General features: G+C 34.1%; 4 protein-coding genes, 2 long non-coding RNA genes, 5 other non-coding genes and 1 pseudogene across 17 annotated transcripts; 4 read left to right on the top strand and 8 right to left on the bottom strand.

Annotated features, from left to right (window-relative positions):
• Positions 1-6,057: 6,057 nt before the first annotated feature.
• Positions 6,058-10,208, top strand: LOC143305249 (uncharacterized). The gene is made up of 4 exons (XM_076688036.1): positions 6,058-8,702; positions 8,798-9,167; positions 9,227-9,344; positions 9,427-10,208. Exon 1 carries the CDS (start codon positions 6,194-6,196, stop codon positions 8,255-8,257), a length of 2,064 nt encoding a protein of 687 aa, XP_076544151.1. The 5' UTR covers positions 6,058-6,193; the 3' UTR covers positions 8,258-8,702; positions 8,798-9,167; positions 9,227-9,344; positions 9,427-10,208.
• On the bottom strand, positions 8,909-12,522 carry LOC143305250 (uncharacterized). Its single transcript, XR_013062115.1, has 2 exons — positions 10,206-12,522; positions 8,909-10,096 (listed from the first exon to the last, which is right to left on the bottom strand). It is a non-coding gene; the product is annotated as an uncharacterized LOC143305250 (long non-coding RNA).
• Positions 12,523-12,682: 160 nt separating this feature from the next.
• On the top strand, positions 12,683-19,588 carry LOC117603220 (condensin complex subunit 1-like). Of its 3 annotated transcripts, XM_076688035.1 has the most exons (23): positions 12,683-12,821; positions 13,569-13,740; positions 13,832-13,966; positions 14,051-14,229; positions 14,300-14,439; positions 14,557-14,638; positions 14,706-14,768; positions 14,832-15,065; positions 15,137-15,469; positions 15,539-15,731; positions 15,801-16,123; positions 16,200-16,592; positions 16,661-16,905; positions 16,983-17,103; positions 17,177-17,246; positions 17,331-17,488; positions 17,587-17,714; positions 17,785-18,039; positions 18,112-18,384; positions 18,448-18,590; positions 18,659-19,048; positions 19,114-19,194; positions 19,262-19,588. In XM_076688035.1, exons 2-23 carry the CDS (start codon positions 13,626-13,628, stop codon positions 19,408-19,410), a joined length of 4,203 nt encoding a protein of 1,400 aa, XP_076544150.1. In that variant the 5' UTR covers positions 12,683-12,821; positions 13,569-13,625; the 3' UTR covers positions 19,411-19,588. The 3 variants fall into 3 exon arrangements, with proteins under 3 accessions (XP_076544150.1, XP_076544149.1, XP_034178039.2); XM_076688034.1 differs by having other exon boundaries at positions 17,177-17,488; XM_034322148.2 differs by lacking the exon at positions 12,683-12,821 and having other exon boundaries at positions 13,455-13,740; positions 17,177-17,488.
• Positions 19,589-21,116: 1,528 nt separating this feature from the next.
• LOC117603605 (5S ribosomal RNA) lies at positions 21,117-21,237 on the bottom strand. Its single transcript, XR_004581250.1, has one exon. It is a non-coding gene; the product is annotated as a 5S ribosomal RNA (ribosomal RNA).
• Positions 21,238-56,301: 35,064 nt separating this feature from the next.
• Positions 56,302-56,422, bottom strand: LOC117603609 (5S ribosomal RNA). Its single transcript, XR_004581254.1, has one exon. It is a non-coding gene; the product is annotated as a 5S ribosomal RNA (ribosomal RNA).
• A 25,118-nt stretch (positions 56,423-81,540) lies between these two features.
• LOC143305294 (5S ribosomal RNA) lies at positions 81,541-81,661 on the bottom strand. The gene has a single exon (XR_013062148.1). It is a non-coding gene; the product is annotated as a 5S ribosomal RNA (ribosomal RNA).
• Positions 81,662-82,282: 621 nt separating this feature from the next.
• LOC117603606 (5S ribosomal RNA) lies at positions 82,283-82,403 on the bottom strand. Its single transcript, XR_004581251.1, has one exon. It is a non-coding gene; the product is annotated as a 5S ribosomal RNA (ribosomal RNA).
• Positions 82,404-98,977: 16,574 nt separating this feature from the next.
• Positions 98,978-282,060, top strand: LOC117603367 (uncharacterized). 4 transcript variants are annotated; one of them, XM_034322429.2, is made up of 11 exons: positions 98,978-99,188; positions 106,157-106,534; positions 205,883-205,962; positions 231,744-234,651; positions 238,273-238,462; positions 244,929-245,018; positions 252,756-252,923; positions 255,318-255,560; positions 264,509-264,775; positions 266,763-267,077; positions 275,977-282,060. In XM_034322429.2, the coding sequence occupies exons 3-11, from the start codon at positions 205,917-205,919 to the stop codon at positions 276,028-276,030; spliced, it is 4,281 nt and encodes a 1,426-aa protein (XP_034178320.2). In that variant the 5' UTR covers positions 98,978-99,188; positions 106,157-106,534; positions 205,883-205,916; the 3' UTR covers positions 276,031-282,060. The 4 variants fall into 4 exon arrangements, with proteins under 4 accessions (XP_034178320.2, XP_034178317.2, XP_034178318.2 ...); XM_034322426.2 differs by having other exon boundaries at positions 244,905-245,018; XM_034322427.2 differs by having other exon boundaries at positions 106,126-106,534; positions 244,905-245,018.
• LOC143305276 (uncharacterized) lies at positions 115,719-116,475 on the bottom strand (annotated as a pseudogene).
• Positions 119,551-119,671, top strand: LOC117603611 (5S ribosomal RNA). The gene has a single exon (XR_004581256.2). It is a non-coding gene; the product is annotated as a 5S ribosomal RNA (ribosomal RNA).
• LOC143305259 (uncharacterized) lies at positions 145,083-148,139 on the bottom strand. 2 transcript variants are annotated; one of them, XR_013062124.1, is made up of 3 exons: positions 148,024-148,139; positions 147,232-147,295; positions 145,083-146,613 (listed from the first exon to the last, which is right to left on the bottom strand). It is a non-coding gene; the product is annotated as an uncharacterized LOC143305259 (long non-coding RNA). The 2 variants fall into 2 exon arrangements; XR_013062125.1 differs by having other exon boundaries at positions 145,083-146,605.
• On the bottom strand, positions 183,623-188,903 carry LOC117603368 (uncharacterized). Its single transcript, XM_076688072.1, has 2 exons — positions 188,578-188,903; positions 183,623-185,005 (listed from the first exon to the last, which is right to left on the bottom strand). Exons 1-2 carry the CDS (start codon positions 188,757-188,759, stop codon positions 184,663-184,665), a joined length of 525 nt encoding a protein of 174 aa, XP_076544187.1. The 5' UTR covers positions 188,760-188,903; the 3' UTR covers positions 183,623-184,662.
• Positions 282,061-288,358: the final 6,298 nt, after the last annotated feature.

Below are 288,358 nucleotides of genomic sequence, written 5' to 3'. Positions count from 1 at the left end.
CCTTTGCTCGGAATCGTAATTAACGTCTTTTTTAATTAAAAGCTGTAGTAATATACACTATTTGGTGTTAATTATGTATAAACAATATATAAACGTTGCAACTATGGCAAATAGAAGTGATGTGGTAGTATAAAATTGTTATAAATGTGATATATATTTTGTGTACTCTCAAAGTAGTTTGGTGTTGTGAAGCATGATATTTGAAATATTTACAGTGGTTTCAAGAAAATTTAGGTATGAAGCAAAATGAAACCATCTTTGGGTCAAATTGAAACATTTAAGAATTGATGAACGTGTATATAAGTTAATAAAAACCTTGAAACAAGCGAAATTATTGGAACGAAACCAAAGAGGTTATGTGAAGTCCAGAGAGCAGTCGGGAGTCTGACGACGTTGATTGGCTGGGAGTCTGGGAGTCCGGGAGGCAGATAGAGTAGGGTAGGTGTTGATATATTCAGACCGGACCCCGCGGTGTTGCCATTTTTACTTCAGCACGGCTAGTACTAGAGTCGGCTGTGACGGCTAGACCCTTTAGAGGGAAACGATGAATAGATGTACGCATGTACAGGGTCTACCATTTATCTCGCAACCCATGCGTGCGCAAATTGATGAAAATGACAACAGCGCAAAAATTCTAGGGATGTAAAAATCCGTACAGTTAAGTTGGTAATTGATTCGGGATACGAGTACACCGAGTTTCATCGAACTTGTCGCGGCGTGTGAAACTAACACATATTCACGCCGGAGAGCCGATTGGCGAGGGGCACGCGAAGGAGAGATTGCAGCCAATTGACTGCCGTCGTAAATATGTGTTAGAGTCACACGCCGCGACAAGTTCGATGAAACCCAATGTACACTGAGTTGCATTGAACTTGTCGCAGTGAAGTTGGCTAGAAATTCACTAACACATTCACGCCGCGTCGGTGAGCCAATGGCGAGATCGGTTCACCGACGCTGCGGCGTGATTGTGTTAGTGAATTTGTAGCCAACTTCACTGCGACAAGTTCAATGTAACTCAGTGTACTTGTATCCTGAATCGAATCTCGGACCACAGTTCAGTTGATTACCAACTTAATTGTACGGTTTTTACATCTCTCGAGTTTTAGCGCTGTTGTCATTTTCATCATTTTGCGCGCGCATGGGTTGCGAGATAAATGGTAGACCCTGTATATACATATCGCGTCAACCGAAAATCACTATGCATATACAGGGTGTTAAAAAATTCCCTGAAGACCTCTACACCGTTGAATAGATCACGAAAAATCGAAGCGAAAAGTTCTGTAGCATTTTTCGATGGGATTAGTAGAAGTTTAGCCACATTTCATTGTTGAAAATTGAGAAATTGACCAATCGAGGTGCGTCGCAGCGATGCCAGAATCGTCGGACGTGGGACAAACTTTTACCCTCTCCACGACGTCCCAGTGACTCCCCTACTTCAGTTGTTTTATCTAACACTAGCGTGTTGTTCCACGTGTCCGTGTGAGCTCTCCGTTCGGCTACTCTCGTCATTTCTACGTTATCGGCTCCATGCTCAAGCCGCCTAAGCATGTGGCAGCAGCATCGACGAGTCGATAAAATAATATAATCTCGTACATGGCACTATGGTAGAAGTAAGTAACCAGGAGATTCAGTTCGAATCCCGATTCTACGGATTCAGTTCTGATTCATTTTTTAAATATATAATATACGAAGAAAATTAGTTAGGTTAAAATGTAAGGATATAAAGAAATTTCAATCTTTTACGGTTTGGTAGTTTTATTTTTTATTTGTTACAACTATTATAATTTTATTCTGTGAATAGTCATTAAAATGCAAGAATGAATAGATACAACTGTTGCAACTGGTCCACCCTAGATAGCACCGTACATCCCAGGGACGTCCGTTTCATATCCAGATTATGGCCGAACGTCCAACGTCCATTTTATTATCCATGTATATTTCGTATGTCTTAGGAACGTCCGTCTTGAAAGTCCTACGGATGTCCGTAGGGCGAATATTTCGTATGTCCTAGGAACGTCCATCTTGAAGGTCCTACGGACATAGATGAGACGTATGTCCAAAATAGGGTAGAATGACCCGTACGTCACCCGCGCGGCGAGAACGACCGAAGTTTGGGGCCTGCTGTTTTATGACAAGGCCTAAACAGAAAACAGATCCCGAACGCTGACAAACGATTGGCGGAATTCCCAACTTGAGAATATGACGAGCCACCATCGACATTTTTTCGTGAAATGTTGTTGCGACAAGACGTATAGCGAGTCTCCGTACACTTTGAGTGTGAATTTCAAGCGTTGACGATCGTCAAATTACGAGTGAATATTAGTATTCCTTATTGGTGTTTATAGTGTGTTGACGAGTTTTTCTGCCATCTCAGGTAAGTATCACTTTTTTCTTAATTAACTTAATTCCTTAATTTTTCTTTGTAATAGGTAATAATGCCTTCTTTGAGACGACACATATGTTATTCGTTTACGATGCATACCGATTTCTTATTCTTCTTTATGAAATGGTTATGCGTACAATTCTGTGTATATATATATATGACAAACGTATAGTCGGTATCCATCATATATTATTTTTTATATTTATTTGTATCGAATTGAATATATTATTCAATTGAATTTCTGTTATTTAGACGCAGCACAAACATCAAAAGTGTGCAAAGATAAGAAAGAAACGAAGGTGTCCATACCGTCTTGGCTAAGGAGAGCTGCGGAACGCAACAAGATCATTGTAAAAGATTTTTAGTAGAAATAAATAATAGATATGTAATAAAAATACAGATTATAAAAAAAAGTACAGAAAACGTTATGTAATCTTAAATGCTCGAAAAATATTCCTTATATGTCTTTCAAAACGTTAGCATAGCGTTCTGCAAAGTTTTGTAAACGTTCACACAACGTACAGAGAATGTTACTTTCGGACGTTCCGAATACGTTCCTTGTATGTACACCTTTCCAGACGTTAGTATAGCGTTCTGCAAAGTTTTGTAAACGTTCAGACAACGTACAGAGAATGTTACTTTAGGACGTTCAGAAAACATCCTGAGAATGTGCGCACAGGACGTCCCCTGGACGTTCCACTTTTTAACAGGCACCTTCCTAGGATCTTTAAAGGACATAACCAAGATATATACGGGACATATGGATGTTAACGGGACATTCTCCGCATATACGAAACGTCCAGCATGGACGTTCGATGGACATACATGAAATGTTTCTGTGCTATCTGGGACGCTTATACGATGTTACATATTTTACCTTCCTATAATACAAAAAGGAAACAAAATTATAATATAGTGATTACCATAACACAATAGAAAATGTTAAGCTTGCGATAATCCTTATGTTTTTTGTGTATTTATTCTGCACTTTCACTTCGTTGCTTTATATTAGCTAATGACTGATCTTTCTTTCGAATGAAACTTTTACTAGCGTATTGATGAAATTTTTCAATTAAAACAAGATCAAACACGACATAATTTGAATTATAGTTACTTTATATATTTGCATTAGGTTTTAAATAAATAAGTAAATATAATGCAAATTATATGGTGTTTGGTCTTATTTTAATCAGAAGAACCTTACAATTACATTGGTAAAAGTTTCATTTAGCAAAAATGAAAAATAAAAAAGTTATTGTTGAATTAATATTGTCTCACTCAAATGTTTTTTCTCGGGCCCTTTAATTCTCGGACCTCTTTCTCTTTCGCTATTTGTCTTTTTCTACGTTCGCCAGCATTCAAGAACTCGTTCGAGCTGTGTCGTTCTGCCAGTATCACACACTTTCAGGAGAATCGGGAAAATCCAGCAATATAACACAGATTTAGCAACAGATTTATTTTCGGACTGTTTTTCTTAAGTAATCAGAATTTCACCATTGTAGCAAACTCAACATATTTTCAATATTATGTAGAATACACAACCGATCGAAAAATATTAAAAATTTCAGGATATTTTGTGGCGTTTTTTATATGTTAAGGGCGACTGAAATGAAATAAATGACCAACAATGAATAGTATAATAAAGGTGATCGCTGTTCATCTATTTCCTTTCTACGATGTATTTCTTCCACAAGAGACGGTTTCCTAACAATTTACAATACAATAAAACGAAATGTGGCTAAACTACTGATCCCATCGAAAAATGCTACAGAACTTTTCGCTTCGATTTTTCGTCATCTATTCAACGGTGTAGAGGTCTTTAGGGAATTTTGTAATACTCTGTATAATAACTATTGTTATTGCAAAATCCTATTCTTTAACGCTACTCTGCAAGAAATGCATCGATCGCGATGAAACTTGTCACGTCTCGTAGATCTTTTCACGATGATTCCATTTGCAAAAATTTATGTAACTTCTTATTGTTAATAATTATTGTTATTGCAAAAAATCTATTATTTAGGGTTACTTTGCAAGGAATGTACCGATCGCGATTTTTCAAAGTCGTCCTTGCAAGTAAACTTCGTCAGTTTCTTTACCAATTGGTCGCTAAAATAAAAAAATAGGCTTGGCTTGTTTTTTCGCGTATCGGTCGCTAGAAGCCGATTTGAACTTTTTCTTTGCAAAAGCAATTTTGCATTTCTGTGAGTGCTCTTTAGTCAGGCGGTTTAATGAGGACTTTGTTTGGTGCTAAATCAGATAAAGCTAGACCATCTAAACTTTTGACATGACTAACAATAAGAGCGACGCAAAGGCCTTTTGTAAAATTCTTTTTGCCAAGATCGGTTACAGCTTTTTTATTAACCATCTAAATTCGATCAATATATTTCTTTTGTCTTATGGTTATTAGTTATCCAATAAAAACGCAAAACAACCACGCGGTATCGTACAAATACTGCTCGTTCCAATAAAAAGTGTGAAATAAAATAATTTTTAACAAAAAATACAACCGACTTCGAGATGCCCTAAAAAGTGTAAGGATGAAGTTCCGAAAGCGACTACCCTCCGATTTATTGAAAAAATACTATTATTGTTCATAACAGCCAAAATAATAGGTTTACGTAAAAAATGTGTGTAACCTTTTTTGTAGAGCTTTTTATGAGCAACATTTTTTGTTTGAAACTTTTTTCTCTAAAATCAATATTTTCGGAGATATTTAGTAAGAACTGTCAAAACTTTGAAGGGGGCTGGGGGGCAAACGAGGCTTTGTCGCCAAAAATCCTTTTAGGGACTTTCTTCTCTAATCAAGGATAAGCTTTGGCAAAAATTTCAAAAAAATCGGAGGGTTGTCGCTTTCGGAAGTACACCCAAGTATAAAATAATTTGTACTTCGTTTATATAACTACGTAACAATTATTGGTAATTATTTAGATTACGGACGGTAACTCCGATTTCGATGATTTTTGAATATGTTGTAGAAATCAACATTTTGAACAACTATTTCCTATACATATAACCGCCGCTCGGCGTTAGTTTTCGAGATATTTTCGAAAAACTGTCGAAACTAATACATATGAACGGAGCCTTTAAGGTTCCACGACCCTCGTTTCTAAACGGAAAGTAAGTCGCAACTAATAAACATTATTGAATAGAGTAAATATTTATGGGCCACCGTGAAGTGGAGTCACTCGGTCATCCGTGTCTAAACAAACGATAAGCGGTCGGCTACCTCCCACCAACACGAATGCCGAGCGCTCTCATCGACGTTCACGCATGGGCTGAATTCTCTGTAGTAGTACCGAAAGTATTTCGCAAATATCTTCAAAACTAAAAGAGACCGCCACAAACTTCAAAAGGAAAAAGTTGTTCAAAATTACATCCCCCACCGCATATCCAAAAATTATTAAGATCGGAGTAGAAAGCAAACTTCTAAATAATTACCGAAACATTTTATCAGCTTTCAGTATATGTTGTAATGTACTCCGCAATTAAAATGCCAATCGTGAGTTGTTAATTGTTATACTACATTACAGTCATCTGCGCATTTAAATCATATCGCGCAGGCTCTTGCGCAAGCTCTTGCGCAGGTTTCCCCACTTCTCCGGTGTTGAAAAGAGAGAGAAACTCACCTTTCATCTTTTCTCTCTCTTGTATTACCGCTTATATAATGGATGCTCGGTCTATATTTACTACGCCTACGTTCGCAACATTTGCTTTCGAAGCAAGAAATAGATTGCATTATTCAATTTATTTCAAAGTTTTGAAAGTGTAAAGTGATTAAAGTGACAAGTGATTTGTTGTGGGATAGTGACGATGAGTTATGTTGAAAATATTCGCGTGGTTGAAGATACGAGAAATCAGTGCAAAGATCAGTGTATGAGGGGAAATAGAAGTCGTCGGCCAAAATTAACAATTAGTATGAGACGATACTCGAAAAAAAAAGCGTGCCGCGAAAGAAGACGGCGCTTAGCCCTTCAGAATACATCCGTACCGTCAACATCCGATGGACAAAGATACACTCCCGAGAAAATTTACTTACCATTGAATGAAGAAATAGAAACGGCAAATTCGAAAGAAATGTTTGAAGAAAAGATGGAAGAATTGTTTGAAATTCAAGATACAAACAATACAGAAGACGGGTCAAATATAGAAAGTATAACTTCCCAAAATGAAGAATTGGTCATACAGAAAACTGTAATGAACGAGCCTGAAACACAATCCGGTGTACCAAGTGGCTTAAGTATCGTGGACATGCAGCACATCTTTGACGAATTTCAAAAAATAAGTGACCATGCTAAAAACAGGGAAGACTGTGGAATTAGACACCTAAAAATAACCGGCATGAAACGGTCGGGCCTGAGGACCACCCTCAGTGTAATATGCGATATGTGCAAATATAAAGGTGAAATCCACAGTGAACCTGACGAAAGTAATAAAATGGAAACCAGCCAATGTGCCGTTGCTGGGACAATTGTGAATGGAGGCAGTTATGCCCAAATGGAGGAGTTCCTTGCAGCAATGAACATACCCTCCATGTCGAAGAGGGAATTCAGAAAGCATCACGATAAAATCGTAGAAGCATTAATTGTTGCTGCAGAAGAAGAGATGGTAGCAGCGGCAGAAGAAGAAAGACACTTGGCCATTGAAAGAGGCGATATTGTTTCCGGATGTGGAATCCCTCACATCCCCGTTGTGGCCGATGGAAGCTGGATGAAAAGATCATACCGGTCTGGAACGTACGATTCCGCGTCTGGAGTCGGCGTTATAATTGGATATCACACGAAGAAAGTTTTATTTATCGGCGTTAGAAACAAGGTGTGCAAGATTTGTCGATATGCTGCGAGAAAGAAAGAAGAGCCACGAAAGCACACGTGTTTCAAAAATTGGGGCACAAGTCAAGCTTCAACGGCTATGGAAAGTGACGCTATAGTCGAAGGATTCAACACCAGCGTAGAGAAACGTGGGCTTATTTATTCAACGCTGATTGCAGATGGGGATAGCAGCGTTTACAAAAAAATTATAGACGCGGATCCGTATAAAACGCAGATTCCTGTAAAAAAAATTGAATGCACGAATCATTTGTTACGAAACTTTTCCAAAAAAATGAAAGAAATTGTAAAGAAGACAAAACCTGGTCTATTGAGAAAAATCGTTGCAGGCAGCATTCGGCGAATGCGTGCGGACATAGTAAAAGCCGCAGAGTTCCGATACAGTCAGCACGTAACAACCGCTGAGAAAATTAAAAATTTGTATGCCGACATACAGAATATTCCTAGTCACGCTTTTGGTGAACACGCAGAATGTTCAAAACTTCAATACTTTTGCGATGGAACCAGTAAAAAAGATAAAAAGAACTTTGTTCCAGAATTGATGAAGATGGGAGTGTATGAACGCATTAAAGAAATACTTCGACCTCTGTTGGCGCATGTTGATAGTTTGCTTTATAACAGCAATAATAATGCTGTCGAAAGTTTTAACGGAATTATCGCCAAATATACGGGAGGAAAAAGATTGAATTTCAGCGAGAGGGGATCTTACACGGGAAGATGTGCTGCTGCTGTCCTACAGTATAACACAAAACAAGTATTATCGCGTCTGAATACGGCGATGAACAAGAAACCGCCCGTTATTTTACGCAGAATGGAAAATAGAAGGAAGAAAGAACATGAGAAGTACGCTGAAAAGATAAAGGACAAAAAGGTTGTGAAGCACGTGCGGAAACAATTCCGTTTAGAAATGGATTCCAATTACGGACCGAACGCTCAAAAGCCAGATATGGCCAAGAACATTTATGAATTAGAGCAGAAAATACATATGGGAATGTTGCAGAATTGGCAAAATAGAAGTGATGCCATTGAGAAAGAAACCATCGGTTAAGCGAAAAATCCGAGATGGTTAAATTATAAATCAAAACTATTAACGGCCTCGAATTTTTGACGAATATGCCGTTGTCGGATTGGCACGTTCTGTGTGAATTTAATGAAATAATTTGTGTATCCACGACTGATTAGTGCATCTGCAGTACAAGAATGTGAAAAATTAGCCGTGAGTAACTAAGCACATACATTGGTGTTAAAATTCAAGAATGTGGCTTCATTCATTGATGCTTCCATCCCATTCTTAGGAGCTTCACCAGATGGACTTATAGACGAAGAGGACATTGGGAAAATCAATGTCCGAAAACGGCAGAGAATTTATTGCCAGAGGAGGCAATCAAAAAGTGTTGCAATTATTCGCCGGATATTTGCAGATGCAGAAGGAAACAGATTAAACAGCAACCATTATTATTACTACCAGGTACAAGGACAATTACATATCACAGGTAGAAAATACTGCTTATTTTGTATTTGGACCCGAAAAGGGTTATACTATATGCCATACTATATTTCTTTGTTTTGTTTAAAAAATTTGTTACAGATTTTAGAAGAAAGGATTCCCGAGAAAAGGTTTTTAGTGCGTATCGCCACGTGCTACACTCTAAACAAAAAACGTTAAAAGGAATTTATTTAATCATCTATTTCCATTCAGTTTTTCTTTTTTAAATTGCATGAACATTTTTGTCGTTGAGAAATTGAAGACAGCATATCTGTAATAAATGTCACATTTTTGAATTGGGGGCTACGTTTGGCGAATCTCACATAATCCATCGGGTAGCCTCGGTAGGTATGTGTAACAGCATTTTCCTCTTCTCGAAAAAAATTGAAAAATTATATACATATAGGTATATTCAAGAAAGCGTTACTAGGACAAATGGAGTACAAATATGCTGCCTGATCACGTATAATTGGCAAGTATAATCTTACATCATTAATATTACGTTATCTATACATAAATTACTTTCTTCAGAGATGGAAACAGCTAAGGAAGAAGAGGGAGAAAAGAAAGAGGACAGAAGAAACAAGAGGAAAAGGTACAAGGAATAAAAGAGAAGAGAAAGGAGAATCTAACGCCGTCGACATCGCAGGTAAGTAAAAGCGTTGATTCTTCTATGTAATAAATGTGGCAGAATTAGATTTTTCGTGAAATGGAAATTATGTCTACAACAGTAGCCACTGAATTTCCATGATTGTTGTCATGGGAACCGACGATGTAGACGCCGCGGAGAAAGAAGAGGCTGAAGCGGGCGGCGGGCGACGGACGGCCAATTATTGTTTATATTTATTGATTTTATTTCAATCAGTAAATATTATATGTATTGTTGAACTTTACTCTTATTGTTTTATTAAATAAAGGATACAAAAGGATTTAATACAAATAATGCACGCCTTTACCTTTTTACTTATTATAACGTAAGTGACGCAGTTAAACAAAAGAAAAACATAAGAAAATGAACTGATGTGAGATATTCACACTCACACATACTACATCACACACGCCATCTGACCATTAACTCTCTAACACTCCTCCTTGATTTGATATGCGAGTGCGAGTATGCATACACACATCAAATCGCTTTACAAATACATATTGTTATTTTTCTCTTACTCTTGACTCATTTCTTAATTTTATAAACTTATCTTTACAAAGTGCTTTGGTTAAAATGTCGGCCAGATTTTCATTCGAATATACGTATTCTATGTCAATAGTTTTTTCTCTACCAAGTCTTTCAAAAAATGCATTCTGATGTCTTTATGCTTACTGCGTTTTGAATTTTCTCGATTCTTGGACATAAATATCGCAGTCTTATTGTCACAATAATTTCGTACCTGTGTTCATCTGAAAGTTTGATATTAAGTCTGATATTAGGTCCATCAAATTCTGAGCCGCTTCATCTTTCGATTTCAATAACTTGACTACTGTGAAATGTGAGTAATCGTCTACTAACACTTGGAAATATGTATTTCTCATCCTCACAAGTCGCAGGAGTTATTGGTCCCGCAATGTCAGTATGTATTAGATCATCTATTTGACTTCAGCGTTTTGGTTGTGCATAAAAAGGTTTCCTGGTTAATTTTCCCTGTATACACCTGAAATAATCCCAGTGCCTCTAGAGCTGTAGTAGGTTTTTACTAATGACGTGTTTCACCACGTCGATCGCTTGCAACTGACTGCCGTTTTTCGCAACGTCGAACGGTCAATCCGCCACCGATCTTCTCTTGTTCGGGTGTCTGGAATATTTTGGGGAATATTCCAGAATGCAAAATACGTATAACGTAAAATCGACTATAAATCGACAGTCTTCTGTGCCATAGGTTTGATGATGTAATAACAGTATTGCAACATTCCTTGTTATCACTTAGATTTATTCATATCAAAAATAGTCTGTTTACTTCTTCACACTTGAATGTATTTTTCTCATTCTTAATTGATACTTCTTTTTTGCAGAAGGACACTGTATTTCCCTTTTTTGTCAATTGTACAACCGATAGTAAGTTTTGTGCCATTTCTTCAACGATTAAAGCTTCAAAGGATATTCTGTGATTCTGACACACACCTTTTATCAATCCTTTCTTTCTGGCCTTCATAACTCTCCCACTAGCCACCTTGCTTCCTTTTGTAGCATTTGTACATCTTCCATATACTTCTCTAGGTCACTCAATACCAAATGTTATTGTCATTGACCATTCCATTGTTAAAGGTTGCAAATGCAATTTCCTTTTCCTCTTCTCAATTTGCTTTATTTGTGCTCTCAGCTGCACCTCAGCCAATTCCACGTAATCTGTATCCTCTTTCTCTTTTAAATGATTTATTATCATGCTTTAATTTGTAACAGTCATTTGCCTTATGACCTTCTTTCGCACACTTATAGTATACTAATTGTAAGTGCAAGGATTTAGAAGTACCTTCTTCTGAGCACCCTTTATAATTAGTTTTGCTTTTCAATTTAGATTCTTCGTCTAATAGCCTTGACTTTACAAATTCCATGGTTACGTCGTTATTCAGTGTTTCTATTACTGTTATTACAGATTCATACTCGTCACTGAGTGACAAAAGTAAGTAACATACCTTGTCAGATTCTTCCATTTTCGAACCAGCATTTTCCAATTCTCTTATTATTGTATAAAAATTTATTAATTTGCATCTTTTAGACCAAAAAGATCTACCTCTTCTATAATCAACGTTTCTGACAACTGTTTTTTTGCAAGTAGAGACTACACACGAAATTTCCAATTATTGAAATTTCCTGATGCAAGTTGAGACAAATTTATTACTTGATGAGCCATTTTATTTTTACCTCTTTATTTGAACCTTTGTTTTAAAAATTAATTGCAGACCGCGTAGTCTGGGCCCATAACTTGTTTAACTTTACTCTTATTGTTTTATTAAATAATGGATACAAAAGTAATTTTTAACAAAAAATACAACCCACTTCAAAATGAGCTAAAAAGTATGAAATAATTTCTATTTCACTTATACCAATAATCCACAGCTATTAATAAAATCTATTCAACCTTTTCGAAGGCGGTGCAAAATTAAAAACTTTTCTTTTATTCGGAAGATTCTAGTTTATCAGGGGTTGGCAAGCTATGACATGCCGGTTACCGAATGACCCATTTGACCATTTCCAACGAGAATAGACATAATAAGTATCGTGGCATACTCATTTGTATGTATGTGTGGGTGCCGGAATGAAATGACCACAACCAGTGTTGGTAACAATAACTTTTATTTTATGACACTACGTATGTACTCAGGGCTCACAGTGACTACAGATTGCTACAGATCCAAGATAGTCACTGGGGCTGGGGCTCAGAAAACGCCATAATACAAGAGAGCGTCCTTTGAGATCGCGCCAATACATAGGCGCCGTCAGGTGGCGCGCTAGTCGCGCTACCAATCCACGGCTAGGGAAATACCCTAGCACCGCTACATACAGGGTTGAATCATCTGAGCCACAGCCGACTCTAGTACTAGCCGTGCTGAAGTAAAAATGGCAACACCGCGGGAGTCAGGTCTGAATATATCAACACCTACCCTACTCTATCTGCCTCCCGGACTCACGGACTCTCAGCCAATCAACGTCGTCAGACTCCCGACTACTCTCTGGACTTCATATAACCTCTTTGGTTTCGTTCCAATAATTTCACTTGTTTCAAGGTTTTTATTAACTTATATACACGTTCATCAATTCTTAAATGTTTCAATTTGATCCAAAGATGGTTTCATTTTGCTTCATACCTAAATTTTCTTGAAACCACTGTAAATATTTCAAATATCATGCTTCACAACATCAATCTACTTTGAGAGTACACAAAATATATATCACATTTATAACAATTTTATACTACCACATTACTTCTATTTGCCATAGTTGCAACGTTTATATATTGTTTATACATAATTAACACAAAATAGTGTATATTACTACAGCTTTTAATTAAAAAAGACGTTAATTACAATTCCGAGCACAGGACTTTGTTTTTGAAAATAGGACTCCCGATTGTCACGTGAGCGGTGTTGCCACGTTGTTCAGCATGGCTAGTACTAGAGTCGGCTGTGGGTAAGTACGAAACAAGTAATATTTTATTTTTGTTAAGAAAAGTTTTTAATTTTATGCCGCCTACGAAAAGGTTGAAATATATTTAGTATACTATTTAACGATCAAAGAGGTTTTATTAATAGCTGTGGAGTATTGATATAAATGAAATAGAAATTATTTTATACTTTTTAGCGCATTTTGTTAATGCAGCAAGAGGTTTCATTAATAATTGTTACACAGTTTTATAAATGAAATATAAATTATTTTACACTTCTTGGTGCTTTTTGAAGTCAGTTGTATTTTTTGTCACAAACTACTTTATTAAAATTTTTTTTTTTTAATTTTTCCCAAATTCCAAAATGAAGCTTTAAACAACATTTTCGCAAAGGATAATGTTATTCAGAATCACCCCAGCTATCACCCTCTTAAACCGCTTACACTTTTTGTGGGACACCCTGTATATATATCACAAACCAATTCCACCAATATTACAGATTTATAGCGTAATCTGAAAATAATATTATATGAATGCTAGAGAATTATCGTACAAAATTTAACAATGGACAAATAATAACACAATTTCTGTATAAGCATTTATAGTACATTTAAATACAGTATAGTGTATAGTACATTTCTTATATTTTTCGTGCGATTTGCGTCCGACATGCCGTATTCGAGTCACGTTGGTTGCAATGAATTTGAATATAAGTGACCTAACAGTCAATATTGTGTACAACACGAGATTGTAAAAATTATTGCAATTTTTAGAATACACAGTGAGGAATATACATTAAGAACACACAGTACGGATATAAATAGCCAAAAATGATCAAGGATTTTGTTATCCCTGTAAACAAAGATGAGCTGTTGCAAAGGCAAATTGGAAAATATAATGTTAAACAAATTGTTCCAGTAGGTGTAATTCCGCAAGCTCTTGATGGTATGTAATTAATGTTATTTATTGTTTTCAATGCAATTTTTTTATCTAATATTTCTTACATATTATTACTTTGTTACTTTTTGTTTTACAGAAGCAAGAACAGCGCTTCAAACTAGTGGAATTAGTTTTATTTTTGAACATTTTGATACATTTTTTTCTATAATTGTTCATAGAAATAAAATTGAATTGCCAATTGTTATTCGTGGTTTTTGTAGAATTCATAAAGGTAAGGAATGTTATTTTCATATGTGTTATGCTTATTTAAACATTATTATATGGCAATAATACATTTAATTATTATTTTAAACAGCATTAGAAATATTGGTTGTGGACATGGAAAGTATATTTGAAAAGCAGACTGCATTAAACGAAGAGGAGAGATTGAAATTTATAAATGTGACTAAAATGGTTGCATATTTGTTTTCATTGTTTGTTTGCTATATAAATGATGAAATTCTTAAAGATGGAAGTGATAAACTTAGTGGAAAGGTTTATATAATATTTATAATTGTATTATAAAGATTTAATATTTTTATGTTAACTAATTTATTTTATTTAGCGTAAGAAAAGCACTAGATCTGATACGGAAGAAGAATGGGAATATACTAGAGAGAAAGCATTAGAATATGTTTATAGATTATTACAATTACCGTTACAAAAACTTTGGCAACCTCCTATTGTTGAAGACTCATTCACCGAGTAGGTTTGATACATGATCTAAGAAATTATTCTTATGTTAAAGTAACAAAAATTTTATTACTCTAAATAAAAAATATCATTTAACTTGTTGATTTAATTGTTAATGCTATGTTGTAGAATACTCACTAAAGTGTGTTATAAAATGATAGAACAGTGTACAGATTCCAAACAAAAACATCTAAGACAAACTATTTTTGAGGTAAAATTCTTTAAAGTTTTATTAAATTGTTTTGAATTTTAACATACTCATAATTTTTTAATAAAAGATTTTAGGTACTTCGGTTAAGAGATATCATCATGGAATAAGCTGTGTAGTAAGAATGGTTCAGGTGCGTATATTTAAATTTTATTTAAATAACAAAATTTGTTAATAGTATCAATTAATATTGTAGTTGGTGAAATTACGTGATGTGTTAGCATCACATATAGGAATTGGAGTGGTACATATGATTGATGAATGTGGTTGTAATGGTTTATTAAGGGAAATAATAAAAGAAATTGATCAAAGCGAACCATCCGAAAGTGACTGTCGTAATATTTCAGCATTTCTTGAAACCATTGCCACTGCTAAACCAAATCTTATAATTCCTATTCTTGATGATATAGTAGATTATCTGTCTAGTGAAGTACGTTTCTATTAGTTTAAGTATAAAATTATATATTAAGTTTACTTTATGTTTGTTTATACCATTTGCAGCATTACACTATGAGAATTTGCATTATTAACATCTTAGGAGTAATTGTAGAAAAAATATTAACCGGAGATGAGCTTACGCAAGAACAGAAAAATCAGCGTGATGAATGCCTCAATATTTTAGAAGAACATATTCTAGATGTTAATGCTTATGTAAGGTCAAAGGTTTTACAAATTTGGCAACATTTATGTTGTGAAGGAGCAATTCCTTTAGCAAAGCAAGGAAAGCTTTTAGCTGCTGCGGCATTACGATTAGAAGATAAAAGTACAATTGTACGGAAACAAGCTTTGCAGCTGATACGTGCGTTAGTTCAAGGCAACCCTTTTGCAGCTAAAGTATGCATAATGTTAATTTTTTCTTTTTATTATGAATACAAAATCTAATGAAATGAATCGTGTTTTTAGTTAAACAAAGTAGAGATTTCTAAATCGTTAGAGAAAGAAGAAATAACGCTAAGAAAGCTACAAGCTGAAACTGTTAGTAGAAGTACTCGTGGTGATAGTCAGAGATTAGAATTATGGAATGCTTTGCTTCCGAAAATAAGAGAAGCATTAAAAGAAGTTATTAATGGCACGAAAGCGGGGAGCGACAAACGAGGTATGTTCATTTTATTCAGTATGATGCATGATATGAAGATACATATAAGTTAAATGAGCTATTTTATAGATCTAGAGGATGAAGATGAAGAAAATATTGATATTGACCCTAATACAGCGTTTGAACACATCAGACAATTAATGTTAAAAGAAAAAATTCTGGAAGCAGTAAAATTTTTGTGGAAGGTTTGTATTAAATTGAAGGAAAGTCCAGAAATTGAAAATTTTTCTGCCGAAGCAAAAGAAGAATGTTTGCTTTTACTTTTATTGAAAACATTTATGGAATCAGAAAATGGTCCAGATAATGTACAAGAAAACGCTGATAACAGAAAATCATTAGATAAAGATAAAGAAAATATAGTAGGAGCAAAACGCGTTGTAAATTATTTAAAGGTATGTATCTAATTATTTCCTACTAATTTTGATAATTCTTTTATTTCTGTTTTTTTTTTTTTTTTTTTTTTTGTAGCATTGCTTAGAATTTGCCACTGAATTAGAAACGGCTATACCTATGGCAGAAAAATTACTTTTTTCTGAAACTGCAAGCGATGCTGTTGAAGCATGTACTTTACTTGGAACTGCTTATCAGTTTGGTGTAGTAGGAGCTACAACCGCTATACGCGATGCTCTGTATCAAGTATTTCACCGTGATCCATCGGTACGCAATAATATTGCAGAGGTGTATAAAAGTATTTACTTAGTTAATAATGAAAGTCAAAAAGCAGAGCGACAAAAAGCTCTAACATGTGTTAAAGCATTGATTGAATTGTTAAAATCACTTCAACCTAATCAAAGTCCAGCTTTAACTCAGCTAGTTTTAACGTGGTACAATAATAATGATATAAATAGTGAAGTACTACAGGTAATATCATCTATATTTAGTTTTATAATTTTTATGTAAGATGTAATCTAATTCTCTAAATTTAATAGGTATTGTGGGAGAAGTTTTCAATGAAGTCCTCAGACACAAATCCATTAGATAGTAGGACAGCATTGATGTTAATATCAATGATTGCCCAGGCTGAAAGCAATATTATAACAGGAAATTTGGAAGTATTGATAAAAGTAGGATTAGGACCACGAGCAAAAACTGATCTGTTATTAGCTAGAGATACCTGTCGAGCATTGTTAAAAATAAAACACAAAAATGATGATATTGAAAAACCTCCTGTGAGGTAAGCTACCTGGGAAAGTGTAATAATTCTTTAATTGTATATTTGATAATTGTAATAGTCATTTCTATTATCATTAGGTATCCAAATGACCATGAAATATTTACAAAAATTCTTACACTACTGACAGAAAACTTTACTAATATGGAAGAAGACGGATATGTTTCATTTGCGACAGATGCAATTAGTACCATTTACCATGTATGAAGTACTCTATGATTTTATTACAGATTTTATAGAACGATATTTTATAAAAAATATTTAAACATTTTAGTTAGCTAATCAACCCGAGCATTTAATAAAGAAATTATTGTTAGAAGTGTATAAACGAGGACAATTTGACAGTGAGTTGCCTGTTCCATTTCTTCTGTTAGCTAAACTGTTATATGTAGTCGGGCACATTGCAATTAGAGAAATGGTACATTTAGACACATCAGTTTACAAAGAATTAAAGCGAAGAGATGTTATACGACAATTACGAAAAGAAAAGAATTCAAATAAAAAAAGAAAAGAATTTGATCGATCTCGGAAATCCATTTCAACGACCACCCCAAACAGTGCAAGACAAATGATTCGGAATAAAGAGGTAAAAGACATAATATAGCAGATGGGTTTTAAAAAGATTATACACCGTGAAAACTATAGACCTTTATGAAAGATCTTATATTATACTTTTATATTTAGACAACTATCACCGAAGATAATGGAGAAGAGGCTGTTGAAGGCGCGGTAGAAGATGCGGATGCAGAATTTATAAATGATGTTCTTGAAAATCACGTTGTAACTGGTGATGGACTTTTATCAAAATTTGTGTATGTGCATAAATTTAATTCTTTTTCTATTTTGTATTGTTTGCATATGCCTATATATTTTGTTTTATAGGCCATTGGTATTAGATGTGTGTCGATATCCTGATAAATATAATAGTGAAGATCTACAAGCCGCTGGTGCCCTTGCCCTTAGCAAAATGATGCTAGTAAGTTCCATTTTTTGCGAAGAGTCATTGCAGCTGTTAATTACGATCTTAGAACGTTCACCCTACCCTAATATTCGGGCTAATGTTCTTATTGGAATAAGTGATCTAACAACTAGATTTCCAAATCAAATTTTACCATGGATGAAACACGTTTACGGCAGGTGATTATAAACACTCGTTAACCAATTCAAGTATGGTATCGTAATTGATTAAAAAATATAATTAACTTTCAGACTTCGGGATGAACATATAACCGTACGAAGGTCGTGTTTTCGAATTTTATCAAGTCTTATACTGAGAGAAATGTTGCGTGTGAGAGGGCAGATATCAGAATTAGCTGTGTGCATTGTTGACCATGACAAACAACTCCGAAATGATGCGAGGCAATTTTTTAAAGTACTTTCACAAAAAGGCAACGTATTATACAACCTGATGCCTGATTTATTATCTCATTTAACCGACTCTGAATTAAATTTGAACGAAGCTGATTTTCACGAAATTTTAAAGTACGTGTAATAAATAAGACAAAACATCAAATCGTCATTTAATCTAACAACATATGTTTTCAGGATAATTTTGAATTTACTACAAAAGGAAAAACATGTTGATTCTATAATTGATAAGATTTGTGCTAGGTTTAAACTAGCAACTACAGAAAGACAGTGGCGTGACTTTGCATATTGTCTTTCACTTTTACAGTTTAGTGCAAAAAGTAAATAAGAATTTATTTAATAATTCATTTAAAAAATTTCTTTCTAAAACAAAACAAATTTTATATAGGTTTACGTCGTCTTATTGAAAGTTTGCCTCTACTAAAGGAAAAGATTCATCACAATCAAGTTTCAAAAGCATTGCAATCTATTATAGAGCAGACAAAGAAAAACCCAAATACAAAAGCGATTTCCGTAGAACTGGAAGAAAAAATGAAGGAACTTTTACAAAAAACAGAGAATTCAACACAGAATGATAACGAAATGATGCCACCACCACAGTTGATACCGAAAGCAAGAAAGCGTAGTCGACGAACAACTTCAAAACGTAAAAGTAGGGGTAAAAAAGGAGATGATGATGAAGAAGAACAAGAAGAAGAAGAAGAAGAAGAAGAAGAAAATGATGATAACGATGATGGTGATGATGAAACGGATAACGATTCAAGCATATCTGCAACACGTACGTTTATTAATATGAAAATAGTAATTTTAATATTATATATAACTGATATAAAATTATTTTAGCAAAAGGTAAGAAAAAAGAAAAATCGCATGAACTTCAATCAAGTCCTGGTTCTGATGAATCAATCGAATCTCAAAGACGATGTATGTATTCTGATTTCTGTAAACAAACAATTACTTTTTGATATCTGATTGTTACTATTTTTATTAGCTATTGTAAATCCATCTACGTCAAGTTTAAGAAGATCAATCCGAAACAAGGGTCACAATTTATCATCGCCGCGTCCGAAGAAAAATAAAAAGGCTGTAACACCAGTATGTTCTCCAAAAAGATCTTCAGCACGGTTATCGCACTCATGAAACAAGGAATTAGATTTGTAAATATTGTATACTTATACATATGTACATGTTTGCATAACTAATGTACAATTTTTTACTTTTTTAAAAATTATACTAAGGATAAAAATTAGCAATTAATTATCAGAACCGTGGAAAAATTTTACAAATGATCAAGTAAATATCGAGTTTTTTTTGTATAGAATAATTATTGTTAATTCAAAAAATAAATTTATTTATTTAAAAATAAATGACGAATTTCTATTATTAAATTCTTTATTTTTAATTATAATTCATTTTTCTTGTATATTACACAGTAATTACAGGATCATCATTATTTTTCAGGTAAATTAAGAAATTTTTTCTGCTGCCTCATATTCTTATTTTGTGACATTAGTTGTTATATTTTGAGTAACAGATTTTGTACGATATAAGCCTGTCATTATTTTGTGTGGTTTCTCTGATGCTATCACATTTATTTTGATAATGCTTGCAAAAGATATGTTGACTATGCAAATTGTGGAATACTTTTATGGTTTGTTTTTATCTACAGAAGTGGCTTATTGTACATTTATGCTAAAATATAATATTTGTGCTAAAGTTGACAGCGAACATTATCAGCAAGTAATTGGTCATACAAAAGCAGCATCTCCTTTTGGTCGTTGTATGTCTGGCATTGTTGCACAATTGATTTAATCATATTACAGTATCAGGTATTTATTAAAATAATAATTTTTAGACTGATGTGAAATAGTTAATTTTTTTTTCTAATACTAATAACTCAAATATTAAGAAAGAAATTTCTGAATTAAAAATATTCAAAAACTATGTAATGGGCATATTTTTTACGTTCTGTTGGTCAGTCCGTTTATTTTCATAAAGAAAATGAAAATTATGAAAACTGTGATTCTGAAATGATTGTATCACAGTCATACAATTTAAATGAATTATTATATATATAGACCAGAACAGGACTATTACAACGATTCTCCCAGTACAAATGTTTCATTGATACGTAAAATAAAACAAGCTTATATTCTATCATGGGAAGATTTTTTGCAAGCATATTCATAGTCATGTTGCAAAATGGTCAATATGGTGGTCATTTTCCACTTCTGGATATTTACAAATTATCAGTTATATACAATTACTTTGATAAACTGGTGTATCATATGGAGATAAGATTTATAATGGAGCTGTAGATTCTTTATACACTATCATATAGGTGAGCAAATATCTTGTATGACTAACGATAAATGTGAAAGGTTACATCGCGAATGGTACATTTCTTGCAGAGTAACACCAAGAAATACGTTTTTTGTTGCAACAATAGTTATTAACAACAAATTCCATAAATTTTTGCAAGTGGGATCATCGCGGATATACATCCAATTAAATATGAAAGGTTTCATCGCGATCGGTTCATTCCTTGCAGAGTAAACGCCGAAAAATATAAATGAAGCATTACATTTTTTGCAATAAAAGTCGTTAGCAAAGAAAAAACGGAAAATGTTTTTCTAACAGGAGCAATCGAAGGACATACTCTACAAGATGCAAAAGTTTTTGTTCCGATTTGTCCATCCGTCTCGGAGTAATCGGCGAACATAAGGAACAAAAATACTGATCGAATTGAGTAACCTCTTCCTTTTTCGAAGTCGATTAAAAATTAAATAGAAGAGAGTTGTATCGAATAAGGCTGTCAAAGTTTTTTTACATAAAGAAAAAAAATGAACTAACAGCACGCGGAGTTCCCAAGCGGTCACCCATCCAAGTACTATCCGCGCCGAACTTAGCTTGACTTCGGTGATCGGACGAGAACCGGTAGTAGTCCTAAGTCGTATGGCCGTTAGTTGAAAACAGAGGGTTTACTACTGGAGAAAACTGTTAAAAACCGAGGAAATATACAAGATAATTAAGAAAGCAATTGGTTGTTCATATCCGTGGTATTCCATTGCATAATCTACTGCAATTGCGTAAAATAAAAATGTGGTTAATACAGTTGTAGTTCCGAAAATCTGTCAAATGCGATTCGACTGAAATTTTTGCAAATAGCTTCATTTTATTGTTTACGATTTATAAGCACGTATATAGAAAGGGCGGTTCGGATAAAAGGGTTGATATCTCCCTCAAAGTGAAAAACGGGCACCAACGAATTACAGTTATCTTCATAAACAGGTCTAATAAATATTTATGCGAAGTTTCATCAAAATCGGATTGTATCAGTCCCCGATGTTCCCTTGTGAGTTGCATTGAACTTGTCGCAGTGAAGTTGGCTACAAATTCACAACCGCATTCACGCAGCATTGGTGAGCCGATTTGTAGCCAACTTCACTGCGACAAGTTCATTGCAACTCACAATACACTGCAATACACGCTCCTACTGACACGACGCACAGTGGGACAAAACGGATCTGATTGAAACGAAGTATATTTAACTAAAACCTCAACTTTGCGTTTGATTTAAAAAAAATGCCGGTACTTGCCGAATGTTTAATTATTACTACAGGGAAGAGGGAACCTTCCTCTATCAGAATCTGAAAAAATTTAGTGCACGTTTTTGCACTTTTTCAAGAAAATGGCGATTGAATGAAATTACACCCATCTTGGCCACTGCGCGCGATGATAGAAAAACAGTACCAGATACGATTATTACTCAGTTAACTGTATTCCACGTGTATATTCGTCATCTAAAACTTTATTTCGTCCTTGCAATATGTCATAATAAATTTTCATAATTGTCGAAACTGTTTTCACGAATGATTTGGTATAGATCATAATAAATATAAATAAATATATTATAATAACACATGTCTTGTCATTTTTTAATTATTAAATCCCTTTCTCTTATAGTTATTAACAGTTTTGAGTCAAATTTTTGTTAAATGACATAAAATATGTCTAACAAGTGAAGGATATTGAACGCGTTACACTTTATACGTGAATATTTTTACACCCTGTAGTTCAATATGATTTATATCGGTACAACTTAAGTACCATAATATAGGTAAAAACTTCCCAAAATTTCATTCAAATATTTCCAATAGAACCGAAGTTACAGATTTTTGATCGCCGAAAGCTGTTTTGTCCCACTGTGCGACGTTCAATCGGTGCTGTGCAGATTACTGATTTTAGGCGCCATTTCGTCATTCACAATTTTCATCTTATTTTGACTCCCAGAATCATCTCTTAAAATTTGTTTCACCTGTTATCGAATATCCTGTATGTGTATAACTATTTAGATTTAAATATTTTCTTTTTGTCACGCGTGTAAGTTTTCCTGCATGCAATTTCTTTCACATATCCCCAACATGAAATTTTATTTCAGTTAGAATTGTAAATCGTGAACCAAATTCGCCGCTAGGCAGTTCCAATTCATTTGTATCGGAAAAGTGAATTCCTTACTCATCGAAGCGGTGATATACGATAGCAATTTGTTCAATTTAATTCATTCAGTAAATAACCGTAATAAATGGTATCATGGCATATGTGGTCAATTAATTCTCTTTGAATAAGACGCTCGAAAGTACAGGGTGTAAAAAAATTAAATGTCACGACCTATATGGGGTGATTCTACACCTCTGGATCGGTGGAGATCTGTCAAAGAAAGCGACCGCAAAATTGACCTTGACCCCTAATTTCAAGGTCAAATTTTTTTATTGGCTTATCGTATAGTGCTCATCGAAGGGATAAAAAGTCCGAAAGGAACCATGTGCCGGAAATCAACCCTTCCCCTAGAAAAAAGCCGTCAAAGTTTCCCTATACGTTAATGCATTAAACGTTGAGTCGCGCTGTACCCCTCTCCAGTGATCTTGGCACATCAGTCACGCGTATCGCTTGAATTTCATGCTATAGGACAATTCTTGAATTTCAATCACAATGCCAGCATATAGGAAGGGTAAATTCTAAGAGAGCATATTTAAAAAGACAGAATAACTACTGGGTTGAAATGAAAATAAAAATGAATTTAATCGAAACATTCGTAATATAATATAATATGATACAAGTATGATAAGTAATATAATATATAAATAACAATAATAAAAGTAATACAATAATAATAAAAATATAATAGAAAAGAATTATATAAAATAATAATATATGATATAAAATAATAGTATAAAAAGTAATAATATATGATATAACATAATATAAAAAATAATATGTAGTATAATAATAAATATAATAAGGTAATAAATGTGATAAAATAATTTAATTAAAATAATTTAATTATCTGTTGACGGACGGGTGTGCTATTGACGAAGCGGGACGAAATTATTTTAGCTCGCAAGATATGCGTTTATATTCGAAGTGCAAAACTTCAGTGAATTAAATTCATTTTTATTTTCATTTAAACGCAGTAGTTATTTTGTCTTTTTAAATATGCTCTCTTAGAATTTACCCTTCCTATATGCTGGCATTGTGATTGAAATTCAAGAATTATCATGTAGCATGAAATTCGAGCGATACGCGAGACTGATGCGCCAAGATCACTGGAGAGGGGTACCGCGCGACTCAACGTTTAATGCATTAACGTATAGGGAAACTTTGACGGCTTTTTTCTAGGGGAAGGGTTGATTTCCGGCACATGGTTCCTTTCAGACTTTTTATCCCCTCGATGAGCACTATACGATAAGCCAATAAAAAAATTTGACCTTGAAATTAGGGGTCAAGGTCAATTTTGCGGTCGCTTTCTTTGACAGATCTCCACCGATCCAGAGGTGTAGAATCACCCCATATAGGTCGTGACATTTAATTTTTTTACACCCTGTACAGTTACATTTATAACGCATAATCGAAACGGAATAATTTCAGTTTTACAAGTACTTGGTGCCAAGTGAACACAGTCACTTATCACATTCAGTCATTTATCACATAAATTCATTTATATTTGTTGAGACTAGATTTAGGATTAGATTTTTATAAAAGTAGAGTGTCATGTATCGTCTATTCATGTTGAACAAGATGCTGAAATGACGACAAGAATTTAAATGCAGGTTTGCATTTTACTAGCTTACTTAAACAGATAATTGCAGAGCTATAATTAAACCAGTAAAGTGCACAATTATTTTTAAATTTATTTACGTTATCACCTCTGCGTTTTGTTCATTTATTCACTTTTTTCTGAATTTCTTCATTAATAAGTATTCACTTCACTGTTACAGTGAAAGTAATGTATTTATCTGTTTAATACTAAGCTAACTATATTTCTTCTTCAATGCAAATTGTCACGTCCGGAAAATTTTCCAAAGTCCACCTAACGTTCCCTTATTAAGCCTTCGGGTTATAGGGGTCTCCTCATGTAAGGAGCGTAAGGATAAATCACTTCTACATTATTTCAATTTTCTCTTCGACTCTGTGCTTTCTCATCAAGCCTTCGGGTTATGAGGGTCTTCTCCATGTGGGAAATGCACAGGGAAGAGTTTGAGCTTATAATTATTCTATTTTTGTCTTTCCTTTCCTTTAGCTTCTCTTTCATTTCTCTATTCTTTTCTTTAGTTTATTACCCCCCCTTGAAGCTATCGTCGTGCTCAATTGCGTAGTAACAGAATTCGGGATAGAAAAACTCGGTTTCGACCGAGGAGGGGTATCGTAAACAGCGTTCGCTGCGCAGTTAGCCAGTGCTTCGCATTATAGGGGTCTCCTCAGGTTAACTGCGCAAAAGCGTAAAGATCAATTTATCTTTAGATTTTTAACCGATACTCTCCTCTTTTTCACGCGTAGGCGCCAGTCGGTCCCAAATCCGATCGTAGGTGCGAATTGAGTGTTGCAATGAAGGTATGAAATAGCATGAAATTCAAATATTCGAATGAGTGCAAAGGCTCGCCACGCGCAACGTAACAGAATCTTCATCTTGCGATCTTGAGGGCCTCAAGCCGGAAAACTGGGAAATTCCGGAAAATGCTTGCCTCTCCTACATAGAACAACAAGGACAGTGCAATAGTCAAGCAGCAGCTAGATTGACATAAAATGTCTCATATTTAGCGATTTCGTAGTTCAAATATTTTGTGATGAAGAATCACTATTTGCTGAAGATTCTTTTATCGAAATATTCTTTCTGCAATTATTCAGCGGTGTACGGAGCCCGATTTTGCAATTTGCCTTTTAAAACTTGTGTAAAAGACTCACAAAAAAAATCAAAGTTAATTTCACTTTAAGAAGCACGCGTAGAAACTTTCTATTACAGCCAAATGTTAAGACGTTTGTCAAACAAAACAATGATACTTATCAAGAATCATTGTTATGGGAGAGTATTCTACTCGTCATAATTCTTGATGTACAATCATTGTTGAAAATGTTAATACCGCGTACGGGTTAAATCCTTGATATCTCATATTTCAACCCTATCTCATATTCGTACCTTTTCTTCTTCTACTGTTACTCCCGTTTATCCTTAGGGGTATACATATATCTTTGCATGGTTCAAAATATCAATTTTAATGTCAAGAATATTTTGTAACAATTTTATCAGTAAATTCCGGTAATTGAAGAAGTAATAGCTAAACCTCTAAAAATATACACAACAAACAATCGCTAATAATTTATGTTTGCACATTTTTTTGTAAACAATAGAAACAGTAAAAACAGAATAAACCTATCGACAGTTTGAAATTAAGTCTGAGAGGATTTGTAGAAAGCAATAACAAGAATCTGAATGCGAATATATGAAATGGAGAGATTTTGCAGTCTTCATATCGCTGAAATTATAACTATCATTGCTATAAATAAATAAATTCAATGGTGAAGCTTATGTGTATATGTTATGTGTATATGTTATGTGTATAATGTAGAGCAGTGGTAGTCAACCTGGTCCCTACCGCCCACTAGTGGGCTTTTCAGCTTTCATGATGGGCGGTAGGGGTTTTGTCCAATACTGAGGCACTTTCAATTTTTTAATTTAATTGATTTTTTAAAAACATTGAAATGGAAATTTTACTTCTATTACTACTTCCTTACTTCCTTTACTACAAGTAAAGTTACTTCCCTACTGTATAAATCACCAATACTGTGGAGCCGATGGGCGGTTAGAAAATTTTACTATTAACAGAGATACAAAAGTTGGCGGTAGGTACAAAAAAGGTTGACTATTCCTGATGTAGAGTATGTACATATCTTTGTTCTGTCCTTTATAGTTAAAATGTTCTATCCGAAACATTTAATCAACTGCTGCATTATTAATACGTTTGCTGCTCGTACGCATATTCCAACAGATTACATGTACAGAACCTAAAACACACGCTGAATTTTATTATTTTGATTTAGAAATGTGTTTAGTGTGCAAATAAGTGCGGATATTAATACCATTTTATCTAGATGTCAGGGTAGGATTGGCCTCTGAAAAATGTGGACTGACCTCTTCCCGCTATTCTAAAATTTTAAGATTTTGTAGTTTCACAATTTCAAAACTCCAGAACATCAAAATTCCAAAAGTTCAGGTTTCCAAAATTCCCAAATTCTAAAATTTAATATTTTCAAAGTTTCACATTACAAATATTTTAATTCTAGCATTCATAAATTCTTAAATTCTAAAAGTTCGGTTGAAAAATTTTTGTATTGCAGCATTCCTAAATTTCCAAATTCTAAAATTTCAGTTTTTCAAGACTTCAGTTTGAAAATTTTTTAATTCCAGCAATTCTGAATTTCCAAATTCTTGAATTTCAGATTTCCAAAATTTCAAAATGTCAAAATTTTTATAAGATCTGATTTATTCCAGAAAAAATTTGTCACCCCAATTACACTAACTGGGATCTGTATTTGATTGAAAACTTCTGTGGGACTGGCACAATTCCATTGCAGTGCTCCACGTACAAGTTTGCGACAGAGAATTGCTTTCCTACTAGGTTGCTCCATAAAGAAGGAACGAAGAAATGTTTCATAATAGACATACATATTATACGTGTTATAATGCTTTAGTAGGTGAACCAAATAAAGAATACAAAGAATATCATTGTAGAAAATTTGTTCACTAACCAAAATATCTGTCATCATTTTTTATTAGAAAGAGTAGTTGAGTAATAGATTCGGTCACATTGCGTGCACATTTTCGTCGCATGTTCGCGCTTCGCTTTCTACTCACTGTTGTCGAACCGAAAAAAAATGCGGTGACTGGAATTTCCGCAAAATCCAAATTTCATCACAATCAACGCGCTGTTTATTTTTTTAAGTGGTATTAGATATGGCAGGAAAAAAAGACTTGCATTGTCAAATTCAAAATGGTACGTTTCATCAAAATACTTATTATCTCTTGCTTAAGTACCATCATATAATTTTTGTACACTCCGCACAACACAAATTAATTCACGACGGAAAAGAGTATCATCTACATACAGTAAAACTTGGATAAATGCAACCAAGATTGGGACCCAGTGGTTGCATTTATCCAAGCAAGGTGTCGATTCTGGGCATTTAATGTTGCATTTATCCAAGCGAGGTGTCGATTCTGCGTCCGTACACATCTTTTGTATTCAGCCGACATCATTTATATTCAGTCGTGGTGTCAATTCTATGTTGTTTATTTTATTACTATTGTTTATAAATATAATTCAAACTATATCATTTTTGGTGTCATTTTAATCAGAAAAATCTCACAAATGCGTCAGTAAAAGTTTCATTAAGAAAAAGTTAAAAATAAAAAAGTTTTATCGTTGAATTAGTATTAGTCACACCGATATTACGGTCGGATCATATTACACGGTTTTCTCGTCGAGCGGCTCGGTTCCTCTAGGAGGATCCCCCCAAGTGGAGGGGATAGCGATGTTGCACTTATCCAAGCATTCTTTCGTTGCATTTATCCAGGTTTTACTGTATTGAGGAATTTGCATTGGCGTAGCTGGGATTTTTTTAGGGTAGGCTGTCTGCAAAATTTTAAAAGTCTAGAGCCTGAGGATTTCTAAATTTTGGAATTGTGAAATTTTTAATTTTGGAAGTTTAATTAAAAACTCTGTAAAATTTCAAAATTTTGGAATCATAGAATGTTTAAAAGGCGAGGAGGCCAATCTACTTACATTGTGTGGTGTGGTGGTGGTGGCGGTGGGGGGGGGGGGACTTTATCCAAAATTATTTCTGCTAATGGGAATTCGTAACACAATAAAATAATAAAGGTTATGCTATAAAAATGTTAGCGGAAAGGATGGTAATGCGACTTCCAATTTTACGTTCTTCCTTAACATATTATTTACCAGCAATAAAGAAAAAAGATAAGCACTAGTGTCTTATAACTTGACAGCAATTGAAGATTAAAAGGTGTAACTCTTCATACAATTTTTTCTTAATTGAAGTACGCCTAACCTTTATTATTTCATCGTGACTTATAGTTGAACTTGTAATAGTGTCAGAAGATTATTAATTGATCTTTTTTCAATAATTGAAGGCGTCGAAGAATCTATTAATAGGCTTCTGAAAGATAAAGTGTCAAAATATGATTTATGATGTAAACTGCTTTTACTTAACATGTAGGTGAACTAATAAGATTGTCTATATTTATTTCCTGTTCTTGTAATATTTGCAGCGGCAATATTTCTAGAACCTATCTCTCTTAAATTTATTATGATAAAAGGCAAAACAAAAACAAATTTAACTGAATTTGACTGCGTAATGCCTTCGTTATAATATGAAAATCACTAAGGGAACCAAATTGCTAAAAGGCAGCCATAATACAGGATGTTCGACATCAGGTGGGCAAAATTTTAAGGGGTGATTCTAGGGATCAAAATAAGACGAAAATCAAGAATAACGAAATAACGTTTGTGGCTTTGTTTTCCAGTAATTAACGTTTAAAGATTCGAGTAAAAAGCGCCTGAAACCTGCAATCCGCCCAGCACCGACGACTAAACGTCAGGTCAGCAGGGGAAGGTACAGTCATAACCAAGAAGAGAAAGCCGAATGCTGCAGTACCGAGAAACAGAATAACACCAGGTAAGTTTCTACTATTCAACGATTCTTGGTTATGACTGTACCTTCCCCTGCTGACCTGACGTCCAGTCGTCGATGCTGGGCGGATTGCAGGTTTTAGGCGCTTTTTACTCGAATTTTTAAACGTTAATTACTGGAAAACAAAGCCGCAAACGCTATTTCGTTATTCTTGATTTTCGTCTTATTTTGATCCCTAGAATCACCCCTTCAAATTTTGCCCACCTGTTGTCGAACATCCTGTATATATGTTGTAACGTGGTGACACGATTGCACCCCCTGTAACATCGCCAAGCTTCGCCTGGTTCTTCCTGTATAAAACGCGCCGCGCACCCACATACACTCCTTTCCTTCCAACCCCGAAATATCACCCTGGAAGCTCCCCACCCACGAGGCCGAGAAGGGCGAAAGGAGGGATCCAACCACGGTCGCAAGAAGCCAGCGACTTCCACACCTCCCGAAGAGGACACTTACGCCAGAAAGAGGAGCCGAAGACCCTTTGAGGAGTACCCCGGAAAAAGCGTCCTGTAACCTACAGAAAGGCCAGCAAAAGCCAACCGACCAACCGGTGGTGCCATCTCCAAGTTTACGAAAAACTTGAAAGGCATTAAAAATTGTGAGTGGCCCTAATTTTTTAACCAGGGACTGCGCAATGTAATAGTGGAAATAATATTTCATATGTAGCTGTTGTTGTCGGGAGTCGAATAGTCAAAAACGCAATGAGAATTGCTGAATACCTATAGGGTGTCCTAGTCAAAATTTCGGCGTCGCGTCGTGACGACTGTTGTAGCGTAGCCGGCCGCCTTTCAATGACCGGGAATTTATCTATCTTAATCTAACTAACTCGTAACCTTGGATATAAATTAAATGTATTTAATTGAAAAAGTTAAAACAATTTTTTAAATGGATTTTATATGGGACACTACAAATGACGGCAACTATTACTTACAGCTAAGACGATTGCGTTAGTTATGTCTGTAGACTTCTATGTTTTATGTCGAAAATTTTTAATTAATATCTCGAAACGTAATAGGTCGTAGATAGGAAAGATATCGCTTTATACTTAGAATTTTCTATCCCCAAGTCTTCTTTCGTGTCAATCGGGCCCGGGGACATTCGAAACTAAGCCATATATTTGGTATTATAAAATGAATAAACAAGTAAACTAAAAATCAAAATATTGCATTATTTTTAATACGAGTGAAACTAACTTTTTGTCTAATTCTCGTATATCGACAATTATTAAGTTTGAAAGGGTGTAATCAATCTTGGAATTTAGGGTTGCAAGCCATATTGTGTTGAATATCTAAAAAAATTATTCGCTGCAGAGAAAAGAATTTAATATTCAACTTGTACATTTTTAAATAAAAAATTCACATATGGATATGATCAAATGTTCAAAAAAGAAACTTATTACATATTTTGCATTAAAAAATAACACATAATAAGCCCTTATATAAAAACCAGAAGTTCTAAAATTAAATGAATGATAATTATATAAAACAATACATTGTATTATTACAAAAGTTTTTAATGTAAAACATTGAAAACAAATGAATAAAATATTATTATTATTGTTATTAACATTTTCAGATCAACAAATTAATCATTTAATTATTGTGTAAAAATTGGAAAAATTTTCGTACCAATTAAGCGAATTTATTATTAAATAGTTTAAATAGGTAAAGGTACATATTCTTTGGTTTTAATCGAGTCATTTTAGCTTTCTTAAATTTAAAATTTACAATAAATAGTAAGAAATATAAAATAATCAACTTTTATAACTAATAACAACATTTTACATATATATTTATATATTAATGTAAATAATACGAAACTAATGGAATTTTTTAATAGATTTTAATAGATTTTTTATCAATTTTAACATTCAAACAGAAAAAGCATTATAAAGAATTCAAAAAGAAACACTTTTAAGTAATGAAATTTTAACTATGAAATCCTTTAACGTTTAAAGTAAGGGACAAGTTTTAAAAGGCTTTTCCGTACTCTTTGAACGTTAGAAAATTACTTTCAGTACAAAGAAAACCTATTTGTTCGTATTATGCAAGTATACTCTAGTGGAAGATTACCATAAATTGTAGACAATTTTCTTCTATCCTGCAATCGCTTCTACTATATCGTGGAGGAACGGAAGTAAATGAAGAGGAAGGAAAAATGACTAAAAAATGAGAGTAAGTACTACATAAAAAATTGATAAACAAAAAGAAATAGCATATACACTATCAGACAAAAATATGGAAGCAGCTAATTCAAAATTACGTTATATCGACACTTAATATAAACAACATTATAACTTGTTTATGTTAAGTTTACAAGAGAGCGATTTATAATCCTTTGACTCTATTTTTTACATCTGGTAATTTTCTCCGTTAGTGTAACAAGGACTTAAGTGTAGGTGTTTTTCTTATTTTTTTGAGTATTTTTAAGTGGTTCATATTTTGTTTAATTCAAAATATAATGTTCTTAAAACACAAAGTTAGGAAATATAAAGATATAATGTTTCATTTTTGATAGTAAAAAATAGTTGTAATTGCAATAAAAGCATAGTTTCTAGATAGAGAAAAAAGGTTATTTTTTAATACGTTTGTATTACAGTTGCAAAATACTGAAACAAAAGTTACAATGTTGTTCATATCACGTGTTCATATGACACGAGTCATACGAGATAAATTTAATACATATAATCTTCCACTTGTAATTTCAAAAATATATCATAAATTGATCATAACATGTATCCTGTTTTTATCCGACTTCGAAAAGGAGGAGGATACTCAATTCGATGTGTATATCTATTGTTTTTTTCTTTTTAATGTATGTTCAGCGATTATGCCGAGACGGCTGGACCAATCGGAACGAAACCTTTTGTATTTTGTAGAGTATGTCTCCCGATTGGTCCCGCTAAAAAAATATTTTGCATTTTTTCATTGCCAAGGATTATTATTGCAAAAAACAGGAAGTTTCTAATCTCAACATGGGATGATTTCAATGACCCTTTGATATGTTGTCGGGGGCATGATGCTGAAGAACTTTTTCATTATGCATAATTAACTGAAAGTTTTAGTTTCCGAGATATTCATGAAAAACTATTGTTACTACTACATTGAATTCTACGTATGCCTACGTGTATTCTACTGCCTACTCTGGCGGTGTATGGGTCAGCATACAGACACCTGTCTCTACTGTTTCTATACACATATTGCATCGACCGAAAACCAGTATACAGGTAAGTCTCGATTAATGCTAGTTCACATAGTGCGATATTCGATTCAGGGCGAATTTTAAAATGATACCAGGTCGCATTTAATGCGAACAAAAATTCAGTTAATGCGAGACTTTTATCGATCCAGACATGGATCGAAGCATGCAAGTTAACAGAGGCTTGGATAAAATACTGCGGGTTTATCATCACATATACGAAGATATGAAAAAGTAGAAGAGAGTGCAATCAACACTGTTAAAATAATTTAAAATATAATAAACATGTTTATGCTATTGTAACGACCCAGAGATAGGTACGTCACTGCACCGACGTATAGGGAGAGCGGTTCCCTTGGAAGGCGACTCGTATGAATGAATTAGGGATTATAGGTTCGTGTGGTGTGCGGTTGAGGAGTAAAATCCAAACATTAATGTGCTAGACTAAAGATTTATTCAAGTAAGTAAATATCTAATAACTGAATGTGCTTCTCTTCAATATAAAATAAAATAATAATGCTGGTATAACAATAAGTCACAGCCGACTCTAGTACTAGCCATGCTGAACAACGTGGCAACACTGCTCACGTGACAATCGGGAGTCCTATTTTCAAAAACAGAGTCCTGTGCTCGGAATTGTAATTAACGTCTTTTTTAATTAAAAGCTGTAGTAATATACACTATTTGGTGTTAATTATGTATAAACAATATGTAAACGTTGCAACTATGGCAAATAGAAGTGATGTGGTAGTATAAAATTGTTATAAATGTGATATATATTTTGTGTACTCTCAAAGTAGTTTGGTGTTGTGAAGCATGATATTTGAAATATTTACAGTGGTTTCAAGAAAATTTAGGTATGAAGCAAAATGAAACCATCTTTGGGTCAAATTAAAACATTTAAGAATTGATGAACGTGTATATAAGTTAATAAAAACCTTGAAACAAGCGAAATTATTGGAACGAAACCAAAGAGGTTATGTGAAGTCCAGAGAGTAGTCGGGAGTCTGACGACATTGATTGGCTGAGAGTCCGGGAGTCCGGGAGGCAGATAGAGTAGGGTAGGTGTTGATATATTCAGACCAGACTCCCGCGGTGTTGCCATTTTTACTTCAGCACGGCTAGTACTAGAGTCGGCTGTGAATAAGTGTACATCGAGTTCCATCGAAGTTGTCGCAGTGAAGTTGGCGCACTAACACATTCACGCCACGTCGTCGGCACCTCGCCCATCGGCTCATCGACGCGGCGTGAATGTGTTAGTGCGCCAACTTCACTGCGACAACTTCGATGGAACTCACGATGAGTGTACTAAAGTCGGCTGTGGCCACAGCCGACTTTGGTACTAGCCATGCTGAACAACGTGGCAACACCGCTCACATGACAATCGGGAGTCCTATTTTCAAAAACAAAGTCCTGTGCTCGGAATTGTAATTAACGTCTTTTTTAATTAAAAGCTGTAGTAATATACACTATTTTGTGTTAATTATGTATAAACAATATATAAACGTTGCAACTATGGCAAATAGAAGTGATGTGGTAGTATAAAAACGTTATAAATGTGATATATATTTTGTGTACTCTCAAAGTAGTTTGGTGTTGTGAAGCATGATATTTGAAATATTTACAGTGGTTTCAAGAAAATTTAGGTATGAAGCAAAATGAAACCATCTTTGGATCAAATTGAAACATTTAAGAATTGATGAACGTGTATATAAGTTAATAAAAACCTTGAAACAAGCGAAATTGTTGGAACGAAACCAAAGAGGTTATGTGAAGTCCAGAGAGTAGTCGGGAGTCTGACGACGTTGATTGGCTGAGAGTCTGGGAGTCCGGGAGGCAGATAGAGTAGGGTAGGTGTTGATATATTCAGACCGGACTCCCGCGGTGTTGTCATTTTTACTTCAGCACGGCTAGTACTGTACACGTCTGCTAAGTTGAGATTCCTAAGGAATTGGGTCTGATTGGTCGGAGCTAGATGGGCCAGACTTAGACACGCACACTTATACAGTTGACCCACACGCATTTTCGCTATTCGCTCTCTAGGTTACAACTACTAGTAGAAACTACTACTACTACTACTAGACGAGGGCTCGAGGTGTGGATTAGGCGGAGCGTTTCACATCTCGATTCTCAACTTAGTAGACGCTTACAATACTAGAGTCGGCTGTGCTGTGGCGCGAGTTAAGTATGGTCTCTCGTGAACTGCAGTATAGTGCATGTACATCAGGATTGCTGCCAATTCCTGATACAATCATTACAACTACAAATTACGCTGACCGACCGAAGGGACTACAAAAAGGTCTATCCCTCTGCAGACACCACGTTTGGACCGACCGGAAATCGCTCAACAAAGAGTTTCACGAACAGTACCTGCCCGATCAGCGTCCCGAGGACCTTCTGGAACACGTCATACGGCGAGAGCAACGTCCCGGAGAAACCGGCCGAGCATACATCACCGCGCTCGAAACCCTTATGTGCGGCCATGGCGGTTTCAGCGAATGGGAGCATCTGTCTCGCCTCCATCGGAACCTTCGCCAGGCGTACTCCAGTTAGACTTCGAAGAGATGGAGAATCAGGAAAGACAACGAGTAGCCGAAGAGGCGTAGTGGACGGACTGTCACTCCACCTCAGGACAGAATGTTACCGACCCGGGCGACTCTTCTGCAGCTATTGTGAGATGCCTAGCAGAAGAACGGCCGACTGTTGCTGCCATCTGGCGACCGGAAACCAGTCAGGAGAGCAGGCGCAATCTGACCGGAAGCCGACCAGACGTCTCCCGGCGAGAAGTAAGCGAGGAGTTCGTCTACCTGGAGTTCGTCGTTCACGGACGAAGGTACTACGCCGTCATCGACACCGGGGCCACGCGCTCCTACCTACGGAGTGATCTGGCCGAACTATGACAGGGGTGCGGAACCCCTGGCGCCCAAACCTGTAGGCGATACGCATCGCTGGTGAAGCCGAAGCTGTTAGCCACGGCGAGATAGAAGTATGTATAGGCCACTATCGACGGACAGCCAGTCAGACCATCGTGTTGGGAATGGACGTATTGGGCCGAATCGGGACCACTATACGAATAAGACAGCACCTGTGAAACTGCCCGGGCGAAGCCAAAGCCCTCTGACACGCCGGACCCACCGCGTGCACGCCGGAACAACAGCGAGCCCTGCAAAAGCTCCAGGAAGAGGAGAGGAGCTCCCGAGGTTTCAGTACCTCCGATCAACCACCAGCAGGACCAGCGCCACCCAGACGGGGCCCTGCCCTCGCCAAAGGGCTTCGCGATCCGCCACCGTGCCCTACGTCGTCACCAGAAGAAGGGGCGACGAGGTGTGAGTAGGTACAACTGGAGAGCTTGTCTCGAAGACATCCCCTCCGGGTCACCCTGCCGGGAGAAATCTCCCTAGCATTCAGAATGCTCTGGCTAGGGTGTCTACGGATCCGGGCCAGCATCGTGGGAGAGGCCGGACCCGCCGAAACGTAAAGTTAAGTAAGATAAGGACGAAACCATATGTAGTAGATAGAATCAAGGAAACAGATTAAGCTTAGAATAAGATAAATGTATGTAGGATTAAATTAATAGGTTAGGTTTAGGATTAAGAAACGAATAGACATAGGCTAAGAACAAAATAAAGCGACGTCCGAAACTTCGGAGTTCGTCTCCTGGGAAGAAGGGCGGGGAGCTCAAAGTAGGCTGCAAACCACTCGACATGGGCCCCGACGAGCCAGCAGCCGCGTTACTACCATCGCCAGAAGGCCATCGTGGGGAACCGCGAATCCTGCAATTTGCGAGTCCTCACGACAAGATAAATACCGTACCGCCGCGATCGAGTCGTACCGCTGCTAGTATTAAATCCGTTAGTGATAAGTCCGTTAGTGTTAAACCAAAATCAATAAACGCGTAGATACACAGGCTGGTGTATTCATTTGCCCCCGGCAGAACCAATCCGTTACAACTTTACAAAGCTAAAGTATTTTTTGATTTAGATTGTAATAATAAACGAAGAAATAAATTAGTAATATCTATTTTGAAATTTATACCTTTTCGAGAAGTAAAAAATTAATGAAAATAAAATTTAATAGTCTTATTAATATTATCTGTAACTCATTTATTATATCTGCAACCCCTTAAAATTACAGCATTAAACGAAACAATAAATAAAAAAATAGATAAATTGTGACTGCTTAAATATTCTACTAGAAACTAAAAAGTACAGATTGTTAAAACTAAAAAAAAAATAAAAATTAAATGAAGATGATTTTGAATTTTTCGAAAATCCTCTCTCCCACAAAAGAATGATTGATTATTTTATAGAAGAAATTTTTTCATATCTCCAAAAATAACAGACACTTGAGGTGTTCAAAATTATTCTCTCACCCTATATTATTTAAAAATATTCACATGTTATAGTGACGTTCCGTTTGAAATTCAGTCTGTTGGCAAATATTTGAATAATTGAAAGATTAACTGAAGACCGAGGTGGAAATCGATAGAGGTTATTGTCCCCATCCATAACTCATGCTCGTGTGTAGCATAGGCCGTCCGATTAAATATTTTATTCATAGCGAAGTTGTCTGGAGCGTGGATGTGTGTTGAACACGATCGATGTTACCGCAAAATGTCGATGTCGTTCAACGGGACACATCGTTTGTGAAACGTTGTAAATTCGCCTGTCGTCCGCAGCAGCAACACTGATCCGTCATTAGGTAAACACAAAATCCACTTGACATCGATTCTTCAATTACTAAGTGATTGTTTTATTCCTGACTGACAGTTCATCTGTTCCCTTTTTAAACAGTCGCGATTAAAATGATAAATGAAATACGAGTATCTTTCTTAAAAAACAAATCAAATACAGAAACTTATTATGATCACTTTGGAACTTGCAATTTTTGGTAATAATAAACAGAGAATGTTCATCATTGAACTTAATTTATTACAAACAATTATGACAATTATAATCCCCATTCACTGCAACAATATGTTATTCAGAGGATAAAGCGTACGTTTTAAAATAAGATCTGTTTCTGAATCCTAGAGCCTTAAATTAAAATTGGTTCAGTTCATTTTTTTTGAAGAAATTATATTTTACAAGTTTCCTGTATCAAATGTTTCACTCTTCGTTAATTTCCTTAATTTTCAATATAATAGTGCAAAAATAATATAAAGTCCATATCATGTTCCGAGCCAAATAGTTCAAAGGGCTCTTACGATTAGTACTAGTTTGCAAGAAATTGCAAGGTCGAACAATTTTAAGCCAGGTTATAATAATTTTTGACTTGATGCCTGCTTCAGAAGATACGTGATATAACACTCTGTCCAGATTTATGATACTAACAATAAGTCGTACAAAAGAAGATACAAAATCAAGGTAAACCTCCTGTTTAGGCGACCCTGTTCCAATAATCTTGACCTTGACATATATTATAGGGGACACCTTCCTGAGTAATTTTTCCGTATAACTTAACCATCATTAATTGTTTATTAAAAAGTTATTAACAATGAAAAATTGTGAAATATACCGTTATTTTTCTAAAAATCTGAATTTTCTCTGCATGAAGTGCTGCCACATTAATTAAATATTGTAGTATTGAAACCGACAAATAAGCTTCGACCCCCCCCCCCCCCCCCCCCTCCGGACACCCACAATTGTAATCATAATTATGAAAAATAAAAAAGGGGCTATGATAAAATAAAATGGTACATTTTTTATCTGCGTTGAAAAAAGTTACGTACACGTTTGTAACAGTTTCAAAATTCTCGGATACAAATTTCTCGGATAAGATTAACTTAAATGTAATCCTTTCACATATTTTTGTATTATTCTAATACTAAAATGCAAATTTTATGTGGAATGTACCGTGCAATAATGTTCGTAGAATTTTACGATAATTGATGTAATCATGGTACCAAATTAATTTCAAAGTTTCTTAAGCGATATTGCGCAGCTTGTTAACGGAACTTGCAGAACCTTCTAATTACAATTGCAAATTCATTTTTGTTATAAACATGTCTAAAAGAAATTTTATAGAAAAGTTGTATCAAATGATAAGAGTTTAAAAAAAAAAAAAGTATAGTTACCGACCAAAATTAATAAACAAACATTTACCATCAAATGAGAGAATAAATCAATATTACTTGAACTACGAAAAATATGACTTCATAAATTAGAAAGTAGTTAAAATCGTCTTAAATATAAAATTCTGTACATCAGTGTTTCTCAACCTTGCTCGATTCGTGACCCTCTTTTATAACAGCCAAATAATTTTAAAAAATTCTTACAGATATTATGTACATTAATGTTTAAAAGAAGGTTTTAAAAAATCTCCTTTAAAATTTCAGTTAAACAACATATTTGACTTACGCTTACAATGTTTCGCAAATTAAACAACCCTTTCAAAAACTGTATGGATACCATTGGCGCAACTAGGATTATTTCGGAGGCGGGCCAGGGTCCTTAGAAGTTTTGAAATTTTGAAATTTTGGAAATCTAAAGTTTTAGCTTTCTGGAATTTTAAAGGCAATGGTAGAAGTTGGTCAACTTTGCACCTCGCAGGCAATAAAAGTTTTTCATGGACTATGTTTTTCTAGGTCTTAAGGAACCCGAAATGCATAATTATTTATCTGAGAAGCGATGGGCAAGTTATAAAAAATAACAGTGAACTCGAAATTCTCATTAATAAAACTCACCTATTTAATCGTCGTTATCTTCTTCGGATGATGATCCATCTTCAAAATAACCATTTAGGAAATCAGCTGGTAAGTTAATTGTAGATTGCTGTTAAGCATATCCAAATACTCAATTGTTGTTATTTAAATTATTGTGACATAATACCAATAGCCGACAAACTTTCATCATTCTTTTGTTCACAATAGTAGCAATAGTCTGATCCTGATATTTGTTGAAAAATTATGTTAAAATAACAATTATTAAACATCGTTTTTCGCATTGTAAAATGACCTAGTATATTGCGTGAAAATTCGTATTTCGGTTCTCATTCCTCAGTTACGTATTCGTTATTTATGTTTATATACGTCTGGAACCATTGGTTTATATACTAATTAAAGCAGACCCCTGGATATTATGCAGATCACATCAATGAAGATGGTGATTTTGAATTTCAAATATCATCTACATCTTGGTCTATTAATTATTGGAATTATGAAATTGACATTGACTCCCCTAATGCAACATTAATTAAAGTACAAATACGTTCGCGCCATTAAAACGAAGTAAAATATTTTGTGTATGTGTTACTTGACAAAACAAGAAGTGGAATAGAAACTATTATAGGACATACATGTGCATGTGAAGTTGGTGAGCGAGTTGTTCGTTGTTGTTCTCATATAACAACAATTTTATGGTTTTTTGGATATGGTCGACACCAATCTACAATTAACTTAACTTATCAATTTCTACCATTTTTGGGATTTTGGAATTTTGCCTTTTTGAGATTTTGGAATTCCAGAATTTTAGAAATTTGCAAATTTGAAATTTTTGAATTTTAGAACTCTCAAATTCTGAAATTCTGAAAGTTTGGAATGTTAACATTTTAAAACGATGTATCCAATCTAACTTGGCCCAATTTTACCAAAACAATGAACGATATACCTCTTAAATTAGTAAAATATAGATAATTTTGTAAGCGTTCCATCAAATGAAATTGTAGTTTTGAATTTCATTCAGGTTTGTGAATGTGTTTTGAACTTGATTGGAAGAAACGTATAAAAATAGGAGACATGATGTATGTATTTGTATTGATACAATTTCTTGTGATGAACGAATGCTATTTTAACCATGAATATCGTACGATTTTATTTTGGCCAGAGGAAAACCAGATGATACGCCCACTGTCATAAATTACAGATTTCATGCGAACAAAGATCACGCCTGGAATCGGATTTCAATGTAAAATTCGTCATGACACTTTTCAGGCACCGCTCGTAATCAAAATTAATTGGAACTAATGACGTAAATCGGGTTGAAAAACAAAGAAATCTAGACGAGCTTCTTTTTTCGTATTTTCATAGTTGGCTGATAAATATGCTTATTAGTAAGAAACAATCAGTTTTCACTGGCTTGGTTGCATAACTACGTCACACTTCGTTAATTTGTTGTTAATGTTATCATGCTACGAGTGTTGACAAATATATGATTCTTACGAGAATTTAAAGTGTGTTAACTAAAAATTGGAAAATTTTCGAAACTATTCATGACTATTCGTGAAGTGGCAAATTATGAACCTTGATAAATCATATAGTATAAATATTAACACATAAATGCAGCATACGTGTAAGAGTATAAAAATAAGCAATTTTTCTGGTAAAGTCTTACATTCGTGTACATTATTCACATTATAACTACGAGGGGTTTGATGCATAATTATTTTTAAATTGAAAATAATGTAGAAAATTAAATAGATGAAGGATGAAATATGATTTAATACACACATTTATTCTTCATCTTGATAATAGTCAATATACATTTCAACAAAAGTACCTCGATAAAATTTATAATTTAAAATGACAAACTTGAAACCAGTCATTTTGACTGGTTTTGTAGTTCTAGTGTTAATTTTGTGGCTTAGCACAAGAAATGTCAATGTTATATTTTTGTAAAAATGAGTTAAACCTGGTTATTGAATTTGTAAACAATTATGTATTCTATATAAAAATCGACAATTTCAAGTTCTATCTATAGAAATGACTGTTTACGCCAATGTAAAAATTTTTTCATTATATAAATTTGTTTAATAAACTCATATTATTTATTTTAAAAAAACACAAATAACATAAGCTTTAACTGCAAAACAGCGAAGCTTCTATCAATTGTAACCAAAATTTTCAAAATATATACAAGGATATTAACCTAAAGTTAAATTTATTATTTTTAAACAAAGGAGCTTTGTATAGTGGAAGAATAATTTATAAAGGAACAGTGCAAATGTAGAAAACGAAAATAATATGAAATAGAAAATACAATTAAAATTGTAGCAATCTCCATGGTCCACCGTCCGAAAGTTAATTTTCTCTTTTTGTATTACAAATAAAATTTAATGCAGCACAAAGTTTTGTATCAAAAATCATTTGAACATGAGTTTTTAAACATATCTTTAAGTGCTAATATCTCAACTTTATAAACACTGACGTTGCTACTTCTTGCACCAAGCCACAAAACTATTGTGTAAAGCATTCAAATCACACCTTAAGACGATATGAACCTAAATAAAATAATTTCTAACAAAAAATACAACCGACTTCAAAATGCGCTAAAAAGTATAAAATAACTTATACTTTATTTCTACGACAAAATGCACTAAAAAGTATTAAATAATTTCTATTTCATTTATACAAATACCAAACAGCTATTAATAAAACCTATTTACTCGTTAAACAGTTATTGTTCTATGCTTTTTTGCTGAGGATATTTGTAATAAAATAAATAAATTTTATCAGAGATTTGATATTAAGTATGTTTTAAATTATTGACTATTTGCATCAGAAACCATATATCCGGAAGTTCGTCATAACGTAATTTATCAACTTGAAAAAGCTCATTAACATTTAAGATTCCCAGGTGGGAACCTTTTCTTGTTAGTAAAAGTTCGTGACTAATAGGTCAGAGGAGATTAATACTTCATAAGAGCTGTCAAGATCTAGAAATTATACACAGATATTCTTACATTCTGGTTTCATTTATTTTTTGTGAGAGCTATATCTCACAATCAGTATTGCTTAACACATTTATTACCATGGTAGATAGTAATGTGTGACCAGTGTAAGTACAGTGGAGCAAAACTATCTCACCACGATTAAAAACATATAATTATGGTTCAATTCTATAGGTTTTGATGAAATTACCTTTTTCACAGAGGTTTCCGATTTTTTTCTAAAAATTAATTTAACCGATATTTTGAAATCTGTTTCTTTTTGCCGGAATTGATAATAAGGCACATAGAAAAATACTAAGTTACTAAGTAACATAAAAAGGATATGTACCTAAGTACTGGGGTCCCAGTGTGACCCCACTTGGTACAGGGTGATTCTCTCTCTACTTTTTTCAAAGGAAGTGCCGCCACACCAGTATGAATGGACCCAAGCCTTTGTCTGTCGTTGATATCTCGACGGGGGTACATACCGTAGCTGTGTCCGTGAAAATGTGTGTAACCAGAAGGAAAGTCCCATTTAAACGTTGCGGGAAACAGAATAAGTTTGTGTGCATTTACCTTATGTACCTAATGTATACTTGATATCACGCGAGTCCATAACTGCGAAAAGACCAGTTTTCGTTCTTTTCTGCGCATTGTCGCTCTGATTGGCGATACTTCTAGCGGAAGTGGAAAGCGATTGGCGGATCGCTTTCCCCCACCATCGCTGTGTTCCCCCACCACCTTCCAACCTGCGCACTTAGTTACGGACTCTCGTGACATCAAGTATACACATACTTATTCTGTTTTCCGCAGCGTTTAAGTAGGACTTTCCTTCTCGTTACACACATTTTTACGCACACGGCTGCAGTATGTACCCCCGTCGAGATATCGATGACAGAAAAGGTCTTGGGTCCATTGTTGCGGCACTTCCTTTGAGGAAAGTAGCGAGAGAATCACCCTGTATAAAGATAAAGCTCTAGACCTGTGGTTCTTAATCTCTTTAGTGATCGGCACCCCTTGAATCTAAAAATAAGTTCTCGCATCCTCTTGAAAAATGTGCTTCTTTTTATTTATTTAGGTAATTATATCTATTGCAAGATAATTTATTTATTGAAAAATAAATACATACGTTACATTAATAATAATCACTTTTCAAGGTGGTTTCCAAATGCCTGACTGACTTTTTGATTTTTTTTTTGAAGGCGGGATGCCTGTATTAATCCTGGTCCTTTTTGAAAGAGTTGCCTGGATATTTCTCCTTATACTGTCTGATGGATGTTTCTGTTGATGGTTTGTTCCTTGAAATGGGTCGTCCTACAGGTGGTTGCTCATGCGGGGAAAATTTTCAAAAAACCCTGCGACAGAAAAAGTGCTTGACTGACTTTTTGAGCAGTTGTGGCTAGTATTTATATCAATTTCTATAGCTACATCCGTCCAATCAGGGGGGCGTATGACCGAGTGCGAGGGTTTTTATGGTAGTACCTGCGAGTACTCGGCGTGCGGCGGACGCGGGATTCGTACGTCTTACATAGCTATACATATACAGGATGTCCCAGAACTGGGGTAGGAATGGAAGAGGAATGATTGGTGAGGTCATTCTAAACAACTTTTTCCTTTGCCAAAATGTTGGTTAAGGCTTCGTTTTCGAGTTATTAACGAAAAACACTGGCCAATCAGAGCGCGCCGTTAGCGCGGGCCGAACCACGAGAGTGTTGGGTATGTTCCGCGCGGTCGTGATCAAGTGCCTCGGCACTACGTCGGTATGATGGGATTCGTTGAGTAGAAGTTGCATCGGATAATGAATAAAAAAAAGAAAAGAATAATTGTATCGAATTATTGATTACTCATGAACAACGAATCCTATTACACCGACGTGGTGCCTCGGCACTTGATCACGACCGCGCGGAACATACCCAACACTCTCGTGGTTCGGCCCGCGCTAACGGCGCGCTCTGATTGGCCAGTGTTTTTCGATAATAACTCGAAAACGAAATCTTAACCAACATTTTGGCAAAGGAAAAAGTTGTTTAGAATGACCTCACCAATCATCCCTCTTCCGTTCCTACCCCAGTTCTGGGACACCCTGTATACATATTTTAGGCGTATTCGCGCTACAAAATAATGAAATATCGTGAAAGTAGCATACTCGCGAACGTATCAGGTTTCCCTAGAGAAAATGGCAATACATATATAGAAAGTAAGAAGTCTCAAACCTTTAATTTCGACAATATTAATATTAAAAGTGATTTAGAAACAGTGTTCAATATAATTTATGGTTATTAAATATTATAAAATTTAGTATATAATTAACATGTGCGAATAACAAAGTAAATATTAATTCAAATTTTCCCGCCTAAACGTTTATGCACAAATGGTGGGGAACTACATATCTATCTATACGGGACCCTCTCCACTCCATCGTCACTCTCTCCAAAGCTACAAACCTATAAAGAAGGGTGATAATCCAAAGCATCACCACTTTTTCTAGGAAAGCCTGCTTTGATCGCGATAAAATTTGTTAACCCATTGTTGCATGAAGTCCTCTAATTTTGAAAAGAAATGTAGTTCTGTGGGGGTTATAAGGGTAGTATGGCGCCCCAGGCGCCCTTGGGCTTCTTTCCCGTGATGGCCGCAAGATGTTGCGCGTATAATCCATCCTTTCTCGTAAGCGCTCCATCACAGGCCTTGCCGATATATATACAGGGTGTCCCAGAACTGGGGTAGGAGCCGAAGAGGGATGAGGGTAAGGTCATTCTAAACAACTTTTTCCTTTGCCAAAATGTTGGTTAAGGCTTCGTTTTCGAGTTATTAACGAAAAACACTGGCCAATCAGAGCGCGCCATTAGCGCGGGCCGAACCACGAGAGTGTACCTACCTGAACCTGGCACCCGACATTGAAAAAATCAATTTTTTCCAATTGCATTGTATTCTCCTTCGTTTGTACCCGTTTGTACCACTTTCTTTTTCGTTTGTACCCTAAGGGGTGAAAATAGCCTAGCACCACACTTTAACATTTTTTATTTCTTTCAACGCCAATTAAAAAAGAAACGTTTGTACCCATTTGTACCACCTTCAGTTTCGTTTGTACCCCAAGGGGTTCGTTTGTACCGACTTTTGAAAAAACCCGCAAGGGGTAACTTCGTCATTTTTGAAGATTTTTTAAATCTTTTTACGGGTGCTGCTTCCTAATCGTTTGTACCCGTTTGTACTACCTTCACTTTCGTTTGTACCCCAAGGGGTTCGTTTGTACCGCTTTTTGAAAAAAACCCCAAGTGCCGAGAAAAACATTATTGTTTCCAACAAAGAATTATTTTCGCGACTCAACAGCACATACAATGGAACATATCGAAATGGAACACGCCTATTTTGATGAAACTTTGGGGAAATATAGGTTTTATAAAAATATTCAACACGTATTTTTTTTTATCTGGCATCGTCCATGTTATGGGGGTGAAAACAGGTTTGCGTTATTTTCTGTTACTCAGCACATAAGAGATCTCAATCATCACAAATACTTCCTTTCTTTTAACGAGCACTATAGAATTTCCGATCAACGCATAGACGATGAAATACTGTAGGTCGTAGATTTGAAGTTAATAATACTAGTTACGCAATATTTATAGTCTTTATGTCATTAATATAAAAAATATACAAAAATGGCGAAGTTGCCCCTTGATGCTTTTTTCAAAAGTCGGTGCAAACGAACCGTTTGAGGTACAAACGAAAGTGAAGGTGGTACAAACGGGTACAAACGATTAGGAAACAGCACCCGTAAAAAGATTTGAAAAATCTTCAAAAATGACGAAGTTACCACTTGGGAGTTTTTTCAAAAGACGGTACAAACGAAAGTGAAGATGGTACAAACGGGTACAAACGATTAGGAAACAGCACCCGTAAAAAGATTTGAAAAACCTTCATAAATGACGAAGTTACCCCTTGCGGGTTTTTTCAAAAGTCGGTACAAACGAACCCCTTGGGGTACAAACGAAACTGAAGGTGGTACAAATGGGTACAAACGTTTCTTTTTTAATTGGCGTTGAAAGAAATAAAAAATGTTAAAGTGTGGTGCTAGGCTATTTTCACCCCTTAGGGTACAAACGAAAAGAAAAGTGGTACAAACGGGTACAAACGAAGGAGAATACAATGCAATTGGAAAAAATTGATTTTTTCAATGTCGGGTGCCAAGTTCAGGTAGGTCGAGAGTGTTGGGTTTGTTCTGCGTTCAAGCCGTGGTCATGATCAGCACCACATTGGTATAGTAGAACTCGGTGGGCAAAAGTTGTATGGGATAATGAATGAAAAAAAGAAAAGAATAATAGTATCGAATTATTGGTTGCTCATGAACAAGCATGCTGATGCACTTGATCACGACCACACCACGGGTTGAACGCAGAACAAACCCAACACTCTCGTGGTTCGGCCCGCGCTAAAGGCGCGCTCTGATTGGCCAGTGTTTTTTGTTAATAACTCGAAAACGAAGCCTTAATCAACATTTTGGCAAAGGAAAAAGTTGTTACAATCACCTTGTCAATCATCCTTTTTCGGTTGTTGACGTAGTTATTGGACACCGTGTATAACATCTGAGAATGTATAGTACCCTGGCGTCTGGGGCAGGGACCGTCCACGTCAGCCCCACTGACGAGTTCTAATGGACGGTTCCCGAGACGAAACGTCATAATTTTTCCGCCGGCATCCTAAAGATCTAAACAATAAAAAATGTTCCTGTACCTAAAAATTTATTTCAAGAAAAACTATAGGTAATTCTACAGGGTAACTCGGTGTAATATACCACAATTAACTTTGAAACGTGATATCTCACAAGTACAAGTAGTTACAGCAGAAAGGATAAAACTATACAATAATATGATTAGGCTTAGAAAATGGCATTTTACCCAAGTAGTGGGGAAATATACCATGCGATATGGGGTAATATGCCTTAAGTCCCCAATAATACTTTAAATAAATTAAAATAGTGATAATAAAAAATCTTCGAAATGAATGCAACGTACAAATATTGGAAAAAACAATAACTATTTTTTACAAAGTAAACAATCCTTACAGTTTTCAGATAGAATGCAATCTTCATGGATCTATCTTTAGCAACTATTTTTAAACTATTTTGCTTTTAAATGTATAACATAGTATGCCGTAATTCTTCGAAGTTTGTAATATTGTAGTACGAGTCTCTTTCACTATCTTCATGGCTTCTTTTAAACTTTCTTCTAACCAACAAATATGATTTGAAAAAAGAACAATTATAATATATAAAACATACAGATATTATACATTCAACTTTTGTCAGTAATATACCATTTGAAGCATAATATACCAATAAATATGTGGCATTTTATCCCACACGACCATAAAAAAGAGTACCGAAAAGTTCTTTAGAAGCCACGCGAATTTAGTGGATATTTGAGAAGTTATACAATTCATTTATTAATGTAGTTTATTATGATTTGTTATTTAACTGCGTGATTATTTGTACAAGTGAATAATCTGTATTAGCATAGAATTGCATCAAGACGATAGTTTTATAACTTATCAGAATTAGTTGGAAATAAACGGAAATAAAAGCATAAGTATATTTATTGTCGCCTAGGTGGTTGCATTAAACTAAATAAAATCATCTTTGAATTAAATAAGAAATTATTGAAAAATGGCACATTACCCAAGATAGCATATTACACCGAGTTACCCTGTAGAATTAACAATTTTAATGACTGCAGCGTGGTAGTTGAAGTATTAAAATGAAGAAAACAAGTTCGACATAGTTGTCTGGTTGAAACGTGAAATAATTTATTCTCCTTGGTTGCTTGCCAACCGCATTCCTTTCGTTTCTGATCTTATATCCATTAACCTTATCGTCGTCGAACTCGTCGCTCAGCTTTAACCTTGTAATTCTATAATCCTATCGACAGTAACTCGATTGGAAACGGGCGACGGTGCCCTCGGTCCGGAATTAATCGAGACCATAGCCGTCGTTGGCTCGATTTTAAGGGTCCGTTTAGTGTCAAAACGGGAAAGTAATTTACGTCCTTGCGACCGTATGTATGTTCATATACCGTGCAAAGCTATCGTCCATGGCTGTTCTTGTGTCAAGGAAATCTTCTTGTTTTTTAACCTTCTGTCTAATCACGTTTCTAAGCGTTTCTCCACTGCTGACACCTTGATCTCATTTGTTTTCATCTTTGAAGGTATTAATTGGCACGTGTTCATCATACCATTTGGCTGTTCGACAAGCTGAATAATATTTATTATAAATAACATAACATTGAGTAAAGTGGATTAACTCTTTAAAGCGTGAAATTTTATGGTACAATATACAATATTCTTCTACACTAGTAATTAAAACAACAAAGAAATAAATAATCAAAATGAAACAATTACATATAATAGCAAAAAGTTTTTATACAAAATAACAAAATTAACAACCTTCTCAACCACGTATCTCTTATACCATACATTAACACCATTTCTGACTTGCCATACAGTATGATAATAATTAGAAGTTAGAAAAAATCCCTGATACTGACTTTTTTAACATCATTTAAATTATCCAATACACTTTATAAAATTTTTAGATGTGTTAAATTTTTATATCTCTGATGAGAGACCCTGTTAAGGATCGAAAAGTTGGTAATAAATAGTGATTGATTAACAGCTATCACAATCAAATGGACGAATAAAAAGGCAAAAAAGGCAAAATACTTTCAGACTTACATCAAGCTGCCATTAATCCTTTGTTGCATTATGTTGCAGACGTGTTTCATAAAATAATAAAATGTAGTTGTTGTACTTTTTAAACATTTGTAATTATATGTTTTGTTTTACATACTGTCGAAAAATTGTGGAATTATACAATTTTTCTTTAAATAAATTTTTTAAATAGAAATATATTTGTTATTGTTTAATGCTGTATTTCTTTTCGAAATTAAAAACAAATTATGCAGCAATGGATTAAAAAGAGAATATATTAATGAACAAAAGTTTGCTACCTCTCAAATAGGGTAGCTTCGTATACCTAATGGAATAACTTTGAACATGGAAATGAAACATGAGTTACTGTTTTAAGTATTATTAATAAATAAAATTCAAGCAAACACAATGTTTTACAAAATTTTGCAAACTTACTTTTTAATTTAAATTATTTAATTACTTCATGTAAGTAAAATATAAATTATACAAGGCGTCTCAACTAATCGAGGCCACCTAAATGTATTCTTCATTTTTCATGACATGAAAAATGTTTAGGGCACAATTTGAATGGCTTCGAGCTATTTATTTATAAAAATAGCCTGAAAAACAAATCCTTTTTGTCACGCTATTTTTTCTTTTTCTCAAGATCATTGATGTTTTATATTTAAGACAGATAATTATTTTTCTATTACATCTTCTGGCGGATGAAAAAACATGTTTGAGTATGTTTGAATCACGACCTTCAGATGCAGCAGAAAAACACACACGTTTGTCAGATAAAAAAAAGTAATGACTTTGGCACTTTTTAGAAAACAAATAAATACCCTCACAAAAAATTTGCTTTTCAGGATATTCCTTCAGTAAAGCCATTCAAATTGTACCGTGAACATTTTTAAGGTCATGAAAATTGAAGGAGATATTTAAGTGGTCTTCTTTATCTGAGACAACCTGATATTCTACTCTTTATTTCACATAGTTTTTCATTTATGCATGAGTCAACACTAAAATAGTACTTCATATGAGATAGGATAATGTTACAATAGTAGTAGATATACAAGGGTGCCCCGGCTGAAGTGTGACAGACTCGTTATTTGCACAGTAAAATAGAAATTGCACGGTAAAATGGTAACAATGTTTTGGGCGAAATAAAAAATTGTCTGCATCATTAGTTTAAGAGATATCCTCCACACCAGGCCTGTCCAAGTAGGGAAATCCATTCCTAGAACACATGTTTTGGGTCCCCTTCCAACGCTGCTCCTTCAAGTAAGATGGGGCGGTTCCGACTACCGTCTCTCCGTCTTTCCTAGCGGCGGTACTGTCTCCTCGGAGAGATGGTAGTCGGAACCGTCCCATCTTACTTGAAGGAGCAGCGTTGGAAGGGGACCCAAAACATGTGTTCCAGGAGTAAATTTCCCTACTTGGACAGGCCTGCTCCACATCATTGGGCACTTACTGCAACAATAGGGCCGCTTTTACAACTTGCTACTCGAACCGAGACGTCTCCGCTGAAAATCGGTTTTGTAAACATTATATCCTGAAAACTAATTGAAATCGGGAGTATATATTCAAGCTTCATAAATTCGTTTTGGGAATCACTATCACATGATCTGAAAAAAAATACATATATAATTCGATTTAAAAATCAAAACTTGACCATCATATCTCAAACTAATAATGCAAAAAATTTTTTATTTCGGCTAAAACATAGTTCCCATTGTACCATCCAATTTCCATATCACAATTTTTTGTATCATTTATAGTTACGGAATAACGGGTCTGAAGTGCCTAAAGGACACTTCAGTGGGGACACCCTGTATGTATGTAAAGGCAGTACCGGCGTAAGGGGGGGGGGGGCAATCGTCCAGGGCGCTAGATCTATCCCTAATATGCGAATATACCGATATTTTCTAATTGTCTCTTCTCTCTATCTACATCTCATATGTAATATTACATATATGCTATATATGTGGCATTTATGTCTACATCTTCCCTGACGCTTTTTTTAGCTCTGAATAGGCGCCACGATAATCTTGCCCAGGGCGTCAATATTGCTAAAACCGGCACTGTGTAAAAGACTATACTTTATAGAATTTGGTAACCAAAACTTATAATAGGATTCTATTTATTAATGGTATTTGTAAACTATTAAGTCCAGTGTAACATTAAATACGGGAAATGATACAGCAGAAGAATTAAACAAAGTCGTGTGTAACTCTACGAGTTACCGCACAGCCAGGATGGAAATAAAGAGAAAGGCGAAGTCCTTCGTTTCGTGGAATATATGTTTCCAGATTTTTATTCAAGACCCTCCTCAATGAATATTTAAGTTTTATAGCATACCTTAGTCATTTTCATTTGACGTTAACTTTTTTGACTTTTATCAACTTCTACCTCTCTCCCCCAATTTTTAATAAATGAAAAATTGATACATGTATATAGTAATAAAAAAATGAGGGTAAAAAATCTTAATTCTTTTTCTTCATTAATGCAAATGTTCATGCACGGGACTCTCGTTATATTGCCGCCGGCGAGATTGTAGGAGCTTCCAAGCTCTCATTTACAGGGGGAAACAAAATAGAAATGTATCATTTTCATAGACGATAGTGGTGGAAGGATGGCACTAGTATGTTTTAAAATTAATTTGTACGTCAAATTGCTTACGTGGCAATATGTATAACGAACAATTCACTCACATTCCACCCATGTTTTACTTAATCTACTTGTACTGAATGGTTCCAAGCAAACAATATAATAATATTCAATAATGTTAGGACATTATGAATCATGGAGAATTCGACATGCGAGCACTGATTCAGCATGATCAGAGAAATGGTTATCTGCTGGCTGCATTGATAATTTAACGAGGGGCGTGTGATTGATTACGACAGTCCTGGACTACAATATTAGTAAATATCTGTCTTAATAATAAAATATTCTAAACAATTTAAAAAATTAATCTGAATTATTTCATGTTACAAAATTATATATTTCGTATTGATTTGATGGGTTATAATGTTAACAGATACGATGTTAAATTCTTGAATTAATTTGAATATATAAGGTGTTACATGCAACTGGGCCAAGTTATATCTCTTGAATCGTAGAAGACGGAGATAAATTTTACTAGAAAGAATTGAATAATACAGAACGAACCATCAATTACAGTATCTATCGATTCCGGAAGTGGCGGCATGTCAAAAATTTCAAGCTCATCTTCACTCGTTTAAACAGAATTGAATGTTTTTTTAAATCTTACTTGATGCATTTTTTTGGTTTAGGGTCACTTCAACTTCTGGGTTATTAGCGACCACGGTTGCTAGTTTTATATTTCGTGTGTGAGGTTTTGTTTGTGCACGAATTCGATTGCTTTCTTCAGATTTTCTTCGTTCTTGAATATTTGACTGACTTGGTTTGGAATTTGGAGTCGATTTCTTGTATCTTTTGTATCCTACTTGATGCATCATGTTAGGTATTCCGTATAATAAAACATTAAGGCATTTGAGTCGGAAACTGATTGTTTCAAAAAATATCTTAAGAAGAGCCTAATGGTATCTGCCTATCTCTCCCTAAGATATCTTTTAAATTGATAAATCTTCAACCCAAGTGCCTAATACTTTTTCGTAGGAAATAAAAAGACACTTTGATTGACGTACAAGAAAATATGTAATACCGTTTAAAAACTTCAAAATGACTGTGGCACTTTTGAAACCCCACTTCCGGAACCGATGCATGCATGAAAAATACTAGTTAATTTTTATTGACATTTAAGCTAATATCAACTTTTAACGCATGTATCTCGCAGATTGTAAGTAGCACAATTCAGCACAACTTGCAGAATTCGATTATCTGTCGCTGTTCGTAAGTTATACGAATATTAAATTTTGTATTCCTAAAAATTCAACATATTTTATCCTCAAAATGAATAGAGATATCGAGTTTCTATCGACGGCCCAACGTAACACAAGTTATCATAAATTATTTAAAAAAAAAAAAGTTTGTTTCGGCAAAAGTGCGGGACTAGTATAATTTTGTTTTTATTTATTTTCTAAATTGTTATTGACGTTATTGATCTCTCGTTTGCGGCAAAATTTAGCATAAACATAGCACAATACGGTACAAAAAAGAAAAATTCCAAATTCGAAAAGTGCGGGACTAACTTCACACACGTGACTTTTTGTGTAGAGTTCAGTAGCTCCGAGAATGTTCCTAATATGCAGTAATTGCATTTTACATATTATCATTAAACATTCTAATAAATCTTTTATTACTTCAAAGTGTTTTCCATCTGTAGGCCACGACTTCTCCAACAGGGAATGTTCCCTAGTACATAAAATAAGTAAATATAATTCAAATTATATCGTGTTTGGTCTTGTTTCAATAAGAAAAATCTCACAAATACATCAGTAAAAGTTTCATGTGAAAAAAAAAAAATTACATGGTTACATTGGAATTGTCTCATCAATATTTGAGCTTTTATCAGGCTACATTATTCGCTCGCCGAGCTTTGCTGTACCTCAAGTGCTGGGGATGGTTACCGGACATTTATCCAGTGGATCTCACCGGGTGCTTATCCAACTTATACTGTATTAACTTATGAAATTGTCATGGAAATGAATACGTGATTGTAAAATACTATCCAGTAGATAAATAATTTTGCAATTAGATATTAGGTGTCATATATTTTTTTTTAATAGATATAAACTATTGAGTTTTTTAATGGAATACAATGTACCGTTAATTTAAAGAATTCTTTATAATAATTAATAAATAAATATATTGAAATAATAATTAAACGGCATTTCATTAACTCTCAAATTAAATATTGTTGTAAAAATTAAAATCATTCGGAAGTTCAAATGTGTTTTACGCAAAATGTTAAACAAAATAAATGGTCTATGTTATTTATGGAATTTCGTTTCAATTCCACTCACCTTCTTAAGTGATTAATTTAGCTTTTAAGATTAACCTAGGAAAAAATCAAATCAACTTACGTGCAAACGCAATCGTTTTAAAGCGATGAAATGAACTCCCGATAACGTGTTCAATCTTCCAGGCATTTCTTACTGATATTCGTGTCACGTTAAGTAATGATACATTTCTTCTCCATACATTGTGAAAAAATTTCCTCACTTTCTTAAATATTATATAATTTAATATCCTAAAAGTATTTATTAATTAAATGAAATGTACCACTTTAAATGGAAATTTGAAACAAAAGGCTCTTTTCTGACGAATAAATATAAAATGACCTACTTCTTAGTTTCATTTTATTTTAAAGAAAGTGTCTAATAAGAATTTTAATAGATCATTAAAAAAATATTAAGTATGTTTTTCAAAAATTGTTACAGCTAAGTATAATTAATAATGAAATTTTAATTGATTTATTATCAAATTAACCCTTTCGTTATCGTTGTTTCTGCCAAAAATTATTACCCATACAATAATAATAATTGTACACCAGTAATCAAATCAAATTTCTCTAAAGAAAATCCTAAGAAATTCTCAAAATCTTAATTTCGATGGCATTATTATCAAAGTAATTTAGAAAAACAGTAATATAATATTTAATCGTTAAACATTATAAAATTTAGTGTACAATTGAGAAATATGAATTATGAATAAATATTAATTCAAATTTTCCCATGTAAACGTTTACATGCAAGTGATATGGCCAGACTTCTGTGGCGGATTATCGCGTTGTCCGGGGAGGTTTTCCGGGATTTTACATTTTTCTAGAGGTTACATATTATGTGCGATCGAACTTGAGGGCGGGCAATAAAATTGACGATTGTCAGAAACTCGGTTCGGATGGAAGGACGACTAACGGCAAAGATTAATGAAGGGACGTTTTCTTAGTCCTTGAAGCTAGAAGGTTATTTTTCCCTCTTCCTCATTTTTCCCTGGGAAGACCTTTTTACGCTCACGGAAAAACGGCAGAACGTTCCGAACAGTCGCTACGAGCACCTCGTATATCGCACGCCATCAGTTAAAATCTTGTTATTAAAGTTAATAATAAATGTTATTATTTATTATTGTTTGTCACGATCATTGACATTGCTTTTTTTTTTGTTTATGGAAGAGGAAATACGTTTATGTACGCGCGGGGTGCTCCCCCTGTCGCACTATTCGGCTAAGTGTGGGACTTATACCATCCAGAAGGGGTGATACACTACCCACTAAAACCTCTCCCCTGACGTGGGCCGTCGGTACCCTTTCATCCTTTGGAGATATCCCAGGAATACCGACAGTAGCCGCAATGACGCTTCCCTTTAGCCGCAATCCGCTTCGCAAGCGTGAGGGATTACGCATCCACACCGTTGCACCTCCAATCAAGCGGTTAGGACATTTCCAATCTGCACAGAATGCGCACAGGACTTTTTCTTCGGCCACGGTCAGGAAGATCATTGACATTACACGTCACATCCTAAACTTCTATACATATATATATGGGACCCTCTTCCATAGATCGTCATTCTCCTCGGGAATGCCTAGAATCCGGGACATCGCTATTTCTTGGGGAAGCCTGGTTAGATCGCAAATATACATTACAATATCCACTTAAATATCCGAGGGTAAATAAAATAAGTTTTTTCCGTATACTATAGTTGCAATGAGAAATGGTTAGATTTCAATTGAACAATGATATAAGAATTAAAGGAAAATTACTTCTTTACTATGTATTGCCACTAAAGGTTGTTATCTTTGCTGTTGATGCTACATTTGATATACAGTATAATTAATGTAGTTAAGATTATTTACGTTTCAAGCAATTGAATTTAATATTCTTAAATATTAGATTGCATTTATAATGAGGTTATTAACGACGATAATGATATCTTGTTATCATACATGATTATACACATTATTATGGATTTGAAATTACAATCTATAAAAAATAAAAAATACAGTAATACTCTCGTTATTAAGCTTAATTCTATGTAATATTCAAATTACAGTTACACATTTACCGTGTAATTATGTATATCTAGCTTGATAATTTGAAATCCATCACCGATACTGATATGAAAGAAATACCAATGAGAAATTACAGTAGACTCTCATTATATTGCCACGTGAGCGATTTGATCTACATACGAATTTTCACGCATAGTAGTGTCGATTTTGTACTATCATTGCGAAAAATATAAATGAAGCATTACGTTTTTTGCAATAAAAGTCGTTAGCAATGAAAAAAAGGAAAATGTTTTTCTAACAGCACCAATCGGGAGACATACTCTACAAGATGCAGAAGGTTCTGTTCCGATTGGCCCATCCGTCTTGGAGTAATCGGCGAACATAAAGAACAAAAATACTGATCGAATTGAGTAACCTTCTCCTTTTTCGAAATCGATTAAAAATTAAATAAAAGAGAGTTTTATCGAATACGGCTGTAAGTTTTTTTTTATTCAAGAAAAAAAAAGAACTTTTTTTTATTCAAGAAAAAAAAAGAACTAACAGCACGCGGAGTTCCCAAGCGGTCACCCATCCAAGTACTATCCGCGCCGAACTTAGCTTGACTTCGGTGATCGGACGAGAACCGGTAGTGGTCCTAAGTCGTATGGCCGTTAGTTGAAAACAGAGGGCTTACTACTGGAGAAAACCGTTAAAAACCGAGGAAATATACAAGATAATTAAGAAAGCAATTGGTTGTTCATATCCGTGGTATTCCATTACATAATCTACTGCAATTCCGTAAAATAAAAATGTGGTTAATACAGTTGTATTTCCGAAAATCTGTCGATAAATTTTACAAAAATATAGATGTTATGCTATACTTTGTACTTTATCGTATCCAGTCTTTCGTAGTTTCTATCCTTAAAGATTAACCTACTTATTATACCTATTTACATGTCTTATGTATATTATAATTAGCATAATATATTTCATGGAACTTATTCATACTGCGGTTTATTTAATTTCATATACGATTTATATCTACTTATTGTCATTTTATGTAGAAAAAACAGAAACAAAAACCTACTTATTGCAAGTTCAGCGCGTGAGCTGACCCTGTTTGTTTAATTCCTAATTAGCCTTGACATCTTCTAAATCTATGCATTCTGTTATTCTAATTCTAAATCACCGAAGGGATATTTGTGCTTAATTCTTTGGTCCTTCATTGCGCTAAGGTAATCGTGTATTATATTGTCTAATAATGGATTATTCTTTAATTGCGCATCGACGAATCTTTGAGCAATGTCTTTTATATAGTCTCCTAGGTAACCTATTTCTGCACCTCTATGTAAGTCTTTAATTTTAATATACCTATCTTTATTTAATATTAACTTAAGACATTTGTTTTGAAAGCGTTGCAGCGTTAAAATGTTTGATTTTGCAGTGGTTCTCCATATAGGTGCAGCATACATTATTATTGGTCTGATGATACCTTTATTATATTAGTTTTTTATTCCTACAACTTAATTTAGAGTTTTTTATCATTAGTGAGTACAAGTTTTTTGTAACTGCGTACCCTTTCATCATTATGCTTTTGATATGTTCTCTATACATTAATCTAGGATCTAATACTACTCCTAGATATTTTACACTTGACTTTATTTGTACTGTCGTGTTGTTTATTTTTATTGGAGTAAAAATTTTATCACCGGTTCATTTTTTGGAGAATACTATAGCTTCGATTTTTTCCGCATTTAAGGATATTTTCCATTTTTTGTAATATTGTTCTAATTGTGAGACGTGGATCTGAATTTGTTTGGCAGCTATTGTTGCATGAAACGACTGTGCACATATTGCTGTATTATCTGCGAATAAAGGTAATTTGGTTTTTAAAAATGTTGGTATATCATTAATAAAGATGATAAAAAGTATTGGCTCTAATATCGATCCTTGTGGGACACCTGCTGTAATTGGAGAAAACCGTTAAAAACCGTGCTTGGTATGCCATTTATTTATTGTTACTTTAAATTTTCTATTTGTCATGTAAGAATGAATTAACTTTATCAAAACGGGCGGAACCTTGTATTGTATTAGTTTATATATTAATCCATCAATCCATACTTTATCAAAGGCTTTTTCAATGTCCAAGAAAAGCATAGTTGTTACTTTATTATAATTAAATCCTTTGATGATGTCATTTGTTAATCTAAGTAGTTGTTGTACCGTATTATGTTTTTGTCTAAATCCAAACTGCTGTTTTATTATTATACTATGCTTCTATCATGGTTTCGTAGCCTTTGTAGAATTATTTTTTCCGTGACTTTAGCCATTGTGGGTAGTAAACTTATGGGTCTATAACTTACTGGTTTAGATTCTGGTTTCCCTGGTTCTAGAATCGATATCACAAGCGCTAATTTCCATTGCTGCGGAAAATAACGAAGTTTTAAGACTGCTTTTAATACTATGTTTTGCATCTGATCAGAACCAAGTGCTTTCATTGACGGCAATTTCTTTATGACTTCTCGTACTTCTCCTGGCGATGTGATGAGGCTTTTCCATTCTTCGGTTCTTTCTTCATTTTCCCATAGGAAGTCTGTTACATCTTCCATTATTTGTTCCTGTTCGTACGTGTTTTGTATCAGATCTATAGAGTGGGCTTTCTTAAATTGGGCTGCCAGTAGATTAGCTTTTTCCTTATCAGTTATTGTTGTTATATTGTTATCCTGAAGTACAGGGATGGGACTATATGTCTTTTTTAATGCTTTCGTCATTTTCCAGAGTGAGTTATCCTTAGGGTTTAATGTTTCTAGCTTATTTTCCCATATTTGATCTCTATGTTTGATTATTCTTTCTCTGACTAATCGTATGATATTGTTGCGCCGGGGAGTGGAGCTAGCACTTTCCATCGTAAAATAAATAGAGACGAAGCAAACTAGACTGTCTATATTTCGATTACAAAGGAGTTCTTAAGCAATAGATCCGTACAGGTCGGGTTCCCGAAACATTCTGATTATCAAAAGCCGCGCGGTTGTCTAAGAGACCTCAAGCATCCGGTGACGTGTTTCCGCTCGAAACTTGGAATAGCTTCACATCGTGATTCGTTGACAGCTTCGGACGGAGCAGTCGATGGCTCTTTCGATACATCAAGAAGCAGTCGATGCATCGAAAGAGCGGAAACTTCTCACCGTCGCAACAATATTGTTGAATTGCGTTTTTAAATGTGGTAGTCTTAATCTTTGCCATATTTTCCGCATCCTGTTTCTTCTTTTGATTAATTCCACTATTGCTGATGGTAGTTCGTCTTTGATTAGATTTATCTTCTTCCTTTTGATGGTCTTCTTCATGCCAATCTGTATTTTATCTGTAAGATCGTGTACAGCTTTTTCCAGTTCATCATTTGCATCTATTTTGTTATTGATTATTATGTTTTGATCCAGTACATTTTTAAACTCTGGCCAGTCAGCATGTTTGTATGTGTAAACTGTTTTTGGTGGTAGTTTTCTTAATGCGTTCCCAATCGTGAAGGTAATCTATGATCAGAGTTTAACTTATTTAAAGCTGCAAGTTGCGAAACTGAAAGTACATTTTTGTTTATTACAATATCTATTGTTGTGGGTTCATCTGTGTATAATATAGAACAGTTATTATCTTGCAAGTATTTATATAATACTCGTCAATTTTTATTATTAATATGACACCTCCATGCCTTGTGTCTTGCATTTAGATCTCCAACAATTAGCACTTTATTTCCTGTTCTTATCAGTCTGTTTATATCTCTCTCTGTAAATATATTCCTTGGATTATTGTATACTGCTATAATCGTGATATTATTTTCGAGGGTAACTCCTATATATACTCTATTGACGTTCCCAAATTTGGGGTGATAATCTTGTGAGGTATGCTTTGTCTAATAAGCATTGCCACACCTCCAGCCGAGTTTTGCCTGCATCTTTTTATTGCCACATAGTTTTTGACTTTTAATTTGTCAGATTCTTTTAACTTTGTTTCGTTAATATCAATCTTATGTGTTGATAGGAAGTTAATTAACTCCTCCATTTTGTTTCTTATTCCATTAACATTCCAGGTACAGGCTTTTAGATTGTCCATCGTTATTCAATTTTTTGACAAAATTGTACAAAATATTGAAACTTTTCAATATTATTGTTGCATGTTGCTAATTGTACATTTAATTGTTTAACTGATTCCAGCATTCTTGGTATGTTTATGAATTCATTTAACTTTTTTATTTCTGCTGTGAGCTGTACTGTGATGGTTGGTCACACTGCGTCAACTAGTCACTAGAATTTTTGTGTGAATGTTGGTAGCCAAGCAGCCCGCCAAAAGGGGCTGGGAGAGCGTTGTATCACTTCCAAGCTTGATGTGCATACGCAGTCACGTGTATCTGATATAATTAATAAATAGCTAGTATTTGTCGTAGATGACTTGTGTTACACCAATTATTACAGTACTAACTGTGTGATTTCTTCAAAGTTGGTCTCCCGCCTTTTCTGATCCTGTACAGTTTTTGTTGGTTTATTAAACCATGCATTACTTATGTCTGCAGTCGTTGTATGTTGTGTTGTAGAAACTTTGTGCTGCCTTGTTGATGTGAGTTCGGGAAATTGATCCATGTTTTTTGCATTCATTTCACAGATTTTAGCTTTATTATGTTTGTTTTGTGTATCTGATTTCCTTTCTTTATTTATTTTTGAGCTTTCTAACCAAGAGAGTCTATAAATATACGCTACACAAGTAGTCGCATTTGCTGGATATTCGTCCTTGCAGTTTACACATTTGGCTGGTTCAATTCTGGGCTTTGTGCAGTCCTTGGTGTGGTGTTTACCAGCGCATTTCAGACAGGCTGGTTCAGCATAACAGTTTGTTGCAGAATGTCCCCACTCTTGGCATCTGTGACATTGCATTATTTTTTGCTTAGTTATATAATTACTCCATGTCACTTTAGTATAGCATAAATATTTTATTTTGGTTTGTAGCGCTTTTAAATTTATTGAAGGTGGGACTGCAACCATATATAATGGTCTTGCTGTTCCCCTCATTCTGTTTACATTCATTATGTTGATGCCTGCTTCTTTAAGCTCATCTTGTATGTCTTCTATTGTTACTTCATTATGTAAACCATTTAGCACGTAGACCCTTTTCTTCTCATCCTTCCTTGTATAGGTATGGAAATTGATTCCCCTCTCCTTCCATATACTTTTTAAATTTTCATAATCTAGCAGTGTCTGGAGATGAACACTGACACTGCCTTCGCTATATTTAATATGAAACTTTTCTTTCACAATGGCTTTAATTAATGATATGAATTTCTTGTGATCCTGAGCATTACTGTGCATTATCAATGGGGAAAACTTTTTTATGTTATTTCTATTACTAGATGCACTAGTGGTATGTTGAATTCCACTACCTGTTTTTTCTGATTCCATATCTTTCAATGCAGCAAACCTACTGGACGTTTCCACTGGTGTTCTGATATAGCCTTTTTGCTTCCACCATTTCTTCTGTACTTAACCATTTACGTTTACATGTAACAGCTGTAACAGAATTGAATGTACCATTATCATTATCATCTAGAGCTATACTGTTATGACATTCTAGTATTTTGTTTAGCGTGTCGTGATTTGACGACACCACGTGGCTGTTGAGGTCATGTTTGTCCTCTATCTTCAATTTGTTGCTCTTTATTGTCTTTTTAATAACACTGTATTATTTTTAATGTCTTATATAACTCAAACACATGTATACAGGGTATTCCGTAACGTATTTTCACCCTCTGAGATGATGGTAGGTGGGGTGATTCTGAACAACTTTTTCCTTTGCGAAAAAGTGCTACCTAAGTACAATAAACGATTTTGTGCGGTCGTTTTAGTGATAAAGTCGACCCCAAAAGGGGCGACGTAAGTGCAATACCTAAGTGCAATAAATCAGGCGAGTTCACTAACCCGACCATGAAATCAGCTGTTCTACACACGTGTTTCCTCGTCGAGTGATGAAGACCGACACAATAACCCAGGATAAACCCAGGTAGGAATTATCTGCTTTCAGCATAGCAAGTTAATTTAGGAACGAATGGGTAAATTTCATTGAAATTGTTTTAAAATTTTTATTAATTATTTCATTTGAAACATTTTTATTTGTTGTTTAGAATGTTTAGAATAAACAACAACTAAAAATGTTCAACCACTTCAATTTTTTTATTGTGCTATGCCAATGGGGCGCCGAGCCGTTCGTTCGCGACCTACGTCAAGCCCCGCTTTCATAGCCGATGCTGCCGTCCCTGAGCCCGCGCGCTATACGCGCTCGGATTGGTCAGTGTTTTTGCTTAATAATTCAAAAAGGAAACTTCAAACCACTTTTTCGCAAAGGAAAAAGTTGTTCAGAATCACCCCACCTATCATCTCAGAGGGTGAAAATACGTTACGGAACACCCTGTATATTGGTCCGACGAAGTAGGTTTTCTTTATTTGCTGGTATTTTGAGTGCTGGTAATTCAGTGGTTTCTTTTCTTCTGAAGATTTTATTTATCTCATTGAACATTTTATTCGGTTGTTTTGTGCTTATTTTACCGATTCTGTTGAGTCAATAGCTGTTAACTCTTTTATCTACTTCAGCGTGTATCGTTTTCTTTATAGCTTGGATCTTATTATCTATTGCTCTTATTATATGGTTGACGTGAGGACCTGTTTGTGAGATGAGCTATAATTTGTTCTGGATTAGCTGTTTTATTTTCTTGGTTGTGTACTTATCACTTGCGTTTTAGGGTTTGTTTTTTGGTATTGCCTGATCCATGGCTTCTGTTATTTTTTGTTGGATATTAAGTATTTGTTCTCCTGTCTGTGCTATTGAGAGATTCATGTCTTTTTCTATGTTCAGGTCGCATGATTTCAGAATTTGTTGGAATTTATCCCATTTTGCCTTGGGATAACAGAATTTGCCTATTGCATCGTTCGTTGTTAATATGTTCTGGCTCTGTATTTCCACTTGTGCTATGATTGCTGTGTGATCGCTTTCTAACTGTATCGTGGGGAGTTTATTGTCGATGCCATTTAGAATTTCTAACCTCGCGTCTGACAAAACTAAGTCGATGTATGATGCGTTTCTAGGGAATGAAGGTGTCTTCGAGTGATGGAGTTGTAGTCTGTATTTGATATCATTATTTTCTAACCAGTCCAGGAAGTTTATACCTCTCTCATCATTTATCCTGTTTGCCCACTTCATATGCTTTGCATTGAAGTCTCTTGCAACAATATAATAATTTGACTGTGATATCAAATTCAGTTTGTCGAACAATTTGTCAAGATCTGATCTGAATTTTTGTGCGGGTCCCTTCCTAGCATAGACGGCTACCAATATTAACTTATTGTTGTTTGCTATATTGAGACTTATTGCTGTAGTTCCTATTAATTCTGCTTCTGCAGTGTTAGCTACTATTTCATATTTTAAGTTCTTTTTTATTAGAATCGCTGTTCCTTCTGCTTTGCCTCCTGGTCTGTCGCGTCTGATAACATTATAGTATTTAAAATATAGAGTATGTCTTTCTTTTAAATGTGTTTCATTTAGAAGAGCTACGTCTGGCTTATGTTTGTCTAACAGTAATGTAAGGGCTATTTTTTTTGTATTACTTACTATTGAATTTACATTTGCTGTTAACAGCTTTAGTTTGCATGGTTGTGAAGATATGCTATTGAATGTATTGATAGGTTCTTAGCATGTCTGCCATCTATTTTATTTGTGTATTCATTGCTTCAATTGTACTTGCTGTTTTCTATTGATTTTTCTATTTTGGTTGTCCTTGCTTCTAACATGACTATTTGCTTCTGATCCTGGATCCATGGTGTATGTGTTGTATGCGCATTTGAGAAACCAAATGTATTGAGTGGCGTTGTGCTTGGGAGCATCTCCTGTTTTTTATTACCTGTAGCCCTTGCATATGAAACACCTACCTTGGTAAACGCTGGGTTAAGTATTAGTTTTTCTACAGTTTTATTTACTTTACTATTTTGGTTCTTAATATTAAGTTTGCACTCTTTAAATTTGGGGCAGTCCTTGTAAGAAGCAGGATGCCCTTCTGATATACAGTTGACATAGAAGAGCTTCTTGTTAGGTCCTTCCGTGTCCTGATTAATTTTACATTCACCAGGGTATTACGCCCCGGCGGAAAATTGAAATTTGTCCGCCTTGCGTCCCTTATCAAGCCCTTTGGGTTACGAGAATTTCTCATGTGAGGGACGTGAGGGAGATGTTTTTCTTTTCCGCCAACCTTTTCTATTCCTCCTCGACCTTGTGCATCCTTGTCAAGCCCTTTCGGGTTGCGAGAATTTCTCATGCGAGGATGTACAAGGGAGGGTTTGAGTTTATAATAGTTTTATAATAATAGTTTCAATAGTATTCGTAACCCTCCTTGGAACTATCGTCGCTCAACCATAGTAATAGCAATAGAATATATCAACGCACAAAAACTCGAGTTTGCTCGAGAGAGACAGAGACATAAACATCAGCGCTACGCAGTTAGCCAGTGCTTCACATTACGGGAATTTCCCCGGTTAACTGCGAAGGAATAGGAAAACCGTGATAACTTCTTTTGTAGAACGCTCTTTCTCTCTCTTTTGCACAAAGCGCCAACCGGTCCAACAAGGATCATTGTTATATGAACGAATATCCAAAGAAATGATAGTCTGAAAGAGTGGATGAATGCAAATGAATTTAGACAATGAGAGAAAGGAATGAGAACCCTTGCGAAAGTGAACGTCGCGAACGTTCGAAATCAAGGGTCGTTTAAGGCAATAAACACTATTGTATCGCAAATTCCGAGAAATTGCCTGGCGAAAGGACCTAACGGCAAATTTGAACAAAGGAACGTTCTCGAGGGAATGTTCGTTAGACTGAAATTGTTTAAATTCATTAGAAAGCGAATGCCGAATCCACCTAGCGAAATGCATTAAGATTCAATGGAATGCATAAATTGTTACGACATTGTAGTCATCGAAATCGCATCGTCTATTGCCAAATTATCATAACCTTTTAGTAACTTTCGTTGCAAATGAAAAACGAATAATTTTGATCCTATGTCAAAGTAAACCTACACGGGTAACGGCATAATCATTAAAAGATTATATATTTCATTCCAGTTAGTATTTGCAATTCAAACAATAGTTATTATTTCAATATCCTACGAAATTTCGAATAGGATAATACTGCGTAGTTTCTGGAAACCGTTGAGCAGTAAGTAATGGCGACGAAATAGAAAAGAGAAAGGAACACCAAGGAAAGGGATGAAAGAATTTCGTCTAGCTCGAGCATCTTAGCCAATCACCGCGCACGCGACGCTGCCGAAAACGTACCCCGATTCGTCAAACCGTCCCCTCCAAGGACGACGATCGCGCGACGAGCCCTTTAGGCATCGATCGCGCACGAAATTTGTCACTCTTGATCGATCAATCGTAAGTACGTGATCGGGAGCCCGTGTGTCCGAGAGACAGAGTTATTTGTGAACTACGCGATATTTTCTCTGCGGCAAAGTTCTCCGCGTAGCGAGGCAGAGTGTCGTGCGAGTAAAATAATGCGAATTAAAAATAAGGACTCATAGACGCGCACGTTAAATTTTCCTTCTACCTAAATTTCTATCTTTTTCTTTTCCTTTTAAATCGTTTTGCTCGCGTAATTATCGTATTAACTTCTCTCGTGTTTTATAAATCATTTAATCTGGTAATTCGTCCGTTTGATTCAATTTGCGCCGCGACAAGTGCGTGATCAAAATCTTTGGTGTTCCAGATCATCAAGCGAACACAGAGCATACAGACAAGCGTTAAATATTATCTTGTATTATAAAACAGCGGTTCGGTAAGTCGATCCTATTACATTTCTCGATCACGACGGTTTCCATTTGGCAAAACGAGCGATCTGATCCAGCCTTCCGGGGTTACGAGAGTGTCTCGTGTCAGATCGTTCCATCAATCGAGGTATCGAAATATTATAATTTTTAAGTGTGATTATTTCGTTCGTTGTTTCAAAAAAAAGGGGCACCTTAGTCCAACCCTCCGGGGTTACGAGAGTATCTCAGGCTGAGGTGCTATCCTCGCGGTTAAGAACCATCATTTTTCCTGTTAAGCTAAGTTTTGAATTAACAATTTAAGAGACGAAATAGTCTAACACGCTCACACGATCGGTTAAATATTGTACATGCTTCAACTTGTGGTTTCAAAGAGTTGTTTCCGATTAATTTATTTTGTCAAATATTCTTAAGCATCTTTACCTTTCTTAATATTTATCTAAACTGGTATTTTTCTAAATTTAGTAAATTTTCATAATCAGTTCAAGTTCAAATTCAATTTTTCTGTCATTACTTACACCTTCAATTTCTTTTGCAATTAAACCAGTTTCATTACTTAAACAGTGTCATATTCACTTTCGAACGCATACCTTCATCTTTTAGTTTTAAAAACCACGCTTACTAACATATACAGTTTCAAGGAGGGACCCAGAGCACTGACGAACCCAACGGAAGACTAATAATCTAATTTCCTTAAAACCTAACATCACGTTTACATCACGTTTCGTCTTTCCGTCTTTTAATCGTTTTGAACGTAGAGAACGCTTAACGGCGTTATACACGTTCAAGACTGGTGGCAGTAAATACCAACCATCGCGTCAAAATCGGGAGAAAGAAATGGGGGATAGTTTTGCAACCATCTAATTGTAATTCATATCTCTTATTTTATTACTTCCCTTTTACGTTGCGCCGTCGCAAGCGCAACGTAACAAGGGCCATGGGGTTCATTACATTTTATACATTTGTAATTCATGTTACAGTTGCTTGCTGTATGGCCATATCTTTGGCACCTTTTGCATTGTGTGTCACCTTTCTTTATTAGTTTTTCCCATCTTATTAGATGTCTGTTGACATGTTTAATATTATTTAAATTATTTAGGTTACTATTAGAGCTTATCTGTACTAGATATATGGGCAATGGTCTATTTTCTCTAATGGATCTTGTAGTTTTGAATTTGTCAACTTTGGTGAAGATGAGATTCTCGTCACTTACTGCTTCTAAATCATCTAGGATTTCTTTTTCTGTGAAAGACTGTGGTAAACCTTTTAAAAGATATAAATGGTTCTTTATAGCTTTCAGAGTAAATGTGTAGTAACAAGTGTTAGCGCAGGTTAGAATCCCTTTTACTTCATCAATGTTTTCTTTTGATTATGTTTTATATTACTTATACGTTTTATGTGAAATTTATTCTTTGTTTTTTTCTGGAACTAACTTTATTGTGTCTTTAGAGTCTTGGTAGAGGATATTTATAGGTGGTGGTTTACCTTTTAGTACTGGGTCTACATTTCTATTGTTGCGTGTACTGACTTGGTCCTGATTTAGAAGTTTGGGTTTAGCTGTGTGTGGTGGTGCTGGAGTTGATGCAGATGATGTTACAGATGATGCAGATGTTTGCGGATGATGCTGGGCTGGCGTTCCCTTTTCTTTGTCTCGGTTGATCTAATTTTTCTTCCTCATTACGGTTTGGAATGATTCTTCCTGCTGTGGCTTGTTTTGTGCAGGGTTGCTAGATGCCATAGCTGTGGTTTCCACTTCCATTTTCCCATCAATTTCTAATGCCTTATTATTATCAGCTTTATTTGTGAGCTGCTGAATTTTTTCTTTTAATTTGCTTAGTTCTTGTTTTAATAGCTTGTTTTCTGCTTCCAAAGTGCTGAGGTTTGATTTCTTGGACGTGCGTCCCTCCGATCTTTTGGTTTTTGCCATTTCCAAATTTGGTAAAGTATCACTTTTTCTCTTGACTGATTTTCTATCCTCTTCATTCAAGAGGCTGGGTGTAGGAATTTTAGTTTGGCTAGTGCCATCCAAGAATTTTTTCATCGTATTTAACTGAGGTGTTGACCACGTGCTCATGTTTGAGGTTAGGTTATCTTCTTTATCATTTTCCCTATATTCGGGATGACTTTTTCCTGCTGCATTTGCGTCCACTTTTTCTTCCGTGTTTTCTGTGTAATTGTAACACATTTCCACTGCCTCTAACTACTAATTTGTTGATTTATTGCAATTTTCTATGAACACCTGTTGTCAGCTATTAACTTGCGATTTATGAAGGGTCGACGTGGATGTATAATACAGATTTTATTTGCACAAACAGAACATTGATGACTTTATAAACTTCACGCATGTTATGAAAATTATAAAATAGATAAAATAAAATAAGTGTAATCTTAGGTTTTTCTTGACTTTATACGCATACTTGCGAGAACATAAAAAAATTTTCTTCTTCTACGACGTAGTACAGAAAAAAAACAAAAAACAACTCACGCCGCCGACGGCAGCGCGCCTTTTTCAAACTTAATCCAACAATACCGAAATAAGCTTGGTAGTAGTCCTAAGTCGTATGGCCGTTAGTTGAAAATAGGGACTTTATTAGAGCAGAAAATGTTTAAAAACCGAAGAAATATATAATGTAATTCAAAAAACAGATAGTTGTTCATATCCGTTGTATTCTATTACATAATCTACTGTGATTGCGTAAAATAAAAATGTGGTAAAATAGAAATGTTTGCAGATAGCCTCATTTTACATGAAAAAATGTTTGCGAGAAGGATCTTTGGCGACATTCAACGTGTTAACTGACATAATCTTCAATATGTCTCTCAGACGTAAAACATCTATATTTCGAACTGATTGAAAAAAGATTGAATTATGTAAGTTAATATTGTAATGTCGATAATTTAAAGTATTTAAAGTGTTTTTCTAACAGGAGCAATCGAGAGACATACTCTACAAAAATACTGATCGAATTGAGTAACCTCCTCCTTTTTCGAAGTCGATTAAAAATTAAATAGAAGAGAGTTGTATCAAATAGGGCTGTCAAAGTTTTTTTACTTAAAGAAAAAAAATGAACTAACAGCACGCGGAGTTCCCAAGCGGTCACCCATCCAAGTACTATCCGCGCCGAACTTAGCTTGACTTCGGTGATCGGACGAGAACTGGTAGTTTTTTTTTTTTTATAAACTCTTTATTCATAACAATCTTTACAATATCTACATTGTTTGTGTAGTGAATAATCTACGGTTGTCGCGTCGCGATTTTACATTTATCTTTTCGGTGGCATGGTCGCTTCGGCGACGCTCGTCATCTATCCTACTTTTTTTTTTAAACATGGTTTTCCTCTTTTACTTTTGCTTTAGTTCGATTGGGTTGTTTCTACGATTCTTTTTTTGAGATGTCACGGGTTTCCGTCGCAAAAAAGATTCCCTTTCGGGGTCAAAAAAGCGATGCTGGAAGTAATTTTTGGATCTCTGCAGTTGCAGGTCTTAAGTCGTACGGTTATTTATATCCCTAGTGTTTCACTCTCGCACCCTTACACTCATGTTCTCATTCTTGATCCTCGCATTCCGGTTGACTACACTCATTCCTTAATACTATGTGTATATGTGTATATATATTCATACAGTAAAAGCTGGATATATGCAACAAAAGTTTGGCTGGATATATGCAACATCGCTATCCTCTCCACTTGGGGGGATCCCCCTAAGCCGAACCGAGCCGCTCGGTGAGGAAACCGTGTAATATGATCCGACCGTAATATCGGTGTGACTAATACTAATTGAACGATAAAACTTTTTTATTTTTAACTTTTTCTTAATGAAACATTTACTAACGCATTTGTGAGATTTTTCTCATTAAAATGGTATCAAACACGATATGATTTGAATTATATTTATTTATTAAAATAATAATAAAACTGTACATATGTATAAGGCAGGCCGTACACCAAAGATACATCAAACACGCAACATGCAACATGCAACACGTTGCATGTTGTGTACGAAAGTAGAATAGGTATCGCGGCACGGTACAAACGATTTGTACGAACGTAGAATAGGTAACGCGGCACGGTACAAACGATTTGTACGGACATAGAATCGGTATCAAGACTGGATATATGCAACGTTTAAATGCCCAGAATCGACACCTCGGCTGGATATATGCAACGTCCGGGTCCCAATGTTTGTTGCATATATCCAGCTTTTACTGTACTCCGTTCAACGAGACGAGTCACCAAGCACGTGAACAGGACAGGGCCGACTTACGTGTTCCGGATCCCCAAATCATTTATGGTTCTGCCTGACCCTGCATGCAAAGGCCCTCGGCAAGGAACACCATAACTTGGCCATGAGTTGTAGCATGTGGCAGCCAATGACCGCAGTCGTAGAGCCGATCACGTTAGTTGTGTGTTTTGAGTTGGTGACTCGCCTCGTTGAACGGAGTATAGTTGTTGCGTGGTGTGTTTGCTATTTATATGTGGTTCATATAATATTTTTTTGTCGTTTGAGTTACGTTATATGTGGTAGATTAGTGGTACGTTGTTAGGATCGATTATTCTACCCGTTTTATCGAGATAGAGGAATGCTTCTGGGGGAATGAATCCGGTTTTGAGAGTTTTCTGATGGTATTCGTCGTGAGGGTATAGGGAGCTGTTTATGAGTTTGTTGGTTTTGATATTTCTTATTTTTGCGAAGTAATTCCTGGTGAGCTGGATGATGAAGTTGTCTATGCGCGGTATTTTGGCTGTATTGTATAGTTCTTTTGTACTAACGTGGTGTTTGTAGTTGGATTTCGCGCTTCGATATAGTCCTGTGCACGCTCGGAGGCATTTTCGTTCAAATGTTCTTACTTTTTCCATTGTTGGGGGACTTGTGTTGTACCATATTGGGCATCCGTACGTGATGATGGGTCTTACTAGTAGAAGGTAGCAGATTGTTTTAATTCTGGTGCTTAGTTTTGGTGCGTAAAAGATCTTGCTATTTGTGTTGAAGGCTTTTTTGGCTTTGTCTAGTTGGGTATTGACGTGCTTGTTAAAATAGAGTAGTTCGTCTAGATTTATTCCCAGGTACTTGACCGTATTCGCGTGGGGTATTTTCGTATTTCCAGCCACGAGTTGGAATTTCTTGTATGAACTTTTGAATGTGTGGCATTGGTTTTTTATTTTTTTCCTGAACATGATGGTTGCGCATTTGTTTGGGTTTATTTTTAATTTCCACGTTTGGTAGTAGTCCTGTATCTGGTTGAATAGTTTTTGGAGTTGTTCCTCCATTTTTTTGGCGTTTTGTCCTTCTGTGTATATGACTAGGTCGTCCGCGAATTGCAAGGTTTTGGTGTCCGTGGAGGTGGATGGGCCGAATAGGAGTGGGAGTTCTGCGTTGTAAAAATTAAAAAGGACTGGAGCCATGACCGTACCTTGCTGGAGTCCGTTTGAGAGTTCGAATATTATGTCCGATTTTTGTCCGTTGCATTCCGTGTAGAACTTTTTATTGTGTAGCATGTTAGCTATTATTTTTGTTAGGTGAGGTGGACAGTTTTTTTTTATTAGTTTGTATATTAATCCCTTTATCCAAACGGTATCGAAAGCCTTTTCGATGTCGATCAGGCATGCGGCTACGTTATTGTTTTTGTATAGTGCATGTTGGATATCAGAAGTTAATTTATGTAGGGCGTGTACAATGCTATGTTTGGGGCGGAAGTCGGATTATGTTGTTCTCGTCTTGGAATTTTTCGAACTCTTTTTTTACTAGCGTTTCGAATACTTTCGAGATGTTGGGTAGAAGGCTGATGGGCCGATAGTTGTTCGGGTCAGCTGGGTCTTTTCCCTTTTTTTTTATGGGGTTTACTTTTGCCAGCTTCCACGTCGCTGGGAAATAGCTGTTATTTAAACAGTGGTTGAATAGTATATTATAATTAGCGATTATTTTCATAGGGAGATTTTTTAAGACGATGTTTGGGATCTGATCCGGACCTGGTGACTTTTTGTTGTTGAGTTTTTGGAATAGACGGTGTGTGTATGGGAGGTTTGTAAAGTAGCTACCGAGTGTATCTATTTCAGAATTGCTAGCCGGGTTCACGTCTGAGAAATTTATTAGGTGCTTGTTGTCTTCTGTTTCCGTTTTTAGTGTTTTCATGAACGAATTATAGTTTTTTTCTATTATTTCCGTTAATCTTTGTTTTCCCATTGATTTGTTGAGCGAGTTCGCTGCCGCGAAGCTGCTGGCTAGTATGTTTAAGTTATGTTTATTGTTTGATATTATGTAGTTGCTATTTTTATCCGTTGTTTGATGCACAGGATCTATTTTTGCGTTACGAAGTATCTGTATTTTACTTTTTCCTATTGTTAGGTTGGGTATGTCTAGAGTTTCTTTTTTCCGGAAGATGGTGTTGACTTGTCGGAACATTTGTGACGAATTGTGCGGTATTCGTTTGATTTTGTTTTCCCAATAAGTGTTGACGGATTTTTGGAATTCCTGTTTGATTCTGCCTTTACATTGTTTTATGAGCTCCTTGGTTGTTTTAATTGTCTGGTCGGCTAGCGGTGTGGGGTTTCTGTATTCGTTTAATAGGGTTGTGAGTAGGGAGCTTTTCATTTTTTGTAGTTTTCTGATCTCTGTATTTATGTAAAGTTCTGTAGAGTTGTAATCTGGTAGCTCTGGTACGTTTCGTTTAATGGCTTGAAGGATGGCTTCGTTTAGTTCCAGGAGTAGGCTGTCGATTTCCTGATTTGTTAGATTTCGGTTTTTCGGTATGTTCGTTGTCCAGTTGTTTGATAGTTCGCTTTTGAATTTTTTCCAATTGGCTTTCGCGTAATAGAGTGGGCGTACTGGTCTTGCGAAGGGGATCTGGTCCTCTGCCGAGGGGAGGGCGATTTCCATGCAAATCGCTCGGTGGTCACTATCGAAGTCTATTGTAGGAATGATGTTATTGCGGGTGCTATTTGCTATGTCTATCCTGCTATCGGACAATGTCGATGTGTGCACCGCTACGGGGAAAGGTTGGGATTTCTGTTTTTAGGAGTGTAATTTTGTATGTCATGCTATTATGGTTAATCCAATTATTTAGGGCTCTTCCTCTGCTGTTCGTGGACATATTGTTCCACTCTGGGTGCTTTGCGTTTACATCCCCCGCTAATATATAATAGTTGTTCGGGTTTCCTAGATCGAGCAACTTGAAGAGGCCATCCCATTCGTTGACGAATTTATCTGCTTGTGCTCCTGCTGCGTATACGGATATTATGTATAGATTTTTGTTGTTCCTGAGGCTAATTTTTAGTGTTATGTACTCAGTGATGGCGGGATCTTGCGGTATGTGGATTTGTTCGTGCTGAATGTCGTTTTTGATTAGTATTGCTACTCCGCCTCCGCTGTTGCTGCATCGGTCGTTCCGGATAAGGTTAAAGTTTTTAAATTTAAGATTGTGTTGTGGTTTCAGTTTTGTCTCATTAAGAAGGAGTATGTCCGGTTTGTTCTTTTTTATAAGATCGAGTGTGTTGTGTCTTCTTTCGTTAGTGACTATTGAGTTTACATTTGCTGAGATTATTTTCAGGCTATTGTTGTTATACATCGTGGATACTTTGCATGTCTGTTTCAGTGTGGTATGTGTTTGTGCCGTAGTAGGCGTTATGGAGGTTTGATATTTTTTGGGCGTTTGTGTCTATTCTATATTCGAGCCTATTGATTTGCGTAGACATGAACATTTTGAGGTCGTTAAATAGGGCATCTAAAGGGGTGTGTGTGTGAGTTTGTTGCGTGTTTATTAGTGTGTGCGTTGTGTTTTGGGTCCTAGTCAAGTCTGCGCTTTGTTTGGTGTTCTGTTGTACTCTGTGATTTATTTTGGTGGCGTTCGCGTAAGTTAGATTTGGCTTTCTGCCGTTACTCTCTATTCTATTTCGTGTCCATTGTTGTTTTTGTGCTATACTTTCCTCTTTTTTAGTTGCTAAGTCTTTAACGCGTTGTTTAAATTCTTTGTATTTGGCGCAACCCCTATATGAGGCTGGATGCCCGTGGTTCTTGCATCTTACGCAGTATAATTGAGCCGGGTCTACTTCTCCATTCTCCCCTAATTTACATTGACCCGGCTCGTGGCCGTCGGCGCATTTTACGCATCGGTAATCTAGATTGCAGTTTCCTGCCATGTGTCCCTCTCGCTGACATCTCACGCACGTGATTGGTCTCGCTTGATCAGTCTCTCCCAGGAGATGACTTGGTGCAATAATTGTTTGATTTTGGTGACAGCACTTAGGTCACTTTCGGGCGTTATTTGAACTATGAAGAATGGCAATTGTCTGTTTTCGCGTTTGGATTTCGTGGTTTCGAAGTGGGCGATTTTTATTATTTGTACGTTTTTTAGGTTTATTTGGTTCAATTCTTGCAATATCTCCTCCGGAGAGAAACTTGGATCAAGGCCTTTTAATAAGATTTTGCGGTTTGAGGGCTTTTGGCGTGTACGTATAAAATTTTATGCTTCTTTGTTTGAAGGTTTCTATTGTTTTGTTATAGTCTGATAATTTTTCTACTTGTATGTGGTGTTATTTCTCCGAGATGCGCTTGATTTTAAAATTACCTATGTTTAGTGTGTCTTTTACCAGACGGTAGGATACCTGTTGTTGGGTATCCTCAACGATAATCGTTGGGGGTCTGCTTAAGGACGTTTTGGCCTGGGATGTTATCGGGGCAGGCGCTGGTATGTTGGCTGTCTTCGTTCGTGGTGCGCTCTGCTGCCGAATTGCTGTACCTATGGTGTTTGTTGTCCTTCGGCCTGGGGTGCTTGAAGTTGGGGACCCGATCCAGGGTCGTGATATGGTCGGCCCTGGAGGGCTGCTACCTGGTTCCGTTTCCTCGAAGCTTGCGGCCGAGCGTGGCCGTTTGGTCTTGGGCGTGTCCGCTGCCGGTCCCTGTCGAGTATTTGCGCGGCCGATGTCACTTGGGGAGGCAATAATGGGGGATGGTTCCGCCTCCATTGTATTTTCCATGGGTTTTCCCGCGAAGTTTGCGTTCTTCGCTTTTTCCCCTTCGAGCTCTTTGGTGATTTTCTTTATTGTTTCATTCAACAATGCTATAGTTTTCTGTAGTTCGACTGTTTGGTGGTTCTTGGTCTGGTTAGACGGACCTCCGGAATTCTGCTTTCCATGTTGCTCCGCTTTTTTCGTTTTCATTTTTTCCGTTGTCTTCTCGCTGTTGGTTTTTGTCGCAAAGACTGGCTTGATCTTTGGTTTTTTTGTTTGCTTTTGGTGAAGCAGTTTTTTTATTTCGATTGTATCTGTGGTAGTTCTTCCCTTGCTGTTTCCATTGTTGATAAATCACACGATCTCTTCGAAATTGAAGTGAGTGGATTCATTGTTTTTTGTTGGATTCCCTGCCTTGTTGTTGGCCACAGCTGTTTTACCTTGTTCAGGGGAGGGGGTGACCACCTTCACCTGACACTCACTGTCACTAATGCTTTCGTTTAATCGCGTTTCCTCGCCATGAAATAATATATATTACGAGTTTTTGGAAACACTTGAGCCGACACAATCTAACACTGTGGAGGGTGGATTTTTGACCTGCTAGATAGCACTTCAAGGGGCGCACGACCTCGGTCGGAGGTTCGCACGCGACTCCACGAGAACCGGTAGTATTCCTAAGTCGTATGGCCGTTAGTTGAAAACATAGGGTTTACTACTGGAGAAAACCGTTAAAAACCGAGGAAATATACAAGATAATTAAGAAAGCAATTGGTTGTTCATATCCGTGGTATTCCATTGCATAATCTACTGCAATTCCGTAAAATAAAAATGAGGTTAATACAGTTGTATTTCCGAAAATCTGTCAAATGCGGTTCGACTGAAATTTTTGCAAATAGCTTCATTTTACATGAAAAAATGTTTGCGAGAAGGATTTTTGGCGACATTCAACGTGTTAACTGACATAATCTTCAATATGTCTCTCAGACGTAAAAAATCTATATTTCGTACTGATTGAAAAAAGATGGAATTATGTAAGTTAATATTGTAATGTCGATAATTTAAAGTATTTTTTTAAAAGTATTTAAAGTATTTAAAGTGTTTTTCTAACAGGCGCAATCGAGAGACATACTCTACAAGATGCAAAAGTTTTTGTTCCGATTTGTCCATCCGTCTCGGAGTAATCGGTGAACATAAGGAACAAAAATACTGATCGAATTGAGTAACCTCCTCCTTTTTCGAAGTCGATTAAAAATTAAATAGAAGAGAGTTGTATCGAATAGGGCTGTCAAAGTTTTTTTACTTAAAGAAAAAAAATGAACTAACAGCACGCGGAGTTCCCAAGCGGTCACCCATCCAAGTATTATCCGCGCCGAACTTAGCTTGACTTCGGTGATCGGACGAGAACCGGTAGTTTTTTTTTGTTTTTTTTTTAAAAACAGTATTTTTATTTATACAAGATACATATCATGGTATACACGGTATAAAAATATGTGTAAAAAAAAAACCTAACACTAGTACTTCTTTGGTTGTTTGGCATTTTGCTTGCACTCACTTCCGTCATATCACATGTATTTGAAATTAACAAACCTCTCGTTTATTCTCTAGGACTTAAACAGGTGCTGTCCATACAATCTTTTTGTGGCGTTTGGTGAAAAAGGAGCCTTGTCGGGCTTAAAACACCAGTCGCTCCGGTCACTTCGTTTTTCTTACAACTAAGCTTAATACTATGGGGAGTTGATGTGGGGGTGGGGCGGTTATTTACATCTATTTACACGTGTGCACTTGTTTGCTGCACTATGGGAGGTTCTCTATTTACAGGGGGTTGTGCGCTGTACCTTAGCGAATTTTTTCTTTGGGTTGGCTCCTTACTAGGTCCGTGCCTCCTTTACCCTCTTTCTTCTCCTTATTTCGTCCATTTGTTGGGCGTTGCCTGCTCTCCACCATAGTTCGTTCGATGTCCTGTGGAAGTCCATCAGGTCCACATCTGCTAAGCTCATATTATATCTCATTGGGTTCCTATGCCCTGAGGTACCTGTTTCGGTGAGCGGGATGGTTTTGTCCGCTCTGTTTCGTCTCCTGTGGTATAGAATTGGTATATTTTGCCCGTTCTGTATGAGGCCCTTGGAGTCTATGTGTGGGAATGCGGCGATTGGGATATACCCGGTCTTCGTGCATCTTCCGGCATATTCTTCGCTGCATGTCGTTATGTCTTCTATAATGTCATTGCTGGATCTTCTACATCTGATTAGGAACATCCTAATCAATTTTAGGATGTGGTTATCGATCCTCGGGATGTTTGCTGCATTTAAGAGCTTATGGTTGCTGATGAAATGTTTGAAATCTGATTTCTGTGATCTGTACAACCTAAGGCATGTTCGCAGGCATCTCCTCTCGAAGCGTCTTAATTTCTCCATCGTGGATGCGGATATGTTCCACCAAGCCGATGGTGCGTATGTCAGTATCGGTCTTATCAGAAGTTGGTAGCATATTACTTTCGCTCGCTTCGGCATGTGTTTGTTGTGGAAGAGGTTGCTGTGAGCCATTAGTGCTTTGTTTGCTTTCTCTAGTTGCGTGTCCACGTGCCTGTTCATTCTTAGTAGATGGTCCATGTGAACTCCCAGGTATTTGACAATGTTTCTGTGTGGTATTCTTGTTGAATCATTATTGTGTGGGTTTGAGAGGGATATGTGAAAGTCCTTGAGGCCTGTTCTGATTCTTTTGCTTAATTTGTCGTATGGTTTCCGGAAGATTATTGTTTCGCATTTTATCGGATTTATTTTGAGGTTCCAAGCCCTGTGGTGTTTGTTCCTCTTCTTTACTAGCTCTTGTAGTCTTTCCTGTACCTCTCTTATTGATTTTCCTGCTACGTATATGATTTCATCATCTGCGAATGCTATTGAGTAACTATTGTTGAGGTTGTTAAGGTCGGCCATATTTATGCCGTCATTGTATATGTTGCAGAGCGTGGGCGAGGACACCCTACCTTGCTGCAGGCCCTCTATTATTATGAAGATGTTTTCTGAGCTCCTGCTCCCGTCTGTTACTATGAACTCCTGTCCTTCGATCATGTTATCGATCATCCTTATTAGCTTCGTGGGAAATCCTTTCTTGATTAATTTGTAAATGAGCCCATTGTGCCATATGGTGTCGAATGCTTTTTCAATGTCTATCAGACATGCTGCCACTATTTCGTTGTTGTTTACGTGTTTATGTACGTCATGAATTAATTTATCTATTGCGTGTTCCGTTGAGTGTCCGAACCTGAACCCGAATTGGTTGTTCGGTATTATCTTTTTCTTCTTGCATATTTGATCTATTGATTTCTTTAGTAGTACCTCGAACACTTTGCTTATGTTGGGCGCCAGATTTATCGGTCTATAGCTGGCCGGTGCGCTAAGGTCCTTGTCCTTTTTTTTAATGGGGATAGTCTTTGTTTTCTTCCAGGCTGTAGGGAAGTAGCAGTTGTTGATTGCGTTGTTGCATATTATGGTGTATGTTTTTGTGATTTTTGGAGGTAGATGTTTTATGACTATTGCTGGGATGTCGTCAAGGCCCGCTGATGTCTTGTTCGGCATTTTTTTACAGATTCGCTGTATTTCTATCCAGTGACCGAAGGGCGCGTACTCGTTCTCATCCTCATCCTCGATTATTCGTGGGCTGTGTGCTGGATTTTGTCCGAGAAATCAGCGGTCTTAATATGGCGGATATCGTCCGCTCTGTATTCTTCCACTCTTCTGTCGACTAATTCTTTAAGGCGAGATCCTTCGTTTAGTAGTGCCGGGGCGTTGACCGCCTCGAAGTGTGCTCCCAGTACATCCAGCTTCTTCGTTGGGTCATGGATTTGGTATGACCCGTCGCTTCCTCGCGTCGCGGTTTCGAAGGCCCCCGCTCTCTCCATTAATGCTGTCTGCTGGTTTGAGATTATAAGGTTCTTGATTTCGATCCCCTCTTTCTTCCTAAATATTGCGTTAATTGTAAGGAAGAATTTGTCTGTTTTTCTGTGGTCGATATTTCTTGCTTTTTGCGCCCAGAATTTGTTTGTTGCTATAGCGAACTCCTTGGATATTTGGTATTTTATTATTCCTATGGTTTCCTTGATTGTTTTAATTTGTTCGGGGTTGTACTCGGAACGTCGTCGGTTTAGCTGTGTTATCAGGTAGGCTTTATCCTTCCTTAGTCCTGCAATTTTTTTGTTCATGTATTTGTCCGTGCTGTTGTGGTTTTACTCCTGGGTATGGTTTCCTCCATAACTTCTTTGATGTATATTTCCGTGTCACGGAGCCAGTCGTCGATTTCCTCATTAGATAGGTTCCTGTTGGCCGGGATGTTGCGTTGATAGTTCGCCTCCGCTGTTTCTTGAAATTTTTCCCAGTTCGTCTTTTTGTATAGGAATCTGTGTCTTCGGGGTCTTGTTTCGACCGCGTTTTCCCCCATATTACGGAGGCAGACAATGAAACTTAAGGTTTTGTGGTCGCTTTCTGCTCTTGCTACCCTTACTTTTCCGTTTACCGTATCCGTAATTGTGAGCCTGGCGTCCACAAGGCCCATGTCCAGGAACGATCCCGATCTTGGGTACGTCGGTTCCATGGGGTGCAGGAAGTTGATTTTGAATTGTGAGGCTGAGTTCATCCAGCTCGCCATATATCTGCCCCTCTGGTTATGTGTCGTGTCTCCCCAGCTTGTATGTCTTGCATTTAGGTCCCCCGTGATTATGAAAAACACGTTCGGGTCTTCCAGTTTCAGTGCACTGCACAGGTTATTCAGTTCTTCAATAAAACCCGCTTTGTTGCTATATGCGGCGTAGACACTGATTACGAATAATTTGTTTTGTGCTGCCGTTTGCACTTTGATGCCGGTGAACTCCAGGATGTTGTTGTTTTTGGAACTTGGGTTTGTGATTTCCTCATATGGGATGTTTTCCCTTATTAAAATTGCCGTGGCTCCCCCGAAGGTTGCGTTGGATCTGTCGACGCGTGTCATTCTGTAGCCCTTGAAGGACATTTGGTGCTTGGGGTTTAATTTCGTCTCCGATAGCAACATTATGTGCGGTCTGTGCTTACTTAGCGTGCTGGATAGTTCGGCTCGTTTCCAGTTTGTAACCAGTGAGTTTGTGTTGAGCGCCATGATTTTGAGTTCGTTGAGCGTTTGTCTTTCTCCCCCTACCCTGCTTGGGTGGTTCTGGGTTGCGTCTATTGTTGTGTTTCCTGTTGGTGTATTATCCATCATGGTGGTCTAGTAAAGTCATAAAAAGATAGTCTATTCTGTTTGCATTTTCCTGCAACATTTTGGCTAATCCTGAGATCTGCTGTGTCACTGCCTGCATGATGCTTGTGGAGAAGTTTTCTAGAGTTTGTTCCAAGATCTTCTTGGTTTCTTCGATAGTTTCATATGTGTGGGCATTAGTCCGTTGTGGTTTCGTGACGGGTACCGCTGCGTTACTGCTCGTTGCTTCCTGTTCGCGTGTATCGGAGTTCTGCTGCTCTTGTCTGTTTTCTGTTTGAGCGGCTTGTGCGTATGATATGTTTTCTGTTTTTGCCCTGATGTTTGTAATTCTGTTTTCTCTTTTGGCTTTGGCCTGCTTCTTCGTCCCCATCATGACCTCCTCGGAGAACATTAGGTAGGGGCATCCTCTGTATGAAGCTGGGTGCCCTTTACTCTTACAGTTGACGCATGCTATTTCCTCTTTTGGTGTGCTGTCGTTAATTTTGCACATGCCTGGTTCGTGCTGTTCCGTGCATTTTACACATCTGCAAGCCATGCCGCAGTTTACGCTGGAGTGGCCTAGCCTTTGGCATTTTCGACATTGCATAATTGTCTTTTTTTTTAGTTTTTCTCACTTCACTTTTTGATACGCTTCCCAATTTGCGTCACATTGTTTATTTTGCTTCTTGGCGCTAGCTGTACGAGAAAGTGGAAGCGCTCTGGGTTTTTCTTGTTGAAAATTATTTTGTTACACTTGGTGATCTTTGTATCCTTGTCACATGTGCTTCTTATTTCTTCAAGGATTTCTTCCGCTTCGAAGTCACCTCTTATTCCCTTAAGGATTAGCGAAATATGTTTTTCGTTCTTGGGTGTGAATGTGTAAAAGGGCTTACTCGTCTCTCTGATGGCCTCCTTGATTCTCTCAAATTCCGCCGTCGAGTCTGCGAAGATTGTGTTATTATTTATGCTCGTTTCCTTTAGTCTGAACGCGTCTTTGCTTATACTTTTCGCCGCTAGGCACCTTGCGAGCTCTCTGATAGAGCAGTCAGCTACGTGGATCGGGGGGGGGTTTTGGGATTTGGATTTGGGGTTGGTGTTCCCCTCCGCCTGGTTTCCTACCCGTTTTTTTGCGTGCCGTATCCACGAGAACCGGTAGTAGTCCTAACTCGTATGGCCGTTAGTTGAAAACATAGGGTTTACTACTGGAGAAAACCGTTAAAAACCGAGGAAATATACAAGATAATTAAGAAAGCAATTGGTTGTTCATATCCGTGGTATTCCATTGCATAATCTACTGCAATTCCGTAAAATAAAAATGAGGTTAATACAGTTGTATTTCCGAAAATCTGTCAAATGCGGTTCGACTGAAATTTTTGCAAATAGCTTCATTTTACGTGAAAAAATGTTTGCGAGAAGGATTTTTGGCGACATTCAACGTGTTAACTGACATAATCTTCAATATGTCTCTCAGACGTAAAAAATCTATATTTCGTACTGATTGAAAAAAGATGGAATTATGTAAGTTAATATTGTAATGTCGATAATTTAAAGTATTTTTTTAAAAGTATTTAAAGTATTTAAAGTGTTTTTCTAACAGGCGCAATCGAGAGACATACTCTACAAGATGCAAAAGTTTTTGTTCCGATTTGTCCATCCGTCTCGGAGTAATCGGTGAACATAAGGAACAAAAATACTGATCGAATTGAGTAACCTCCTCCTTTTTCGAAGTCGATTAAAAATTAAATAGAAGAGAGTTTTATCGAATATGGCTGTCAGTTTTTTTTTTATTCGAGAAAAAAAAAGAACTAACAGCACGCGGAGTTCCCAAGCGGTCACCCATCCAAGTACTATCCGCGCCGAACTTAGCTTGACTTCGGTGATCGGACGAGAACCGGTAGTAGTCCTAAGTCGTATGGCCGTTAGTTGAAAACATAGGGTTTACTACTGGAGAAAACCGTTAAAAACCGAGGAAATATACAAGATAATTAAGAAAGCAATTGGTTGTTCATATCCGTGGTATTCCATTGCATAATCTACTGCAATTCCGTAAAATAAAAATGAGGTTAATACAGTTGTATTTCCGAAAATCTGTCAAATGCGGTTCGACTGAAATTTTTGCAAATAGCTTCATTTTACGTGAAAAAATGTTTGCGAGAAGGATTTTTGGCGACATTCAACGTGTTAACTGACATAATCTTCAATATGTCTCTCAGACGTAAAAAATCTATATTTCGTACTGATTGAAAAAAGATGGAATTATGTAAGTTAATATTGTAATGTCGATAATTTAAAGTATTTTTTTAAAAGTATTTAAAGTATTTAAAGTGTTTTTCTAACAGGCGCAATCGAGAGACATACTCTACAAGATGCAAAAGTTTTTGTTCCGATTTGTCCATCCGTCTCGGAGTAATCGGTGAACATAAGGAACAAAAATACTGATCGAATTGAGTAACCTCCTCCTTTTTCGAAGTCGATTAAAAATTAAATAGAAGAGAGTTTTATCGAATATGGCTGTCAGTTTTTTTTTTATTCGAGAAAAAAAAAGAACTAACAGCACGCGGAGTTCCCAAGCGGTCACCCATCCAAGTACTATCCGCGCCGAACTTAGCTTGACTTCGGTGATCGGACGAGAACCGGTAGTAGTCCTAAGTCGTATGGCCGTTAGTTGAAAACATAGGGTTTACTACTGGAGAAAACCGTTAAAAACCGAGGAAATATACAAGATAATTAAGAAAGCAATTGGTTGTTCATATCCGTGGTATTCCATTGCATAATCTACTGCAATTCCGTAAAATAAAAATGAGGTTAATACAGTTGTATTTCCGAAAATCTGTCAAATGCGGTTCGACTGAAATTTTTGCAAATAGCTTCATTTTACATGAAAAAATGTTTGCGAGAAGGATTTTTGGCGACATTCAACGTGTTAACTGACATAATATTTAATATGTCTCTTATTGTTAGATGTAAAAAATCCAAATTCCTAAAAAAATTGAATTATGTAAGTTAATATTGTAGTGTCGAAAATTTAAAGTATTTTTAACCGATTTCGAAAAGGAGGAGGTTACTCAATTCGATCAGTATGTATGGTTTTTTTTTTGTGTGTGTTACTCCGAGATGGATGGACCAATCGGAACGAAACCTTTTGCATCTTGTAGGGTATGTCTTCCGATTGGTCCCATTGAAAAAAAATTTTTCATTTTTTCATTGTTATTGCAAAATACAGGAAGTTTCTAATGTCAAGATTGGACGATTTCAATGACCTTTTAATATGTTGTCGGGGACATGATTCTGAACAACTTTTTCATTATGCATAATTATCGGAAAGTTTTAGTTTCCGAGATATTCGTGAAAAACTATTGTTACTACACATTGAATTCTACGTATGCCTACGTGTCTCTACCGGTTCATGAGTCAGCATGCAGTCGCCGATTCTCTACTGTTTCTTGTATACATACATGCATACTCTCCAGGGCATGTACCGGTTGCGATGAAACCTTTCAGATCTAATAGAAGATATTTCCGCAATATCTCACTTGCAAAAATTTATGCAATTTGTTATTGTTAATGACTATTGTTATAACTTGTATGTAACTTGTTATCGTTAAAAACTATCGTTATTTCAATTAACCAATAAGAACGTTAAACCACCTTACGGCATCCTACAAATACTGCTCGTTCCACTAAAAAGTGTGAAATAAAATAATTTTTAACAAAAAATACAACCGACTTCGAAATGCACTAAAAAGTATAAAATTGTAGGAGAGGAAAAAATTAAATAAATAAAATACTCTCTCCGTGTTGGTTAACTGGGCGTTTTAATAATATAATTAACTTTGTCGTATCACAGTCGCGGAACCACGCCGTTTATCTAAATCGGTTGTCTCGGTCTAATCTCGTTTTAATCTGCGTCTAATCTCCGTCCCTAGTCCGCGGACCGTTACCTATATATGTCTATTGCCTATTTCGGTGGTGGGGATATCCCCGAATCTTCGAGAAGATTCCATGTCGCGGTTTCTACGCTTACAAAATAATTTTTATTTCATTTATACAAATACCCAATAGCTATTAATAAAACCTATTTACTCGTTAAATAGTATACTAAATACATTTCAACCTTTTCGGAGGCGGCGCAAAATTAATCTTTCTCAGGATGAAAACAAATTTGTATACCCCCCCCCCCGCGCAGACAATCGAATTTTGCCACTGATATATATTTCACTAGCTTATGAGTGAGGAAAAGAATAAAGAGAAAAATTGGTTACGTAGAGGAAACTGAAATAATCAATTTCCTACGTTTTGGTAGCTATGTAAATCTTCACTTGATCAATATTAAAATGACTTACATTTTGTTATCATTGGATAATTTCTTTTACCGAATACACAAAATAAAGATTGCAAGCAGTTAGGTACAGTAAGCTCTCGTTATGTTGCCACGTGAGCGACTTGATGTCCACATGGATTTTAAAGCATAGTCTATGAAAATGATACATTGCTATCTCACCTTCCCCTCCAAATGAGAGTTTGGAATATAACGGCAATACATCGAGAGTCTCTTGTACACATCTACATATTCTATATATCTCATAAAATAATAGAGGTTTTATCTACTTCCTAAAATTCGATTTATAATTAAACTGTTTTTAAATCTGCTGAAAATGTAAGTAAGTTATGATTATTTGTGATAAAATTTTCCTATTTTCCAATTTTCCCAAAAGATATCTTTATTCTAATGTGAAATGTTCAGAATGAAATAAATAATATTAGCAGGGCGCCGCAATACCACTTTTCTCTCTACAATATTTAATAGTTTAACAAAGTTTAAAGTTTATAGCTTTATAATTACTAGAAATAAATATAATGGACTCGGATAAAACTGAAATTGGAGCAAGTAAAGATTAAGCACGCTTATTTAAAAAGATGGCTATTTTCAAAATACGTATCATGCAACCACATCAGCTTGTTGTTAGAAATTGCAAAGGAAACTTTAGTAATTTAATGTAAACTGATTCAACATCAAGGTCTCTGTTCCTAGTACGGCTTTATTAATAAAACTTTTGCTTCTGCTTAGAAACTTTTAATGAGATATACATCAAAACTGGGAAGTAGTCAAATTAAGGGCCAACAGAAGTGACACTAGCACCTCTAGCGGAGTAACAATGAAGCATGAAAGTGAAATCCATGTTTTTTGGACACAATTTTGATAGAAACGCGCAATGATTATGAAATTCATATTCAGAAAGAATATGTTGAGCGCGATACACAGCACTTTTCGGGAAAGATCGTGAAAAATTTCTATTCTAAAACATATTTTTTATAAGGTTTTTAAAGCCAAATTACAAAATCGACCTCTGTACGCCGCTGCATAATTATACAGAGAATATTAAAAAAAAAGAATTACTAGAAAATATTACTTCGTCCCTTTGAAACCTTCGAACTACGAATTTGAGTTGTTTTAGGACAATATGGCTGCTTGACTATTGCGCTGTCCTTGTCTTTCTGTTGACCCTTAAATGATAGTTTTTTCAATAAATATTTCTGCAGCCAGGGCTGTATTTAGGGGAGGTCTAAGAAGGGCTATATCCCCGGGCCCCATTTTGCAGGGGGCCCAATTCTAAGCCTTCCACTTACTATAAACTTTTTTTACTATTGCCCTCTTTCTTTACGATTAAATGTTTTTTAATTTCATTTTTTAGAATAAATTTCAATTTTTGAACCAGATTTATTAACTAAGTAGCCCTCAAAAGTTTGATAATCCGGAGGTTAGGGCCGGCTCTATCGACAGTGTAACACATGCATTTGTACGGGGAAGTTAAATTGGTCCTTTAGAAATTTTAGAATTTAAAAATTTTTTAGTTTTTGCCAATCCGTCGCCAATTTTATTATTATAAAAGGCGAGAAAATTCCTAGGATCGGTTCTGTCCAAAGGACTCTTCAATTTGTACATAATCTATTTCGCATAAACCAAATGTGCTCATTTGCTTTACTTCATTTTTTAATCGGATAAATATTATAAAAGTATAAACATAATTTGGAAATGTAAAAACATTGTATGCTGTCTTTAACAATTCTTTGAAATATTTACGGAAACAGAGAATCATATTTTTTACATTTACCGCAACCTTCCTCTGAAATGGTAACGTGCCGAAATTATAATCGACGCGGACATTTCATAATTATTAACATTGTTGTGGTAATGCTTTACTCCCTATACACGTTTAAATATGTCTTGTTTTCTGTTTCCGTTTTACTATATGTATATATCTGCGTTCTTTTTCTTGTATTAAGCATGATGGTTTCACATGCATGTTCGATTCGTTACGAGTTAATTTCTTTTGTTAAAATTAAATACAAGATGTTCATTTACTATTATTATAGGTATATATTATATTTAGATTTCTTCAATTAAAGATAGTGTTAATAAATAATAAATATTCGTATGAGTAAATTCAATTATATGTGTTATGCTTCTCCACGTGGCAAATAATAAACGTCAATATGACATCATGAAAGCGTGAAGTGTGGTTACAGTATAATGCGCAACAATGCAAAGTCACATGAAGTTGTGAAAAATATATGGCATCAGTATACAGGGTGTTTACACTAACGCTATACATGATTCTTCGGTCATTTGCAAAAATGTAATTTAGGTTTATTTATTTATTTATTTGATTTGAAGTACCCTTTTATTTATTTGAAGTTAATCTTGTAATAACATTATGATTTTTGTATCGTAACTGCCATCATACGTCTAGGAGGCACTTGAGGTTGATAACTTGTTTATGGCTTTAATTCCTTATATTAATTCTTTATTTAATTCTTTAAAAACGTATTTAAAAAAAAGTAAGTATTAATATCAAAGTACTTTGATAATTACAAAATGAAGGAACTTATATTTTGACGTTAAACTTTGGTTGATGAAAACATTTTAAACTATAGATGTCAAAATATTACGTAACTCAACGAATTTTTCAAAAAATCAGAATAGTAAATTTAATTTTTTACGTCTGAATGACTGATAATGTCAGTTAAGAGTTAAAATTGAATTGTTAATATGTGCAAAATACATGTCAGATGTACAGTAGATTCTCGTTATATTGCCACGAACCTGACAGGGCAGCAGCAGCGGAAAATTTTTCAAGCTTCCTAACGTTCAGTCGAAGGGCAAAAGGGATTTAAAATTGTATCATCTTCGTAGGCTATGGTAGTGGAACAGTAGTGCAAGTAGTGCTTGAAAACCTATGTGAAAGTCAAATCGCTTACGTGGCAATATAACGAGAGTTTACTGTATATCTACATATTGTAAGAAAAAGGTAGGCTAAATCATTTTAGTATCCTTACGCATCTCCGAGTTTCAACAAGGAATACATAGATTAGCTAAAAGGCTCGTAAGGGCACGCAGGGCTGGTTTTAGCAATATTGGCGCCCTGGGCAAATTATCGTGGTGCCCATTCAGGGGTTCAAAATTTTTAAGAAAAAAAAGACTGATTGATGGTGGGGGGGCATGTCTAGCCTGAATGCAAATTATTCTACACGTTATTATGTTCTTTATTGTCGTTGTTGCCATTTAAAAGTAGTAGTATACAATCAAACTAAAAAGTATATACAGGGTGTTTCAGGTCGGGTACTACAACCGGGCAGGGAGTGATTCTATGAGCAAAAATGAGTCGAAAAAAGCGTTGAAAAATGTCTGTTTAACTTTGTCAAAGTTAAAAGTGCCACGATACGACAAATGTCTTAATTGATAGGAGGATTACGTGGTAAAGTAGCTGACATTGTGTATTATTAAATAAATAAACAATTGAACTAAAAATCTAAATACTTCATTATTTTTAATACAAACAAAACTAATTTTCTGACTGACTCTCATATGTATCTCACCAGGGTAGGAAGGATTATACAAAATTTGTGATGCCGGTTACTAGTGACTACCATGACAGTCAACATGTTAACTTTCTCTTGGTTTAAAGTTCTTGAATATACTTTTTAACAAAAAAATAGTGACGTGTTTCTTTATTTATCTTCATTCCCTTTTCCCCCAAAATCAATACAATTAATGTATTAATATAGCAGTTCATAATGATAAATCCATTTTTAGCAACCAATTCAGTACACGTAACACAATCTACAGCTTTAAAAGCAATTAAAAATACTAACATGTTTTTCAAGGTATCTTTAACGACTGTAATAATTCTTTAAAGATTAACTCTTCTTGAAATTCGTATGTAATTAACAATTACAACGAAAGCAACCGTAAGTACTATCCTACGTGATACTGTCCTAATTTGTTGCATTATTACTGCTTGCATGGGCAAGAAAAGAGAAAATGACCCTTTGCTGTAGCGATGCTCATTTGCATTCCTTAGTTGCGTCATTATGGTTACATAGAACTGACATTTATGCACGTGATACATATTACGGTTAGAATAAGGAATGCTCATTTGTCGATGTACAATATTCCTGAATATAAAGTAAAATACTTTGCACAAAGCGTTGGAGTTATTTCCATCACACGTAATTTATGTCCGTTGACGTAACTAGCATTTTTTCTAAGGTGGACTAGATCCCTTACATATTTTTAAATTTTTTAAATCTACAGTTCTAAAGTTTTAGAATTTTCAAATTATAATGGCACCCTGGCCCTTACCTACTTTCTCTAACGCTTACGTTACAAATATTACCGTTTATAAGTATTGTATTTAAACATTTTCATGTTATTGAAAAAATATTAGCAAAATTATTCAAGAGTTATTTGGTTACTTCAAATCCAGAATACTTAAAAATATTTTTAAAAAAAGACTAAAATCAATTTATCTTAATACTTGATGCTAACAAAATCAAAAACATGATTCAGGCAAAGATTTTATGAAATATAAAAAATCTATGACTTATATATGTACTTTATAATATACTTTTAATTATGTTGCACCTTGGATAATCCAAACTGTAATAAACATGTATAAAGTTTAGAACATAGTATCCGGGTTATAGTATAATAATAGTATTAAATAAACTTAAAATTGGTACCTAAGAAGAAATATGTCGAAAATATTTTTTATAGCACATAAAATTTACAAGGCATTTGTGATTTACTTTTACTTAATATTTTATTTTAGGTAGTTAAAATGTCCTACGGCGCAGAATGAGTAAAAATGACATTCAGAAGATCATAAATGAAACATTTTGTATGAATTAAAATATTATATGAACATGATTTTAGAATACTATGTTTCATAATTTGTATTTTAGAATAATAATTCAAATATCATATTTTAATATATATAAATAATATTCTAAATTTTAAAAATTATTTATCCCCTCATTACTGTGCAATTTTTATTTGATCATTTTGTTTTACCTCCTACAATCTGAAAAACATTCATTTGAGATTTAAATATCGTTACATTTTTAACACCTTCCCAATTAATTTGCAATAATACTGTATATACATAAAATATGTTATTTTAGCAAAGCACTACGCAGAATTTTGTTTTTTCATTGTTGTCAACATCGTAATACGATTCGGGTTTTATCGACGCAATTCTTGATATTCCACGCGATATAACATAACGACATGTGAACTTTCGTTCGCGTCGATTTTCCAACACGGGACAGCAGAATCGAAGCATGAAATATGCATCGCAACGACGACATTTCTTCTTCGCGAGAATTTACCTTCGATCCGGAAGCTATGTATTTCCACGTATCATAATGCTGCTTGTGCAACACGTAAGCATTGCAGAAGCGAGGTGAAGTATGGTTCATTGAAATATTTTAGTGGTTATTCACTCTGTTTGGATACAGATTTTATTGTGGCCATTTGTACAATTCGTTCTTCACCATTAATATTACAGTGAGATGTTTGTTTAAATCATGATAACTACAAGAAGTCCTGAAAAAGTGTTTGTACCTCTGAACGTTAAATTAGAATCGCTTAGTATTTTTAACATTTTTCATTTTTTTAATAATATGGAATGTGTCATTTATTTTTCTTTCTTTTCATCATTTATTTTCTTTGAAATATTCTGTCCTTCTTAAATATTAATTGAATCTTTCTTACCCAAGTTTGCAATACATTCAATTAAATATTCAAATACTAACGGAAATGGAACTTACTTCACCTAAATTCTGTATGACTTGTGATATTGCAATAATTTCACTTATTTTTTTCACAATATTTTCTTAATTACTATTTTAAATTTAAATATTTTCCTGCACTTCTGTGTATTTGATGAATGGCGCGAAAATATGACAACAATAAAAATTATTTCAATATCATGGATTTACAAAAATGAAACTTCGATTAAGAAAAAGCAAAGGCACGGAATTAATTTATTCACCTAATACATATAATTAGCAAGTTTAAAATACTTTGAGATTAGGTAGACATTAATTAATGCAAATGTCTCTTTTTCAATGCGTTACATTGAAATAAAATTTTTGCATAAACGAAAAAATTGAAAAACCAATAAAGAATTTGTTTTATGTACTATTAGAGTAGACGAATATAACATAATTAGTCATACACAATTACATTTTTTATTCACTTAATAGAAATTGATAAAAAGCAGTAAAAAGAGACTCAAACTGTTTTAATTTTTATTAGATTTCAAAATTATAAAAAAACATTTGAGCATTAACCCTTGGATGGCGAACCATGGAGAGAGCCACAATTTTATAATAATTTGATTTTATATTTGATATTATTTTTATTTTCCATATTCAAGAAATTATTCTTTCAATGTATGAAACTCCTTCGTTTAAAAATTATACATTTAACTTATTTTGTAAATTTGAGTCTCGATTGACTCCTCTGTTCAAGAGTTAAATAACAAATCAAGAATTAAAATACATGTTAATAGTTTTGCGAATTAATTTGCCTGTTATTTTTCTATTGAAAAATTATTCTTTTAAAATCATGATAGCTCTAATTATTAAAGTAATTTTTATTTTTATGATATTCTCGCGTCATTTTGCAAATACATAGAAGCATAGGGAAATGTTAAAATAGTGATTAAGAAAGAGTAATACTAAATTAAGTTTTATACCTAATAAAATCTATGACAATAAGTTACAATAAATGCATAAATAAATATTGAATATTTTTAATCCAATTACTTGAAAAACCAAAATGATTCTAAAAGAAAATGGTCAGAAATAGCGAAATTTTGCGAAAGCGGATGTTGAAATGGGAAACCATTTATCCTAATAAAATCCAACGAAAACTGAAGAGGAACGCGTTTATGCAGAAACATCTCTGCAGCCTTTGAGTCTAGAAGGAGGAGGCTTTAAGTAAATCAGTTCTCGTTATTACCGTAATTTATTCGCTGCTATGAAAACATAATTTTCAGACTCACGTTTCGTAACAAGAGGAAGCGTATTCCATATTAAATTTAGCACAGTGAATTTTCTCGTTTCGCCGGTGGAAAAGTGAAAAGCTTTCGACGCAATGGAGAGTACTTACTCTTGTGTCGATCGAGATTGACAATCTGTTTAATCGAATGATTATGTTAACGCACCGTCGCCGAGCTTCGAATTTAAGCGTCTATTAACCTCTGCAAAATATTTGATCGACCGTGATGACGTTTAATGTGAGCGAAGTCACGTAGCTTGCTTTAACGCATTCATTAAATTTACTCGTTATTAATACGTTAACTCATCAACTGGGTGGAGGAAGGGCAATTTACAGAACAAGGGCCAAGATTTAATTAATTTTAATACGTTTACGGTTAGCTAATGATGTCAGTTTAGTAAATGTATACACTTTTCAGTAATCAATGCATACATTTTCTACAGCACATTAGTAAAATACTTTATTAATAAAATTATACTTAAAGGATAAAAATATTTAAAGTAAGCTGAACTTTGTTTTAAAACATATCAAATTATTAACTTTCTTATTTGCGATTTAGGATAAGTTTCCGAATGGCCCCGTTAGAATTGAGAACTCGGGTTTGGCATATAACCTAAATTGACTACCAGAAACCGATTAAAATTGGTGTCAGAGCTGGATGTCTTACCGTTTTTGAAATATCGCAGTAAGAAGTTTTGTAAAATTCCGGGACTACGTATGCGCTATTCGATACTGACCATGCGCAATTCATTAGTGCGCATGTGCTATTCGATACTGAACATATGCTATTCGATACTGCGCATACACAGAACCTAACCTAACCTCATTGTTTTGTGAGCCTCGTGGGGTTCATAACCCGCTCTACCGTTCCCAAGTTTACACTTACATATACCAGCGCTATTAAAGGGCGCATTGCGCTATTAAATCCACCTCCCAGCAGCCACCACCCTTCAAGTGTCACCGGAAATGGAAAAACTATCAACTCATGGATACCAATCATTGTATTCAATGGATTGTCGTTCATTTTGTAACCTATGTTAATAAATCTACAATCAATCTACAATCTATATAGATAAACCTGTATTAATTTTTAACCTACCTATATTAATAAACGTAAAAGTTATATTAATAAACCTACAATGGAGTTATAAACAAAATTTAAGAAATTACGGAAAGATAATTGAAGCTTTGAAATTCATTTCAAAGTTTGAAGTGTAATGATCAGAAAATGCGCGAGAATCGTCTATATGGTTTTATTAGCCTCAATACGCATGCGCCTAACGTTCCCCGAATGCGCAGTAGTGAATCGCGCATGGTCAGTATCGAATAGCGCATACCTAGTCCCAGAATTTTACAAAACTTCTTACCGCGATATCTCAAAAACGGTAAGACATCCAGCTCTGAAACCAATTTTAATCGGTTTCTGGTAGTCAATTTAGGTTATATGCCGAACCCGAGTTCTCAATTCTAACGGGGCCATTCGGAAACACACCCGCGATTTAATAGTTTCTGATGTTTAGAATCCAAAAATATAAGTCTTAAATTTGAGTGTTTCTAACATATTTTCGAGGTTAGTTTGTCGCCGTATTGGCTTCTCTCCATGAGTTGTCCAATAAATGATATTGCTAGCTGCAGACAGATCTACGTGAGTAATGGTGAGTAATCAGTTTGGCAGAATAATTCAAATGTCTGTTTACTTACATGTAGGTATTTTGCGCGTCATGGGTTAGGTTAGTTTTTTGGCAGCATTCTGATATTCGTGATTATAAATAAAATGGGGTCACACCAACCTGTTAAATACGCTAAAAATACTCGATTTTGAATACATTATAACTTTTAAGCTGCTAGGTTCCTAAAGTTAGGAATTATATTTTTGGCTTCTGCACATCGAAAACTATTAAATGGCAAATGAAAATGTAAATAATTTCGTGTGGTTTAAAATAAACTTTAACCTTAAAGTAAAATAAATACATATTTAAGACATAAATGTTTTTTCAGAAAATTGGTTGTTTTTATTTAATAAATATACAAAAATTGGTTAGATTATGTTATATTTGTTCCTTTGAATACATTTACTAATCAGATTAGTAAGTGTAACCATTAACTAGGAATGGACTAGAAAATGTACGCATTTATTGAATTAATGTTTTTACTGTAACATACAGGGTAAGGCAGATTAAAGTGTTACAAAATAATAATTTTATTATCTCGGAAACTATAGCAACTATCGACCTGATGTTGTGTCTAAAGTAAATGTTACAAAATGCTTGTGTGTTTTGTTCCGTTCCGAGGAACACGCGGTACGAGGATTTCGAAAGATAATTTATGACGGTTTCGCGACGGTACAGCTATTTTTGAGTAACCTTGTAATATTGCCGGTAATAGTAATTTCCCTTTTTGCAACAATGGAGTTTTACTTTTTCGTTTCGGTCTCAATGGCTAACACATGTCATAAATTGAGTCTTTCCGAAGGGTAATTTGACAACGGTCATCTAACGGCACGGGGCTTTCGAAGGCCAACCTGGATGGAAAAACCCCGGCGTTGTCGAACTTTCGAGGTCCTCCGGTACCTCAGGTACCACTCCACCCTCTCCTGGACGAAATCGCGCTAAGGGCGTAAGGAAGGGCGGACTCGATGCTTGAGGGATGCGCTGATTGGAAAGTTTACTTTTTCGAAAAAAGCCAATCAGCGTAGTCTCCCCGCTTACCGAGAAAAATCGAGAGGTTAAAACAGCGACGTTCGAACGCAGAACACTTCACTTCGACAGATTTTTCCGAGTCTACAGATCAATCGGTCTATCGTTTTATCCATTCGTGACTATCGGAATTTCTTAAGAACTATTGTTTCAAAATTAGTTTGGCGAAACAAGCGTCAACAAGCATTCGCGACGCAGTTGACGAACATCGTTCGGTCTGTCAACAGTTTAGTATATAAAAAATTTTTCTAGAATAGCTTTTTCTAGAAAAATTGTTAAAGAAGACGATATCGGTTCAGAATAAACCGATGTCGTCTTCTTTAAATGGGATGCTATGCTAATTCTTCTTTTTTGAATAACTTTTATCAAACTGGATAGCATTTACTTTGAAGCATTTCTTGATATACTTAATAATTAACGATTAATGATAAAAGGAATATTAAAGGAACAAATACGTGCAGGCATCGAAGGAGAATTAAAACAGATGTATTTTGCCATAAAATTAATTTTAATAAATATTCTAGTTATTAGTGGCATTTAGAGAGAATTAATCTTTTGTTGGTGTTACCATGATTTTTGAGAACATGAATTTGATTCTACAACACAAACAGTTTAAGGATTTTCAGCAATATCGGGGCAGTTCAACTACATATTTACTTACATTTTATTTGTTGTACAGGGTGTTCCAGTTGAGACATGCGGATCTTGAGATGAGGATCATCAATGATAATTGAAGAATACACATTACAATTACTTAAAATAAAAGCAACTCTACAAAGCAGGTCACTTAACCCTTTAACTGCGGGTAATTTCAGCACAGCCGATTACATTTATTAACATGTTGTTTATATACCACACCCGCCTCTGGCTATAATTTTAGTATGTGGTTTATAAACCACATTCGCAGTTCTTCTTTGTTTATTATTACATGAGAAATGTTTTTGGCACAATTTCAAGGCTTACTTTTAAAATATAATAAAATTTATTATTTTGGAATTTATGTGGTTTCTCGCTCTTCATTCATTGTTAAAGACAGAAAATGAATATTGCTTAAATCTTGTGATACCTACCGAAAAAAGAATTTTATAAATCATTTCTTAACAAAGATTTTTCATTAACAAAATAAAGTTTCAATTAAGAACAAGAAAAGGTATAAAATTAATTTGTAAGCCTGATAATATGTATTAGATTTAACCTTTTAAATAAAATTCAGAATTACTTAAATTTTATTTACTCCAAAATCATAATAAATAAATATACATGTTGTCAATAGGACAAAGAAAACCAATACATTTTTGTAGTTATGCAACATGCGTACCTATTTTGTAGCTAATTTTTTACTTTCAGAATTTGAAATCTGTTAAAAATATTTATCATTTTATTCCCAATTTTAGTAGCATTTGTATGAAACAGATAAATTTAAAACAAAAACTCGAGTTCTACAGGGTCTGACCTAAATTTCATTTTATTTATTGCAAAAATTTATCTTACCAGAGAGCGTTAACATCCATGCACCACCGTTCGTGCAAGTATTGCTCCAAATATTTCCACATTGAAAAGAATGACGTATAACAAATTTTTCATCATTTAAACTGTTGTTTCCATGCAGTATTGTATAACTCCGGTTTCATTGCTTTCATTTTGTCGCGTGCAATGTAATCTCTATCATCGTTCAATGAGGAAGCATGTGCTGAAAATCTGTACAAAATGCTGACATCGATTGTCGTTTGAACACGTATCTTTAAATAATGTCATTCTTTATGACGAGAAAGAGTATTTTTATAGAATTATGTAATTGTTTATTTTTCCAATTTAAAATAAATAGTGCTCGTAATAATAAAACAATACTATACTTTCTTCAGCGAAGTTTTAACCATAATTGTGGTATTCTTCAGATTTTATTAATGTTACATCTAGCGCCAAATCAAAGAGGGTCTAATACCGCAGGCCTCACTTTTCAGGAGAAACCCATTTTAAGCTTCCAATTTACTATGTCAAAAAATAGGGAATGAAATTTTTTCATTGTTACTGTTTTTGGTATAACTTTCGTTATGGTGGAAGAGCGGCACTAGTATACATGCAAATCCGTGTGAAAGGCGAATCGCTCATCTGGTAATATAACGAGAGTCTACTGGAAATAAATCGGACTAAAATTAAAATATGTGTCTTCTCAATGTTTGGTCTTAAATATTATTTACTTGTAGATCAATTTTCTTTATGATTGAATGTTATCTAATTTTATTTAGAAGAAATTCTAATTTTTGAATCAATTTAATCAGCCAAGAGGCCTCTCAATGATTTGATAGCCCCGGGCTCAAGAAATCTTAGTTCGGTCCTGGTTACATCTTTACTTTTATTTCCCTGTATTTTTACAAAAAATCTGCAGTTTTATCCTTATTTGTTTTTACATAAATTTTATAATTTCCATTTTCTATGTTTTTACATATATCTCAAGTTTTTTTCATATTTTTATGAATTCTATTTTTCTATATTTTTATTAGTGCAGTAATAATGATGTCCACTGTGTATATGTACATGCATGTATATGTACTTACATATGTACACAAGAGGGTTGTACATGCTTATTGCTCTAAAATATTACTATATGTGCAAAAGTTTCCTTAGAATGAAAACTCAGAAAAAAGTAATTAAATCTTGTGTTGACGTGACGTACGCACAGTTAATGATAACAAGCGTAAAAGAAAATGCTATTTCGCTTAAACATATAGTTATGTTGCAGGAAGTTGTTGAATTTAATTGGTTTGTTTTGTTATACCTACTCTTTGCAATTATAAAGAAGTAATTAAAATTAATTCACGGTAAATTATGAAACTTACGAAAGTGTATCATTGTTAACCACGATGACTTTCCTTCTACTCCAATTTCTTGGTTAATATTTTACTGGTTTAATGATCATTTTATGATTATCTTATTAAATATTTATATGGAAGTACATACGAAGATGCACAAGCTTATTTTGCCACAAAAATTATTAATCAATAGAACCAAGAATGGAAAAACTTAAAAAATACGACGCTCTATGAAATGAGGGACCTTTACTAAAAATCCATCTTATTAACTAATCAGACCCCACCAAATCATCATTAACAGACTGCATATAGGTCACTCTGTATTGACCCACAAGCACTTACTACAGAAAAATGATCCTCCAAAGTGTTTAAGATGTGATACTCAGCTAACAGTTAAACACTTATTGCTCGAATGCGAAAAATTCAAAACCTTAAGAGAAAAACACAAATTAGCCAAGGATATCAAAATTTGCTTAGACCAAACTCAAGAAATAGACAAAGTTTTAGGATTTATCATGGACGCAGAGCTCAAGAAAACCTTATAAACTACAACGTTTATAATGTATTATTAACTTCATATGTACATAGGTACACGTACAAACGACACTCTATCCTGATCACATATGTATGTATAATAACTGTACTAAGCTCATGTAATTAATGTAAATGGTGGTCGCTAATGGTATCTAGTCGATGCGATATTAAATAAACTAACAAAAAACAAATTTATATGGAAGAATATATTGAAAACATATGTGAAGTATAAACATAATTTGCTCTTATGATAATAATCAATGTTATTAATGCTTTTTTAAGAAAATGGTACATATAGCTTTCTCACCGGAAAACTTTTTACTTGTTATCTTATCAAATTGGTTATTTATATTTGATATGAGAACATTGACTGAATAATATTTTGAGCAAATTGAGCAAGTGGTTAATTCGAATGTAAACAATTTGTATATTAAATTTATAAATTAGTTTTGTAGGCATACAATATTCATGTACCTACTGTAGACCGACTGTAGACTAATGTTTACTAACATCTGGCCTGCCGTGTCCTCGAGCGAAGTTTTGTACGGACACGGCAAGTAAAAGGCAGTTCCCTGACGACAGTCGAGTCGAACAGATTAATAAAGATAAAGACGGTGATACCATTAACATCTACTAAAAATCATTTATTTTCCTTCCGCTCAATACAGCCTCCTACAGTTTGGTGCCTCTGCTTTTTTTATAGTAGATTTATTTCTAAAATGTTAAAGTCAATTCGATTATGAAAATAATCGCTGTTGTTATAATGCTATTGTAATTTTGCACCACTTACCAGTAGTATTTTAGATCCACAGAGTGCGGGAAAATATCCAAATTTAAAAATATAATTGAGAAATTGCAAATAGGAATGTCCAAATTCCAAACAGTAATTGAAAATTACTTAAATTTACAGTATAGTAGTTAAGAATATTTAAATTTAAAATAGTAACGTTAAAGGCACCGAATTAATTCGTAAATCCAATATAATTAAAATAGCATTCAAATATTTTATTGTACTATGTATTATGAGTCATCAAACTAATTATAAAAAATCTTTACCCTTTTACGGATTTAGAAAAAAATGATCATGTTTCATTCAGAAACAAAAGATACGTAAATGAAAAGAGGCTAATACTTGTTAAAATTATTTTCACACTACATTTATTTTGTTTTGATATTTAGACATATAGTAGTGTCGAGCGATGTTGACTTGGCGACGGTATCACGCAGACTTCTTTTTCCGGCCTCGCTCGTGCTCCCAAATATCCTCCGTATCCGTAACCCTGGAACGATTTAGGGAAGTTGTAATTAATTATGTAATATCCTTGAATATATTTTGTAGGCTCCACTTTTCAAGAACTAACCCTTATTACTTCAACCGGCAGTAGTTCATGTGTTTGCAACAGTTATACAGAATCTTCTCAATAAACAACCATCTTATCAAAATTATATCGCGATCTTCCATAAAACGTTAAGATATAGAAAATTTACACCAAACTGGCTGGCAAATGTGCTATAACATCCTTGCACTGTTACGGATTAAATCGTAAGGTAGCAAGTGCAAAGTTTGAATTGAGAAATGAAACAATCACTTACAATTAGCATGCTGTTACACATTCGTTTCCGCTACAGTATTTAATCAGTTAAACGTTTATAGTTCGTTTTCGAAAACACATTCCCTCCTCAGATTTTATCTTTTCAAATAACAATATTACTAATATCGCTATCATAGACTCGTGATCGGCAAGAGGCTACTGGAGACGTATCGCACATGCGCGGACGCATGCCTGCGCTGGAATCCGCGGCGCTGATTGGTCGACGTCAGAACACTCAAGAACTGCCAGCATACGGCTACGACTTGTACAACCAGTCTCGCGCCGAGCGTCGTTCAGTGTGTATCGTTCCAGAAGGTGATTTGTGTACATCGAATCAGTGAGTTAAAAATTTCCGCGAACTCGAAACGAACTATCGTGTGTGCGTGACAGACGCGTGACATTTCTTGCGCGGAGAGAGCGAAAATACAGGATTAACTCATTTGCATCCAACGATCAGGAACAATTTAAGGTTAGCATACCTGAGTTTACGTAGTTGTGAAAAAGAAGAAAAAAATATTGTGCAATTCAAAGCGTATGCGAACGTTGTTTACCGTTTGACTTGTGTTGTTTTAATTTTCATTTTGCATCTTGTATTTCCATTATGTTTGATAGGCAAGAAAAAAGCATTTTATTCTTCGAAAAATAATTTATGATTTACATTGTACACCATAGTGACGTTATTGTACTTTGCTTGTGTCTTCTTAATTATACGAGTTTCTGCTTCTTTTTTAACGTTTATATTAAAGTAAAAACTGTCGTCGTTGTTAGTCGTTATTTTCTACTTAACGAAGAGTTACAAGACCTCTTCCCTCTATAGGAACTTGTTAGTCTGAAATTCAACGCTTGGCTACTCAAGACGAGTACGATTGACAATCAGCCGTGCAATTCTCTTCAATTCAGACCGCAACTGCGACAAACTTTGATAATTAAGCTGTTTGCTCGAGTATGCTTATTTTCGCGATTGGCAATAACATTGCAGAGACATTTCTACTGATTTTCGATAGATAAGTACTTATCGACTCTTACCTGTATCGATAAGACAAATACTATATAGATCGTTCTTTCATAATTCATTGATAATCATCGTTTAGGTATCAGAAACAGATTTTGTTTGTATAACTTTAAATTTTACACAATATAGAATTCTTATTAATAATAAAATTGAAAATAAAATTTAAATACTTTATTTAACAGAGAGTTGATTTGAATTATTTGGAAAACGTATTCGTATTTTAGTACAGAATCATATTTTTTGCTTTTATTTTAACCCTCAGAAGACGGATGCTCTATGGCTGACGTAGTAGACAAATACGGGGCCGGTTTTACCCGTAATCAGGGGTGCAACCATAATTGTCCTATAGGGGGTCACAATATTTTGTCCTCATCTTATTAGTATCGTGATAATATAGGATTTTATTAAAATGGATATAGATAACTACGTAGGTGTTATTCGTCGTGGTTTAGCGTCTAGCCCGTTTGTCGTCGTTTCGTCAATTATTATTTCCTTCATGTCCGACCGTGTCGCAACCCTCTCGCGACTCCCCTCCCACTTATCATTAGTAACGAATTCCGGAATATTCCTGATCGTCGTTGAACGAACCAGAATCTTATTTCCTACAATAATATTAACACTTACCTGGTACTGTGGGGTATGAGACGACCCCAGGTAATTCAGCTTTTGGCTAAAATCCTTTCCAAATAAATACCTTTTTTTGAAACTACGACTTTTGTACTATTCTTTCGTTTAAAATGTTCAATCTCAAGAGTATCCGGCTAAAATTTTAGCTCTTTATATGAAAATTTGAAAAAGTTATGAATTTTTTATGGAAATTCATTTTTTAAATTTCTTTTTAACGTTTTCAATATTATTTTTCATATTCAGTATTTAATTTTATTAAAATTAGCTATGAAATATGTTAAAACAACTTTCAAAGATTATTTAGGAATTTTTTCAAGTTAAAATAATGAATAGCTTCTCCACAAGAAATATTTTAGTTGTTGAGGTTTTAAACGTCCGAGTGTGCCAGCCAAGTTATTCTGGTGAAGTGTGCCAGTTAAATCTAAATTTCTTAATTTTTTATAATATCATTTCCAATGTTTTCTGAAATTTCAAAAATCATTTAAAAAAGATTTTTAATTTCTTAATAAAGAAATCTCTAGTTACATTCCTGCTCATAATAATATTATAATCGTATACAATATTTAAAATATATTCAAGTATAACAAATTATGTATGCACATTGAAAGAGGTATACATACATACAATTTATATTGGATCAATGTTAAAATTAAATTTAAACTCTAAATCCTATATTAGGTTAGTAAAAGTTAATTAACCTTCATGCGTCAAATATCGGCTCATTTTGACCCGACGCGACGTGTTACTGTAGAACCTTGATTAACCGGTCTAATTAGGGGACACTGGACAATCGAGGAAAATGATTTCAGAAATCGCGGTAATAATGAACAGGAAGTATACTTATTGTGGAAATAAAAGAAAAATGTAGCAAACAAATGTATACTGTTAATAAATTCCTTTTGTTACTGAACCCTCCAATAATCAATTCGGATGATCGAGACCGCGGATAATAGGGATCCGTTTAATCGAGGTTCTACTGTATTGTATATCAGTCAAAATGACCCTGCATTTGGTTTTTTATGAGGTGTATAAATTGCTGTTCGTATAACCTTAACACGTTGAATGCCATAGGGGCCCGGCACCGCAAATTAGATGTAGTTGAATAATTAAAGGGAAACAATAGAAAAATATTACTTTGAATCGCATTACTATTATACTAATAATGTAAGGTAGCAAACAGAAAGTTTGAAAATTCCTATAAATATTTAATAATTAAATCTTCAATATCTTGAATAAATATTCATTTCCATTCTGATACTAAACACATTCAATTTTGCTACAACTAAAATTTTTAAATTTTACAAATGATACAGAATTTATGAACAGTAAAGTTGAAGATGAAATTTAAATAATTTGTTAGGAAATTAAGTTCACTTATTTAGAAAAAATAATTATATTTCACACAAAAGTATATTTTTTGTTGTGCAGTTTTTATCTTAATTAAATTGAAATTATATACAAGTGCATGCTGCAGTGGTTAAAAGAGATATCCTTTTGGTCTCTTTTATTTTAACATGTACTACTCGATTTCTGCAAGGCATATGTTCAATTAGTAAAAGGAAGAAAATAAATCATTAGCTGCAATTACGGTGCTGAGGTGATTTTTTGTGAAATGCTCTAATTGCACTTTATTGATAGATTATGTAATATGTTATTTTGTAATTTGAAATACATACGTAGTCGTATAATTATGATGGGAACGAAAGTGTTAAAATTGAAAGGGAATGCCTTTGCATACAACTTTTTTTGGAGCACTTTATGTACATAAATTAGTTTATACATATATTAATTAGGCAACAGAAAGATGATTTGTAGATTTTTCAATAAATTCTTAAGAAAAATTTATTTTTATATCAATCATAAAAAAGATTTTACGATATTTGAATAGATTTTGATTTATTTTGTTAATTTAACCATTTTTATTAGGTTTCAATAAATTTTTGGAAAAAATTTATTTCTATATCGATTGTGAAAAAAATTTTATGATATTTGAACTTTATATGTGTTTCCAAAAAAGTTTGATTTCAGAAAATCTAAAGGTACTAAAGATTATAATACAGTCTTAATAATTTTTCATAAAAAATCAGAATTATATTTAACGCGTTAACTAACGTTGATTACGAAATTAATGAGTTTCTTACGTAGGCCAAGCAACAAGTTTTTTTAAAAGAAAGATTTCGATATCGACATACTTATTTGGTTATCACAGACTAATGAAGTTTAAAATCGTTTAGAAAACAATGTGTTAGAAAGTACCACAAGTAAAGAGCATAAGTAATCATAGCAACCGCAATTGCAAATGCGCAAAGAACGGGAAGTTAAATTGAACTCAGTTAGTACAGTTATAAACACGCAGTTAATGTGTTTATCAGATGCAAAATCAAATACACATGTAGACGTCTGGTAACACTTTTTTTTGTTCAGAGAGTATACTTTGTTTTGTATATCTTCAATGTTTGAGTTTTAAATTTTGATTTTTTCATATTTTGATATTTTAATACTTCGATAGCTTGGTACTTTGAGGCTTCGATATTTTGAATATTTTTATATTTCAAGTTGACGAAGTTATGAAAGTTTATATCTTTCTGAAAATACACTTTCTGAAAGTACACTTCGCAGGATTCGCAACAATACAATTCTATATTTTTTTATGTTTAAATTGATTCTTCGAAACGTTCTATACATTGTAAAAATATTGGAGTAAAATATCTATAAAATTATAAACTAAGATATTTTAGATTTATTTGAAATTCATAATTCAGATATTTCTTACCAAAATTTTAAATTTCTCACAAATAGTTGATTTTCTTGATATTTTACTCGATAAAACATTTTTTTTTTACGCAAAAATACATAGCGAATATGAATGTTTCAAAAAGAAGATAAACTTTTGTGGAATAATGTTAGGTATAAAATAAGATTAAATATTTCTCAGATAAGAAATGTTATGTTAATGACTTGCTCGTGATAATTCATCAGTGTCACCTCTAACATAAGTCCAAATCGAACAAAAGTGCTTTATTTAAAGCGTAACAAAATGAACGATTAAGTATTTGCTATTAGGTAGATACTGATAACATAAGAAAAGCTATTTTTAGATTTATTAATTAGTATGTACATGCACCTACTTCAGCTGCGACAATGCTTCAAGTACAATTGCAAAAATCATAATGTAAATTAATCGTTTGTATCTAATATAATGACATACGTCATAAACTCTCTTTTCTAATAATTCTTTCATCTTTGTAAATCTTTAATTTTATATAACTTTAGAAACCAAGTTTAATAAATCTGACTATGACGATCTAGGTGTGTCAATATGAGGTGATTTATTACTTTATTGGTCTCATATTTTTCTTTTTATTGCTAATGCTATGTCTTCCAAATAACACAACAAAATATTTCCAATAAAATTTCAAGATCAAGGAGCATTTGCTTGACTAGAGAAGCAACATAGGACCTCATTATTATGGAGCAAAATGTTTCCACATTGTTTCTTTGCATAAGTTAAACATTTCTTTCGAAGTGTCTGATTCAAATAAATCAGTTGCTATTTGTATCATTCCACTGTAATCATTTGATCCGATGGAAGCAACTCGTAACAAAGTACCACCTATTCACTCCACCTGACAGAACAGTAACTTAAATTCATGGATATTGTATCTTGATGTTGATGTAGACAATTTATTGCGCTTAGAAATATTGCAATAGGTCCATCTTTCTTGGTCACAAAAGCCTCTTTAAGAATGGGAGACGATGATTTATACGCTGTTCACCATGATCCTTGGTCAACTGATATGGCCCCCATTTTCTTTCCTTCTGTGTTTCGATTGTAAACAATGATTTAAACAGTATTTAAGTCACTTTACGTTGATACTAGGGCGGGATTTTATCTAGAAGTGCCTGTGTGCCATTATTACCACAATCTAACCCAGAGGCACTACAGTCAGAATCTGGCCACGATAAATTCATTATTAATTGATTCGACATTTTTTATCTATTCCCACTGATTTTTAAATCTCTCAATTATAGTACTTTTAATTGTAACACATACTTTAAAAAATAAATGTTCGAAAGTTAATAAAGGAATTTTAATTATTTATAATATCTGTGTATCTTAAAATGTGCAATTAATCATTTATCCTCCTCTAAAATAATATAACATATTTTATAAGAGTTAACCATATGAGTTCAAGAGTCAAGAGTGAAATATAGCACAGCGTATATTTCTTTTTCTCTCGGAAAATTCAGCCAAAACTAGACGGATATTAGGTTACGTGAACCCGATTTTGAAAAAACTAATTTTGTTTTACGGAAAATGATAGTGTTTTGTTTGTAGTTGATTGTAGTAACAATAGTTTCGTTTGTAGCTTTATCAATTAATAAATAAAAAAAATTGAAAAAATGACTCGCATCTGACATTGAGATATCTCAAATTCGCTTGGGCCGTGTGCTTTAGCATCGTTTATAGTTGTTTGTAGTGACTTCCCTTTCGTATGTAGATTAAAAGTTATAAGCAATTGTTTATACGCCTAAAAGCCATGCTTTTTTGAGTTATAAAATTTATACAAATATAATTAAATAAATACGCACACAATTAAATTTGTACAAATTTTTTCAATATCAGGTGCGAGCCTTGTTTTTACTTTTTTTTATTTATTAATTGATAGAGCTACAAACGAAACTATTGTTACTACAATCAACTACAAACAAAATACTATCATTTTTCGTAAAAAAAATTAGTTTTTTCAAAGTCAGGTGCCAGGTTCACAGAGCCCAGACATTAATTCATGGCCACATTCTGATTACAGTGTTTCTAATCTAAACTTGACCACGGGTACTTATGTATACACCTAATACAATAGACTCTGGTTATATTGCCACATGAGCAATTTAGCATTCACATGGATTTTAAAGCATACCAGTACCACATTTTCACCATTATAGAATACTAGTACCACCTTTTCACCGTAAAAGAATTATTTTTAATAAGTAAGATTATTAATGTATAAACATTTCTAATCACGTTGCAATCTACTATATAATTATATACTAAACTAGGTGATAGATAGACATATGATGGGAAATGTAGTAATGTATGTGCAAGATGATAGAATCATGGATTTTTATCGAAATTTTTAATTCACTTTTATTGTACCCAAATCCATTTTTGATGATCATTATGCAGTAGACTCTCGTTATATTGCCACGTGAGCAATTTGACTTTCATATGAATTTTCAAACATACTAGTGCTACTTCTCCACTATCATAATCTATGAAAATAATACACTTCTATTTCCTCTTCGTCCTTTAAATGAGAGTTTAAAAATCTGATAAATTTTCCACTCTTGCAGTCCCGTTAGAGACAATATAACGAGAGTCCAGCGTAGCGTTCCCATTATTTTATCATTTTATACGAAAGGTCTAAGGAAAGGAAAGCAGCAATTGCTTAGAACCGCTCCCACAAGCAACCACGATCAAACCGCACGAACCTAACCTAAACCGCGTCCCAGCCTTCCTAACTCCGTTCTCGATAAGATATCACGTCGACAATATCTAATCCCTAATCGTCAAGCCCAGCGCGTCGTGTTAGCCCCTAAACATCTCTCGTATTTCCACAACTCAGTTACCTCGCCACGAAATTAGCCCCGCGCTGCAGTGTATCAAGACTGCAGTTAACCCTTCGAGCTTTGCCCTAAAACGACGGATGCAAACTAGTTCGACAATAAAGGCTCTCCAGCCAATTTACCGTATTCGCGGATGCAGATGGAGTAAAGGAAGGACATTTGTTTCGTAGATCGCAACGGAAGTCGTCGGTGAGAGTAAGGTCCGTGTAAAAGTGGCAGGAACACGCGTCGCCATGGGTACCGTGTGTTGTGGCCTGCGGGTGTAGTGCGAACCCCGTAATCGTGGGGAAGAGACGGACGAAACGAGAAAAAAAAACGGGAGAGAAAGGGCAGAAGAGAGAGAGAGAGAGAGAGAGGGAGAGGGGGGAGAGTGAAAGGAGCAGGAAGAAGAGGAACGTAGAACGCGTGGACAAGCGGGATCGGCTAAACTTTGAAAGACTGCTCTTCTGTGGCTGACGACAAGGATAGGGGTAGCAGAGGAAGAGAGAAAGAATAATGCGGACTCGTTGCTTCCGCTTTGATCAACAGGACGTTCGGATCTGCTCGTAGTAAGTACAGAAAATGAATTTTTTTTCAACGATTTGAACATATGTGCGTTTTTGGATTTTGGGTGAGTTTCTAAATTTTATTTTTATTTCTTATAAGTAACATTACATTAACTTTACCATCTTATTAGCGATGAAATATATTAATTGAAAAATGTCCTCACCTTTTTTTTCAAAATTAGAAACTTTAGTTTAATTGAATGAATATTTTTTTTACATTTTGTTTTGTGTAAATTATTTGTTGTAGGGTACTAAATATTTGCACTAATACAGTGCTTTCATAAAATAAAATTACGTATTCTGTAGTGCTTTTTTTCATTATAAATGGGATATTCTAACACTAGAGTTCTTTAACTCTAGAAAGACGTAAATCAATATAACAAATTTCGAAAAGTTATTTATCTTTAGTTATGCTCTCAAAATTAGTATTGAATAACTTAGTGAAAATATTATTTAAAAAATTAAGCATTAGGAAACAAAGTATACAGGGAATCCTAATTTCATAATTTTTGAATTCTTAAAATTTAAGGGTGATCGAGGCCCACATTTTGGGGGGAAAGGTCAGGTCCACCCTCGCCCTTACCTAATTATACCAATGGTATTAAACTATATAAATCATTTTAAATATACTATATAGTTATAACGTTCTGTATTTAATTTTGTATATAATTCCCCAATGACTGCTTTGTTTCTTCATTTTCTCCATCGAGTGTACAGCTTAGCTTACTGATAATCCGTGTACATACATAAATAGACAAAGGCAAAATGAATTTCGCATAATCGTTACTTTCCCTGTAGTTAAGTATCTCAGACATGAAACTCGTTGAAAGAATCCTTATCGATCACAAACCATACGTAAGTAGGTATTTGAATGAACGAGCCGTGTCGTAACGGTTTATAGGACTTGTCACGACCTGTACTGTATGTACTTTCTATTGACCGACTATTGGTCTAGTCGCTAAACTCTCCTGGAAACATCCTTGAATATGTTGGTACCACTGAGCCTCGTCCAGTTATCTTTCTTTATTACAAGACTTGGCGGTTAACTTTGCGGTCAATTGTCCTCGCTTGCAGTTTCCACGTCTTATTTTTAACTTTTTATGGCGACCACGAGGAACTCATCTTACGTCGATGTAGAACCGGATTTAGACGGCTCTTTCGATACCTGTTCGAGAATCGATGAAGAACGTTTAACGAGACCCTCAAGCTACCTTTACTGATTCTATTTGTACCAATAGGATGTTAACCCTCTACAATACCACGGAACTTTCGAATGACACATTCATACATGTGTATTTTTCACGTTTTATTTCCTTTCGTCATCGCAACGAAGCGTAACATCTTATTGTTGCACAATTCCTTTGTATATAACTAAGCTGTTTGTTTACAGCGATTTGCAATTCCAGTTTCTCACGTTGTAGTGAAAATGTTGTTAAAATTAATTTCAAGACTGTAGATGGTGATCAAATCATGGCAATATAAGGAAAGCAGAAATTCTAAAAATATTAATATTAAAAGTAATTTGGAAAGAAAGTAATATAACTTTTACATAGTATACATATATTGTACAATTTAGTAGATAACTGAAAAGTAGAAATAACAAAATGTATATTAATTTCAATTTTCCGGCGTAAACGTTTATACGCAAGTGATTGGGGGGGGGCACTTGAATTTGTAATATGTAGTATAAATGAAAGGACGTGGGCAAATAACACCAGTTTAGCCCCTATCAGCAGATTTATTGATTATTTATGTATATATTAAATCTATATCTATAGCAAAATAAGAAAACAATGTTTTGTCAAAAAATCACATTTATTAGAGACAAAAAAGTATATACAGGGTGTCCAAAACCACCCGTCCAGGGATGTTAGCTTCTCAGATAAGCATATTCGGTAAAAATGTTCGGGATAAAAGTTGCAGGGATCAATGGAGGACGTAAGTCCATGACCTTGTATTTGATCTTCTGATCCATTTTCAAGGTTATTTGGAGGTCGGTACGTGCTTTATAAATGGGAATCCCTATTTTTGACTACGGATTCTGAAAGAGCGCGAAATTTCACGTTCAGATATGTACTTATGTCCTAGATTCAAATGACTTCTAGAGGCCATTCAGAGGTCAAATCACTGTCTGATGGATGAACATTTACGAATGTTATTATTCGGTTCTAGTATTCTATCAAAACTCGAGGTCAAGCACAGAGGCCTAGTATAACGTAAGTCGACCTATCAATGAGACAAGTTTATGAATCAGATGCCTCGTTCAATCTTAATGCCTGTATTTAGTGTCATTTTTTATTTACCACTAAACAGTGATTTGACCTCTGAATGGCCTCTAGAAGTCATTTGAATCTAAGACATAAGAAATGTCGCACTCTTTCAGAACCCGTAGGGAACAATAGGGGTTTCCATTTAAAAAACACGTACTGACCTCCAAATAATCTGGAAAATGGATCCGAAGATCAAATACAAGGTCATGGACTTACGTTCTCCATTGATTCCTGCAACTTTTATCCCAAACATTTTTGCCGAATATGCTTATCTAAGAAGTCAACACCCCTGGACGGGTGGTTTTGGACACCCTGTATATATAACGATGCCAAATACTACACAGATGAATTAAAATTGACGATTTATTTTTCAAGAATTAATTGTACAAACCAACTGAATGAAAAATATGAAATAAAAAAATAGTACTGTACGATTTTACAATCATATTTTTCATGTAACTTTATCAAACATGCATACAAACTATAGAGATGCTATTCACTTGCACCAAGTGTTTTGTTTTGTGCTACATAGAAGCGCACTGTAATCTAAAATAAACTAATGCTGGGATAATAGCTTATAGAATATTCTTTTATAATAATACAAATATTGCTTGGTTCACGTTACGCTAGTTACTGAATTATTCGTATGAAGTTAACGCGCTCTTTTTGACGTACGATTTATTGTTTTATTATTAACACAAATCTTGTATGTTCGTAAAGAATATATCCTCAATAATACAATACACCGAAAATATCTGTCTACTTCCTTTTAATTTTAAAATAAAATTACCTTGGTTAAAAATATGAACTTCATAATCAGAAAAAAATATGAAATCGATTGCTTTTAGTTTAAAAATGATATTAAATTGTAAAAATGTTAAGCTCTAAAATCTAAAAATTAGTATTTTAATAGGGATATATAAAATCAACCGAAATGTAATGTTTATGGATAAGAAACGAAAGTTCAACTATTTTATTTTATTTTGTCTGTCATAATACTTTATCAATTTTTCAAGTTTTATCTATTATTTCGTTTTAATTAAAAAAGAACGCCATTTAGATCTTGATGGACACTGGAATTGGGGTGGTATAGTCACTGATTCCATTTGCCTGTGCGAAATTCAGCAATATTAAAAGATTCAATAACTACAAAAATTTATCAATACTTTTTATTATTATTTATGTCATAAGATTTACTTGCTAGATTATTCATTATTATAGAAATACTAAAAATTCGAATAAAAAACTGTTGTGGCCACAACGCCTTGTAGTAATGACGATATTATCCCACTTATGGGGTGTAATGGCCAAAAATGACATTTTCAACATTGTCATAAAAATTACAAAATTAATGAAGTTATTTACAAAGCACAAGTTGGGATGAGATAGATTAAGGATTGTAGATTGTTTATAAGTCGTTTGTGTTTCCATTTTTGATTACTAGATTACTTAAAAAAATAAATAATTTTGACAGTGTTTCTTTCCCTTTATACATATACGTTTCGTAGATCTGGTTTACGATTGCTTCAACATTAATCTGTCGACGGTTAAAATAAGAAATGTAAAATTTTGATGGTTCTGACTGTTCTATAATATTATCAATTAAAGTTTCGGTATTTATATACGTTGTGGGTCACCAATGAGCCAGGCGATATGAAAGGTAAATATACGCTGAAGATAACGACGCATCGTATCGTTTGAAAATCTGAAATTTCTTGAGTAATTCGATTTTGATTGAATAATTTACGAAGATAGGTTCGAAACAGATGGGATCCAGTAACGAGAAAATAATTGCAGTTTGTCAGAGTTTTGTGGAAGTCTGTTGAATTGTTTGATTTGCTTGAATGATGGATTAACAGCTGCAGGAAACAGGTTCGCTTTCGTTTCTTGAAAGTACACAAAGAAAAACGTGTGAAAGTACAAAAGGTGTATTGAAATTCTTTAAACAAAGATAGATTTAATGTAAGCTGGATTTTCTAAAAATTGCATCTTGTAGGAAAAACAATTTTATAAATTGTTGCAAAATTTAAAATAAATAACAGATATTGTAGTACATAATATAATATAATACAAAATATTGTTTAAACATAGCACTTTTGTCACTATGTCAAAAAGTTGTTTACAAATATAATGTGTATTTTATTTAAAAATTTTGTTACAATTATTTTCTTTTTATTTGTTTAAACTTTGTGTGCTTAAATAGAAGTGATAAAAATAATTTTACAATCATAATAATGATAATTATTACATCTTATTATTATTCTATTATATTGTATATTATTATAAACTTAATAATTACTGTTATAATAGCAGTTCTGTGACTAAATAACTAATTTGTATTTTTTGTATTGAATGAATGTACTTAAAAAATAATTGACAATTCAATTAATAAATAAAGAGTACCTTTGACTATTTAATTGGTTTCAATCAATGATGTTTCCACAAAATGGTATTCAATTTTTAAGGTAAAAGTATCACAAAGGTTGCGACAGAAAAGTGAAGGATCTTTTTTATTGAAATACCGTATGAAGAGAGTCGTCAAATTAGCATAATTGGATCTGTCGCAATTCTTCCTTGAATAGCGCGTCAGGAAAACGTGAAAAACGAGGCAATATCAGAGTAGCAATTTTCTTTGATGAACTCGACATTGATGAACCCCTTTGGTTAAGTATCATCAATAAAGGAAGAAGTAAAAAATTCATGTTTTTAAAGAACCATGATTCTATTCAATTTATTTTCACTTCCGTTTTTTAAAAAATATTTCATTTACATGATTACTTAAAATTAAATTAAATATTAATTAAATATTAAATTAAGAATTATAAATATTTATTAACAATAATTATTATATTTGAATTGAAGTTTCAATGTTGGAATTTTAACATTAATTTATTTAACATTTACATTTGAAAGGTGGAATTTAATATTTAATTAATAGAAGAATTTTAATTAGGTTTTAAAACGTAAAACAGAAGTATATGATGCTTAAAATAATTACCTGATCAAATTTAATAATAAATTATAAAAATAGTATATAATGTAACAATTAAGCTATAATTTGTATTATTACAATATTTAATTATAATTATTACTATTATATCATGCTACAATTGCAACTATTACTAAAGAAAATATCGAATTACTTATTTAATAGAAATTGGTATTTATTTTACCTTTTTATTAATATGAAAAGTGATTAAGAATTTCAGTGACCTTCTAATTTTAAAGAAGTGAGACTTGTACGAATCCTTAGATCAGACACTGCTGAAAACTTAGAATAGCAAATCTTATTATATAAAGTTAATCTGAAAGTAAATTGGATTAATTAAATCAACAGCATTTCGTACGTAATATACTGCATTATTATAATATAAATGGTTATAAGCATATTTTGTTATGATATTTTAATTGAATTAATATTAGTTTCACAATTATCTTTACTTACATATTGCTGTACCTATATTGAAATGTTAGGCATAATTAGGATTAGGTTAAAACATTTTGAAAATTATTAAATACTTAAATTTAAACTAATTAAATAAATGTATTGTTAATTATTAGAAACTTCAAACGTTAAGTTATAATCTAATATTTATTTTATCCAATAGATAATTAATTATGAAAGATATTGCACCCGGTATTTTTAATTATTATCGTCGAGAATAATAAATTTTTACACTTGAAGTACTGATAAGTTAATACTTCTCAGTAATGATAAAGACTTGATAAATAACAAAATTTAAATGGAAATAATGTTTTTCAAGAAATTAAAATGTCAATATTTAATTTCTGAAACAGGCGACACGTTTCAGGAGAGAAAAATGCAATATTTAAAGAATAATACAGTAACGTATTCATGAGTATATAATAATAAATCATCATGTTTAAAATTATGTTTCATATTCTTGTTATTATTCATTAGTTAGCTTTGTAGGTAAAATCTAATTTAATTAGCGATAATAGAAAAAAATTAGTTAAAATTTGTGTAAAGTGAATGTTATAAAATCTTATACAAATGAACTTTTTGTTTAAAGTATCTGTCGCAATTGTAAACCTGTGTTTTTAATTATTTGAATATTGTCCAAAATGGGGCAAAAAGTTTTTAAACATTTCATATGTAAATTTATTTACAAATATTTGCGTGACCTTGGAAATTGTGTTGATATGAAACGTCGCTGTGCTACTTATGTATTTTAATGAAATATTGTGAATTACTAGGTAAGGGTTACGATAACTTCCCTTCTAAAGATAAAGAAACAAAAATGTAGACAGAACCTTCACCATTCTCATATTTTATGGCTTCAAAATTTAGAAATTTCAGAATTCCAACAATGCAGATTTCCAAAATCCCACTATTCAAAAATTTGAAAATTCTAAGTTTCTGAAATTCTAAAATTCTAAAATTCCAAAGTTCGAGAGTTCAAAAATTTCAAGATCTCGAAATTTTTACGGGACCAAGTTCACCAAGCAAAAGAATTCTAGTTACCTCAGAAATCAGCTTCTAAAGCAAATATTATGAGAAAATTCAAAACTCTAATTTATTAAGACTTGTTTAAATATTTCGAATATTTGCATGGATTGTAACTGTGTGCTTACGTAAAACTCAGCTCATGTCAAGTGAAATGAAGGAATATTATCAAATAATCGTGTTCATTTGTGGTGAATCGTGTCGGGTTGCATGCAACTGATTGGACACGGATTCGCGAGCGTGTAAATGACGTTAGAAAGTTGCGAAAGAAACAACTGGCTGACTCACCTGAGAAGTGCTTTTTCTCATCGTTGTGGAACGATTCTGTGGCGTGTAAGTGGGAAGGATGAAGAAAACCACAGGGTAAGTTTATCGAGTTGGTAAATGGAGATGTACCTACACCGGTGAATTTTCACAAATTCTATTAAAAAGTAATAAAAACTTATAATTAAATTATTTTTAATCTATGATGATTAATAGAGGCGATATTTCTATTATATAAAAATTTATACTGCAAGAACCAAATATCATTTGATGAATGCTAAAAAGTAAAACATACATAAATACAAATTTTAATATCCCTCTGATATTTATTATATGTAAGAAAATACTTGAAACTAAACACATATTAAACTCTTAAAAATAATTGAAACAAAAAATATAAATTGCATCATGCATGAATATTAAAACGTAAAATCATAATCTTTGAGACAAAGAACTAAAACGCAATAAACTTCAACTGAAACATAACGTCTTCTTTCGATTTCACTTAGGTTCGCCAACCCTCCATCACCAAAAGTCGCTAGCCGCCGATCTCACAAAGGAACATCGGGAACTGATACACTCCGATTTTGGTGAAACGTTGCATAAATATTTATTAGGCCTGTTTATGAAGATAACTGTAATTCGTTGGTGCCCGTTTTTCACTTTGAGGGAGATGTCAACCCTTTTATCCGAACCGCCCTTTCTATGTATGTGCTTATAAATCGTAAACAACAAAAGATATCAAAAAATAGTTGAAATAAAAGTTATACCGTTTCTTGAAATCTATAAAGCTGCGTGTAAGTTTTTTTTTTTAAATCATCCTTTTTGCAAAATTGAATTCCCCCTCCCCCTAAGTTTTAAAAAACTTTACTTTTTTTTCAATCAGTAAAAGCGCCTATTTATTATGAATTCAACGATGTATTAGTGTGTATAGTTGTTTTAATTATTCCGATGGAATTTTTGATTCAAGTTTTTTGATCTGTCTGTATTGACCGCTAACTCAACTTATACTTGCAACGTTGATAAGATCTTCGATAAGAACCATTTTTCCATTCGTTTTACATGTCATATTCATAATTGCAAGATTAATTTCATCATCATATGATGAAGTACATTTATTTTGTAGACTTTCTACAATATACAGAGTACTTCCGATGTAGTAGTACAATTGAAAAGACGGTTAATCTACATATAAAAATAAGCTGAAAATGTAGAGTAAGAGTTTTTGATACAGTAACACTCTCATTCATCCATACTGTGTTCGTTAAATCTGCTCCTATACATATTTCGCTTATTCTGACTTTAATTTTTATTATAATATAATATTACATGTATATAACAGCCAATATTATTCGACATAGCTTTCAAAAAAGTGTTTGAAACTTAAATATTTTTTACACCAAGCACAACGAAGTATAGCTAATTCTCCGCATATATCGCACCGATAAATTTTGTCAACCTGTTATCCACTTTTGTACCACGAATGCTTAAACAAATTTTGGAATCTAGGTGAAGACAAGAGATTGGAGTTTTATGATATTATTTCGTTGATGTAAAATAACGTCATTATTCAATAAAATGACCTGATCGGAAAAAGTTTTTACGAAATTTTTCCATATTCGAAAACCAAGAAGATCAAGAGGCTGTAGTCTTTTTCGGTATCGTCAGGAAAAGTACTGTATGCGTCTGCTAAGTTGAGACTCCTAAGGAATTGGGTCTGATTGGTCGGAGATAGATGGGCCAGACTTAGACACGCACACTCTACTGTTACTACTACTAGCACACTACTAGTAGCACACGCATTCTCGCTATTCGCTCTCTAGGTTACAACTACTAGTAGAAACTACTACTACTACTACTAGACGAGGGTTCGAGGTGAGGATTAGGCGGAGCGTTTCACACCTCGAGTCTCAACTTAGTACAGGGTGATCCTCTCGCTACGCTACCCAAAGGAAGTGCCGCCACAATAGAATGTAGAAGTCGACATCCCATTTCTGTCATCGCTTACTTGACCGAGGTGGCCCCTGCAGCGAAGACGGCTTTGTGCGTGAAAATGTGTTAAGAAAATATTCTGTTTTCCGCAGTGCTTAAATGGGACTTTTCTGCTCATTACACACATTTTCACTCACACAGCCGTCTTCGCTGCAGGGTCAAGTAAGCGATGACAGAAATGGGATGTCGACTTCTACATTCTATTGTGGCGGCACTTCCTTTGGGTAGCGTAGCGAGAGGATCACCCTGTAGATGCTTACAATACTTCTTTTCCTTCAGGAACAAGGTCTTGCAAAACATTTGAACAGTGTCTCCATGAATCTATGTAGTAGGAGAACGCTTCGGGATCCCACGTTTGTTAAAAATATTTCAGTAAACCAAGTTTTAAAGTGCTCTGAAGTTAATTTGCCAGATTTTAAAGCAGACACATGAACATTTGGAGCATTGAATAAACTTTCTTTTACTCTTGGTCCGAACTGTCCGCTTGATTCCTTTAAAACTATGTAAAGCGGTGAAAGCAATTTTCCATTTGCAGATACAGTAAATTGTATGGTATAACTATCAGTGGTTGATGATATGGACTGTACGATAGCTTCAATGGTTTTTGATCCCTTTGCAGCTAGCGTTCGACCAGAATGAAGTTTTAAATTAAAACTACTTTCGTCCGAATTAAATACATTTTCTACACCATAACTATGAATATTCGGTTTCACAACTTGAATAAAATTATCGATAACTGTATCTATTTCTTGAGAATTTTCACGTTCCCGGTAAGTTACAAATTTTGTTATTTTGCGCGAAACTATTCCATGCAGTTTTTTAAATTTAAATATCCACCACTTTCCTGCTTTAAATGTTGGCAAATCAATGTTTTCTTTTGCTTCTAGTGCCCATTTTCGAATATCAATATCATGGACTATGGATCCTCTTTCAAGAGCTTCACGAAACATCGAAAGAGTAAAATCCGAATTTTTGAACGTGTTTCGGGAATAACATGTTTACCTTTTTAGAAAATATCATACGCCTACAATAAATGGCTTGTTATTGCGATTTTATATAAACGCAAATATTTTGTAAAACGTATATAGGTTCTATCAACGTCGCAAGTACTATAAGTCGAGTTAGCGGTCAATACAAACAAATCAAACAACTTAAATCAAAAATTCCATCGGAATAATTAAAATAACTATACACTATAATACATCGTTGAATTTATAATAAATAGGCGCTTTTATTGATTTAAAAAAAAGTAAAGTTTTTCAAAACGTAGGGGGAGGGGAATTCAATTTTGCAAAAAGGATGATTTAAAAAAAAAACTTACACGTAGTTTTATGGACTTCAAGAAACGGTATAACTTTTATTTCAACTATTTTTTGATATTTTTTGTTGTTTACGATTTATAAGCACATATATAGAAAGGGCGGTTCGGATAAAAGGGTTGATATCTCTCTCAAAGTGAAAAACGGGCATCAACGAATTACAGTTATCTTCATAAACAGGTCTAATAAATATTTATGCAAATTTTCATAAAAATCGGAGTGTATCAGTCCCCGATGTTCCCGTGTTAGTCATCCAATATATTAAAAACCACATTTGCTACGCGACATCCCATCAAAAATTGATTTACATTTATATTGAGTTTCAAGAATTTGAAGCATTGAATTTTTCAGACTTTTAATTCTCTCCTCGTGCATCTATAGAACTTCAAAAGCAAAATGTACACTCTTTAAGAAATACCGGAAACAGCTCATCCGCCAGATTTCTTCTCCAAATCTTAACGTTTGCCAATAGAAAATCGATGAGAATAAAGTTTGGCCATTTTTAAGAATCCTGTGAACAAAGGATTTTAAAACATGGCATTTTTAAAAAATATCTGAGAATGAATACCTAAGAAATCATTTCCGACATAAAATCACTTACGAAAATCGTAAACATTTGAATTGTATTGTTTTAACTCTAGAACACAAATACTTACTATTATTCCAACACGAACATTCGTAAAAATAATTTCCTCAGATTTTGGTTTCTACAGAATAGTGTATTATAAATTTTATTTTTGTTTATAATTATACGTAACAAATATATCATCTGGAACAATAAGTGTACATTAGTGCTTTATAAGAAGTCAAAAAACTTTTTTTCATATCTTATTAATATCGTCATACAGGACACTCTCGTCAGATTGACGCGAATGGGGATATATGGTGAAAGTGTCGCATTAGAATGCTTGAAAATCCATATGAAGAACAAATCGCTCGCCCGGCAATACAGCGAAAGTCCATTGTAATATTAAGTCTAATTTTCTTCATTTTCGTTTACTGTCAACTTCTTATAAATAATTTTTGAAAATATTCCGATATTCATTAGAAAAAAATGTTTCTAATTTTTTAATAGGGGGTTAACTGTCTCCTCTAATCTCCCTAGTTGTACTATTATCCTAAGATACGTCATCATCACAGTAGTGAGTAATAAAATGTTTATTAATCGTAAAAGTAATGAGAATTGGAATTTTCGTATTAAATTCATTTAGAATTTTAAAAAACATCAAACTTTTACACTTAAAGTACTGAACTAAAAATGGTTGTTTTTATAGTTAACCGATTGTTTTTTACTTTACTTTGTCAATTTAATATTAAGGATTTTGTTGAGATTAAAGGGAAATGTGGTCCAAATAAAGTTAAGGGTATTAATTATTTATTTACCATTTTCGTTAAGAAATTCGTTTCGCGGTTGTGATTTCCGGTCATTAAGTTGGTATCTGCACTTGAATAGCTAACAATGAACGGATTCAAATTGTCTTTTTGCTGCCATTCACTTTCAGAAACTGTCTTTTGTTTTCCTATGTGTTATATAGGGAAACCTGTAGATTGAACTGCATATGCCATAACTGTGGAAATTGTGAAAGGACCGTTGGCCTTTTATCCCTTTCTACTACCATTGTGTCATTTATTTTCTATAAACCATTGATTGTAAACGTACTAAAAAGAGATATAAGAGATATTGTCGTTTTCGTTTCTTCAGTTGTTGCTCCATAATAATAAATTAACAATAAGAATTTCATGTATGTAGGAGAGGGGAGGAAAAAGGCTTGTCAGTGGAGCTGACAATAGACGATCCCTGCCCCAGACATCTATCCTACCGCAATTCGGAACTTCTATACAGGGTGATCCTCTCGCAGCCGGACACAAAGGAACTGGCGACAATGAACCCCTTGACCGCACCATGAACACACGCAGAGTCGTCTCAGCCCGGTAGGTCCCCGCTGGCATGTGACAATGCGGACCTCTTTATGGTGCGGTCAAGGGGTTCAGTGTCGCCAGTGTTCCTTTGTGTCCGGCTGCGAGAGGATCACCCTGTATATTCGAACTGCATGCCGGGCGACCGCTTGCGAGAACACTGTCACCGATCTCTCGCCGCCACCTTGCGATCCCCGGCCCGAACTAAAGGCGTCTGGGGAGACGAAACCCTCTCCCCCTCAACTAAACGCCTACATTTTAATAATTTAATGATTCAGAAAGTTTAAAAGGAGGGGATTGTTTTCTACAATAGTAATTGCATTTAAAAATAAAAATTGTAGTAAATTCCAAACTCTGGAAAGTAGGGCCCGGGACTATAATCCCCTTTAGACCTCCCTTGATCCGGCGCTGACATCAAACTTTAGTTGATAAAAATACTTTAAATTATCGACATTATAATATTAACTTACATAATTCAATTTGTTTAGAAATTTGGATTTTTTACGTCTGAGAGACATATTAAAGATTATGTCAGTTGAATGTCGCCAAAAATCTTTCTCGCAAACATTTTTTTCATGTAAAATGAAGCTATCTACAAAAATTTCAGCCGAATCGCATTTGACAGATTTTCGGAAATACAACTGTATTAACCACATTTTTATTTTACGCAATCGCAGTAGATTATGCAATGGAATACCACGGATATAAACAACTAATTGTTTTTTGAATTACATTGTATATTTCTTCGGTTTTTACCGGTTTTCTCCACTAGTAAACCCTCTATTTTCAACTAACGGCCATACGACTTAGGACTACTACCGGTTCTCGTCCGATCACCGAAGTCAAGCTAAGTTCGGCGCGGATAGTACTTGGATGGGTGACCGCTTGGGAACTCCGCGTGCTGTTAGTTCTTTTTTTTTCTCGAATAAAAAAAAAACTGACAGCCATATTCGATAAAACTCTCTTCTATTTAATTTTTTATCGACTTAAAAAGAAGGAGGTTACTCAATTCGATCAGTATTTTTGTTCTTTATGTTCGCCGATTACTCCGAGGCGGATGGACGAATCGGAACGAAACCTTTTGCATCTTGTAGAGTATGTTTCCCAAATAGTTTCGTTAAAAAAATATTTTGCATTTTCTCATTGCTAACGACTTTTATTGCAAAAAACGTAATGCTTCATTCATATTTTTCGGCGTTTACTCTGCAAGGAATGAACCGATCGCGATGAAACCTTTCACAATAATAAATTAAAAATTTTATATTGTACAGTAGGATCCCTGTCTGCAGGGATTGGTTCCAGACGTTCCGCAGATACCGAAATCAGTGGATAGTAGCAAATCCTATTATGTCCATATGTATAGTATGGAGCAAAAACAATTCCCTAGGAAAAATCGTGTTACAGGGGAAGTAGAAATTTTCAAAATGTTAATTTCCGCGATATTAATATTAAAAACAATTTAGAAATAAAATAAGATAACTGATAATTAATCAATTTTATAAAATTTAGTATATAATTAAGAAATATGTTTAATAACATAAATATTAATTCAAATTCTCTCGCGTAATCGTTTATACGTAAGTGGTGGGAGGCCATAGACATAGACGTACACATGTATGTAGAATCCTCTCCCCTACGTCGTCATTCTACCCGGGGCGTTCTATGGGGACGGACAGGAGCCCGGTGAAAAGGAAGTCTACGGGGAGAGCTGAAAATCTGGGAAACCGAATGTGTCTTTAGGGGAGATCGGAAACCCAGTGCTCGATACTGTACATGCCATACATACCTATGATAATATCTACATGTATTTCATTTATTATATGAAATGTGGATTTTCTCTAAAATAATATGTATTTAATATCAATATTGTACTAAATGCTTGTTTTCTAAACAGAATTATACAGACTTATTAGAGATAGATTACATAATTCAATGAAATTTCTTCTTACTACTATCAATCGTGGATAAGTGAAACTGCGGCTATTGAATTCGTGAATAAAAGGGTCCTACTGTAAATGGCATGTTTATATTCATAATATTTAGAATGTTTACGCTATTGAAGTAACTGAACAGCAAAATAATATACAGGGTGTTCCACCTAACTTCAACATTTTAAATGTCTAATTTATTTTTTATAATAGAAACAGAGCAGAGGAGAAGAATATGATTCGAGAGGGTAAAAATAATGATAAATAAAATGTTGTTCTTATTTTCCTCTATTATCTACGTAAAGTATTTATTTGAAAATGTGTTTTTCATTTTCGACTGTCATAATACCAGGCACTTTATATAAAAAGTGAAAACCAGCAGATATTAATTTTAATATAAGTGCATAATTTTTAAATCTATTAGTTCTATAATAATAACTAGAGTTTATAATTACTTTTGTACATTTTATTTACGATTAGTACTAAATTCCTCTGCTTTAGATATTACTTCAATGAAATGTTGTACACATTTCTCATATTTTTAATTATGATATGAAAATGTTAAAAATATTAGGTGTTCCATTTTCTGTGTTTCATTTTTAAATATTTATCATCAAATATTGTGTTATTACTACTGTTGTAGACTTCATTGATTATGTTCGCAAATGCCAGGTTCAAGTAATACCAGCTGCAAAATGAATGCAATTCATATACAAAATGAATGTTTCTTTAACAGAATGCGTACATACAGTTTGATATCATTATCATCGAAGTGTTTTAGTTGATCTTCATTTATCGTTATCACGTACAGCTCTTTGTATTATCGATGAATAATCAAATGTTATTTGTTTCATATGTTCTCACGATAAGTGCTGTCTGATATAATTATTGAACCGTAAATGATAGGGCAAAAGTGTAAAAAGAAATTTATTGTTTTTTATGTAGAATACCATTGTGAACAAATTTTTGCCTTCAACTTTCTAAAGGTTGCACTATGGTCATCCCGTGTCTTTTAGATGAAATGCTTCATTTTTGTGTTCATATTATGAAAATTCAGAGAAAACGAATTCAGTGTATGTCTTTGAAAGAATTTTGAGGCTCAAATGGTTCTTAACATTTTAACGAACACAGATTTTATAAAATTGATAACTTTTGCAATTTAAAAAATACAATTTGCATCTAATGGACTAAAAATAAGGTGAAGAATAATAATGTAAACAATTGAGTACTGAAGTTACAAATATGTGACAGCAGCCTTTAAAGTGTTAACCCTTGAACAGAGGAGCCAAGAAATTACAAAACATATACTTACAAGTATATTAATCTAAAGTTAAATGTAACATTTTTAAACGAAGAGCTTCATATATTGGAAGAATAATTGTTAAAGGAATAGTGTTAAAATTAGAAAATGAAAATAATATAAAATACCGAATTAAATTCAAATTAAGGCTCTCTCCATGGTCAGCCATTCAAAAGTTAAACATTGAAATAACAACAATGGTTAAGAATTAGAGGTGCACATATGCAACTTAAAAATTCATTGTAACTTGAAAAGGTACAAATTTTTGCAAAATGACATTCTACATAGAAAATGACGATAATATTCTATTTACATTTTTATTCTATCTACCGTTCAGTAGTTATATCAAATGACCCTTATCGTGGGGCACTTTGCATATTTTATTACTACTGTTATACTCTATTATTGTTATGCCATTTATATTTTATTATCTGAATCTTGTGTGTGTTAATTTAATAATAAAAGATTTATTTTATTTTGTGTAAAAAAGAATTTTTATTTTTTCAACCAACATTTTCTATGTTCATATATTCTTATTATATTGTAATATTTGCAAACCAGCGTTTATGATAACAGTGACAAATAGAGGAAAATAATATTTGATAAGGTAAACTTGATTCTGACAATGAGTCATGTAAACGTTGCAATGTTAAGTCGCTTGTAGAGTCTAAAAATGATTCGATAAAAAGTTTTAATAGATATTGGAATTCTTATCAAACAAATTGATTATGTCGGAAAAAATTTCTTAGCTTAGTAATTAATTTTTGTTACTGATTCGTAATCCGTTGTAACTAATCATCTTATCAACTGCACACAATAGGTATAGACACTGATGTATATAATCAGCGGCGAATTAAGGGAAGGTCTAAGGCGGGCTATAGCCCCGAGTCTCCCCTTGCAGGAAGTGTTGTTATAAGCCTTCCATTTACTATGTTAAAAAATATTGAATAGAACTTCTTTTATGCTGCCCTTTTTTTCACGATTAAATGTTGTATGTAGGCGTTTAAGTGGAGGGGGAGAGGAGGGTTTCATCTCCCCGGACGTCTTTAGTTCGGGCCGGGGACCGCTTGGTGGTGGCGAGAGATCGGTGACAGTGTTCTCGCAAGCGGTCGCCTGGCATGCGGTTCGAATATATGTAGAAGTTCCGAATTGTGGTATGATAGGTGTCTGGGGCAGGGATCGTCTGTTGTTAGCCCCACTGACAAATCTGACAAATGATCCCGAGACGGAAACGCCTTTTTCTCCCTTCTCCTACATATAAAATTTTATTTACAATAAATTTCAGTTTTTGAACTAACGATAAGTTTATTAACCAAAGGGGCTCTAGTAGAAGCTTTGATAGTCCCCCGAGGCTCCAGAAATCTTCATTCTTTCCTGTATGCAACTAAAGTTTGTCAGTTGATTGGGCCAGATCTCTCCTAGGTTTACTAAAAACACTAAATGTTCAGTATCACCTAATTCTAATATTGTTATATTAGAAGTATAAATTAATTTAGTACCTTTTCTTTTTTAATTGAAGATTTACTGTTCAAACGTTATTGCATCTTCGAATATTCAAATAATCGTCATTGTTATTAATAACCTTGTGTCGTTTATCAGTAGTACAGTAGATTCTTGTTACAGTAAAACCTGGATAAATGCAACCAAGATTGGGACCGAGTGGTTGCATTTATCCAAGCGAGGTGTCGATTCTGGGCATTTAATGTTGCATTTATCCAAGCGAGGTGTCGATTCTGCGTCCGTACACATGTTTTGTATTCAGCCGACATGCCGATTCTGTGTCCGTACACATGTTTTGTATTCAGCCGACATGCCGATTCTGTGTCCGTCCACATCTTTTGTATTCAGCCGACATCATTTATATTCAGTCGTGGTGTCAATTCTATGTTGTTTATTCTATTACTATTGTTTATAAATATAATTCAAACTATATCGTGTTTGGTGTCATTTTAATAAGAAAAATCTCACAAATGCATTAGTAAAAGTTTCATTAAGAAAAAGTTAAAAATAAAAAAGTTTTATCGTTCAATTAGTATTAGTCACACCGATATTACGGTCGGATCATATTACACGGTTTCCTCGTCGAGCGGCTCGGTTCGCCTAGGGGGATCTCCCCAAGTGGAGGGGATAGCGATGTTGCATTTATCCAAGCATTCTTTCGTTGCATTTATCCAGGTTTTACTGTATACAGGGTGTCCCACGCAACTGGAACAGGCTGTACCTCCTAAACGGTTGGGAATAGAAGAAGATGTTATAAGTAATAGTTAAATGGTATCGGATGGTGCATAATATGCAACTAATTTTATGCACTTTTGTGCATCGGTGCATCAGAAAAATGCAACTGCACTTTTTTTTTAAATGGAAACCTATGTTTTTGACTGCACCAGTCGATGCAGTTTTTTGTGCTCTACATAAAAGTACTAACATACTTATGCCCTAAACTTATTCGTTAGGAAGTTTTCGAAGCTAAAGCTTCTCTGAATTTATTTCGGGCTCTCGGCAAGTGTTCCGGATTATTTACGTTATGTTCCATTACAATGTTTGTAAACATGAAGCGGCTGCTAATACTAGTCACTGTAAGATTAAGAATTCCATGAGTAACAATTCACTACCCGTGTGCGATCGTTTGCCGACCCGATTTTATATCGATTTTAGCTTCGATAACTTCCTAACGAATAAGTTTAGGGCATAAGTATGTAAGTACTTTTATGTAGAGCACCAGAAACTGCATCGACTAGTGCAGTCAAAAACATAGGTTTCCATTTAAAAAAAAGTGCAGTTGCATTTTTCTGATGCACCGATGCACAAAAGTGCATAAAATTAGTTGCATATTATGCACCGTCCGATACCATTTAACTATTACTTATAACATCTTCTTCTATTCCCAATCGTTTAGGAGGTACAGCCTGTTCCAGTTGCGTGGGACACCCTGTATAGGGTCTACTATTTATCTCGGAACCCGTTCTATTTCTATTCTATTTTCTGGTTTTCCTGGGCACATGCGCCCAAGATGGCGCTTCAAGGGGATACGCCCCCTATATTGCCCCTCGGAACCCGTGCGCACGTGAACTCATGAATGTGGCAACAGCGCTAAATTTCGATAGATGCGCCCTCTGCAAACCATTGCTGAAAGTATAATGTCATGTAGAGAACTGTGAGGAGCGATGTGAAAATCCCTAGGGTTAAGTTGGTAATCGACCGAATTTTGGTCCGAGATTCGATTCGGGATATAAGTATGCACGACGAGCAGTGGAACTTCGAGTCGATTCGGCTCGGCTCGGCTTGGCAAGGCAAGCAACGTGCATCTGTCAAGTTTTAGCGCTGGTGCGACATTCACGGGCTCCGAGATAAATGGTAGACCCTGTATTGTCGCGGAAAGAGCAGACAATTTTCCTCATTGCCAAACTTTCAGTTGAAGAAGAAAAGGGAGATAAAATTGTATCATTTTCGTAGGCTACGATGGTAGAAGAGTAGCACTAGCATGCTTGAAAATCTGTGAAAATCAGGCGTTCATGTAGCAATATAACGAGAGTCCACAACATCAAATGCTACATCTAATACGTTTTATTTTTAAACGAAATACAAAGAACTTTATTTATGTTTTACATTTATTTACGAATATTTGTTAGTTCTGTCATATTTTAATGTTAATTTCATTTAGAAAAAAAGCAACATTTTTCTATTTTCGATAAACTTTTAAAATTGGAAGTTCATGTTACTTAATAAAATAACGTAAAAATTTTCATTAAAATCAATATAAATTCAAAGTAATACATCTTTCTTCTCACGTAAACCGTCGCTCATGAATATTTATAATTTCAACTATGGAGTATTTTCATGTTAATTCCTTTCATGCGTGGATGCTGCAGGTCTCCGTTTACCAGACGAAATCTTACGGTATTCGAACGCGTATGTGTAGTACCTGTGCACGTACAAAGAAACTTTTTATACAGTTACATATAAAGAGTACCGTTTTAATCTCTGCTGATAAATATCTTCGGTTGAAAGCTACGAATTCGAGATTTTGACATATACTTAATAAATTGGACGTACAATATTTATTTTCTTACTTCCTTCTTTAAAAATTATTATTTCTATACAATTAGTTTGTAGAACGTAGAATAAAACATACTTATTAAAAACTAGTATGTATTGTTTCGAATAATGAACACCGGTTCTATTGAAATGCTACTTTACAACATGTATGCGAATACCTTTTCGTGAATTTATCAGGAACGTTTATGTAAGTTCTGAATATTCAGAATCTCTGTTATCTTTGTCATTCGTTGTGAGCATTGAACGTTTGTTTGTATTGAAGGAATGATTCATGTGATTATAAATTCTAACTTCATAAAGAAAAGAAAAACGAAATCGATTTGTTTTAAACCATTATCTGTTTCTTAAGCGTACTGAAATTAAAAAGTGAAGTCAATCATCAAAATATTTAAGATTTTGTAAAGAAGAAAAAAGAAATTAAGTGATAGTAGTAAGTATTCTTTCAATTGTTTTCGTGAGATAATTGTTGAAGAATTATTATTATTATTATGGACGAATTATCAAAACAACTTTTGTTTTCTAAAAATCCAATTTTCAGCTTGCAGTTATTAATAAATGTAAATTAAGTAAAATGTCAAGAGTGTTGTTTTCTTTAATTGAGGAAGGTTTACTGCTTAAATTTTACACTAATTGGTTTTTAATCCTTGAACAGCGGAGCCTGAGTTAATCGTGATTCAAACTTATAAAACATATGCAAGGATATTAATCTACAGTTAAATGTATAATTTTTAACGAAAAAGATCCATATATTGCAAGAATAATTTTTAAAGGAACAGTGCAAAATTTAGTAAATGAAAATACAAAAATTATGGCTCTCACCATGGTCCACCGTCCGAAGGTTAATTTGTAACATTTCTAACACAATCTGCCATTGTTATAATTACCAAACCTGTTGAAATGTATATTAACTTTTGTCCAGATAACGAATAATTGTATACAGTTTATGTTTTATCTTTTATTTATTTACTTTTTTATTTCATTTTCATTTTAAATGTAAATGTATCGAACGCTTGTAATTCTAATACCTATTGTATTATTATAAATTCCTTATTATAAAGTCCTTGTGTATATTATTATAAAATCTTTTATCGTGAAAAAAATTTTAATTGCATTCGAAATAATTCACTTGAATGAAAATGCACTTTTTAATTAATAATTGTTGAAGAGAGTAATGAGTTATAAAACGAGATTAAATGAAAGGCATTTGATTAAAATACAATACCTGTTCTTAACTTACAACATTGTTAAATTGAAGTTGAAGTTATAAATTTTCAAAATAATATTCATTAATCAAAATAACAATTTTCAACGTTAATATATTGTATTATCTACACTTTCTTGCTTAATAAATTATGTGCTTCAAAAATTTATAAATTGAGGTATGTTTCTCATGACACATGCTCATTTTTATACCATGTTAAATACTATTTTACCAAATTAATAAGTACAAATTGCAGTAGACCCGCGTTATATTGCCGTACACTCTGGAGACGACGATTAGGTCCGGATCACCATTTACTGATTATGACCTAGTCTTAGCTTGGTAATTACAACATCTAATATTAATTTTCCAATTCAACTCCCATTATGAAACACTATTGAATATTAACTTTGACTCTTCCTATATTGCTATTTCTATGAGCTCCGTTTCTACATGCGTGGCAATATAAAGAGAGTCGACCGTAATTTGTTTTATAATAAATATAATTTTGGCAGAAGTACATTTCAAAAATCTCCTTAATTTAAATCTGTAACTTCAACTCTAAATCGTGAACAATTCCCAGACAATTTTCATTTACTACCACTGTCAACGACCATTGCCACATGTCATTATCATTTTAATAAGGGGCAGGAGCAAAAAGACATTCCTGTCGACTGTTTCCAACGTCAGTCTCTCCCATGGTGTAATTCAAGTTCTCGGGGCGTCGTAACAGATTAGAAAAATTATTGTCTGACATATACGCGGTCTTTTCTCTCCCTTCTCTTTCCTTTTCATTCTTTTTTTTCCTTGTCAGTGCTCCGACCTGGTGCGTGTTTCCGTCGTATTTTCTCCGACATACCTTTGCGTACACACGCTCCCACGTCACGCGTGACACTCTCAATGACCCACGCAATACATGGTCTGCGCTATAATAATTTTTCATTTCTGATCTCATAAGTCATTCAGTTACCCGCCCAGTTGAATCGTAACGATAATAATCGGCGGCTTGGATCGCATGCAAACGAAACCGTTAACCCTCCTGTCAGGGAGAAAATTGAAACATACTCTATTTTATTGTTCTTTTTTCCTTTTACATGTTTTAAAATTTCCATTGCATTTTTATTATTCTGAAATGTAAACGCTCTGCATTGGATTACTATAATCGTCCATAGTAGCAAAGAGGTTAAACAAAACACATGTTGATATAGGGTGTTTTATGGAATTGGGCCAAATTATAGCTTTAAAATGGAATAAGATAGAAAAAATTTAATTAAAGAAAATTAAAGATACATTTCATTAAAATTAAAGATGATTTCAAAGTCAATTTTCTTTTTTTAAATAAGAATTATGTGTTTTATTTAAACGTCAATGCATTTTGTTACTTTCTATAAAAGGTATTATGACAGTTGGGCTAAAAATAGATTCGTTTAAAAGATATTTTAAGGAGAGTATACGAGGAGAGCCTGGGGTGAACCTAGGGATAGTCTAAACCAGGGATCATCAAAGTGGTCGATATCGACCCCTGGAGGTCGATATAATATAATTAGGGGTCGATAAATACCAATACTATTCAATCGCAAATTTATTGACAGCAACACAGTATATACGATTTTCGTTTGGAATACCATTTATAATTACAATATAGTAAATAAAGTTTAGCTAACGCGACGTCATTTTGATGCGCATTACGCATAAGTTTACGTAATTTTTTTTCTTTTTTAACATTTTTTTATAGAGGGGGGCGGTAAGAGAATTAGCAAATTTTTAGGGGTTAATGATCAAAAAAGTTCCTCTAGTAGACTCTAGTTCCTAGAGATATCATTAGGAACAGTCTAGAAAAAGTCTAAGGAGAATCTAGGTAGAGCCTAGAGATAGTCTAGGGTCAGCCTAGGAAGAGTCTAGGTAGAGGATAGGCAGAACGTAGAGAGCCTAAATCTAGTCCTAAAATATCTTTCAAACCAATCAATTTTCGACTCGTGTACTCAATACTTTTTTGTAGGGAATAATAAGATGTATTTATTGACGTCAAAAGAGCTACACAGTTCCAATAAAAATTCTTTAAATTTGACTAAAATAACTATTTTGTTTTTAAATTTGAAATATTTCATGAATTGTTAATCTTTTTAAATTTTATCTTACACAGAATATTCCAAAAAATAAATTGTCTTTAGTTCCATTTTAAACAGTAGAGATGATCTTGAAATGTTTAAATTGCCTTCACTTTCAAAGCTCACATATACGTACATCACAAAATGATCCATTTGATGCCATTTAATTTTTCTTGATAACATTTTCCGCTATTAGATGTACAAATTAATTTGGTAAGATTTATTTTTAAAAAATCATGGTACCTTCAATTATTAAAATAATCGTTACCATTATTGGTACTCCAGCGCCATTTATTAATAGCATTTGAAATCCATAAGAAGGATTAAAAAATATTCATTTCCAAAATAATATTGAAGTAAATTAAATAATTAATTTACCTAATATTTCATGTCCATATACCTAGGACAACCTTATAAACCTTTGTCCTGTTATTATGAACACAGCTGTTCTTAGCAGTTGCAAATTCCGAGACGAAAGTCGAAATTAAAAATATTTAATTAGAAGCAGAAAACCTTGAAATCTATTGTAACGAAACTGCACCATAACACATGTATTTTATTGTTGAAATTTGCAATTTATTTAAAATTTAATTATTTCATATAATATTTTGAAAGTAATGAATCGCGAAGCACAGGACAGGAGCCCGTTTTGCCCGGTACTAAGGACGGCCCTGATTATGAAACATTTTGTATGTTCATTCTTTTCTCAGTTTTCAAGCATACCTCAACCATCTCCTCAGACAAACAGCTAACACGTGAACAATTCAAACGGCACTTACGCAATTCAACTGATGTCATGAAAAGTCGTAAACCCCGAGTAACAATGAGTCGGAGTACGCTCGAGAATAAGACGAAAGGATCATTGACTCGTTTCACCTTTTGCCCTGTCATTTGAATAGATAGCAGCATCTTTGCGGACAAAGAGCAGCGAGTAGCTGAGACTTGTGTAACAACATTAAATGTCAGGTCAAGAGACTGGCTGTATCGGTCGGATTACGGTTTCAGTCTTTCTACGTACACTTTATTCCGCCTGAAACACTATGGCGCACCTAGATCCTTGCCATTCCCTGTCCGTGTATAAAGGAATCATATAGTGTGTCTAATTGAATTGAATTCTGCAGTCATAAGCTAGTACCAGGCACTTTATGCACCGTTGAATAGGTAAACTTTTCAAGTTCAGTGTGACATATTGTATATTGTCCAGGATGTTTCATAAGGTGTAGTAAAACAGTGAAACATGAAATGGAAGTGTATTCACTATTTTTGATGGGAAAAAGGTTGAATATTGCGTTAAGTACTTACATGCTTATTCTAATTAAGAGTACAGTATCGAGCAAAGTAGGCTTCCCTAGGGAAAATGATATAGGAGAAACAGAAATTCTTACAATCTTAATTTTGACGATATTAATATTAAAAGTGATTTAGGAACAAAATAATATAATTTTGGTAAATGTCTACAATTAGGGCCCCAACGAGGAATCAATTGAAAAGAGGTAAATTCTATGTACTGTTGCTCCCCGAATCCAAAACTGTTGATAAAATTTGGGGGTTGCTTGTATTTACTAAGATATTGTGGTAAATATTGACATAAAATCATTACTTTCACAAGTTAATGACTTTGTGGGGTAGACAATACTTTTAAAGTGCGTCACTAACCTATACAGGTTAGGTTAGGTTATCAGAAAAAATATAACTTATCCCATGGTAAAAACTTGATCCGTCAGCAATAGTCTTCTTGCTCAGTTCATAGAATGCACAGCGCGGAGGACGCATCATGAGAAAATATCCAATAAAACGGGCAATCGTCCCGATATCAAGATTAGAATTGGCTAGACACGTACCAGTTTTAACACTTCGTTTAAATTCACACTTTGAAGTTATTCTTTTCAAGGAGGCTATTGTTGACTGATCAAGTTTTTGCCGTGAGGTAAGTTATATTTTTTCTGATATCCTAACGTAACCTAAGTACCTTAAAAAATACAAGCGACCCCTAAATTTTATCAACAGTTTGGTAAATACATAGAATTTACCTCTTTTTAATTGATTTCTCATTGGGGCCCTAATTGTAGACGTTTACCATAATTTTGAATTATTAAGGGTTTGAATTATTAGTCATCATTTTACGAAGAATTAATATTTTTAAAATCGTCTGTGCCAGCAATGAGACTTTTTTATGTATTATAAAATAAAATTGTTGTTGCGCTTTTGATATGAATGTTGAACATTGAATATTGTGTGCACTTGGTCTAGAAAAAAATTTTTTATTCTGATGATTTACCTTATATCTAAAAGTTTATTTATAAAATTCTGAACATAGTACATCTTATATCTTTGTTTTGATATACCTATTATTTTGTATTAAATGTCTAATAGCAACATGTTTAGATGCGAGAAACATAATTATTTCTGTCTGAATTCAAGCGTTCTAACTGTGTTCTTGTACCAACTATGTAACTAATTTCCTAATTGGAGTACGACTAACTGTGCTAAGGTAACTTCTGACTGACTCTGTTGAATACTGTACTTTAATTAACTTTGAAAAAATTAACGGAATTCGATCGTTTTGAGCAAATATTATTGCAAACAGCTCTAGGCACTTTAAAAATGACATAATTTAAAATATTGGTTTAAATAACATACTCATTTATTTTGTAATTGTTTCGTCTTTGAAGTGTGATTGTGTCATTTTATTTGGAGAAGAATGATAATTTTGAAAATAATCATTTTATAATAAAATGTAAGTAACTTTATTTATTATAACTTAATACCAATAGGCACCGTTCAACACACTAAAGTTTAGTGACGCCGTTTAGTGACGGCGGACCATGGAGAGAGCCCCAATTTTAATTTACTTTTGTATTTCATATTATTTTCATTTTCTAAATCTTACACTGTTCCTTTATAAAAATTATTCTTCTAATATATCAAACTTTTTCGTTTAAAAATTATATATTTAACTTTAGGTTAATATACTTGTATACGTTTTGTAAATTTGGGTCACGATTAATCTAGACTCCTACATGGATTCCTGATTGTGCAAAACATTATTCGTTATTCTGGTATAATTTCGTTTTATGCCTAATTATTTTTTTCACAATTACTTATCAAAATATTTATCTAATATTTTCTCTATGCAATTTTATGATTCCGTGTAGATCTTATTATATAATATTTCGATCATGCAATGTATTAAAAGTAAATCTCAAGATTTCAAATAATCTCTCCACTAGATTCACAAAAGTTCGCGATTTACCGATATTTCTAGTGAAAAGAGTCTCAAAGGGATTGAAACTTGGCATAGAGATTGTAACTACTTGGTGTACCTTTACTCTCGCATTGGCCCAGAATAATACACAACAAACATTTACAAACGGCGCACCCAGCTCTGACATTTTCTGTTGAATAGTCGCTATGTAATCCCTCGCTTATATCCTTATTGCTTCTCAGGATCTCTTAGGGATTTCATTGCTTAACGTTTTCATGCTTCAAATGTTATCTGTACCTATAATTTTATGTGCAGAGAAATTCAACTACAACTTTAATATATAGATTGATGCTGATACCTATTATTATGATCTTTTATATTTATAGTGAATTGTCACTTTTAAAAGTAATACTGAATATTGATATGAGTTAATAGAAAATTTATTTTTTTTTAGTATATTTTCAAAATATGTGTCTGTTCGGAGTCATTAATTTTTTAAATATTAATGTTTATAATAAATGTTAAAATATTTTTAAAGCACGACATTTTATTTCTTATATGAGTGATCAAGTTTCGGTTATCATGAGAGAAAGTGGAGAGAAAATTGATAGTGTAAAGGTTGTTTTTTTCTTTTTTTAAGACATTGTTTAATTTATATCCACAAATGATTATTTTTCTTGTGTTTCTATTTGAAAAGTGGCGCGAGAATATGATAGCAATAAAAATTACTTCAGTAATTGGAGTTACTATAACTTTTTGAAGATACATCTTTAATTAAGAAAAAAAAGGCGCTGAATTAATTTGCATACCTAATAAATCTGTAGTTTGGTACAAAGAGTGCCAATGTCATGTTTAATATCAAATTTTGTAATAAACTAAGCTTATGTTTTTTATAAAAACACAAATAATTCCCTCTTTTTGTATTAGAAACAAAATTGGAAAAGCAGAAACTTTTGTGTCAGAAATTATTTCAACATGAATTTTTTTATATACCTTTAAGTGCTATCTTATTTTTATAAATATTAACATTGGTACAGAAATACATGCAGTAATGTTGAAAGGATTAAAAAGTTCAGATATTAATGTGCTTATGTGTGACTTTGGGTCTGTACCTATATCTTTGTTAATAATAAAGGGAATGTGGGGAAACTTGTTTTTATTGACATACAATGGCATACAAAACGAATATTACAACATTTTTAAGGAAAGTTTGGTGCAGAATGTCATTAAGGCGAGCATTTGAAGAATTTTTAAATCTTATTAGGATAATAAATCGGCAATTATATACGAATGTGTACGAATACAATTATGTAGAAGAATATCTTCTTTATTGTTTTTCGTTTTATGAAATAAATTGAATCATAAAATAAGGGTAAATACGAAAGAAGGGTTTAAAAGAAAATTAGAAAACGAATGGGAGTAATAAAGTCCAGAACATTTTTACATAATTATTTTCAGATAAACAATTAAAATATGCGATCTAATGAAAAATGTAGATGTTATATGATGTCCAATAATATTTTTATAACGTTATAATAGAATATGTTGGCATTTAAGTTTCAAGGTTGCATAATTATTTCAATTTATTTACATCATTCTTTCTGTAATTAACAAAGATATGCATCACCAAAGCCATACGTACGTTAAGAATATTTTTATGACTAGATTTCAATTTTATAATTATTCTTTCCACTTTTCTGTTTTTGTTACTAAATTAATTAAAGCCATAAATTCCAAAACAGCCTAAGTTTACTTTTTAACACTTAGTATAAATAATTGCCATAATTGTTTTTAGCTTACTCATAATCTAATGTTTCACATTTCTTTTGATAAAAACTCATCGGAACTTTGCACTTTAATCATCCCAGTTTTTATATTCCTTTGTTAAACAGTCTCTTTGTTCTTACACATGTCCATATCTGACGAATGAGAAACGGTACCGTTTGCTCGATAATCATTGAAACTTCAACTCATCCTCTCGAGATTTATGAGATTTAACAGCTACCACTGGCAGAGGTAGAAACGACACAAATTCCATACTGATAAGATAAGGTAAATCATCGTGTAAATTATGTTAAATTTTCTGCAGGTAATTTGAATTTTCGAATTAAATTTCATATAGACTTGCAATAATACAAAATTAATGTACTTAACGTGTATAAAAAATATTACTTGTATGATATTTTGGCTCAACTTTGATTTGAAGGATATAAAATTATTAACTTTTTTGTTTACTATTTAATAGTTTTCGATGTGTAGAATCCAAAGATGCAAGTCTTAACTTTAGGGACCCAATGGTTCAAAAGTTATACGTATTTTGAGCGTTTTTAATATACTTTGTGGGTTAGTTTGACGCCATTTTGGTTTCTCTCCATGTCCAATGAATGATGTTGCTGGCTGCAGACAGAAACATGTGGGTAATGTTCAGTTTGGCAGAATGATTCAAATGTCTATCTACATCTATAAGTATTTTGCGCGTCTTAGTTTAGTTTAGATTAGGTTAGTTTTTTGACAGCATTCTGATACTAGTCTCCGTGGACCAATCACATTATGGATAAGAAGCAATATGGCGTCATACTAACCTGTAAAGTACACTAAAAATGTTCGACTTTAGATACGTATAACTTTTAAACCACAGGGTTCTTAAAGTTAACAATTACATTTTTGGATTCTATGGCTCAGAAACTATTAGATGAAAAATAAAATGGTTAATAATTTGGTGTCCTTTAAAACAAAGTTTAACCTTTCATTGAATAAATAATTTTTAAAGGAAAGTTGATTCTGATTGCATTAATTCTGTAGAACCATCTAGGAAAGCAATTACCTAATTACTTGCAACAGCGCACTGACAATTCCCTAGTTACTTCGTTTCGCTTTCCAATCCTAATAGAGGAAATGAACTCCATTTATTAACAATAACAGGCTGTCGAGCGAAGCGTTGAAGGAGAATTTGTGATCCGTGCGATCGTCGGTGCAGATCGCATAGAACGTAAAAGGCTCTCCAATTGAACTCTCGCTTTATGCTTCGGTCAAGTTCCGTGGCACACATTACGTGTCGCACGTGTTAGGAGAAACCGGAAGCGTCTATTTTCAATCGTACGTCAACCACATCCGGCAATTCTCTGTATTAGAGGCGCACGATTCGAAAAGATTTCCATCGTAATTCGTGTCTCTTGAACTTCCTTTAAACTTCTTCCTTCGTTTCTCTACATTGACGAGGAGAACTATCCAAGTGTAACGCTCACTTATTAATGAAACTTTGCTACCTTGTAGAGTTCGTCGAGCTGAACACGCCTATACCCCCTTTTGGAGGCAGACGGCTAAATGTTTAAAAGATGTTAACAATTAAAATTAGTTACTCCTTACATTGAGAAGTATGACAAACTCATACATACAAACGGTTAGTTCCGCGGTAAAACGCTTGACTCGCAATCTAACAATGAGTAGACTCGATTACTTGATATTTAAACCAGAGACGTCTCAACGGCATTGTGGGCCCTGAGCAAAGCAAGATACCAGAGTCTCTGAAACCCTCAGCCCAAGAAATTATCTATTTTAATTTATAATAAATTATTACATATTTTCTAAATTACATTAATATTATTACGTTTATATATTAATATATTAATATATTACGTTAATATAAAAAACTAATTTTTAAAATTAGAAATAATTATTCTTAAAAATATCTAAATTCAATTTATTTAAGAAAAAACTAGATATCAATAAAATTGACTAACGTCTAATCTCTAAATATATATTCAAAATTTTAATTCAGCAAACAAAATTTAATTAATCCTGAAATCCTGAAAACCACTTAAAAAAATAAAAATGTAAACTATTTTGTAATAAAATAAGTATTAAATCTCTTATAAAACGACGCTGTGGAGCGAACAAAAAAAAAAGGGAGAAATGGAAATATGAAAAATTCACGTTCTTTGAGTTTCAATATGATGATTTTTCAAATTGTTTATTACATTTTGTGATTTTGTTTCTGTTAAGGATAATGATTCATTCGTCAATGTAACATCTAATTGCAAGAGCTTCATTCTGTAGAAAACAATACAGTAGACTCCCGTTATATTGCCGCCAAAGGGGCTGTACGAACGGAAAATTTTTCACGCTTATTTGAAGGAGAGAGAAGAAATAGAAATGTATTATTTTCATAGACTGTGATGGTGGAAAACTAGCATGTTTGAAAATTTAAATTAAATATATTAGAACTAGTATGCTTGAGAATCCATATGAAAGTTAAATTGCTCACGTGGCAATATAACGAGAGTCTACTGTATAATGATCATCAAAAATGGATTTGGGTACAATACACATAAACTAAAAATTCCGAAACAAAAATCCATGATCCCTTATCTTGCACATACATTATTACATCTTTAATCATATTCCAGTCCATCAGATTAGTATATAATTATATATTATAACATGATGAGTAATGTCTATAAATTAATAATCTTACTTATTAAAGGGATTCTTTTGTAATTTACTTATAAATGATATTCACTTATTGTGATCAAAACATCAAGTGGTAAATATACTTATCAGTAGCCTATAGACGGTTAAACATACGAAACCTCCTGTAAACTGGAGATTAATTAACATAAACTTTTAAACAACGTAATACAAATCCTAAGGAATGCAAATATTTTAACATATAAATGGTATTTATTGTAATTAATACATCATATAGGCGGACATGGTCTAGTATAAATTATTTATTATTTTTCAACACGAACGTTCACGAAATTTGTTTGCAGAAAATTGATTTATAATCGACTTAAAATTAATGGTCTTTAGGATATCATTCTAATAAGTTTTTACATTTAAGACCCCTGGTGATTGCCCATGCTTTGAAACGGTACTGATTTTTACCACGTATCAGTGTTAATATGATTGATGATGAGTAATTTGTAATTATTCTTATCTGTTTGATTGATCGATCAAGATGTTTTGATAAATCATCCTGAATGTAATGTAGAGATCTAAAAAGCTTATTAGGTTTAGTGCAATATGCTTAGTGTAGTATGTATTAAAAGAGTATTCTACTATAGGTTGCGTTTTTTTGGGTCGTCTTTCATATCTTTTTGGAAGGATATTACACAACTTTTATCATGGCCATTTTTTACATACAGGGTGATGAAAAGGGTTCAGAACTTTTACAATAGATAGTACTTGCCAAATACAGGAAACACGTCCTAATACATGTGACTTGAAAAGGTAATATTTAGAAAAAGATAAACAATTTTTCAGAATTATTGTGTTAATAAAAACAAAGTAGAATTAATGGTCCACAATAGAAGGACAACTGTTAAAATAATTCTTTAAACAAACGCTATATGCGTTGAGTGGAATGGAAAATTGTTTATAATTTTGCAAATAATAATTTTTTCACTAATATTTATTCATCTTTTCTTTTTTTTCTTTTGCAAATATTAGGAGTTATCCTAAATATCCTGAATCCTATTTTTTCGTCACCCTGTATATATTTAATCATGTTTTAACAATATTTGCGTAGACCTTCAAATTCATTAATTTAAGTAGAAAATCTTTTTATGGCTTTCATGATTCACTGAAATGCGAAAGCCAAAAAGATTCTTAATTAAAATGAATTTAACTGTGACAGATGACAGAATGAAAGAGAAAAGCCGTTAATTAAAAAAATAGTGAGAGTTTGAAGTTTAAACATCGATTTTTTAAATATTTTTTGTACCTTTCATGGACTAAAACATAAAAGAAAAAATAAGTTTTTAATTAATTTTGGTACAGAGCAATCAGTTCAATGGATTTTACGGTATTATGGAAATTACTTTTAAAAACATGTTTTCAACAAAAATACATTTAATTTTATTCTATACTCTTTTTTAATATCAGCTACCTATCTGACTGTATAATAATTATTATTGTTGTAAATCAAAAAAGAAAGAGAAACGAGAATTTCATTTTTTAATTGTATGTGTTATGGAGACCCTATACATGCCTACTAACTACAGTAAGCACATGTTCGATAATTCCTCGCATTTCAGGCTCTGGCAACGGACACCTTAACGAAACGGAAATTATCGAGCGTCGATGGCAAGTGTGCCTTCTGCACAATTCTTTTTTTTCTGTGGCACAGTTATACACTCATTGGCTATTCATTTGTTATGTAATACAGCTACACGTTTATTGGCTATCTCGGCAAGAATCGCAGTGCATTAGGGGTGTGCGTGTAATTGAATATGTCGAGTATTCAAGCAGTCGAGTCGGATCGGATAAAGTCGAAAGGGGTTGTGCGAATACTCGAAACATACGAACACGGGTAGTCCGACATTTTTGAATGGTCCAGCTGAATTCATGAAAATATACTATAGGATGGTCCAAAAGAAGCTTTAGTTTTGAAAAATTCATTGTAAAAAAACTATAAGAGATATTCAATTCAAATAAATTGCATTTTATGCAGAAACGTTAAAAATGTAATGAATGAGATTTTCAAAGTGTTTCCCTCAGTAAGCACTAAATGGTTACGAAGACAACATTATCTCTATTGGCCATTAAAAAGTGAGCTAAGCACATGTCAATACAAATTTTTCTTCATTTTTCAACTGGATGACTTCAGTGATTTTTTCTTTGAGGTGTTCCATGTCTCTGATCGTCACTTCATACACTTTATTCTTGACATAACCCCAGAGAAAGAAATCATTGACCGCTAAGCGACGATAAACACACGTTCTTCGAGGCTGTATGTGATCTTTGCAGTCTATATAACAATGTGGCAACACAGCTCACGTGACAATCGGGAGTCCTATTTTTCAAAAACAGAGTTCTGTGCTCGGAATTGTAATTAACGTCTTTTTTAATTAAAAGCTGTAGTAATATACACTATTTTGTGTTAATTATGTATAAACAATATATAAACGCTGCAACTATGGCAAATAGAAGTGATGTAGTATAAAATTGTTATAAATGTGATATATATTTTGTGTACTCTCAAAGTAGTTTGGTGTTGTGAAGCATGATATTTGAGATATTTACAGTGGTTTCAAGAAAATTTAGGTATGAAGCAAAATGAAACCATCTTTGGATCAAATTGAAACATTTAAGAATTGTTGAACGTGTATATAAGTTAATAAAAACCTTGACACAAGCGAAATTATTGGAACGAAACCAAAGAGGTTATGTGAAGTCCAGAGAGTAGCCGAGAGTCTGACGACGTTGATTGGTTGGGAGTCTGGGAGTCCGGGAGGCAGATAGAGTAGGGTAGGTGTTGATATATTCAGACCGGACTCCCGCGGTGTTGCCATTTTTACTTCAGCACGGCTAGTACTAGAGTCGGCTGTGCTGTGGGTCTACCATTTACCTCGGAACCCGTGCGCGCGTGAACTCATGAATGTGGCAACAGCGCTAAAATTCGATAGATGTGCCCTCTGCAAACCATTGCTGAAAGTATGTCATGTAGAGAGCTGTGGGGAGCGATGTAAAAATCCCTAGAGTTAAGTTGGTAATCGACCGAACTCTGGTCCGAGATTCGATTCGGGATACGAGTATGAACGACGAGCAATGGAACATGGAGTCGGCTCGGCTCGGCAAAACTCGGGTGCGATCGGCAGAGAGACAAACATCTCGTATCCCAAATCGAATCTCGGACCAGAGTATCGTCGATCATGCCAAACATTGCGCTGTTGCCACGTTCGTGAGTTATCGCGCGCACGGATTCCGAGATAAATGGTAGACCCTGTATATAAAAATAAAGAGGTGCCGCTGAAATCAAAACTGAAGCACCTTTTGAGCCCCCCTGTCCATTTATATCCATTTCAAACACAATGTCAAATCGAATCTCAGATATTAAGACAACTCACCCGAACTCGTCCGACTTCTTACGAACTGACCCGATTGTGTCGGCTATCCGAAACAATCGGGCTTCTCCAGTGTTCGCATATCGCGGGTACCCGCCTGAGCCTATTTAATCTTACCTTACCCGACCGAACCCGAAATTTCAGGTACACGCGCACCCCTACAGTGCACACTTGTAAGTACAAGGCGTGCCTAACGAGGGATTAGCAAGCGTCTACTGGTATTGTATCTCTATTTAAATATTTTTCTCAGTTACTATTGTACAACCTCAAGTAATTGATGTTTAATCGGAAAAAACATAATATTATATTATTTTTCATTATATGATAAAGAATCACCTGCTACGTTCTTACTAACAATCACATAACTATGAATCACATAGTGTTTTTGAAATTAAGAATCCAGGTCACGTTATATTATAGAACATCTTATGAGTAATATGTATCGATGAAATAACGAAGGTCATCAGGTGTTGATAAAATATTCTACCGTTTAAGCCTTGCGATTTCAGACACTTAATGTACGTAACAAAACATTAGAATAGTGGGTCTTAACCGTTGCGCCGCGGATCACTGGTGCTCCGTGAACTTAGAAAAAGTATTCCACCAAAATATCTCATCAAACAAATTGTGACCATTTTTTGACCTTTTTTTTGCTGTTGACTGATATTTAATCTGTCATTTTTATTTGTTATGCAATATAAAAAAAATATATATATATACTGTTTTATTTTATGTCTGTGTTCCGCAAAAATCTTGTGAAATTGTAAAAGTTCCGTGATGTTGAAAACATTAAAAACCATTGCATTAGAGTGTTAAATATATGACGAATAAATATTTGAGTTATTCTTAATGATTAATTACGTAAGTATAAAATGATTTACGCATGACAGTTTCTAGAACTATCGACGTTTGATGCAAATTTATTTTTAAGTTGAAAATAATGTAGATTACTAAATACATAGATAAAGGATGAAACATAAGTTAATATATACATTAATTCTTTAGCTCGATAACCAAACATACCCTGATAAAATTTATAATTTAAAATAAGAAACTGTAGTATAAACTAGAAACCAATCATTTTGACACCTTTGGTAATTACAGTGTCAACCAGTGAAAAATGCAGTATTTTCCATGGTAGTTTAATTTAATGAAAAGAAGGTAGTTTTTAAATTTATTTTTCAAACTTTACTTTTATTATCTATTTAAATATTAATATGGACAGGCTTACTAATAGGGACAGGTATTATGACACTTACTCTAAATACAGTAGCATCTCTGTTTATCAATATCTGAAATGATCCACATCGTTTAATAATTGGAATATCCTACTATCCTTCCTTGAAGGTAGTTTAAGAGTGGTAATTATTTTCTTTTCACATTTGTGTAATGAAAAGTGATTGGGGGGGGGGGGGTAGAAATGCGTTAAGTACGTCATACAGTTAAAATGTGTGAATTATCTAATACACTAGCTAGGGTGCGACTTATAAAAATTGCTATGTGTCTAATATCTTCCTATCTTCCATCTACCTCTAAAGTTTCATAACTGTCGCCATATTTCAACAATGTGGTTGACTTATCAGTATATTAAGTGAAATACGTACTTTTTCCTACTTTAGGTGACGGCTTTTCCTCTTTGAAATAAATTTCCAAAGACAAAAGGGATGCCTCTAATATTTCTCGATTCGTTACGTAGTTATAAAATTTCAAGAAAATCGACCCTGATTATCAACCTGTCTCTCCTTTATCAGTGCGGAAGTCATTAAGAGTAATCGTAATCAACTGGATATTTTCGATTTATTGATTTCATCGATAGGAATATTTTCCTATAAAATAATGTTGAATGTATGTTTGCACTTTGCTTTTTGTAATAATATTTTTACTCATTGGTGTAACTAGGTAAGTAAAGGTTAGGATTTTCCCTCCTCTCAACAAAAATAAATATGGACTGACACGTTTACCATTTTAAAATTTCAGAATTCGACAATTTGGAAATTCTACATTTATAAAATTAGAAAATTTCAGATTTTCAAAATTTGAAAATTCCAGAACTTAAAAATATTAGATTTTCAAAATTCAAGAATTTTTAAATTTCTAAGGAGCCCGACTCACCCCATAAAAATCCTAGTTACATCAATGTTTCTACCCATATTAAAAAATAAAAGTCATATTTTTTTAAAATAATAAAATTAATCAAATGCAATAATCAAAATAAAATAGCAAACTAAAATAAAAAGAGTTACCGTAATGAGTTCTTTTTAAATTTCAAAATTTCTATAATCCCATAATGATAGCATGGAATTTTATAGCAAAATAATTCTGTAACAAGGAAGCTTCTACATATAATTTTATATTTAAAGATGTAAATGAAAAGTAATGTTCACCTCTATAAATTTCATGTAGCTACTAACAGTAGGCATTTTCTCATTTCATTTTCCTTTGTTAAAAAATCGAGGGAAAACATTCTGCATACAACCAGCTCTGATAAAGGATGAATAACGATGTTTGTACCTCGAAAAATGTCGACACACAGTTTTTCCACAGACAATGAGAAAACCGCGTCAAGCAGTATTCTTATTTAAAAATTCCTCGACTTGGAATTTAATATGAGCACCGAGAAAATCAGCGATGCACGAATTAAGTCGCGTATATCAAATTCTGTCTCGAGAGGCTAAATGTATCCTCTAAGCCCTAAGCGGACGGGATATGGTATCAAAGTACATACATACTTATTATCTTCAGTACTTTGTGCGCAATTGCGTGAAATATAACTACATGCAAGATATTGTATTACACGTAAAAAGTCTTATATTTGATCCGATCAGTGTGTTATGTATAATTTTATAGAGTTTGAATTACAGAGAGTTTGAACATTAGTGGCCTTAGTTAGTTGTTTAATGTTTTAGCTTCCATATATGAGATGGTAAAGAGTTACTAAATATGTATGATATGATGATAAAGAAGGCTTAATTATGGGTATTAAGGGAAGGTGGGGCAAGACGGGGTAGTTAAGGTTTATTAATGAATAAAACATAGGTTTGTCCAATTAATGGATCCACTTTAATTTTGTATTATTCTTTGATAATTGCTTTATAAATTATATAAGGCAAAAGTCAACTATTTACAGCTTATTAATGTACACATATAAATAAAAAACAAAGAAAGGTCTTTTCTCCCCATCTTGCTCCACGGGTGGGGCAAAACGGGGTACCCTTGCGGGCAAGATGAGGTACCTATTAACTAATTAACAAAATTGTCTGTAGTCAATCATTTGTCTGTTTGACAACAGAAGCACACATGTACGGCTTCATCATCGTCGTCATTTACGTAAGCACACGAGCAATGGGCCCATTTGCCACATCTTTGGTAACTTATCTAACCTTCCACAGAATCTAAATATAATCCATTGCAGTAGAAACATGGAATATTTTCTTTTTCACTGTCGTCGTCTTCTTCTGATATTATTTTCACTCGTTTTTTATCTTCTTGATAGCCATATTTGATATTTCTTTCTTGCTTTTTTTTTCTTTCTTTTCTTTTTCTATGTTTCTTTCCTTAGTAACATCTTAGAAAAGAATAGACCGAGCGCGATTCCAAGTCGCCTGGTTTAAATCACCTATGATTTAAATCATCTATGGTTTAAATCACGCGATAAAAGGTGTTCCTATACCCCATCATGCCCCTTGTCGTCTCATCGAAAATAAATCAACGTATCACTTAAACATTGTTAACAAAAATATAAAATGACATTCTTATCCTGTAGTCTGTTAAATTCTGCGTCAGAAATACATAAGTGCATTGAACTTCTGCTATATTTTAATGCCAACATCACTCCTTAAAGGATGTACAAAAATAATAAGAAAGTCGCAAAAAATTGAATTTTTACTTTAATTTCAAAGTGAAACATCACACTTGGTTGAGCAGTTGGTTACAATCAGCAATGGTGATAACATATTTAATACGTATATTTGATTGTAATTAAAACGTTTCATTCACGAAATAGAAGGGATACCCCGTCTTGCCCCACCTTCCCCTAACTATTTTAAACACTATTATTATAATCTATGTGCTGCAGGGACCTGTGTGAAGCTGGCCCCTCATTATCAAAAATTTGAAAAATTGATAAAAGTTCTGAATGAGTCCTAAGAGTTCTATCAATTATCCTTAACAACCAAAGTGCTAAAGTTGATAGCAAAAAAGTTATAGCTCTTCAGAGTTGCGAAAATGAGAAGTTGGCCCCCCCATACCTTCAAATACTATTTTCGGTACTTTAATCGACGGAACTATTTTTAAAACTGATAGTGAACTCTAGAACTCTTAAGGAGCATTCAGAACTCTTATCAATTTTTCAAATTTTTGGTAATGAGTGGCCAGCTACACAGAGGTGCTGTATGGCCGTGCGTAGGAATTTTGCCGCCCTGTGCAACAATATATTTTGCTCCCCGCCCCTGGTCACATGCTGTTACAATGAAGTTTTAAAAACTGTGATATTAAACTAGACTTTAACATGTCTATTCATGAATTCTAAAGGATAACATTGACTAATGAGAATTCATAAATTAATGAAAAGTAATCATGCTGTGAAAAATGTAATAATTACAGCAGGGGTCAGCAGCTCCTAAAATATTACAAAGTTTTATTATATGACAATTTAATTAATGATATGATGTCTGGTTTTAACAAAGAATAAATAAATAACTTTTTGTAACTAATTTTATAACTTTTTTTTATGTTTTATTACATTTGAATCGCATATAGTTTAGATCGATTTTGCCGCCCTAAAAAATGTATTACTCTGTGCAAATGCAGGTACAAGTAGAGCCGGCTCTGCTCTGCTGAAAACTGTTACCATACTTTTATACAAATATTATTTGACACAACATAGTATTATTTAACTCAGTATGCGAACGTGTATAAAAAAAGTTTATATGCCTTAACAAAATTTGTTAGTGCAGGTATTTTAACACATTATCCACCGGCCATAAATAAAATAGACACGCATTACCACCTTATAATTAACAATAACTAAAGATTAAAATGTGTAACCTATTTTTCAATTTTCTCTTAATTGAAGAACATTATTAAGTTCGTAGGTATTTTTGTACTGAACTTTCATGAATCTAGCAAATTTTTAAGTGAATTGAATTAAGAGAGTTTAGTTTCTATTCTATAAAGTAAGAATCTAGTCTTCAGTTTTAACGAAGGCGAGCAAACGGGGGCGGACTACAACAGTAATAATAATGCCTAACAACAAACAACGTAGCTTGAAATCTCGCAATGTTTCCTCGTCGCAGATATTATCCGTAAGAGAAACGGACTTATGTGTACTGAATCCTTTCTAGATTTTAACTAGATCCGAGGTGCCTTCGTCGCCACCCTTTTTATACCCAAAAATTGGAGTAAAACGAGTGGTGGGGACGGAGTCTACGAGATTCCAAGAGACCGCTCTTTTGCTTCGCGTTGGTCTCGAATTTCTGGAAAACTGACTATGCTGTCTGTACGCATCCAACTCCAAATAAGGAACTTTCCGAGATGGGAACGTAACAATATAATAGCGATATGTAACATCAATTATTCATTCCCGTAAAACTGTAATTTAACGATATTAAAAAGCAATGTTTCTGTAAATTATCTTAACCGTATGAGTGCAAATCAACGCGATCGCGCTTCGCTTGTTACATGTCAAAAAATACCACGGAATCGGCTCAGTGGATCCAACTATCGGTACGTTTAACGCTAATGGCAATATACTGTTAATGTTACATGATTAGACAGATCAGTGTTTTAAGGAGCCTTGTAGGGTTTATAACCTGCTCTGCCATTCTCAAGTTTTCACTTTTACCGGCGGTGTTAAAGGGCGCGATTGCGCTATTAAATCTACCTCCCAGCAGCCACCTCCATAACCAAGTAACGCCGGGTTAGTCATTGCACTCATGGGCTATCAATCATCGTACGGGTATGGAAGGCTCAACACTTGACTCATTGTCGGTGTGTAAGGAATTTTGGTCTAGGACGCTTTTACTTTAACAAACTAATCTGAGTGGGTTAGCAACTACACCCACCAGGCGCTTTACGCCCATAGCCAGTGCCCCGTTTGCCACCGGAATAGCCGGTGCCCGGACCACACCGCGAGGAGGAAGGGTTGGCACATGACACTGCCGGGGCTGGCTGCAAGGCCTCGAACGGCACCTTTGTGGTCCTACCTACCTATGATTGAACACCAGTATTTTTGCAAGCTGACTATCTTAGAATGCAAATACAGTAAAACCTCGTTGATCCGGCTTTCGATTAACCGAGCCTCCGCATTATCCGAGACAACGGACTAATCCGAGCAAACCGCTATGCCTATGCTGTACGCGCGTAGTATTTTGCGATTGCTACTTTGTTTCTTATACATACATCTGTACACGTATAAACTTGTTACAATACGTATTGTGTGCTCTTCGGGTGTGTGCTAAAAATTAACATAAAAAACAATTCAAATTTTCGAATTTTTTATTTCTTCTGTGTTATCTGAGTTTTCGCTTATCCGAGGGACCTCCTCCCCACATTACCTCGGATAAACGAGGTTTTACTGTAATTGGATAAGTAACAAAACTGTAAAATTAAATGACAGAGTTACTGCGTTGCATAACGCATTGACATAAAACAGAAGAAGCGCGATCGCGCTGTGTAGCATTTTTCGACCGGATTTTTCCAAAAACCCGTGGCATTCAAACGGTTAAATTATGTACATTATATAGTGTAATGAATATTATGTTGGAAAATAACTTTATTATAAAGATTCAGTATGTTTAATTTATTAGCTGGAATAACTCGTTTTACCTGGAACCATGCAGACATTTATATCCGCATCCAACGAACAAGGAAATCCCCAGCTCTGACGCATCTGCAAGAGCAATCGCTTAATTTTGAAACAGAAAAATTATCCAATTAAAAAAATAAAACGGTTGGGTTTTCCCAAACCATTAAATTTTTCAGAATTTACTAATCTATGTATATATTGTAACAAGAAAACAGTCTTTATATTTGATTTCTGAGCAACGGAGAATCAACTTTGTAACAACTTTAAAATCCAAATCTAGTATCATAGAATAACTTCGAATTTTTAATACATTTCATTTTCTGAATCAGTTGTCCAAATAGTTAATTATATTCACTCTTAGCTTATACATGGTGGAAAATTATAAAATTCAATAAATACAAATTTATTCAAGCAATTGTGTATTAATTAACAATGTTTTCTGCTATCTAGTAAATAAATTTGATTTCTGTTCTTGTAATGGGACTTGGATTTAATACATTGTGTGCAGGACCCTTGAAAATAAATACTTCACAACCCCATTGAGTTTTAATCTTAGAGTATTTTATCTAAACATCCAACAAAGATGCAGCACTCGAAGAAGAGATAAACGAAACACAGATTCATTCAGAACCAAAAATTCTGACCACTTCGTAATTAGGCAAATTAAAAATTGGAACCTGGAAACTTTTTTGTGCCTATCGACTCATGGGCTCTACATGAGTGATTTATACCTAATGAGTCAACTGCGAAACTTTATGCAAATATACATTTTTATGAAATATTTTCTTTCTCTAAGTGATTAAAAATATTACCTCGATTCATTCATGACAGTTTATTATTGTACACAAACACTACACTAGATTAACATTAATAATATAGAAGAATACATAATATAATATGATATATTATCGCGTGATGCATGGACCTGGCAAGACTAAAAGAACCAGGGGTACCACCAAAAATAAAAGGAACGATCGACTACGGCGCACTCTGTAGCCAATTAAGTTAAATAATAATACCTAAAATATATATGGACTCATATAGATGCGACTCTAACAATTCATTTTGCATGTTTTACAGATTCTGAATAATTTATTTCTTTTGCTCATACATGCCACATACATACATGTTTTAGAAATTTTTGATATGTTATAAATGCATAAACATCCATAATCTGGTGATAAGAATCACTTTTTTCAGTTACAAAGTTGTTTTTAGATAATTCATTGTCAGAATTATTTCCTCATTAAGTAATTAATTATTTCTAAACATTTCGCCATTTATATTCATACATGCAGAGACGAATCACTAAGAATGACTAACTACCTGAAATAACTTGCTACTTAATAAAGAATTTATCAAAAACTATGGGAAACTATTTGGTTACTATAATATAAGTTACTGAATTCGCCTTCTTAAAACTCAATACATTTTTCGAGGGCCAATTCTAAAAGTAAGTTTTACTTTTATTAAAAATAATGAAGTATTTACCATAGATTTTCAGTTCAATTCTTCATTTATTTAATAATACATGATATCAACTATTTTTTTACGTAATCCCCATATCGATTAAGACAGGTGTATCGTGGCACCAGTTTTTCCATCTCCTCATTGAAAAATTTCCATCCAACTTGCGATAGCCGTTCCGGAAGTCGCATGTTAGACGTCTTTGTTCAAGACACGTTGCCGCTTTTCGAGATCTGTTTTCATGAATCCGAAAAGATGGAAATCGCAAGGTGGAAAAGGGTCTGAACTGCATGGAGAGTGTTGCCATATTTCCACTTTGAATTTTTTCACAGGTCCATCGTGGAATGTGCCAAATGTGACGCGGTATTGTCACGCAGGAGGATGTCTTTTTTCATGCAATTTTTTTCGAACCCATAAAAAACAGATCTTGCGAAGCGGCTATGTCACTTGAACAATAAAGTCCAACATGCGCCTTCAGAAACGGGTGTCGCAAGTTGTACAGAATGTTTTCAGTAGAAAAAATATTTATTGTTTCTCCGATTGTATCGAGTATTCGAAAGAAACGTCAAATGGTGCTTATATTTTGAAAGAGCGCTAATGATAAACATTCTTACTTCTCCATTATCGCTGGACCTGAGAGAATTGTATTACATTTTCATCTCGAAAAGGCTTTCAATAGTATTGAATTTACAAGAAACCTTCTTATAATTTTCTTGATAATCATAGAGCAGAAAATTATATTTCCATGATAAATAAACTTTAATATTTTTAAATTTGTTTATTGCAGGTAATCCTTTATCTTATTTTATTATAAAATACTTTATCGTATTTTTTGTTAAAAATTATCTTTTTAATCTTTCATCGACATTTGTTCATGCAAATGTTCTAGCGTTTTTAGTTTCCGCGTAATAGTTCATTTTTCCCCCAAAACACATGGTTTTACGAAAACTGAGAGTGATAGAGCAATTCGGTTATCGGATTCGTGTTTAGGCCGAGAAGCTCTACAACGATCGCCCAATGGCTATTGGAATACAGAAAAGAAATTTAAATTTGTTGGACAGTGTTATTTTTAATACGATTGAAACTTACTACTTGATTGGCCTTCGTATTTCAAACTTTTTGGATAAACTCAAAAAGTAACCATTTACTTAAGGGGGGAAACTTCCGAAAGACCCCATCACCCCAGGACAACCAAACTTCGGATTTATAGTAATTGAGGGACGAGAAATCGAATGAGACCATTTTCAGAACTGGCAAATAAACCGTTCTCGAGATATACAGGGTATTCTAAAAGTGCGGAAACCCCCTATTATCTTGATAAGAACGCATTTCCACGCAAAATGACTAACCTAACCCTAACCCTAACCCTAATCTAGGTTAGGTTAGTCATTTTCCGTGAAAATGCGTTCTTATCGAGGTAATAGGGGGTTTCCGCACTTTTAGAATACCCTGTATATCTCGAGAACGGTTTATTTGCCAGTTCTGAAAATGGTCTCATTCGATTTCTCGTCCCTCAATTACTATAAATCCGAAGTTTGATTGTCCTGGGGTGATGGGGCCTTTCGGAAGTATACCCACTTAAGGTGATTGTTCTTACTGACTCACCCTGTATATCGTCAAATCACTTTAACTGCAAACAAATATTTCTTTCAGATTATTTATTACGCAGAAGTACGATCTTACATACTGAATGTCGTATTAACGCGCAGACTGCATGTTTGTTTAGTAACGATTATGCAAATGTTACGTTAGATTAATGAGATTCTTCGCATCGCACTTCATCTGTGCAACGTCTCTGCATATCGTAACAATTGAATTGCAACTTCCGTGTTTTCCGAACACGCTAACACTTCGAATACTCCTCCTATTACCTTCTCAATTGTTTTGGAAACGTTATGTAAAGTGTAAATCAGAAGCGAGCTTCGTAATAAGAATGTGATGCAATAAATTGCCAGACGGATATAAAAGTTTCTGTTTTATTGAACAGTATTGCATTTAAGACTAGTAAAATATGGATAAAAATACTTTTGCTGGGAAACTATAATTTAGATAAGCATCTCTTTTACCTTCATACGGCAGACAAGGGAGAGAGTCACAATTATTATTTAATTTTGTACCTTATGTTATTTTCATTTGCTAAATGTTGCTCTGTTTCTTTAAAAATTCGTCGTTTAATAAATAAAACCTTTTTGTTTAAAAATTATATATTTAACTTTAAGTTAATAACCTTGTATATATTTTGTAAGGTTGGGTCATGATTGACCCAGGTTCCCTTGTCTAAATTTAAATGCAAGTATGAATATGTATCTATAAACATATCTTAAGAAATGAATTGCTTCTGTTTAATTTGTTCTGTAAAAGAAGTTTCAAAACGTTGAACTTTTAAATTAAGAAATAAATATTGCAAAATAAAATATAATACGAAAGAAAAGGGAAATTGGCATTAACTCTAATTAAGATTAAATGTTTTCTCAGTTAAACATGATATGAGTAAAAAATTATTTAAATGAAAAATAAAATCAGAATGTCTTTCAATTTTGTGATGTCGAATGAATTTGGCAAAAGCTTTCAGAATAATCTAATATCTTTTTTCAAATAAAAAATTATTTTCTCATAAAAGCTAATAGATCATATTTTCCATTGCAATAATACATGAATCTTATAAAATAAAGAAGGTTCCTTTATAGAATGAAAAATGGTGTAGCTGATTATTACTAATATTAAAATATATTTGATACTTTTATTTAATTACACATATCTAAAAAAATTCTTCATTTTCAAGAATAGTGTCTTACAACTTTTTTTGTCAATTTAAATTGCATTATTTTTGTTTAAATTGAAAATTTCTTGTATTATTCCTGTTTAATTAATTTACAATACAATGTTGTACAATATATGTATCGTAATATTATTATGTGTACAAATTAATTTGGTGCTTTCAGCATTTCAAATTCGAATATTTTTCCGCGCTTTTTCCACGGGCCCAATGTTTGAACAAATTCGACTGATTGGACAAGACGAATTATTAGACGCTTTTCTTGTGTATGATTGGTCAAGAAAGTTTAATTACTCGGATTGTCCAAACACTTGTCCACTTGCGATTTCTCGTCCTTCCTTATGGGCATCATGGGAGAAAATGTCAACTTAGAGAACGAGCCCCACATGTATGTACAGGAGTCTGGCCCTATTACTTGCATGCAAACGTTTACGCGGGAAAATTTGAATTGGTATTTATTTATTATTCATATTTCTCAGTTATATACTAAATTGTATAATATTTAATAATTAGAAATAATATTATTTTGTTTCTAAATCAGTTTTAATACTAATATTGTCAAAATTACGATTTTGAGAATTGCTACTTCTTCTATATCGCCATTTTCTCTAAGGAAGCCTGATTTGATCGCGGATGTAAGTAAGTACATGTTCCACCAGTGGACCAGTTATCTTAATAACGATGAAAATTAATTGGAATTACTATAACTTATTAAAAACAGATCTTCAAGTAACGAAACGACACAGAATTAATTTGAACATCTGAAATGTCCTAGTTTTGCTCATTTTCAGAATGTCCCATAATTTGATAATTTTACTAGCAAGGAATGATTCCGAATTCGGAAATTCAAAGATTTATGAAACTTTGTGAATATGTAAGTGATTTCCTCCTGATTAAAACCCAGTTTTCGTTTACTGCCTATTTTCAGTCTAAGAGGGTGAAAATCGCCCTTAAAATTTCGTTCGTTTTACTAGAATTTTTTTAGAAAATAAAATTGTTTAAATCGGCCAACGCCTACGGTCGCGCAACAGTTACATTTTCAATTTTTTTATCAAGTTTGGAGGCAATGCGCGACCGAAAGGTATTGACCAACTTAAATATTTCTTTAAACTTAACTTAAATATTTTCGGTGGTTCTGATACGTGACAATTTGAGCTATTACGTTCGAATCATGGCAAGTTTAATCGTATTTAAAATTATCCTAAAAATATGAACTTTTGCCGATTTTCACAAAGTTTAAAGCATATGCGCGATCGGAATACATCAATCGATGTAATTGATTTTTAAAAATATTTTTTTTGTCTTCTCAATTCGCAACTTTTCCACGGCATTACGACTTGAAAGAAAAATTTTTAATCTTTCAGCCCACCCTACTGTGTACAATATCTATTTACTATTTAACATTTACAATTTAACAAATTTTCCGAACAAGTAAAAATGTTTGGATTACCAAACATTCGTGGTTAATGTATAATTGGTATCGTACTATTTCTAATTGCGTCCCCATCGATCTTTCAGAGCTCAATAACAGTCACGCGCACACGGATTGTTATTTCCGCTCAATTAACGCGTTTCGTTAATTGGCGCAATCGACGGTCGAAACAGTTTTGACCATTCTAGTTTGGAGTTTGCCGCAGTATACGCGTATCGAACGAAAGTAATTACAAGGATTTATCAGCCGTGACAAATCTGACGACGATTACGAGCGTAGTGATCGCGTATAATCTGGAATCTCGTAACCGTGGAAATATTCGTGGAACAGTTTCCACAGGCTTGCATTCCGTTAGTCAGCCTGCTCCCAGACAACAATAACAAGGCAACCTTCTCAGCTGCATGAATAATTCTCGGCGCATGGCGCCGTTTTGCAATTGCCCTCGTGTGACAAATCCGACCTCATGCCAGTACAATGAGTTCGCGCGTCCGTTATTAGCCTGCACGGAAAAAGAAGCGAAAGTGATGAAATTATGAATGCGTTAGGAATCGTTGATAAAGAGAGCATGAATGGCTAGCCTTGCGCTAGTAATTCTTACACGCACACGTTTTTTCGTAATGTTAAACTAGGTTTGCACCCTTATGCAATTTGCACTAACTGACTTGTGCAATCTAATTTATATCGCAAGCAGTGCATGTTAATATAATCATTTGAGAATTTATATAATTCTCTATCTGCTTATCAAGTTTTTTAATGTTGCAAAACAAAGGGTCTAGCCGAATAAGCATGGTAAAAGTGCCCCCAAACCAATTTGAACGGGATTCATACCATTCGATAGGTGGTTCGAATACTTTCCACAGAGTTTTGATCCGTTATCTCCACTACAGCTCTAATAAGAGCTTTTTACTGTATAAATATAAACGTGGTCGCTTGACAACTTCGATAAAAAATCGACGATTAAAATTTTTTCGAATTTATTAAAAATCGAATTTGCATCCAAAAATTCTGAAAAAATTCTCGGATGTACATATCAATTGGTAGAATAACCATGATTTCTTTCATAACTTTCTATTGAGCAGAACGGGAGATATTAAGGATAAACCGAAAAATGATTTCCACCCCGTAATCACCCCTGTAGTGGAGATAACGGATCAAAACTCTGTGGAAAGGGGTTTCTTCGAACCACTTATCGAATAGTATGAACCCCGTTCAAATTGGTTTGGGGGCACTTTTACCATGCTTATTCGGCTAGACCTTTTGCTTGTACAGCATCGAGCAAAACACTCCACGTTTAAATACTTTCAAAATACAGTGGTACCTCGGTATACGTCTGCTTTGGAATACGTCCAATTCGGAATTCGTCCTGTTTGAACGTGACAAATTTTCGGTATACGACATAAACTTTTTGTGTGAATTTTGCGTCATTTGTAAATAATTATCTTAAAGGAAAAATTAAATTAATAATCAATTATATTCGGAGTTGATGTATTATTAATTGACTGATCATACAAGTAAGGATATCAAAACATAAGGTAATAAAGTTTATTCCATTTGGTTTATTAATTTAGAATCTATCATTAGGTTACATTTATATTTTACAAAATAATTATGTTAAATAAACTAGTGAGTATTTTTTATAAACTTCTGGAAAATCGTTTAAATGCTGTTCATGACATAAACAGTGTTTAAATTATTTTACAACCCCATTAATGTAGATATAATATCAATAGAAGCTTTTTTGTACATGAGAACGGATTAATCATTTTTACATTACTTCTTATGGGAATGGTTGGTTTGGTATACGTCCTATTTGGTATAAGTGCAAACATCAGGAACGGATTAAGGTCGTATATCGAGGTACCACAGTACACTAGGTTCGTAAGCAGTCGATGAATAAATGGATTAAATTCTAATATTGCGTAGACTTAAGGTCTCAGGACCAAAATCTTAGCGTTGATTCGTGAATATAGTATGCTAAATTTTATAATAAATGACAGACATAAAATACCCGTGTTATACATTCCATCGCAAAATTAGAGGAACACCCACTTTTTACGTAGAAATTATGCGAAATTCAAATGGACGTAACTTCGGTCCAAAAAGTTGTATTGAAGTGAGCAACGTAGCAAGTAAAAGAGCAAATTGCCCTCTTTCGAAAACTGTTTGAGGAATTTTTAAATTTATCAAAATTTTTAAGTTATGTAGCTTCGAAAAAATATTAACAGTATTTGTAATGAATAAGACTTACAAGTAAACCTACGGAAGTGTCAGACTCCGATATTTCTGAAATTTGGATATGTTATAATACATGAAAAACTAAGGGACACGTATTTTTTTTTATCGGTGGAAAAACACATTTAGGGGATGAAGCGACCCCTCGAAAATGGGGGGTAAAATGGAAAAATTGCGATATCTTTGAGACCAGTGAAGCGATTTTGATGATTTTTGATATGAAAGTATCTTTCGATAGAAGACGAAAGTCGGCCTAGGTATGTTGGAAGAGGAGTGAAAATTAGGGGGTGAACTACCCCTAAAGTGACCAATTTCTTGCTGCAAAAAATCAGTTTTGATCTGATCGAAGTAAAATCTGTTAAAACTTCAAGAGGAAAGTTATTTATGGAACATATATTTTTTTTTTTTTGTTTTATATAAATATTTGGGGGGTAAACAGCTCCTAAATTGCCGCGCTCGTTTGGCATTGCGCATAAAACACCTTGTGAAACTATATTTTTTAACTGTTCGATCTTTTTAATATATTGGTTTTTTAAATCGCTGAATTCGAATCTGAAATCAGATTTTCAAAATTCAATATGGCGGATCCAATATGGTGGACGAAACCTAGAAAAATTACTTGAATAAACAGTAACTCGACATGGGGCTTTCAAAATTCAATGAGATCAACTTTTGACATTTATTGTTAGTTATGTGCAGTGAATTAAACATGTTACAAATATTAATTGCTTATAACAAAATTGTTTAAACAATGTAGCTAACAAATGAAATTTTGAAAAATCCGGTGACAACATTCATTGTACGCAAAAAATTACTATGGAAACATTGTTCACATAATTTATTTTTTGTTGTTGTTGTTTTAATTTTATTTTTTGTGTTTTTATTTCATTTATTTTTTTATTATTACTTTTATTTTATAAATGGCTGATTTGACAATGAAATCATTTTTTGAATGTTTAAGATCGAACAGTTAAAAAATATAGTTTCACAAGGTGTTTCATGCGCAATGCCAAACGTGCGCGGCAATTTAGGAGCTGTTTACCCCCCAAATATTTATATAAAACAAAAAACAAAATATGTGTTCCATAATTAACTTTCTTCTTGAAGTTTTAACAGATTTTACTTCGATCAGATCAAAACTGATTTTTTGCAGCAAGAAATTGGTCAATTTAGGGGTAGTTCACCCCCTAATTTTCACTCCTCTTCCAACATACCTAGGCCGACTTTCGTCTTCTATCGAAAGATACTTTCATACCAAAAATCATCAAAATCGCTTCACTGGTCTCAAAAATATCGCAATTTTTCCATTTTATCCCCCATTTTCGAGGGGTCGCTTCATCCCCTAAATGTGTTTTTCCGCCGATAAAAGAAATACGTGTCCCTTAGTTTTTCATGTATTATAACATATCCAAATTTCAGAAAAATCGGAGTCCGACACTTCCGTAGGTTTACTTGTTAGCTTCCGGGATGGAGCCGCGTTGTTTGACGGTTTGTTGTTGAACGTCGGCAACAAACCGTCAAACAACGCGGCTCCATCCCGGAAGCTAAGTCTTATTCAGAATCGAACCGCGGAAGCCTCAAAAACAGTGTTTGTAATTTTTTTAATTGAATTTCTTTGTCTCTGCCGGCTCAGAAAAATTTGTGTTCTTAGCTGTAACAATTAGACAAGAAAGTCTGTTTCTTTAGCTTTAATTCCCTCTCTTCCAGCACCTTGTGTGATTTTTTTTGACCAAGTTATTCAAGTTTAAAGTAAACAAATGATTCTCAACTTTCATGACCTGTATTTCGCGAACAGTTCCACTTACAGGAATAAAAAGAAATACAAATTAAAGGTCCCACAGTCAGCTTGAACGCTGTATTATCAGATATCATAAGGAGACACTTCCACACTATTTATTTTTGCATTAACTGACATCATACAAAATCTGCGAAAATGAAAGTTGCAACAAAGCGCGGTAAAACTTTCAAAGGGTGGTATCCAAGTGGCTCCATTTGATACCATAAAGCAGAAGCCATACCCTTTCAAATTTCTTCTGAATTTTTCGATTATAGCGATTTAGCGATTTGAAATAAATTTAATAACAAGAATTTGATAATAGACAATATATTAATTCGTTAAAAAATTCTAAAGTTACCGTTTTCACTATAAAATTAAATCAACAAATACTAAAATAATTTATTCGTAACGAACTAATATCTTCAACTATAAAAAGGAATGAAACGTTTTCCTACATTCTCGTCCAAAAATGTTCCCAAACCGAAGACAGCGAAACAGGGTAGCGGAATGTTCATGGAAAAATTCTTCACGTATTTTCCGCATTCATCATGAAAGCAAAGGTACAAAAGGTATAGGTGGTCGTTCAGTGACAAACAAACTAAAAGAGCGTAATGGAGTGTCATTGTTCGAAAATGCGAGACAAGGCCGTAGTTCGTCATTGGATAATTGGATAGTGGTACTTGCACCAGTACTGATGTTCGTATTCATAGCCATACACGATTCTCTGATGTAACGTTCTTCATGGAATAATGGCTCGAAACGATTTCGAGCCAGAGGCTCCATTCCCAACAACAACATGCTTCTAAATAGCGAGACAATTTGAAAATGAGGATGGTTTGTGTAGTGGCAGGGCGAATGTTTGTGTTCGGGTCATGATTCTACATTATTCAAGGGAACTTTGTTAGCTTGATGAGAGAAAACTAATTTGGATGCTGAAGCAAAATATAGGACATTATGTGTATCGAACACAATGTGTTGGATTAAGGGCACAGACTCCTTGTGTCATGATCTGTATGCGTGCACTCACATAAACAACGGAAAGCATGCACGTATACGCCATGCGTGAGAGAGACGCTCGATTTCGTAGATTCCATTTTTCGTCTCGATAATAGCATAAATGAAATTTTCGCGGATACAGCACACACAGGTAGACTTCGCTACAGGTCGGTCTGGTCCGCTTGAACGCTAATAAACACCATACGTTGAAAAAAATCGTATTTTCGAAACTGTAAGATTGAGACAGACGTTATTGTAAGCAAACAAGATGGCTGCCGAATACTGCGTTCGGCTGCATTTTAGCAAATATTGGACGATTTAATGGTTTTTTCACCAATAACACACCAGACCACTCTTCCTTGAACTAGCACAATATCATTGAAATTCGATTTTTCACAATTCATCACTTCTGAAAGACGTAAAATGTAATCTACGATTTGCACGCATCAGACGTAAGAATAGTTCAATGATTCTCCGTCAGAGGCATTTATGGTATATTTGACCACGTTATCATCAGGGTCGATAGAAACACAAATCAGTCGATAAATGTAAATTCTAATTTGACATCACAAACGGCTACGCGAATACAGCCACAAGTAAGGCATAGTGAGTTCTCTCACGCTGTTACCACATCTGTTACAATTCTAACCATCAGTACAATGAATCGGCTCGAACCGAGATTTTGATTCCTGCCAGACATAGAAAAGAATAGTGCGCTCGAAAGAGAAAGAGGTCAGAGAATGAAACAATACGTATATGTACTTACTAATGTGTGCAACCATAAAGCTTTTTTATTCATATTTATAATCATATTTTTTTATCAATGAAATTACAGAGATATGTCAGAAAAATGAATTATAAATCTTGCACATTTCGCAATATTTCGCATATTCTATATGCAAAAAGACATAGAAGGCGATATCAATGTGCTGTTTGTATTCATATTTATCTATCATTTACTGACAAAATTTGGATTCCTGCCGGGCATAGAAAAGGACAGCGTGAACGAAAGAGGGGTAGCAAGAACGAAATAATATACACAACGTACGCGATCATAAAACTTATAGGAATGAAAACTACAGGACATTAATAATTTCAAAAAGGGAATAAAAAATAAAGACATGTAATTTTAATATGTATTTAATTTATTTATTTTAATATATATTTAAGATTATTGGCCGCCCGCCACCGTCACTACCTCTTCGCCCTTTTCTTCGCCCCCCTCTCCATCTACCACGGCGTCTGCCATACAGTAGTTTTTTTAATTAATTTTTTCATCTAAAACATTATAGTGAATTTTAATATAATTGTATCTGCATATACATAACATAATTGTGTCCCAGCCCAAGTGTGACAGAGTCGTTATTCCGTAACTATTAATGATATGTACTACTGTAGAAATGATTTCCGTTTCACGAATAATCTAATTCTACCACATTTATTACATAGAAAAATCACCACTTACTTTGCTTCTTTTTCTTCTTTTTTCTCTTCCTCTATTTCCATCTATAAAGTAATGTAACATTAATGATATAATATTCTACTGGCCGATTATACGCACCTCGTGTTCTGACACCATGCAGTCTAATTGTCTTTTGTCGTTGATGCTGAAACCACTTGAACGGTGGTGGGGATCAGGACCATGTTCACTGTCCCAAAATAGTCCCTTTCCTAATTTCTAATTTTACCGATTGAAATTTTATTTTCATTTTATATTTTTTTCTTATAATCTCAAATCATAATATTATAAATGAAGACAACTTCAAAATTGTGTGTTTTTTTTTTAAATAAATATCAATCTCATTGTTCTTTATTTTTCGTAGTCCTTAGAAACACTCTCCACCATGGTGCCCTATGTTTCACCGTAATGCATTTTACGTCTTCGCGACAGTTACATTCGAAGCAAGAAATAGATTGCATCATTCAATTTATTTCAAAGTTTTGAAAGTGTAAAGTGATCAAAGTGACAAGTGAATTGTAGGCGTTGAGTGGAAGGGAAGAGAGGGTTTCGTTTCCCCGGACGCCTTTAGTTCGGGCCGGGGACCGCTAGGTGGCGACGAGAGATCGGTGGCAGTTTCTCGTAAGCACTCGCCCGGCATGCAGTTCAAATATATAGAAGTTCCGACTTATGGTATCATAGATGTCTGGGGTACAGATCGTCTGTTTTCAGCCCCACTGGACGAGTCTGATAGACGATCCTCCCGCGAGACACACAACGAAAATGCTGCCTGCCTTTTTTCTCTCTCCTGAGAGAGAGAGAGGGGGGGTGTGTGTTGTTGAAAATGTCGCTTGATTTGAAGATAGACGAGAAAAATCCAATGCGAAATTTTCCCAGTGTATGATGGAAAAAATAGTACATACTTCTGAACCGTCAATATCCGATGGGACACAAAGGGGGGGAAGAAAGTACACACTCCCCGAGAAAAAATTTACTTTGCCATTGGATGAAAAAAACAGAAACGGCAAATTCGAAAGAAGTTTTTGAAGAGACAACAGAAGAATTGTTCGAAATTCTGGAAACAAATAATACAGAAGACGGGTTAAAGAAAGAGAGTACTCGAAATTAAAATTACTTTTTCTTTAATCTTATATGAATAGTGTTAATATTAGAAATTAAAACAATACTATACTGAATAGTTTGAACGGTGAAATGTTTTTTCTAATAGTAACTGAAATAAGTATATTGTGTATCTTTAACTATTTCTTATATTTTAAGTTTTTGTAAATTAAATCCAAAATTGTAAGTATTAGATATAAAAATTAATTCAGTGTCTTTTCTTTTTTAATTGAAGATTTATGTTTGACATCATGATAACTTCAGCTATTCAAATAATCATTACAGTTATCAATAGTCTTGTAACTTATCAGTAATATTTTAAATTCACAAAAGTCCGGGAAAATATTTAAATTTAAAGTTGCACATAATTAAAAAGATGTAACGATAAAAGCATTGAATTAAAAAATAAAATAAAGTATTAATATATATTTTAATTTTGTATCTTAAGTATTTTTATTTTTTTCGTTATTTATATTGTTAATTTTTGTGAAACATACATGGTATAAAATGTGGAAGTAATAAAGCCCAAAGAGGACAGCAATGTGAGTCGAAAAGTTATTAAAAATGTATAATATTATTTTTATTTTTAAACTTAATACTATTCACATGAGATCGCAAAAGAGAGAAAGATAATTTCAAAATTTATTATACAAACTAATGTAACTAAGACAAATATCCAGTTGATTATATCATGGGACATTTAATTATTTCTAAATCCTGTTGTTAATTTAATCTTACTGTTTAACGTTAATTTGTTCAATGAGAACACATAAAACGCTAATGGACCGCTTTCGTAAAATCAGATCGCTCGAGTTTTCCTTTATCGACAAACCTTTCAAGTACTCACTGCGTGAATTGGCGTCGCTAATTACAATTAGTTCGAGACTGAAACTCGCAATTTTGCGCAGTATTAGAAACCGGAAAGCAGACAGATGCCAGAAGATCTCGTTCGACATTTCAGCCAATAAAGCGACTGATATAGTATTCTTTAACGATATATAGAACGTCGATCACATTTGAACAGTTGAACAAATAACGTCTGATTTTTCGCTGTTGGAAAACTCTGATAAAAAGAGCAAATGTGATGGTAAATTGATCGATTCTCTTTGAATGAACAATATCTAGATTTACCGGCCATTTTTTGAATATCTTTTATGGAATGCTTTAAATCATGTTTGAGATAGAAATTTTCCAAGTTTCTCTTAAGTCATACAATTAGAAAGACATTTTAGTTAAAATAGATAGTAATTTCCTGTAATAACACATTTATTTCATAACATATGGGACAGTATTAATAAGAAAAGAAACTATTGAGTTGGTAAGACATTAATGTTGCTTTTCAAAGTATGAAAAGTCTGACACGTTTTAGTGACATAAAATTATCGTAGAATATGCTACATCAATTTAAAGTTTAAAGTTTGATGAAAATGACTACGCAAACTTGGCGTTACTGTGACTATTACAGAATGACTATCAGTTGTAGCGAATAGCGGGTCAAAGTAAAATTCGTGTAACTACTGTTCCTTTAAAGATTTTAATCGATATGTTCTAAAGCGAAGGCTGCTGATGATTTGATTTATCATTTGGAAAAGGTACAGCTAACGAATACCCAATATTGCATTAGTTTGACTTTCAATCGAAACCGGGATTTGAACTGTGGATCTTTGCAATACAAAGTTTAATTACAATTGGGTCTCTCTCCATGGTCCGTCGTCCAAGGGTTAGCCGCAGTTGACTGTTGGTATGTATGTATTATACAATTTTAGGTTGTAAGGAGTATACCTGCCTAAAAGACAAAGAAAAATGGGAGAAAGAGCATAGGAAAAAGCTACGAAATAAGTTTAGAAGGAATAGCAATACAAAGAACACCTATAGGAATATTAAACAAGCTCCACAACTAAAACCTACACAAAGGGGGGGGGGGGGGGGGGGGGGGGAATTAAAATGGCGTTTTTAGAAGTAAGATATCATTTAATTCTGAAACAAAAAAGTCATATAACTAACAATTATTTTAAAGGAAGTCAATTTTAACTATAATAACTCAGCTATCACGCCAGTAAAGTACCGTAGTAAATATAGCAAACTAATGAGGACCCATGACTCGGGAGCCGAAGTAATGCCGGAAGGCGGTTCCAGCCTCCAAGTAATTCCTTCCACAGGAGTAAGTAGGAGGAGGGGGGAGTCCCATACTACCGGGCCGCCCGGTGTGCGTAATAGCATTTTTCCCCCTCCTCCTCGCAAAAAAAAGAAAAAAAAAGGTTGTAAGGAGTAACTAACTTTAATTGTTAATATCTTTTAAATAATTAGTCGTCTGCCCCCAAAATAGGTATATGTAGACGTATTCAGTTTGACGACACTGAACTAACACTCTGACTAACACTTGAAGAGTTCTCCTTATAATAAAATAGCAACTGCTTTTAACATTTCAAATTGAATTAATTAATTTCGTATTTCCGAAAAATTGTAATTCAGAAAATAAAATTTCTCTCTATGGCCGAGTTAATAATTCGTGATAAATTCATAAGAGAGCAAATCAATATCCAGGGGTCGTATAATCGCTTTTCTGTCGTGGTGACGGAAATAATTACGTCACAACGAATCCATGTAACGACATTAACTAATCATTCTTGGTCGTCTCTCGTTTCGACTTTTATTACATTGTGAAACCTGCTCTTGCAGTGACAAGGACGATCGATTACAGACCACTCAAACGGCGACCAACTAAGCCTGTATGTCAGCTAATCGTACAGTTAGATACTTCTTTTCATAGAAGAAATATATTAAAATGTTTTGTGCTGGATAATATTACATTCATCGTACAATAACGTTCTTGGAGAACAGTAAAGTACTCAATTAGTAACTGAATGTGTATCATACAAGCTTTCTTTATTATAACTCATTGTTAATATATTTTGTATACAATTATAATGACATTGTTACGAGTCAGAATGATTCTGTACCCGACTATCAAGTGAATCACAAAGCATTCATTTTCCAAGTAATACTACATTAACTGTACTTTTGTTTATTTAATATAAATTTTATTGAGAAGAGTTCTAATTCTAGTAGATTTCCACAAAACTGGCATTACAGTTATATATTATGTATCTACCTAATATTTAAACTTTTAACTTGTAATTTGGGATTTGACGTATTCGAGTTATTCAATGTATGTATCCAATTATTGGTTAACTTTCATAGTACTGAGCGGAGTACAGGTGCACCGCTAGCATCATACAATCAGTATGTACAGGTAGAACATTCTAACAATATAAGTCTTTATATTGTCTTTATACGTTAATATGGTGTAATATATTTATTCTTTTGTCTAATTTATTTATATATACATTTGGTAACAATTAACAAAAATAGCGTTCCGAAAAGGTTGAAATGTATTTAGTATACTATTTAACGAGTAAATAGGTTTTATTAGTAGCTGTTGGGTATTTGTATAAATGAAATAGACATTATTTCATACTTTTTAGTGCATTTCGAAGTCGGTTGTACTTTTTGTTAAAAATTATTTTATGGTGGTTAAAAACATAATTATTCCAAAAATGTAAACACATAAACAGTAAATAAATTTTATAACTTAAAAATATCTTATGAAAGAAAATGAAGATATTTGATCCTCTGATTGTGAGGGTTAACCTTCAATTGGTGAGATGGCGTTTTCAGCAATTTTCACTTTTTAAACAAATATAACATAACTGGTTACAATAAAATAACCATTTTATGCGTGTTACTATCTTTTTTTCTATAGGGTCCTATGTGTCTGTAAGAACCTATCATAGATTCTCTCTACACATATATTATATGTACATGACAAAATGAATACCATACAAGTTAATAATAATAATTATTTTGTTATATCTTATAAACTATATTATATATTATGATTTCGTTTCAATATATTCTTATCATGTAGATACATATTTAATAATTAAATAGTATATATTTCAAATCAATAGAAATATTTCTTTCATTTCCTTTGGTTAAAATTTCATATTTTTAAAATTCTTGTTTTAATTAGTTCCACACATGTTCATCGGGGTTGACGTCAGCGCTTTGCGAGTACGTTATCAGTAAATGTCGTTATATATCTAATAACTACTAGACTGCGGATATTTATGCATTTCTGACATATGAAGGTATAAAAAATACACGCAAACCCTATACATCATATGTATAAGAAATCAATATAATAGTCCTAGAAAATGCAAAATATATAAAATATGAAAAATTATTGATTTATACTAATACTCCACGGCTATTAATAAAACCTATTTAAACGTTGTCGATGATGGATTAGCCGAGAGGCGATCCGATGTCGTTTTCGCGTTCCCGATTTTTCCTGTTTTGAGGGGAACACGCTGATTGGGTTTCACGCGACATGTTAATTTGCCAATCAGCGTGTCCCCTGGTGCCCATCTTCTTTGCGCCCTTAGCACGATTTCGTCCATGCGAGGGTGGGGCGATACCTGAAGTATCTGAGGACTTTCTATCCAGGTTGACCCTCGAAGGGCAGGTACCGCTAGTCGACCGCTGTCGAATAGGAATTACGAATAGGGTCTACTCTTCAGGAAGACTCAGTTTATGACATGATATATTGAGAAATATATATTGAGAACGAAGCGAAAATTAAAAACTCTAAATCCATTGGACGAAGAAGATAAACTATAATACAATACTATTGCCGGTAATATTAAAATGCTGGTAATTATTTAGATTACGAATGGTAACTCCGATTTCGATGATTTTTGAATATGTTGTAGAAATCAACATTTTGAACAACTTTTTCCTATACATATAACCGCCGCTCGGAGTTAATTTTCGAGATATTTTCGAAAAACTGTCGAAACTAATACATTGAATTCTGCCTGTTCGTGTGCGTCCGTGTACTTCTTACGCGTCAGTGTGCGATCGCCGCTTTTCTATTGTTTTTGCAGGCAGCAGCACGGTGACCGACACCAATATATATATTCATATATAACAGGTGGGCTTAAAAATTAAATTTAACTAATTTTCATGATTTTGAATTTCAGTATGTGTGTCTGGTCGCCTGACGGCGACCAGAATATCACTTTACCCTAACCTAACTTAATTCACTGATTAGGTAGAGTAGATTGGGTTAGGTTAGGCTATATTAAATTCCCAGCTGCCATCATAGCTACGATACATTGAAATCATGAATGCAGAAGTACACAAGGTATATATTAGTCATCGGTCGCCGTGCTCTTGCCTGCAGAAACAGTAGAAAAGCGGCAATCCCATACTAATGCGTACGTTGTCACGGACGCACATGGATGGCCAGAATTCAATGTGTTAGTTTCGACAGTTTTTCGAAAATATCTCGAAAACTAAGGCCGAGCGGCGGTTATATGTATAGGAAAAAGTTGTTCAAAATGTTGATTTCTACAACATATTCAAAAATCATCGAAATCGGAGTTACCGTTCGTAATCTAAATAATTACCAAAATGCTTAACTCAAAAATAGCTTTACTGTCACGAATCCGTCATAACTTGACTTTCAAAATTCTCGTACGCTGTTCCTTCGTACGGAACACAAAACGTTTCGTTTTGATTGGTCCATCCGTCTCGGAGTAATCAGCGAACATAAACAAAAAATTACTGATCGAATTGGGTAACCTCCTCCTTTTTCGAAGTCGGTTAAAAATTAAATAGAAAAGAGTTAAATTATCGAATGTGGCTGTCAATTTTTTTTTAATTTAAGAAAAAGAAGAACTAACAGCACGCGGAGTTCCAAAGCGGTCACCCATCCAAGTACTATCCGCGCCGAACTTAGCTTGACTTCGGTGATCGGACGAGAACCTATTTTTTTTTTATAATAATATATTTAATTTGTTAACAGTTTTTACAAAGTATATTTACATACATAAATATATTTTTGTACTTTCTCTTCATTGCGTGTAGTACCTGCTAATATGTATTTATAGCTTAACTTACTTATTTTTAACTTAATACACATTCACGTGTTTACACAAATTTGGTATAGTGACTTATACAATATATTTAAAAGCATATCAATACTGACAATGAGTGAGGGGTAGGAAAAACTAATTGAAAAACCTACATACATTTACACTTGGTGAAGTGTTATTTGTTGAAGAAAGACAATCCCTGGTAAGGCACTCGGTGTTTTAACCTAAATGGTAAATCTGATTTAGTTGTTTTAACGATGTCTTTTGTTAGCTTGCTAGACTGCAGATGATTTTCGTAAAAATTTTCAGCTAATGTAACAATGCAATTCCTAAATATTTCCACTTCTGCTCTTTCATGTAAATCTATGATTTTGCTATACCTATTAGCACCCAGTATTAATCTAAGACATTTATTTTGAAATATTTGCAGTTGTTTTAAATTTGTTTTTACGATGTTAAACTTCGGACCCAAAACAGAGCCTTGTGGTACTCCTGCATGGACTTTGCGTTTAGTGGATTTGAACCCATCTACTGTAACTATAAGATGTCTATTTTGCAGATATGAATGAATAGACTTAATTAATACTGGCGGATATTTGTACATGATCATCTTATAAACCAATCCTTCGATCCAGACCCGATCAAATGCCTTTTCCATGTCTAGAAATAACATGACAGTAACTTTATCTAAACTAAAAATACTTATATCGTTAACGATCCTTACGAGTTGCTGCACGGTACTATGTTTTTCCCTAAAGCCAAATTGCTCATCTATTATAATCTTTTCTTTCTTTTCAAAGGTGTTAATCCTTTTAAGAATAATTTTTTCGGTTAGTTTGCGTAGCGTTGATAACAGACTAATTGGTCTATAACTACCTACTCGGTTCTGTACTGCATTTACCAGCTTTATATGTATATTGGTATTACATTACTTGTTTCCTAATGACTAGGAAAATGTGACAATTTTAACGCGGCATTTATTATGTACATGAGTTGAATGACTGCTTTTTTTGTAAGATATTTTAATATAATATTTTGAATATTCTCCAAGCCCGGTGCTTTTTTTGAGGGAAGGATTTTTGGCGATATTCAACATATTAACTGACATAATCTTCAATATATCTCTCAGATGTAAAAAATCCAAACGTTCTGATTGAAAAAAATTAAATTGTGTAAGTTAATATTGTAGTGCCGATAATTTAAAGTGTTTTTGTCAACTAAAGTTTGATGTCAGTGCCAGATCAACACCTACCTGAACCTGGCACCCGACTTTGAAAAATTCAATTTCGTCAAATTGTATTATATTCTCCTTCGTTTGTACCCGTTTGTACCACCTTCACTTTCGTTTGTAGCCCAAAGGGTGAAAAGATATAAGGGGGCGAAAATACCTTAGCACCCCACTTTAACATTTTTTAATTCTCTCAACGCCATAAAAGGAAGAAAGGTTTGTACCCGTTTGTACCACCTTCACTTTCGTTTGTACCCCAAGGAGTTCGTTTGTACCGATTTTTGAAATTGACCCCAAGGGGTAACCGGGAATTTTTGTTTTATATCACTTAACAATCATTAATTATATGCACAATATCATTCCGCTTCGTGCGAAGAGAATTATCGTGTTAAACTTATTTTGCAGATGGTGTGATAAACTTTTACGATACTTTGAATGCTAAATGTTATATTTTCTTAATAGTACTTTCATTAATCATTCGATATGTTCCATTGTGAATATCATTCAGAATCGTACATTTATCTCGGATAGTTCCTTTCTTTTAACGAGCCACTATAGAGTTTCCGACTAACGCATAGGGGTGAAATTCTGTAGGTCGTAGATTTGGAGTTAGTAATATTAGGTAAGTAATATTTATGGTCTTTATGTGATTAATATAAAAAATCTTCAAAAGTGGCGGTCAGCCTTGGCGTCAGTTTCAAAAATCGGTATAAACGAACCCCTTGGGGTACAAACGAATGTGAAGGTGGTACAAACGGGTGCAAACGTTTCTTTTTTTTTATGGCGTTGAGAGAATTAAAAAATGTTAAAGTGGGGTGCTAAGGTATCTTTGCCCCCTTATATCTTTTTACCCCTTGGGGCACAAACGAAAGTGAAGGTGGTACAAACGAGTCCAAACGAAGGGGAATACAATACAATTTAAAGAAATTGAATTTTTTAAAGTCGGACGCCAGATTCAGGTAGGTCTGATCAAGGGGGGTCTGAAGGGGTTATAGTCCTGGGCCCCACTTTCTAGAGTTTTGAATTCACTACAATTTCGTAAATTTTAGATCCAATTACTATTGCAAAAACAATTTCCCTCCTTTTGAACTTAGTTACAAAATCAGTTCTCCAATACCTTGCATATTTGGTACCATACATGACCAATCATTATTTGAGTAGTTAAGTAAATAAGTAAGTGTCTATTGAAGGGATAGTTTCAAAAAATAAGCTAGAATTTGTGGAGCAATATACCTGTTGATGCAACATTAAGCAGTGGTAAAAAAATAGGTAACACAGACCGGTTTGTATAATTAGCAAAAATGTTTCATTCCATCATGCTAAGTGCAACTATCAAGAGATCGATATATACTCACGTTCAAAAGTCACAGGACATCAACATGTACTAAAAAAAGTTTAAGAAGATGATTAAATTCATTAAAATATTTTTAAAAAAGCATTCCTTTTTTAATATTTTATATTAAAGTTGGAAATGGGTGATTGAAATAATAAAGCAGTTTATTCAAGAACTATAGCTTTATTCTGACAACTCGGAAAAACACATCTGTACTCTTCGAACAGTTAGAATGAGACTAACTTGAATACCCAAAAGAAAGTTTGGGGTCCGCTTTTCTTTTCAAAACCGTTTATTGTCCTATCTGGCGATACAGTCTCTTGACTTCGAATAACAAAATCCAGACAGATCTGGTTATCCTCCTATCACCTTTGTTTAGAATGTGTCTCTACAAACGTTGGATATTTTTGCTTTTACTTAATATATTTTACTATCTTAACCTTACTAATAATTCAACACATGATAACTAATATCTGGGATAGTTTATTCAAAATCTTATCAAAATTATTGATAATACAGAATTAGAGTTTCCTATTGTCCCAAGTAAGTACCATTTACCTATGCATATACTAATTTTGTAATTGTGTTAACTGCAACACTTGAACCCTTATTGAAATAGATATTGTCCTGTAGTCATTATTTCATTTAAGTATTGTGCACTAATAACAAGAAGTCTCTCGAGACGGCACAAGGGGCAAGAAGAGGTACTACGCACACATCGACTAACCCCCTAGTTTTACACAAGTCTAAATAGTAGACGTGATCGCTTCGACCAATCATACGTCGGAACTGAAAGTGTCGTGTGAGCTGAGGTGGTATGGGACCAATCAGATTGCGTTATTCGCATGGGACTTCTTCTGATCGGTGAACAATAGGTACCACTTTCAAGGGTTCAAGATTTGCGAGGCTGTTATGATCCTCGTATGTACTCTAAAGAAGAGTTAAATACGTTTTCCATTGTTTTCAAAAATTGTATTTTCTTCTATTCAATTAGTATTGAACATATGCATATCCGCAGGGCCGCGTTTGTCACTAGGCAAAATAGGGCATACAAAAAAGAGGGGCTTGCAAGTGTTCGTCATTACAGCATGAAATTAATGAATCCGAACTCTAATTTCAAAATATGTAACAATAATAATATTCTTATTGCAACGCCAACATTCACTTTCCATACTGAAAATAGTATAAAATTATTTAGACAATATGTATATGTACTTTCGGAACAAAAGCTTAATGCATCAGCAATACTGTACATAAAAAAGGATATTTAAAATCTTTTATTTTAATTAACTCTGTTATGAAGATATTATTAATAGCTTTACAGGTTTCAAAATTAGGAACTAAGCATTTTTAATTTGTTAATATCTATTGATTTTTTATCTTCATCTTATATTTCTTGTATTCTAAAAGTATAACAGTATAAATTAACATAACTTTGAAACCTTTTTTAACATATATTACCTTTATTCTTGTTTATATAAAAAGGTGTTCACTTTTATTTGTATACCTAGGGTCCGAAAAGATCTAGATACGGTCTTGGATATTTATAATCATACAGAGCAATAAAGCTATATAACTGAAGCATTTTAAATTGTATAATTAAAAATGAGAAAAACGACTCTAGTATCATGACTTTTGATCGAAAAGGTACTATGAAACATTACATCTCGTCAGAAATTATAACTTTTCATTTTCCTGACTTTCTCTCAATGTTTCTCAATGATTACTTACGTAAGTACTGCCTCGAATTGTAAATGAATGTCAGCACGAATTTCATTGCGAATCTTGGGAATAGACTGCCTTCAAAGATGAACAATTTGCTTCGCAAATTCTGCCAGAAGCAAAGTTTGCCGGTGTTTTCGTAATAATTTACAAGTAGATGAATGGTTATACGCTCGATTACCTTCGTTTTGCTGACCCAGCTATGGTTTCCCTGAACTTTGCTGTTGTTCGGCTTCTTAGTAGATCCTTCGCAATAACGCATTGTGCTCGTGACCAGTTCCTCCAAGGTTCGTGAAATTTTTAAGCAGACGTCTTTGTTGCTTCTTCTTCAAGCGAATAAGGTAGCAGGTCTGTATCAAAATTTTAAACTGATTTCTTGGCCCATTGTTGCTCGTTATAATCGCATCGCTGCACCTAGAACGCTTTATGTTGATACTAGGCATGTAATTACAGATCGTTGTTTCTCCTGAAAATATTAACACAGCTGGAAGGAAAATAAAACAGGTTTGAAAATAGATAATATGATGCAATATCTATAAATAAAAATTCTGTAAATAGAAAAAAAATTTAATTAAACGCATAATAAGAACAACAGGGCTGTCCCTAGCATAGGAAAACGTGGCATTTGCTCGGGGCCTCGCGGTCAAATACTTTTTTTAAAAACGGCGCACTCCGACGAAAAATCTGAAAAAAGTTGAGGATAATATGCATGTTAATATATAACTACTGTAAAAGTAAAAATATAGTTGTTCGAAAACTTCAACACGAAATCCACATTTCTTGAATTCTTTTGCAATTTTTATTTTTCACGCTTATGATTGACAACGAAAAAATCTGGAAAAATTCAGAATCATAAATAACCATATCTAGAATATTCTAAAATTTTTGCATATCATTAAATCGGGAAAATATGATAAAACTTGCTCGTTACACTTTACCCTGTAACTACCCTCCCGATTGATATTATAGAGAGTTGAAGCTATTGAATGCTGCAGTGCCAGATAAAACCATTTTATCCTACTTCGCCCTCTTACACCATCAAATTATCAAATTTTACAATAAATCACAAATATAATTACACATGCTATGTTATAATTTTATTAGAATAGATTTTAAAGTCATCTGTTTGTAATTATGTATTTTTAATAATCTTGATATTTGCCTCGGGTCTCATAATCTCTAAGGGTAGCTCTGATAAAAAAATATAAGCAAGAGTATTTTAAATTATTTACTACTTTATGCAAGTTAAAAATATTTTTAAAATATCAAATATGTTTGATACAACTTCTGTCTAATTCACTTTATAATCTAACAATAAGAACGTAATTTTCTTCTGTACCTGTACCATTTTATAAAAATTATTGTAGAATAATTATATTTAGGCTAAACTTTATTTTTTGACACACAAAATCATTGACTTTTCTTTCATATATTCGAATTGCATTCGACGAGATTAATTAAAACAATATAAGTTTCAATTTTACAGATCGCTTTGTTCAAAAGCTATGTGTACGAAAAGTTGAGCATTTTTAGGTTAGTTTGACGCCATATTGGTTTCTATCCATAATTCGTCCAATGAGTGAAATCGATGCTTTTAAGGAGATACACGTAGATGGCGCTCATTTTGACGAAAGAACTCAAATGTCTCTCATGTGCTTTGCAATGTATTAAATTAGGTTAGGTTAATTTTTTCAAAGTACTTTGATGCTCATCTGTGCGGACCAATCAGATTATAGACAGAAATTAATATAGCGTCAAACTAACCTTAAAAGTACGCCTAAAAATGTTCAGTTTTACATATGTATAAGTTTTAAACAAATGAATTCCTATTATTAAAACCTGCATTTTGGCATTTTTCTCGGTAAATAGTATGAGAATATATCGAAAAAGAATTCAATATGGTTAGGTTAAAGTCAAAAGTTATGTCAATATGTATACTCAATACAGGTTATATGCAACCTATGTATATGTAATCGATATGTATATAATTAGCTAAATAAATAATTAAAATATATTTTAAAGAACTAGATAATACAAAAGGAAATTATTGGATATCAGATTATTGGAGTTGTATTATATTTCTGATTCCAAATTAAAATGTTCGCTGCTTCATTAAAAGAACCCAAGGTGATATTTAAGTATAATAATAGAAACGCAAGATAATTGTAAATTTATTACTGCATAGTATACCATATGACTTTTATTTCGAATAATTTTTTGTATAATAAATATTTTGCGAATAATTTCAAATAATCAAGCTAACTAACTATATAATTCTGCATGTATTCTTAAGTTTTTAAAAATTCCTTGAGTTAAAGGCGAGCAGGAACTTTTTATTTAGAACATTTGCACTACTTTTAAAAGCATAAAGAAAATATTATATTAACAGTAGAACTATTAAGGTAGTCAACATAACAGGTTTCAAGTTTCTTATTTTAAATCATAAAATTGATTAAAGTATTTTTATTGAATGACTTTTTTGTTGAGATACAGAATTATTGTATATGCTGGTTCATGTTTCATTTTTGATATACTTATTTTTCTATGTCAGTTCCAATTTAAAATTCAGTGTACATTGTACCAGTGCCGGTTCGTGGCTTAAAATCGTGGGGGTACTGGAACTTTCCAAATATACAACACAGTGTAAATATAGTGTATACATGTTTGAATAAAATATTAAAATTATGGTAAAAATTAAACATGTAAAAATGTTATTTATTATCGACAAAATGAATAAATATATTTATAGAAAAATTGGGGGGTGCTGTAGTAGTGCAATGTCGACGTACGAGTCGTTCCTACATTAGACTCGATAGTTGGTGTTAGAGTCATAATATAGTAACAGTAATATTTTGATGAATAGAGATGTACTGATAATTTTATGATCATTCTATTTCCTTTTTTTAGGAAAACAATATTTTTATTTTTATTTCTAGTGTAACAGCAACTATTCAGGTGACTGTGAGATTATAAAGCCGTTCAAAATCTTATGTAACACCTAGTTTCTTACAAAACACAGCTTTCTGATTTTCTTATTTTGCGAAATATTCCACGTAGTAAACGCATCATTGAATTTGCCTCTCCGTTGGGGATTATGATTCATCCAATTTCGTATTCTCATTTCCTATTCAAACGTTGTTATTCCATGGTGAAAGGAAATCCTGCTACGTGCGAGTTCAATTTTAAATTCCATACTTGAAAATCTACATATCCACGATGCGGTAGAAAATTTGAAGAAAATTATATTCCGTAGTGATAGGATTATAGATTATGTTTTGCAACTAAATTTAATTATATACCACTTTGTGCTGTTCTATGAAATTTATTTTATCATTAAAACAATGGCAATAGGTATAACAATTATACAAGCAGTAATTATTATTTGTGGATATAATTTAATAAAAAAAATTAAGAAATTTCTATTTTGTATTCATAACTGTGTGTACAAAAATTTGGTAGCTATTAAGGATTTAATTGGAAATAAACAGTTTTTAAGGCATTTTACATTAAAAGGTTGTTTTATTACAAGTAAGAATAGTAATTTGTTGTATTTTAAAGATTTTTGATATAAAATACTTGATACGTGTTTCGCACAATATTTTAAAAAACGAACACTTAATTTGTAAATGTTACGTGCGGAGCAGGCGTAGTGGTAGGTGACTAGTCTGCGGATTGATATGATCCGACGCAACGCTTAAACACCTTCTTTGTGAAGGTAAGATATTATAGGATTCGGATTCGGTCTAGACTTATACAAGCCTCTCGCTCGTTGGACACAAGGTTTGGGAAATACGCACTAAATAATTATCGAGATTGAATAAATAACTATTATATATTTTGCCAAAAGAAACGAAGTATGAAAATATAATGGGCATTCAAAAGATATTACAATTTTCTTTAATTACTGAGGACAGAGTATCCAGTTTTTAATCGCACTCACCGGATATTTAGATGAACAGAAACGGTTAACGAGTTCGATCCTTCGCTCCTTTCTCTCTCTCTTCTCTCGACGCACGGATGATGATACAATGTTCTTGACAAGATGAAACTATGACTCTACACTAACAATAAATCTAAATATTTTACACTAACAGTTTTAATTACAAATGGTTTGAAAATTTGAGTCTTATTAACGAGAAAACTGAGTCTTTTCGCGTGACACTTGATTCTCACGAAACTCTGCTCGACGTATTCTGCAATACTAGATGTTTCTCGGACAGAAAGACCGCGCACCTCGCGACTGTATGGCCGTCTGTATGGCTATTGTCCGTAACTGGTTTTTTATGAAGGCCGATAATGCTGATTTCGCATGATTAAGGAAAGAGTTCAGTAGTATACTGACCTGTTGGAATGTCTATGCGTTGCACATAATTTTTGACGCAGCGTTTCGAGAAGAAGAGAGAATTTATTGACGCTGGTGACTCTAAGGAGGTCAGTCAATGAACCGATTTCCTGATTGCTAACGCTTTTGCAACTTGAAATTGGAGAGAATGGAATTTCCTTTGTCGGGACGTAACATAAACATATTACAGTCGCGAAATTATTCGAATAATGGTATTAATTTTAGCGAAGAACACACTATGATATCATTAATATTGAACCACAACTACAATTACAGTTCTGAGTTCACATTCTAATAATAATAGCTCCAATAGATTCAACATACGTGTTATTTAATTTTGATTGCATTTGCATATTTTGTGCATTATTTCCATAAAATGTATACTGTGTTATATTTTTTTATAAATAACTCTTGTATTTTGTAATTTATTTATATTTAATTTTGCACCATATTGAAATATAACAAATTTATACTTTAAAACTTTAAAACTTCTAAAATAACAATACTAATATATTTTATAAATAAATTTAATATTGTTGTAACAATTTATTTTAAAAGAATGAGCACGAAAGAATATTTATATACTATTTAGAATTACAAAATATTTTATTCTTAGAATACTGTAAAAGTATTTAGAATTAAAGAACACGCGTTGATCTGCAATTTTGGAGCCATACCTAATTAATTTTACGGTTGGATTTACCTTTTTTAATGTTTACATAACATGATAATGAGAACCACTTTTGAAAGCAACGAGCATTATTTGTTGAACGTCCTGTACATACGGTACTTCCTACATCCATGGTGTTCCGTAAGGCCGCAGGCGTCTCTGCTCTATGGCGAAAGACGTCGAGAAAGTTAATGGAGCATGTAGCCGCATCCCGTATCCGGCGAGACACCATACCATGAACAACTGCGGCTTCTACCATGCCACCAACAACAATGGAATACCGTTGTAGAACAGGTGGTCACGAGCCGTTGATCTTCGAACTACCGCCTTCAGGGACGGTGTAAAACAACGTAAGGTGACTCGAATTCACGATCCCGAATTTTTATCAAATATTATATAGCAGAATTACTCAACGTTACTTAAATATCACATATTTATGAATATTTTAAAAAAAGATTGGTTCATCTTAACATTTTATGATAACAAAATTAAAAATGTGATTTATGCAAGTTTTATAAAATATGATTAAGAAAAAACAGAACTTATAATGTTGCTCGTGACTGATTTTTAATTATGATGTGTGGTAGATAATTAAAATTATCAGAAATATAAATTTTAAAATAGTATATGAAAGTAAATGTTACTGTTGCAATAACAGAACGAAACAAAAGTTACTGCCCAATTGTACGGATTGCAAATATAGAAATTGCAAAAATATTTTGTTCTGTAAAAAGAAAGAAAGAAAAACAAGATCACTTACTCTTTTTTAAATGGCATCAAATATTATAAGTGATATTGAGACTTTAATGATATAAAACAGTGCAAGTACAAAAGCAAAAAGTACAAGTATAATTTTGACGATATTAATATTAAAAGTAATTTAGAAACAAAATAATATAATGTCTATCAGATATTATAAAATTTAGTATTCAACCAAAGGGTACCAATAACGAAGTAAATATTAATTAAAATTTTCCCATGTTTACACGCGAGTGGTGGGAGGTCACAGATCTACCACAGATGTATATCATTATTCTCCTTGGGACAGCCTGATGGTGAGGCGGAAGTCTCGAAAAATCGAGGCCCATGGCGAGGGTCAAAATTTCCGGAACTGGTGAAAGCGGGGGGGGGGGGGGGGGGGGGGGGGGGGGGCAAGACATCACAATTTTCCTAGAGAGATCTGATTTCACCATAAATATTGTTAAATAATTTGTTGGGAAAATAATTTTTAATATCATAGGGTCCCTTGTGATCGCCTAAGGATAAATCAATTTCCGAATACAGTAGATTCTCGTTATATTGCAACGTGAGCAACTTGACATTCACATGGATTTTAAAGCATCCTAGTGCCATTCTTCCACCATTATAGTCCATTAAAATGATATATTTTTATCTCCACTCTCCTTGATTTTTCCTCTCCTACAGTCACGTTGGTGCCAATATAATGAGGGTCTACTGTAATTATAGTAAATTAAGAATGATTTTCTGAAGAAATCTCCTCCTTTTCGGATAAATGGTGTTGGATAAATACTTTTACTCTATGTCATTAAATTTATTGCCTATAAGGGTATATCCCTATAAAGTAAACAATATGTAGCTCTATTTAGGACTGAATTCAAATGCCACTTTTTGGAACAGCAACCCTTTTTGTTTTAACTGTGTTGAATGGAAACAACTCATTTGAAAACAGAATTGGATTTTTTTGTAGACCATATTGAATGAAAACGTTACGTGTGTTGAATATATCTATATATCTTTCGAACATGTGAGTTTTTTAACGGTACACTGCGGAAAAATACGTACCAAAAGGCTGACAGAAATTTCAAAAAATAATATGTACCTAAATATTTTTTTCGGTTGCAGAATAATATTTAAAAGTGTATTCTATTGTATTCACAGGTGATGCTCATAAACTTGTACTACAAAGTTTTATATTTGTACATTCACAATCAAATCAGGCTTCCCTAAAGATAAAGATGATATAGGGAAAGTGGTAATTCTCAAAATCTTAATTTTGACGATATTAATATTGAATGTGATTTAGGAAAAAAGTAATATAGTTTTGATTATTAACTATTATAAAATTTGGTATGTACAATAACTGAGAAATATGAATGATAAATTTTCAAATACATAACTCAAATTTTCCCGCGTAAACGTTCATAGGCATTTGGTTGGAGATCACTGACCTATATGTATGTATTAGGTATATCTATAGGGCCCCCTCTCTACATTGTCATTTTCCCCGGGGATGACTTAGGAAAAAGGCGGGAACCCGCAACATCACCATTTTTCCTAGGAATCCTGATTTAATCGTGAGTGTACTTTTAATTTTTTATTAAGAAAAGTGGATTATAAATTTTTCTAAAAATTCACATTACTTCAATGATTTATACTTAATAAATATTTTTTAATTTTTATTTAATATAATAGAGTATCTAATCCTAGTTTATAATTTCTAAATTTATTAAATTATTATTAATTCAATTTAATTACTTACTACAATTAAATATTTCATCAAAAATTTAATTTAACTAAGATTTATAATTATCTAAAAATTATCTAATATTATGTTAATTATTGTGTTGATATCCACTATAACTAAATAATATAATTAAGGTGTATGGTAAATCCGAAGGTAATTAATACACCAGAAATAGAAAAATTTATTAAAATCAAAAAACCTTTTAAATTTAAATCTTAAAGGATTTGAAGTACAGCAAGGGCATTTTGTACATTTAAGGCAATAAGCTGAAAATTGTCGAGTCAAAATTTTCATTAAATCAATCATATTTAAAATAAATCAACCAAGCCGATGCCAGATCAATTACAACTTAAACATATATAAAATGTAATCAAATCGTAATATGAAACTAAATTAGACACTTTACATTAAAATCTAAACAAATAAAACAAATAAAATAATAGTCTAAAATTTAGAAAACGAAAATAAAGATCAGTATAAAATTGTTATTGACTGAGAGGTCTGCCATTCGGGGATTAAAAAGAAACCATACATAATTCCTGCAAACAAAAAATTCTAGCAGTGCGATGTTTCAAAGCTCTCGAAACCTAAATAGCTAATGATTCGTGCGAAAGGAGCGAGCAATTCATCGGCCATTGAACAAATCGTGAAATATTTACGAGCGTCCATGTATACACATACCTCTCGACGTAAAAGCCTTCGGGCGAAAGTGTGCCGACGGAATGCAGGAAAATTTATACGCTCGAGTTGCACGAGCCATGTAACAATGGGCCTTTAATTATCTGCGATTCGCCTTCGTCTCTATTAGCATGTAAATTAAGGAAGTCGAGCAGTAACGTGATTCCACGATTGCTGCTCGTGTACTAGAGGGTGTTAGGTAAACGAAGGGGGACGACGAAGAACGAGATGACGAAGGGGTATCAGGGATAAAGAAAGGGAAACGAAATAGAATAATGAGCGGGCTGGCGAGTCGAAGGGAAGGGGAAGAAACAGGAAGAGAAGATTGCAACGAGAAGAAAAGAAACTGAAAGTTGAGAATGGCGGTGCAATTTAAGAGCGCTATTAGCTGCCCCAGAAAGTTCCCTCGGACGTTACAGACACACAGATTTTATGCAACATTCGGTATCTTCGTTCTCACGGTTAACGTCACGTTCAATAACCCTTTCTCAAGGTAACATGGACGCTATTCTGCAATCATTGGCGTGGTTAGGATTTATTCTGAGGAGGTTTTCTTTCAAGGAGGTCCTTGAAAGTTTTAATTAAAAAATTCTGGAATTTGGAAAACCAAAGTTTTGAAATGCTGGAATTTTCGAAATCTGAAACTGAAGTTCTGGAATTCTAAAATTTTTAAGTTCTATAATTTTGGAACTAAATCTACGTTTTGTAGCTTTAAATTTTTCATCAAAATTCGCTAAAATTGTCAAATCAATAATGTGCCATCGACTTATTTTGATGTCAAAGGGTGAACAGTAATCATTGTCTCAGTTTCACGAATTAATGTTTCCAGAATTTGAACGATTTTTCATTTTTCATTCATTTTTCATGTACAGAACAATTTCAAGATCCAAATCTACAAAATACATATTCTTTTTCCTAACAGTTAATATGAATCTGCATATGTTTTTTTAAAATTACATGTTTTATTATAACTGTGATTTTAAATTCATTTCTGTTTAAAAAAATGTTTATTTGAATGACGAATACCAAAAAATGACTCGGAATTGAGCAAAGAAAATTCAATCTTACGTAGATAAAAGAAAATTTAATAACCAACACAACTGTAAAATAAAAAGAAATAAGTGAGTCGAGAAAGTAGTTACATAATTTGAAAGGAAAATTTTAAAAAGCCGATGTGAAGTGTAACATACCGAATGAGATTCAAAGTGAAAAGAAATAAGGAAAGAAATTGATAGACCGTTAATAAGAGAATAAGTTGAAGTTTAAAGCAAAAGTAAAATGAAAAACGGAATTGAATTCACCTGATATCAAATAAGAAAGGAAGTCAACAAAGAAGAAACATGAAATCCTAGAAGTCAGAAAGGAGCAATCTTAGATAACGAAATAAGTAGGAGATAAGAAGGAATGGAAGAAAAGATTGAAAAATTGTGAGAGCGAGATTGAATAAAGGAAAAAGAAAGGGATAAGAAAGTAGTAGACAAAAACTGTGACGTGGTGAAATGAAAAGGAGATCAATAAAAAGAACACTAGACAGAAAGAAAGGTTCAAATATAAAAACATGAAAAATATAAAAAACCAAAGTAAAATAATAAAAATCACATGAAGGAGAATAACAGTACAGAAAAGGGGTACTCTGTAAAATAAATTGAAATTATATAAAGAAAATAAATAAGCAAACTTTGTTGAGAAAAAGTTCTCTAAATAATTTGAAATATTATTACAGATAGTAATGCAGAAAAAATTGAACCTTGTAGCCATGATTTATCGAAAAGCAAGGAATCTGTTGGACAGGCAGGATTTATTGAATTAGACAGGATTCCAAGGACAACGTTTAAGATACAGTTTCTTTTATTTATTCGTACAAGTCGTCTTATAATTAGCGCAATGTTCTGAACTCTCCCGTTCGATAGGCGTCCAGGTATTATCGCTGTACAGGGTCTACCATTTATCTCGGAACCCGCGCGCGCGCGAACTCATGAATGTGCAGAGGAACCCTCTGCAAACCATTGCTGAAAGTATAATGTCATGTAGAGAGCTGTGGGGGGCGATGTAAAAATCCCTAGAGTTAAGTTGGTAATCGACCGAACTCTGGTCTGATTGTGAGATTCGATTCGGGATACGAGTATGCACGACGAGCAGTAGTAATTCTTTGAGTCGTCTCGGCTCGGCTCCGCTCGGCTTGGCTCGGCTCGGCTCGGCTCGGTTCGGCAAAACTCGGGCGCGATCGGCTGAGAAACAAACATACTTGTATCCCGAATCGAATCTCGGATCAGAGTATCGCCGATCATGCCAAACGTTGCGCTGTTCATGAGTTCACGCGCGCATGGGTTCCGAGATAAATGGTAGACCCTGTACTCTCGTTGTCGGTCGAGCGTCCAGGAACAGTTCCCCCGTACTCTCCCTCCTGCCTGTAAAAATCCCTACAGTTAAGTTGGTAATCGACCGAACCCTGGTCCGAGATTCGATTCGGGTTTGTAGGCGTCCAGATATTGTTACCGAAGTTTCCTACCGGGATCTCTCTCTCTTGTCGGAGTCCTTAATCCTTTCGCTGCCACAGTGGTCCCATAGGACCGACGCTTTGAGCCATGGTGGTCATCGGTGACCGCCATGAATTTGTTTTTAAAATCATTCATTTTGAAACAAATGTTCTCGAATAAAAATTAATGAATTATGCAAATATGCATATAACCTTATAAATTAAAAAGTGCGCTACTCAACAATAACAAATGTTTATTTAATATATAAAATATTTAATCTTCTGTTTTAGCTAAAAACAAAGTAATGTTCTTGATAATACAGAATTTTTTTATGTACATACTTTCTATTTTATGAAACAGTACAGTTCGTGTTTATTAAAAATTATATTTTTCAGTGGAATGTATTAAAACGGGGCAAACATTTATTAACAAGTATTAGTACGACACTGTAGTCTAACACCTTTGAAGAATACTCACAGACTGTCTAAATTATTGAAAATTACCGTTCAAACACATTTTCTATCTTCCTCAATCATTTCTGAAATTTGTTGGAAAGATAAACTGCGTCATGGGGCCACGATGGTCACTGGCGATCACCACCACGAAAAATGTGCTATTGGCAAGATTGTACCGTTATTTTAATATATTTCGCAGTTCTTTGCCATTATAAAATTTTTAATATGAAATTTGTATTGTGGCCCACTGGTGCAAGTTCAAAAATTTACGTAACAGCGAAAGGGTTAACCTGCCGACCAAGAGCGGCCGATGGTCTTACCTCGTCCTCTCTCTCGGATAACAACAGGCAAAATAGGCCAAGTCTGTCATCCGTTCGTTGCTATCTGCGGCCGCCGAAATCAACGATTGCGTTGTCAAGTATAGAATTTGGCGTTTTCCGTGCTCGCGTTTCGAGTGCCCATGGTAGCCTACACTTGACTTTTCTCGAATTTTTCTGGTCGCTTCCAGATCGCGACGTTTTCGCAATGTTTCTTTACCATTGTTACAACCGAAATTTTAATAAAAACAAGAAATGAAATAGTGGTGGGCTTTTAAGAAAATGTTCACAAATGTGTCAGAACATTTGGCACAACATTAATTAAACTCAAATTATCTTAACATTTTATTAAAAACAAACTAGAAAACAAAAAACAAAAAAAATTTTGACGCCTACCTATTTATTTTGTGGAATCTTTGGTTCTTGCAATTACAAGTTCCATTTTGTACAGTACCAAGCATGGTAGACTTTTCTAGGGAAAGGGACGATTATTATTAATTAAATCATTACAATTATAAATAAATTTACTTACATATAAAAATATTAACGATTCAAGTAGTATATAGATAACTAACTGAAAAAATGGTAATCCCTAAAATCCGAATTTTCAAGATATTAATATTGAGAATAATTTAGAGAAAAATACAATTTTCTTCAATGATCCAATATAATAAAATTTAATATGTAACTAAAAAATATTAAATCATTTTCTGGAGTAAATATTTATACAGAATGATGGAATCTTTTTCCCTTATGTCGCCATTTTCTTAAGAAAGCTTACCATACTCGGTATTATACCTTTAAAAATAAAGAAATAAGAGTAAAATCTAATAAGTAATGAAAATAATCATAAAACCAAGGAAATAAGAAAGGTGACGTAGAGAAGAAACAAAGATTGAATGGTGTCATGGAAAACCACGCAATGAAACACAGATATGTAGTATTAAAATACGACACCTTCTCACTATATATGATGCAGATCCACGTCACACTCATTGTTGGTTATTCATACATATTATTGATATTATTACGTCTACTCCTTTCAAGAAACGAATATATTATACAAAAACAAATTTGTTTTATTAATTTACTATTGATGTTAAAATGTTACTAAAGAATTATATTCTATAATTTTCCTTAGGAGGTCATATTACGCTCGCTTTTATAAAAATTCCAGAAATTACTTATCATGATATTAAAAATGAAATTATTTTTCTTTTGCCCCTATCCTTTATCACAGTTTAAGTTATAAAGCAAATTTTATGAAGAAACATAAAACTGGGGCGGAGGGCATATTACCACCGCTTCCTCTATCAATTAAAAAATTAAAGATTCTTAAACTTTATTCGTGAATGAAGTAAAAGGTATACATAAAAAGAATTAAGATTAACAAGTAATCATATGAATAAATTGAGGGGTATACTTCCGTAACGCCCCATCACCCCAGGACAACCAAACTTCGGATTTATAGTAATTGAGGGACGAGAAATTGAATGAGACCACTTTCAGAATTGGCAAATAAACCGTTCTCGAGATATACAGGGTATTCTAAAAGTGCGGAAACCCCCTATTACCTCGATAAGAACGCATTTTCACGGAAAATGACTAACCTAACCTAGGTTAGGGTTAGGGTTAGGGTTATGTTAGTCATTTTGCGTGGAAATGCGTTCTTATCAAGATAATAGGGGGTTTCCGCACTTTTAGAATACCCTGTATATCTCGAGAACGGTTTATTTGCCAGTTCTGAAAATGGTCTCATTCGATTTCTCGTTCAATTACTATAAATCCGAAGTTTGGTTGTCCTGGGGTGATGGGGCCTTTTGGAAGTTTCCCCAAATTGAGCATGTTAGTCCGTTAGGGATTAATAGTCTGACCAGGGATGTGTTTTAGGGATGTATTTCCATTGAAATTCACCTTTCTTGAGTCTTGTAGTTAGTCTCAACATATGAATCCGCCGCTCAACACCGGGGGATAAGGTGAAAGCACTACGCAGTGAATTCTGAGTGCTAAACCTAATAAGTAGTGTATTTTGATCTAGGTTCACTAGAATAACTTGTGCTTCTGGAGAGAAATCTACTAGATGACTGATCTCCGGTGACTATTTCGCCAGTTGCAATGCTAAATGAACATAATCCCTGATACTCTCCAGGTTCTGTTAAAACTAGCCTCACAGAGACCCCACGAGGACCGCGTGATGAACTCGGTAAGGATAATGCTGTGGACTGAGGTATTGCAGGTAATAAGTCTCATTTGGACATTTTAAGAGCAATAGAGTCAATAGCTTCTTCAACGCGTGGCATTAGTTCTACGATATTGCGTACCTGTTTCATGAAAATTTCAACCACTTTCAAGGTTTCTTGTTGCTGTGAACGGTGTTCTGCTAAAGCTAATCGGAAAGAATGTAACATTTCTGTGATCTTGGTACAAACTTCTAGGATTGAGTCGAGATTAGGTCTAATGTAGGAATACATACTGTAGAAACATGTCAAAAAGGTATCTACCTTGTGAGGTTCATAGAGGAGAGTCTTTACAAATTTCGATGCAATATCGGCTAAGTTATACAGCTTACAGTCTTATTAACTTCCGAAATTGATACTCATTTGTATTAGTTAGGATACACGGCACATGTTGAATCATTTCTAGAGCTTCCTCCCATAAGAAGAAAACCTTAGTTTCGCTACAGGTAATCAAATGCAATTTCAAGAGAAACTGACGTGTCGTCTTTCCCTTTTCATCTTGGTTTCCTCTGCAGGGAAACCATCTACGTGCTTTTTGTTCACTGTCCTCCTTTTGTGGAGAAGCTTGGACTCTTGAGACGTCTAAATCTAAATCGACATCTCCCGGAGATTTGGATTTCCTTGTCGTCTTCCCCCCTGGAGACGGCTTCACTGGTTGTGTAGGAGGCATTCTAGCAAATGATAGGAGTTCGTTAAATACGATGGAGCAAACCCGAAAATTACTTTCAAGTAATATAACATGTAACGTATTTTATCAGTAGGGGAAGAGAAGATAAATAAGATGAGGTTTAACTTAACTAAAATGAGGAAAAATATAAACAACTAAACCAAAATAGAGAGCAAAAAAGTTAAATCGAAAATAAATTTGATATTCCTTTCTTCAATTAAAAATTCAATCTAGGCATAATTAGAGATTTACTGTAACAAAAGCTTATAGCCAGTTAAAATATGAATTAAAATTATTTGGTAAAATATTATTATCATTAACATTAATATTATTTTTATCTCGGTTATTTACTCGGCGTATGTCCACAGTCTCTAATCCTCGGATAGCGGGCCATGGTGAGAGCTCCAATTTTAATCCAATTTTGTATTTCATATTATTCTCTGTCGCGAACAGCGCTCAAGACAATAAACAACATAACTTACTGAACAAAGGAATACAGGGTCTACCATTTACCTCGGAACCCGTGCGCGCGTGAACTCATGAATGTGGCAACAGCGCAATGTTTGACATGATCGGCGATACTCTGGTCTGAGATTCGATTCGGGATACGAGTATGTTGGTTTTTCTGCCGATTGCGCCCGAGGTTTGCCGAGCCGAGCCGAGCCGAGCCGAGCCGACTCGAAGTTCCACTGCTTGTCGTACATACTCGTATCCCGAATCGAATCTCGAACCAGAGTTCGGTCGATTACCAACTTAACTCTAGGGATTTTTACATCGCTCTCCACAGCTCCTTACATGACATTATACTTTTAGCAATGGTTTGCAGAGGGCGCATCTATCGAATCTGTTGCCACATTCATGAGGTCGCGCGCGCACGGGTTCTGAGATAAACGGTAGACCTTGTATATTTTGATAATATAAACGTTATAAAACCAAATGCCACGAGAACACCGTTAGTTTACCATACACACCAAAACGGAAGAGAAAGAGGAGGGCGCCACACGCCGTCGTAAACTACATAATTGACGCGAGGATACGTATCGCATGGCGCGAATTTCAACATTTTCATTGTTTAAATTTTACACTATTCTTTTTAAAATTATTCTTCTAATATATGAAACTCTTTCGTTTCAAAATTATACATAATTATGAATAATATCCTTGTATATGTTTTGTAAGTTTGAGTCACGATTGATCTAGGCTCTGTTGTTCAAGATTTAATCCGCAACGAAACGTGTTGAGCAGTGAGAAATAAAATCGCACCACGATAGAAAGCAATGTAAAAAAAATGATAACCCGGAAGAGCACAGGAGCGAGTACGAATAAAAGGAAAGTATAATTAGTCGAAAACAAGAGGGAAGGAGATGAGGTAAATAGAACGAAGAGGAAAAAACGAAGGTAAGACAGCGTTGAAAAAGGAAAATCAGTAAACAGAACGGAAAGAACGGAGAAATTGTAACAGCGGGAAAAGGATGGCGATATAGGCGTAAAAATTGAATGAAAGAGGAAGAATGAAAGACGTTCTTGTCGTTTCGGACGAGAAACGATGGATCGACGCGTCGTGCATATCGACACGCCATCACGACTATGAATACAGCTTCTCCTGGTACATCATGGATGCAATTCAGAGAGAGTGCCACATTTCTCTCCTTTCTGAATGCTGTTGCAAAATACCATGTCTTCGATATATACTTCATATCTGTCACTGCATTCGAAAGAAACTGTATTACGACTCGTCATGAGATTTTTTAAAGGATTTGTGTACTATTCAGAAATTCTTATAAAGACGTACGTTTCTTGAAAACATGTCCTTTCCACAATTATCGTATTTTTAGAATTTTACAGATCTTAATATACAATATTACAAAAAAGACTACACTAGGATCGAATTAAGATTTGAAAAGGCACGGGGCTATAAAACCTTCGAGGCTTCTCTTGGTTGCTAAACTTGATTCAAAAATTGAAATTTATTCTACATAAAAGTAGATACAATTTTTAACAAACATGAAAAAGGTACATATTTTAATAATTTAATGATTTAGAAAGCTTCAAAAGAAAGGATTTATTCTTGCAATAGCAATTGAATGGAATATTAACAATACGATGCTGGATAGTAAGTCGTTCGCTATATTTTCCTGCGATCTACCCAGCGAATGCAAAGATCGAATGTGGAGTTGCATATGATTTGCGAGGTCTCGAATTGCCTCCGATGAATCGTCGGACACAGTGTCGGTTTTAGCAATATTGGCGCCCTGGGAAAGATTATCGCGGCGCCTATTCAGGGGTTCCAAATTTTTAAGAAAAAAAGACAAGGTAATAATATGAAACGATGAATCTGTAGTTAGACTGTAAAAATTGTAAAAATTAGCAACTTTACTAATCTAAACGGATATAAATGAACAAACGCATACGATACCGAGCTGCGGCGCCCCCTACAGATCTAGCGCCCTGGACTATTGCCCCTCCCCAACACCGGCACTGATCGGACATCGCGGGTGTATCTTGCAATAGGGCGGCGTGACGCAAAGCGGGCACTTGTCAAACGAAAGCTGCGATAGCGTCTTCAGCTCGTCCGGACAATAAAAGTTTTAGATATAATGCAATTTCTGAATGCGACTTATTGTTAGACCCGGTTGTACGTTAATTAGAGTATTAAAAGCGTCTTTAAACGTTACTCAGTTCTCGATTCGACCGTCAAATTTAGGAAGATCGATTTTCGGCAGATTAACCGGTAATGAGAACATCGACGACGATGGCGCTGGTGAACCTCTTAAATTCGGATCGGTTGGGAGCTGCGGAGATGGAGTCGCGGATCGCTCTAAATCAGAGCTCGGCAAGATTTGCACTTTTCAGCCGATTTTCAGCTGGCTCCGCCTACCGCTATTCCCCTTGTCGCGACGCGCTATGTTCAGCACGCAGCCTACGAGTCGTTCGAGGCTCAGGAGCGTATCACTCATAAACGTATGCTGGCAACCACTTAAAAAATAACGCATCGACAATGTGTAGTACCTCGCGGGTGAGGTGGAAAGCTATTGTCAGCATACGTTTCCAAGCGATACGCTCCTGAGCCTCGAACGGTTCGTAGGCTGCGCGCTGAACGTCGCGGCAAGGAGAATAGTGGTAGGCGCAAGCCAGCTGAAAATCGGCTGAAAATTAAATTAGCAAATCTTGCTGAGCTCTGCTCTAAATGTTCCAACAACACGACTGCGTTGGTCATTATGTCGTCAAAATGATCAGTTGTGGCTTGACGTTCGTGTACGACTTGGTCAAAATTATCGATAAGGGCCAATTTGTCTTGAATCGCGTTGAAAGTCTCGAATTGATTTCGCAATCTCCGAATACGTTTTCGTAATTTTACGCGTTCCTTCACGGAATCTTGAAACGCTTCGACGTAATTCCCAAACATCGTGCACTGGGATTTAAAAATTCGTCGCTTCTGTTTGAGATCCCGAATGCGTGCGTTCGTTTGATCAGACATGCTCGTGTTCACGGTCGCCATTTTAAGAATAATGACAAAAAAGAGAAAATATAACGAGATAGGATCGGTAATTGGTAATTCGTAACTAATGAGCCTACCTTCGGCTGGATTCGGCGTGCTGGAGTTGTCTTGGGCTCGAAACGTTGTCGTTGACGGGTGGCACCGGTTGTACAACGGCGGCACAGCTTCCAGGCACTAGGTGTCCTACTGTTGAGGTCAGATCCTTAACAATGATTTCCCTTTGGGATGAATCTGCTAACTGGAGCTGCTCCTTGTCCATCTTCTTTCACCACCGTTTATTTCGATGCGTAACGATAGGATCCGTACGTGGCACTGTTCACTGTCTATTCACTGCACTTCTTAGATCGCAGACCCTGTTTACGAGTTTCCTTTTTTTGGACTGGACTAGCTTTTGTCGGAGGCCTCTACGTTTTCTAGCGCGGACTTCCAAGAGTGACGATCGGTAAAAATGCACCCGCGACGATTGGAGCTATTCTAACGCCTGTTCTCGCTCCTGATTGGCGCGGTCCCGGCGCGATTTCGCACGCGTCGCGTCGCTTCATTTGTCATGTTTCGTCTGAAATTGCAGTTTGTCTCTGCGAACACGAGCATTCCCACGATTGGTTGTAATGGTAGGAAAATTAAATTGATATTCACGATGGATGTTTGGAAAAGGTGTGAGTGCTGGCCAAGAAGCTGCTGATGCACTTACTGGGGTAAGTGCTTGAAAATAGAGTGGTGGGACAGGCGTCCGCCAAGAGTTCTAGACAGTTGCTAGTGAGCGAATTGATATTCGCGATAATTCCTAGAGACGAAGGTCGCCGAGTGAACCGTGGTGGTTCACGAAGAATTCTAAACAAGACTGACTGGCATTGATAAGGCTGTCAACGAAAAGAACCTCGAGGGGTGCGTCGGCCGCGGAGGAGTTGACCATGAGGAGCCAATCGGCATTCCTCAAAAGTCGAGACAGGCACCGATTGGCAATACGGCTTAGCAAACCGAGTCGCGAGATGACACCCCGTTTTGAAGAGCCTAAGTACCTCACATCTGCGGTGCACATGGGGGACGTTTGAGTTTGTTGTCCTTGGTGGACGGTGAGTGGAAGCCGGCGATTACCTGATGCTAGGGCATGGTGAGGTCGCAACTGAGGCAAATTCCAACTTGTCGACCCATGCACCTCAGGGATAGTCTCAGTTATACTGTGAGAAGGAGTATCTTCATGATTGATACGTCATGTTTGGGTTTCAAAAAGGCTCTTGGTCATAATGTGGGAGTTGGAGGAATAAAACGAAACATACATAGAATCTCCGCGTTGGCATGTGTTGGCCATGCACCGCGGAACAGATCCGGCTCGAAGGACCATGTTTTGTCTGGTGGCAATTTCGTCGTGAGTTTACCCGAACGTTGTTAAATTCAAAATCAATTGTTTTTAACTAGTTATGATTTCTGGTTTTCGACACGATGAGACCAGACGATTAAAAAATTCCGTTAAATTAATTCCGATGGAGACGTCGAGTTGGGGGACAACGCGTTGATTGGTTTTCCTGCGAAAAGTCAAAATTCCAATCAGCGTGTCCCCCTGAAGATCGGTACCACCCTCTCTAGCGCCCTTAGCGCCTCTTCGTCTATACTCCGTTCAACGAGACAAGTCAGCAAGTATAAACACGTGCACGTAAGCAGGGCAGGGACGACTTATGAGTTCCGGATTCCCACATCGCATCGTAAAACAAGCCTGACCTTGCATGCAAGAGCCCTCGGCAAGGGGCCACCATAACTTGGCCTTGAGTTGCAACATGTGACAGCCAATGACCGCAATCGCAGAGCCGATCACGTGAAAAGCGAGGGAGTTGTTTGTTTTGACTTGGTGACTCGTCTCGTTGAACGGAGTATATATCGGTGCGTACACGAGAACCTCGAAAGTCCGGCAACGCCGGGGTTTTTCCATCCAGGTTGAGCCTCGAAGGCTGGGGTACCGTTACGAAGTCCCGAATATTAATTTACCATTCGGAAAAAGCCGAATTAATGACATGAGCGGAGCTATTAAGGACGAAAACGAAACTTAAAATCGGACTCTACTGTACAAAAAAAAAAAAAAAAAAAAATGTACTGATCGTATTGAGTATCCAACTCCTTTTCGAAGCCGAATAAAAATGGTAAATGGTTGTTGTCAGAAAATGCTAATGACGTCATAAGCTCCCTTTAGAAATTCTCGCATATCTGTTCCGTTAAACGGTCGGAACAATAGTAACATAGATACTGATAATGCACATATTGTGAAGCAAAATTGCGATAATGTTTATCGACATTTTGTAAAGGGGTTGTATGATCATAGCAACAATTTTAAGGAAACATCTTTTGTTACAGTGACATAAATCTTGCAATAGCAATTCCTAACAATAAATGAAATGGTACAAGTTCCTTTCATAGCAATACTTTTAAAGAAACAGTAACGTTTGTTACAGTAATACAAACTCGGTAATGGCAATTTGAAATAATGAATAAAATAATGGCACAAATTGTGAAAGAAAATTGCAATACTATATTTATAAGTGGTTTTTTGAAAACATTATTTTCTTATACAGGAATTTACAATACAATATAAAATAATGTTGATATTTATAATATTAAGTAATGAATAATATATTTTATTTATATTTTAAATTTTTGCGACAAAATCCTAACATTAATCGGAATATTAAAATTTTAAACCTATGCGTTGTAAATGAAACCTTTGTAAATGTTTCCTGATCTTTGCTACTTTGCTTTATTTGAATGATTTAAATTTTTACATACTTTTTAATTAGTTTTATTATAAAATTGTATTACTTTTATTATTATATCAAACTATAAAATGTGATGAAACTAAATAGTCTAAATTCAACTGCAAAATAGTAAACTTGTTTACTATTAACAAACGCTCTACAAATAATTGAAACCTAAAATTTATTTATTTTCTAAATTAATATTCGTAAGAAGATTTAATTGAACTTAATTTCATTTAGCAAAATTGTTCAATCAACTTAATAACCAAGAAATTCACCTAGGTATATATTGCTAGATAAACATTTAACTTAAATCAAATAATTTTGTTTAAATGTAACAATAATAAAATGAACATAATGTATTTTAAATAACTAAAGCTTCTGTTCCTTTGACGTTCATCTGAAACAGAGCATAGGATTTATACAATTACGGTAGAATTATTCCTGTTTTCTTCTAATTATTACACTCACATTGCCAGAACGTGAAACTGTTAAACAGAAAGAAATGCAACCTTGTAGGTAATAGGACGTTCTCACGTTTTAATACGATACATTTATTCCTATCTGAATGCAAGTTATGCAGTGAAAGTGATACTATAAGATCTATTAATAGACAAATGAACATTATTTAATAAACCTATCTCTCGATTGCTATGTACAGTCATAAGGAAGAAATTCAGTATTTTTTTAAATAGAATTTAATATAAAATTTACATATATATGTACAGAAAATATTAAAAATTGGAGTTATTTATTTTCATGCAAAATGAAAATGTTTTAATAAATTAAAACTTCAAAATGAAGAAATTAAGAATTAAAAAATTAAAACATTTGAAATAACCAATAAGCTATTATAATTCCTAAAATTTCCAAACAGTTTTTCTTTCCACCTCACTCGTTAGTCTCCGAATTTAAATCTTCCATAATAGCAATTCTCAACATTTTCATAAATGTATACCAGCCGAATCAAAATGTAAAAGTTCCAGTACCATCACAGAGGATACCTACATATGTCCAATACATAAGAATTTAGTAAAGATTATACACTTAATTACATTGCTGTCGTATATTTCTTTTATTCGGTTTCTGATAAAATAATTGTACAAAAAAAAGTAAACTAACATTGTTATGTTGTATAGTATCAAAATTATGCATGTACGACCCAGCTACTTCTCGAGTGCCACTAGTTCAGAACCACTATTGTATAATATGCTGGGAATTATTTAGCAAAATATCACAAGATAGGGTATAATAAAGAAAGAAAGCCTCTAAACTACTTTAAAAGAAGAATGGCAAAAAATTCTATTAAATTCCATTGTAAAATTATTGCACTCCTCTATGCCAAGAGGATTAAAAGTCAAAAAGTCAGAAATTAATTAATATTGCCCTCGTATGTTATTATACGAAGTCATTGCTTATTTGAATTTTCCCTAATAAAACCATTAGGCTCATTAGTTAGAAAATATTGAGGATATATAATTTTCCTTATCTGAAAAATTTCTAAAAAATTATTTATGTTCACTGAAAAAGTGATTTTGGTTTAATAAAGATTATTAATCCTTAATGAGCGAACTAACTCATTTATGTCTGAAAGAAATTCCAACTTTATCGAAACTTTCTTCTGAATATTTATTTTCCCTAATTAGTTCTTTAAATATTTGATTCAGGACATGATTGTATATTAAAGTAAAAAAAATTAGTCCCGGGCATAAATGAGTCAGGTTGCCCACAACCCAGTTGCAAAAAATATGCTCACCCTCGGAGGATTAAAAAAGAAAGCATTAGAAATGAATTGTAACGTATGAGACCTGCTAGGTTTAAAATAGCCTCTTTACAAAGTGTACGAAAACTTTCATGGATACGTATTTCATTTGTTAAATTGTAATGAAATTATAAAATAGATATTTCTGTTATACACACAATCAGAATAATACTGTTTGTTGAAATTTAAAACGGAATTACAATCAACGTATTGAAGAGATGTGACAAAACTGCAGTACCTATGCTCAAATAAAAATGATTGATGAAGAATTTCAAATGTTTTCACTGAAAATAAAATTCGTTTCCTCTAATACAATTGATGCGTTATATGTACATACAATATCAATCATAGTGTCCGTTCGTCTAGTAATTTTGTAATTTCAAATAAATTATTGAATATTCTAAAATTTTGATCAGATGATTATGTTAATTATTTTAACGCTTTTATTAAATAATTAGATTTATGATATTTGCTGCGGTTAAACTTGGACTCCAAAGTCAGTACTTTTTTACCAGATGAACGGACACTATGATTGATATTGTATCTAATCATGTAATTATATGAAAAAAATCGTGTTTCTTTTGAAGTAAAATTGAATTGATTATTTCTGCATATATTTGTTTTTATACTGGTGTGGAGGATGATTCACAACTGTTCACATTCATTAAAGGTACTTACGTTATCATACCATCTGTTATCTAAATGTTCAGCTTACTATCACGAAGTAATAATAAATTGTTAAATGGATATTAGATTGACTTACATTAAGTTTCTTACATATGAGCTTCTATTAAGTGCTGTTAAATTTGAAAACTATTATAGTTTAAATATCATCTGTCAATGGGATAGTGGCGCAATCATAATTGCATGACAGAAAGTTAAAAATGTTTTTGTAAACATTAAGTCTAGTTTTCTTCATTTTTATTTACTCCTGATGAGCGCCGGATTAAGCGCCTTAGACAGTTCCGGACTCCCCTTTACAGGGGACGCTCTTATAAGCCTCCCATTTACTTTGTCAAAAAATATTGAATTAAATTTTGTGTTGTCCTTTTTCTTTGCAATTAAATGTTACTCAATGTTTGAAATAATTATTTAAATAACCAAAACTCTAGAAGTGGAAATATATATCATTACATTCTGTGAAAATTATATACTCAATTATTATTAATAACAATAACGATGCAAAATTGAATCATAAGTAAGAATGTGTAAAACTTGATGACAATAATGCAAAAATATGTTACTCTTTAATTAAAAAAGTATTTGTAATTTTACTTTCGAAGAAAAAAAAGGTTCTAAATATAATGAATTAAAATTGCTAAGAGTTCTAAAATTGCTGAAATTACTAAAATTTTTAGAATTATTAAATCACTAAACAGTACAAAAATTACTTTAGTCACTAAAGTTCCTAAAATTAATAAAAGCATAGAAGCTGGAATGTATGTATATTATCTAATCTTGCTAAAATTATATAACTAATATTTATTAACATTTTGACCGGGATATTACCCATATGTAGGTAACACTTGAATTTTCATAGAAATCCATCACCTACAGTTCCGAAATTTTTAAATTTACCTAATTAGAAATACTGGTATTATATGTATATTTGTAATTTGGGATAAAAGATATATTAAAATAGTGTAAAAATAATACACAATTCAACAGCTTCAGCGTGGTAAGCAGTGTGTTAATTAATTTATAAATAAAATTAGTAAATATTATTAACGATCTAAAATTAAAATATATATAAAATTTGATAACAAAGAAAACATAACAATAACCCTTAGAAGTACATGCGATTTTAAAAAATTAAATTAATAAATAACAATAATAAAACATAACAATAATCGATTACTTCAAATTTGTCTATAATTTCAAATAATCGTCTGATACATATTTTGAATAAATTGCAAATATTAAAAAATGACAAATAATTTTTTCTTTGAATGAACATTTACTTGCAGATCTTTGAATAAAAATCTCGAATAGAACCAAATCATTTCAAAATAGCGAATAATTTCCAATTTAAATACATTTCTATTTCAAACAAAGTTTTTTTTTGTTATTTTGAAATAACTAATTGAATTTTTTATTTTTCGAATAAGCTCTTATTTGAGATATAAAATTTGAATAAATAATTTATTTCTTATTCTTGAATATCTTCGTTTTATATTACTGAATTCAATTAAAATCGTAGAACCAATGATTATTAATCAACGTACAGATAAAATAATTATCACTGACGATGTACAGTTGAAACGATATACTGGTATAAAGCTTAATCTGCAGCTGCAGATGCGTAACAAAAATTGATTGTCTCGAACAATCAGTGTATGAAAAAAAAAATGCACGTATAAAGCATTCTACGGGGTTACGTTTTTCACCGAGTTTCTGCGAAATAAATGGCACTATGACCCAATTCAATAGGAAGGCGGCACGCGATAGCTTTTTCTACTGTCATGAGAAGAGCAGTCCAATCAACGTGGACAAAGAGCGCGAAAGTGAAAAGGTGGAGGCGGAAAATGCAGCTTTTAATGCAGTGCTTTAAGTGAAGTTCTCACAAGCAGACCGATTGAACTGTTACTCGATACAATCATTTCTCTTACATAATTATAACTTACGAAATGAGAAATATGCCAGAGAAGAACGGAAATTAATTAACTGCTGACAAATTTAACTATAAAATAAGTTATGATAAAATCTTAATATATTTAAAATAAACATAAACGAATATAAGTAATAAAAAGTCAAAACTGGTACATAGTTAACTTATAATAGGATAATGAAATAAAGTAATAATAACTTCGCTTTTCTGGCGCTTCTATCATGACGCCCCTTTTGATAACATGGCAGACCATTCTACTACTGAACGCAAAAATAACTAGGCCCACAGCCGGCCCCACCAGAGGCCGCCAACGGCAGCACCGTTCGGCGCCCCGCCAGATTCAAAAGTATCACTAGACAAAGTGAAGATAGCTGAAGCGCAACATCCATCAAGTTATTATGGTTAAAAAGTTTGGAAATAGTAAAACAGTATTTTAAAAAGTATAGTTACAGATTTTTTTATTATACTCAAAATTGTACAACGAACCTTTTTTTTTACAAATGGTTGCTAGAATAATAACATAAGTTTGAGCACGTTCTCTGCTGGTGTAACTGGGGTGGGCGAGATCCATCAGCTTTATTAACAGTGTCAAGTATTTAATATCTTGCATTTAATAAGATCTTACTTGAATTTTGGACTTTTAAAATATTAGGATCTTAGAATCTCAGAATTTTGGAATTTTAAAATATTTGAATCTTGTAAGCGTTGTAAGCGAAGCGTCTCGCTTGGTTCTTTAAACGTCGCAGACGCACGGCTAAGGGTAGTGTTGCGAGTTTTTTTGATGGACTTCGGAGGAGATTCTAAGGGTTTGACGAAAGTAGGATAATTTTATAATTCGAAGAGCATGGTCCGCGAAGGTCCGGCTGTTTTACAATGAAGGTTTCTTGGGTGTGCTTGGATTTAGAGTGCCTGGTCCGCTAAGGTCCGGCTGCTCCAAGGAAGGTTTGGCTAAGTAGGTTTCCAAATGCCTAACTGACTTTTTAGGCAGTTTTACCCGGTATTTATACTAGTTTCTGTAGTTACGTCCGCCCAATCAGGGGCGCGTATGACCGAACGCGAGGGTTTTTATGGTAGTACCTGCAAGTACTCGGCGCGCGGCGGACGCGGGATTCGTATATCTTACTTGGCTATACATATAGGGAGATTCTCTCGGCGCGCAACACATTAGCTGCCCCGCACAATGGAACCCTGCTGTGTTTGCGGGCAAAAAGCCCAGGAGGTCAAGTCGCTGGACCCAAGACACACAGAGCAGTCTTGGGTCAGGCGACTTGACCTCCTGGGCTTTTTGCCCGTAAACACAGCAGGGTTCCATTGTGCGGGGCAGCTATTGTGTTGCGCGCCGAGAGAATCTCCCTGTATAATATGTATATTTTAGGCATATTCGCACTACAATCTTATAATTTTAAAACTTAAATTTTTAGAATTTTGGGATTTTAAAACCTTCGAATCTTAGAATCCCAGAATTTTTAAATTTTTGAACCTTAAAATCTTAAAATTTTGGAATTTTATTACCTTCGAATCTTAGAATTTCAGAATTTCGAAATTCTAGAATCTTACAGTTTTTGAAATTTAGATCCTTAGAATTCCAGAATTAACAAACTTTAGAAACTTTGAATTCTAAAATCTGACAATTAAAAAATTTTAGAATTATAGAATGATGAGGGAACCAATTCACATTCTTTAAAAAATCAGGATCACCGTGAGCCCCTACCTAGTTACGCCAATGACCTCCATTACACTGACTTTTTAAAATATTATAATTGTAGTCGTTAACAATTTTTTAAATTGGTCATTTATTGGTAACGTTCTAATTCACGTTAAAACAAAAAAGACTGTCAGTATATAAACTGTACTATGACTTCTTTTTTTATCAAACTTTATTGGTCAAGTTTGGTGAGCAAATGACAGGAAAATGAGGATATGCTATGCAAGTACTTACATATTATGTAAACATAAATCATTCATAAAAGTGGTATGTTCTCGTAAAAATATGAGGTACATAGGAAACGATATCTAATGAATTTATTTTTCATAAGACAAGAGAATTTATACAACAGCAAAAAATGTGGAATGACTGATATTCTGAAAAGAAGTGTTAATCTTGTACACTTACCATGAAGTAACAGGCTACTGATTTCAGGATAGAAAGTGAAGAAAATGGAGAGGTTTTATCGGATATTTCAGTGGAAACCTTGCACTACTCTGCCGGCTTATAAAGGATTTCTTTTCTTCCAAACAAACAAAAGATTTTCCAGGTTGAAATAAAGTATCCCAGATATACTTGTTTCTGTGAATCAAAAACATGAATTTCCAAAGAAACTCTAAAAACTGTGTCTTTACTATCAAAAATCAATATTTACTAAAATAAAAATGACAAATATAATAAATATTTGTCATGTCTTTAAATTTATTTTTAACTTTTTTATTCTTTATAAATACAAAGAATAGAAGCAAGGCATATGTGCATTATACAGATTTGACCTTATTATAATTATAAGTGTAATAATAATTACTTTTAAAACTTCGATGTAGTAATAAACTTGTACTAAATACTGTAGTAATAATAATTACTTTCATATTACATGGCCACGTGTTTCAATAGTAAACTAATAATTATATTAACAATAAGGAGAATATAAATTAAGTGGTACATATTTAATTGAAGATTTATTTTTAAAATGTCATAATAACTCTAATTACTGAAGTAATTTTTATTGTTATCATGCTTTCGCGCTAGTTTTTAGAAACACAGAAGCGTGGGAAAAGATTTAAATCTAAAATAGTAATTAAGAAAGAGTAGTATTAAAAACATCGAATTAATTTGCATACATAAACAATTAAATTAGATAATAAGGAGCATGTTTAATGGTAAATTCTGCAAAACTATTATCTCTGAAAATATCTTCTCTAAAAAATTCAATTATTTGATCTCGACTTTTAAAAAGATTTGTGCTCATTTGAAATCATATTTGAAATAATGTTTCTTCTTTTCTTTTTATAATGGACTTTCAAATTAAGCTTAAAAGTCAACAGACCTGTTTTTATCTGTAAATATGTAATTTACATGGCTGTTGATATAGTCAGTTTTTTAATTTATTTATTGAGATCTAGCGATGTTCCATTCTACACTCCACACTGATTACATTTTGAAAACTAGTGTCAGAAACTTGATAAATTTTGTACGATATCATAACATGAAGAAATCATCCGAATGGAACATATTAATTTTAATTCAGTTTTATTATGTGTACAAATTAATTCGGTGCTTTTAGCACTGCGCTTTCTTAATTAATATTTGAAATTTGAATATTTTCTCGCGCTTCTGTATATTTGAAAATTGGTGTGAGAATATAATAACAATAACGATTACTTCAATAATCAAAATTACCATGATATTTTTAAAATAAATCCTCAATTAAAAAAAGAAAATGCACAAAATTAATTTGTACATCTAACAAATGATGAACTAATATTCTAGGATATATTCAAAATGCAATTGCTTTTTTTAAAGAAATAATCACATTAAATAAATGAAAACAACTCATAGAATTAAGAAATGTTAGCTATTGATGTAATAATTTATTAACTATGTTTTTTTGAATTTCTGTGTTATACTTTTGATCCTTTTCAAATAATCCTTGGCATACTTTTAATTTTACAATATAAAGTTATGTTATTTTTATTTTTATAATACACTGTTTATTTCTTATTTTTTCACTCTTTTTGATATAATCTACAAGAAAACCTGTTTTATCAAATAAAATTCTATAATTCAGAAGTGAAAGTCACAGAGGAGATACACTTAACTTTATGAAGTACCTACAATGAAAACATACGTGTCCAAATAAAAAATGATACGTTTTGTCGGGTCAGGAAGACAAATAAGATTCCTCGCGCGAAAGCACGTCGAGCAAAATAAAGGTTCATTCTCGAGCCGGTCTAACTTGCATTAATTTAATTGGCATGTCTTGAGGTCGACCTCCTTTAAATGGCTGCCTAAATGGCTCCTACAAGATATATTGAGGATGTGTATTATACGTGATTGCACACGTATAAACAATTTTGTGCTGAATAACATACTGAGGATGTCTGGTGCTGTTTTCTATTTCTTTTGATTTTATAATATTTGTTGATGACCCTGCGAAACCAGTTTTCGTAGAAAGAAGAAAACACAATTAACACGTTTGCTTTCGATTATGTGATGGCGTAAACTCAATTATGAGATATCGCAGACTGTTTCCTTAACGTTTAACCCTCGAACGGCGGACCATGGAGAGAGCCACTTTAATATAATTTTGTATTTCAAATTATTTACACTATTCCTCTCAACGGCCTCTGACCGAATCACCAAGGCGCTCCGAGTATGTTACTTCCTTTATCCGCATATCTCTCACAAATCCAAGCTCTGCTTGAGCATTCGTTTAAACCTGTACCGAATGTGCATTCGCCCTGTCCTAACTTATAGAATCCAAATTTGGTGGAACATTATTTCCTACGCCCAAAAACTCAAAGTTCAACGTGTCCAGAACAAGGCCTTAAAAATAATTCTCGATAAACCCAGACGCTTCTCAACCGCTGAGCTACACATCCTAGCCGAGACCCCTACCACAGTATAGGAAAGAACAGTAGGATCACTCTGTCAAAAAGCGTACTAATAATTGTCGCTTGCGCATGACCGAATCGCACAACCAACAATATGGCGGCTGTGAATATATATGATAATAGTTTCTTGCATTTTAACCTCTGTTACTTCTAAAACATTCCTGTTGCGATAAAATTCAGTAACTTTTATACACAGATATAAAATATGAGTGAAAGAGGTGGATATCGTTGTTCCTTCAAAGGGTGCCAAAGTGCAAGCAGTGACAGCAGTAACAGGCGTTCTGGGACACCCTATATTTTATATCTGTCAAATGATATTTATCCAACGTTTCTTGTACATTTTAGATAAAGACATTATCATCATTGTTTTATCAAAATATTACCACTTTATGGGTTGTTTAGTGTATTTTAATTAAATGTAGATATTTAATAGTCTTTTTATGGTATTCTATTACGAAATCTCTTTTTGATTGTACCGAGTGCTTTTCAAATTAGAGCCCGCGCACAACCAGCAATATGGCGATCTTTTAGTCATTAGATCAAAGGTGCCGACACGGAGTGAACCTACTGTTCTTTCCTATACTGTGCCCCTACTATCAACGCGTTCGCCTCATCCTTGATCGAGCGTCTGTCAGTCATAAACCAACACCCAAACTCGCTCGTTGAACTCACTGGAAAATACAATCGACACACAATCCCGTATAGGGTGAAGATCCCATTCCCCTTATGAGGTCCGATTCACTCTGCTGCCGAGACTGAACGCTCAGCTGCTGGCCGGCCGCTGCTTTCAACTTCTTCACAACCCGCGCTCACGTGCTGAGCACGGTACTACTCGCTCGTATTTCTTTCGCAGTACTCTTAATTCCTGTATATCATCCTTGCGGTTTTTTTGAAAATTTCTCCGCATTCACTCAGCGCCTACACCCATCACTACATCGGTAACGCTATCCTACTTCACACCGTTGATAAGCGGGCATCCAAGCTTGCAGGGGCAACGCTTCGAATTATCGTCAAACATAAAAAAAAAAAAAAATTATTTACACTATTCCTTTAAAAATCATTTTTCAAATACATATATGAATCTCTTTCGTTTGAAAATTATTATATATTTAACTTTAGGTTAATATCCGTTATTTTTTGTAATACTGATCCAGGCTCTGCTGTTCAGGGGTTAACAGTCATTGAACAAGTCTTTACTTATTCAGTTACTCCCATAGCGACTAGAACAATTAGAGCGTAAAAATAGTAGGCCCATTCTGAACGCCACTAACATCACATTAACAATTTTAAATAAAAGATTGGAGTATTATATTAAAAAATTAATTTTTGATATCATCAATCCCTTGTTCGTGAATTTTTTAAGATTTATGTCGATCAAACCTAATTATTCACTTCAATTCTGAGTAACGCTAAGAACCGAATTTAAAATAATAATTAAAAATCACAATTTAAAATGATAACTTAATATAAAAAATTTAAGTGAATATTACATTAAAAAATTAATTTTCAGAATTCTTAATCCCTCGTTAGACCTAATTATTCGGTGTTGCAATGTCAAAACCAATAAATATAATTGCAATATCATACACATAAATTAAAAATTCAAGTATACCAAAAATACCAGTCGAATTTGTCACACTTCAACTGTAAGTGAAGTAGAGTTATAAGTCATGAATCATCATATCAGAAAACAACTAATATTAAATATCTGTAACACGTTCAAGGTTAGGGAAAGACCGCATTTTCACTTCTAGGGCTGTTTTATTACCACAGCAAAAAATACATAGTTAGGTTATTAACATCATTTAAACTATATTTCTGCAAAATTTCTGATTTTTTTTTTTTTTATTTTTAAGTTGCTGAATTTTTTTATCATACTACAATAATTCTTCAATAAAAGTAATTATAGGTATCGAAATAAGGATTAAGTTCAATCAATTCCACTTCAGGGCCATAGAAAAACATTTTATCCAGAATATCTCTTTAGAAATTTATATTTCTCATGTTTGATTAAATATGACACTGATAAAAAAAAAATTGGAAAGATCTTAGCAAATTTTACAAAGAACATAAAATAAAATCCAAAAATTCTTTGTAAAAAGTGGTTTCAAATTTTCAAAAATGAAATCTACTGTTACCCTTTTCCTCCAAAACCAATGAGTAATTTCAGAATCCCGATTCTAAAACAAGAATATTGAATTACGAAATAGTCACATAGTTGACATTCCGTTTGACATTATGTCATGAAGCATAAATGAGACGAGTGATATGAAAGCTTTGAATGCACGTATGTTTGCTGCATTCATTGTCTCTGAATGTGCCCTAATTAACCAATACATCGCTGTATGTACTCGGTTCTCATTCTATACGTATGGGATTGCCCACATGTATACGTCTACACGTATACACATGATTGATCTGGTTTCTTTGCCCTCACTGGACCGTATTTGTCCTCCTACGTAGGGGAGCATGGTAATTAAGAATTTACAAATTTACTAACATCACAAGATGAATGATTAAATGACCCCAGGTATGAGCACAAAATATTTTCAAAGAGAAAGTGTTATATCTATAACATGTTATTACTATTTTTACAGAATAATCTGTTTTAACAATTTCGTTCGATTAGCTAGCTCATAATTAGTCTAAATATCTCAAATTTGAAATCAAATTTTTTTCAAAATGTTTTAATATAAAATCAAATTTGTTCTCCTCAATAAATGTTTACTCATTAACCCTCGGACAGCGGACCATGGAGAGAGCCTCAACTTTAATTTAATTTTGTATTTTATATTATTCTTATTTTCTAAACTTCACAATGTTCCTTTAAAAATTATTTCTCCAATATATGAATGTTACGAACAATAATATTATTGTAGCAGAGCATTGATATCCCAAACAGTACCGGATTAAGATTTTTGGAGCTCAGAGTTATAAAATCTTCGCGAACCCCCTGCTTGATAAACTTGGTTCAAAAATTGAAATAACATTTCATATAAAATTAGATAACAATCTTAAAGGAAAAGGACAACAATAAAAAAATTTCATTCGTTATGTTTTGATATAGTTGTTCTAAATGGAAGGTTTAGAAGGGGCTCTTTGGAAAGTGGGGTCAGGGCTCTAGCCCCCCTTAGACGTTTCATTGAATCGGGACTGATTTTAAAAGTTAAAATGAGTAATGAATTGGTCAATCAAAAATATCGTCATCAATTATTTCAGACTAACCGTAAAGAAACAATTTGCAACGTTTACGAAATATCTGCTTCAAAAGAGAACAATATTAATTAGTAACAGGCAGAAAGTATGATACTGACTATCGTTCTTCTGAATCATCTTAAACCTTGCGCTCTGACATTTCAATTCACCTTGAATATAAATGAGACAATTAATTTTCATAAAAATTCGTCGCGCCGAATATGGAGCAATAAACATTCTCCAGTTACGTGGCTCGTTAACTTAGTAAATAATGTCAAGTATAGAGCTCGTTTCTTTGCAAGTTTCGCTACTCGTTAGTCACTCTTCGCGTTTTACCTTGAAGGTTCTAATGTTACATTTTAGAACAATGAGAAGAGAGAGGGAGAGGAGGGGGGGGGGGGGTGATATCTTAACCGACTTGTCCTATTTTTTTAAATATTTATCTTGTTTCTGAATTTCAATCTTTAAACAATCTTCTGTAATAAGTGAGATGCTAGAACCAGAGAGATGCAATTAATGAATAATGAACAATAACAATAATGATTAGTTAAATCGTTAAATAAAATGAAAAAATAAATAAAAATGTCACTTGTATTGTGTAAATATCACACAAATGTATTCTGAATGAAAATTTATAATGTTGATAAATTTGAAAAAATGCATAGTGTTTGATCTAATTTAAGAGTATATGTATTTTTCTTATTTTTGCATAAGAAAATAACTAGAAGTTGCTGAAGATGTATTGTTCAAAAAGGAAAAAAGTTTTATTTAACAAAATTAATAAGTCGAGAAAAAACAGTTCTCGAAGATTCACATTCTATTTGCCCTCCTAAGTAAACATACCGTCTAATCATCTGAAAGTCTTGTATTGCCTTTAACAATTAAAATATTCAGTTAATAAATCCATAATTACTTCCAGAAAGTGAATATTGTAAGAAAGTAAGATTTCAATCAAGGATATTTTTTTGAAAATGTTATTTTTATATTTCTAAGCCAAATTAAAGTATTGATTTCAGTGAGGTAGATAAAAATACAGGGTGGGTTATTTCAATGGGGCAACATTATACTACAGCAGACTATGATTGTATTGATATGGACAAAGATGCGAAAAATTTTTCAAACTTTCAAACTTTCAATTAGAGGGGAATAGAAAGATAAAATTGAATATCATTTTGCACTAGCATACTTGAAAATCTATGTGAAAGTCAAATCGCTCACGTGGCAATATAACAAGAGTACACTGTACTTCAAGGGATACATGAAGTAACTTCAAAGTCATCGGTATTTTTTTTATGAAATTATTTAGATTGGTTTAATTTAAATATTCACTCCGTATGTTACATATACTCTAATAAAATACTTTATTAATGAAAAAAATTAAAGGATTTCACATGTTACTAATTAAATTTGCCTCTTGTTTTCTAGGAAATATTTTCATTGAACTTACTCTGTTAAATACTATTCAATACGAAATTGCTTGGGTTTTACTACAAACCACAGAGTTATCCATATAGAATACCGCAAAGTAGTCAACTTCATTGTATTGATTGAATGTCTATAGAAGGAAAGTCATTGCAAGTCACCTAGATTTAACATCAACATTATAATATAACGTTTCAACCTAAAAATTACAATAATAGAGTAACCTATATTAATTTTAACAGTGCACTCATCTGTTATCTGATTCTAAAAATACATTGTTCAACAGTTATCTGAACTTATAACATTCAATAACGGTTTTTTAAAAGTTTTCATATGCTGAATATTAATCCACAAACTGTTTCCCGCAAAAACCTAATTGTTGCAAATATTTTTCAAATTATTTCAAAATCTAGAAGTCTAAGACAAAATCTAAATATAGCATACAATAGAGCAGACATTTTTCTCCAAAATTGTCTTTTTTAAATAAAAATTTTGTTTTTCAAAAATTTGAAAACAATATACCTACATTTGATATTTTTTTGGTTTTCTAATACATAAACTTGGCAAAAATTGTTAACTTGTTGTCAATCATTGGCGTAACTAGGAAGGGGCTATAACATTCCTTAAATCTGAAATCGCGCCTTCAAAACTTTGACTAGCTCCTTAAGATTTCGAAATTCTAATTGTAAGATACTAAAATTCTTAAATTCGCAATACTTTACATTGTAAATAAAGCTAGAGGCCCCTTCCCCAAATAAATCCTAGTTATGCCAATGCCGTCGACATTTAAGTTACTACCTGCCGCAGTTTAAAACTTTTTCAAGTTCAAGGCTCTTATATGTTAATTTGCAACTGCTAATGGACAAACATACAATTTAGAAAAGTAACGTAATAATATTTACATATTACCGAAGATACGAGTGTTAAAATGACTTTAACATCTCCTATGGTCTCTCATGAGTCAGTGGAATACTAATTGTTTAAATGAATAAGAACGTAAATAAAGGAGATTTTTGCAAGGAAGTGTAAATGGAATGTAATTTTCATTGCAGATTCTGCGAGGAGATCTAACGAACGAACAGTGAGATGACTCGAAGGAGAAGAGTGGCTTTCGGGTTAAGAGTATGCACAGGTAAGAATACATTATAAACCTGCATGTATCGATCGATTTGCATAATTCACTGGCTAATAAATGTATAATGCGCATCCGTGAAATAGCACGAAGGTCGAGGTGACTGACGATTCACATCTAACTCGATTTATAAATGTTGGTTTCTTTTTCCTGGCATTTTCTTCGCGACATCAAGGAATATTATGAAATACCCAATAAACTTAGAATTGATTTATTAATTAAAGAAGGCACATTACTCGTTCATTGGATATGTTATATTCAAATTATTCAAATTTTTATAAGACGCCAAAGATATTGTGGGGGTTATAAGCGAAGTATGGCGCCCCATGTGCCCTTGGGCCTTTTTCCCGTGATGGCCGCAAGATATCGCGAGTATAATCCATCCTGTGACGACGCGAGCATACGAAGCGCCATCTACAAAAAAGAAAAGTTCCTAGACACGTGCAAATTCACAGCCGACTCTAGTACTAGCCATGCTGAATTAACGTCTTTTTTAATTAAAAGCTGTAGTAATATACACTATTTTGTGTTAATTATGTATAAACAATATATAAACGTTGCAACTATGGCAAATAGAAGTGATGTGGTAGTATAAAATTGTTATAAATGTGATATATATTTTGTGTACTCTCAAAGTAGTTTGGTGTTGTGAAGCATGATATTTGAAATATTTACAGTGGTTTCAAGAAAATTTAGGTATGAAGCAAAATGAAACCATCTTTGGATCAAATTGAAACATTTAAGAATTAATGAACGTGTATATAAGTTAATAAAAACCTTGAAACAAGCGAAATTATTGGAACGAAACCAAAGAGGTTATGTGAAGTCCAGAGAGTAGTCGGGAGTCTGACGATGTTGATTGGCTGAGAGTCTGGGAGTCCGGGAAACAGATAGAGCAGGATAGGTGTTGATATATTCAGACCGGACTCCCGCGGTGTTGCCATTTTTACTTCAGCACGACTAGTACTAGAGTCGGCTGTGGCAAAATTTAGTCGTTAGTCTTTTGAGAAGCAGTTAGAGAGAACAAAGCGCACGTGAAGCAGAGAGTGAGAATAAAGTTTAATTCAAAAGTAATACACGTTTTTGCTTGTGTTCCCCTTTAAAAGATCGCCCACAATCCTTTCTCGCAAGCGCTCCATTACGGGCCTGGTCGATATACATATATATAACATCTGAGAATACAGGGTCTATCATTTACCTTGGAACCCGTGCGCGCGCGAACTCATGAATTTGGCAACAGGTGCTAAAATTCAATAGATGCGCCCTCTGCAAATCATTGCTGAAAGTATAATGTCATGTAGAGAGCTGTGGGGAGCGATGTAAAAATCCCTAGAGTTAAGTTGGTAATCGACCGAACTCTGGTCCGAGATTCGATTTGGGATACGAGTATGCACGACAAGCAGTAGAACTTCGAGTCGGCTCGGCTCCGCAAAACTCGGGCGCGATCGGCAGAGAAACAAACATACTCGTATTCCGAATCGAATCTCGGACCAGAGTATCGCGCACGAGGTCCGAGATAAATGATAGACCCTGTATAGTATCCAGGGGTCTCGGGCAGGAACCGTTCACGTCAGCCCCACTGACAAGTTCTAGTGGATGGTTTCCGAGACGAAACGCCATAATTTTACCGCCTCCATCCTACAATATTGCTACTGTTGTTTTCATATAAGTTGGAGTGGGGTAAATTCGCAAACAGGGCAAGTGTATTTACCGGTTATTTTTATTATAATATGAGCGAAATTTTCCTAGCTGATATATAGTAATAGACCTTTTTTTGGATGAAGTTTCGAATACGACCGGTCAACGATCAAGATGAAATTTTGAGGGGGAGGGGGGAGGGGACCCCAAATATAAAGTGGTATCTTCGGCTTCCTATTAGTTTCCAAGATATTAATTAAAAACTTTCGTACAATACATAGAATTTTTCCTATACAGACGTAACTAACACAACCGTCTTCGCTGTAGTAAGCTGACGCGGGATATATTTGGGGAGGGGATGGGGTGAAATTGGGACCTCTTCCGGGACTAGGAGTGATCGATTATCGATCTGCCGGTAATCGGGGTCGATGGGGCGGATGGAGGTTAGGTGACGATGGCTGCGGGCTGGGTTCTTCGGGCTCGACAACAGAGGGCTCCATAAGTCGTTTTTGCGGTCTTTATTGGGCTGGTGGACTTCGGTTGGTTTTCCGGGTTGCTCCCTTTCTGGACAGGGGTGATGGTGCTGTCGCCGGCCTTGAAGCTCCTTTGGCAGCTTGTTGGGGTCTTCTTTGTCGCCTCCATCGGCCCGTTACCAGCGGGTGGGAAAGGGGTTGGTGAGGGAAGGGTTATGGGTGGTTTTTAATATTGGAGCGGGAGGTAAGAGAAGCGCAGCGATTGCAACGGGGACGCACACGTGACACTACGTTACAGTACAAATTATTAAGCTTGTTTTAATTCTGTGAAATAAATTACTGCAAACTAGACATAGTACACATTTTATCATATAAAGTGATTTAAAAAAAAAGTTACCATTGTTGTTCGACTAAAACTTCAATTAACAGATATTGTAATTAATACTAATAAAAATTGCAAAATATCAATTGAATGCAGGAAGTTACATTTGTTATAATTCTTACTATAATTTAATATCAACCCCTGTGCATTGTTTCAATTTTTATTATATATTTATATCAATAAAAACAGAGTCAAATAATATTTTAATCAATAAATATTTAAGTATCTTTAATATAGATAAAAACATAAAATATATTAATAATATGTAATCAGGACTGGATTGAAATTTTTGGAGCCCAGGGCTATCAAACCTTCGAGAGCCCCCTCCGTTGATGAATTAGTTCAAAAATTGAAATTTATTCTTAATAAATTTAAATAGCATTCAGTCGTAAATAAAAAGGGCAACTGTAAACAAAATTTCATTCAATAGTTTTTGATATAATAGAAATAGAAGGCTTAGTATGGAATGCTTTGGAAATTGGGGCTCGAAGCTGTAGCTCCCCTTAAATCGCCTCTTAATCCGGCACTGTATATAATAATATAATAATCGTAATAAATAATATTAATAATAATAATCATCATTATATAATAGTACATATAATATCGTATATCTTTAATATACAGGGTGATCCTCTCGCTAGGGGACACAATGGAACTGGCGACAATGAATCCCTTGACCGCACCATGAAGACACACAGAGTCGTCTCGGCCCGGATAGGTCCCCGCTGCCACGTGACAATACGGACCTCTTTATGGTGTGGTCAAGGGGTCCATTGTCGTCAGTGTTCCTTTGTGTCCCCTAGCGAGAGGATCACCCTGTATATTATGTATTAAAAACTTATTATATAATATATTGAATTTTCATATTGAGCCCAAGGGTTAACTGTACGAGTTAAAAGTATGTATATAACTAAATAATTGCGTAGTTACAATGTTAATACTGCAGATTATTAATTCACCTCTGCAATCATTCATGATATGGTAAAAATCTAGAATATACGGTATGAAAGCAATTATTTTCAGATACTGAAACATTTCAACTAAAATTATCCGTCAGAGATAATCTGATTTCGTTGACTCGCGGATTTTTCCGATTTCATGCTTCCTTCGTAGCATGAACGTGTGTCTACAATAAAAAGTACATCGTCTCAAGCTTAAATTTTCTCAGAGCTTTCACGTGAACATACGAAGTCTGTCAGGAAAGTAATGGGACCGGTAAAATAGGAATTTTTATTGTCAACTTCCTCTACAAATCATCTCTACATTTTCAAGGTATATATGAAGTTGTTCAAAATTGTATCGAAAAATTTCGCGATACTATCAACATATTACATTTTTATGTAATTGAATACAGTATTTACTGTATTACATGTTAATGATTTCAGACATTTCCTAGTGATTGGTCTATGAGTGTTCTGTATTTCCTAAATAAAAATGACCAGCTTGAAATACGAAATTACTATTTTTTCTATAAATCACAGCCGACTCTAGTACTAGCCATGCTGAACAACGTGGCAACACCACTCACGTGACAATCGGGAGTCCTATTTTCAAAAACAGAGTCCTGTGCTCGAAATTATAGTAATATACACTATTTTGTATTAATTATGTATAAACAATACATAAACGTTGCAACTATGGCAAGTAGAAGTGATGTGGTAGTATAAAGTTGTTATAAATGTGATATGTATTTTGTGTACTGTCGAAGTAGTTTGGGATGAAGTTCCGAATTCGACCGGTCGCCGATCAAGATGAAATTTTGAGGGGGAGGGGGGAGGGGACCCCAAATATAAAGTGGTATCTTCGGCTTTCTATTAGTTTCCGAGATATTAATTAAAAACTTTCGTACAATACATGGAATTTTTCCTATACAGACGTAACTAATACAACTCTAGTTTTGTTATATGGCTCATTGCAGCAGTTCCCCATAATGGTATTCCATAGGTCCATATTGGTTTTATGATTGTTTTATAAATTTTTAGTTTTTTTTCTATGCTGAGTTTGGATTTCTAGCTAGTTAACCAATGCATTTGTCGTCTTTTAATTCGTATGTTGTCTGTTATTGCTTTGATGTGATGCTTCCATGTAAGTCTTGAGTCCAAGTGGAAACCTAAATATTTTACTCGTTTTGTTTGAGGGATAACCATGTTATTTAGTTTGATATCCGGTGATTTTTCCTTGCAGAGTGTGAATGTGATGCGGTTACATTTGTTGGAATTTGCTTTTATTTTTTTCTCCGTAAGCCATTTTTCTGTTTTTGTAATATGTTCTTGTAGTAATGTGGTTGTGTACAGCTAGTATAGCGATATCATCAGTAAATAGATAACATTAAAATTAAAAATTAGGGTGGGGGATAGTTAACTCGCCTATTAGAAATTTAAAAACTTTAAAATATTTTCGAAAATATCAGGAAACGCTGTAAAGAATAAACTAATGCAAAGAAAATTAGACTTGATATCATCACAATTCTAATAACGTATAACAAAATTCTGTTAACCCTTTTATCGGACAATTATGATTATGCCATTGCTCTATTTAGTATGCTTGTATATTGAGTCCGGGTTACCTGGAAAAATATTCGAGCAATAGCTTTAAGTATTTCTGATGCACATTTGTATCGGAACGTGCATCGAAATAGATGTTGCATCCTGTTGCATCGCGGAACAGTGATGCAAAAGGTTAGCAATCGAGGCGACCGGATCGCTTGAACTGTGCAGGTACAAAATACTGTTAGGATTACCGCACCGTGTCAGACTGCAACTTAACTGTAACACTTGCCTTGACAATATAAATGTACCGTTTCTCCGAACGAATGCTGTGCCGATCGATACTTCCAATTCTCTTTCTGCTTCTGCTAATTTCTACCATATTTTTCCCTTACGTTTCGTTTCTTTTTATGTTTGCGGTTTCAGAATGTCGTATCCAGGAAAAGTCGAAATTGAATTTTCTGCGAATCCTGTAACGAAATCCTATTAACGAAATACCGTAAAAACTAATAAATTTCATTAGTTAATTCGTTTATAATAAACCAGTCAATTTTATGCATTTATTTTATTTATAGGTGTCATGGGAATAGGTAATTAATTTTTTGACGATTTTAAGTTTACGATAGAATTTCAGTAATTTCATTAAGCATTTATTTATTAAATTTAGATTTTTAATTTTATAGTTTATATATTATATTCAATTCAATTTTATTAATCTTAATAAATTCAATACGTTTTCAATCTATTTAAAACTTAAATTCAAATTTAAATCTAATCAATTTAATGTAGAAAATTTATTATAATCATATTGAATTTGAAAAAGGATTAGAAAATTTCTATTTTACTATCATTTATTTGACGTTTTCATTATCTATTATAAATTTTATAATTAAAAAATAAGCAGAAACACAAAAATCTATCAGATTCATTTTTCTTTGCTATTCGTTAACAATAAAATGATGAAGAAGTTGTTTCTTTGAATTATTCATTTCGTCGTCGATCATTATAACAAATTGTAGCACCGAAATCGAAAGTTTCCTTTAAAGTAAATTTTCCAACCGAATTCACATTATTACCGGATGATCCGTTCCGAACTAATGACTTCACGAAGAATGCAAAACGAGAATTGAATCGATCAAGGAATTAGAAAGTGAAATTCTTTCCTTGATATGCTATGAGTAACTTGATTTAATACCCGCTTCAAGACTGCTTCTGATTTATTGAAAAATTCATTGAGTCATATGAATGAATTTTAATGTGTACAACTCATCGCAAAACTGAATATACATATATGTACAGTACCGAGCATGATACACTTCTCTAGGCAAAATAGCGCTCTAGACGAAAAATTTGAAGTTTGAAATGTTTCGAAACCTATTATATTAACTTTTCCTAAATTAATCTTAATATGAATATCTTTAAGATTAGAATTTTGATAAGACCTCTTCATACTCCATTGGAAAAATCTCCATTTTCTCTGCGATGCCTATTATGTTAGGTACTGTATAATAATAAGACTTCTTACTTGTTCAATAAATATAAAAGAAACAGCTTTTTATACAATACAATATGCATTTTCAATAAATGGTAATGTATTGAATAAAAATGTTGACATTTTATGAGATAACTTCTGAATTTGTGCATACAAAATGTCGCAAAATGAATATTTAAACATTGAACTGAAAGCGTCTACTAAATCTACATATCTGGATTCCAAAACTAAAGTGTATTAAGTTCACTTTTTTGAAAAAATGCCATTTTACGTGTATCTTGTATCAAATTTTCCGCTCTTCCGGATGATAAAAATTATTTCATTATAAGTCGTTTAGTTGAATGAATGAATGAAAGTTTATTGGCTTCCCTCTCGGGATTGCAAGGCGCTTTTTTGCTTCCCCAACCTTGTTTATAACGATTTTCTTGCTTCATGCATAATACAAAATAATAATATAAAATAAAATAAAATAAACCAGAATACTTATTGCTAAAACAAAATCAACTGCCATAAACAATATAAAAAACAAAATATACTGACTGTTGCTCTTAACCTTAAACATCCTAATCCAAAACCAAAACAAATTCGCAATCAGCGTCTAACTCAAAAATTGCCCTTGTATCAACTTACAATTATAGGACTAATAATAAAAATTAAATACATAATAAAAATATAAATAAAAATAAAAATAATAAATAAAGATAATGGAATTTTTCTTAAATTTGCTCTACATTTAGCTATTGCTTTGTTTTCAGCCTTATATCCTCCTATAATTCTTTGCCTTATCAATAAACGTAGCCATCTAATAAACTAAACTTGACCTTCCTTATTATTCATTTAAAATTGTTAAACTTAAATGTTTTTGTACTTGATTCACTTCTCATTCTTCCCTCCTGAGCTTGGCACTGGTCTTTCTCTCTCCTCTCTTGTCTTCTTGCCCTTGCTCGCTTTATTTTTCTGACTTTATTTTCCATTTTCCTTCCTTGTCTTCCCATTTCCACTCCTTCCCATCCACCCAAAGCTTCCTGCTTGTGAATTCAACTCTCTTCCCTTTTTTTCTCTCTTCTCTCGCCCTTTCCTTTATCAGCCACCTTATTTTTCTCTCCTCTCTTGATAAATCCTCTTCTACGTTTGCTCTCCATTTCTCCCAAATTTCTGCTTTCCTCCACAGTATTCTTCTTCTATCCTCTTCCGTCTCCAGTTCGGTTAGTATAACCCTCCTACCTCCTTCTCCTGCTACCTCCATTAATCTTCTCAACTCTACCTTCTTCCCTAACTCTATCTGGATTATTATATTTATCCTCCTGCTTCTCTCTTCCTTGTCTGCTCCTTCAACCCCTTTCCATACTATACTCCTTTTCCTTCTCTCTCTTCTCTCTTCCTCCATTCTTTTTTCCCATTCCTCCCTCCATTCTTCTTTTTCTTCTCCGTTCTTTCCCTCTTCTACCGTCTCCTGCTTTTGTTCTTCCGTTTCCATTTTTGTCTCTTGCTCTTCTATTTTGTTCTTCTCCTCCTCCTCATGTTCTGTCCTCTTTGCCTTTTTTGTTTGGATTGCTTCTTCCCTGCTGTCTTTTTCTATCATCTCTGTTTCTTCCTCCTTTCTGTTTCCTCCTTTTCTCTCCCCCATTTCATCATTTCCCCTTTTTCTTGATTCCCTTTCTTCCCCCTGTGCCCCTTCTTTTTCTTGTGCCCTCTTGTTCTTTTCTGCCATTCCTATCTTTATTATCTCCTTCATCTCGTTTACACTCTCACTTATCTTTCTTATTTCCTTCATCACTTCTTCCCTCCATGTACTTTCCATTTTCCCTTTTCTCTTCTTATTTTCCCTTTCCCTTTCCCTTTTACTTTCCTTTTGATTCTTTTGCTTACACTCAGCTTCTATATTCTCCCGTTCTTACTTGCTGCCTATGTCCTTTGTTCTTTGTGCTCGTTATGCGCTCCCTTGTTTCCTTCACCACGTGCTTTGTCCGTCAGTGTTGCCAACCTATTTTCGCTTTCCCGTGGCGCCCCCACCTGTTGCGCACTCTATTGGCCCCCTTTCTTTCTAACCTCTTCTGCCGGTTTTGTCAGTAGCTTTCTTATCGCCATTTTTCATTTTTTCCCCCTTCCTCTCACCGCCGCTCCTGTTGCCGTACCTCTTTCCCTCTCCCTTTTACTGGGGCCTCTTCTTGCTCTTTTCGCGCCTCCCTCTCCTCCCATGTCCGTTCCTCTTCTTCTCTACCTCTCCTTAGTTTTCTTTCTCTCTTCCTCTCCTTTGTTCTTCCACTTTTTTCATCCATTCTTCCCCTGCGCCTTCTTCTCCCAGCAGCTCCTGTACTTTTTTCTGCCATCCTTCTTTTCGTTCTGCTCTTGAGCTGCACCTTTCCCATACGTGCTCCCATCTCCTCTTCCCATCCACATATTCTGCAATTCCTTTTCTCCTCCCTCTCCCATCTGGCTTCTTTTATTTCGTTCACCAGCCTGAATCTGGCGATTCGTCTCCATCTCACTTCCTTCCAACCTTTTCCTAGGAATTTCGGCACTCCTGGCTTCTTAATCATCTTATACCACTTATTGAAACTTGATGTCTTTATCTTTTCCCATCTCTTCTTTTCCTGCTGCTGTATGTCTGCCTCTTCCATTTCCTCATAACCCATTTCACCCTCCCTTCTTTTTCTTTCCCTTGCTTCAAGTCCTATGCCTCTTTCGGCGAAGAATTTTTCCCTTTCTTCCTCCCATTTGTTTCTTTCCGCGCCTCTTTGTTCTCCTTTAATCATTTTCTCCCAACATTCCCTTGCTAACTCCCCTCCTCACCCCTTCCTCAGTTTCCTTTCGTATCCCCAGGCCAACTTTTCCGCTTTAATCCTCGACCTTTGTAACTCCTCCCTCATCATGTATCCCGGGGTGCACCAATCCACTCCTATCGTCCACCTCAGGTATCTCTCCTGCAGCCCTTCTATTTCTCTCCATTCCCTCCAGCCTCACACTTCTGCCCCATATGCTATTACCGCCCAGACCAGCCTGTCCCACAGCCATATCCTCCTCTTCCAATTCTTTCCAAATCTTCTTTTCCCGATCCCCCATATTTGTCTCATCGCGATTCCTGCCTTTCCCGCCCCGTCCATTATGTGCATCTCACTCCCTCCATTCCCCCTTATGGTGTACCCTAGGTATTTGAATACTTTCACCTCCTCCATTTTCTTTCCCTTCCACAGCCAATCCCTCTTCTTCCACCTCCTTCCACCTTTTCTAAATCTCATCACCTTTGATTTTTCCCGGTTCAGCTCCAGCTTCCTCTTGTCCAGATACCCTTCTAGCCACCTTTTCATCACCGCCATGTCCTCTTCTTTTTCCGCCAGTAGCACCACGTCATCTGCATACGCTAGGGTGTATATTTTCCGTGCTCCAAGTTTAATTCCTCCTACCCCTCCTTTTCGTATCTCCTCCTCCATGTCCGCCGTTAGTAAATTGTACAGTAGCGGGCTCAGTGGGCACCCCTGTCTCAGTCCTCTCGCTGTCCAGAACGGTTCCGTCAGCCCTTCTTTTGTCCTCACCTTGCTCTTAATTTCCCTCAGAAGCTCCTTTATCCTTTCTCTCAACCCTTTTCGTACTCCTCTTTCTCTTAGCGCTTCCATCAACACACCTTTGTCTACCGAGTCAGAGGCTGCTTTCAGGTCAGTAAAACAGGCGACCACCTTCCCCTTTGCCTTCTTTATTTGCCTGTTCACCATGTAGTTCAGTACATATATGTTGTCCATGGTGCCCATGCCTTTTCTGAAGCCTGTCTGATTTGGGGGTAGCAGCCCTTTGCGTTCCACTTCCTCCGTTAGTCTCTCCGTTAAAACTGCCGCGTATATCTTATACGCTGTTGGCATCAGGGTCACCCCCCTGTAGTCGCCAGTCTGGTTCCCGTTTCTCTTCTTTTTAATCGGGGCTATTATCCCCTCTTTCCATCCTTCCGGCCAGCCTTCCCCCTTCCAAATCCTATTGCAAATCTCCCTAGCCCATTCCGCTACTTCCTCCCCTCCGTATTTCCAAACTTCGTTTGGGATTTCATCCCATCCTGGCGCTTTTCCGTCTTTTAGTTTCGCCACCACCTTTCTTATCTCTTCCCTGCTGATTTCTTCTTCCCCGTCCATCTCCGCCTTTCTATTTCCTCCCAGAACTACCTTTTCCTCCGTACCCCCCAGTAGATTCATGAAATGGTTTTTCCATTCCCCCTCCTTTATGCTCTTTTGCGTCTGCCCTCTCCTCTTCCTCTCCCTGTTTATTATTTTCCATACATCTTTCTCCGTTCTTGCTCCCTCCACCTCTTTTATGAACTTATCATTTTCTTCTTTCTTTTTAGCTTCGCATAACTTACTGTACTCCTTCTTTGCCTTTTTGTATGATTCTCCCTCCTCCCTCCCTCTTCTCCAATCCCTTAGTACCTTCCTCGTTTCTCTTTTCTTCTCCATGCACTCCCCGTCCCAGCATCTTTTCGGCTTGCCTTTGCTGCGCTTTCTACTGCCTCTCTCCATTCCATATCTAAATTCCTCTAGCATGAGGTCCATGTCCTCATCTAGTCTTCCTTCTTTTGACTTCCTCCATGTTAATTCCTCTCTAAATTTTGTCCTCCCTTGCTCCGTCCAGTCGTCTTTTGGGGTAACTTTCCTTTTCGTTTCTTTTTTTTTCCTTTCTTTTCCTCCTCTCTTTAGCTTTACTATTAGGGGATGGTGGTCTGAATCTATCCGGGCCCCTACTTCCAATCTCTCAATCCTCTCCCTCCCTTCCTCTTCCGCTTTGACGTAGTCTATTACCGTGTCCCCTCTGGCCCTTGTGTATGTAAATTCTCCTTCTTCGTCCCCTTCCACGCTCCCGTTCATAATTGTCCAGCCCGTCTTTCCTAGGTTCTCTAACAGCATTTTTCCCTCCGTATTTATTTTCTTGTCCTTAGATTTTCTTCTCCCCCCTTCCTCCTCCTCCGCCCCTGCGCCACCTCCTCCTTCCTCCCCTGTCCTCGCATTGAAGTCTCCCCCTATTAGCGTCGTTGTCTCTCCTCCAATTTCTTCCAACCATGTTCTCAGGTTTTTGACCTTTGCGTCCATATCTCCATTTCCCCAACCTTGACTTCTGCCACCATTATGCCATCTTCGTTCTCCTCTCCCAGGATCCTTCCTTCTGTCCCCATTTCTTCCTTCACCCCCATCATCATCCCTCCCATTGCTCTTCCTTTTTTGTTCCTTCTCCTTGCTGGCTGTGCCTCCCACCTGTATCCTTTTGGTAGTCCTTTTTTCACCTTCTCCCATCCCTTCTTCTCCAGCCATGTCTCCATTAGTACAACCACGTCCCATTTCTTTATTGTCTCTCAAAAGTCGGCATCTTTATTTCTGACCCCGGCGCAGTTCCAGAAACCTATTGACCACCCCTCCTCTTCTTTTTTTCCATCCGTTTTCATCTCTTCTTTCCCTCCACTCTTCCATTCCCCTGCCCGCCTCCTTCTCGCTTTTTGTTTTCCTTTTCTCCCCTCCGACTTTCCCCCTTCCTCTTCTATGTCCCTTGTACTTCTTCCCCCTTATTGCGCAATCCTTCTTGCGTGTCCCACCGTTTCCTACCTTCTCCATCTGTCAGCCTTCCGCTTACTTGATCCTATTTCCACCACTTCCCCTCTATTCTTATTTTCCTATGATCCACCCACACGTATTTTCCTGTCTCTCTTTCCTCCCTAGCAATTCTTCTTAGTATCCATTGGGTCCTCCTCTCCGCCCATGTTAGGTCCCCCTCGATTCTCTCCTCCCTTCCTCTTAGGGCCTTTTTCCCCTCCATAATTCTTCTTTTCAGTTCTCCCGTTTTAATTTTTATCTGTACCATGTTGATCTCCTTTCCCCCCTCCATGGGCCCTACCGCGCTTACCTCCTCTATGGCTTCTTCTACTCCTATTATTTTTAGTATTTCTTCCGCCTTTTCTTTCATCCCCTCCCTTGTGGTTTTAATACCTCTGACTATCACATTCTTTTTTCTCTCTTCTCTCTCTTTCCTCTCCCATTTCTTTTCTAATTCCTTTACTCTTTCTCCTAAATAACCGCCTCCCTCCTCCTCCTTTCTTTTTTCTGTTGCTTCTTGCATTGTCTTCTGCACTCTCTCATCAATCTCGTCCCATGCCGCGTTTCCTATTCCTTTCTTTTCTAGTTCTTCTATCTTCTTCCTCGTCTTTTCCATTTTCCTTTCCATTTCTCTTCTTTGTTCCTTCCACTTGTCTTCTCTTTTCCTCATTTCTCTCCTCTTAGTTTCTTCCCCATCGACCTCATGCTTGCATCCATTGCCTCCATCTTCCCTCCCAGATCTTTGCCCATTTCTTTTATTGACTCTAATATTTCTCCTGCTTCTCCTTTCGCTTCCTTTCTTTCCTTCTTCTTCTCGGGAGATCTCTCGGTCAAGCTACTCTTGCTAAACATCCATTCGCTTGCAAGTGCAACTCTTCTCTCCCTCATTTTCCCTCCTTTCTCCCCTCTCCACTTTCTACATCTCTTTTTCTTTTCCACATTTCTTCTAAGTTTGCCATGTTTCCTATAGACTGACTTCTCCCCCTTCTCAGTACCTCCACAGTCGAAGGCCTGCCTCTTCTTCCTCCTTTTTCGGCCTTTCCGGCCTTCTCTCTCATTTCCGTTTCTTTTTTCTCTTTCGCCGAGTCTCCCATTCTTTTCTTCCCGCTCCTGTGTACTTGCTCCTAGCTCTTCCTTACCGGCCGACCCTCCTTTTCTGTTCTCTTCTCCCCCCCCCCCAGATGTCGCTCGTTTCCACGGCTTCTTCCCGCTCTCCGTTCTTTCTTTGTTGTCTTTCTCCTAACCTCACACCCGTTAACCTTTTCTATCCTCTTTTTTATCCCCTTCCACTCTTCCCTTCCCTTCTCCCGTCTTTTCCCGTCTTCGTCGGGCTTTCACACCTTCTACGACACTAATCTATCCTCGCCCAGTCCTTTGCTTTTTAATCTGCACCATTTATTACTTCACTAGCACCTGACACGTCTAACCGCGACCGTTTCCAATATGGAACTCCCTATAAATCGTTTAGTTTTCAATACAATAGTTCAAAAATGTCCATATCTTGGTCTGAACCAAACATTAAAAGGCTCTTGATACTAGTTTACAAAAAATTTCGGGGTCAAACAATTTTATGTCCAATGTTAGGTTAAAATAATTTTGGACTCGATGCCTGCTTCAGAAGCTACGTCAAAGCCATGCACTTTGTCCAGGTTTATGACATTAAGTCACACAGAATGGGATATGAAATTGAAACCAGATAGTAGTAACTCAAGACATATTGATATTAACCCTTGAACGGCGGAGTTTCGGTCAATCGAAGCTCAAACAAAAGGGTTTCATGTATTGGAAGATAATTTTTAAAAGATCAGTGTTAAATTTCGGGAATGAAAACAATATGGAACGAAAATTAAATTAAAGCTGCGACTCTCTTCATGGTCGGCCAAATAAGGATTAAGTCGCTCAAGTATTAAGTTCATTGTCAGCTATTAGTTAAAGGGCTACGAATAGTTTAAATAATTGTGTCATTCACTATAGATGTTGTAAATGTCTCTCCAATTGCGATCACCCTCTTTTTTTTGGCAGTTGGGGTGATGAGATGAGGAAATGCATTTACGCACCCTAGGTGGCCCTCCGTCGCCTGGGAGTGTGAAACTTCCAATCAGGAAGTACGATCTGGCTGGACTACCCATTAAAACTCCATCTCACTACACAATCTTTCCTGAACCACTTCAGTATTATTTCAGGGTGAAGATTGATTATCGCATTTTTTTATTGTAACAAAAAATGTCATTCCTTTTTGACTAGTAAATTGTCATACTAATAAAAGCACTTTAGCAAATATGTTGGCCATAAATGAATATACACAACGTAGAGATGTTACAACTAGAACAAAAAATTTAATAAAGTACAAAATAAATATGAACTACTATATGAATATGTATGTATATGATGCTATACTAATAGTTTAAAGCGGGAATCAAATATGTCTAATAATAAACGATTCTAACATACTACAGTCACTTCATACAAATCGTTTTTAAATTTCAAATTTTAAACACAATAATAAACCTAATTAGTCTCCCGTTTAAATACCTGTCATACCCACCATCATACTCACAATCAGTCATAAAATAACGCCCACCTATGACTCAACACACAATATAATAATTTCTGATTATAGATACATATAAAACACCGTGCACATCAAATAATTTTTTTAACGTTGATCATACAGTGTATGTGAATAGTCCGATACACTTTATGAATTTTTTAAAACAGATGTGTTAAAGTATATTCTTGATGAGGGCTACCATTAAAGGCCAAAACGTCGGGAACGAATGATTGATTAATACCTCTCACAATTGATTGGTATAATAAACAGACAAAGTAGTGTAATTTTTCAATTATATAGAATCTCCAAAGAGTATATCTTTAATAAATAAAATTAATCGATAATTCACTACCATACAATTTCATATTAAGAACGCCTCGTATTCGTCGACACTCTACTCTGTATGTGTATTCTATTCTGTTGTATAGTCCTTTCGACCCGAGTATTTTTCATTTGGATTTTATTCTTTTTTTTTATTGCCTAAATAAAGATTATCCTGTACGTTGCTGTGTTATTTATTGTCAATATTTGCAAATCAAACATAGTTGTATATAGTCAAATAAACTAAAAAGATATGCACACATGTGACACGTATTACCTCACAAAAGGTCCGAAACATTCACTGAGCTATATTTTAGGTATATCCTAGCAGGCTCAAAAGCCAATAAATGTATAACTGTATCAGAAAAATAAACGAACTATGAAGAATTCACCAAGAATTCCTTGTTCTTTAGAAAAACCCGTCTCTGGAGCTTCAAAAGCAGATACATAATTATCGAACGGCAACTATACTAAAGTGCAATTGTGGCTCGTAAGAATTTGTAGCGTAGCTATAAATGTCAAAGTACCATAGCAATGTTGGGATTCTAAAATTCTTCCATTTTAGAACTCTGGAATTTTGTAAATCTGAAATATTCAAATTGTAGGATTTAGAATTTTGGAATTTGGAAGTTTGAAATTTTCAAATTTTGGAGTTTTGGAATTTTAGGATTCTGAAATCTTACTAATGTCGAGTTTTGTACGAAAAGATCAGTATAGTTTGGCAAAATTATATCACAATAAAACTAACCGTAATTATAATTAATATTGTTTGAGGCTTCCTAATGTAAACCGTGTCCAAAAAAAAAAAATATTCCCAACATTTTACAAGCATTACAGTGAACTTCATCAGAGGTCAAAGAATGCATCGATATTCAAGATTGTACTAAAATTAGGGTCCAAGAGGTGTCCCCTGGCTGTAATTAAAAAGTTAAATAACAGTTAATTATAAAGAAATATAACGATCTACAAATAAATATATTAAAGAACAAACATCGAAAAGATACATATTTTAATAATGTAATATAGGTTTTATTAACTCTACGCGCCTAAACTAATTATAAACGGTAAAACTACGTAAACTAAGAATAAAACGGATTCGTTACAGATTCGTCGCAGGGCACGTTTATTCCCCATACATCACGTCGTTGTCGTCAACTGATCGTCGATTTTTTGTGATCGGACGCGTCGCGCGGACCCCCTGTGACTCTCCTGCCATCCGTAGTGGAATCCAAAATATTCTGGAATACGTATTTTATTTCCTACAGTAATGCTTCAAAAAATTTAAAAGGAGAGGGTTTATTTTTTAAATAACCATTGGGTGCAAAATTGGTAAAATTATACTGGAATCCAAAGTTTGTAATTTTTGGGCATATATGTTTTGGGCATAGTCAATGGAAATCATAGAACAGAGTCTCCCTGAAAATAGGATCCAGGGTTGCAGGTTCCCTTAGATCCTCCTTGAGTATCACTAACAATGAATATCAGTGCATCCTTCAATCCCTGATGAAATTAGTTACAGTGCTTGCGAAATTCCGAGAAAAGTTTTCTATTGGACACACCTTACACTCGGAAGTCTCGAATGGTATTAACTATCATAGTAACTACGCTTTCTAGCCACTTTGAACACTTCGCCTTCCTGCAAGTAATTATCATTATTCCTGATGACTCATCTTGGCGTCTTCTCATGGTACGACGCTGTCGTTTGGCATTTGATTACACCGTCCTGCTGTTTACTAAGGCGAAGTATGTATTTCACGAGCTATGAAGCAATTGTATACTTTTCTGCCTTAACATGAGCATAGAGGTCTATAATCATTCTGTTGTGTACTGCGGTATTCTAACGATCGTGCTATGGGGTACTTAGTTTGTATAAACGCTATTGGAAAAGGTCACATCTTGGAGGTCATTGAATGGTCATTCTGGCTAGAGTGGTTATGGATTCTTTGAAGTAAATCCGCTATGGATATACTGCCTATATCAGGGACGGCGCGAGGCAGGTTCCCGGCCTTGCGTTTTGAAGGGCCCCGCGGTCTACGAAAACTACGATTTACATCTCCGGCTATTCTTTCAATAAAAAACGAAGTAGCAAATGCAATCAATTTTGACGACGTAATCAAAGATTTTGCGGCGAAAAAAGCGAGAAAAGTTATGTAATATTCATCTTACAAAAAATATATATAACATCCTTTGTACTTATAATAAATAATTCCTTATTGTGAAATTTATGTATAGAATTTGAATGTGTATTCTGGCCCCGCAAAATTTTTCAATCGGGTTCCGCAAAAGGTCGCGCCGGCCCTGGCCTGTATATTGCTATTCTGTTTATGTTGTTTTTTCTGGCACACTTGCGATCAAATAGGCTTTCCGAGGAAGAATGGTAATGTTCCGGGTTTCCGCCTTCCCTCTTAGGTATCCCTGGGGCGAATGACGATGTAGGGGAGAGGGTTTCATATACAGGGTACTCCAAAATGCATGGTACAAATGAGGTCAGGGTGATTCTATGACTCAAAGTAAGATGAAAATCAAGAATCACGAAATCGCGTGCGAGGTTTCGTTTTCGAGAAATATGTATTTGAAAATCAATTTAAGTATGTGCGTACTTAATGTAGGAGAGGGGTGATAAAAGCGTTTCGTCTCGGAATCGTCTATACACCTGATTTTAATTAGTTTTCAAGATATAACGTTTACAAATTTCCCGATTTTCGGTAGATACGTCTCGGTTTGAGTAGCAAGTCGTAAAAGTGGCCCTATTGTTGCGGTAAGTGCCACAGCGGGGGTCTACGCTAGGAACGGCAGACTCAAAGAATAAGAAATCTGAAAAGATTATATATTAATAATTGTAACAAGCTATTAAAACTGTAAAAATATGAACATGGTCACATGAAAAATTAAGGTAATAATATAAACAAATATCTGTTTTTGATTTTTTCAACTATGTTGCCCCACTTCAAAAAATCTGAAAAAATTACAGATTAATAATCATAACAAGACACTAATCATTTGATAATTTCTATTAAAAAAAAATATTTTGAAACTTTCCAAATTTTTTAAAGATCCATTTTGCAATGGCAAATTCAGAAAAAATTCAAAAACACGTAGGTTAACAAAAGATAGGTATAAAGCTTAAACTGTAAATTGCGTTTCGCCCTGTAACTACCCTTCAAGTAAGGGTAGCGGTTTCATGCTTGGCACAAATGAATTTCTTCGAACGGTCTATTAATTGATATGTTCATTGATCAATTTGGTCTAAAGGCACTTTTGACCCCCTTATCCGGCTATACCCTTTGTAAACGTTATATCTTGAAAACTAATTAAAATTTGTCTTGAAAAGCACTATCACATGATCTGAAGAAAAAATATATAGTTCCATTTAAGAAACGAAACTTGACCATCATATCTTATAAATTAATAATGTAAATAAATTTTCGTTTACGCCAAAACATAGGCCCCACTGTACAGTGCAATTTCCATATACAGTAAAAGCTGGATATATGCAACAAACATTGGAACCCAGACGTTGCATATATCCAGTCGAGGTGTCTAATCTCGGGTTACACGCGACGAGCAGCCAAGCATGAACGTAGAAAAGGACAGACAGTGGTGGAAAGAGAGAGGTCCGATGATCAAAGGAGAGAGCCGAAACGTATCGGTGTGACTAATACTAATTCAACTATAAAACTTTTTTATTTTTGACTTTTTTTTACTGAAACTTTTACTAACGCATTGGTGAAATTTTTCGGATTAAAATGATACCAATCACCATATAGTTTGAATTATAATTACTTGCTAAAATTGATGTTAAAAGTTGGCGAAAAGCAAAGGAGGATTGGAAATGAAAACCGGTTGCGGTGTCAGCTCGGGTTTCAAACGTTGCATATATCCAGCCGAGGTGTCGATTCTGGGCATTTAAACGTTGCATATATTCAGTCTTGGTGTCGATTCTGCGTTCGTACAAATCGATTGTACCGTGCCGCGATACCTATTCTACGTTCGTACAAACCGTTTGTACCGTGCCGCGATACCTATTCTACGTTCATACACAACATGCGACGTGTTCCATGTTGCATGTTGCGTGTTTGATGCATATTTGGTGTTCGGCCTGCCTTATACATATGTAACCGAGGTGTCAATTCTATATTGTTTATTTTATTATTATTGGTTATTTATTCTATTTTCATTTTGTTATTACTGTTAGCTTGTAAATTACTTAAATTTTCAATAGGCAGATACTGTCCGGTTTCATGGAAATCACGAACTTTTCCTAACATCATAAAACACCTAAGTAATCAATAGTTCAGTAGCATATTCTAAATAAATAAATAAATAAATATAATTCAAACTATATCGTGTTTGGTGTCATTTTAATCAGAAAAATCTCACAAATGCGTTAGTAAAAGTTTCATTAAGAAAAAGTTAAAAATAAAAAAGTTTTATCGTTCAATTAGTATTAGTCACACCGATATTACGGTCGGATCATATTACACGGTTTCCTCGCCGAGCGGCTCGGTTCGGCTTAGGGAGATCCCCCCAACTGGAGAGGATAGCGATGTTGCATATATCCAGCTTTTACTGTAAACAATTTTTCGTGTCATCAATAGCTGCGAAATAAAACGCCTGTCACACTTTAGCGCGGACACCCTGTACATAACACATTTAAATTTACAAATGTCATATTTTAAATTTTCATTGCAAACTCAGATAAAAAAGTTAAAAAATTGACTTTTACTATTTTTTTCTCAATTTCAACAATTTGTATAACTTCTCAAAAAAGCTCAAGTTATTTGGTCAAATTTTAAATAAGGTATTCTGTTTTAAACGGTGTCCAAACACTTTTTACACTTACTGTACATATGTATGTATACCTGTATACAGATGTCATAGTTACATAAAATCATAAAAAAGTAGACTTACGAATATTTTGTAGCTCATATAATAATATTAATAACAACTTGCAATTTTCTGGGATGATTGATTTATTGATAAAAATAGAAATTCTGTAATATCTAATGAAATTTCGTCACCAGATTGTTTTAAATGAATTTGTAAATTACTCGATGTCAGGTATGGGATACATAATTGATATGGCATATTAAATAATAGCTACTATTTAAGAATTCAGGTCGTATGCTCGGGATTGTTGTCTGGCTGAAATATTTATTGATTTCTTAGTTCCAGATATTCAATGGAAGAATGTAAATTACCTTGCAATATATTGACAATACATATTTATATCAGCCCATAGTACTATTGATAAATGATAAATTTCCTATTCTTGATACTCTAATTGCACCCCAAACCACCATCGCTTCTAAAATAACTCAAGTGTATATTGATTTCAGACAGATAAATGTTTGTTTTATTAAACTTGTGTTTGGAAATATGTTGTACATTTAAATTTATATTCGTCAATTTGCAAGAATAGTGACACAATTCAAAAACTATCAATTTTGAGGTTCGTGTTGCATACGCGTTTTCTATCGCATCGAATAGCTGAACTCGCACTTCGGACACCGAATTAATTTCGATTTCGATAAGTGAACTGTATTAGTGGTGGAGTGACTCGAGACTGTTAGATTACAGGAAAATTCGTCTTTATTCTATGTTCAATTTTTAACTTATTTCAAATGAATCCCTGTTCGCTGCTGTGTCTCCTTATTTATGTTGTACGCTGGAGTGTTTGCAAATTAAGCGTGAACGCCGCGCCGATTCGTTGTTGGGATAAAGAGGGGGTAATTAGGAAACGGTGTCGAAAAATAGTGGGGTAGGAATTATTTCCTAAGATTGGGAAATTCCGTCCCCAGCAATCATCTGGAGATACCGATTGCACCCCCGAGTGACCTACGCGGGGAGTAGGTATGAGAGGTCCTACTAATGACCGTAGTGAGTAATAAATTCTAGGAACACCTCGAATTTGGACGAATATATGCACAACATAAAAATTATGACTTGGCTCCAAACTTTGGTACAACGCGTTGATAGATAATAAATAAAGTTCCTTGGAGGACATCTACTTGTCCAATGGGGCTGACAACAAACGATCCCTGCCCCAGACAGGTTATTGTCAATAATGAGCCTTGTGGGATTCAAAACCCGCTCTGGTGTTCCCAAGCTTACTGCTTATACCGGCGGTGTTAAAGGGCGCTTTTAGCGCTAATAATAATTTACCCCCAGCAGCCACCTCCCAACCAAGTGGCGCCGGGTCGAATCAATCCCACTCATGGGCTAGCCAATCATCGTACGGGTGCGGAAGACCCAACACTAGACTCTTTGTCAGCGTGTAAGGCGTTTTGATCTGGGATGCTTTTACTTTGCCAAACTGACCTGAGTGGGTTTAACAACACACAACACCCACCAGGGCCATAGCCAGAGCCCCGTTTGCCACCGGAATAGCCGGTGCCCGGACCACACCACGAGGACGAGGGGTTGGCACATGACGCCTTTGGGGTTGGCTGCAAGGCCCCGAACGGCACCTTTGTGGTCCCTCGGCCCCAGACACCTATCATACCGCAATTCGGAACTCCTATAGTATTTTTCACGAGAGAGTACTAGTATCGGACGAACGAATTTTGGTTTCGTCTGTGCATGTTGGCTCTGATTGGTTCTGCCACGCTCCGCTACCAAGGTAACGCGCAAGCGCCGTACGGCTGTATGTCGTAAGTCAGGCCTGTCCAAGTAGGGGAATCCTCTCCTGGAACACATGTTTTGGGTCCCCTTCCAACGCTGCTCCTACAAGTAAGATGGGACGGTTCCGACTACCAAAGACGATAGGAAAGACGGAGAGACGGTAGTCGGAACCGTCCCACCTTACTTGAAGGAGCAGCGTTGGAAGGGGACCAAAAACATGTGTTCCAGGAGTAATTTCCCCTACTTGGACAGGCCTGTCGTAAGCCATGCTGGACAGGGGGTATATCGGGTGATTAGAAGTTTGTGAATTATTCACTACTTCTGTCCCATAATAAGCCGTTCTTATATTAGTACATTTTGTCCACCGTGTATATGGCGGATGCAATGGGAAGTAAATCATGGTGGGGTAACGCTACTGGTGGGGGAACTTTCTGAGCTCAGTCGAGCTGCGCGAAACGCTCGTACTCTCTCGTAAAAAATACAATACATATTCGAACTGCATGCCGGGCGACCGCTTGCGAGAACACTGCCACCGATCTCTCGCCGCCACCTAGCGGTTCCCGGCCCGAACTAAAGCCGTTCGGGGAGACGAAACTTTCCCTCTCCCACCACTAAACGCCTATTGAAAGAGAGATCGCTACGCGACAGTTCGTGGGAAAATACATTTTGAAATTAGGTCCTTTTTATCTGGAAGAGTGTCATTTTTGAGTTATGCTATTATTTGCTTAGCTACTATTTAACAAGAACAATAACACAGCTCAAAATGAAGAGCTGTTTCACTCCTTAAGAAAAAGGATTAACTAACATTTTAATTTAAAAAGGCAAGGCTAAAGGCCTCTAACATAACTACGTAAAAAAAGAGCATAATCACTAAAAAACAATAAAGTACATAATAAACAAATTACTGAAAAAATAACTTCTTCAACTTATAGTAGACTCTCGATAATTTTCCGCACTTGAAGTTGTATGTACATACTTAGGTGAGGAAATTTCTGGGAAACGAAAACATAAAAAATATCCAATCACCACAAAACTAACGTATAATGCTGCGCTGGAAAGATAGCTAGCGTGACGGTACAGAGGCAAGAGGCGAAGACAAGCATAATGGAATATTACCGAAACAATTAAATGCTTAAACAAATTACACGCGTGAAAAGCAGTGTGCTGAGGGCACGTAATTAGGATTGATGAAGATACGTGCAGAGGGTACTAAGTCTCTGCGGTAAGAGTTAGCAAGCTGTAAGTTATCTGGAGTCTTCTATACGTTACTCTTCTTGCGAGCCGATCGAATCAAAATTTTTGAAGATAATTTCATTTTATATTTTATCAAATCAATTTGCCTAAAACATCATTTAAGAATGTCAATAAACGTTTCGAACTCGCGACAGGAGGTAGTACGTACATAATAGTACACGTACACATTTTCACGTAACCTGCCCACATACACGGAAATCAGGTATGCATATTAAAATCTTCTGCATAATCCCGAGGTCTGTTTAACATTCAAAAGTGCACGTGAACGTACAGCTTGTCGCATATGCACTTGAGCCCGTTGCAACGTATAACGAACAGAAAACTATACATGTACATCATAGAGAAACTGGCTGAGCAAATTCTTGATCAACCGGTTTTTCGATTCAGTAAAAGCTTCATCTATGCTCTGTTAATCTCTTTTTCCGTCATTTTTTTGCGGGGAAATCGATTAAAGGGCTTGGTGCGAATACTAGGCAATTTCGTTATTAGAAACTGTATAGGATATTCGAAAAACTTTCGAATAGCAAAGTAATTTATGCAAATATTAAAAAAAAATTTGTTTAACACATTGAGTACCTTGTAAAATAAAGATTTAAGACAAATATTTATAATTAAATTCTGATGCTTAGTTTTATGCGAGTATGCTACATTTATTGTATTATACTTTTTCTCTATCTCTTATTGCATTATTTCAAAGTTAAACCGAAAAATACTTCTTTTTCATTTAATTAAAGATCTACCTATATTACCATTGGCCAACGCCGCACAGTGGGACAAAACGGCTTTCGGCGATCAAAATTCTGTAACTTCGGTTCTATTGGAAATATTTTAATGAAATTTTGGGAAGTTTTTGCCTACATTATGATACTTAAGTTATGCGCGCCGCATCGAACATGTAAAATATGTAAATATCATTTTGTTAATAAATTTTTGTTAACAAAAATGATTTGGTTAGTAATGAGAGTTCTATTATAATAAAACTTATGTTTTGTTTAACGAAGCTATTTGTTTCTTGTCTTGTAATTAAAATTTAAATAAAAAATAAAAATCTTTGCGTATACTTTTATTTATTTGCAAATATACAAATGACAAACACTTTGTATTTTTAATATTTAATATTTAGTTGCTATCACTTATACCTATTTCTTAAAGTAATTAGCAACTAGCAACACCAATTATGATACTGTGGTACCAAAAACGATACTTTTTCAATTATCTGTGGGGTTTCAAAGCTTTTTCGTTTTTTATTTATTTATCAATATTTCTGATAGCAATAATTTACAATAAAATTGTATTTCGTCTGTGTTATATATTATAGGTATTCGTTCTAGTTTTAAATCTTTTTATTGAATAACCCTTAAATAGCAGGTCAATTGTAACTCAAACTTACAAAATATACGTATAGAAGGATATTAACTTATTGTTAAGTGCGTCATTTTTAAATGACGGAGTTTCATATATTGAAGAAATAATTTTTGAAGGAAGAGTGTAAAATTTAGAAAATAAAAATAATGCGAAATACAAAATTAACTTAAAATTGAGGCTCTCTTCGTGGTCCGCCATCCGAGGAATAATATCTTCTTATAGTGTTACTGGATAGTCAGGAGAAAAATTGTCTCTTTGTGTAGACAATTATAGAAATTTATTCAAATACTGTAAAAATTCAGAGCTTTCACTTGTAAAATGAAATCACTAACAGGAAATCCTATATCACTTTGATATGATAACCACACCATATAATATATAGTTTTTCAACTTCTTCATTAGCAGCATTTCTTAACGTCATTTTGCTCATTTCGTTCATTCAATCGCTAATTGTTTTTATGTAATGATTTTCTAGTTCCACTGGCCTTTCCTTTTAACTTCCAAAGGTAACATTACCTATGCTGAAATTAATAGAAATTGATTTTAATGATTAGTCTAAATCTAATTAACTATCTTTTTATGTTTCAACTTACTAACGACAATAGTGGTTAGCGCGGTTTAGAGCAACAAATTAATTCAAGTACTTAAAACTCTTACTCTTGTTCTTTGCAGTTTTTGTTACGTAAATATTTTTGTAACAACTTTTTTTTCTTTATTACTGTAATCTCTACTTTTAGTAATTCCCCCAAATATGCATAATATGTATATAAAGTCTCTAATGGTATTCAATTGTATAACAATCCATAAGTAGAATATAATTGGAAAAAGTGTTGCTAACAATTACAAGTACTTTTAATTGCACATTAAAATTAAATCCAAACCTAATCTAAAATTTACATTAAATTTCATTATTTTTATTTAGTTTGTTAAGTGCGGAAACAAGTGTCGATACCAATATTTAAAGAAGTAATATCATTTATAAAGTGTTGCAAACAATTGTAAGTATTTTTTTTATTTTATACTAAGACTAAATCTAAATCTAACCTAAAACTAACTAATTGAAAAGTTATCAAGTATAAGTAGTGAAGTAGATACTGATAGTGACTTAGATGATCATTAAGTCCCATTTTTTATTCATTCTCTATTTGTTATTTTTTATTATCTAAATTTGTTAATAATAAACATTGAATTAAACCTATTTCAACTATTTACTGTTCATTTTCTATCACTTCATTTCCGTTCAAATAGTTAGTTTTATGTTAGGTGTGGGTTTGGTTTGAATGTAAAATTAAAAGTGCTTAGAATTGTTTGCGACACTTTTTTCAATAATATTTCATCTTCTTAAATAAGGCTGTACAGTTTGAAAAAAATCGGAGATGCCGACTAAACAGTAAATAATTATATACCTAAAGTAAAAAGTGTACTTACAAAGTCCTAATGTATTAATTAACTTTTATTGCGAATTGTTGTTCTTAGTTAGAATTAAAATATATTTATACAGTATAAAAAAAATGAGAACTATACTTAGTACATTTAAAAGTCCTGGATATAGATCAAGCATACTTTTAATTATCAATTACCCCAATCAGTATCAATTAATTAATAAACCATGGTCAATATCAATTGTGTTTCAGGTGTACTCCTGTTGCTCTTCAGCACCGTAGCTGCAGACACGACGAAAGGGCCACCGACGAGCTCAGATAAATCATTCCCTATCAATGCATCTCTAACAATACCCCAAAAGAACAAAACAATTCTAACAGAATTTGTTTCCACCGAAGACATAAATGGAGCCATTGATTCGAATCGAAAGAATATCGAAACAGTACACGGCGAACTTACTAAAGATGTCAAAGCAGAAGACGAAGAGAAAGTGCCAATGTCGATCGACGAGGAGTCTGAGGTGCAGGAAATTAGGTCGCCCGATGAACTGGACAGGTTATCGACCGCGAATTCGACTGGAGGATCGAAGTTGGGGGAGATCCATTATGAGACTTCCGGAAAGAGTTCGAGCACGAAGACCGTCACTGAAGACTTCGTCAGACTATCAAGGACAAACAGTTTAACTACAGTAACCGCAAAACCCGTGTCAGAAGATGAGAAAAAGAATAAAACGACGTCTGAGGATGATGTCAAACAGTCGAACAAAACTTCACCTTTGGCAGATGATATGAAAGGTAAAATTTCGAAAGAATCTGCTTTGAATTTGGAAACGGTTGAATCAAACATCGAGAAAGTTCATTCGGAGCAGTTTCAAGAAAGGAGAAAAAAGGCTGAGCATCTTAGTTTAACGAAGAACTCTGAAGTTCCGGATTTGAAAGAAGCTGACGAGAATAAAGAGGAGGGATCTATCTCGTTAATCAACGACACGTACGTCAACTACAGCCCCTATTACAAAACGTCGACGGAGAAGAACCTTGACTCAGGAAACCAATCGAGGGCCTTTGAGAACGCGACCAACACCGAGGGTGGTGCAGTGACTCACGAGTCCCAAGATCCCAAAGAGGAGGTGGAGGTTGTGGGAAACGTGACTCAGCCAGTGATTCAAAGACTCGTGGAACAGCAGTCCCAAAGTTCAACGCTGAAAGACGTCAGCCCCGGTGAGAATGAATTGAGTCAGAAATCGAATCAGAACGAGGACCCTTCTCGTCATTCCACGAAGGTCACCGAAGCAATCGAACAACAAGAACTAATCAGCGAGAAGAATCAGCAGAAATTAGTGCAGATTACGACTGAAAGGACGAATCATGAAGAGACGACCCTTCAGGCACCTTCTAGTCCCGTTCCTAGGGGAAGAACTATCGCTTTCTCGGGAGTCAATGAATTTCCCAATTCGGAGACGAAGCCTACAACATCTTTAAAATTGGATACTTTGTTCTCAAAGAACATCAGCACTGATAAACCTTATCCTTACGTGAAGTCATCCATCATTGAACCGCTTCATAATTCTAGCAACCAGCTGGACATCACCACCGAGGAGGTGTCTGCCCTGCAGAATACCATTGGTAGAGGGGGATCAGATGAGAAGTTTATCGTTACCGAAGCGTCGGATGTTTTGGAAAACAGCATTCAACAGTTCAAACCGACCTACTACGAGAAACCCAGCAACGAATCTTCAAGCACGGAAGCACGTTCGTCCATACCGGTAACGACTCAGACCTCGGTGACGCTGAAAGAAGCCAATCCGACCAATAAGACTGTCATCAAATCAATCGACCAGAAGGAGATCGCAAAGTCCGAGGAAAAGGTGAAAAACGCGGGAAATAACATTCCTCGGTGGAGCGAAGGCCACGAAGCGAAGGAGAGCTTCGATGTGACCGGCAACCGCATCACGGAAGTCAGCCTAAAGCCGGAAAACGTCGATGAGCGGACTTACCAGTTTCTGACAACGGAATCTACCGCGGACCCGCAGACGGAGCTCGGAGTATTTTCGAACGTCGACGTGCAGACGAATGCCGAGGGGTCTATGCTGACTCGCTCGAGCCTCAATGCCACGGAACTTTCTACCGAATACCCGTTGATCAAAGGGAATTTTTCAGAGAAGTCGTCGGTTTCCCTCTCCCCTTCGGACACCACCACTATCAGAACAACCGAGAGCGCTACTATGCTGCCCCCCACCACAGCTGCCGGCACCGAGGAAACGTCCGCAGGGAACGTCACCGAGCTTCCTGGACTTCCTGACACCAATGGAACGAACGAAATCCCTTCCGGGGCAAGTGGTACTTCTAGCCAGGAAGAAATTTTTGTACCCACCACCACCAGCGTCGAATACGAGTTTGTTGGTCTCTCCGAATCTACCACTTTTCTCAGCAGAAACGTAACCGAGGAAACTTCAGAGGGACATGGGGCGCACAGTGGAATTTCCACGATCCTGCCGTCGTTCACGAAAAATTCTTCGAATGATTTTTCTACGATAACTGGCGAAACGACTACAGATAACCTTTTATCCACTGATGAGATCGAAGTGACTAGTACTGATGATAGAGTTTCTAGCGTCCCAATGACTGACCCAACTGTTGTTGCAACTACATTGCCTAATTTGACGACACAGTCCGATGATTTTACCACTGACTCGGGGATTATTGAGACTGAACAAACTTCTACTAGGAGGGAGGAGGAAGTTCAGAAGACGATTAGCGTTACAGAGTCTTGGTCTACTAGTGATAGGGACACTACGATTAAAATAGAATATACAACTTTACCGGATTCTAAAGACGCTAATCTGGTGTTGAATATTACGGAAACCTCTGCAGAATTCACGACGATGTCGGACATTAGCTCGACAGATACTACTCGAGTGACTACTCCTATCCCTTTTATCCCGAGTCTGCAACCGAAGATCCCCATATCGAGTACCGTAGCTCCTCCAGCTGTTTCCGACATACCGATTAGAGTGACAGACGACACGAAGGTGGCGCCCACTCAAGTAGAGGTTACCTCTCTGGTCCGCATTGTTATGGAAGGCAGCCTATACGACGTGTGTCTCAAGAAGAAGGAGCTGAAGTCGGCCCTTGCGGAAATTTTAAATACTGGCATGAACAAGTAAGTGCTTATTTATCAATATTAATATGAAGAAACTAAAATATAGAAGAGATGCAAGTGACTTCTTTTTATTTATAACATTGTACTTAACAATTTAATTGTCCATTTGTGGTCTTAATTAAACAATTTCGAAAAGTGTCGCTTGCATCTCTTTGGTTTTAATTTTGCTTTACAATAGAAAAATTGACAAATTATTGTAAATATAGCAAATAATTATTGATTCGAATAGCGTTCACTTTGATTGAAGATTTTTATCTGTTGAATTTTAATAAATAAAATAATTGTGTAGAGGAAGAAAAATAAAAAGGTCGCGAATTTAATTGCCAATTTTGTTTGTTTTTTGTTTAATTATTATTTTAATAGATTTTAATGATGATTGTTTTGAAAGTTAAAGTATACTTTAATATTAATTTTAATCCTTTACTGTTCAAGTAATTTTTCATATACATAATTCCTGTTTAATTTTATTTCAGACATACAGTCATTTTCAATTTTTAGCATGTAGTGATAATTTTCTTTTAAATAATTTACAATTATTATTGTTAAAAACTTAATAAAGTTTAGCACATTTATTAATTCTTCCAACTAAATAAACTAAAAAAATGCAATATTAGTTAATCTAAATTTAGAATTTATAAAATTCTAGAAGGTATTACTGTTCCTTAATTATTACTAAAATACTGTCATTATTCAGCTATTAAATTTTTGTAAACTAAAAGTTATAATCCATAGTAACCAATTTTTCAAATAGTACAATAGGCTATGATATACTTTGATATAATAAACATCTAACTTAACAGAAGGATTATTACCATTAATTAGAATACAATTGAAAGAAAAATAAATTTTGAAAAGGTTTATAAACAAATGAAGAGTCATTTGTAATAAATAGATAACACTTTAAGATGAATTTCACAAGAAATGAAAAATTTTAATTCAATATATACCACGTATTATTAATTGTCCCCTGAACATAAAAATTGATATAAGAGCGAAAATTTCGCTATGGTAATTCTCTGTGAAAATGTTCGTGGCAAGTTTAAGCAGTTTAACACATACTTTGACGGCCGCATATTTTATAGAATCAATAGCCTTTGCAGTTCCATATTTTCTTTTATATCGGAAAAGAGATTACAGGGAGAAATATGTTCGGAAGCTTCTATAATGTACATTATAAACTTGCCACTTTCCAAACTCTAATTAATATAGAGAACGGTAAAGAGAAATGAAATAAAAAATGTTTACGTAAAAAATTATGTACCAAAGTCAGGTGTCAGGAAATGTGTAGCTAATTAAAAGCACAGGAGATTGTTTCAAAGTTTTCAATATTAAAAATTCTCATAACTTTCTCAAGATACGATTACGATAGTTCATAATCAAATCACCGGCTTTTATTTCTACTTGATTTCGTTGTTATGATGATATTTTCATTTACAAACTAAAAAAAGGTGTTTTTTCTTTAAATTTTTTTAGGAAGATGTTCAATAAAAGAAGTTTTCTTGGTGGATGGTTATAGGATATTTACTGCATTGTTTAGTATCTTTTGTATTCATAAAATAAATATATCGTACATTTATTTAAAATTTCTGTCGCTATATTGCCACTTTTTATATTGCCGATTGAGTAAATTCCCATACACACACGCTAGAGACGCTTGCCTACTATGTATTGGGCACATGGAGATGATTCACACATGGAAAGAGCTTTTTCTATGTTGTTGATTCAAGAATTTTTCAATATAACAAGAGTTTATTTTATAATGGAACACCGATGATAAGGCATTTTTTAATTTTACAGAATATTTCTTTTTCACTTAAATTGAAGACTAACCCAAACCTGCTCACCCTTCTCTATATTAATACTTCTGTACAAAGAGTGACTCCAAAAACACACGTTTTTTCGCCCATTTTTTCCCACTCGAATTTCAAATCTAACTATGTGCCAATCAATTCTATATGATGGTACATTAATCTCAAAAAAAAAATTCAAGTTGAGCATAGGGGTAGTTTTGGAGATACAGGAGGTCAAAGTAACTAAATTCTCACCATTCTCAATATTGGCTAAGCACTGTATACACAAAAAGAAGGTCAATACTTCTTTGATAACAGTGGGGATTTTACTAGAATTAGTCAAAATGGTTTTCTGACTCCTCCATCCCTGTTTAGTATTTTAAGGGTTGTTTTATATTTAGAACTACCCTCAAAACGGTTTTTACTGAATTTCTCGAAAACAAATGCAGATACGAAAGAATGTTTTAGACAAAAGTTATTTGTCTTACAATTCTGCACAAAAAAGGTCTCTTTCATTTCTTCGATAGGACTAATCCTTTACTCGAAAATCGCAACTAAAAAGATATAGTTTCTGAAAATAACATTCCAATATAAGCAGCGATTTTTTAATATATGTATTTGATGTAGAAAAAGTTTTTCAACATAGCAACTAACAACTTTTTATTTTAATCCTTTATACTTTTATAGAATCAGATATGATTTCCGCAATTTCTGACTAAAGGATTAGTTTTATCTGTTCTAGTAGGTATATAGTAACAAAAAATATAATAATTTAGAATTTTTTCTCTAAATGAAACTTTTTCTTAATGAAACTTTTACTAACCCATTTGTGAGATTTTTCTGATTAAAATAAGACCAAACACGATATATGTAGTTTGAATTATATTTATACAAAGTACAAAAATACGTTGCTCTTATTAAAATAATAATAAAAGGATAATGTAAAATAATAAAGCACATTATACACAATATAATGGTACATTGAAATAAACACGATACAATTTGAATTATATTTATTTATCAAAATAATAATAGCAAATTTCTAGCAAAGCATTAAACTGGTCGATGGCTTGATAAACTTACTGTTGCCACGGTTCTGTTCAGAATATTTCTGCCCGTGATTTTCTTCAAACCAGACAGTTTCCATCTATTGAAAATTAAATTAATTTACAAGCTAATGGTAAAGAGGCGATACGAGGTTGCGCCGCGTCACAGTAAATAAAAAATAATAATAGAACAAACAATATAGAATCGACACCCCTCGGCTGAATTATATGTATATGCTATGTTTGGGATCCCAATCTCTTTTGCATATTATCCAGCTTTTACTGTATCTCATAACTGTAAGAGAGGGGAGAAAAAGGTGTTTCCGTTGCGGGATCGTCTGTCAGACTTGTCAGTGAGGCTGACAACAGACGATCCCTGCCCCAAACACCTATTATACCCAAATTCATATTCGAACTGCATGCCGGGCGACTGCTTGCGAGAACACTGCTACCGATCTCTCGCCGCCACCTAGCGGTCCCCGGCCCGAACTAAAGGTGTTTGGGGAGACGAAACCCTCTCTCCCCCTACACTAAACGCCTACATAACATAAAAACATAACATAAATTTATTCCGAGAAACGTTAACGCATGTCAAGCAATAACTACCACAAAGCACCTGATCATGCCATTAACCCTGGGATATCTCGCGATAATAATCAGAGACGCGAAGTCGAGGATTTCAAGTACTATATGACGGTTTGAGGTTAATACACATGTAATACGCTCTTGACATCACAGCAATGTATTCAACATACGATGACATGCTCTCGTATCCTTGGTTGCAGGTCGATATCTGACGAGCAAATTATCATTCATCAAGATCCATGCCAGGAATCTCCGACTTCGACTCCAACAACATCGGACATGACATCAATACTCGTTTACGTCGTTGACAAAGATGGAAAATTGGATACTGCTATGACTAACATTTTGCCGACCTTGTACAAAAGTTCTCATGTGAAGTTCCCAATTACAGTAAGTAAATAGTAGTACCTATCGATTAACCCTTCAACAGTGGAGTTTGGGTCAGTTCTGACCCAAACTTACAAAACGTATACAAGAATATTAACCCTTAGCTGGCACACTTTACCAAAATAACATTGCTGCACACTGGGGACGATTAAGACCCCAACCACTAAAATATTTCTTGCGAAGAAGCTATTCATTATTTTAACTTGAAAAAATTCCTAAATAATCTTTGAAAGTTGTTTTAACATATTTCGTAGCTAATTTTAATAAAATTAAATACTGAATATGAAAAAAAACCAAAATTAAAAAATGTAGAGAAATCGAGAAAATGAGTTTTCACAAAAAAATTCATAACTTTTTCAAATTTTCATATAAAGAGCTAAAATTTTAGCTGGGCACTCTTGTGGTTTCAAAAAAGGTATTTTATTTGGAGAGTTGAAGGGACGAATTTTAGCCAAAAGTGGCTTAAATTGAAGCTGAATTAGCTGGGGTCGTCTCATACCCCACAGTGCCACCTAAGGGTTAACCTAAAGTTAAATGTATTATTTTTAAACGAAGGAGTTTTATATATTGGAAGAATAATTTTTAAAGGAACAGTGCAAAATTTAGAAAATGAAACTGATATGATAAAATTAAATTAAAGTTAGGACTCACTCCATGGTCCGCTGTCCGAAGGTTAAGAAAATGAATAAGCATTTCAATATTTCTAGTTTATTGTATTGTTTTGTGTATAATTTAATGAATTAAACGGATTAATTACTTAATAGCATTGGGTATAACTAAATGATTTAAGCAAAATATTAAGTGTGAAGAATGGAACAACAATATTTCAGATTGAAGTCGCGTTTCAGCTTTTAACGCGTTTAGATGTGCTCACTGGTGTTCGCGAGTTTATCTCGCTCTGACAAATCAGCAAATGTTAGTGACAATAAGGCTAGATTTTTCTCCATCCGGATACAGTTTTCTGCATCAGTTATTGTAACATGTTGAAAAAATCTGTCCAACGAGAATTGAACTCGCGACAAAAAACATCCACCTATCGGGAGGTCGACGCCTTACTGGTTACTCCACGATCCTTGTTGAAAAGACTTCCTATACTTCAGATCATAAGCAGGGTAATAACTTTAACATTAAATATCTCATAAACTAATAACCGTCTGCGCCCAAAACCGGGTATCATTAGCTTCAGTTTTTCAAGCTCTATCATTGTGCAAAAGCTCATCAACAACGGATGCTCATCAACAAATATCCATCTTAATAACGGAAACCCTTCATTTAAAATTATGGCGAGGTTCGAGGTTTTGTTTTTTCTTAGACCCAATGGGAGCAAATAATCAACAAAGTTAACAATAACGAGAACTGGATGGATATAGGGGATTTTAAACTCCCATCACAGGATTTGGAATTGTTCGGGCACTGATGTTAATGGAGAAAGACTGTTACAATGCATCGACGATCACGATTTCATTCTACATAATCCAAATATATCTACCTACATAGATTTTTATAGGAACATATGCTATATACAGCGTATAATGTTGCTACATACTATAGCAGTTTTCTTGGATATTCGTGGGGCTTTCGATAACGTAATTCATGATATTTTGCTGAGAAAACTAGCTTCTGTTGGTTGCTCAGCTCGTTTAATTACATTCGTTAAATTTCCCACCTACCAAAGGGAAGTCTCTATAGATATTACAGGTAATCAATGTAGATTAGTCTATAAAGACGTGCCTCGAGGCAGGGTTTTGAGTCCGTTTCTAAAGACATAACTTTCCTAATAACGTCGCTATCTCGCAATTCGCAGATGATATTGCATTGTATTCGAAAATTTCACTAGTTCAAAAACACAAAAATCTTATTGATAAAGTCATAAAAATCCTTTAAAGAAATCTCCTTTCCTTGGGACTTGAACTGTACGCTCCAAAAACAACATTTCTTCATTTTAATAAAAAGAACATCCTCCTAGGAGAAACGGAAATTAAAAATAATGAACTATCTATCAAATTCTTGGGAATCATTTACGATTATAAATTGACTTGTATATCTTATTTGAATTATGTACGGAAAAAATATATGAAGGCATTTAATATCATAAAGTTCTTATGCGGCACTTAGTGAGGATCTGACCCGGTAACACTTATAATTCTCTACAGGAGTATTATTCAGCCATATATCGATTATGGCTGTTTTATATACTACCCAACGTAAAAAAGACTTATAGAAGAATTGGAAAGGATACAGTACTCAGCTATCAGAACAGCTCAAATATTTTATTAGCAGAGTCTAAACTTCCGCTTATCAGCGACAGGGTAACATTTCTGTGCAATAGCTTTGTATCCAAGTTTCTTTCTAATATTAGTTTACAACTCAATAAAATAATAAATCAATTTTACGCTAAAACCAAGGAAAAAAAAGTCAAAAGGAACAGGCTCATGAAACAATGCATTGACGAAATTGTGCTTACTAGTAAACCGTTGTACGATGAGTTGCATTGAACTTGTCGCAGTGAAGTTGGCCACGCATTCACTCACCGACGCGGCGTGAAGGAGTTAGTGAATTTGTAGCCAACTTCACGGCGACAAGTTCAATACAACTCACGATACACCGCGGATGGGCCCGCAAGCACCCATTGAACGTATTTGGAAGTTCGAATCTACTCTCGGTCAACAGGAGTGATACCTCTAGTATCTTTTTGTATGTACAACTGAGTCCCATCGAAGTTGGCTACACATTCACGCCGCGTCATCGGCACCTCGCCCATCGGCTCATCGACGCGGCGTGAGTGGGTTAGTGCGCCAACTTCACTGCGACAACTTCGATGGAACTCAGTGTTCACTGATCATAAGTACAATCCAATTTTCATCGAAATCAAAATCAGGAGTAAGATATGCTGTCATAGCAAACAATATAACAATAAAAAAATGCCTACACAAAACGACATCGATCTTCACCGCGGAAGCGTACGTCATTCTCGGAGCCTTAAACCATACACACTCACTAACAACTTACAAAACCTGGTCATCTACACAGACTCAATGAGTGTAATCCAAGCTCTAAGCGCCGTAAACAATAATTGTTTGTAAAATAATATTGAACACAGAGTTTTTACTGGAGGAACCGAAGGTTTTATTAATATGAGTGAGATCGCTCATCGATCGGTTACAACTAACGAACCCAAAAAAAAAAGAACGTTACTCATTGAAAATAAAAAAGAAAGAAAGCTTTCAAAGCGCCGCATCTCGACACATAACGGATACTATTGTCTAGTAAGTAGAATTAAAAGTAATAGCGCGAAATTCAACAGTACTGTAACAACAATAAACATGAAATTGCCTTCATTCAAGGGACCTATACAGAACTTTCAAACAATAATGTGGACACAATCATAGTCTGGATCCCTTCGCACCAAGGAATACCGGGGAATGAATTAGTCGATACTGCAGTTAAAGAAGACGCAACCCTCCCACTACCTAAACCAATTACCCCAGTTCCTCATCAAGATATTACAAATCAGATAAAAACAGCCATAAAAGACGAATGGAAGAAAATATGGACCACAACTAAAAGAATAAAAACTATAATCGAACACTTCTACCGACAAGTACGAGTCAAAAATCTGAACAGAAAAGAAAAGATGAAGCTTCACTTCACTTCACTTCACTTCAAGTTTCCCCTATTTAGGAGTGGCGTACTTTAGGGACTTTACATCGGTCCCTTTTTGCCCACCGAAAATTATCAGCCACGCGTGTATACGCGCCATTTTTTAAATCTCTTCTCATTCGCGCCGTACGTTACTTCACTATCACTATCACTAATTTCGCCCCTACAGGGGCCGGAGTTTTTTGGGGGCTTTTCTGCCCCCATGTTGCCCAACGAACACTATCGTCACAGCCGACTCTAGTACTAGCCATGCTGAACAACGTGGCAACACCGCTCACGTGACAATCGGGAGTCCTATTTTCAAAAACAGAGTCCTATGCTCGGAATTGTAATTAACGTCTTTTTTAATTAAAAGCTGTACTAATATACACTATTTTGTGTTAATTATGTATAAACAATATATAAACGCTGCAACTATGGCAAATAGAAGTGATGTAGTATAAAATTGTTATAAATGTGATATATATTTTGTGTACTCTCAAAGTAGTTTGGTGTTGTGAAGCATGATATTTGAAATATTTACAGTGGTTTCAAGAAAATTTAGGTATGAAGCAAAATGAAACCATCTTTGGATCAAACTGAAACATTTAAGAATTGATGAACGTGTATATAAGTTAATAAAAACCTTGAAACAAGCGAAATTATTGGAACGAAACCAAAGAGGTTATGTGAAGTCCAGAGAGTAGTCGGGAGTCTGACGACGTTGATTGGCTGAGAGTCTGGGAGTCCGGGAGGCAGATAGAGTAGGGTAGGTGTTGATATATTCAGACCGAACTTCCGCGGTGTTGCCATTTTTACTTCAGCACGGCTAATACTAGAGTCGGCTGTGCTATCGTCCACGCGCATATGGGGTTGGTTGGCATTACTGCCAACCCCAAACCCCGCGCATTTTTAAATTTCTCCTTCTTTTCTTTCCCATCCATACTTTAACTTCTGTAAACTTGTCTCTCCATACTGTTATCGTGATCGGAGTGTGTGCGTGCGTGTGTACGTGTGTGTATGTGTTAGTGTGACCCCTTTTAGTCGCCTCTTACGACAGGCAGGGGATACCGTGGCCGTATTCTAAGTCCCCCGAGCCACAGGGGGTTACGTTACTTCACACATTCACCGTCCTTTTTCTTCTGTTTCTTATCCTTACTTTTACATCATACTGCCTCGCTCGCTCCATTACAACTCCTTTTTAGTCGCCTCCTACGACAGGCAGGGGATACCGTGGCCGTATTCTGATCCCCCCGAGCCACAGAGGGCAAAAAAAAAAGACGGTGCTATCCGGGATGAAAACTGGCTTCGGAATAACTTATGAACACCTAATAAAAAAAACAGAATCTCCTCACTGCAACCTATGTCAAAGCCAATCACTAACGACTGACCACATACTATATAAATGTAGAATAACAAATCTACAAAAACAAAAATACAACATAAGATCAGACACACCTCTAACAGACCAGGACCATATTCGTAACACAATAAACTATTTCAATGAAATAAATATGTTCAACAAGATGTGACGCTAGTCCCATCGTCATCGGTAATGACCTCACGTAAAACAAATGAAAAAGAAATCTTTTAAGAAGTTTTTTGAGTTTAATAAAAAAAGAAAATATTTCAAATAACAGATTTAGTACTAACTTTTTAACCCTTTCCAGCCCAAATTATTTTTAGTTGTTAAGAGAAATTTCCTTTCGTTAATTTTTATGTTTTAAATATCTAGAATCTAGATACATAATACAATGTGAAGAAATTTTATGTTTATACTGCGCTAGATAAACTATTATCATGGATTTACAAACAAAATTTTATGAACACCTATTTGTCTGATGCGTTCAACAAGAATGTTGCCATATGGTAATACTGGGTTGGAAAGGGTTAAAAAATTGGAAAAAGAAAGTATATAAATTCTAATGAATAATTTCTAGTTAACATCTGAGAAAAAATTTTCCAAGTATTTATTTAAAAAATTTAAGTAATATTTTTAAATTCATTAAATATTACAGCCATTAATTAATACAAATTTGTTTTAAAATTCAATCTGAAATGGTTGTTTTATTTTTTAAAGATATTTTCAGATATTAAATTTTACTGATTTATTTACGAGAATAATATTTTATGGTTTCGGTGGTACAAAATATAAACATTAAGTGGTTGTATATCAAATATCAGATTTCGAAACATAATTTAATGACATAGAAGTATCACAAAATAGAATTTGTAGCATGTTAATTTGAAACTTAAAATTTTGAAGAAAATGACTCCATAAACGTTTCATTAATACTTTTAATACAAAATGGCTGATTGCTAATTTCAACAAACAATGTTAGATTTTTAAACATATGAAGTCTAACACAATTTCGTGACATAAAATAATCACAAAACAACATTTATAATATATCAATTTAACGTTGAAGCTTTAATGAAAATTGCTGCATAATGGTTTCGTCATTATTTTTAATACTAAATAGCTGACTGTTCGTTGGAACAATGTCTATTAGCAAACTATAAGTTGTAAATCTTCCTTCAAAAGAAATATTAGACAATTTTCATTAAACATATTGATAAATCCTTTACATAGTCATTTTTTTCAAACCTTAAGCATTAAATTAATATGCCATAAGTGTTATTTGTATCAGAATTTTTATGTTTCAAAATTTACCATTTGATATGAAACAATTTAATAGAAACGGATGAAAGTTTATTTGTTATTAAATATCAAGATTAGATAAATAATTAACGCACATAATATAATATAGTTAACGTATTCCGCCGACTGAACTACTCTTTTCAGATACACAGCTTTCTTCTGGTACAGGAAACAATTCCGGACTCCGGAAACGCGATAGCAGTCGTCGTGGTCTCCTCGATTGCCTTCATTTGTCTGGTTCTACTGGCTGGTCTTCTGGTAAGAGTTCTTGCTACTTTGATCTTCTACTTCATTTCTTTCAATGGCGGATCCGTAGAGCGTCCTTCAGGGACCATTGCCCTTAAGAGAGTTAATACATTTTCACATATTTTGTACAAAACAAAGCTTCTGGATCCGCCACTGATTTTTCAAAAACAATATGGTATACTTTATTTATAGTTTTTGTTTGAATAATTAATTTACTATCCGCAGCACGAAAAAATTTAATAATTGTCAAAAAGTAATTGCAATTGATCTCTTTCCATTGATTAATATTATATTAATAATCACTATCAAAATACTGTTTTCAATCATCTTTTCTAATGTTCCATAGTAATATTTGTTAATTATTGAAATAGATTTTATTTATTTAATTAATGAAACAGAAAATTTACATAAAATTTAAATAAATTTTTTATTTCATAGGTGCATGTTTATGTTTGATGTTTTAGATTTTTCAATTCATATTCAGTTACAAATAGCATATTATTTACAACAAAATGATGCTCTTTTACACAATAATTACAAATAATTTTGTATATAAATTTCAATTCTGTAATAGATTGAAACGAATAATTATAATAGTTCATCTTTTTTCTGCAAATGTTTAAATATGTATTGGAATCAATGTACGATATTAGTAAGAAAACATTTATCAATTACTCACAATGTTGAATACTGCTTGCTTAATTTTACTAGTGGAATATTTTCATTATTAAAATCACCCATCGTTGATTTTGGGCGGATGAATGTTCTGCTTACCGAAAATAATGTAAGAATTCGTTTTTATCTTTCTTTCGGACCATTTAAATCATTTCATCATTGTTTCTGATACAGGATGTTCCAAAAAGTTGGTGCCAAATTACAGACTCTAAAATTTTAAGATATTCAGGGTAGATCTCAATTCAGAGTAGGATTTGAGAGATAAATAACTTTTCGGTTAAATAACGGAAAACGAGGAAAACATTTTTTTTTTTAAATCCTCAAAAAATGGTCCAAAAAGTGGTACGTGTGTACATCATTTCAAAAAAAAAAAAAAAAAAAAAAAACCAAAAAACTCTACCAATGCTAAAAAAAATCTAACCTAACCTAACTCCTCCCCTCCACTTTTTTATATGGGACGGTTTCGGCGCCTTGGCACGCTTGGCTGCCACACGTATCACTTTTTGAACCATTTTTGGGGGGATTTTTTTTTTTTTTTTTATGTACTCATTGAGTTCAGTGCGAAAATCACTTTTTGGACAATTTTAGTTTTTGACCTCTGCGGGGGCGGCGGGGAGAGTTAAGAGATGAGATGACCACCATTGGAATCCCCACCTCATGGGCTATCTATGGTATAAAAATCAGCTTGATCGGAGATTACCCCGTTTTCCATAACCCAACCAACTTTTCTTTTATTAGTTCAATTTTTTTTATTGTAGGTGGATATTATAACAAAATCTTGGAAAAGTTATAACGAGTAGAATTTTATTTTCAAACTGACGGGTCCATTCTTTTAATGCAAAAACCTTATCGCTGTCAATTTAATATATGAAATGGGACCTCAATGACCATTGACGTAACTAATAAAAATATGGACTAGCTCTTTTGCCATTTCTAAATTTTAAGACTTTAAGGTTCTAAATTTTCCATATCCCAAAATCTTAAAATTTTTGTTGGAGGTCGAAATAAGGGGTGGGGGAAAATTAATCTAGGGAGTTGGTCTCACTGTGCGGGCCTCTTTCATTCTCTTCCAGTTTGTGCGACAATAAGTTTGTGGACTCGTGCTTTGCGAACAATTTCAAAGTTCAAAAATTCCAAAATTCCAAAATTCCGTTAGTTAAAAATTTCGAAGTTCCATAATTCTAAAAATTCCACATTCTAAAGTTCTATAGTTTCAATAATTCTAAAATTTAAAAACTTCAAAGTTTCAAAATTCTAATATACCAAAATTCCATCATTCAAAAGTTTTCAAGTTCCAAAATTTAAAAATTTAAAAATTCTAAAATTAATAATTAATTACCTTTAGCCATTTTTCTGAAAGTTTGTGCATAGAAGTAAGTAACATTTCACTGAATGGAATGTTTTATTTATCTTAATTTGCATTTTTCGTTTCTTTTGATAAATATTATATTTCTTTATACTCTGCTATAATTTTTCATTTTGAACATCCTGTATGACTACCATACTCTCATCTATTTCATGACAAGGTAAGGAAAATGTTGTTCAGAATCACCCCAGCAACCCCCCATTTCCGGGAGTTACAGGAGTTACGGGACACCCTGATATATTTATATCAAAAGTCATAATTATAATTAATTAAATATTAAATAATAATAAAATTAATATGTTATTTATTGCGCATTTATCGGCAAAGCACCTTTTATGCGAAATAAAATTCTCTAAGGAAGAAATTAATAAGTTGAAGTTCAGTTACGCAGGTCTGCAAAAATCTATGCTCTCTGAAAGGCCTCGTCATGCTTGCATTAAGCTCATTTCGCATGGTGTTACGTATTCATCCATCCACACTTGTGATGTACTCCCAGTGTACGTAACAATCAATCATAAATTGTTGTGACTATGTATATACGTTTGTGTTGTCTCGCTTTTTCTGCAGGTAAACAATTTTTTTTGTATTTCTAACGTAGTTAAAAATAATAGAATACAAGGTTGATTTGAAATTCCTGAAATTAGAAAAAATATAAAATGTTCATCTTCTTCAGTCAAATTCGTTTTGAAAAATTAAAGGAGAAAAAATTTTTAGAAATTAATATTACTATGTTTTTATCATTCTTGACGTAAACGTTCTATTACAAAGTAAATAGTAGAGACATATTTTGAAATTAAGTTTATGCATTTTTGTGCATCAATGCACCAAGGTACATACCTGTGCACCTTTGTCCTTAATGGAGCCCTATTCTTATCAATGCACTAAATGTATTAAATAAAGTGTTTCACTCTCCACATTAATAATACGCAGATACTTATCCCTTAAAACTATTGATTTTAACAGTTTATTTTAACATATTAACATATTAGTTTATTAATTAATTATAATTTTAACATATATTAAAAGTTTATTTATTTTATATTTTTAGTTTAACACTTTAATTATGAATTTTAATTACAGTTCGAAAGTTCAATTATTTCAGTGTAGACACGAATACTTTGATACTTTTTGTAGAGTGAAAAATTGCATCTATTAATACACATAAAAGTACTTACACGGTACAGTTGTACTTTTCTGATGCTCTGGTGCACTTAAAAATTAAAATATAAATACACCGAATAGTGTTGAAAGGGGTAAGGCGCATAAAATTCGACTGAACTTTACTCTGGGGCACACAAAATTATTGACTTTATTTTATATGTTCAAGTAACATTCAAGAAAAAATCTTGAAAAATATATGTTTTATTGGAATTAGACAGGATTATAAGAATAAAGTTCGACAAGGTTTTTGAAATTCATATTTCGTCTAATTAATCGAACAGTTCGTTTTACAATTAGTGAAATGCTCTGTATCTACTCCTCCGTTTGATAGGCGTCCAGCTATTGTCACCGAACTCTCCATATCGAACGGGCGTCCAGGAGTTAATTATTTCTACTAGGGCGTCCAGGAAATGCTCTGTACTCTCTCGGCTGTTAGGCGGCCAGGTATTATTGCCGTACTCCCCCTTCTACCAGTAGGCGTCCGGGTATTATCGCCGAAGTTTCCCACTGGGGTCTCTCATTCTTTTCTATCGGCAGACGTCCAGCTATTATCGCCGTACTCTTCTGCCGGAGTCCCTTACCTACTGACCAAGAGCGGCCGATTGACTTACCTCGTCTTCTCTATTGGAAACAACAGGCACAAAAAGAACGAGTCGCGTTATTAAATATGAATTTGGCGTTTTCCGCGATTGTGTTTCGCGACTTCGCTCCCGTCTGGCGTCTCTGCCCGCGTGGCAACCTATAATTGATTTTCTCGAATTTCCTAGACGCTTCCAGATTGCGTCGTCTTTGCAACGTTTTCTTTACAATTGCTATAAGTTTTAATTTTAAGATTCCATTCATTTAAAAGTTCGTAAATCTGAGCTTTTGTACCGTATTTTGAGAGGTTAGTTTGACGCCATATTTGCATGTATTCATAATTCGTCCAATGAGCGAAGTCTATACCTGCAATGAGATGCACATAGTGCAATTTGTAACTGACTGAAAATTGATTAATTTTTGTTAGAATCAATTTTTTGTTCGATTGTCGAAAGTGCCTAAATGAACCCCCTGCATAAGAGGGCCTTAAAATTTGTCTGTGCTTAGAGCCTCTAATTTAAGGTCCTTGCGTTTTGCACGTATTAGGTTAGATTAGATTATTGTGAATCCGGCCGTCCGAAGACAAGCGCGGATGTGCCACCTCACCCGATCGGGTATATGCTCTATATACTATCCACTCCCCAGCAGCCACCACCACCCAGGTGGCGGGGAGTGGAAAACTGTCCAACTCATGTATTTCAAATCATTGTTTTCGGGTACGGAAGACCCAACACTTGACTCTTTATTGGCGTGTAAGGAGTTGTGCTCTAGGACGCTCTGACTTTATCAAGCTTACCTGCGTGGTCTCAGCTCATCCCACCAGGCGCTTAACGTCCACAGCCAGAGCCCCGTTTGCCACCGGTAAACCGGTGCCCGGGCCACACCATTAGGTTAGATTAGGTTTTTTGATGCTCATTTATGTAGACTTAGGAATGTTTGATTCACCGGAAAGAATCACCCCTTATTCCCAATAAAACAAGGTCCCGCCGGCAACCAACAAACGTCTCCCTGCGCAGGGGATCCAACGGAACCTGGTACCATATCTTCATACACGGACGTCTCCTCGCGCGGAATTCTTCAACGGAGCCGTCTTCGTGTCCTTGCGACTGGATAGTCTTTCCGCGCAGGAGACTCCTACGGGAGCTGCTTCCCGAAACACCACAACACGCGATTAACAAATCGCTGGAGAACGTCGAACGTTCGTATATACGATATCGTCCATATCACACGCGACACACTCACACACACAAATCAAACTTCAAGGGTTTTTCACGCCTTCAGGCTTTTTCCCTTTTATTCAAACAACTTCAAGGGTTTTTCACGCCTTCAGGCTTTTTCCCTTTTATTCAAACAACTTCAAGGGTTTTTTACGCCTTCGAGTTTTTTCCCTTGCATTCACAAAATAAACTCTTATTTTAACATCATACTAATCTCGATTGATTATTTATCAAACCGGCGTCGACAGATCCTAAACATCCTTTCGAAATGTTCGGTAATTATGGCCCTTTCCCAAATCATCACCCTTACTGTTCTCGAGTGTTTAGTAAACTCGAGATCTAAAATCAAGGGGGAAAACGGATTTAAAAGAGCTGACATCTAGAGGACGAGCACTCTTGTTCGAACCTTGGACGAAGCAAGATCAAATCTAATTTCTAAAAGATTTTTTACCTAACGAAAAGATTGGAACTGTTCATGTTGAAGAGTTTCGATCGTACAATGAGAGAATCGATTCCTTTAAAAAATCGAAACCAAAGAATAGATTCTGCAAGAATCGGTTTGAAAAGAATTGACTTTTTTTGTTTCCTTTTTTATTTTCATTTTTGTAAACAGGCATTGATTATTGTAAAGAATCGATCTTGTATTTTTTTATATTTCGTGCTCTTACACCAAAAGCAAGCGCTCTACATTGTTTATGTTTTAATCACTATTCTTATACTTTTTTTTGGAGTGAATGCGTTTTTATGGATCAGAAAAATTGATTCTTCTAAAAATTCGAAATCAAAAAGTCGATATAAAAAGTGAGAATTAATTCCCTATAGGGCAAAAAATCGATCTTCGATTCTTACATGAAAGAATCGATTCTGGAAAAAATCGAATACCAAAGAATTGATTCAAAAGATCGATTTTTTTACCGAAAGAATCGATTTTCTAAAGAATCGAATCGGAATCGAACATCCCTAATGTGGACTAATCAGATTATAGATCGAAGTCAATATGGCGTCAAACTAACCTCAAAAGTGTGCTGAAAATGTTTACTTTTACGAATAGATAATTTTTAAACAGTTATATCCCTAGAGTTGAAATTTATATTTTTGAATTTTTCTCATAAGATATTACTAGAATGTATAAAAGGAAATCAATAATTTTGTGTGTCCCAAAGCAAAGGTGAACCTAAAATTCATAAAAAATTGCAATATAAACAAAATACATCTATTTGTCCAAGCAAAATAAGAGACAGTACTACTTATAGAATGACCTAATTCCATTCACACTTTCATCGTCGTCGTCGCCATTTAAATAGTTCCTTGCGTCCTTGTTGCGAAAAGGAAAAGGTGACTACTCGCGCGTTGAAAAGAGTTCTTCGCTCGAGCGTGAAATCCTTCGAGAAGTTCCGCGATCGTTTGTGGTTTCGTGATGCACTTCGACGCTTGTCCTCGGCAAAAATTGCAATGTTCGTCCTTGAATCAGCGATTAGATCGATCAAACCATCACCACTTCATCAGTCTTCGCTTTACGTATTCCATACACGATAGCTGGGATGTTGAAACCGCTCGTTCGAACGTGTTTCGACAGAAGAAACACAGCTTGTTACACGATGTCCGGTGTTTCCATATTATTCGACCCGGAGACAAACAGTATAAATTAACGGAATCCATTATAGTTGTTTATTTCAATGATGTTGCAATTGCGATATGAAATGATAAATTGCCTTCGCAAACGTGTAAGACATTCATTAATCCCTAAATAATGAATGCTGAAATGGACTGATACTAGGTTATTTGGAATTTTATTCTATCCATTTTTAAAATTGATGGGAACGCTTCAGACATGTATGTACTTACATATACTCAGCGCCAGATTAAGTTGAGGTCTAAGGGGGGCTGCAGCTCTGGGTCTCACTTTCCAGGGGGCTTGTTATAAACCCTCCATTTACTATTTCAAAAAATTATGAATGAAATTTTTTTTTATTGTTACCCCTCCTTCTTTTACGATTAGATGTTATTTAATTTTAGTTAGGATAAATTTCAATTTCTGAACCAAATTTATCAACCAAGGGGGGCCCTCGAAAGTTTAATAACCCCTGGCCCCAGAAATCTTAATCCGATATTGAATGTACAAGATGTCCACATTAATTTGAGGGAGCTTCGTTGCTTTTAAGTACTAATGATAAAAAGAAATTTGTTCATATAAAAGTTGTATAAATATGAAAAGACAAAATAGATATTAATGAAAACAAATTTTTGTACATTATTACTTTGAAAAATACAAAAATCAGGTGTTTATAAATACTATGTATTATTATTTCTTTTTTATATGAATTCAGTGATTTATAATGCATAAATGTTTTAAAATTAATTTTCTAGATATAATACTTATAATGCAAATGTACTGATTTATTCTATGGCAGTGTTATTTAACAATATTAATTTTTAATTTATGAGTTTCTGATAGATAGTAAAATTGTTTACACTTATTCTATTTATTCTTGCTTGTCATACAACTCTTATATGGATAATTTTTTATATCTTTAACATTAAAAAAATAAAGGGGCTATTATAAAATAATTGTACTTTGTAAATAAAAATAATTTTTGTGACTTCCTTGTTAACTTTATATTTTCTTCTATTTGAAACCATTGCATTGTTGATAAAGACTTCTATTACTAGTTTGCATAATAATTCAGACCTTTTGTGTTTCTAGCAATTCTGAAATGAAAATGCATTAATTGTTCTTGAAATTATTTACAGTTTATAATGAGGAAGAGGCAAACGAGGTTCAACTACGGCGAACGATGTCGTCCAGTGTCTTTGGACGCTTATAGTCTTGACAGTGTCTCTGCATATAACAGCGTTAGACGAAAAGGTGTGGCACGCTCGTCGAAAAGAAGCTATGGGAATCCTACCTTCGAAGATTCGGTAAGTTGCACTAATTTTTTTCAATATTATATGCGTTTTTATAAACCACCTTAATAATTTTTATCAATCTAAGGTTTGATCATTTTAGAGCTTTGGCTGTCCTAGTGTTAACAAATGACATTTGTATTCTGTCGAAAAATAATTTCTAACAATTTACTTTGAAATTAAAAAGAGAAATAAGTATTTCGAAGAAAAGTCCAAATTTTTCATTTCTCACTCTTATTTTTAACATTTAATTAAGTTATTACTGGACGTTCTTATTAATGATATTAAATATTACTTAGAATTTACCAAACCAAAATTAGAAAAAGAAAATAGGTACGTGAATACATGTGTTTCTTTTTAATTATTATTATTTTATAATTATGTCTTCGTTCTACGATTTAATTTCAAGGTACCAATTTTGTAAAAGAACAGAAATGTAAAAATTGCAAATTATAATTCTTAAATCTTATCTTTAAAATATTGAATGCGATAAAGGAGAAGTAAAGATTTCAATTTCAATTGTACATTTATTATTTATAATATTTCAATTTTTAACTTGTCCCAGCGATACATGTTTTTCTGTTTATAGCATACATTTAACACGTACTTGTAAATATAATTTAATTCTACAGGTAAATTATTCAAAACTTTATTTTAGTAGTATTGTTACAAAGTTGTAGTATATTGATTATAGGAGAATAACCATGTAGAGAAATATTTCAACACCCATCGAATGGCCAATTTGGAAATATAGAAAATTTAATGGGATTCGATAACAATATTATCGCATATTTAATAGCACTAATCGCAGCTTTATTTAATTGTACTAATTGTATCATTATGTTCTGTTTTATCTTGGCAAAGTTATCTTTGTTTCGTAAATATAGTTTGAAGTACGTATGAAGTATGAATTTTACAGTTTGGATGTATCAAAGTCATAGTATAAATGTCGGGTTGTAACACTAAATATTAAATTGTAATTATACAGGGTGGACCGCATATCCTGAAACAGGTAAATATCTTCTAAACAACAGATTGTTGGGAAAAATGTTTCAGACAAAAGTTGTCATGTGTCAGGGGGCAAATTGGATGGTCGGAATGGGTTTTTTCAGTGGGCGGTCCTGAAGGTCATATGAAGGTCAACTTAATTTTTTTAAATGGTACCCTCCATTTTTTATTATACTATCATATTCTGTAGGAGAATATAGGGGGAAACTTCCGAAAGGCCCCATCACCCCAGGACAACCAAACTTCGGATTTATAGTAATTGAGGGACGAGAAATCGAATGAGACCATTTTCAGAACTAGCAAATAAACCGTTCTCGAGATATACAGGGTATTCTAAAAGTGCGGAAACCCCCTATTATCTTGATAAGAACGCATTTCCACGCAAAATAACTAACCTAACCCTAACCCTTACCCTAACCTAGGTTAGGTTAGTCGTTTTCCACACTTTTAGAATACCCTGTATACCTCGAGAACGGTTTATTTGCCAATTCTGAAAATGGTCTCATTCGATTTCTCGTCCCTCAATCACTATAAATCCGATGTTTGGTTGTCCTGGGGTGATGGGGCCTTTCGGAAGTATACCCGAATATAGACAACTTTTGTCCGAAAGATTTTTTCGTGGGTCGTCAACTTCCCGAGATAAACCATTAAATATTTAAGAGGATGTGATGGGTAAAACCACGTATAAGGAGCATTGTATTTATGATCGCTTTATAATTTTCAACAGACATTTTACCGATTTTATGACAAAATTTACTCGGCAGTCCCTTTTTCACTTACTGTCCTTTTCTACGTTCGAAGCGGTCGACAAACTTCTAACAATGTAGGAACTGCACAATACGAGCGAAAGTACGGTCCCGAGCGTTTCGCAATTATCGAATCTGTACTGTACATATAATGTCCAAAAAATTTCAGTCTATCAACCTGCCCCTGTATCAACTTTCTCCGGTCTCCCCTACACCTAAAATCAGCTTTGAATTACACAATTTCTATTTTCTCATTTTCATCTAATGATTCACAACGTGGCATATTTTTATTTTCATTCGTTTCGTGGTTTATATTAACAAAATCACTTAAATAAAAGGCTTATAATATATGTAAATTAATGTATTTTCTTTCTGTAAATAGTCTAATCCTACAGACGTATAATTTTGTCCATCACTGTAGAATACTTTAAATAATTACCTTCTAGTAATAGCACTCTATATCTCAAGAACGAAATTTATTATGATTTTAACTCATTCATAAACTCATCCATCTAATCCACATTTAGAAATTGAACTAAGAACTTCGAGCCAACTGTAGTCAGGTAGCTGGACAAAAGTTCCGCATTAACTTCATTAATTTTGCAGTAAAAAGTTGGGGAAAGGAGTTTTCATGAAAGATATGTCTTCGTTACAGAGTGCGATACCGTCCCATCCCTTGAATTTCGCCGGGCTTTCATCTTTCTGTAACGACGTTAATGCAATCAACGAAGAATTCTCCAACATTCCGCAAGTTTCGGCGAAGATAGACGAGATGCCAACCGGCGCGGAAGTGAAGAACCGATACGCGAACGTGATACCACTTCCGGAGACTAGGGTGCCTTTGCAAAAAATCAACAACGATCCCCTTTCGGAATACATCAACGCTAGTTACGTTAGGGTAAGTAATATTTCAAAGTCATTGTTTATTTTTATACATGAATTTCTTACATATTAACATTAGAACTACCGGCGTCCAATGTATATTGACTTTTAAATTGAAAATAAAATCGGAAAACAAATAGGTAAAGACTTGAATACAAATTAGCATATAAATAATTCTTTATCTCAAAGCAAAAGTCAACGCATATGTTGAGAAAACCATTTTTATAAACCCTATAATTTTAAATAAGAAATCAGGAACGTACCATTTTGACCCCTTTGGTAGTTCTAGTGTTAAAAACAAAAAATACTTTTTGGGATCAATATTTTTCCGCGCTTCTGTGTATTTGAAAAGTGGCGTGAAAATATGATAATAAAAACTACTTCAATAAATTAGATTACTATGACTTTTTAAAAATAAGTCTTGTATTAAAAAAAAAGAGGTGGCACAAAATTAATTTGTACGCCTAATATATTCTTCTTTTTTTTTTAATTTCATTGTTGAATAAGTAATTCTATAAATACTCTTCAAACATTTCTTGAAATCAATAATTTAAAAGAATTCAATAATTAAATTTCTTTTGAAGTTTCTCTTTATTTTATATTCTTCATCTTCTTCCAGCACTTTCTGAAAATAGTAAGTGAAAAGAAACGAAACAATAATTACATCTATATTGTATTAAAGATAAAAAAATCTCTTACGATGCACACTTTCCTGTCTTTATATTTTTCATTCTTTATTTTAATCTCACTATTTATGTTATTTTATAAATATTCATCAAATACTTTTTAAAATCAATAATTCTTGAAAATTTTCAAGTTCTTATATCAAACATTTTATCCCCTTTAAAAGAATTAAGATTGTTATTGTTTTTTAAACAATATTACAAATATAAGAGATCTACAAAGGTTCTTATTTTGACTATAAAAAGTAGTAAAACCTTTTCCTCTTTCATTTCTCTTTACATATTTGCCATTTAAAAAGTAATTAGTAATGTACCATTTAAAAGAAGAACGTTAAATAGTAATGTTAAATGTCACATTATACATAGATTAAGTTCAAATTCCACCTTGTTTTGATGTTTGGCGCTCTTTTATGCGATGCGAGCGCCTCTTCTTTTTTCTTTTCTATTTCAAAAGTCGACTTCCTGCCAACTGTATGTAACTAAATGCTACACATATGAATAAGATAATATAATTAATATCGAGTGACTTCCTTTTGGGAAATTCATCAAATAACACGTAAGTACATAATAACATGAATACCCTTTATATTCTTTAGATATCTTTTGTATTTGAATACAAAACGTATTTCGATTTCGTTAGGTTTATTTTCTTTTCCAATTACAAATGTACAAGAATTATTTGTTCCATTGAAAAAATGCGTTCAATAGAACACTTTCACGTATCTCAAGCAATCTAAGCACACGTGACCAAGAGTTAACACAGCGTTTTGTTTTCGTGAGAAAAGGATATTGCATAATACGTTACGAAGAATTCGAGTGGTTGTTGCATAAGTTCGAAGCATGGTAATATGCGGAAGTACGAGGAACGTTAACACCTGCTTACATGAAGCTATTAAATAATTTTAATGACGCTTACCAATAGCAGAAATGACGATTAATCGCTACTTCAATCATTAAGCATTAATTTTAATATCATTATTGCTGTGATACGATGCAATCAGGACTGCGCCAGTCGTAATAATGAGGATGTAAAATGGTACCAAAGCAGTAATGAGAAATTGAAGAAATTGGTTTACACGAAGAATAACCTCTAGAATATTTATATATCTAATGTCTAATTATCAAGGTCTAATAATAATTTAAAAAATAGCATATTAAAGATGTTTTCAAATATTAAATGCACAAATTAAAGCAGGGCTTTTAGTATTACGCCTTCTTAATTATTATTTTAAATTTGAATATTTTCCCACGCTTCTGTGTATTTGAAAAATGGTGCGAAAATAAAATAGCAATAAAGATTGCTTCGTTAATTGGAATTACCATGATTTTTTACAAAAAGAAAAAAGATACATATCACATGTTGAAACATAACAGTATATACTGTTACGTCCCGGCGGAGAATTTGAAATTATCCGCCTTGCGTCCCTTATCAAGCCCTTTTGGGTTACGAGAATTTCTCATGTAAGGGGCGTACAGGCGGGTGTTTCGGTTTTCCGCCAATCTTTTCACTCCTCCTCGACCTTGTACATTCTTGTCAAACCTTTCGAGGTTACGAGAATTTCTCATGCAGGGATGTACAGGGAAGAGTTTGAGTTTAATTCTTTTCTATTTTTGACTTCCTCTATCGCTTTCTCTTCTTTACCTGCTCTACCCTGGAATCGTGTATCTTGTCAAGCCCTTTCGAGGGTTACGAGAATTTCTCATGCGAGGTACACGAGGAAAGGCCGTTTCTATTTTCTACTTTTCAATAGTTTACGTGACCCTCCTTGAAACTATCGTCGCCAGCCATTGTAATAAGAGACTAATATGCACAAAAACTCGGGTTAGCTCGAGTGAGAGAGAGAGAGAGCCGTAGCAATAACACCAGCGCTACGCAGTTAGCCAGTGCTTCGCATTTCGGGAATTCCCTTGGTAACTGCGTAGAAACGGGAAAATCGTAATAACTCTTTTGTTAGAAACCTCTTTCTCACTCTGTTGCACAAAGCGTCAGCCGGTCCAACAAGGATCATCTTTACCTGATTGTAACAATAGTATGAGAGATTGGATGGATGAAACAAATTTAAACAATGAAAGTAAGAATTGAGAACCCTTACGAAAGCGAACGTCGCGAACGTTCGACCGCCGTTCGAAAATCAAGGGTCGTTCGAAGCAATAAACACTATTGTATCGAAATTCTAAGAACTACCTAGTGATAACGGCAAATTTTGAATAAAGGAACGTTCTCGAAGGAACGTTCGCCAGATCTAGAATTGTTTAAAATTTATAAAATGCGAAATGCCGAATATATCGAGGCGATAGTTTTAATGCGCGATAGATTGCATAATTCGCCACGGCATTACAACCACCGTAAGCGCATCATCCGCTGTTAAACATATAAAATCATACTGTTTATTGCAAATCGGGAATGAATAATTTTGATCATGATATACGGATGACGGTTTCCTATCAAACCCGATATTGCAATTTTAATCTATATTTCAATATCAAATCTCAAATAGTTACATCTCGAATAAATGCCGTTAATTAATTACATGTATAAAGAGAAATACTGCGTAGTTTCTGAAAACCGTTGAAACTATCATGGCGACGAATGAGAAAAGGAAGGAACACCAAAGAAAGGGGATGAAAGATCTTCGTCTAGCTCGCGCGTCTTAGCCAATCACCGGGCACGCGACACTTCCGAAAACGGGCTACGATTCGCCAAACCGTCCCCTCCAAGGACGATGTTCGCGCGACGGGCCCTTCGGCCATCGATCGCGCACGAAAGGGTCTAGCCGTATAAGCATAGTGAATCGGCCCCAGTAACAATTTCGGTTGATATTTATATCACATAATGCTTTTTGCCTAAACAACAATTGTGTGCAATTTCAACCCCGTACCCCCTCTGATAAGGGAGATATGAGGGTAAAACCCAAAACATTTACCATTTTTTTTCTCAGAAACTATTTAAGATATTTGATCACATTAAAGTGCAAATAGTAGGTATTCATTAGCTGTATATCATATTTTTTTTTCAAAATTTTTATTCGATGATTAAGGGTTGAAAATTAATAAATAAATCTTTGAAAATGATTTTTATAAACAATCCCTTGGATGACACCCACCGAAAAAATTCAGAATAATCCTTTACTATTTAACTATTATCTGTAAAAATTTCAAGAGTGTCGGATTGGTACATCATAGTTAAAAAAAAATAAAACCAATGCAACGCCCTTTCATAAGGCAAAGCCGGCCTGAACGTTAGAGGCGCTCAACCTAACCGACCTACAGGGGAATACGTAGCGCCGACCCGCCACGTTTCTCGTACCAGAAACAGCTCTCAGAAAAGTATGAGCTCTTCTTTCCCTAAACTGTGTGTTAATTAACAGTCATTTATTTAAATAATATATTAACAATTTAAATTTTTTAATTAAGTTTTCTGGTCCTAATTTTTAACGTCCGTGTTTTCACGGTGTTTCTCGTTTTAAGTATGTGGGAGCCCTAAATCACAGATTTATATCATGTCTTGAACAATGGCACTGTGTTAGATGCCATTAGTTGTCCTTTTAATAGTCAAAGAAGGTATCACAGTTATAAATGCAATATCATTCTATTCAACGCTGTAAAGAACATAGACTTCTATAACTATTTCCGTCTTTACCTTTTCACGTACGTATTACTTTTAATTAAATTGTAGCTGGTACCTGTGAATAGTTGTAACTAAGATTTTCCTCGTTTTAAGTATATGGTCGCCCTGAAAAGGGTTAATTATATTATAGCGTACCAGTACTACCTGGAAATGGCTGCAATTAAGGTGACCTTCGTTTTAAGTATATGGGTGTCCAGAAAAGAGTTAAGCGCGTTTTATGGTACAAATGGTGTATTTTCCAATGCGGTTTATATGCCCTGATACTTTTTTACGCAATCACGGAGCCTAAATTGGCGTGTAAATAGGCGCATCATAAAGGGTAAAGCGTACGATCCTGAGTCCATGATTTTAGTGTCCACTGTCTTGTTCCCTCTTGTTGCCGAATATAGAGGAGTCGTTAATTGGATAGAATTTCCAAACTTTAAAATCTCGCGGCAAAAACGTTATCTTGCGGAATTATTGGACGAACATGACGCGTTAAATGTTTACAATAACTGTAAATGTTTACAATAATGTGTAAATAACAATATTTACAACAAAACAATAACATTATAAAAATGAAAGTTCGGTCGCGACATAAAAACGGTAAAACTTACAATTGTTACATAGAATACAAATCAAACGTAAATAGTTACGCGGGTATAAACCAATATGCATGCGATTGTCCGAATGGTAACAGAACGGTAGGTTGTTGCTCCCACGTCGTCGCGATCATTTATTTATCCCATGCGCGTTATAAATCCAGAATAGTTAAACCGTCTGAAATTTTAACTCACTTATTTGACAAAACTAACATTATTCCAGTTATTGATGAAAATAGCGACGAAGATTAAAATTTATTTTTCAAGCGTGTTTTTTTAAAAAAAGTTTTTGAGTTTTCTGTTTCAAATCATATACTTCAACCTGACAATACATAACACAATCAGCTCTTTTTAGGGCTTAATAATCAGCCCTTTTCAGGGCTCCCACATACTTAAAACGAGGAACACCTTAGTTGCATTTATATAAGGGTGCCATTTGTAACGTACAACATAATCAGCTCTTTTTAGGGCTCCCACATACTTAAAACGAGAAACACCGTGAAAACACGGACGTTAAAAATTAGGACCAGAAAACTTAATTAAAAAATTTAAATTGTTAATATATTATTTAAATAAATAACTGTTAATTAACACACAGTTTAGGGAAAGAAGAGCTCATACTTTTCTGAGAGCTGTTTCTGGTACGAGAAACGTGGCGGGTCGGCGCTACGTATTCCCCTGTAGGTCGGTTAGGTTGAGCGCCTCTAACGTTCAGGCCGGCTTTGCCTTATGAAAGGGCGTTGCATTGGTTTTATTTTTTTTTAACTATGATGTACCAATCCGACACTCTTGAAATTTTTACAGATAATAGTTAAATAGTAAAGGATTATTCTGAATTTTTTCGGTGGGTGTCATCCAAGGGATTGTTTATAAAAATCATTTTCAAAGATTTATTTATTAATTTTCAACCCTTAATCATCGAATTAAAATTTTGAAAAAAAAATATGATATACAACTAATGAATACCTACTATTTGCACTTTAACGTGATCAAATATCTTAAATAGTTTCCGAGAAAAAAAATGGTAAAGGTTTTGGGTTTTACCCTCATATCTCCCTTATCAGAGGGGGTAGGGGGTTGAAATTGCACACAATTGTTGTTTAGGCAAAAAGCAATATGTGATATCAATATCAACCGAAATTGTTACTGGGGCCGATTCACTATGCTTATACGGCTAGACCCTTTGTCACTCTTGATCGATCAATCGTAAGTACGTGATCGGGAGCCCGTGTGTCCGAGAGACAGAGTTATTTGGAAGTTCGCGATATTTTCTCTGCGGTAAAGTCCTCCGCGTAGCGAGGCAGAGTGCCGTGCGAGTTAAAATAATCGGAATTCTGGATAAGGACTCATAGACGCGCACGTAAAATCTTCTCTCTCCCTAAATTTCTATCTTTTCTTTCTGATTTTAAATCGTTTGCTCCCGTAGTAATTTCGTATTAACTTCACTCCGCGTAAATCATACATTGATCGTTTTCGTGATAAATTGTAATTAATCGTAAATCGTTATTCGTTTGTCTCTCGTCGACGTACTCGTCCGTTTTAATTCATTTCCGCCGCGACAAGTGCAGTGATCAACGTCTTACCGTTTCTTTGGTGTTCCAGATCATCAGGCGAATACAGAGAAATTTAGCAACGAATATATTATAATTTTGTTTCGTATTATACAGCGTAACGGTAAGTCGTTTCAATTACATTTTTCGATCACGACGTTCATTGATTGGCAAAACGGGCGATCTGGTCCAGCCCTTCAGGGTTACGAGAATTCCTCAGGTCAGATCGTTCCACCGTACGAGGTATCAATATCATTCAATATTAAATATTATTTTCCGTTTATTACGATTTCGAAATCCAGTTTCTTTCCATCAACTAAGGGGCACCTTAGTCCAGCTCCTTCGGCAGTTACGAGAATTTCTCAGGCTAAGGTGTACCGCGGGCGGGAACCGCCGGTTTTACAGCTAAATATAGGAAGTGAAATTGTAATAATCGAGTCACGCGACCGGTACTCTAGTCTAATGTTTCAAATGTGATATCAGAGCGTTTTATATTCATATATATATACCTTGATAACTAATCTTAAGCATCTTTACACTTGTTCACCTTTTTGCAGAACTGGTAATTTTCAATTTAACGAAATTTCTAAATTATTGAACTCACACTTTTGGCTATTATCTGATTTTCATTCACGATTAAACCAGTTTCATTTAGTTAAACAGTTTCCATTTATTTCGAACACACCTCACACGTTTTAGTTAAAACACGCCTACCAACATACCCAGATTCAAGGAGGGTCCCGTATGGGACTAAGCGTTGAACGAACCCAACGAAAGGCTAATAATTATAATCTTTTAACATCTTATCAATTTTGTCTTTCGTCTTTTAATTTGTCGAGAGCGTTAACACGCTCGAGACTGGTGGCAGCGATACCAACCATCGCGCTAAAATAGGGAAGCAGGAATTAGGGGTTGAATTCCAACCAATTAATTGAAATTTAACTACCTATATTTCCACTTATTATCTTTCCTTTTTACGTTGCGCCGTCGCGCGCGCGCAACGTAACAATACTCTTTTAATATCAAAATTTGAAAAGAATTAGAAATTGTTTATTTTTGATATCTAAAATGAACAGTATTGGTAATAATAAGGCAATACTTTACCTCTTTAAACGAAATGATTTGAATTTGATTGGTAGACCTCTTTTAAACTGGCACTGTATGTATTACATAATTTTAAACACAATAAAGAACATTGTTTGAAAACCTAAGTAAAAATCTGCAAGTAGAACATAATAATTAAACTGCAGATATTTATGCAATTAAACATTTTCACAATTTAGTGTTCTTAAAAATAAACGGATTTCTTAAACCATTACTCATCATCTTATAAAAAATTATTGTACAGTAAGATTTGATGCCTCTTCAATCAAATTGAGATTAATTAATGTAACATATTTGTGACTAAACTCGAAAGGAGGTATTGCATATTCTAAGGAGAGTCGATTTCAATTGGAATCAGTTAAGGAGGGCGGTAATTACATTATGGTGGCAGAGCAATATCGATCGATATTATCGATTAGCAAGGAACAGTCGCTGCTAATTGCCAGTAGGAGGACGTTAGCCTCGCTACATTCTACATTATGCATATGTATGCACATGCATGCTGCACTGCAATTCGCATCAAGTTGAAATATTATAAAGGCATGTTTTCACGGAATAGCAAATCGAAACTTTTATTATCACCACTTTTATCATTGTAAGAATCAGAAATTACGTTGTTATTATTATTATGATAGTGGATTTCATGTCGCGATTTTAATTCAGGTGATAATAACTCGCAACATTTATTGTCACATATGTGGTGATTGCAAAAACTCAAAATCACATTGTTATCATTTTGGTCGATAATCATTATTAGAGAAAACCGTGGGAAAGAAGAAAGTTTAAGATATATTAAAATTTATTCATAAGAACTTAATAGAATTGTTTACTTGAAAGTATTCTAGAGATCATACAGTGAACTTTTACTTATGCATAAATAAGGAATAACAATCCTGTTAAACTTGTTAATTATATATTTTGCATAAACCTGATGAGATTCGTATCTGCTTTGATATATACATATTACCGCTCAAAAGTTTAATCGCATCTGTTGAAATACAGTACATTCGCGACCAAATCAGGTTATTATAGGGAAAACGACAATAGAAAGGAAGCAGGAATTCTGAAAATCTTAATTTTGACAATATAAATATTAAAAGTTATTAAAAAATAAAAATAATATGATTTTTAATTATTAGATATTATAAAATTTAATATACATATAACACTTTCGTCGCTAATGATCTCGCAGTCGATGCGAAGTAAAAAGTTCATCATCAATAACAACCATTACAAATGCAAAAATACACAATAACATCCATACAATTTGAATATATTAATAAAAATTAATTTATGCAGTAACGGGTGGAACATTTCAAAATATTTGAGCATTAAAGAATTAAATTAACTAACGAGTGTGCGTCACTTCTCGAGTACAAAGTGTTAAATTTTAATAATAATAGTTTATTATGTTTCAGGGACCAAAGAATGCCACGAGATATTACATCGCTTGTCAAGCACCAATGGACTCGACCGTCACTGACTTCTGGAGAATGATCTGGGAACAACAGTCCAAAGTGATTATAATGTTAACCGATCTCGTTGAAAACGGGGTAGAAAAGTGTACTGAATACATTCCGCCCTCGGAAATAACCGACTGCCACCGGTTGTACGGTGACTTCCAAGTTACTCTGAAGAAGAGGGAAACCAAAGAGAAATATGCCATTTCTACGCTTCATTTAAAAGTAAGCAATCAATTTTGTATAGATTTAGACAAATAGTATTGAAAATAACTCTCTTTTGCTCAAAAAATGATTCGAATAAAGTGGACTCTCGTTATATCGCCGCCAACGAAGCTGTAGGAGCGGGAATTTGTCAAGCTTCCAAGCATTTATTTGAAGGAGAGAGCAGAGATCGAAATTTTTATAAAAGACATTTCATAGAAGACATAGAGACATTTTCATAGAATATGACTGTAGAAAAGTAGCAGATATGTAGTATGTTTGAGAATTCATATGAAAGTCAAATCACTCACATGCCAATATAATGAGAGTGTACTGTAAGAAGTTAAATAAATAAGAAAATAAATATATGACTAACATAATTTAAAAGGTATACATATCACAATGATTTATTTTATGATGGTAATTTATTATACCTTTTATATAATTTGTCTATAGAAATATTAAAAAGTCCCATGACAAAATTAGGTTGATAGAGAAATGATATCAATTTCTTCAACGAAACATCAGCATGTTATTATTATACATAGTTTATTTACCTTCGACCCTTGTACGACATATTACCTATTGTTTTGTATCACAACATTCCATTTGTTGTTGAACAATTTATTTATTCTTTTTAAAAAAATCATTAAATTTGGACCAAAAATATTCGTTTAATATTTCGACTACTTTCTTTTTTTACAAATTTTTTACTATTTAAAAACTCTAAAATGATTGATGTAACTAATTGTAAGAATCTGAATGTGAAGTCAATTTCCATAACAGTTTGTAGGAATTAAAAAATAGGGCGTAGGACGTACACTTTTAATAGTTTATGAAATGTTTAATAAAAACATAGTAATTGACATATTTGTAATACACAAGTGAATACTTTTCTGAATAATTCATTGATGTCGTAACATTGATATTAAACTCGTAACTTTTTTGGCCGGTGTTCAAGTCCCATTAGCTTCATGTAAATTCAGACGGATTTCTAAAATTTGTAATGTAAATACTTGAAATGATATAACTTGTATGTGCAATTTTATTTTATAACTTTTATGATATAATTGTTGTGTAATGTAATTTTCATGATGTAAATAGGTACATACAGTAAACTCTCGCTATATTGCCACTCCTTATAATACTTGATTTGGCGAATTTCCATTCCCATGTATGTGTATACATCTGTTCACACACGATAGTGACGTTTCGCATATGAAAATGATTTATACATGGAAATTATGCAATACAGATGGAATAAACATATTTATACATGAATTTACACACTTTTTATACTGCCAATTCCATGAATTTCCCGCTCTTATAATCCTATAACTGATAATATAGCGAGAGTTTACTATATACTAGCACCAAACGTATGTAGTACTAGGGATGACGTACAAAATCAGTCACAGTGATTTATCACAGTGATCGAAAAATCACGATCATAGTCATGCTTTAACTTCATTTACGACCGTGATCGTGACTTTTTTTTATTTTGAGTAATTGCTCATTAGGATCGTAGTTCTTGATTTTGATTGAATTCAATACAGCTTACATAAAATAGCTGCCTATAATATAAAGACTGTAACGCGTGTAAAGAACAGTTGTGCTGTCCATCAATCAGAAGCGATCACGATGAATCACGAATCGCTGTGAAAAATCACCGTGATTGAGAACGAACATGAACGAATCACAAGTGATTGATAAGTAGCAGTTCACTCCATCTCTAGTATGTATGTATGTATGTACATACACTGAGTTTCACCGAACCTGTCGCGGCGTGTGACTCTGACACATACATATTCACGCCGAAGAGCCGATAGGTGAGGGGCACACGAAGGAGGGACTGCAGCCAATTGACTCCCGGCGTGAATATGTGTTAGTGTCACACGCTGCGACAGGTTCGATGAAACTCAGTGTACATACATATGTATACATAATGTAATACGACGGAAATCTTCTTAAAAGAATTGCAAATGATATAAACATTTTATATTGACAGAATTTGGAGAACAACACGTTCCGAGAAGTGTACCATATTTGGTATTTGTGGCCTGTCAATGGGGCGCAATCAGATGGAGCAGGGTTAATAGCTGTGCTTCTTGAAGCAAGAGCACTCCAAAGGGGTGGTCCTGGACCCATTGTGGTCCACTGTAGTCCCGGTACTGGACGCACCGGAACGTTAATAGCTCTTGACCTAGGAATTAGACAATATGAGATTACGAGGACTGTGGATGTGCCAAGGGTCGTTTACACTATCAGACGAGACCGCGCTGGAGCTGTCCAGACGAAAGAACAATATGCTTTTGTTTACAAGGTGAGTTGATATTTTATTTGTTATTTACGATTAATACTTTTCTTTTCTTAATGATGAATTAAAAAAAATATATTGTACATATATACAAATATATATATATATATATATGCACTCATGGAATTGAGACACCTCACTTTGGATGTGATTCAATAAAATATTTTAATAAATTTTATTATTTGCCACGTGGAGAAGCGTAACACATATAATTGAACTTACTCATACTGATATTTATTATTTATTAACACTATCTTTAATTGTATAAATCTAAATATAATATATACATATACTGATAGTAAATGAACATCTTGTCGTATATAGGAAGTAAAGCATTACTACACACTTACACTACACTCTTAATGCTTTGCCCCATTACCTTTCTTTTAACATCTGAACTGAAATCTTATGCACTAATACAAAACAAAACTTATAATTATGATCACAACGCTTCCTTAATTACTACTCTCCCTTTCTGTTAAACCCATACTTTTGAAATTTGAATAAAATTTTGCTCAGTTCAACCCTTTAGTTAACGTATCTGCTAACTGGAATCTCGTATTGATGTACTCAATCACGATTTCCCTTTTCTTTAAACTCTCGCATACAAACTTATATTTCAAATCAATACGTTTTACTCGTTTATTGTCCTCAGAGTTCCTTATTAATGCTATGCAAGATTGATTAACCTCAAGTATTTTGAAATTCTTTATCTCTATTTTTAAGTCTTGAAGCAAATTTTTATACCATAGTCCATCTGCACTACTGCACTCACAAATAAACCTACCCGAGTGTTACACTCCGATTTTGATGAGCTTTGAATATTTTGTAGTCTAGGTCAAAATAAGAAACACGTATTTTTTTATACGTGCCCATACAACCATTAAAGGGGTGAAACACCCTCTTGAAAAAAATCAGTTTTTATATTTCTGAGCTAATACCGCCGAAATGGTAAAAAATATAAAAAAAAGTTTCAAACAAAAGATTTATTATGTTTAATGTACTTTATAACAGTGTGCTCCGATTTTTTGAAAATATCATTTTTTTCAAAATTCTCAACCCTCCCTCAATTAAAAAAATTTTTTTCATTTGTCTTATAGCAAAACAGATAGTAGATATATTTAATGACAAATTCAAACATATATGATAGAGTTGTATTCTGAAAACAAATTTTTCAGAAATAAGCTAAATATACCTCTATATCACTATGCGTGCGTTCCATTCATGCGCTCGGTCTGGCCGTGGTCTATGTAAGAAAAAGACATTTAAAAAATAAACGTAGCAAATGGTATTGACAATGAGATACGGATACGAATGGAACGCGCGGTTAGTGATATAGAGGTATATTTAGCTTATTTCTGAAAAATTTGTTTTTGGAATATAACTCTATCATATATGTTTGAATTTGTCATTAAATAACCTACTATCTGTTTTGCTATAAGATAAATTAAAAAAATTTATTAAATTGAAGGAGGGGGCGAGAATTTTGAAAAAAATGATATTTTCAAAAACTCGGAGTACACTGTTATAAAGTACATTAAACATAATAAATCTTTTGTTTGAAACTTTTTTTTATATTTTTTACCATTTTGGCGGTATTAGCTCAGAAATATAAAAACTGATCTTTTTCAAGAGGGTGTTTCACCCCTTTAATGGTTGTATGGGCACGTATAAAAAAATACGTGTTTCTTATTTTGACCTAGACTACAAAATATTCAAAGCTCATGAAAATCGGAGTGTAACACTTGGGTAGGTTTACTTGTCAGTGCTACAAGTTCGGCTTCGGTACTAGACAGTGCCATATAATTTTGTTTCCTCATCACCCACAATACTGTATTACCATATATCTGCATTAAATATCGCGAAATAGATTTCCGATCTCGCATATCATGTGCCCAATCAGCATCAACATAATATACCAATGGTAATGCGTCTGCACTTCTCACATACCATAATCCTACTTCCTTTGTACCCTTTAAATACCTCAATAGTCTCCTTTATCTTTCATATCAAATTCCATCAATAACTCTTCCTTTACAATCTTCAATACATTCTATGCTTGGCCCTGCTAAAATAATGTCATCAAAATATAACAATTCTTTTCGAGTACAGACAATAATTGTTATCTACGGAAACCCTGATTCAATAGAAATGTATTCATTTTAATATTCCAACACTTGGACGCCTGTCTGAGACCATACAATGCCTTATTTAGTTTTAGTACCTTTCCTTTCTTACACTTAACACTATAATGTATATATACATCATCTGTTAGTTCGCTATTTAAAAACGCTGTTTTAACATCAAGCTGCTTAAAATGGATATTTGAACTGATTATCAGCGGTTAATAATGTCCGAATTGTACTCATCCTCGCAACAGGTGGATATATATCATTATAATCAAAAGAATCCTTTTGGGCAAATCCCCTTACCACTATTTGTGCCTTATACTTATCTTCCGGATTTTCCTCCAATGGTTTTAGAGCGAAGACCCATCGTGTAGTCAGGATCTCTGTGCCTTCCTGCATATTTACCTCTTTCCAAGTATTATTCTTTTCTATCGATTCAATCTCTCTCTTCATTGCCTCTCTCCAATACATTTCATCATCCCTATGGCTTAATTCTTCAATCAGGCTTGGAACTTGTTGTACAAATAATACTACGTCAAATGCCATATATAATACATCTCGTAATCATATTGTTTTGGTGGCCTTGTTACTCTTTTTGTTTCCTTTTCTCCTTCCTTTGATGATTCTTCTACGATTTCATTCTCTTCCTTTTCATCATCTTCTGCCTCTCTATTGTCCAGTTTATCGACTCTAGTATGACAAGTTCGCATGACCTGTCTGTTTTTTATAAAATTCATCTTCTTTAAACACTACGTCTCTTGCGACTATAACCTTCTGTCTTTTAATACTCCACAATCCTGTTAAACAATAACCTATCATTATACATTCCTCTGTTTTTGAATCGAACTTATTCTTCAATTCTCTGGGAACGTGTGCATATGCCATTGATCCGAAAACTAATATTTCTTACATCTGGTTTTTTATTAAACCAGATCCTCGCTGGAATCTCATCAGCTATATTTCCTGCACTTGGACTCCTATTAAGTAAATATGCAGCCACTCTCACTGCTTCATTCCAAAAATTCTTTGGCATATTGGCTTCTTATATCATAGCTCTAGCTTCATCCATTAGGCTTCTATTAAAACGTTCTGCCTTTCCATTTTGTTCAGGCGTATATGGAATAGTATAATCCATACAAGTACCATTCATTCTGCAAAATTCTTTAAATTCTTGGGAACTATACTCCCTTCCATTGTCACACCTTAATGTAGCTATCTTTAGATTAAATCTGGTTTGCACCATTAGCACAAATTGCTTGAAACAATCAAAAACATCACTCTTGTTTTTGATCATAAATACTTGAATGAAATTTGAGAAGTCATCCACGAAAGTAACAAAATACTTCTCTCCACAATGGGATAACGGCGTAATAGGTCCAACTACGTCGGTGTGAACTACCTCAAGTAGTCTTTTTGCCTTAGTTCTCGTTCCAATTTTAAATCTGGTCATTTTCCCTTTAATGCAGGAGTCACATAATTCCACTTTATTAACCTTTAAGTTTACTAATCCATGTACCATTTGTTTGTTTATTAGTTACCTGAGATTTGCATTACAAATGTGTCTATACCTATTATGCCATAATCTTGTCTCGTGATTCTCTGTTTCCACACTGAGTGAGACTCTCATTTTTTTCAATTTTGAAAGATATTTCATACAGATTATCTCTATGCCCAATTCCAACCTGTGTGCCTTCATCATACAGACTCACTTTACCATTACTAAAAACAACTTTGACATTTGCCATCTCCAACCTTTTTACTGAAAGCAAATTTCTTCTCAAATTTGGAACATATAACACGTTTCTTATATTGCATTTAACATCCCTGTTATGCACATTACTCGTCACTCTGATATTGCCAGCACCTATTGCTTCCATGTAATGGTTAGTTTTTGCCACTGCTATTCTAATAGGTTTTTCCAACATTAAAAGTTCATAGAAACAAGTCTTATCATTCACAAGGTGGTTCGTGCAACCTGAGTCTATACAAAAGGTCAGATTACCACTATCTTTCACATAACTTGAACAATTCCTCAAGTTTGACATAAAACAGACAGCACCATGTTGATCTTCATCATCTCCTTTATCCGTGTAATTGCTTCGCTTATAATTTATAGCCTCTGCCTCTTCTATAATTTCCTGTTCCTCTATTTTCTCGATATTGGTATTGGTCTCTTTTACCTGTATGATTATTTGACGTACTTTGACTCCATTCTGGGCAATTCCGCTTTAAATGTCCTGCTTCTCCACACGAGTGACATATGATTTGCTTGTTTAGAAATGCTGCTGGTTTCACATCATCTTTTTTATGGTCATTTTTAAGTTCAGTAGCTCTTCTTCTCTTGACTTCTGCCCTTAGCCTAGCTTTTACTATCTCTACTGTCAACTCATCATATGGCATATTCTCTAATACTGTTATAACAGTTTCAAAAATTTTGGGCATCGCCAACAATAGATTGCAGACAATATCTTGCTCACCTATTTCTGCTCCAATGGCCCTTAACTGTCGAATCACTTCATCAAATTCTGCCAGGAATGTCTCTAAGTTGTCTCTTTCATTTAATCGCATGGTCATTAGTCTTTTACGCAAAATTAATTGTCCTGGAATACGCTCTTTTTCATATCTGTCTTCCAATGCCTTCCACATACTATATGCTGTTGCCCTGTCTCTCACATATTCTATCTGTGAATCATCAATTGACTGTACTATAAGGGACTTACACAAATTATCCTCTTTACGAGCTTTTTCCTTCATTTGCGCATCATTATATGTCGTCTCATCAAATTCCACCTTGATGCGTTCAACCACATCCTTCTCATTTAACAACGTGGTCATCCTAAATTTCCACACATGATAATTACTTGGATTCAGAAGCTCGACATTAAAATTATTTTTGTTCTCCATTGTATCGTTCTTTATTAATTTTCTGACTTTATACCAATGTCTTTATAACTCATCGAACTAGGCCCATAACCTATTATTTGCCACATGGAGAAGCATAACACATATAATTGAACTTACTCATACCGATATTTATTATTTATTAACACTATCTTTAATTGCAGAAATCTAAATATAATATATACATATAATAATAGTAAATGAACATCTTGTATTTAATTTTAACAAAAGAAATTAACTCGTAACGAACACGAATGTGAAACCACCATACTTAAATACAAGAAGAAGAACACAGATATATATGTAGTAAAACGGAAACGGGAAAACAAACCATATTTAAACGTGTATGTATGTACATGTAGGGAGTAAAGCATTACAACAAATTCTTTCATTGTTTCGAATAATTATAGACACTTCTGTGATAGACACTTTTAGAATCATCTGTTGCATGTAAAAAAGTAAAACATTTGGTTGTTTGCAAAATTCATAGCAAACTCTGAAGATAACATCAAGGTAAAATCTTTATCAAGTAGAATCAGAATCATTTCTTTTCTCATAATCAGTCAGACAATGACAAATTTAAAGAAAAGAACATTTGTACTGATTTTAGATTTTAAGTGATAAATGTTTCGAAAGAATCATAAAATACTTAGGTTGTTGCATATTATAATAATACGATTTGATGATACAAAATTACCATTACTTACTTTCCATTAATTTCAAGCTTAAAGTTCGCTAAATATGACTATACGTATAAACGTTTTATCCATGGCTGATTGACAGTCATAGCAATCAATGACTGACTTTGAAACATACGAAACCCGATATAATTTTATGACATCAATGTATTGCAAAATAGTATTTATAACACATTAATTTGAAGTTCAATGTATGAAGAAAATGACTACATAAACAATCCGTTAATGTTTTGAATATACAATTACTGGTGATAAATTATAACAAGCAATGATAAATTTTAAAATCTATAAAGTATAACATGATTTAGTAACGTAAAACTAACAGAAAGCAGCATTTATATTATATCAATTTAAAGCTTAAGGTTTATTAAGAAGAATCGCATTATTGTTTTTAATGTAGAATTGTTAATTGTTAGATAAGTATTATGTATTACATTCAGTAATCAGCAACACGATTTTCTGATAAATATGTAGCTTGTATTAAAGACAATTTATGGACAGTTTATATGGTCAATTTTATTCTTCAATTTGATGTGCCACAAGTGCTACTGTGCTATACTTTTATGTCATAAAACTGCATCAGACTATTGATATTCCCAAATATGGCTATACTTCCGAAAACCTCCATGCTGCAAATTGGTTGAAATTTTAGGGATAGGTTTCTTTTTAATAAAAATGATAATTTCAAGAAGGATTTTTGCCGAATCAAGAAAAAATTTTGTATCATTTGGGTGTCCTTCCCTACTTTACCGATGCAATTATAACGGCAGGAATAATGGGGCAAAGGGTATAGCAGGATAAGATGGTCAAAAGTGCCCTTGAGCCGAATTTGCTTCGCAATGCACCATTCGATAGCATATCCCAAAAAACCATGGTACACCAAGTTTCAACCCTGTACCTCAACCGGGAGGGTAGTTACAGGGTAAGAAAGAAAAAGTAGTTTTTGCCATATTTTCCCTATTTAATGGCATTCAAAAAATCTAAAAAAGTTCTAGAATATTCTAGCCATGTTTCTTTATGATTGTGAATTTTCTCAGATTTTTCGGTTGCAAATCCTAGGCGTGAAAAATCAAAAACGCAAAAAAAAGTCGAAAAATAGAGATTTCGGGTAGAAGCTTTCGAGACACTAGATTTTTACTTTTACAGTAGTTAGATATTAGCATGACTGGTGTCCTCAATTTTTTTCAGATTTTTCATTCTGGTGCGTCAAACCGAAAAAAATCAAACACCGATATTTTCGACATATTTCGTGCGATAACATGAGAAATACTTTCAATTTCTACATTTCCTTTACACACTTAGTGCATTATGTGATTTCGAACATTTTTGCACTGGATGCAGTAAAATCTGAATGGAGAGAGTGAAGTTATTATAAATAATTGAAAATTACGCACCTTATCCTCTAAAATATTAGAAACTTTTTCAACGTCGCCGATGGATAAGTCGGTAAGGTGTCCGACTATGGAACCGCTGGAAACTTTTTTGTCACGAGTTCGCGCCCCATGAATGTACAATTCTATTTTTTGTCATAAAACAATTTTTTTTTTAATTATTAATCACATAAGAATACACAATAATCATTTAATAACGTATGAAAATAATTTTGAAATATTTTATTATTAAGTATACATAAAAATAAGTGGTGCACTACCGATTTTCTGATTTCGTACTGTTCTAATTACGGATAGCTCCCAATATTTTGTTAATTGAAAAGTTGTGTGGTTGTTGGTTTATGATGGATATTGAAATCAATACAGATATGTATATTTTACCTTAATTGTACATATAGCCAAAGAGTCGGTTGTGTACCACTGATTTTTATGTATACTTAATAATAAAATATTTCAAAATTATTTTCATACGTTATTAAATGATTATTGTGTATTCTTATGTGATTAATAACTTAAAATAAAATTGTTTTATGACAAAAAATAGAATTGTACATTCATGGGGCGCGAACTCGTGACAAAAAAGTTTCCAGCGGTTCCATAGTCGGACACCTTACCGACTTATCCATCGGCGACGTTGAAAAAGTTTCTAATATTTTAGAGGATAAGGTGCGTAATTTTCAATTATTTATAATAACTTCACTCTCTCCATTCAGATTTTACTGCATCCAGTGCAAAAATGTTCGAAATCACATAATGCACTAAGTGTGTAAAGGAAATGTAGAAATTGAAAGTATTTCTCATGTTATCGCACGAAATATGTCGAAAATATCGGTGTTTGATTTTTTTCGGTTTGACGCACCAGAATGAAAAATCTGAAAAAAATTGAGGACACCAGTCATGCTAATATCTAACTACTGTAAAAGTAAAAATCTAGTGTCTCGAAAGCTTCTACCCGAAATCTCTATTTTTCGACTTTTTTTTGCGTTTTTGATTTTTCACGCCTAGGATTTGCAACCGAAAAATCTGAGAAAATTCACAATCATAAAGAAACATGGCTAGAATATTCTAGAACTTTTTTAGATTTTTTGAATGCCATTAAATAGGGAAAATATGGCAAAAACTACTTTTTCTTTCTTACCCTGTAACTACCCTCCCGGTTGAGGTACAGGGTTGAAACTTGGTGTACCATGGTTTTTTGGGATATGCTATCGAATGGTGCATTGCGAAGCAAATTCGGCTCAAGGGCACTTTTGACCATCTTATCCTGCTATACCCTTTGAAAGCGATTCTGATGCTGTGAAATCTGCTATTTTCAATTGTTTTTTAAAAAGTATCGATGTATCAAGAATACTAGTATTACAATGTATCATCAATTACTTGATGATATTAATTATGTATATTCTGCATATCAATAAAACTTTTATACAAACTTAAGCCAAGCTTTAACTTCAGTGAATCAGATTAGGTTAGGCCAGATGAATATTCCGGCCGCCGAAAGGCGACTGGTCACGCATGCCAAATTGTCTATTGGTTTTCTATGGCTTTATAGAAAGCGTAGATAACAGTAGATGCAGATACTACGCCGGTAAAATAAAAAGTGATATTCATGCGATAACAAATTTTCTTTCGAGTCGCCAAAAATCCTTCTCGCAAGTATCATTTTTATCAAAAAAGAATCTATTTCTAAAATTTGAGCATGGGGGTTTTCGGATGTTTAGCCACTATAATATAATAAATCAGGTGAAATAAAATTTTATGAAATAATAAAAAAAATTTCATTTTTCAGGCATTACATTTGTACGCGACCAAACTTGCCGGCGGTATATTAGAATCAACATGAACGACTGCAGATTAAAAGGACATCTAAGTCCTAACAAAAAACTACTGTATCCATAAAGGGTATTCATACCAGCGAAGATGACGAAGAAATGCGAGATGAGGGGAAATACAAGATGCCAACAATATTTGGATAAAGAAATAATGATAATTGAACGATGGAAGTTGATTTGTGATACGTGGACCATAGCGACGAACAAATTTCGCTTTGATTCTTTGCTTAACCCTCTCGATATTTGAATATTTCACCAAGAAATACGAAACCTACGTTACCATCTGTTTTGTCCCTTTTTTTGTTGTTATCAGTGTTACTATCAATTAATATTTGGATTTTTTTTAATTTTTCATCTGAATTTTACAGTTTTCGATATACAGTAAACTCTCGCTATATTGCCACTCTTTATATTGCTGGCTGGGCAAATTTTCATTCACACAAGTTAGTGATGCTTTTCCACTATTGTGGCACATAGAAATAATTCACACATGAACGGACCTGTCTATATTCCCAATTCCACAAATTTTCCACCCCTACAGGCTATATAGCAAGAGTTTATTGTAATTCTAAACATTTCATAAATGTGGTATTTTACTTAGAATTTAACACAAACATATTTAAATTATTATGTTTAAAATTTACAAGATGAATTCATTATACATACAATTATATAACAACTTATTTTCTAAATTAAAATATGAGCTAAATGAATTTAAATATAATTTTAGATTACAAAAGAAATTTTTTTAAGTGTTAATTTCTTTAATTAAATTTGTGAAATTGCTAAACGATTAATCTGACCAAAAGAAAAGGACAAACTGAAAGATTGTTTCATTCAAAACGAAACTATGAATCGAGAGATAGAAATTAATTTGTGATATCCGGACCATCCGTCGACGATATTCAAGTTCGTATTTCGTAAAAGTCTTTTTACCGTAGATTTCGTCTCCTTTGTCCATATTATAATATACATATATATAATATATATATACATTGTGTATACACATATATTTATGAATAATAAGGTAATTAAGCATAGTTAGATATTTAATGTTGATATCATGCGTTCGTAGTTGGTAGAATGAATTCCTGAAAGGCTGTCGTGAAGGAATTATTTCTTGAATAAAGTATCAAGGCATTGTACGACGTAAGCAAAGTCTTTAATCGAGAATTATATGTATTTTTTATCATTTAATGTTGTAAAAAGAAGTACGTATAAGCGCGTGTATTAATTATTCTTTAGTCGTTTATTAACAACGTTACGTTCGTCAGGATCCAAAGCGATTACAGTGTTCTTCTTCTTTCTCTTTTCTGTTCCGAACGACCTGTAGGTATTATTATTGTTATTGTTATTGTTGTTGTTGTCATTGTACAAATGTTTTGATTCATAGCAGTTCGCTCTCTATAATTGTACATAGAAACCAGTTTGGAAACATGATTAATTAATTGTATCTATTTAATTCGTTATTTCATTTCGTTTGCAAATTGTTCGATTTTTGGTGAATGGAAAATAATACTAAATTCTTGTGGAAAATAGACACGACAAGTTTAGCATCACTTTCTAATGACTTTGAACACAGTTAAAGAATGCCTTGATTTATTCCATTTTTGTTAATTGTGTTAAAAATTGTTATGCTGCTTCTGTAAATTGTCGAGCATTCATTTTAAACTAGGATTTTTATTTAAATTGGCAAATGAGACGTTACTGATTAAACATTTGAGATCACTTAATTCAGTGTTACAGTGGTAACGCTTTTTTCTGAGGTGGGACAGGTTGCTTAGAAATTTAGAATTTTTAAATTAAAAAAATTCTTAAGTTTTGTAATTCTAGAAGTTTAGAATTTAAAAATTTTGAGAATGGTAAGGAAGCAGTGCACTTGTTTTGTTAAGGAAGGCAAGCCCACTTTGACACTTACCTAGTTACCACAATGTTTCTGCCCGCACCAAAAATATTTTTAGTTTACACTTGAATTTTCTCATTTATTTATAGAGAAAAATGTAATAGTTAATTTAATTTATAAGAAAAGCTCGATAGTTGACAATTATTAATGAGCAAATTTGTGAGTTAAGAAAATAATGTTTGCATTATATTTAATATGGCTAGTGTTCACTGTGAAAAAAGAAATAGAATTTTCAATCTAAAGTAATATATAATTGCTAACCCCTTGCAATTAATTTTTAATAAAAATATGAATCAAAATATTAGAAAAAAGTGGTCTCAAACTGTTGATTGGTAGTGTAAATGATCTTTAACAATTTCTTTTGTTAAAATTAAACATCATAGAATATATAATTTTCTGTACAGATTTTTTGTAATGTAATTATAAAGGTTGTATCAACCTTCATAATTCAGTAACTTCATAAACCACTGCTTATCTTATTAATAACCACAGAAATGAAACACGAATGAATTTCGATAAATCGTTGCTCATGTTACCAATCAAGAAAGGTAATTATTGTAAGAAGTTATTATAAAAATATGATTAATTATAAATAAAAGATAGTCGCACACAAAATGAAAAATAGTGTTGAAGAAATCAAAAGAAATACAACAAAATGTAATAATAATTGAATGGTCACTATATGTTGCTAATTTATTTAATATATTGTTATTTCTCTTTTAACAATAGTAATTATGAGTAGGATGTAATATTGAATTCTATAAACTGTAGTCAAAAGTAAGTGTCTTTACAATATTATATTATTTTTAAAAAATTATTTTCACAGAGGAGAAGTAAAATATTTATTTTTTATCATTCTTTTTTCTTATAAAAAAGTCAATTATAATGGTAATTCACTACAATTTTAATGATATATGTTTTAATATCTTTTCATCCTGGTTTTCAAATAATTTAATTTTTTCTTTCAAAAGCAAAATCTATAAATTAATTTTTTAATTTTCAAGCTACATTACAATGAAATTGTTATATTGTTAAACAAATTTTCAAATTTTTGACTATAATGAAAAACATACTAATAATACAATGTATTAAAAATTAGCAAGAACAAGTAAAAAATTCATAGATAAAATTTTGTAAAGTTACTAATATATTATTCAGAAGACTTTACACTTTACGTATGTAAAACATCAACACTTCAACGAAACAAAGGAAAAAGATAAACTAAAGGAAGATTTTAGTAAATGAAAAGAAATTGTGGAACACAGGGTTAATTTATCAATTACATCAGTGAAACAATTATAAAATTTTATAGTAATATACTTTAATAAGAAACTCGTAGTCGTGCAATTAACAAAAACGTTATACTGAATTTTCCAAGAATTTTATCAAACTATCTCCGATTGTTCGCAAATTTCAATGAATATACACAAAAATGTAATTTATAGGGTGAGTCACCTAACTCGATCACCTTTATCTCTATATTATTTATAGACACGAGCGAATTTTATTTTAACAATTATATGATATTGAAGGGACCATAACATAGCGGTTATAATTTCTTTATAAATTGCAACATTTCGGAAATTTCAAGATTAACTATTTTTTAAATGATCATTCTTGTGATGTATCTGATACGTTACCCATGCAAGTTTCAATAAGGAAAAACCAAATACATTCCACATCAGTAACTTGTGTCTAATGTTTTACAAGAAAATTATTTATTGTTTGTTCATTTTTAGAGGTGTGCGGGTACCCGATATTACGGGCTCGGGCGGGCTCGGAAAAAATCAGGTGGGCTCGGGCGGGCGTCCGATACATGCGTGCAGTCGGGTAGCCCGACTATTTCGGTTTCGATCGGGTACAGTCGGGCTGACTAGGACGAGCTCCCGCGGGCCGCGGCCCGCGATCCAGCTCTCATGTACTTGTTAATACTTGCAATAAGTATTAATGACTAATAATAATTAATAATGAGATAATTTGGGAGTTCGTCCGAATCTGCCCGACTGCACCCGACCGAACCCGAAATAGTCGGGCTACCCGACTGTACACATGTATCGGACGCCCGCCCGAGTCCGCCCGATGTTTTCCGAACTGATCCGACTAGTCGGGAACCCGACACATTAGTAGGGCTGCACATCCCTAGTGGCCATCCAAAAATATTGAGCCGGATCGGTCGGATGAGGTTCTCAAAAATTTCGAATATTCGATACTGGGATCAAGTCCGGAATTGTCCTGGTTGGATGTTCAACAAAGTTTGTCCTGAAACACTTCTCTAAATTTCGGGAATCCCGAGTCGTTCGAAGTAATTCCCGATCCGAATATCGGGTACCCGCAAGTTTTGAATTTTGGCACATCTGCATATACTTTCGAGAACCCGATTCGACCTGATATGATTTCATCCAACTCGATCCGATTCAAGTCGAACGATGCAGAACCGAACGGAGTATCGAGTATCTGATAAAGTTTCGGGTTCTCGCACACCTCTATCAATTTTATATTGTTGGGGTATTTTATTTACTTTCCATTAATGTTCCAACTTCTGAATTTGATTTATATGATACAACCGGTCAAATTAAGTATCTCACTCTAAATATCGTTCTTGCGAATAATGGAATTCACGTTTAAATAAACAGATTTGAACATTAGGGACTATTCAATTTTACAGTTTATACAAGTGTTCATATATTCGTACATGCAATGTCACTAGGCAATAGTTTAAATAATACGAGCTCAGTAATTAATCAATCGAATATTAGATAAAAGGGTATAGCCGGATAAGATGGTCAAAAGTGCCCCCAAACCAAATTCGACTTGCTATGAGCCATTCGATAGGTGATAAAAAAACCAGTCTGTGCCAAGTTTCAACCCTGTATCTCATCTGGGAGGGTAGTTACGGGTAAAAATGTAATCGCGAAGTTTTTAGTCAATTTGGTTTGGGGGCACCTTTGGCCATCTTATCCGGCTATACCCTTTAATTCCAATAAACAGAGTTCAATTAAATGGAGTTCTACTGTGCGGATAACCAACATACAGAGGTTCAAATTACTAGACTAAACAATATCTGCAGTGTTTAAAAGAGTTTCACTAACAGGAAATTTGATAAATTATATTAATATTTTGTGTACCTTTGTTCTTTAGTAATATTTTTATTCTCTTTGGCATGCTGTCAATTAATATTTAACAACAATTGTTTTTATTCCTTTATAATGATACCATTAGCGTAATTATAATATGATTTTTATCTGAGATGGGCCAAGTCTTTTAGCTTTACTAAAATAACTAGTTAATTACCTAAATAATTGAGTCGTTCACACGCTACAGTGATTAACTCCACGTCTTAAATTCTCTAAAATTTTAACGACAAAACACTTTTCTGATGCTTAATTTTTATCAAGAACCTATTTTATCGGCTTTTGTTTCGTCCTTATGGTCAGCGCTGAATTAAGGGGTGGTTTAAAAAGGGCTACAGCCCTAGGCGCTACTTCTCAGGGGTTATGTTATAAATTTTCCATTTATTATGTTGTAAAATATTGAACGAAATTGTTTTTTACTGTTGCCATTTTTCTTTACGATTAAATTTCATTGAGTTATCTTTAGAATAAATTTTAATTTTTGAACCAAGTTTATCAACCAAGGGGACTCGAAGATGTGATAGCCTTGAACCTCAGAAATCTTAACCCGGTTCTGATCAAGATTGATCCTTTCCTTCGCTGTATTCTCCAAAATTTTCAATAGAATTCATATCATAGCTATTATTTGTTCAGGACAATAGCATAATTGGGGAAGGGGGAGTTAATTAGCCACTTTATACAGAAATCCAAAATTTTTTTGGAATAGGCTAAAATGAAACAAATTAGACTTAATATTATAATGATATTAATAAGGTATGGAAAAAATGATGTTGACCCTCCTATCGGGTAATTATGAGTGCGCTACTGACTTATGACAAGGTTGCTGTATCCTTACTGTATTATACAGAAAGATACATTTTCTATCTGAAAACTAGTTATTTATATAAAACAATAATATTGTTATTTTCGTAATATAGGAAGCAAACACATTGTTTCATAGATTTAATATTTTCGCTTTCATATTAAATTTTCTTTAAATCGGGCTAAAGGTCCGATCACTCGATATCGCATGCTCAATCATCAATTCTTTAATAACAAAAATATAGCTTGGCCCGAGCAGAAAGTTGAACATGTACCGAAAACGATACAAAACTATTTTTTCCTGCTATTTAATCTAATAATTTGTATACCTCTGTAAGTACACATCTATTGCAGAAATAAATTACAATGACAATTTACACGCGTAGGAACACAGAGATTCTCTTGTCAATGTATAACGTTCCGTATATCAGCCTAAATATTTGCCATAGGATAAATGATTAAAGTATTTTAACCCTTTCGCCGTGTATAACAGCGAAACTATAATATATAAGGTGAGTCAGTAAAAACTATCATCTGCAATAACTTATTATTTATACACTTTATTAAAAATTTTTTGAACTAACATTTATTGCATTTAAGGAGCCTAATTAGATGGATACATTTTGATTTTTTAATACAATAGATTTCAAACTTTTTTTATAATGTTAATAAATAACGGATTATTTCAGGTAGTAGTTTTTACTGACAGTACCTTGTACCTATTGGAGATAGATATATTTAATATAACGAATAATACGTTACGTGCAAATAACGAATAGTCTTTGGATAAAAATTGCAAATAAAACGAAATTTTTCTCGAAGTATGAATAGTTTTTGAATAAAAATTGTGAACAGTAAACTCTCGTTATAATGGCACATTTATGGAGTCACATCGATTTTAAAGCATACTAGTGCCACCCTTCCATTATCGTAGTCTATGAAAATGATACATTTCTACCTCTTCTACTCAAATGAAAATTTTGAACCTTGATAAATTTTCTTCTCTTACAGTCCCGACAACGGCAATGTAATAAGCGTCTACTGTATTTATTATTCGTGATATATGTATGATTCATTGCATAAATTTCTATTCGAAAATTATTCGAATAAAAGATAATTCTTTATATGCGAATAACTTCATTTTACTTGTAATTTTTATTGGAATAATATTCAATTCCGAAAAAGTATAGATTTTTCGTAAAAATATTAAAACAAGACATAAACGAATTGTTTATCAAATTTTTACGATTTTTTGTAAATACTATAGCGGAAGGGTTAAAAGGTTTAGAAATTAAAATTCAGCTTTTACGAAGATAAAATAGAAGTATATAAGTGTAATGATCTCATTTATCATCAATTAAGGGTCTTTCGAAATTAACGAATGATTAGGTTAATTAAAAGAATTGTATAACTAGTATCGATATAATCAATGTCGAAAATATGCGTTGTTGTTAAATAACATAATGCTAGTATTATGTAATGGAACAAAATGTCTTATAATCGATATATATTAGTATTTTCGTCCTAGTTATCATTATAATCGCTAGTATAGTTATCCTATAACGGAATTTACATATATGTGATATCATTTTAAATACCTACAGAATGTGAAAATTGTTAGGGTAGGTATTCATTTGAAAGTAAAACTTGTATGAGAAATTGTCATTAGCGTTTTCTGCAAATGGATATTGTGTTGCGGGTGGCTCTCAGACAGTGGCAGATCCTAAGAATTTGTACCCTTTGACGTAATTAGGATTTTTTTAGGTCCGGGTGGACCAGGTACCATAGAAATTTTTGAATTCTGGAATTTCGAAATGTTGGTCATCTGGAATTGTAGAATTTGACATATTGAAATTTCAGGATTCTGGCATTTTGGAAACCTGAAATTTTCAAAATTTAGCATTTTGATGTTCTAAAATTTTGAAATATCAGTAATATGGCATTTTAGAATTTTAAATCTATAGACAGCGTTGTGGCCGTCCACAATTTTGAGGGGCTTAGGCCCCCTTGGCCCGTACCTACTTATGCCAATGGCTGAACTAATGAAATTAAGAAAAAATCAATAGATATAGTTTAAAGAAATCAAGAAGAAACTTTTTCGTGCGAACTTTACTCTTAAGTGGACACCTACTCTTAAACATGACGATTTAAATGTTTTTAATTATTCAACTTATTCGAACCAGTGTTAATGCGCCAAATAATATTATTTAAATGTACTAATTATTGCAAAGAGAGGTTTTGTAACATCTTATAAAATTGTTTCGTCAAAGATGTTCGCTTCTTGTTTCTTTCGAGCTAATATTACAGAAATTGTGTAATTATAGATTTTAGAAATATTTGTAACTCTTTGTGATTTTAATTCTGATTATACATACATATATATTTTTATCGTTTTAGTTTATTTAAGATTTTAGAAAATTATGAATTGTAATATTTTCTTTTGTTGTACAGATAACTCTCCGTAATACTGTAATAAAATATTATTATTTAATGAATATTAAAAGTTATATACTTTGTATACAAAATTTGACATTCCCTTTCAAAAAATCAAAAAATGGATTCGAATTTTTAAAATATTTAATAATTTTAAACTTTCATGAGGTTTAAACCATAGAAAGTTAACACGAATCCTTTTTATACTATTTTAATTCAAAGTTGTAATATATAATAATATTCAAATTTTTATACTAAACATTTTTAAAAAACTTAAATAAAGTTTATTAATTTTCATTTTTACTTGCTTCTTGTTCATCTGATAATAGGAATGCCTTTAGTGTATGGTATTTCTTTATCAGTGTCTGTTTGATCAATTTCTTTTAATTGACAAAAATTCAATGGAAAATGGTTTTTGATATTTTTTAAGAATTGCATACTTCATTTGTCAAATTAATATAAAATTATTATATACCAATTAGTAGCTATTGGTACACGATTTTAATTAGTTGCTTTACTAATTATAAGTATACCAATGATTTATTCTCGCTATCCTTTCTCCGTTTTACAATATATTTCATAATCAATGATTTTTAATTAAAATAATTTCCTTATTTTATTCCTCTATTTATATAAATTAATTTTCACACTTTCTTTTAATGTAAAATAGTAAAACAGAAAGTCACTGAATATAATACATATGATCCTTTAAAATAAAGATTACTATGATTATTTAAAGGTAGGATTACCGTATTTGTTTTTCAATAATAAATAGAAATGTAAATAACAAAAATAGTGACCAATGCATAATTATCAAGAAAATTAAAGAAACATGATGTTTGCTCATGTAAAATAATATTAATATTTTGCGGAACATCATTCAGACACGACATTCTTTTAACCATCAATTTTCAGTAATTACAAATTGATGTAAATGAAATAGATTCTGTCACTACCGAAAAAGGATTCGAAACAATTTTTCCCAACTCCTGAATCTTTCATTTCTTATATTCTTCTTTAAATAATCCTTCAAGTCAAACTTAAGTGATGGCCATTTGATGACCTGTATTTCATGACATGTTACCCAATCTTATGCAAATGAAACCCAGAAAACAGGTCTGTTTGAATTCATTTGTGCAAAACTGTATACTTTATTACTATATAAAAAACACTGCAATAAATAATTTACAATTTCATTTTGAAGGTTGTTCAAATTATAGTCAAAATTTTTGAAAAAGAATGTACCGATAGTTTAAAAATAAGTATTTAAAAGTTGAAATAAATTTTTTTTAAATTTATTAATAATTAATACTATACTAATATAATAATGGATGATGTAGTTCACCGTTTTATACACATAATCGGCGCCGAATTACACGTAAGTGTGATCTAAAGGAGGTTACAGCCTGGGGCCCCACTTCCTAGGTAGCCCGTTCCACCTGCTATATCTAAAAATTTGGTAGTTTAAAAACCACAATAATTTTGCAAATTCTGGATCCAATTACTATTGCAAAAACAAATCCTTCCCTTTTAATATTATTTTTTTTATGATTAAATGTTATTTAATTTTAATTAAAATAAATTTAAATTTTTGATCTAATTTTATCAATCAAGGGGACCTCGAAGGTTTGATACAGGGATTAAAAAGGTTCTGAAAATAACTGTTTCAAACTGTTATATATTGGTTCTAATTAAAACAGTTATGAGAACCGGAATAATGTTATAACTGTTATTAGAATAAAGGTTCTAAACTAATATCGGTTTCGATTACGGTTCTAGTATCGGTTCTAGTATCGGTTCTATTTCGGTTCCATACCGGTTGCAGTATGGATATTTTCTATTTCCTTTTCATGTACCACCAGTTTGAGGTGGCCCCTTAAAAAAAGTCACATGTTGAAAGGTCTGGTGACCTGAGAGGTCAAGAGGTTCGTCCACTACGGTCGATCCTAAGCAGGATTAATCCATTTATGACTTTCCCTAGAAAGTTTGATTTCTAATTAGACCCTACAGTTCTTTATGAGGCTGGAAACCTAATAAATGATGTATTGTTAGTACGTTTGAATTATACTAAAAATTAATCATAATTACTATAATTACATGTATATTAATTCTTAAAATGACCTTATCCCTAATTTTTCAGTTAACCATTATACAGTAAAATCGAAATAGAATTGGTATTAGAATCAATACTATTATAACAGTACCCGTAGCTTTTATAGAACTAAACTAGAACCGATGCCTAACCGATTTCAGAAACAATATTAGAACCGTAATCGGTATAGAATAGAAAAGAACCGAAAAGAACCGATATAGAACCGATATCAGAACCGGCACTAGAACCGATATCCTCCTGAATTTCGGTTCTAGAATAACTGTTATAGATCATAACGGTCCTTCAAAACTGTTTTAAGAACCGGAATCGATATCATAACAATTTTCAAAGCCTGGTTTGATAGTCCCAGACCCCAGAAATTTTAACCCGCCCCTATATATAATTGATGCAACTGTTGTTACCATAATTAGTGTAGCATGTAATATATTTAAGTGCTTTATACAGGAGGAGGTGGTAGGTCTAGAATCCAGACGATACATTAAACTCGAAAAAGCACTTAAATTAATTATCGAGCAGTTGATTTGATTACTTAATATTTCATATAAGAACATTATATCGAATATAAAACATCTTTGTTTTATAGTTAGCATATATAAATCATTTTTATCAGTATAAAACAAAAATATATTGTTACGCTACGTCGTCGTTGCGTCTTTCACGTGTGCGAGACGACGACGTAACGTAAAAAAAAAAAAGAAGAAATGTATATGTATAAGAATATATGTATACAGGGTGAGTCGCCTAAGGCAAGCCACCTGAATAACTTCTACATTTTTGGAGATTGAAACAAATGTTTCAGACAAAAGTTGTTTGGTTTCGATGAGCTCATTAAGTGGTGTACACAACTTTTCTTCAGATGGAGGCGCTTAGGAGATTTGAAGGTCAACTTAGTTTTTTTAAATGGAATGGGGTACTTTTTTATGCAACAAACGACGCAGCTAGACATTATTTATAAAAAAGTACTGACCTATGTATGTCGAAAAGCTGGTAGTTTAGGCGATATTTCAATTTAAATAATTCTAAAATTCGTATTGATATTAGCGTTTATTTACAAGTATGGTTCATCATAACGACCATTTGCATCACAGCATTTTTTAAATCGATGATGTAAGAAAATCAATATTTTCGGAGATATTTAATAAGAACTGTCAAAACTTTGAAAGTAGCTGGGGGGGGGGGGGGCTAACGAGGCTTTGTCGCCAAAAGTCCTTTTAGGGACTTTCTTCTCTAATCAAGGATAAGCTTTGGCAAAAATTTCAGAAAAATCGGAGGGTTGTCGCTTTCGGAAGTACACCCCATTTTACATTGTTAGACAGGGTTATAGAAAGGAATAATTAAGAACTAGTTTTACGAATTTATTCAAATTAATATATAAAATCTAAAATATACAAAAAATATCATTTAATCGTCGTTTCATAAATATACCATCTGCAGCTAAAATGATCTTTAATTTTAATTTTTGTGTGAAACTTATTTGTAACATCTCTGAAATAGTAACCAGAAAGCCATAATATTAAACGGGCTAAATTAATTTGTATACCTGATAACTGTTCATAATCTACATGATACTCACAATCAGTATATGAAAAGTATCTCGTATTACATCTACTTCGTATATGTTCCGTTATGTATAAGGAAAAGCATGTAGCTTCCCGACATAGGTGCTATAAAACATTAGCCGTTGGGCAGGTTTTTCGTGTAACAGCTCCTGCTCATTTTGTCGTATATAACCTTCAGATTTATTATGTGGAACTAATAACTCGTAAGAGACCGGTGAGGATATGTAGGGGTCGGAGAATTACAGTGAGGTTCTGCCATAGATTTACGAGGCATCAATCGCTATTGAGGGTGGAAGTTAGAGGAACACATGGTCAGCACAAATGTGGACATTTCTAGCCAACTGCACAGTTTCCTACTGTTTTCTTCCTACAAACTTATGACACATTACGCTTTTTAGA

The sequence above is a fragment of the Osmia lignaria genome, chromosome 4 (assembly GCF_051020975.1).
Source record: "Osmia lignaria lignaria isolate PbOS001 chromosome 4, iyOsmLign1, whole genome shotgun sequence".
In the NCBI taxonomy this organism is placed as follows: Eukaryota; Metazoa; Arthropoda; class Insecta; order Hymenoptera; family Megachilidae; genus Osmia; species Osmia lignaria.
This window is presented reverse-complemented; position numbering and strand designations above follow the sequence as displayed.

Bases quoted from the DNA above. Each gene is read 5' to 3' on its own strand.
- LOC143305249 (XM_076688036.1), top strand. From the start codon at position 6,194: ATGAGTTATGTTGAAAATATTCGCGTGGTTGAAGATACGAGAAATCAG.
- LOC117603220 (XM_076688034.1), top strand. From the start codon at position 13,626: ATGATCAAGGATTTTGTTATCCCTGTAAACAAAGATGAGCTGTTGCAA. The intron at 14,440-14,556 runs GTAGGTTTGATA...GCTATGTTGTAG, and splicing joins GTTGAAGACTCATTCACCGA to AATACTCACTAAAGTGTGTT. The intron at 16,593-16,660 runs GTAATATCATCT...TAAATTTAATAG, and splicing joins TAAATAGTGAAGTACTACAG to GTATTGTGGGAGAAGTTTTC.
- LOC117603368 (XM_076688072.1), bottom strand. From the start codon at position 188,759: ATGGACAAGGAGCAGCTCCAGTTAGCAGATTCATCCCAAAGGGAAATC. The intron at 185,006-188,577 runs GTAGGCTCATTA...ATCATTTGCTAG, and splicing joins CACGCCGAATCCAGCCGAAG to AATGCCTCCTACACAACCAG.
- LOC117603367 (XM_034322428.2), top strand. From the start codon at position 205,917: ATGACTCGAAGGAGAAGAGTGGCTTTCGGGTTAAGAGTATGCACAG. The intron at 255,561-264,508 runs GTAAGTAATATT...ATTATGTTTCAG, and splicing joins TCAACGCTAGTTACGTTAGG to GGACCAAAGAATGCCACGAG. The intron at 264,776-266,762 runs GTAAGCAATCAA...TTATATTGACAG, and splicing joins TTTCTACGCTTCATTTAAAA to AATTTGGAGAACAACACGTT.